Source organism: Gymnoscopelus braueri (genome assembly GCF_963280865.1).
Source record: "Gymnoscopelus braueri genome assembly, chromosome: 19".
In the NCBI taxonomy this organism is placed as follows: Eukaryota; Metazoa; Chordata; class Actinopteri; order Myctophiformes; family Myctophidae; genus Gymnoscopelus; species Gymnoscopelus braueri.
In genome coordinates this window covers 14,611,628-14,841,991 of record NC_137621.1, presented here as the reverse complement: position 1 = coordinate 14,841,991, position 230,364 = coordinate 14,611,628, and the positions used below count along the sequence as shown (strand labels likewise).

The following is a 230,364-nucleotide window of genomic DNA, read 5'->3' as shown; positions in this document are numbered from 1 at the left end:
TTTTATGAATTTTATGAACTAGGGTGAAGCCCGTTGGGAACACACTCGGTTATGCCAATACCTGTTGTCAGAGTAGCCTGTGCCTGTTGTCAGAATACCCACCGTCAGAGTATAGTGCAGTCCCAGACGTTAGTACTGTGACATCATATCGATGACATCAGGGATCTCCACATGTGGGCATAAAAAAGACACAGGCAGATACATGGACAGGTTTTTTCTATTTCTACCAAGTAAGATAAAAAAAAGTAACATTAGGTAACAATATGGCGGCAACAGACTTTTCAATATGTTCACCAATAAATACAAAAACGTATACAGTATATATATAGGGATATTTTCTCAAACAGGTGCTGACCTTTTTCTCTTTCCGTGGAAGGACAAAACTGTATGGCATCTGCTGAACGCATGAAAGAAGCAAAGACCTGATGACTTTGATCCAATAGCTGATGCATTTTCATGAAGGAGGATCCATCTGAGGTCCTTCGACAGCTTTTTCAAGCCAAGTCTTTGTGTCTGGGTAGCTCAGTCGGTAGAGCTTTCACCTTCGGATCACATGGTCATGGGTTCGATCAGGATCAGTGTATGAGTAGAAAGTACGGTGAGTGTGGCGCTCCACCTCAGCAATACCAGGGGTCTATAAGACTCCTGTGTTCTCAGCTAATACTGACAATAAGTCTCTCAGACTTACTAAATATGAACAAGTGCAACTGCTATGACAACAACGTCAGTATCGGAGCTGCGAATCATGGTGTGTCAGATGCTATCCTCTGCAGCTCTGCCTCAGATACTGACATTGTTGACATAACAGTTTCACTTGTTCAAAAACTTGGCTTGAATTAGCTGTGGATTGCCTTTGGAAGGAGGGAAGGACCTGTGTGTAGGTCTCTGGTAGGTCTCTGGCAGTCTCTGGCAGCTTAAAGGGATATTTCACTTTCAAAAAAACTTTGGGTCATTTTATCGTCTACTCAGGCTTTTGTCAGCCCCCAGACCGTTTTAAAGTTGCTTGATTCAGTATTTAGATATTTGATATACATTTTATCAGACACGCCCCCTTCCTATACAAACCCATTATAACTTCAAACTCCATTTTTAACATTAGTTAGAGTTAGATTCATCAAAAACACCCGTCCTTGGTTCTGGTGACTCACCCTGCCCTCCTAATACGTGAGGGGGGCGTGTTCTTTCTTATCTGTCTGATAAAATGAATATCAAATATCTAAATAGTGAATCAAGCAACTTAAAAACTGTCTGGGGGGCTCTCAAAAGCCTGAGTAGATGATAAAATGACCCAAAGTTCTTTTGAAAGTGAAATATCCCTTTAAGTAGGGCGTGCAGTTGCTAATTCTTGATTATTTTCAAGTAAAGTACTACTGAAAGTTTAAAACTTTGGTATCAATACTTGGTACTTCCATACAGTAGTCCGTTTCTGTCCATCTCAGGTGGTGTCCACGCCTACTTCAGAGCACACTCCATGAAGCCTTGAATTCATGGAGATTTATTTGTTTGTGTCGCAATCCTAAGCCAATAATTTGATGACTGGCAGAGTCTCCGCAAGTCTCCTGCCGGAGACTTAAACAATAATTACTTAATATTTAATATCACAACAGAATGAGAAGAATCAAATTAAATGATGTAACCAGCATAGTAGGCTACCATGCTTTCTAAAGGAAGTGAGATCATCATTATTTTCAAGATAGTGTCGTCTGACTGTTTAATTGATAGATTGATTGAAATACACAGGGCAACGAGTAACAACGTCTATTAAACAATTCTACCTCTGCAATTGATCACACAATATTAAAATATGAGGAACGTAAACAATGTGCAGTGAAAATATGTCTCTGTATTTATTCATGAATATAAATTTAAGAATATATTGTATTTTATGTCCCAACTAATTCCAACACACTTTGCTAGTTTGGGATGGCTCAGGGTATGAAGACAGGGTTAAAGGTAGGGTAAGTGATTTGCGTTGGTTAAAATAATTGTTAAAGGTAGGGTAAGTGATATTTTTGGGTTAAAACAAAAAGTATTTTGTTAAAAGGTTAAAGCACTATATTCTGATAGTAATCATTGCTATAGAGTGTTTTTTTAGTAACAGGAGTCTCCCCGTCTCTCCAGCTCTTTAATAAACAGAAAATACATTTTCTGGTAGGTGTCAAAATCTCAGCCAATCAGGAGAAAGTACCCATTTTTAAGCTTAATTTTTATAGTGTTCCAGTTAAAAAATGTCCTGCTCATTCCTTAGTGTCATCACCTCCAATTTCACTTGTTTAATCTATATCCTGATTGAGTTCTCTATCCTGATTGGATAAAATTGGAAATGAAACTGAAACTGAAACGAAAATGCATTTTCTGTTTTATAAAGAGCTGGAGAGACATGTAGACTCCTTATATGGACAGGACACTCTATAGTAACGAGCACTATCAGAACATAGACCCATTTCGCAATTATTTGAATAATTGCAAATCACTTACCCTACCTTTAAATAGCTCTATATTCTGATAGTACTCATTGCTATAGAGTGTTTGTTCAGTATTAGGAGTCTCCTTGTCTCTCCACCTCTTTATTAAACAGAAAATGCATTTCGTTTCAGTTTCAGTTTCATTTCCAATTTTATCCAACCAGGACAGAGAACTCAATCAGGATACAGATTAAACAAGTGAAATTGGAAGTGATGACACTAAGAAATTAGCATGCAAAATTGGAACTGGAACACTATACAAATTAAGCTTAAAAATGGGTACTTTCTCCTGATTGGCTGAGATTTTGACACCTACCGAAAAATGTATTTTCTGTTTATTAAAGAGCTGGAGAGACAGGGAGACTCCTGTTACTGAAAAAATACTCTATAGCAATGATTACTATCAGAATATAGTATTTTAACCTTTTAACAAAATACTTTTTGTTTTAACCAAAAAATATCACTTACCCTACCTTTAAGCAAATATAATTGGGATTGGTATTTAAGATAGTCAAAGGGACTCAATACCCTCATACCTGTCTAACTACTTCTCCAAAGTGAGTGACAGCCACAACACTAGAGGGAGTAACCATCTGGTATCACCCAAATTTAGAACAAACATGGGAAAATTATCATTCTACTATTCTGCCATCAACATGTGGAATACCCATTAATACTACCAAGTCAGCCATAGCACCCATGACCAAAATTTGCATTTTAAAACAAAGTGTGAGACGCCAGATGTATGTGAAAACTTGGTGTCTTTCAAAACTGGCCTGAAAAAACTATCTATCTCCTGATAGATGTATTTTCGGGCCAGTTTTGAAAGACCACAAGGGTAGGTAAATGTAGTTTTGCATCGCCTTTGTACATGCAGTATCATATAGGCCTTGTGTTTGTATTTGTTGATGGCAGTATTATTGTGTTAATTCGAATTAACATAGCATATAAAGATCTTTATGCTATGTTGATGAATTGAATACATAGGACCACAATGGAAACAAGTTATGTCTTTCCCCTTTAGCCTTAATGTCTTACTGTACCACGTGCTGTTTACATATACATTTCTGACTAATAAAGTACTCAATCAATCCTGTGTCCTTGGAGAAATTTATTTCACAATGTAATCACATCAAGTGACCACTAGGTGGCTCTGTAGACCACCTCTTATACTACAATGTGACGGACTGGTGTTTGTGGAACAACAGACAGATAAGTAATCACTATTGTATTTAGTGTAAAGTAACTAAGTACATTTACGTAAGTACAATTTTGAGCTATTATTTCTGTACTGGAGTATTTCCAATTTTCAGTACTTTTACTTCTACTCCACTACTTATCAGAGGCAAATATTATACTTTTACTGCACTACAATGATTTGAAAACTTGAATTCTAGTTACTTTGTAGATTTTTATTATTATTACAAAACATACATTACCCACTTCAGCCCAATACATTTTGGCCATTTGAAAATAGCCGATCTACAAGCTCACAATGCTCACATTGTGAGCTTGTAGATCGGTTACTTTCAAATGATATTTATGCATTTTATATTCTCATTTTCATTTCTCTCTCTCTCTCTCTCTCTCTCTCTCTCTCTCCAATTTAAATGGGCTTTATTGGCATGAGAAAACATACATCTAGCTATGCCAATTAAGGCAAAAGTGGAAGAAAAAAAACTAAACAAAAATAATGTAGGATATACAATTAGCTACAAGAAATTGAAAATGAAGAAATGTGTAAACAGAGAGCTGTTCCATTGCATCTCTCTCTCTGCATGCATGGTGCCACTGCAGTGCAGCGGTCTGAGTCTCAGTTACATAACATGAACTGAACACTGGCAGCAACATGCGCGCCTCGCTGCAGCAATGTGCGTGCGCGGACGAGCGCACACGCACACACACACACACACACACACACACACACACACAGTGGTGGAAAAAGTACTCAAATGTTTTACTTAAGTAATAAAAGTAGGCTACCAATACTGCCATATAGAAATACTTTGTTACAAGGAAAAGTCCAGAATTCAAAATTTACTTGAGTAAAAGTACTAATGTATTGTCATCAAAATGTACTTGAAGTACCAAAAGTAAAAGTACTAAAATATTAGAAAATAGCAGATCTACAAGCTCACAACGCGTCGCCATGCGACACGTTGTGAGCTTGTAGATCGGCTATTTTCAAATAGCCTAGGTATAAAATAGGCTAAAGTGGTTAATGTATGTTTCATAATATCATAATTTATATCTGAAAAGTAACTAGTAACTAAAGTTTTCAAATAATTGTAGTGGAGTAAAAGTACAATATTTGCCTCTGAGATGTAGTGGAGTAGAAGTAAAAGTATAGACAATTGGAAATACTCAAGTAAAGTACAAATACCTAAAAATTGTACTTAAGTACTGTACTTAAGTAAATGTGCTTAGTTACTTTCCACGCGCGCGCGCACACACACACACACACACACACACACACACACACACACACACGGTATGTTCGATATGCGGGGCATGGACACACGGACACACGACACGGACGGATGGGCATATCATAACATGTTTTTGCATAGCAGCACACATACTGACAGTGCTGATGAGTATTAATACTTTAAAGGAGTAAACAAATAGCGACAATAAAATGATGTAACCAGTCAGACCGAATGCCCAAACGCTCGCCCCAAAACACAGTCGCCCCGGGGTAAATCTGGCGGTATTCACCTGGTATACCTAAACGCAACCTCAGTAAACTATGCCTAAAAACCTAACCTTATTCCTAAACGTTACGTAATCTCAGTAAACTATGCCTAAACATAACAATAACCTAAAAACCTAACAATGCCTAACCATAAACTCATTTCTAACCTCATCCTCAGTAAAAAAAAAAAAAGTACTGCTGGTCCATGAAAAAAATGGGGGTGAGCGTGTTTTGGGGCGAGACTTCCTGTTACCGCCAGACCAGTCACCACTCACCAGCATAAAGAAAGAACACTATTTGTCTATTTCTTAAACATTATTTATAAAGTATATAGAGGAAACGTGGGACTATAATGTTTAACCACTTTGTCTTTAATCCTGATGTTTTGATAAAGTTTGTTTGTTTATCTGTTTGTTAGGTAACTGCTCAATTCCAGTCAGTGCAATCTACTTATAGCGTTGTGCTGTCCAGCATTCTACAACCCCCCCACTGTTGATATTATTGAAGGGGTGTGTGTGTGTGCGTGTGCGTGTGCGTGTGCGCGCCCGCGCCCCGGTGTGTGTGCGTGTCCTCTGCAAACACTTCTCTTGCGCTACAAATATGGGCAAAGTTAGGACGCAGTGTTGCCAGGTGTTGTGAGAGAAATAAGCAACCAGGTCTAGGAAAACAAGCCCAAAAGAAGCGACTTCAGGTCACATGAGCACTTTATACACCTGTGTGTCAGCTATTTGAAAAGCGCGTTGTGAGCTTGTAGATCTGCTATTTTCAAAAACTCTTGCAATAAAATGTGGAATATTTGGAATATTTTTTGGGAAACATTCTAACACAAATGCTCCCTGTGGCACAAAAAAACTAAAGAAGCCCAGAGTCGCTTATAATAAGCCGACATGGCAACGCTGTTAGGACGGCACGCGGCTCACGGCCAGGGGACTTTGAACGGTGGAGCTCTGACATCACGCTCTCTGGCTTTGGAAACGGGGCTGCCGTTCCCCCTCAGCCAATGAGGAGGCGCCGGGGGCGTGGCGGGGGCTGGTGGGTGGGGCGCAGGGGGTATAAAATACTCCCATGGAGTAGGAGGCAGGGGTTTGAACCTGTGCTGTCAATATCAGCACTGGGGAGTCCCTATATCAGCACTGGGGGAGACAGACAGACAGACAGACAGACACTGAAGACAAGAAGACAGGAACAGGAGTCTTTTTTCCCCTCCTCTGAAGCTGTTTGTTTTTCTCTCCTGCCTTTAAAACTTTCATGTGGTGTTGTTATGCAACTCCTCTGTTGTGACTGTAACACTACAGCTACAGCTGATAGGTTCGCTCTCCTCTCCTCCTCTCCATGTCATCTGAGCAGTGAGGAAGGAAATCAATATTTGTTTTTTTGAATACCAAACAAACAAAACAAAACAAATGGTGCACGGTTCAAGCATTTAAACAAAAACAAAACACAAACAGGATTTTTTTTCTGCCAGAAAAACGACCCTAGCCGTTTAAACAGACATATAAAAAAAAGACAGGACTATTTAAACAACACCAGGAGGAGCAGAAGGGGCGGAGCCATGCCGTGGGATGTGGGTGTGGAGCAGGAGCCGTCGTGGGAGCGGCACGCTGACTACCGGTCAGAGAAACAATGCCAGAGGAGCTCGTACGCCTTCTACTGCTCGGTCCGGGACCTGCTGCCGGCCTGGGCCCTGGAGGACATGCGTACCATGGAGGTCTTCCACTGGGAGGACGACGGCCGCGCGTGCTCCTTCACGCCGTCCGAGGCGCTGCTGTACGCACTTGTGCATGACCACCAGCAGTACGCACGCTACCTGCTCAACAGGTAGGGTTTTTTTGTACAGTTAAATCTGCGATCCATGTAACTTGTTTGTAAACACAGTATTTTGACAGAGGTGTAGAGTATATTAATACAATATCAAGGAATACAACTGCAACGGTTGTAGTTTATATATCCATGTGGTCGCCCTTTTCACATTCTTCCACTGGAGGTGTGGAGATTCTCTGTGTGATGTCACCAATCCCACAAACCTATCATTGTCCATTATGCAAATTAGCCACTTGCTGAAACCGGAAACCACTTTGCTTTGGGCAGCAGTGGACTGTGACGCCTGTGATATTTGCATGTTTGAATATTCATAGATCCAGAATTTCTAAATGAGGGAGAAAGAGTAGATGCGCTTCCAACCTCTTTTTCAGAGTTTTTATGTTATTTATGTAGGAAAACCAGATTAAACAGTACAGTATATCATAGCAGAGTATTTTTTACCTATTTTAAAAGGTGCCTAGAGGGGAACTTTAAGGTGCTTTAAACATGCTTGAATCTGAACAAAACTTGTATGAATCAGATGTTGACATTGCCCCATTGATGTCTAATTCACACAAATGTGATAAAAAAAAATCTTTACAATATTAATGTATTAAACACCTTGTATGTGGTCCAGGTACTCTGTGAGAGCGTTGGAGATGCCCAGCCGCAGTTTCTGCTGCTGCCAGACCCACGCGGCTCCGCCACACCTGTCCGTCGCGGTGCGCTACAACCGTACCTCCATCTTGAGGATGATGATGGCGCAGGTGAAGGACTTCTCCACAGAAGCAGAGCGCCAGGTCTACCTCAACAGCCGTGGCGGGTGCGTTCACAACGCCGACGCCGGGAAGACCCCGGTCCATCTGGCGTGTGACCTCGCACGCCCCGAGTGCTTGTTGCTGCTGCTCGGCCACGGGGCGTGTCCCTACCTCGCCGACCACACAGGACTGAACCCCTTGGACTGTCTGCTGCACCACATGTGCCACGCCCCGTCCAATATGGCCACTGACGCACACAGGATGCGGGAGTGTCTCGGCTACCTGCTGCTCTTCATGCCCAAACCGAACTTCCAGCTCAAAGACGAGCTGCTGAAAAACCCACAGCTCTGGCAGCGGCTGGTCGGAGAGGAGGCTTTTAATTGGCTGGCGGGTCTGACTCCTCCCTCCTTATTCGTCCAGTCCATGCAGACCCTCACTCAGTCCATCCCGGCTGAACAGATGGACGCTCTGCCGGACTTCCTCAAACCTCTGGACTTCAGACTTCAGCAGGTGTAAGCTGCTGTTCCCAGAACAGCCCTGTAGGCCAAAACATTCTGCCCCTACAGATGTAAATAGCAAGAACTTGGCTACAACCATGTCCGCCTGAACATCAAACACAGCCTGGGAGGAGTGTTGTTTTGTTTTTTACGGGTCACTTCCACACACACACACACATACACACACACACACACTCAGGGAAACTGCACAAGACTGTTCAGGAACTGGACTGAAATGTCCCTGCTCTGCTGAACTCTGGGTTGTCAGAGGTTGGGGAGGGGGGTTAACCACTTAAGCCCTATGTACTTTATCGTACGACAAATTGCAAAAAAGGCTGTTCTAAAAGCTCACAATGCGTCCCATCATCGCTTTGTGAGCTTTTAGATCATCTATTTTGGGTAGTTTTGAAAAATATAATACTTGGTGTAGGGAGGGGGGGTCACCTTCTTCAACACGGTCCAACTATAACAGACAGCGGGAATATTTTACATTTCAGATGTGGGTTGAAGTTCAAAGGGGTTTGAATCCTGAATGAATGTACGTTACTATGTTCAGCAGGAGAGGAGACAAACAGAAGATATATTTCACAGCCTTCTGTAACCCTTCTTGAATCTTGAATCTTGTAAGACAGAACAGGGAGGGCTCAGAGATACAAGCTGCTATTATTATTCATTTACCACAATCTCCTTACTGTATCTACAGCAGACTGATCTGAACATACAGACAGACAAACAGACTGTTAGACAGACAGACAGTTTGATCTCAACATGATACAACCTCCTCACTGGTCCATTTTAGAGATAGACTTTAGTAAGATCGCTGACAGACTACCTGGCAGACAGATGGTTAGACAGAACGACAGACTGTTAAGACAGACAGACAGACAGACAGATAGCCGTAAGGTGCCTATCTATTTATCACTGGTTCAATACACTTTCAAACCAATCAGCACAAAATGTCAACAGAAAATTAGTCACTTGCTGCTAATAACAAACCACTAAAGGTCAGTTATGTTGTAATATAAGATATTTGAATACGATCAACCTTTAGCATGAAAAAGTTGTACGCAACAGTATTTGAGTTTATGAAGAAACGGCAGCTTCCAAATCCTGACAGAACTGAAGGAGACTGTGTGCACGTACTGTGTGTGCGAACGTACCACCACCAACACCAGAGTCGTCCTCAGTTCTGATCCTTGTCTGGAAAGTTAGCTAACCAGCCACTGTGTCAAGACAGCCATCATGTGACAGCTGTCTTCACCTGGTCAAACAGGTGCATTGTGGGACATCCCGGTGTGTGCCTGGGTGAGACAGACGTTACTGTATATCATGAATGTAGCACGAAAATGTACTGTAAATACCAACAACAACCTCTGAAGGGTTTATGCACTTTAGACTAACTACTGTGAATGAGGTGTGTGTGTGTGTAGAGCTGTGTAGCGTGTTTTGTTGATCATGTAATGTAAATAAACTGTTTCGTGAATGAGTACCCTAAAGTTGTTCGGTGTTCCATGTTGTGACAGTTTGACCCCAGCTCCGGTTCTGGAGAATCAGAATGATGATGGTTCTCTTCTATTCTAACATCTACAGTGTAGATTCTACACTGTTAAATCCTGCGTTAGTTTGGTTCCCTTTTCCACAATATCAAGAGTTACAAATGGATAAATTAACACAGAGGATTTTACTTTGTAGATTACTTATCGTTGCGGTCAGGGCAGAAACCTTGAATCCCCATTCGTCGACGTTTGCCCTAATTAATGCCCTACTTTGTCATACTACTACAGTATCACACAAAAATCACGTGTTGTGAGCTTGTAGATCTGCTATTTTAAAAAGAAAGCGGTGAAGTCGTTCTGTGGGTGTTATAAATATTGAACCAATGAAAAATATGAACAAGAGCTTGTGACTAAATAAGTAACTACAATGGATCCAGGTTCTTTTTCCCATTTCCTGAAAAGTAAGTGGACATGCAAGGTTTCCACCTGTCGCCAATGTTATAATAATGATAATAATGCATTTTATTTATAACGCACTTTACATTCTTACGAATCTCAAAGTGCTCACCTGGTGCTCACCTAGTGTCCAATGTCTAAACTAATCCCTGATTAGACAGCTACTAGAATACAGACCAGCAGTAAACTCTCAGTAAAGTCTCCAGGACCATAAATGAGAACCAATGTCCTCGATGCTTGCAGAGATAATCTTGTATACAGGAAGTCACAGATTTGATCTCTGAGACAGGAGCCAATCGGAGAGAGTAGCGTTCTGTAAAGATCTTTATTTAAGGAAGTTGTTACCGAGAGAGGGAGAGAAAAGCATATAAGAGTTTAAAACAACAACAGAAGTCGGAGACTGTATTGACCAAACCCCTCCTGCCCAAAACAACTGACATTAGATCAGCGATAGCTTCATTAATTTGCCGTGATGTATCCGGGGATAGGTATGTTGTGATTACGTTTGAGGTAATCTTTTATCAGTTGTGTCGTTTGATAGATACAGACTCCTCCTCCCGAGTTACCCAGGCAACTTACACTAGCGACACGTTCTTATTGGTCAGCATGACCAGCGTCTTAACCAATTACAGCTTAAATATAACATGAGAGCTTGTCTATGGGAGCAGCCAGACAGCAGTAGCAGTATGGAGGCTGTATTGGAGGCATATATACACAGGCGTCACTAAAAGGAGATAGGGGAAGTCTGTTGTTCAAAACATCTTTACATTTCCCCAAGAGGAGGAACGATAACAACCATAAATTACTGAGTGGGACAAATTAATTCATGTGAATCAACTCCACTCCAAGTTGGCCTGGTTTCTATTATTAACCACTTTCAACCCAGTGTCCCTATTTTTGAGCATGGCAGTATAGGCAAGCATTTAAAAAAAATAGCAGATCTACAAGCGACATGTTGAGAGCTTGTAGATCAGCCATTTTTTAAACGTTTTGAATAGTAAATGGTTAACATGGTCAATGTCAACAGACCTGGAGGAAACACGAGCTGAAAGCTAGGAGTCAATGAACGTTAAAACGTACAGTTTATTTACAAAGGAGTTATTTCTTTGTACCGTCAACACGTCAACCGTCACAGGCTCACTGACTCACTGTGGTTGGATTCTGAAGAGAACACCAAAGGAAGGGTCAATTGGAACTAAAACCGGTGCTGTGAAAATATCTTAAAAGTAGGACTACAGCCTGTGGTCACATGAACAAAGCATCTTATCTATCCATTTAGTACAGATCGTTTTAATGCTAGATATTCCTATCAGCTCCTTTCCTCAGGCAGGTCTGTGAGTTCTGGACGCTCACAGAAGGTACAGTAACAGTAGGTTCACGTCAAACATTTACATTGTTCAGCTGTGATTAGTTCCATTTGTACAGTCATTGCTACAATATTTACAGTGTGTGGGTGGGTTTCCCTTGACATCTTATACAGTAGCAGAATGGTTGTCGACTGGAAGGAGTTCCAACAAGCTAACTAGATCCAGTTTTTACAGAACCACACACCACACTAGAACAAAAAGATAAGATATTCCAAATAGATTTCACATGTGTGTTTCAAAATATACAAAAACAAATTGCCATAAATATACTTAGTTTGTATATTCTGGATCCTGGAATTATACATTTCATAATATATTTTAGATTTTCTTTTAGCCACTCAAAATATTTTCTCCATATATATTTTATTAAAATAACATTTCTGGACCATTTGTTTTGTATATTCTGAAACAACATGTGTGTTTTTGAGTTTGGGTCTGTTCGCTGCTGATGCACCTTCATAAAGAGGAACAATCAAACAAGAGTATAGATCTACTGATCTGCGATACCAATAATCAATCACACTGATCACATATACCAACACTGATCAGATCAGTACTGATACCAATAATCAATCATTAAATATACCTACAATCAATTACTGATCAGATATGCCAACAACCAGTTGATGATCAGATACATACACTGACCACTTTATTAATAGGTACACCTGTCCTGTTAACGCAAATTTATGAATCAGCCAATCACATGGCAGCACCTCAATGCGTTTAGGCCTTCTGCTACAGTTTAAACTGAGCATCAAAATGGGGCAGAAAGGTGATTTAAGTGACTTTAAATATGGCATGGGTTTTGGTGCCAAAACAGGCTGGTCAGAGTATTTCAGAAACTGCTGAATCTACTAGGATTTTCACGCACAACCATCAATAGGGTCTTTGCAGAGAATGATGCAAAAAAATAAGAACATTTTTCCAGTGAGCGGCAATTCTGTGGCATAAAATGCCTTGTTGATAGCAGAGGTCAGATGAGAATGGCCAGACTGGTTTGAGCTGACAGAAGGGCAACAGTAACTTAGCGGTATATACACTGTAGTACAGTATCCCTTAAAGCAAAATACATCACACCTTGAGGCAGATGGTCTACAGCAGCAAAAGTCCACACCAGGTGCCACTCTGTCAGCTAAGAATAGGAAACTGAGACTACAATTCACACAGACATTCGGATCGTAGGGTCAGAATTTGTAGCCTACAACATGAAGGAATGGATCCATCCTGTCTTGGATCAACGTTTCAGGCCACATTCAAAGTCACTTAAATCACTTCTCTTCCCCATTCTGATGCTCGGTTTGAACTGCAGCAGATCATCTTGACCATGTCTACAGGCCTAAATGCATTGAGTTGCTACAATATAATATAATATAATACAATATTAGAAATTTGTGTTAACATGCAGTTGGACAGGCATGCCTAATAAAGTGGCCGGTGAGCTCATATCAACAACCAATCATAATCACCAGATCAATCAATTATGTTGATCTGTCATTACAATCAATCATATGGATCGATCAGATAAGCCATCAATCTGAACGTTAAGTCATACAAACCTACAAACAAACTGATGAGTGATATGAATAATCATTCATATTGATCGGTCAACATGGGACAATATTTTGTAGCAAAGTAGATAAGAAACGCTACCGTAAGCAGAGCAGGAGATCTGGAACTGAATGACTGAATACAGATGTTGGGCAGAGCTGTTCTCTTGCTCTTGTGGTGTGTGATTGTACTTATATGATCTTGTCTGTGTTTTATTCTACCAGTGAAGCCAAATTGAGCCAAACCGAAACAGCCTGAGTCAATACAGCGTTCTTAAATAAACACGATTAGCTCAATAATACACATTTAAATCTGTGGACAAACAAATTCACAATTCTCTCCAAGATGTTGCCTCAGGTCGGTTATGCCTGATTTGTACTTGGTTTGCACGCCGCATTGAAGTTGATTTACATGCTCACAATTGCTACGAGTTGTGAGCATGTAGATTGGCTATTTTCTATGTGCAGCATCGGCGTGAAACAAAGTATAAATCAGGCCTTACCCAACAGGGACACAGACACTGACCTAAACAGGTCAGGAGAGGGTCAGGCAACAGCTAAGGTACTGATCTAGAATAAGAGCACACAGCAGAGCAATACAAAGACAATACTATGTGACTGAATTAGTTCATCTGATGTTCTGTCAAGGTATTTATGGTACATAAGTGGATAGAATGTGTTTTTTCTGTTATTTACTCATATGATCTTTACTTTAATACATTCTGAACCCAAGCCATAAGCTATGACCCTCAAAAACAAATGTAGCTACAGTTTGTTTGTTTCCTGTCCTGTCTAAAGTATTGTGGCTTCAGAAAAAGAGAGTATATCTCTCATATCTCTTTAATTTAAGGCTTTTCTATGATTTCTTTCAGAAAGGACAATGTAGAGAGACAGAAGAAAGACACTTAAGACAAGACAGGGGTCGGATTCAAACTCCAGCTCCTCGCGCTCACTTGAAGCATATGGTATTTGCACTAACTGGCTGAGCCACCAGGTCCCCCTACAGCTGTTATTTTTACTGAAATGAACTCTAAACCCTAACGGTGACCTGTGACCTTTAAAACATGCCAAAAGTAGCTACTGCTGTATATAACTACAGTATACCATATGTCCTTACCGACAGTGTACCATATGTCCTTACCTACAGTATACAATAGATTCATACTGACAGTATAACATTGATCCATTTGGTATAAAACAGGGCTTACGTGGTTAACCAGTTAATTGAGAACCAGATCTAATTTACAAAAACAACCTGGGATATATGATATGGATATGGATATATGACCAAATGCAATCTTTTCTATAACAGCATATCCATACGTCCTGCTCTCGCAAAGCCAACACACTAACCACAATCTATTGATACTGGGTCCGCAACTTCTAAAAATGTACTGTACTGTATGTACTCAGTCCTGTAAGGTGTTTTATTGTATGTTGTTATTGTACAGAGATTCCTGACAGTAAGACACACTGGTTGTCTCTGGTTGTTAAGTATGCCAGTGGTTAGTGTACCTCGCATTGGAGGTAGCATTGAACCACAGTGCACAAATGATATAACCAAAACTGTGCAGGATTAAGTCTAGTAAGGTGAGAGAGGGAGAGAGCACTACAAAAACTAAATGGTAAAAAAAAGAAAAGAACTTAAAAAAAACATACACATTTTGAATGAAGAAAATCAACCAAATGAAGAAGTTAAAACGTCCTGTCCCTTTAACTGTCCCTGCTACAGTATTCTCTCAAGACAGACGCGTTGGCACTGCCACAATGTTCAAATGCTTCTGCCGACCCCTCTGTAATTCACAAGCTCTGAAAATAAGTAATTTCCCAACTTCCGTTTCGCCTTGTGCCTTCACGTAAATAACCCAGGCTGGAAAACAAATTAGCTTAAGCCTGGTTAGAAAGCTTCTTAGCAGAGATGGAAATTCCCAAAGGAATTTTTGATTCAACTCTTTCAAAATTCTGAAAGAGGAACCTGTCAGAACATGTCTGGAATTACGGACCGTCTTTGGAGCATTCAAAGATTGTGGAAGAGGAAGGCTTGATTTATACTTGGTTGCACGCTGGTGTTGCGCACCAAAAAGCAGATCTACAAGTTCAAACGGCGTCACGCTGCGACACGTTGTGAGCTTGTAGATCAGTTATTTTCATATAACTGTAAATCAGGCTACAGTCTGACTTGAGACTAGTGTTACAACAGCATCAGACCAGTCTGCAGCCAGACTGAAGTCTCACTCAAAACTGCTAAAGTGCTAAATAGGAATTATTTATATGTACAATAATTTCCTCCAACAAGATGTAAATAAAAACAAAACCAATGAGGTGATCAGGTGAAGGAGTAATAGAAGATATCGAATATTTAAAAACAAAAGACGTAGAGATGGGACCGAGGTCAGTGGTTTGAACTTCACAACTTAAGTGCACGTACGACGCACACATACACACACTCCTGTACAAACTCATACACCAGCAGAAAAATTGTGTACATTGGTCCTGCCTTTCACTATATACAGCTCCTATCCATTTAAAAGGAGTAAAGTGCACCCAATAAAATCTACATCCCTTCTTCTTGTCATTTAAAATCCCAGAGTTTTAATCTGCTGTCCATTTTGCTTCCCTTCTAATCTGTATATAGTAATTCAAATGGGGATCCCACATTGGTGAGACGCCAAGAAACGATAAAGGGGGATAATTAATCTCGCATAACCAGGTTTTCTGCTGCACCTGTGTGTAAGGCCTGGCTTCTGCTCAGTGTTATCAGGTCTACAGTCTGCCTACTGCAAAAAATTATTAAAATGATTAACCATAAATTAAAAGCCCCCAGTATGTTAGTACCTTTGTTGTTCCCCAACATAAATGCCAAATGGAGTAGCCTAATCTTGCCAGTCCCTACAAGTTATAATAAAACATAGACATACCAAATGAATTATTCCAATAAGTAGTAGCCGGATTCCGAAGATCAGTGGTTCTCAAACGTTTTCATGTCAAGGACACCCAAATTGATACTGTATGTATTTGGCCGTGGACCCTCCTTTCTGAAAATGTTTTGTGCCAGGGACCCCCAGAAGAGAAGATTTGTATTACAAAATGCTTGATACATTCAAGATTTTTAAAAGAAATGTTAGAAAATAGCAGCTGCGAGCTTGTCCATCTGCTATTTCTAATAGCCAAAGTTTAAAATATGGATTAAGTGGTTAAAATGATTGTGATGTATAAACACATTTTGCCCACTTTGAGAACCACTGCCTAAGATTACATCTAGGTCAGAATAATAACGCTGTGGCACCAGAAACTGAATTCTTGCAGTAGGAGTAGACGGGCTCTAGACCAGGGGAAAGCGAAATTATCCCAGTCTAATTGGGACGACGTGACAAACGATGTCACAGCGACAACAATGCAAAGAGTGGGGGTGGGAGGCGATGTCCACTTCGGTACAGAAGTAAGGGAGATGTCACACAGCGAAGCAACGACATAAACGAAACAGCTTTGAGTCGATACAGCGTTCTTAAATAAACGCGGTTAGCTCAATAATGCAGCTCAAGTAAACAACCGCTAGTGTGTCGACTGGGACCAGCGTTATAATACTTCATTTAATACGCAATGGCGTTGTGAGCTTGTAGATTGGTGAGCGACACCACCACGGACACCTCCTGTCGCTGTCTCTGCAGTCCCACGCGTGTCCACTAGTTCCAAATAGAATCCACTGGTCCCAGTGCTAAAGCCCCTGTTGCTCACTTGGATTCCTGCGTTTTTGTTTGTTGTGGAACATGGAAACAACATTGCCATGTCACTGACTTGACCTTGTTTTCCAATATGGGAAGTGATGTCACTGGCTGTCGAGAGGGGTGATTTAATTCAGTGATTCTCAACCCTTTTCATTTCACGGACCCCCAGTTTGATATGCATTACGCCAAGGAACCCCATTTGATAGGATTTTTCTTTCTTCTTTTTTATCTCCGGGACCCAAATGTACACTGGAAAATCCTCAGCGTACATTTAACTCTGAGAGCGTACAAATGGAACCAAATGGACCAGGGGTCCATTTGGTTCCATTTGTACACTCTCAGAGTTACAGGGTCCGTTTGGGACCTCTGGTCGTTGAGAAACAGTGATTTAATTCAACACGTTTCCTTCTACTACTAACCTTTCGCTTTTGTTCAGCTTAATTCAACCCGGGGATCCAAAATGGTAACTAAAGTACAGCAGGACATTGTGTTGTGGGGAGGTTAGAGGATGTGATGTCACTGGTGGACAGATGATCTCGCTGGTCACTCCCAGACGCGTTGGCTTTGTTCATTCTACTTACTAACACTGTCAAACGGTAAACTTTATAAATCCTCTAATCCATGGAGGTTGGGTGGGAAGTTGGCAGGAAGTGACGTCACCGCCGTTCGATGTTTAGATTACCTCCCATTCGTCGTCGAAGTCGTCTGCGCTGAGGGAGGAGGTGGAGGGGAGGGGCTTGGCAGTGTGGGGGAGGGACTTAGTGAGGCGGTGTGACAGACCACCTGACACAGTCACCGCCCACAACTCATCATCAGGAGTCACTGCAGTGCAGACACAGAACAACACACTGTAACCAACAACGCTTCAATATATTACACAAACCATAACAAAAGGCAATACACACAATATAAAAAACTATTACTATATTACTATATACATATAACAAACAACAATCACAGTTATCACACACTGTACTACACTGCCTGTTGAATAACTGAACAGTTTGACATTTAGTGGACAATCGTATGCAGAGCGACTCACAAGAAGCAGCTCAGACCTATACATTTATCAATAACAGGTAAGTGGTCAAAGTAACTAGGAGAACATAGCCTCTTTCTAAATACAGCAGAGTAGAATAATGTTAGTCAGGTGACTAAAGGCCTTTTCACACGCAGTCAGAAAAGAAAATACTGTAAATTCATGTGATTAAGTTCGTCGAGTTCATAAGAAGTAATTGTGGAGAAACCAAACAAACGCATTCCGTGCTGAAGACCGCAAGAGACACCAATGCAAACATAGCGTGCGATTGGTCAGAAATGTAAGGTGCTTGTGACTTATTTTGCCTTATTTCGGCATTCTGCCAGTGTGCCAGACAACATACCACGGACAGTTTTGAAGAAAAGGTACAAAGCCTCTATAATCCCTCTCTGAGGGACTATAAACACAACCAGATGGCAATCAATTCACTTTGTATATTGAGTGTCTGTCACCAGAAATGGCAAAATCTCTGGGAAAAATATGTCACAGTGTATCAGACACCTATTCTTTCAGGCTTAGGCTGAATAGTTGGTTGTTGTTTTGTTTGTTTGTTTGTTTGTTGTTTGTTCATTGTTTTTGATTTATTTAGTTTGGTTTATGAAAGGCGCTATATAAAGTCAAGCTATTATTATTATTATTATTATCAGAGGGTGAGGGTTAAAAAGGAGTGGAGGTCCAGAAATCAGGGTAAAAAAATCAGTACTCAAAGCGGAGCAATTTTGTCCGCAGAGAACATACTCAGTTTCAGCAAGCCACATTTATTTTGACTTCTTTTGAAGTATGCCGCCAACTTCAGAGTCTAAAAGCCCTGTGAGTGGCCGCTAAAGGATAGTGATTCTCTTTAAAACCTACGTGACTGTCCTAACTAAGTGGGATGAACCAATCGACCAACACTGCCACCCTAAGTTTCGCTAGTGGCGCTACATTTTGGCCTAAGGGTGGCGCTAGAGGAAAGTCCATGGGGAGTATGAAGGTACACAGTAAGTTTCATGGCAAACCAGCCATTAGTTTCCAATAGACAGACAGGTACCAATGCCATTTATTTGGGCTATAAATGAAAACGCTCTTAACTCCATTGACGTCGCCGACGTCACGTTTTTATAAGCCCAGGGTGCCAATGACGTCGCCGACGTCATGAATTTTTTTTTCAGAACCCAAGATATCATGATTTGAAGATTTGCTGCTCCATTCACTTCTTGTTTAACATCTTACTGAAAAAGGCTGTATCTCGCTTCCTAAGCACTTTGTATTTTTGGCTCTGGCACTCAGAGCCAAACTGCCAGAAATAAGTCAGGCACTGAATGAGTTAAAGGTGGGTCACAATACACCTGGATATAATCTTTAAGAAGAACAACATGAAGGTTGTGATAGTCACCGAATTTTAACAGGTGACGTTAATACTCAGAGCAAACAAGATGAAGCACTCAATGACATTCCCAAGCTGTCATATGATCTGCCATGTCATCATCCTATAATTCAGCAATTTACAGTAGGCCTCTCTCTCGTTTGTCTTTACCTTTATTTATTCTCTGACACGCAGGGTTACTTGGAAGCAATTCTTGTTTACCTTGGCGTGACATTCTACATTGTATCAACAGCTATGTAATCATGTGAATACATTTATATTTAGATCTGATTGGTCACTGACTTTTTAACACAAAAAGAAACGTAAAAATTGTATACGCCGTTGTGACACAGCAGTTTCAGACTCTCCGTACAAAAGGTCATAGACAGGCATGCGTTCATTATATATTTTAAAAAGTGTTTCTTGTGAAAAAATGGGACTTGGTGGGAAACGGCCTTAAGTCTTGACCAACAGTGGACTGTTTACTGTTCTTATCAGTTTGTTTCATAACGATTCATGTGATTTGACTGCCTGCTTCTTACCAGTCAGCCAGTGAGCTGTTCCAGGGATCTTCTTCCAGTAATCTCCAGCAGGGTTTTTGTCAGTGATGCCATAACGACGAGCTATCTCCCCACTGGGACAACGAACCCAAACCGTCCGAACACTGACCACCAGCTGACTGGCTGATAGACCTGCACATAGATATATATTATATTATACAGATAAAACACTGACCACCAGCTGACTGGCTGATAGACCTGCACATAGATATATATTATACAGATAAAACACTGTCCACCAGCTGACTGGCTGATAGACCTGCACATAGATATATATTCTACAGATAGAACACTGACAAGAACTGTGCAAGAACTGTATGTTCTTGCACTCTATTTCAATGACGTGACGCGCACGTCGCTTAACACCTACACTGCAAGTCACACAATGGACAATTGATATGCATATAGGCTTATTCCTAGGTCCGACAAATCTTTGTGTGATGGGGAACATTAGCCGAAAATAGCCAATCTACAAGCTCACAACGCCTCGCGCTGCGAGGCGTTGTGAGCTTGTAGATTGTCTATTTTCTGAGATTTGGTTTAGAGGGGAAAAAAGCAGACCAAGTACAGAGCCAATGGTCAAGTGGACTAAATATTAATGGTTTCAAGGGTTAACTATCTGAAAATACACATTAGCATGAATCCAACTATCTATGAAAAGGTTTAATCTGCAACACAATTTTATACAGTATGTAGTGGGGGTCTCAGCTAGGGGGGGATCTAGTATACGACTATTAGTAGTAGTGTAGTATTATTACCTATTACATGTTCCCCATTCACCCCTAGTAGTAGTACTAGTATTAATGGTAGGATTAGTACTAGTATTAATGGTTGTAGTATTAGTACTAGTATTAATGGTAGTAGTAGTAGTATCAGTACCTGGGACGTGTTCCCAGTCTGTCCCAACAGGCATCTCGTCACTGATTGCAGTCCGGACGTAGACGCTGCCTCTGTTGTCCACCCCCCACAGGAGACGGTCATTAGGACTGGTGTGGACACTCACGAAATGGATGCCCACCGGCTGAACAAAAACAAAGACAAATACCAGTAAAGTCCCAGTTAACCCATTAAAACCGGGAAAGCATCTGTGTCATTTTAGAGTTTTTATATATATATATATATATATATATATATATATATATATATATATATATATATATATATATATATATATATATATATATATATATATATATATATATATATATATATATATTGTATATAGTGTGCATGTCAAGATTTTTCCAAAATAGCGGATATACAAGCTCATAGCGCGTTACTTCTTGCCTCGCTATGAGCTTGTAGATCTGCTATTTTTCTGCATTTTTAGAAACGGCCTTACGGCCTTACGCGTTGTGAGCTTGTAGATATGGTATTTGCGTACGACGGGGCATAAATTAGACATTACTGTGTGTGTGTGTGTGTGTGTGTACCTGTTCTGGGGGTTCTATACAGATCCACGCAGGCAGCATCATGCTGGGGTTAAACGGTTGGGTTCCAACCCGGAAGTAGACCATTCCATGTGCATCCACGGCCCACACGTTCTGACTGCCACACGAAAGACTGACCAGACGGACTGGACCTAGCAGAGGAGAGGAGAGTATAAAGCAGAACTTGTGTTGTTAGCATATAGGTTTATAGGTTATAAGCAACAAAGAACAACAGTTAATGTTCCATTTCCCTCTAGACAGACAGTGGGTAGGACAGCTGAGAGACAGACACTAATAATATGGTCCCCACTCTTTTGGGGTATTTTATTTTTTGTCACAAGACATTTGCACATTTAACCCATCCTAACTATTTAGGAGCAGTGGGCAAGTGACATAAATACAGCACTTGGGGGCAGTTAAGTGTCTTGCTCAGGGACACTTCTGACACATAGAACAGGGGAACCGGGAACCTTCTGATTACCAGCTGCCCGCCCATTCAGCTATGGCCACTCCGAATGGGTAGAGAGGCCATGAATAGTGTGGGACAGTGGTTCTCGACCTGTGGGTCGGGACCCCCAGCGGGGTCCCCACATGATTGGTTGACTGGTTAAACATTGGCCAAATTTTCAATACATATCATTTTGGGTATGATGGTTTTACCCATTAAAATATGTTGTTCCAGGGCCCCCAGAAGCAAAGATTTGAGTTCAAAAATATATATGTATTCAAAAATGTGCACAAAATGTTCAAGATTTTTCAAAAAGCCAAAGTATAGAGCACCGAAGGCTGATGTAATTTACGCATCCTACCTGGGTCGCGTTTTTTCCCCCAGTTCTGAATTCCCATAGACGTGTTTAATATCGCGTCAAATAAGAACTGTGTTACAAAAATAAACAAATGATCCCGGCGGATTGACTCATATGGATATGAAGCATCAACTGACGGTGAGAAAACGCTAATGTTACTTCCGCCGAATTAGTTAAATTTTCGCCAGAAACGGACTGTATCAAATATGAGTGACTGACTATCATAAACGATACAGAACCTCCTCCCTGACAATATCGCAGAGAAAGTTTGTTTATTTTTGGACCACAATTCTTATATGAGACGATTCTAAGATGACCCAATGTTATTCTCCATAGAGAAATTACTTTACGACCCAGGGGATGAACGAGTAACGTCAGGACTTCTGTACCCTATAAAATAATGGTTATAGCTAACATCTAAAATGACACAGATGCGTTCCCGGATTGAGTGGGTTAAATAATACATGTATTAATAGTGGAATTACTGAAAAAAAACATAGTCAATCAACTAACGTATGGCAGAGGGAAGGTGTTTACGCCTCTATTCATTTTCAGTGTAGGCTGAAAAAGGATTGAATCTGGATCCCCTTATTATGTAAACAAAATTACAAACTGCTTCAAGCCTGATTTATCACTACCAAAAATAGCGATCGACAAGCTCACATTTCACCTGTGAGCTTGCAGACCGACCGGCTATTTTCGGGGCACGACACCATCGTACGGATGGGTATAATAAAGTTAACCACATTAACCCTGGTGTCCCTATTTTCAAAAGTAGCTAATTATAGCGGATCTACAAGCTCACAACACCACAATGCAAAGTTGCCACAATGCAAAGTGTTGTTGTGAGCGTGAGCATTTTCGCTATTGTTATTTTTTTAGGGTTTAAGTGGTTAACATGATAACAAACAGTAGCAGCTGGGAGTTGTTTGGGGGATTAGAACTGGCAACCTTCTGGTCACCTCTGTAGTGATTTAATTTTGTGAAAATTGACAATCAGCTAATCTGGTTGACCCATGTTTACACTGATATCACAGACAGACAGACAGACAGACAGCTGACCAGTGTGTAGGTCAGTCATGTGTTGCGGTTAAAAACAGCTCTGTCCCTCGACCAGGCCCTCACTACCCTGTATCATATCACACTATGACGCACACACCGGCTCACACGCTCTCACACACACGCTCACGCTCTCACACACACACACACACAGGAATACACATAGGCAAGTGTTATCACTTGTGGTCAAACGTCAGTAATAAAGAGGCCAAACGAGCACACAGTGTGTGTGTGTGTGTGTGTGTGTGTGTGTGTGTGTGTGTGTGTGTGTGTGTGTGTGTACGTACATACACTGAGTGTCTGTTTGTGTATGCATGGGAATTTTTGAATGTAACTCACACATGTCCCAGAGGGGAACCTTACAAGAACATATTGTACACACAGCTGTACACTATAGGAGTGTGTGCAGCAGCAGGGACATCATGTCTCGTCTCCTCCTAGAAGGACAGGTTGGACAGGTCCTGACTACTGCGCGCGCACACACACACACACACACACACACACACACACACACACACACACACACACACACACACACACACACACACACACACACACACACACACACACACACACACACACACACACACACACACACACACAAGCTCTTCACAGGTCCCCTGATTCCGAAAATACCCGACAGGACCCGACCCGAGTCGGTCGGTATCGGTTCTACTACTTCGGAACCCGGGTCTGTTTATCATTATGTGTTATACCCTAGTGGATCCGAGAAGACCCGTGCTGTGTGATTGTGTGTGCGGCAGGCTGCACTGATCAGGAGAGAAACGCAATGAAGTGCCGTTTAAATCATCGTCATCATACTCATGCTCTCTGTTCAGGTCACCCACCACCTCCCGACACCGCCCGGGCAGCAGGCACCACCAGGTTGGCCCTGTCTACAGGGGGCGGGCTCCTGAAGAGCCCCCTGCCTTCATCAGGCAGGATCTGATCAGGACGATTCTGATCTGATTCTTCTCCTGCGATGGGGCCCGCGCTAAAGCAAAAGTTAAATCAAATCATCTGATCCAATTACTGAAATGTGTTGCAGTAATGTTACAAAATCAACTGTGCACTTTTTCTGTCATGTCAAGTCTGAATTAACAGAAGTGAATCACTAAAATCAAGTTTAAAACCAACATTAGGATCCTTGTTTTGAAATGCAACTAACACTGGTCCTGAGGAAATAAGGAGTTTCTTTGTCCCAGAGTCCATTCTCTGAGGCAGCCCCTCGTCCTCTATTACTTCCAATGCTGTAAACAATAGGAGTTAAGTAACAAAAGCAGCTTCTGCAACTCCAGGTGTCTGTAAGCTGTGTTTGATTTAATTAAGATGATGATTTTGGGTGTACTCGTCTTTAACTACTTGTAAAAGTTTATTTGTGCATGAGATGTAGTGGAACTCAACCATAAAACTAGTATTAGACAGTCGGTTGGACAGTCAGTCAACTGACCCAACATAACAGATCTCAGGGTTAGGGTTCATCCTACTGATTGCAGCGTGAATTGTATTGATCCTGGTGACCCCATGGCCTTTCCTCTAGTCACTAGAGTCTAGTGCAACTCAAAATATCTACAGTAAGTCTTCTGTTTGAAAGGCACTTATTTTATTTCACTTCAATGCTTTTTCTGTTGTCTATAACAAGTGTCAGTGAACTATACTGAACATCATCTCCCCACCCACATATACATATACTACAGTACACTCACTGGCCACTTCATTGCACGTCAACGCAAATTTCTAATCAGCCAATTACGTGGCAGCAACTCAATGCTATTTGGCATGCACACATAATCAATACGATCTGCTGCTGTTCATACTGAGCATCAGAATGGGGAATGAAGGTGATTTAAGTGACTTTGAATGTGGCATGGTTGTTTGTGCCAAACGGGCTGGTATGAGTATTTCAGAAACTGCTGATCTACTGGTACGCAGAACCATTTTAGGGTTTACAGAGAATGCTGCAGAAAGAATAAGAACCCCCCCCCCCCCCCAAAAAAAACAACAACTGTGAGAGGCAGTTTTCTAGGAAGAATACCTAGTTGATGCCAGAGGTCAGAGGAGGATGGCAACAGTAACTCAAATAACCACTCGTTATAACCGAGGTATGCAGAACAGCACGTCTGAACCATAGACTGTAGAAAATATGGACGAAGGGAGCCCCGTGGTTTCTTAAGGCCTGTTTTGAAGCCGGCAAATTCAAATCTTCCGGTCCCGAAAAGAAACAGGAAACGACTTCTATTGGCTGCAACCGCAGCGAGGGCGGGTCTTCAATCAATAGAACCAATAGAAGCCCTAGAAGCATACCCTACTTTATGGGGACCATAATTTACTAAACGCATATCATGATCATTTCAAAAAAGACTTTAAACTAGCAAAGTGTTTATGAAAATGTTGACCAAGGTAAAGTGTAAAGTCCCGCCAAAACCTCGTTCACTTGTATCGTGAGTGAGTATATTCTTCTGGAGCCTGAAGGAGGTGACATAGCGACATTTGCTGGGCCATTAATGGGGCTCCCTCCGTCCATATTTTCTACTGTCTATGGGTGCAGCACAACGCTTAAGGTGCAGATACACGTATACGGAGTGGATTGCCTTCACCTCTAAATGTTTGCAACTGGTGGGTGTGTCGCTCCAACCCTCTGCGTAGGAGAGGCTGGTCTGTGAATGGTTTAACATTCATTTTAGGTGAGAAAAATACTATGCAGTTGCTCAATATTGATTCATTTCACACATACAACTGCTAGTTTAAAACCTTTTTATCAGTATTCTTTACTTCCCATAGTTATATCGAAGTACATTTCTGTCAGTTTCAAGTGGTGTCATGTCTCACTGATGTAACGCTTGCTATGTATAGCTGCAGCCTGGCGAACTTTGCTTCTCATTTGCATACAGTAACAGTTGCATGCCTGCGCGTGCACGCACGCACGCACTCAAAAGGCATTGACGCAGGTATTCAAGGACTTCTTTTTATCAGGAAAGTGGATAAAAATACACACAAGGGACGATGCTGTCACATTGTATTAGGAGATAAGTGCATTTTGCACAGGTCATCTGTTGTGGAAACTCTGGTCTTGTGACCACACACACACACACACACACACACACACACACACACACACACGCACACGCGTCTTGACCCCTGACATCTTGCTTCAAGCAGAGGTCAATTATTGGACACTTATGCAAGGACCCGCTGTCACAATTATTACATAATCACCTAATTCAAAGTAGCAGAAATAGCATATCTACAAGCTTACAACACGTCACTTTGTGATGTGTTGTAAGCTTGTACATCAGCTATTTCCGCTATTATAATTTTTTAAGTATACAATTATTAAATGTAAATTCTCAAAATATTGAAGTTATTGGTCATATCTGCCCTGTGCAATTAATGATTATAAAGCCTAACCCCCCCCCAAAAAGAATTCATATGTTCCAACATTCAATGCCAAAAAGCTATGAAATTGTTACTCGCAATTATTTGTGTGACAATTAATAGTCAACTTAAATTTGTAATCGTGACAGCCCTACCGCTGTCAATCCAACTCAAATAACCCTTGCCCCCCAAAGCATTATACATGAGAAGCCCCCCCCCCCCCCCCCCCGCCCTAGACACACACACACACCCCCCACAGAGTTGTGCTGACTCCAGTACTGTGACTGAGTCTTCTAGGTCAACCGATCTAAACATAAACACTCTGACCTGACAAAACCACTGACCTCCACCAGGAGGCACACCCTACCTCCCTCTGCCTCTTTGGATGGTAACCGGAACACTCGCCCCAAAACACACTCACCCCCATTTTTTTCGTGGACCGCTCGGCCCCAACGGTTCTTGTATTCTTGCTTTACTGTGATGAGCTTAGGAATACGTTTAAGGTTAGGCATAGTTTTACTGAGGTTGAGTTTAGGAATAAGGCTAGGTTTAGGCATAGTTTTACTGAGGTTGAGTTTAGGAATAAGGCTAGGTTTAGGCATAGTTTTACTGAGGTTGAGTTTAGGAATAAGGCTAGGTTTAGGCATAGTTTTACTGAGGTTGAGTTTAGGAATAAGGCTAGGTTTAGGCATAGTTTTACTGAGGTTGAGTTTAGGAATAAGGCTAGGTTTAGGCATATTTTTACTGAGGTTGAGTTTAGGAATAAGGCTAGGTTTAGGCATAGTTTTACTGAGGTTGAGATTAGGAATAAGGCTAGGTTTAGGCATATTTTTACTGAGGTTGAGATTAGGAATAAGGCTAGATTTAGGCATAGTTTTACTGAGGTTGAGATTAGGAATAAGGCTAGGTTTAGGCATAGTTTTACTGAGGTTGAGTTTAGGAATAAGGCTAGGTTTAGGCATAGTTTTACTGAGGTTGAGATTAGGAATAAGGCTAGGTTTAGGCATAGTTTTACTGAGGTTGAGATTAGGAATAAGGCTAGGTTTAGGCATAGTTTTACTGAGGTTGAGTTTAGGAATAAGGCTAGGTTTAGGCATAGTTTTACTGAGGTTGAGTTTAGGAATAAGCCTAGGTTTAGGCATAGTTTTACTGAGGTTACGTTTAGGAATAGCTGGTGGTGACCATTCCAAGGTTGTTAGATTAGACCAGGGGCGAGCGTGTTTTGGGGCGAGCGTTCTTGTATTCCTCTGGATCATGTTATCACAATGTTGTGAGGTTGTGTGTGTGTGTGTGTGTGTGTGTGTGTGTGTGTGTGTGTGTGTGTGTGTGTGTGTGTGTGTGTGTGTGTGTGTGTGTGTGTGTGTGTGTGTGTGTGTGTGTGTATAAAAAGGTACAGGGCAACAGGGGAAGGGATATAATAAAGGAATGTTATTACATCATGATGGTGTAGCCAGATTGACCGCCTGTAGTGAACACATGACATGACATGACACATGTCATCGTCACTAAGACAAACATGATGTTACAATGTTATAATATTTTCCAGTCTAGCCTGGCAGGGGCAGACTGGAAACAAAAGCTTGGGAATTGTTATTTATAAATACAAGTGAGTAGGAGTCCTGTATTCAAAATCTGACATGAGGACATATTGGCATCAAAATATACTTTAAAGGGATATTTCACTTTAAAAAAAATGTTGGGTAATTTTATAGTCTACTCAGGCTTTTGTCAGCCCCCAGACAGTTTTTAAGTTGCTTGATTCAGTATTTAGATATTTAATATTCATTTTATCAGACAGGCCCCTTCCTATACAAACCCATTGTAACATCAAACTCTTTTAACCATGACAGATTAATCGAAAACACCCGTCCTTGGTTCTGGACTATTCTGGCCTCATACTGCCCTCCGAATACGTGAGGGGCCGTGTCTTTTCGATTACCCTTTTAATTTATTTTATTTTATTTTTTTATTGTATTTTATTTTTTTAATTTTCCAAAAGAATTATAAAAAAAATGAAAAAAGTAATTGAAAAAACACCTTCTCCCCACATAATAGAAGGACAATATCAGTCACCAGAACCAAGGACCGGTGTTTCCAATGTGTTGCATCGCTTGAGCTTATAGATTTGCTATTTGTGAGGAAAACAAATTGCATTTCCGACTATAATGGCATGCCCAAAATAGGGACGGCAGGTTCAAAGTGGTTAAAGGTCCAGTGCTATCACTGAATAATAATAATGATAATAATAATAAGACTGAATGCAGGTATGGGACACATTCCGTTGCCTACTTTACTAATAAACTGGCCTGCCTGCTATATCAGTGAGGGATCAGTATTTATTGTTATTTATTGGAAAATGTTATTTTACAAATGCCCCTCTCCCCCCTCTTCTGACGGCCCTGCTTTCTCGGAATGATGGTAGTCATGGTACTCATTCACAGACATCATCATCATCACCCTTCGACTGTCGTCGAGGTCCTAGATGCTCCCAGTTCTTGGAATGTAAGTCCTGTGTCCCTGGAGATTGTGTCAGGACTCAGGATATGTATGAGGCCTGGTTACTCTGGACTATTGGGGGAGGCGCCATAGCAGGATATCCGATATTACTTGATCCATTGATTGGAACGGTAGCAGTGACCAGCAAAGATTGCTCTAAGACGTTCTACGGTTGTTGTTGTTGTTGTTATTAGCAGCAGTTCACCATAGATCTGCTCTTTGGTTGGATGTGTTTTCCAGGAGATGTTTTTAACACACATGATTCTTGTATATGTGCCATCAAGCCGGTCTTGTAATTAATGAATTAATTGAAGATTAATGCGTAACACACTATTCTTGTGGATCATGGGCTGTATCATTCCATCATGCAGTTACGGGCAGCTCGTAGCAGCACTAGTCCCTCCATGATTTATAGCCTAGTTAATCTCAAGTCAACCTCACCTCCTGCATGCTCGTTACGCTCGGTCTCCTCTGGAACGTATCACCCTTGCGGGCAATACAACAAACGAGGCTCTGACTCTGGAGGAGCAGGGACCCCTTAAAAAGGTATGTGGCACAAGGCCCACCGGTGTGTGAATATGCCCTGGCTGGATATCAATCTCTGCACCAGCTATGGTTAAATAGTCCGGCTGCCTTGCAGGTAGTCCTTGGTTGAACAAAGGCTAAGGGACCAGCCCCAACAGAAAAGGGTGACTGAAGGAGTTGCGCCCTCAGATGCACTAAAGCAAAAGACAAGATTAATGATGTCACAACTCAATTCACAGACATGGCTCACCCTACATGTTCCAAAAGTCCACACAGTGTTAGGAAGATCTGCTTTCTGTTACCGTGTCCTACATACAAATATGCTTTAAAAGCAAAACGATACGTTTACCGATCCGGACCTCTAGTACTGCTGGTTTTGTATCCTATCAGGACCTCTAGTACGACTGGTTTTCCATCCATCCAACCAATTATTCAATTCTATTATAGTGCCAAATCACAACAAGGATACTCAAGACATTTTACATATAGAGCAGAGACCCGACATTGTCCTCAGGACATCTAGTACTGCTGGTTTTCTATCATATCAGGACCTCTAGAACTGATGGTTTTCTATTCTACCAGGTACTCTACAACTGCTGGTTGTCTATCCTTTTCTTACCAGGGCCTCTAGTACTGCTGGTTTTCAAAGCTACCGGTACTGCTGGTGGCGATCATGAATGCTACAGAACTGGTGTAAGTGATCCTGTACCAGACAGACAGACAAACAGACAGGTTGGCACGTGGCCGAGAACTGGTCTGGTCTTAGGAACACAGCTGTCAGAGGGGAACTGGACACTATGTTCTGTTTAAGTAGGGCAGACATGAACGCTAGCTCGCAGATACGGGTCAGTCGAAACACGGATAAAGTTTCTTTGTCCAAACAACCCTCAAGGAGTTTGCCAGTAAAACAGCTTTTTATAAAACAACTGAAGTGTACAGTATCAACCCCCCCCCCCCTTCTGTTGGCTTTAAAACCAAAAATAATGGCTCAACTCACACAGATTCTTTTTTTTCTTTCACAAAAGTCATCCATCACTGCTATTCTCATGAATCAACTAAAATTCATGTGTGACGGATGCTTTGTCAGAAGTGTCTCACTTTCACGTCCACGTTGATCACATTAACACTTTGACTGCCAGAAATAAGCCACTGCCAGCGATTTTGGGCATGTCATCATTACAGGTGAAACTTTTCAATAAGACACCATCATAGGACATGTAGTGTTGTGTACTGGTGTGTATTGTACTGTAGTGTTGTGTACTATAGTGTTGTGTTGTAGTGTTGTGCAGTACTGCATTTGGGTGTCCTACCTAGCTGGTTGAGGTCCAGTAGGGTCCACTGGAGGCCTGTAGGACAGGTAGGAGACAGGGTGCGGATGTGGACTCTACCGTGTGTGTCCAAACCCCACAATGCATCAGCACAGGATGCCAACTGAACCAACTCCACCTACACACAAACAGATTTAAGTTCTTCAGTAGTTATTTGGGGTGGTTGACGTGCTGTATAGCAAGGGTTCCCAAACCTTTCAGGCCGCGACCCCCCAAAATAATGATATTTGAACTGGGGGACCACTGATAAAGCTCACAAGCTGAAAAGTTTGTAGATCGGCTATTTTCACAATGTTTGCCTCTTTCTTACGTAATATTTGACAATTTGCCCAATTTGGTATTAAAAAGGTCTTAAAAGTCATTCAATTGTAACTATACAAATGTGCAGATACACTGTTTTCTCACTCAACAGTATATAGTGTATACAATGTTGCACATTAACTAATCATCTGGGGACCCCCCTGGGAACCACTGCTGTATAGCACCAATGCCATTCAAAGAACGTGTTGCGCTGAATTCACATCAGCAATGATAATGTTGGCGGAGAGGCAAATTTGACAAAAGTTCAACTTTAGTAGTGTGTGTGTGTGTGTGTGTGTGTGTGTGTGTGTGTGTGTGTGTGTGTGTGTGTGTGTGTGTGTGTGTGTGTGTGTGTGTGTGTGTGTGTGTGTGTGTGTGTACGTACCTCAGGGGGTAGCTGTACAGTAGTAGGTCTTAGTTGTCCATCCAGGTCCCAAACACAGAACAGATCTTTCCTGCTTTGAGCGAGCCACAGGAATGTACCTACAAAAACACACATGCGAGCGTACACACGCAAACACACACAGGAACACGAGCGTACACATACACACGTAAACACGCAGGAGTTATTTGACATTCTATATCCCAAATAATGACACTTTCTGAGTGTGTGTGTGTGTGCGTATTACCTTCTTTATGAGGTACTGATGATGAAGTGATAAAGACCCATCTGGTGGCTGACACTGTTCCCCTGGGAACCACGTTCTGCCAGAATGTACCTAACACACACAAACCACACGCACACGCACACACACACACACACACACACACACGTTGTTGAATCCATCAATTAAATTACTCTAATAATACCCTAATATTCAAACATTACAGAGGTCCAAATGTTTAATGGTTTTAGGTGTCCAATTAAGAACACCTAAAGGCGGGTGCATTATCTACTGTAAATGGTAGCATCAACTAGTTTTAGAGTAGATTAGCTTTTTACCAGGTTGCAAAACCTGGTCTACATCTACATTCGCTAGTCGTGACTTTTGCGGCACTTTTTCCTCATTGGCTGGTCCTTTAGCCAATGAGGGCTTAATGTCCTGTCAGAATATGGGATCTAAAGATGACCCACAATACTGTGTTCGGCCACTGTATGTAACTCTATGGTAAGTGGCGCTGTTGCTCAATGTCCTCTCAGAATATGGGATCTAAAAACGTTGCCATGTTTAGTGAGAGAAATAAGCAACCATATGGGATCTAAAAACGTTGCCATGTTTAGTGAGAGAAATAAGCAACCTGGTATAATATGACTGTGTCATATGCTTGTTTCTGTAAATTTCCACTCATTCTCCCATGTACTGTATAACGTCCCTGTCACTGCCAACCACTACTGTTGTTCTTGGGTATGGTGTAGACCAGTGGGTCCCAAAATATTTTGTTTGAGACCCAAAAGAGAAAATAGACGTTTGCCCGGGACCCAAACTAGTGAAGATAGCAGATATACAAGCTCACAACGCGTCGCTTCGCACTGATCATCATGCGTTGCGAGCTTGATGATCTGCCATTTTCACTACTTCTTAAAAGTTTTTATTTATTTATTTATGGATCTTTTTAGATTTTATTTACGAAATACTTTAGAAATATTTTGGAATTGTTTTTGATGAAAGGTTGTGATTTGTTTGTTTAAACTTTTGAAATAATATATATTTCTAATAAAATATGTCTGGTACCTGACCACTGCGCCACCCGGACACTAACGATGATGGGTCAGGGAGAGAGAATCCCACGATAATAACCGTAGAGTATTATAGCTTGCTAAGTTAAGACCAACTACCAAATATTGACATTTTCTATATCACTGCATCTATCTCATTTATGAATGCTTTATAAATGAGATGAGTCATGTATAAGTCAAATAAGGCACTGAGCCAACCAGGAAATGTATACCCTATGAGTGCACACATACAGTACATACATACATACATACATACATACATGCATACACACACACACACACACACACACATAAAAACCCACCTATGAGGTTGCCCTTGGCAACGTGCAAGTGGTTTCGTCCTGATGCGATCCACACTCCAGTGCTGTTGGTAGCGAGCAGACTGGGCTGGCACTGGGCATGCTGGGAGAGGAACGCCACGCGAAGGCACTCCGCCACACGCTCCACAGGCGCACGCGTAACCGTGGCAACACTCTGTGTCGCCGCCAGTAACGTCTGGAAAAGACTGCCCTGGTCGAACACCACGTAGTCCGTGATACTGACCTACAGTCAGACAAGATGCATAGAGCTTTATCGATCCCAACAGGGAAATTCAGTCACCACAAACACAAACTGGTAGAGATACAGCCATGCTGTTATACAGTCAGACAGACAGGTAGAGAAGCGACCTGTCAAAATATCAGTGGTGTAAAGTAACTAAGTACATTTACTCAAGTACTGTACTTAAGTACACTTTTTAGGCAATTTTAACTTTACTGTAGTATTTCCAATTTTCAATACTTTTACTTCTACTCCACTACATCTCAGAGGCAAATATTGTACTTTTACTCCACTACAATTATTTTAAAACTTTAGTAACTGGTTACTTTGTAGATTTGATTATTGTTACAAAAAACATTCATTAACCACTTCAGCCATATATATATTTTGGCCATTTGAAAATAGCAGATCTACAAGCTCACAATGCGTCGCGACGCGACGCGACGCATTGTGAGCTTGTAGATCTGCTATTTTCAAAAGATTTGCATACATTTTGAACTTTCTGCACAATGAGTACTTTTACTTTTGGTACTTCAAGTATATTTTGATGCCGATACTTTTGTACTTTTATAATTTCTTATACAGGACTTCTATTGTAACAGAGTATTTCTACATTGCGGTATTGATACTTTTACTTAAGTAAAGAAATGTAGTACTTTTTCCACCACTGCAAAACATATTGATGGACCAGAGTGACAGAGACGTGGACAAGTCGAGAGACAGTTATACAATCTTACAGTCAGACAGAGAGACAGGTACACAGACAGGTACAACGGCGGACAGAGATACAGATAGACAGAGCAGCCTACCTGCCACCAGTGGTCATCCTGACCCTGTGGTTTAATGGGAGAGATGCCGGTTCGAAACCACAGACTGCCGCTGGTGTCCAGGGCCCAGGCTGTTTCGTTCTCACCAAGAGAGATACAGATAGGTTCTAATCCCTGAGCCTCACTGGACGGACACACACACACACACAACACACACACACACACACACCCCCCCCCACACACACACACCCCCCCCCCCCCCCACACACACACACACACACACACACACACACACACACACACACACACACACACACACACACACACACACACACACACACACACACACACACACACACACACACACACACACACACACACACACACACACACACACACACACACACACACACAGTCTGTTTTAGGCACATACAGTATGTGTGACCGTACCCATAACCTCTCTGCTTCTCCATCCTCGCAGCCATCTTGGAAATAACGTTACGATGGGAACGATGTACAAAAACGAATTTCACCCACTTTTTTACTTTGTAAACCTGTGATGTGACAATAAACCTGATTCTGATCTTTTGGTTTGCTCATAGTTTTTGTTATCTAGTCATTTCCTCACCCTTAATCTCTCTCTGCTTCTCCTCACAAGCACCTTTTGGTTTGCACCTGGTATTTATTTTGTTATTTTGTTACACTTACGGTGCTTAATTTGTCAATTAATAGGTGCCGGACCTCATGAACCAAACTAAGTCGTCCATAGACTCCATAAGGATAGTTCCACGTGTCCTCTCATCAAGTTGTAAACATTGTCAACTGCTTTGACATGAGGGGGAGGCGCAACCATTTTTCTAACAGCGAATAATAAAGTGGTTATTGTGACGATTTACGAACGTAACTCAGCTTCATTTCATCCATGGTCCTTTTCCATTGCGGGAAGGGACATTGAGGGGAAAATGTGAAAGCTGAAATAATAATAACTACCCTAAACGCACACCTTCTGATAACACTGACTTCCACCACCTCGCATCGTGATGCGTTGTGGGCTTGCAATAACTAAAATCAATAACTGATATATATGTGATATAATGAAATATACTATGGTCTCTTGTGAGTTATATACATTGCAATATGTCGCGATATATATTTTGATATTCTGTATATCATGATATATTGTACATATAGGTTTTTTCCCCCCTTTTTTTTATGTTTTTATTATTTGTTGTACATAGGGTTATCTTTTTCTGTTTTTTTGTATTGATATTTGAACTGTGGTGCCACTATATATGTCTATGAATTGAATACCAAGGCCCTCATTGGAAACAAGACCGCAAGGACTTTCATGAACGGACCTGTTAGACAAAGTATTTTAAATGTAACTGTGCTGTTTTACATTTTTTGCCTAATAAAATATTCAATCAATCAATCAATTGTCTGTCATATACTGTATGCTAAGTCATGTTTGTACCTGATCTTGTCGTATTTCCACATCTCTCCTTCGCTGCAGTAACTGGTCAGTCCTTCTCTGTAGAACACGGCTCTCTGCTCACTCAGAGCCCACACCACCCCCCCGACTGCACAAACCTGAGAGAACGCACAAGGACACTCCACCTTCACTGAACGAGCGCACGGACGGTCTACTGACAGACCTACACCAGAGAGACAGAGAGAGAACATGTAAATAATGATTTCAGCTGTTCTAATACATCTGTGTCACTTCCATATTGATACTACATTTAAACCGTATATACACAGTTTTTCTTTTACGGTTGGCACTCAACGCCACTTTTTGCAAAACCGTAAAGTTTTGGCACCCAATGTGTTAAAAAGTAGGGTAAGTGATTTGTTGTTAATAAAATGAATGTTAAATAAACATTTTGTCCAATCTGTATGGTAGAGTATTATGTTAATACAATATAACTTATACAGGTGGGTTGGTTGTATTTTGTCTCCCTGCTCTTCTAGAGACATTTAGATCGTGTCAAAGGTCATGTCTCACCTAAACACAGGATCTGACACGAATTTTGACCTGATGTTCAAGATTCAATTTATCCCCTGCACAGTGAAACCCCCCGTGATTAGCAACCATCAGGGGATCGATCATACTGGAGATAAATATTCTGTGACTACTTTAAAACGTAAGAAAATTGAAAAATCACTGGCAGTGGGCAAACACAGCCAGAAATAACTCTGGCAGTGAATGAGTTAAAGAGCTGGAGAGACTGGGAAACACTCTATAGTCTATATAGCAATTACTATACTATCACAATATAGTGATTTAAGTCACTCTATTATCTAATGTGCTCTATAAATAGTGGGGCAATACTGTGCTGGGGGACTGCGTCAGAACAGTTTAAGGCGCAATTGCTTTCTGACTTTTCTCACTATCACCAAGATAGCATTTCGCCAACAATTCACCAGACCACACCCCAATTTAGGATCAACACACCCATGGGTGTACAGAAGGATACAAATACATTTGGTACTGGGCATGAATACTAGCAATGACAATGTTCTGGAAGTTTGCGCTATGTAAGATAAGGCCCTTAAGCCCAATGCTGTATACTTCATCATATGACAAATTGTGAAAATAGCTGATCTACAAGCTCACAAGGCCACACTACGTGGTGCATAATCGTGACACGTTGTGAGCTTGTAGATCTGCAATTTATTTACTATTTTGGATTTTTGTTTTGTTTTTAAAGGTTAGAACATTTTGTCCAAATTGTTTTATAAATTGGGTCTCCTGCTAGCCAAGGAATGCTCATGGTTTTTAATCGTCACTATTTTTATAGTGACATTTTATGTGAAGCTACTACATACTGTATGCTGCATTCTTGGCCAGGGCCCACTTGAAAAAGAGATGGAAATGTCAATGCAGTTTTATCCTGGTTAAATAAAGGATAAATGCAATAAAATGAAGACATTTGTTTTAGATGAGTAACGCCATGATAATAGACCCATTATGAATGTGTATTGAGACTGAATAGAAAGATAAAAGATTCTGCACAAATAACGCATACAAGTTCATTGCTGATGGTGTGCAACGAGTACAAAATGTTGGAACTGTAATTTTATTTATGGACATTTTATTCCTTCTATTCTTTATTGCTCTTTAACCACTTACACTCTATATACTTAATTGATCAGGGTCCCCCAGGAGTTTATACTTGGTCCCCTCCTTTTTAGTGATTATCACTGATGAATTGAGTACAATGGACCACAATAGAAGTCCCTGGGGCTTTTTGTGTTATCCTTTTAGCATAAAGTTTGACTGTACTACCTGTACTGTTAATAATCGTGTTAATAAAGTATACAATCAATCAAAAAAAGAGTGGGTGTTTATGTATAGTAGGGTAGATATTATGAGTAGTTCATGTTCGTGTGTGCATGCATCTGTGCCGTGTGTGTGTGTGTGTGTGTGTGTGTGTGTGTGTGTGTGGGTGTGCGTGTGCGTGTGTGTGCCAGAGACTCGGTTTGAGCTTTAGGCTGTAGAGACAGACACCATCAAACACACAAAGACACACTGCGTGCGTGCGTGCGTGCGTGCGTGCGTGCGTGCGTGCGTGCGTGCGTGCGTGCGTGCGTGCGCGTACATGCCTGCGTGTGTGATGCCCGGTGCACAATCTACATTTTGTTCCATGATAAACGTCAAAGTCAGAATCTTTGGTCAAGAGCCAGAATCGTTTAGTGTGACCCTGTTTCACCTCTGTGACCAAACACGGTGTCAGAGAAATTACATCATATCATATCTGACAATAAAAATGAAGAAAGATCATACTGTACAACAATATAACATACAACAAACTTATTAGTGCATAGAACACTGTGTGCCTTATTGTGTGTGTGTGTGTGTGTGTGTGTGTGTGTGTGTGTGTGTGTGTGTGTGTGTGTGTGTGTGTGTGTGTGTGTGTACAGGGTGAATCAAGACAGCTGCTCCAAGTCACCCTGCCTTTATTAGTTATGCAATACACACACACCTCCTTATACAAGCAGTGCTGTAATATCAGTGCCAAACACAACCTTTCATGGTGACAGCAGCTGACTATTATGAAACCAAGCTCTGATTTACAACGGATATATTTGGGAGTAACATTCAAAATATAATAATATATCAGTATGTGACCTGCTGACAAAGCTACCATACTAAAGCCTATACTTAGTTGACCGGATTCCCGCCCTATATTTGGTTGATTGGATTCCCAAGGCTCTACCCTAGATATCTTTGGCGAAAATGGGCGATCTACAAGCTCATAATGTGTCGCAATGCATTCAAGTTGTTAAAAATATCATACAAAGTAACTTTAAAAAACTTAACTTGATTTAGTTTGGCTTTCATAATTTGTAAATATTGTCACTCAATTCAAATAAGATTTTTGAAGTGTGTAAATGTAGATGTACAGATGCAGAAATAGCTGAGAAGCTAGCACAGATTTATTTCTTATAGTTAGGAAGCTAGCACAGATTTATTTATTTTAACTTTGGTTGTGAAATTGCTACGCAATTATCATTGTTATTAATACTAGTTGTAGTGGCAATAGTAGCAGTAGTGGTAATAGTAATAGATATACTGTAGCAGGAGTTAGCAGAAGTAGTAGTAGTAATTGTAGTGGTAATAGTAGCAGAAGAAGTTGTAGCAATGGTATTTTTCAAGGAAAACTTGGAACTTTATAGACTCAAGATTTCGATTGTTACATTATATACAGGTATAGGAGGGTAACATTCTTGGATTTTGTGTTCTCAACATTGCAGCAACAAGACGTGTAGGTTGAGTGTATTTCAGTTTAACTCATTGAGACATGTTCGTGTTTCTTCTACCACTTCACTAGCTAGTGGCCATCCAAGGTGGTCCAGCTTTTGTTATGGACCAGAGGGGAGCTCTGAGGACCCCTGCTGGTCGCAAAGACACATTTCAACAGAAACACTAATATAACTGGAAGCAATATTTGTTTGAGGTCTTTGGCTTTGTTTACTGAAGTACAGTCTCTCTTTCTTTCTCACACACACGCACGCACGTAGACAGAGACACTCGCTCAACTACAGACACATCAAATGAAAGTTTTAGGGGTGAAACACGTCACTGCTCAGTTCGCTGTTACTCGCGGCAGGTCAGAAACAAATGGCTTTTAATCACTTTTTTCCTCGCTCGCTCACGTGGCTCAGCTGGTGCATGTTTGCGTGTCAAAGACGGAGAGGGAAGAGCATGTATAAAAAATGTATACGCATTGAGGCACATAGAGACACATTTAACCAAATCAAGGCAAATATTTTCTAGTGGTGTCAAAAATTATCGAATAATCGATTAATCGCAATGCGGACATGGACAATTATGAATCGATTCACAAATGTCAATAATCGATTAATCGAATAATCGATTTTGAAAAAGAAAATATATTTTTTTTATTGAATGTTTTTAATATATAGATATATTTTTTGTTTTTTAATCATGTTGCTAATTGCACAGAGAAGCAGTTAGAATTATATGTCGTTCAGTATATCTGACTGCTTGTATTGACTGATGAAAAAGTTTCCATGTTGTACAATAATATAGAAAAGTGTGATGCATCGTGATGCATCGTCGAATCGAATCGAATCGAATTATTACAAGGTTAATTGTAATCGAATCGAAACCTGGTCAATCGTAATCGAATTGAATCATGAGGGCAGTGCCAATGCACACCTCTAATATTTTCACACATTTTCACAAATTCTCACGTATTGTCAAACAAACAAAACAAATGTAATAGCAGTTCTACATGCTCTCTGTGATGTGCTGCGTTGTGAGCCTTGCAGAAGTGTTTTGAGAGCAGAAATTAGGGCAAAACATTTACACAACCACCCTCTCTCCCATACACACCGACAAACAAACAAACAAACATCCTTATACAGTCGTACCAGTCTGTAGGTAGAGGTCCCCGTTGGTCCTCACGATCCAGGCAGTGTCATCGCTGAGGGCAACGAAGGCGGTGTGCTCCATGGCCTTGTACCAGTGACGCTTCCCTTTGATGGTCACCTTCCCGCAGGCAAACGCCGTCATGGACCTCTGCTCCACCTTCCACAGCAGCAGGCCTGAGGTGGGAGACAACACCTCACTCAGTAATAATAGCACAATGAAACGCATGCATGTCCACAGTCTTATCCCCATCAACACCTGAGGCCGATTCTACACATGATCTAAGACCTGAGGCGATTCTTAAAAATGTTTTCTAAATCCTAACAGTTTTTTGAAAAAAAATCCCCAATTTTTTTTTTTCAAGATTTTTCAAAAATAGCAGATCTACAAGCTCATAGCGCGGCACTCGGTTTTTAATAGCCAAAGAAATCTAAAGTGACACAGATGCATTCCAGGTCTTAATGGGTTAAATGAGTAGCTCTCACACTTTTCCGGATTCTTCTAAAATGCTCAAAATAGCAGATGTACAAGATGCAGCTCGTGAGCTTGCAGATCTGCTACTTGTGATGCTTTTGTGTGACGCTGTAGTATTATGATCAAGTAGGGCGTTAATTTACGAAAAAAAAACACACACAAAGTTAAGAGTATTGAGATGAGAGGTTTCCGCCCGACAACAGCGACATATTATAGCAACAACTAAAACGACACAGAGGCGTTCCCAGCTTGAAAGGTAGAACAACGTATAGGAGTAACAGGTCTCAATGGGTTAACATACTTATTAACAGTACAGGTAGCACCGTCAAAGGTTATGCCAAAAGGATAACACAAAAAGCCCCTGGGGCTCGTTTCCATTGTGGTCCTTTGTACTCAATTATTCAGTAATACATATAATACAGATAATGCAATAAAATACAAAATACAAAATATACTACAAAACATATTGGAATAAAGCTAAGTAGAATCATAATGTATATTTATAGAGAAAGTGGGGGAGGGGGCGGGGGTCAGGGGATTCTACTATCAAGGTGTTCGAGGAGTTAAAACTATGTTCACTTGTATTTTGACGAAAACCCTATATTTCGTTGACTGGAGCCCCCCGGGGTTCTATACAAGGCCCCGTATTCTTTTCCCTCTACACCAGGAGTCTTCCAACATCTTTCAGGACAGGGACCCTTTAGCGGAGAGAGAGATGAAGCAGGGACCCCCACTATTGTATAATATTATGTTTTTTTTCCCCCCTTTTTGAGAAAGACTTCCATGCAACTTGATAACAGGGGTTTAAAAGCTAGTTCACCATATTCATCCGATTTGAGACCAGTTTGGACATTTTATTTTAACTCATTCAATCCGGGAACGCATCTCTGTCATTTTAGTTTATTCGCTATTCAAAAATAGCAGGTAAACAATGCCATGCTATGAGCTTGTAGATCTGCTACCCCCCCTCCTGCAGTAACTCTGTCAGGCCCCCAGGAGACTCCTGTTGAAGATGCATGCTCTACACCAAATATCAGGTTAATGTATCAATAATGTAGCATCCATTATACTGCATCTGTGTCACCTGAGGGGGACAGTGCCATCTGGTGGACGTTGTCTTCAAATCTCTGCCAGTTGAGCCCTCCATCAGACAGAGAACTGCAGAACAAACCTCCTTTAAAGTCCAGACACCACACATACCTAGAACACAGAGAAACCAGTCACTATATTGGATATACAACCAGTAATCATATTGGACATACAGTATAACCATTACAACGGACATTAAAAAACAGTCACTATACTGTACAGTGCCTCGTGTTCATGAAAAAAATAAACTCTTAAAGTGTTGATCAAATGCTATGTTCTCATTGTCTTTGTGAATAAATAAGGTTATGACTATGTAGGTACAGTATGTGATGTGACAAACAAATTATTGCCCAGCATTTTCTCATTGCTTTCATTATCCAACCTCAGGCTCATCTGTATCATGCAGGGTATGATCGGGCTGATAATATGGCCCTCGGTTGGATGACCACGGCCCAGGTGATAAACTACGTATAGACAGTACACTGCACATACTGTTTGGAATACATAGAAATGTACGTTGAAATCACTATGCATTTATTTGTAAATATATAAGCTCTGACACATGACCATTTCACTCCTGACACAATTGGCATTTCTTGTACTGTATGTATAAATGCCAGAGGTTGGCGCTCACAGTTGCTTGATTGCCGAGGCAAGTACAAAACAATATTCGGGCAATTGGGTTTTGCTTTCTGTTTCCCAGAACCGGAGTGATATTAAGGACTGGGAAGCAAGCAACCTTGTTTTGTTCGCTATTCACACGAAATGAGACAAAGCCTATCTGTCACGACTGAACATCCTCGCGCTCTGTTCAAAGGGCTCTCTCTAAATATCGTACGTTGCACCAGCTGAGCAACGTAAGCGAGGGAGAAAAAGCGATTAAAAGGCATTTGTTTCTGCACGTGATGCAGTCCTCTCCTCTTCCAAGGCACAAATAGTTAATTTGGTTGGTTCGGGCGAGTCTCTACGCTATTATATCAGGATAGTTTCCACCTATTTTGCCTACTGACTGTGGCACAAATATTACACTGATATAGTGACCTGCTGATTTTTGTTGGCTCAGAGAACTGAAATCAAGGGTAGGATAACATGAATACAATTTCACTCGCCCAAATTAAGTAGCATGACTTGTTTTTTAATGTTAACAAAATTCACTCCAATCCAGATGATCAACAATATTTGCAATTACATGCCCAGGTAGCTACAGTGTATACAACCCAGGGTTCTACCAAAGTTCAGCATCGCTTTAAGTTAATGAGGATAATAACAGACTTACCTGTCTGTCACCTGTAGACTCAGAATACCACAACCTGGACCAGAATAACCCATCCAACTCTCTGCCAACTAGGAGAGGAGAGGACAGATGGTATCAGTGCATAATTCATGCATTTTTCAACTCATTGTCTGCTGATGACGGCACACAATCTGTCAATCATGCAAACACCTTGTATCATTCACCCACTAAACCTGCCGTACCTATTTCAGGCATGTCATTATAAACAAAAAACAAAATCACGTGTCACAATGTGTTGTGAGATTATAGATCAGCTGTTTTCACGAATACAAGAACGCTCGCCCCAAACCATGTCCCCCCGGGTCAAATCCGTCGACCTTGGAACGGTCACCACCAGGTATTCCTACACGTAACCTCAGTAAAACTATGCCTAAAACAAACCTTAATATTAAAAGTAACCTCATTAAAACTATGCCTAAAACTAACCTTATTCCTAAACCCGAGTAAAACTATGCGTAACCCTAAACTTATTTCCGCGGAAAGAATGTGTTTTGGGGCGTGTTTTGGGGCGAGCGTTCCGGTTACCGTTTTCACCACACTACACTGCTAAATATAATTCTTCTGACCTGGTCTGCTTTGTGTCTTGTCTTGTCCTCGTCCGTCTGTCTGTCTGTCTGGAGGGACAGAGAGCTCAGGCCGTCTCCTACGCTGCCACTAGTTGGCACTGCAGCGTGCCCGTATATGTCCTCCTCATCACTGGACACACTACTGGGCCGTCTGTCCAAACAGGACACAGTGGAGTAGAACATCTGGTCAGCCACACCACTGGGGGGCACCATGTCCTCATCCTGAACAGAAACAAACAACAGCATCAGTTAACTTTCAGTCTGACTTCACACACACACACACACACACACACACACACACACACACACACACACACACACACACACACACACACACACACACACACACACACACACACACACACACACACACACACACACACACACACACACACACACACACACACACACACACACACACACACACACACACACACACACACACACACACACACAAACAAACACACATACACCCACCTCATCCTCTTCCTCTGGACCAATGAGAGGGCTCAGGAACTCATCTTCCTGCTCTTCCATTGGCTGCAGGTCCTGGCCGTCGTGCGTCTCCTCTGAGTTGTGCATGTAGGAGAACGTGCACTCCAACAGGAGGTCCACATCTGGGGTCGGGGGCTCGGCCCTGCTGTCTGCCATGGGGTCTGATGACAAGTGAAGAGGGAGGGAGGGGGGAGGGGTCTCAGAGCTGCACACACACACACACACACACACACACACACACACACACACACACACACACACACGCACACACACACAGGATAGGATGAGTAATTAGAATATCAGGAGTCATTTTAATATTAAATTATCGGATCATGTGGAGTCCCGTGAACCACATGGAAACGGCATCTTGGCCGTCATGTGGCCTGCCTGTGACATGACATATCTCGTATATGTGTCGTATTTGGGCAAGGTTTCAGCCCGTTCAGTCTCATTGACAATTATACAATTTAAAGGTAGGGGAAGTGATATTGCTCAGTTAAATTAAGTGTTAAATAGCTCTATATTCTGATAGTACTCATAGTCTCCCCGTCTCTCCAGCTCGTAAACTACGAACAGAAAAAAAGAGTGAACTCACACAGGATACAGATTAAACGAGTGAAATCCGAGGTGATGACACAAAGAAAGGCGCAGACAAAATTGGAATACTATAAACTTTAAGCTGATAAATGGTACTCTCTCCTGATTGGCTGACATTGGCAACCGACCTGAAAATTTATTATCTGTTTATTAAAGAGCTGGAGTGACAGGGAGACCCCTGTTACTGAACCAACACTCTATGGCAGTGATTACTATCAGAATGCGTGGAGAAATGTTGTGTTGATCAGTCCAGCAAGTTCTCCGGGCACAGAGACAGACACACACACAGACAGACGGACAGAACCTCTTATAGATGGCTAGCCTCATACAGAGCCAGTCCGTAAACTCTTGTTTCAAATCGGTGTGTTTCATCACAATATAAAAGCCTCGCAATGCCAGTCTTCACTCATCGCTTTCTGGCCAGGCTCAACAGGTAGTATTTGCTGAGGTTGTGGGGTAACCTCATTCCCAGTTTTATCTCCATCTCATGAGGAGATAAAGCCTGGAAAAGAACTACTGCCCCTAAAGTGTCTAACCAGAAGTACAGGAAGTACAAGGCTACACAGCCAACTGGAACTTCATGTAGCCCTGTACTTCTGGTTAGACACTTTGAGCAGTAATTCTCATCCAACCTAGATTGTGTACGTCGTCAATGCGCGTAGACCAAAATGACTTTTCAGAGGTGATAGCCCAGCCTTTAACCACCCAGCCAGTAACCGTCAATCCATAGAACTGGAGCACCATATGTTTTTACAATACACGCACTGATCTACTAGTAAATAAGTGAGGAACAATTATGGTAGAATTACATAGCGTTATATTACGCCACACCTTTTGCCTTATATGTTCTAACAATCTGAATATCATAGAGTCAAGATGCCATGACACAGGCCTGGTATCTATTGTTTATGGTACAGCTTGGTCCCGTGACACAAGCAAGTTACTCTCTTATCTTTGTATATAACTAGTAGGCACTCTGTTATGCCTCAGCATTTACTAATCGATACAGAATTCCTCAACACAACACTCCTGCAATCAAATCTAAGCAAGAAAACAACTACAGTACCGAAACAAAACAATATTGTATTGATGCCAATATCGTCAAATGCTGTCATCATAACGTGAGATGATATGAACATGAGATATAATATGACATGTAACCATACAGGCTTCCCACTATAAATTCAATGTAAAAAATGCCCTTAAATGTTTAAAGTTGTGCAAATTAAGTTGGGCTCTGACAAAGATGAAACTAGGTAAACCGCTATCATTATTGTCCGATGTTTTTTGTCTCTCTGTATTGACCGGTAATATTTATATGCACAAAAAGAAGGTTGTATAATTAATAGAGAGCTCGTCTCCGCCCACCCCAACCCCCCCACCTCACCTCTGTCTATCTAGGTCTGTGGATTCTGCCGGACGGTCCAGGACCTGTTGGTCTGAGCGGTCTTGGTTCCGGTTCTGGTCCAGATCTGGTGAGTCTTGGCCGTGCAAGTCGGACAGCGTCTGGTCACTCAGTGGGGTTCCACCGCTACACCCTCCATCGCTGTAGCAGCCGCCATCTTGGAGGCCGAAGTTGGACTCTGACCAGCTGCTCTCTGACAGTCGGTTACCACTGGAACTGTCTGTCAAATACATATGTGAACTGATAATCATTATAATGTCAGATACATATATGACCTGATAATTGTAATGTCAGATACATATATGACCTGATAATTATAATGTCAGATACATATATGACCTGATAATTATAATGTCAGATACATATATGACCTGATAATCATTATAATGTCAGATACATATATGACCTGATAATCATTATAATGTCAGATACATATATGACCTGATAATTGTAATGTCAGATACACACATATGACCTGAATCATTGTAATGTCAGATACACACATACTGTATGACCTGAATCATTGTAATGTCAGATACATATATGATCTGATAATTATAATGTCAGATACACACATATGACCTGATAATCATTATAATGTCAAATACATACTGTATATGATCTGATAATTAAAATGTCAGATCGACACATACCGTATGACCGGAATCATTGTAATGTCGGATATGCACATACGTATGCCCTGAAATCATTGTAATGTCTTGATGGGATATGAAGATGTCATCCTTTTATATTCACAAGGAACACTTTATCAACATAAAAGGAGATTCATACAGGGACATGACTGGCTAATTGATTATCCAAGTAAATGACCAACTGACTGACTAGTTGAATGACTGAGTAGCTGGCTGGTTAGCTGATTGACTGTGGCTGGTTAATAGTATAACTGACTGTTTAAATAATGGACTGAGGGACTGGCAGGTTAAAGCCTAACTAGTTGAATAATTGACTGAGATACGGGCGGGTTAACTGCTTAACTAGTTCAAGAATTGACTGACTGGGTAACTGGTAAAAGTATTGACTAAGTGACTTGAAGGTTAAACAGGTCAACTGCCTAACTAAATTTAGTAGAATAATTGACTTAGTGACTGACTGAATGTTAAAGGACTGCCTCCCACCTTGTCGTCTCCTCTTGGCTTTCTTCCTGACTTTAATGGCTTTGACCACCAGCTCCTGCTGTAGCTCCTCGTGTCCCAGGGGGGCGCTGTAGCGACTGGCAGTCATTTCCGACTGCTCGGTGGTAGAGGAAGTGGTCATCAGTGCATTGCCGTGGACACTGTCCCAGGAAGTGACGGAGCTGCTGCGACTACGGGAGTCGGTAGTGGCCAGACTAGGTCTGTGGTAAAGACGCTCAGAGGCCTGGAGGGACAGACATTACATCGGTCAACATGCCTGAATATGAGATGAACATGGTTTCTATGAGTTAGAAACACACTGGCCCTCATTTATCAATGGAGCGTATAAACCGGCGTATCTTTTTCCATATATTCGGCCGTACGCCAACGTCTAAGTCACATTTATCAACGAATCCTACACAGCCTATCCGAGCGTACATTTGGTCCCAGCCTTGATAAATCTCACGTCTGAAAACGAGCGTCATTTAAATAACACGCCCTTAAATATTCTCAAAACACCCCGATTTTACGACATGAAGAACCAGACTACAACCAAAGAAAGACTTTCACCGGCTCGCCTCGCTGCCTGTCAAGTCACACACACACACACACACGCACACACACACACGCACACGCCCCTCTCTCTCTCTCTCTCTCTCTCTCCCTCTCTCACACACACACACACACACACACGCCCAACTGTCTTTCATAATCCGTTACGGTACAATCTTTGTCAGTCAAGTAGGCTTGTAGCCTACATGAATGACATATTATGATACCAATCACATCGCCATTAATGGAATACGTTTGTATATTTATTTACCTCATACCGAGCAGTGCGCGTTCGAGTTACACTAAAGCAGTCATGTAGGCTATATTCCCCATGAGACTCGGGTGGTCTGCAGACTGCAGTGATCCCGTGCCGCCACCCACGTTATAAGAGATTGGAGTGTCAGGTTTATATCCTTAACCCAGCCAGGTTGTAGCCTATATAACTCTCTATGACATAACTCCATACCATAGGACAAGCTACTGTAAGTTTGTAGACCTCACTGTCCATGAAAAGATGGTTGGGAGTCCCGACCGCGGGATACCCCACGCAAAAGCGCTCGCATATTTTGAAAATAGCAAATCTACAAGCTCACAATGCGTCGCGATGTGACGCTTGTGAGCTTGTAGATCTGCTATTTTCAATGCAGCCAGATCTGCAATCTTATCTGAATGACTGTTAAAGCAGTTTGTTTAAATTACTTTATAAAATGTTATATTTTCACAGGGATTATTTTATAGTGTAGATATACATTTTGGAGTTGATATATGTGTCCAGATGCCTGTCAGACAGTAAGACAATGCTGCTCCACAGGTCTAGGATGGAAAAACAGGCGCAGCCAAAGTCAACAACTGGTCTCTACCAGACGTGAGATTTCAGCGTACGGTAGGATGAAGCCCACGTCAGGATATATTGATAAATGCCGAAAGGTGCGGTGATCTCGCCGTACGCCCATTATTTGGGCTGCACCGCGTTGATAAATGAGGGCCAGTGAAACCATCTTGTCGTCTGTAGTGTGGAGAGCAGAATACATAGAAAAGGTCATTAATATTCTTTCCGCCAGACTTTGTGTCCATTTGTGTCCATTTTCTTAACACATTGAATGCCAGAGTTATTTCAGATTTTTTAGCTGTTTTATGCCAGAGATTTTTCATTGAGAAAAAAAAAAGTACTCAGATACTGCCGAGATACAGAATTTTTAAGTTTTAAGTTAACAAGGAAGTGGATGGGAGTCTAAATCTTCAAAAAATCATATCTCCTTGGTCTTTGGGTCAAATAAAAATAAATAAATAAAAAAAAGTGTTTCTACCGGGCATCCCTATTTTGGGCATGTCATTATAGGCAAAGCTCTTTTAACCCATTCAAACCGGGAAAGTATCCATGTCATTTTTGATTTTTGCATTGGCTATTCAAAAATAGCAGACATACAAGCTCACAGCGCGTCACTTCGTGCCTCGCTGCGAGCTTGTACATCTTTTTTAAAAGCTTGAAAGAACTACTGGTTCAGAAGGCATTTGTAGAAACTAGGGGTCCCTGAAATGTAAAGGTTTGAGAATCACTGCTCTATTCCACCCCCCCACCCCCCCCCCCCATCCCGTCACTCACCTCCACCTGCTCGTCCTCCTCTTCTCCTGCCTCCTCTACCTCCTCCACGGGTCCCTCCTCATCCTCCTCTTCATCCTCGTCCTCCTCTTCGCCCTCCACCACCCGTCTCCCCCCGACCCCCTGCTCCACGATGATGGCCATAGTTCTGATTGGCTGAGCCGTTTCCACAGACCCCGTGGGTGGGAGGAGAGTGGGTGTGGACGGGGAGGAGAGGCGGAGAGAGAGATCAGTCACTAGAGTGAGAGAGAGAGATACAGAAAGAGGTGAAAGAGAGACTTTGCAAAGAAGAGTAGCAGCGGAGGTAAAAGTTATTGGTAGTAGTAGCACATTAGTGCTAGTAGTAGCATACTACTAATACTAATACTTCCTGTATAGATCATATACAATTTCTATGCAATTAACTGGACAATGAATATCCTAAGCTAGACATAGCAGATCTTAAACGTATATACTAGTAATGGTACTAGTGATGGAGATGGTAGTACATACAGTGGCTAATAGGGACAGTACTAGTATTAGTAGTGCTAGTACATACAGTTTGATGCTAGTCCTTCGGGGCTGTTGGAGATTCTAACGATGTCTCGGTCTCCTTTCAGGATGAAGATTTCATTTTCACAGCAGGACACTGAGACGATGTCACCACAGCTCTCCAATGCCCCGATGATCACCTACAGCACAACACAGCATATTGCAAATATACAACACATTATTAGATTTTCACTCATTAGAACCGGGAAAGCACCTGTGTCATTTTAGATTTTTTCATTGGCTATTCAAAAATAGCGGATGTACAAGCTCACAGCGCGGCACGAGGTGCCGTGCTGTGAGCTTGTACATCTGCCATTTTTGTACATTTTTGGAAAATCTTGAAAGTGTGAATAATTTTGAATTACGAACAAAGTTTGAGAACTCCTGATTTAGAAGGCCTTTGTGGAATCGGCCTCAGGTCTCCATGGGTTAAGGTACCGTAAATAAAATCTTTAAGGAGCTTTAACTTTTTAAAGTCATAAACCCCAAAAAATATCACTTTTAACTTCGCACCTTTGATTTCATAACACATGCTACCTAACATACTATATTACATTTGCCTATACACACAACTACATTGATTGATTGATTGAATACTTTATTAAACAGAAATGAAAACAGCACGAGGTCCAGTCAGACATTTAGGCTAAAAGGATGACACAAAAAAGTCCAGGGGACCCGTTTCCATTGTGGTCCTACCACATAGCATATACATAGCATATACTATATTGCATAATGCTGTAGAACACACTATATGATACAATACTCATTAAGTGTGACATCCAGCAGCTCACCGTTATTACCTCTACCAACAGTGGCCAAAAGGGGGCCTTAAACCCTGATGAAATATAGTTTTATTGTACAATTAGTCAAGTGCTGTCACTAAATAAAGTTGTGGATAGCAGCTGCAAGTGCTTAAGCAATGGACATACTGTAGTTGAGGCATGTGCATCCCCGGGTTATGGACTAGTTTTTATTATCAGTATTATTACCTGGTTAACACAGTCCAGTACATAAACACTGTATTCGTTCCAGCTGAGCAGCCAGCCGTCTCTGAGAAAACAAGACAAGAGACCCAGCTGTCTCTCTCTGGGCCTGTATCCCCCCACTGGACCTGGTCTGGGGAACAACTCAACCTGAGGGACCTGGACAGATGGAGAAGGGACAAAAAAAGGCAGGCACACATTCAAAAACCTAGATAGAGACCGATACAGACCGATAAAGATGAATGCCAGCGCTGTAGTTGGGAGTGGACAATCTGGAGGGGACTGCGGAGGGGAGGATGAGAAGGAAGCTGGATGCTCTCCTCCTGAACCTGTTTTATCCCTCTCTTTCTGTTGTGCTAGCGGGGACGAGGAGCACGTTCAACCAAACGACTTGATCATTCCTTTGTGCCAGTAGACATCAGGCTAAACAACCAACCCTGTCCCCAATATGCTCTGTTCTGTTCTGTTCTAGGATTACCGACTCCTGCTTGACTCTGGTACATTTGCACATGGACTACTGGAACCATGTCTATTTTATTATTATTTCTTAAACGTATCTCTCTACTCTTGCTGCTACAACACCTGAATTTCCTCACAGAAATCAATAAACTCTATATGTCTACCTGTTCTGTCTGTATGTCAGTCAGTCAGTCAGTCAGTCAGTCAGTCAGTCCGACAGACAGAGGGCGGGTGTCATTCAACAGACAGTGATACAGAAGGCACCAATGTGTCACCAAACAGAAAGCCCCTTTAAGCCTTTTATCCAAAGTGGTTTACAACACAATCAGGCCATTATAGGACTATTATGGGATGGAAGAGCCATTCAGCTGATGCAGTTATCCAGAGATGTCTCAACCCTCTCCATGGTATACTGTAGTTCCACATCTGCGCTTTATGTGTTTAGACTAGAGATGCGCATGTCTCCCTTATAAGATACTAATCTGGATACATGGGGCTATGATATGATTCGGGGATGATACATTTTAATACAGAATGATTACGTGCGATTCAAAGCGATACGATCATACAGCTCTTAACATGTGTTTAATGTAGACATTCTTTTTCCATTGTAAATTAAAATAAGCCAATTCCATTCCAAAAGTGGTTATTAATTTGATTACAAACTCAAAAGTTGGGCGACTAAACAGTATGCAGTATGGCTAATGCAGTGCATACTGTCAGTAGACAGTAAACCGTTTGAATCGTTAAATGCAGTGTATAGCAGACAATGACAGAAAACTGTGAGTAGTACCAGAAGTCACAGAATACAGCTAGTGAAAGCAATACATTCAAAATCAAACTGCTAAGCTTAATTTATACTCGATCGCACGAGAATGTCTCCTGCCAAAAAGAACAAATCTGCAAGCTAACAACAGGCTGTGATGCAATGTGTTTTTAGCTTCTTTTTGGCAAGAAACATTGACAGGCTTTGGGTTTCAACGTAGTAGAATAAGAAAGCCATGAATGACTTTTTTGTAATTAATGCTGCTTCGGCTGCTGATGCGTGAGCACTGAGCAGACCTACGTATATGATTACTTTCATTAGGCTGAAGATTCTTTGTCAGTATCTGCCACTGCAATGGACCCATTATGCGAACGTGTTAATAAAAAAATGAGTAATTAGCGTTGTTGGAGCATTGTCAGATACAATTTTCAATATCAATAAGCATCATTGAATCAAGGATTCGACTTTGCATGCCTATCAGACAGTACAGCTGCAATTTAGGTACACATCTGCATCTGTTGCCATTTTAATCCTCATGTACATAACTGCTACTATATATGCTATACGTATCTTTTTCACTGACTTGTTTCTATCCTTGTTTTAGTTTTTTCTTGCCCTTCCTTCTATCTCAATTCTGCCTCCCTTTCCGAAAAACTACAAATGTATGCACGAAAAAAAAAATGTCACCCACTTGTTTACACCTGTAATCCTGTGATGTGAATTAAACAGATTCTGTTTCTTCCGAATACATTTTACATTGCGGCATCCCCAATTACTTGAGCATGCCACAAAACACATTTTCCTTATTTGTTTTATTGTACATTATTGGGTATATAGGCGTATCCCAATGGCGCCCACACATATCGATGTGCAGCACTACTAATATTATTACTACTGTTCTTGTTCTCTTTGCACTCTGCTTATGTAGAGTGACTATTTAAGTCATTTGTTTGACTAGGGTTCATGCCATTTACTCTGATTTCTGACTGTTGTTACTAATACTGTACTTCTACTGCAGCTACTATTGTTACAACTACTAAACTACTGCAATCATGTACCTCCATATTAAAGAGTGGTTTCAACAGTCTGGTATCCTCCACAAGTCCGCTGATGTCCGTCCTCCACAATCTCAGTCCCGGTCTGGCTGCAAACACCTGTAGGTCACTTTGTTTACACAGACCCGGCAGGAAACACACTCCAAACCGTCCACTACTACAGCGCGCGTACACACACACACACACACACACACACACACACACACACAAAGAGAGATTGAGAGAGACAAACAGGTTCATTACCACAACCATAATGAGTTTTCCACTTAAAATGTAACATTTAACACATTGGCTGCCAAAGACGCATATCTGCGTTCTATTTAATTTCTCGCCTGGCTGCCAAAGACGCAGATCTGCGTTCTATTTTTTTTCGTTTTTTTCGTTTTTTAGACCCAAAGACCAAGGAGATATGATATATCAAAGATTTAAACTCCTATCCACTTCATTGTTAACTTAAAACTTAAAAAATCTGTATCTCGGCTCCTGAGAATTTTTTTTTTCAATGAAAAATCTCTGGCAGTCTACAGCCAAAAATCTGAAATAATTCTGGCAGGAAATGAGTTAACAATACAACATTTACTAAATGTATTTGAGATATCTTGTTTGCAAGTAGAAATTCTGGAATTCAGGAAGGTTTTTGGGGGTGTAGTATCCGTTTAATGGTAATTTGGTTCTTATCTGCTGTACTTATTTTAAGACATTAGTACAGCTTATTTGAGAGTGTACTTATTACTTATGTAATACAATGTGTGGCAGTGTCTAGCCAGCGGCAGGTCTGTATGTATATGCGTATATGTGTGTATATGCATGGTCAATGCCCGTGTGCAAGTTCAGATCAATTGCTAAAGCCACTGAGGAGAACCATGCGGAACACGACTGAGGTTTCGTTATTATATAGTAGTATATTCAAGCAGACAGCAATTAGCAAAATCATAAATATCTTATTGAAATATATTCAAAATCCTATCAAAAAAGTTAAACAGACATAGTATATATATAGAGTATAAATAAAGTGTGTTTACTGGAAAATAGCTTTACAAGCTCACAGCGTAACATGTAAATCAGTAGGGCTCTAATGATAATGTCACCTCTTCCTGGGTTTGGTTCCTATCTGCTGTTGCGTGTGTTCCTGGGTGAAGAAGAGCAGTGATCTCTGCTGGGTGGAGACCAGTAGAACTTTCTGAGAGTACTCCAACTGAACGACACCCGACGGCTCCTCCAGCAACAACACAGGGTTACACACTCCCTGAAGAGGACACATATACATATTAATGAGTACCATGATAAATTAATGATGCGTTCCATAATTATAACTACAAACTACTTTTTTGAAGCTTTGTTGCTGTTGTAGCTTTTGTAGCAGCTACAAATGTTTGATGTATCTTTGTATCTTCATGTCGCTGGCTTCCATTGAAAATGAATGGTAGGGATGTATCTTTGTTGTTGCCAGTGTAAACGCAGCAGTACTGTCAATTGTCAAGAGCAACCTCTGAAAAGGTAGCGTAAATTAATATTTAATATTTAGACATAAAAGGCATTAGTTTGAGTTCATTTGATATGTATGATATGTATTATTGTGTTATTTTTATGTTGATGAGTTGAATACATAGGACCACAATGGAAACAAGTCTCCAGGACTTTTCTGCGTAATCCTTTTAGCCTAAATGTCTGACTGTAACTCGTGCCGTTTATATTTCTGACTAATAAAGTATTCAATCAAAAAAAATCCCTAATTCTCTATGGCAAAATGTGCATACAGGCTCATTCAATGAGCGATCATTGACCTACTCTAATGTTACATTTCATCAAAGCAATAAGCAAGCCTCTCTGATCATGGATATTTTCTGCTGCTGTGTACACTTTTGGTTGGTCAATTCAAGATGACAACAGCAACAACATAGTGTGGTGTGGTGTGTTACTGTTGTGTGGTGTTGTGAAGTGTAGAGCTGTGCTGTGTTGTGTTTCGTTGTGGTTACCTGGTCAAGGTCCAACGAAGAGAACACCACCTTCCCTTTGTCATCTCCAGAGAAGAGCTTCATACCATTAGTGCTCCATGCTAACGATGTCACTGTGCTCTTATGAATACCAACCACGTCAAAACGCCTCAACTACAGAGATGGAGATGGAGAGACAGACAGACACAAGAGAGAGAGAGATAGATGGAGAGACAAATAGCTAATGAAACAGATATACAGTGGTGTTAACCACTTAAAGCGGTATAAAGTCACTTTTATTAGTGGACATACTTTTTGTAGTAGAGTATGTTAATACAATATAACTTATACAATTGTGGTGGTTGTATTTGGTCTCCCTGCTCTTCTATTGAGACATTTTGATCATGTGTCTAAGTTAGACACGACCTTTGACAAGATCAACATGTAATTTCTCCCCTCAGCATGCAGGCAGGCTCTATTAGCTCAGTGGTAAAAAGAAAATCCATCTCTTGTACAGGAGACCCGGTTCCAGTTTACTGAGTTCACCTGTTTGTTCCTTCCAGGAAGTTGAGACACCAGCTGGAAGAGAGCCACCCTTCCTGATGCTGTTCCCACGGCAACCAGGTCGTCAAAGCAACTGAGGAGCTTCACAGCAGTGATCGCCTCACACTTCCCCTGCAGCGTGCACACACACACACACACACACACACACACACACACACACACACACACACACACACACACACACACACACACACACACACACACACACACACACACACACACACACACACACACACACACACACACACACACACACACACACACACACACACACACACACACACACAGTACTTATTCATACAGAGGAAAAGCAGTACAGAAGTACAAAACTACAATGCACATATTTTACAAATATTGTAGGTGCGTGACATAGCCTAAACACTGAACAGAATAATGAATCTAACAAGCAATTAAAAATAGCAACGTATAACTATGACAACGTATCTCTATGTCAAGGACAGAGGTAGCAGCATCTTCTTCATGTACAGCAGCTACCAATGATAGCTGACGCAGAGCGAAACCTCTCCGTTTAACCTGCTGTAAACAGTAAACTGTATGTATAAAATGTATTTGACAGCGGAGACCAAACAGAACACACTAGAACATTATCTCTTTAACCACTTTCAACCTGGTGTAACACACTGAACGCAAATATTATGCAGTGAAAAGGCAATTCAGCGCGAATAAAATCATCCACCTGTATGAATGAGGCATCACCAAATTAATTGTTTAATGTATCATATGCGCATTTTCATATAATTTATTTGTGTTTCTTGTGGAGGGAAAATACCTTTAGACAAGACCAGTATGGAGATAAGGTTGAGTTAACCACACATTTTGTGGCATGTCACCATAGCAAAAAAAATCAACAATTTCACACTTTTTTTTTTTTTTTTTTCTCAAATAGGTTAAAAAATGTTTTTAAAAAATAGCGAGAACAGCAGATCTAAAAGCTAACAATGACCCATTTTTGCTATTTGTCATAAGGTTATAGGGCCTAAGTGGTTAACACATTGGCGTTCAGTGTGTCCTCGTGACATAAACAGCAGCTTAAATTAATGTGAATTAATCGCATGAAATAAACGCTCCCGGTGTGTACGGACCTTGAAGCTCACTACAGGTTGGTACTCGCTCTGTCACAGAGGTGGGCTGTGGATAGCCTCAAAATGTACTATGAACTATCTACAGCCCACCTCTGAGACACAGAGCGGGTAGACAGAAATGGTATCGTCCTATAGTCAGCATTAGTGAGGACCCATACAGTAAATGGAGATAGGGTTAAAAAGATTTCAATGTTACTTAAAGGGATACTTCACTTTCACATAAAATAAACATTAAAAAAAAATATTTAAAAAAAATGAAAGAAGTTATGGCAAAATAAAGGCCCCCTCACACATTAGTAGGACACTCTAATGCATGAGGGGGCCATGAATTTTCCATTACTTTTTCATTTATTTTTAATATATTTTTTAAATGTTTATTTTATGTGAAAGTGAAGTATCCCTTTAACCCATTAATACCTGGAACGCATCTGTGTCACTTTTAGATTTCTTTAGGCTATTCAAAAATAGCAGATATACAAGCTCATAGCGCGGCACCGAGTGCCGCGCTATGAGCTTGTAGATCTGCTATTTTTGAAAAAAATTGAAAAAATATTTTCCAGATTTTTTTCAAAAAACGTAGGATTTAGAAAACATTTTTAAGAATCGCCTCAGGTCTTAATGGGTTAAACTATATACAGTGATGGTAGAGTGATTAAGAACCACACCGTCTCCCTCTCAGCTGTCCTACTGTCTGTCTCTCGTACTCTCTCTCCCTCTCAGCAGTCCTAATGTCTGTCTCACCTACTGTACACTGTGAGACAGACAATGGATAAAAAAAGAAAAAGAATAAGCAGTAGAGACAAAATCATCAATTTAAAGTGGGTGGGGCATGTTCGTATCACTTAAAATAGAAAACCATACCGATGTCTATTCGAGATCTGTAATCCATATTAGCACTGAGCTGCTCTCTACATTAACTAGACACTGTACGGGTGCTGTCAGACCGAAGGTGATGTGTTCAGGGTCTTCTCTAATGTCCTTAGGAAACGGATAAGTGGCTTTAGAATTTCACCCACTTAGTTACAGTGGATGGGAGGGGAGGGTAAAGAGACTCGTCCATTATATTCTTACCCCTGGGACCTGTCCACTAGTACAACCACAGTCTACCGTTGACCACCGGGAGCTGCCCAGTACAACTATAGTTTTCTACTGTTGGCTACTGGGAGATGCCCAGTACACCTACAGTCTTCTACTGTTGACCGCCAGGAGCTGCCCAGTACAACTATAGTTTTCTACTGTTGGCCACTGGGAGATGTCCAGTACACCTACAATCTTCTACGGTTGACCCCTCGGACCAGCACAACCATAGTATTCTACTGTCAACCACCAGCAGCTGCCAGTACAGTTGCAGGCTTGACCACCTGGACCTGTCCGGCAGTACAACCACAGTCCTCTACCTGCTGGTCACTGGGAGCTGCCCGGTACAACCACAGTCTTCTACAGTTGGTGACTGAGCAGCTCCCTCATTATAGTATGTGAGAGTGTCATGCTCAAGGACACCTCAGTGCCTCACCTCCAGGTTGTATTTGTTCATAGTGCTCAGTCTGCGGCAGTAGAGGTACAGCATTCCAATGCTGCTTCCCACAGCGATGTAGTCTGGTGTGACGTCCAACGCTGTCAGATAGACCACCACAGACCTGAACCCCTTCTGAACCTGATCCAGACCAAAACCACAACAAACAACACAACAAAGAACAATCATCATCAGTAACATAATAATAACCTATTAGAATCAATTAAAGATCATATATTCTAATCAATTATATATTCTAATCAATTACATCACAATCAATAGAACATAATGATTATCTATTACAATCAATTACAACATCACGATCAATGATCAGATTAATAATCTATTAGATTCATTTAGAACATCATATTCACTAATAGAATAATAATGTATTAGAATCAATTACCACAAAATGAGAACATCACATAACTTGTTATAATAACATAATGATAATCTAACTTTTTTTTACTACTATTTTTACAGTTCGTGTAGTCATTTCTATCAGCGGATCACAACCCAAGAGGGGGTTGCGAGATTTGATGACAAGGTTGCAGAGAAAGAACTGTAACACAGAGAAATAGCTTTATATTAGATTAGGTTTCAACTAAGGCTTTGCTCTGAATCCCTAAATAACTCTGTACTAAGTGCAACATAGTCATTTGAAATGTGGTCATCTGAAACCTGTATGTCACTGCAGTATTCCTCACGCTATCCGTTTCACCTTCATCACCGCCCTGAGCTTTATTTAACACTACATCCAATGTGGTTCATAGCTTCCTCTTAGCTCTAAAGGCACATATGTTAGTGCAAGAAGACTGATGATGTGTTTATGTATGGGAGATTATTATGTAAAGTGCTCCTTTCAAGTGACAGACGGTACCTTGGCGGGGATGGCATTGAGGAGGTAGTACAGAGGACAGAACTCCCTCAGAACCGACGGAGGAGGAGGGGTCTGGTTCGCCATTGGTTCTGCTGACAAATGGATCTGTACTGGTGGGTTCAGCAAGGAAAATAAAATAACCATATAGATTCATGGGAACAAACATTAACAGATGGAAAGAGGTCATTGACATCTATAAGAGAAAAACTAATAACATACCTAGCTACATCTGTTAACACTTAATTTAAAAGCTGAAAATGGAAGCAGATTTCTATTAACATGTCTAAAACACACACTTGGGTCTTTCTACACTGCAGTGTCACGTACTGTCAAGTAGGCAGCTCAATTGTATCACCGAAAATGGTGACCCGTCCAATTCGGTGACTCCAGAGGTTTCACTTTTACTTTACATCTTTACTGTGCACAAAGATGAGGAGATGGTAGCAATGTCACCTGATATAATCTTAATTAACGCGTGGGGAGATACAATAATTACAGAGAGTTCACATCTTTCAGTTAGATGAGGTTTACAAATGGCTGACATTGCTTTTTAACAGACATGCACTGTGGACATTTCTCATGTCAAACAAAGCCATATAACTATGAGATCACAATACCAGCATCTCTCATATTGAAGTAAAGATGTTGATGGGATTTTTATACACTGCAAAAGCTCCAGACAGCAGGGACTAGAATTCTAGGGGTGGGTCACAGAATTCGATAAGTTTCCATTTCGGGTGTGACATTGACTGCTCTGTACTTACACGCCCAAGGCAAACAGCTGTTAGCAACACAAACATTACGACCACCAGACCTAATGTCCACGTTTTAATACCTCACACAACTATATAAGTGTATAATAACTGTGAACAGGCAGTGCACAAAAAATATAGACGTGTTTGTTTTTATGTTTTTTTTTGTTTTTTTGTGGTTTAATATCAGCAGGTGAATTTGACGCTATGAAACCTTAACTGCATAAATAAAACATAATTTAAAAACACACTTACAGCCTCTGTCGTCCGTAGTTATCCGTTGCCACAACGCACATGTATCACACGTTTAAAGGGCCGTCGGCGACATCGCCTCCTTTTGACGTTTGTTATTATTTTAAGGATAAATAACATCTCATGATGATGCCCAGGCTGTCAAGCTCGCCTAACACAAACACTAGCAATAAATATGACTTCCGGTCGTGGACTTAAAAATAAAAGCTGCATTTATGAACACATTAATATATATATATTATTATATTATATATTTACATATTATAATATATTATATTGTATATTGTATTATTATATATTATTACATTACATTATCATTGATATATATATATATATATATATATATATATATATATATATATATATATATATATATATATATATATATATATATATATATATGTTAAGGATAAATAACATCTATTGCTAATGCTCACATTGTCAAGTAACACAAACACTAGGAATAAATACTTCCGGTTAAAGATTTAAAAATAAAAGCCACATTTGCATTCCGTGGCGAGAGGTGGTGTCGCCAGTGGTGGAAGAAGTACTCACATACATTACTTAAGTAAAACAACGATTTGAGTACTTTTTCCATCACTGCTTGTTGTCAACAAATCTCCACATCCGTAATTCAACAGCGCACACTACTGACCTCTACCGACAAAACAAACAATAGACACCGTTTGACATGGTTTCTCCTCGGTTTTCTTCTGTGTATTTTATTGTCCACATATAGAAAGATTTTAATATGAACAATTATTATACATAGTATAAAATAAATAAAATACTGTATTTAGCTTTTATTTATGTTAGTATTATTACCATCGGTCAAATATTTGTACGTTAATGACAGGAACCGGAAAAGGCGTCACTGGATTCAGCTAAAACCAGGAGTGAGTTTAGTTTTTTTTATCAAAACGGGGTGCGACAGCTCGAGCTGTAATCATTACGCTGAAGTGTGTTTATTGAGGAGGCTCCATTCCAGTCAGAATTCCATTCCACAACTTATCAAGACCCGGACGCTGCTGGGGGAAAATGCTATGCTAGTAAAAAAAACATCGTGAACCGTTACCTTTTTTTCGTACTTATTAACTACACTGGTTAATAATTTGTTTCTCTCTCGCGATACGTTATATTGTTTTTTTTTGCGGTTACATTTTCTAAGAAATTGCGGTTGGAGTAAAAAAAACATTGTCACGGATAAAAATAAAAAATAAACCCACCGAGTGGCTGCATGAAAATCTTTTAGCTTAGCTACGGCTAACAGTAGCTAGCTAGCTTCTTCCACAGACTTGCCAAAATGGCGGACAACGTTGGGGATGAGACGAGCAGTACGTCAAATATGACAACAGTGGCGGCAGGGGATGCAGTTACGGTCACACAGGTTCAATGTGTGTCTGGACTACCGTCCAGGAACGACAACACGTCCGTGATGACCGCGGGTCCGGTGGCCACCAGTAGCCACCAGGACGTGACAGTCTACCAGGGACTGGCGGACTTCCTCCAGACACAAGGAGAGTGTCAGGTTGTCACACATCAGATTGTAGGAGGAGGTGGCAGCGGCGGCGACCAGGTGGAGCAGAATATATTCCTCGGCTCGTCCGAGTACGCCACCATCAATGCCGATCTGTCCAACACCACCATCATCTACGTGCAGCCGGACGGCAGCCTGGTGGAGGGATCCGGGCTGACCCCCGAGGAGCAGCAGGCTCTGCTGGAGCAGTTGGCCAAGCAGCAGATAGTCCAAGTCTCCGACACCGAAGCTGCCCGTCTCTTTGAGCAAAACCAGGTGGTTAAGACCATCCCTGCTGGAGTTCAGTTTCTCCCCAACGCTACGCTGGCCCCCAGCGAGCTCCAACAGGTCATAGACCAAGTCACCAAGTCCCAGCAACAACTGCAGACGTCCCCAGTCCAGGTCACCAAGTCCCTGCAACCTCCGCAACAACAGCAGACGTCCCCACTCCAGGTCCCCAAGTCCCCACAACAACAACAGCAGCAACAGCAGACGTCCATAGTGCAGGTCCCCAAGTCCCCACAACAACAGCAGACGTCCTTAGTCCAGGTCCCCAAGTCCCCGCAACAACAGCAGACGTCAGTCCAAGTCCCTAAGTTACAACCACAACAGGCATCCGTTGCCCAGGTCACCAAGTCCCAGCCACAGTCACAACAGCAGACGTCCATGGTTCAAGTCGCCAAGTTGCAACAACAGGCCTCTATGGTCCAAGTCGCCAAGTCCCAACAACAAGCATCCATAGTTCAATTCAACCAGCTGAGCCAAGCAGCAGCTAAACCAGGGGAAACCCAGGTTGTGGCAACTGTGGATGCCAGTGGGTTGGTGACGGTAAGGACTGCCACTGAGGTGTCTGGAAGTCCCAAGCCACAGAACACCTCAGTGCCGCTGAAGAAAGTGGCAAAGGGCAACATGCAGACCACACCAGTACGTGTTGTCCAGAAAAGGGTAAGATGTAGGCATGCATGTAGCCTTGGATAGTAGCACACACAGTTGTACTGCAAATGCGCAAAGTCATGACAAAAATCACCATAGTTGTAGCTGCTATTTACCATTATCAGGCTGTTTAATTGGATCCACAGTATGTATTCTTAATTTGAAACCTTCCTTGCCTATGTTTATGCTGCTGCCATGCTTTTGCACTGGGCTATATACAGGGAATGGATCTTGCAACCAGTCTCTTGCTCTGAGCTACACAGAATACTGAACCCCTAATTCTATTTGTTGAAGTTGTTGTTTAATTATTTTCTGCTGTTTTTATGATTTTGCTAAAGCATTTTGTAAACTAAACTAATTTACTCTCTCTCAGCCTGAGCCAATCAGAATCCAGCTCCAGGCCCCACCCAAACAGGAAGCAAAGGCAGGGGGTGTAACCACCATCACCCTCCCACCCCAGACGAAGCCCCTGGCCATCAGCCAGCCACAGGTCAAGGTCTCTGCCAATGGTGGTCTAAGCAGCCCACAGATCATCACCCTCCAGCCAATGGTAGGCCAGCAGGGCCAACAGTTCTTCCTGCAAGGGAACCCCGGGGACCCACCCATCCAGCTGCTCTTACAAAGCCCTGCCCCTGTGGTCGGTTCCCTGGTCCCAGTGGTCCAGAAGCTAGCGGGTCAGCAGAGTGGAGCCACGGTGACTGTACAGACGTCTGCTATGCCCGTTAGCATTCAGAATCAGAAAATTGTAACGTCACCGATTCGCATTCAGACGTCTCAACCTGTCAAAACAGTCACTGTGCCTGTTGTCAAGCCAGCGACAGCGACGGCAACCCCGGCTAACGGCACTGCGCTATCGAGCACCCCAAAACTTGTTAAGACTCCCATTAAGACTCCCGTTAAGACTCCCATTAAGACTCCCGTTAAGACTCTCGCTAAGACTCTCGTTAAGACTCCCGTTAAGACTCTCGTTAAGCCTCTCGTTAAGACTCCCGTTAAGCCTCCCGTTAAGGCCGTCGGCGCCGCAGCCACGGGCACAGCTGCTTCCGCAGTTACGAAGGCAACCAGTACCACCACAAAGGCGGTCGTCAAACAGTTGGCGCCAGTGGAGAAAGTATTAAAGAAGAAAGAGAAGAAGGTGAAAGCGAGGGATAAAAAGCCGCTGAAGGTGCAGACGAGGTCAGGGCGCGTGTCTCGTCCCCCTAAACACAAAGCCAGAGACTTCAAGTTCATAAAGAATGAAGACCTGGCAGAGAGCCACGAGTCCGACTCTGACGACTACTCTGAAATGAGCATGGAGGAAGAGGAGGGCGAGGGCGGAAAGAAGAAGGCGAGAGGTAACGCCACGTCTTCCTCCTCATCAACCTCCTCTCGTAAGTCGCGGTCGTTCAAGTGTCAGACCTGTGACAAGTGCTACATTGGCGACGCAAGCCTGAATAGACACTACAGACTTAACCCCACCCATGGAGACCCCGAACCCCCAACCACACCCACCTCCCCTGGAGGAGGAGGAGCTGGAGAGGAGGTGGTGAAGAAGGAGGAAGGTGGAGAGAAGAAACAGACGAGCACTCTTGAGACAGAAAAGGTTTCCAGTAAAACATCAGATACCTCGCTGGACAAAGTAAGACAATGTTCTCCACTCATATCACGCTAACACACACAGATTGGATGGCTGCTTGACTGACTGTATAACATAGACAATGAAGTTACTAGAAGAACTTGTGATTCAGGGCTGCAACTATCAATTATTTTCTTAGCGGTTATTCTATTTATTACTTTTTTGATTTATTTTATAATAAATTAAATCGATTAGTCTGATTAACTGTTGTAGCCCTGTTAGACTTGACGGCAAAGCTGAAGTGACGAGCAACTGAAAAGTTTAGTTTCTCCAGGAGCCCTTGAAAATAGGTCTGGAAGACAGTCAATGATGTTAACAATCATTGTCAGACATGCAAAAGTGTCACTTTTCAGCTACAGTCACCTTTTCGAACCCAAATAGGGCAATTGTGTGACACCTGACCCGAAAGAAAACAACATGTTGTCACCTTTTTCACCTCAGGGCTGTTTGCATGCCTGATTGTGTTTATATGATAACAAGATTACATTTCATGTCACACCATATGTACACATGTAACTTGCACCAGCAAAACCAACATTCAATTAAATTAGTTAGATTAAACTGTTGCATCCCTGCTTTGGTTTATTCCCTGTTCCCACTCTTTCTCTGCTCCAGGATGAGGAGATTACATCAGGAGCAGCAGGTGTGAGAGTCCAGCCCAGGGGTCCCGGCAGGCCGAGGGGCAGGGGTCGAGGCAGGGGTCGTGGCAGAGGTCGTGGTAGAGGTCGACCTCTGGGCCCCCCTCCTAAGGTGGGTACAATCTTGTAGTTGTAATACTGAGTGCCAAAGCATGCTCCCTGTGCCCTTTTTATACAGTACCAGGTAGGCCTACATATTTGCATTCCTATGGGTGATCCTATCCGTTGACTTTAGTAGTTTCTTGCATTAATGGCTTCCTTCTACTATAGCTGCTCATAAAAACAATTATAGAGGCTTTAACGGAGGTGGACTATGCAAATGACACTCACACACTCTACGATTGTATTGACCTGACATCGGGTCAGTAGATGTCCAGGTGAAGTGAGGTATTACAACACAGTTTAGTGTGTGGCCTTCTGTTTGTATAACATCATACATTAATGTTCCATTAACTTAGCCAATCATGACTAGTAGCTATAACTGCATCCATGGTAGGGTTGGTTCCTCCATAGTGTTGTGATCTTTCTGTTGTATGTACAGTATATGTGGGAGGAGCAGCAGTGACAAAAGTTAAGTAGACGCTTAAGTAGACACATCCATTTACACTTGACTAACTTGTGGTGTGAATGCATCAGATTTCAATCAAGCCACAGTGCTTCTTGGCTTTATTGCTATCCAATTCAAGGTTCAGCTCGAGATGCATGCAAAGTGCTATACTGTAATCACTGACTAGGGGCATGCATCTCACCCGGTGAGACCGATTCCATACCCATCTCAATACGCGATCAACAATATTATACATCTAGACACATTTTAACCATTTAAGCCATACAGTCCTGGTTCTGGGTTGTACTCAACATGTACTGGGTCCTACATGTAACCTTATTGGGTCATACTATACATGTACTGGGCAGCAGAACTGCAGGTGGGGTGAAACGGACGTACTCTCTCGTACAGCACATCCTCCATGGCATCTCTGATAAATGATTCTACCTGTGTATATACTGCATTTTTCTGCGGTTCAGCTGGTTTTGTATATTGTTGCACTTTAAGTTTTATTTTCTTATACAAGCCAAAGTTAATGTTTAGAAGTCAAAAAGTAAAATATAAAATATGTCATAACGGGTTTATTGATAAACTGAAACATGCATCGATTTGTACACAATATCTACCAATGTTTTTGATTTATAGACACCATACACCGGTGTTGTGCATTAATCGATAAGCTCACAACACGTCACAACAATGCAACACGCTGTGTGCTTGTAGATCGGCTATTTTTGTCATATGAACGTGTCATGCTTAAATGTCAGTGGATTGTCTCAACCCTAGTATATTGACCAATAGATCCATTGTATTTATTGTGTAGAAAACAGGAGTAGTCATTTGTCTCAATTAATATCTTTTTATTTAGAGCTGAATGATGGTAAATGCTCTTTGTAAGTTACCAAGAAATCATTTTGACTGAAAATTCATTTTTAATTTTATAATAAACAAACATTAACAGTTCAAGTTGTAAATATCACATATTAGATGTGATACATAACCCAATGTATCATTGGATCAGTAAAATTGGATCACAATATAATATATATATATATATATATATATATATATATATATATATATATATATATATATATATATATATATATATATATATATATATATATATTACATATCTCATATTATTATTATTATATTAAGGTGGTGGTTGGCCATCCAGGCAGACGGGGGCGTAGAGGCAGACCCCCAAAGCTAGGGGGCGCAACAAGAGCAACAGCAGAACAACAGGCAGAGAGGAGGAGAGAGCAACTGGAAGAGGTAAAGGAACATGTGATCTGATTTAACCTCATTAACCATATTAATAGAAAAAGAATGTGTTATGTTATAATTGTAATCTGTGTGTGTGTGTTTGTGTGTGTGTGTGTGTAAAGTTGGTAGAAGAGTGTGAGGATGAGGAGCTTGTAGATGCGGTGCTTCCTCGTCTGTCCAAGGCTTTAACACTCTGGGACCTACTGCTGGCCAAGGTAACACACACAACTCTGTTACCTCCCAAACCCCTCTCTCTCTCTCTCTCTCTCTCTCTCTCTCTCTCTCTCTCTCTCTCTCTCCTCTCTCCTCTCTCCTCTCTCTCAGCTGTCTATCTGATGTCTCTGTCTGTCCCTCCAGGTAGAGAAAGGCCGTCCTACTAGGGCTCACTTCCCAGAGATGTACCGTGAGTTTGAGACGCTGCAGGGCCAGGTGAAGAAGCTAGCCCAGGAATACATCTCCAACCCAACTGGTGATGCTCTGGATGTCCGAAATATAGAGGTGAGACTTTCTATTAGAGAGTTTTGTTCTATTCAGTTCCATTCTCATTCATTCCATTTGATACCAGTCCTTTATCTCTGGTACCCCAATCTACACTGACAAATTAAATATTAATTTAACTCTGAGAGTACGTTACGTACCGACGTTGAGAACCAGTGCGGTAGTGGACAACTTTCATACTTGGAGTACAATATCACTCCTGTGTGGTTCACTTCTAACATGTTGGTTGTGTCCAGGTTGCCAAATCTCTGGGGATCTTTGATGAGGTGAACAAGCTGAAAGTTGTTCCTGGAGCTCCTCAGAGCTCAGCAAACATGGCAACCAAGAATGTCCGCTACATGATGGAGGTAAATAATAATAATAATAATAATAATAATAATAATATAACTGTTATTAGCAACGCTGTGTGTTATTGACTGGGTTTTGTAATGGTTAAACTGATTGATAATGGTTCATTTGACAAGAAATTGAAAACTAGACAAATTAATATTTGTTTTTCAATATATATTATCATCACACACTGTATTACTACAAACTTGTGAGCCTGGTATTGTGTGAGTTACATCTGTACTTAACAGCTCATTGAAATTCAGTGCAGAAGAGCACAAAAATAAATAACTAATTATTCTAATTGTTTTGTTTTCTAGAACGCCAAGATGCTGCCTCCTACTAAAAGGTTCAAAATGGAAAACAGTGTTCCCATTCACCTCAACGGGATAGAGAAAGGTATGAGCTTCTGGAAATAACGCATTGTTTTCTATTTCCAGTACTTAGTACTTAAACAGCGCTAAATGTCTTAAATTCGTAAAATATCCGTTTTCTTGATGCACTGATAGTTGCTGCAAAACTGCAATTGCATTCTGACAGTTTTTTTAATGACATTTATTTTTATTTCTCTATTTTATGTTTTCTATTCTTTTTTTCTGTTTTATATAAATAACTTTGAACTGCCTTTTGTGTTTTTAATGCGCTATAAAAACAAACATGCTTAGTTTGAAATCCACTAGGTCACACACACTTCTATTATCTCGATTTCCATTTACATTCATTTCATCAGTTTAATTGGTCTTACATTTCATTCTAACCCATATTAATATGCCCTTAAAATGTCTTAAATTTCAAGTCCATTTGCTGAAAATTGTAGAAGCTCAAGGTTTAATACAAGAAATGTAAAACTACTTTACAATATGAATATACTAGTGCAACATGTCACCCTGTATGTTACATGAATGTTACTTGAATCTTCAAATGACAAACTACTTCGCATTCTGTTCTCTTCCCACTCAAAGTCGGTGGTCCCACAACCCCGTTGACCTCTACCACCCTGAAGTCAAGCTCTGGACCGTCTGGATCCAAAATCCTCTCCTCCACTACCACCTCCAACACCATCAGGTACCTCCATCATCACACACACTGTAATACTCCAGGTTACGGTAAACAGGACATTAACACAGTGGCATGAGATCACTGATCCTTCCTTTTCTGCTCCTAGCTCCTCCACACCCACGGCCACCAAGACCAACCAGCCACAAAACTCTACCCACGTGCCTCCCACATCGAGAGCCACACCTATGGAAGTCTCCCAGGACTCCGCTCCAAACAACCAGACCCAGGATGCCGCCCCTAAAAACCTGACCCAGCAGCCTTCAGCGGGAGAGGCAGAGCCCATGGAGACCAATACCCGGGGAGGGTCTCTGCAGGCTGGGCAGGGCGTGGTCTCAGACCCCCTGTTGAGTGTGGAGGACCAGGCTCTGAGCAGCAGCGACATCGCAGCCCAGATGAAGGAGCTGGAGAAGGCTCTGGGTTCAAATCCCGACCCGCTATCGAGCAAACAAGAGTCAACTAAGGGAGAATCGACCCAGCAACAGAACACAGGGCTGTCGGTTCAAAACCCAGCTACACAGACCACCGCCGCCACCACCGCCACCACCGCCACCACCCAGAAGTCAACCACACCTCCACCCATCTCTTCTCCAAAGCAGCCGGCAGCAATCACCACCACCACCACCACACCACTGCCCCAGCAGAGCACACCGCCCTCGGGCACTGCGGGCTCTACGGTGGCCTGCGAGGGCCAAGAGATCTACATCCAAACGGAAGGACTGACCATGCACGTGGAGGGGGAGGGCAGGGGGGGCTCGGACAGGGTGGTGGTGGTGAACGGGCCGGACGGCACCACCATGCACATCAGGACTCCTGAGGGAGTCCCCCTGGAGGCCGTGCATGCCCTACTGGGCATTGAGGCCGCGGCCGCAGAGGGAGAGAAGATGCAATAGACGTGGACTTGAACCTGAATTTACACTTCATCGTACGACGGCGTCGCACGCCGAAAATAGCAGATCAATAAGCTCACAAAGTTCCGCATCTGCGGCGCATTGTGAGCTTATAGATCTGCTATTCTTGGTGCATGACGCCGTCATATGACGGTGCATAAATTAGGCGATACAGACATACATGGAAACAAACAAAGTCACACAGACACACCCATATATACTGTATATATATATCTGTGTGTTTATGTATATATAAATGTGTATATATACATACATACATGTGTATTGTGTATGCATGTATATGTACATGTACAGTATATATACATATATACTGTAATCTGTGTGTATACATTGATAAATAGTTAGATATACACACGTGTGCGTGTGTGTATATAGAGTATGTGTATGTGTATATATATATATATATATATATATATACATACACACACACACACACACACACACACACACACACACACACACACACACACTGTATACACACACACAGATACACGTACACATAAACACCCAATACACAAGCAAAAATGAACCCATACATATACAGTTACATACTACAGTATTTTAAAGAGCAGCTGCTCTGCAAAATGTCTACGTCAGCCTACGCCAAGCAACACGTTTTACATAGATCCTTGAGTTGACACAACATATTGGGAAGTGTTATGTCACATTTTCACATCCTTCTCACAATAGAGCTCGATTTAGAATTGGCCGAAGTTGCCCTTTAACGCACACTCATACAGTATGTATACACAAGCCACACACACATACGAACACTACCCTGCAAGAGCCAACAGCAGAAAGTACTTGCTGCATGTTTTTAAAAGGTCATCAGTTATGTTTCAGATCCCATTTGAACTACAGTTAAACCAGTAAATGTTCCCCACATCTGGACCTGAAATACTTCCGACACGACATAAAATCAACTCTGTCTCTCTACTCTGTGGAGGAGTCATGTATATATAAATGATTAATCACTTTATGTATGGTCCAGTTTATACCAGAAAGACAGCGTGTTCGTACAGAGACTGAATTTGTGTTTACTCTTGAGGCAGAAAAAGTTTCTTTTTTAATTTTCTGATTTTACACATCTCTAGAAAACCTCCATATTTCCGTTTTTTATAACAACAAATATCAAAGATGGCAGACTTTCAGATTCTCAAATGTATCGGTATTTAAGTTGAAAACAATGATCAGCTTTTCAACAATTCCATCAGCTTTAGTATATTAATGATTAGACGAGTGGGCTGTAGTGGATCAAAGAGGATCAGTTTGTTACATATTGTCTACAGGCTCAGGTTATGGTTCATATTGTTATGGTTATGGTTCATAAGTACATTTTACTGGTAAGGTTCAAAGTTGGACCAAGGGTTACGATAAAGGTGGAGTTTAAGGTCATGGGTAAGGGTTAGGGCTGGGCAGTGTTTGTCTTACAGTTAGAATTTGGGCTGTGGTCAGTTTGTTTGGCGTTTAGAGCTGGGTTCAAGAGGTGTAATGTTACTCTAAAGCCTGGTTCATGCTTTCTGCTGTCTTAAAGGTTGCGGCCAGTGCTGACAGTCTCCGTATATGTCATTTCATAGTTATTGCTGTCACAGAAGCTAGAAAGAACTGAGTTGACCTCCTGGTGACCATGGCAACAAACTAGCCTGCTTCTTCTGTAGTTGTCTTGGCTTCGTTTTTGTAGTCTACTAGTGGTAAATAATGCCACGTATATCACACAGTACACAAGAAGCATGTATCGGGATTGTGATTAAGCTCTGTTATTTAATGTCTCAGTGTAGCTTCCCGCGTGCGTGCGCAATGTATTGGTGGGAGATCAAGTCAAATTCCTAATCTGTGCAAACTCTGACCTCTGCTCCAAGCGCCTGCCTGAACATAATTAACCAGATATTTCCACTCTGGCCAAACCCAACCTGTTGGTCCATTTTATGTCCTACAACATTTTTACTCTGCTCTGACCAAACTCAACCCCATTTGGTCCAGTTTATGTCCTACAAGGACAGACAGCACTAGCAGCTACTGTGGGCCATGTTCTACATTTCAAAATTACACATTCTGGTATGCTACTAAACCAACAGTACTCATTTCAGAACTCCCAGTTTCACAAGGCAGGTAGTTGGTGTCCGGCTTTGTAGGGCAGTATTGTGTGTACTGTACGTTGAATGTATCAATTGTCTCTGAGAAGCAGTTTAAGGATAATACAGTTGTTTAGTATATAGTTTGTTTTGCTTATGGCTCTTATAACCCTTGCCTGTTGGTTTCCTACCACTCTACCCTGAACCCACACATATACTGGTTAATGTTGATCAATTTGCCTGGCTTGTCAAATAGTGAAAGCGTGTTTGTTCCAGCCTCTGTTTGTTCCAGAGGTGTGTTTGTGCGTAGGTCTCAGTTGCTACAGCAAGTGCTTGGAAATCTGTACATGATAAAAAAATTGGACAAGAGGTTTCTGACGCGAGATGGAATGACTCCCGAGTTATTTCAAAGTCTTAATGCACGTTGTCACGGAGGGACAGGACAGCCATCCAAAGACAAACGGCAACAAGTACCTTTTCTGTGTTCTTAAATGTCTAACCTGAATAGAATTTAGATTGTATTTCAACAAAAGTTAACCCATAAATGGTTTGAAACCACAAACATACAGATACTTATGTACAGACACATACACTCCACCAGGGTTTGAGGGTTGGGAACTAGTACGCCAGTTAAATCTCCCATGATCCTTTGCTTCAAATTGTTCACTGAACTTGGTGGTTTTTATGCCGTATATTCTTTGTATATTTGTAAAACTCTTATTTTGTTTTTCAATGTGTTTTCATATTTAGGAATAGACCCTCCCTTTACCGGATAAACAAAAAAGTACTTAGTCGGTTGTGATATGTTTATATGTAGATAAATACGAAAAGGAAGTTAAAAAAAAACAAGAAAAAGAAGTTGCACTATTTTATTATTACTTTTTATAAAAAAAGAAAAGAAATCCTGGCGTAACATTTTCTGAACGTAAAGCTAGGTTTGCAACAGCAGGAAACATGTAAAGATGGGACGTCAAAACAAAAACACAAATAGGAGGAAGGATGTGATTTTATTGATTTTTATGTGTAGTTTCTGTTGGATCGCTGAATGCAGTACAACGTTTCATAAGCTGGACTGTACAGTTCTACTCATGTTCCCTCAATAAAGAAACTGAAAAACCACATGACGGCACATTATTTGATATCAGTCTGTATATTATGATCAAATCACCAGCTGTCTCTGTATCAGCTGTCCTACTGTCTGTCTTGCCTACACTGTCTCTCAACAGCTTCCCTACTATCTGTGTCCACGTGAGCTGCCAGTACCTTGCGCTAGGAGTGCTCTTCTTCCCAGAACCTCGAGTTTTAGTGTTCTCAGCGGCCAGCGTTATTTAGCCAAGTGCCCCGGGTGCCTCATGTAGAAAATCATAACATTTGGAGAGGAGCACCGCTCTTCAATGTCACTTTTTTCGACCGATCAAAGAATCAAGAGGGGTTTACAAAGATCAACAAAACAATCGGACACAGTGCGACCCACCCACACACCCCTACTCCTCAGAGCAGGGTCTTTGAGATCCACTGCTAGAGCCTGGACTCTGGCATCCATGTTTAAAGTTATTTTATCCCTTACTTCGGTTAGGCTAGTTGTGATAATAATGGACATGTGACATTCACTTGCAACAATAATAAACGCTCTGTGCCCTTTGGAAGCACAGCTAGGCATTCATATATTTGCAATCCAAAGCACTCCACCATGGGGTAGAAAAGAAAACGCCTGCCTTCTGTCTGATACAATAAAAATGAGAAATACAAAGAGTATTTGAGCAGCTGACTGATTTATAAGTGATCTAGTTATGTATCAGGTTATCTGTAACATGATTCAATTCATCACAACTTCACTTATACTGTGTGGCGACACACCGACATTCAGTCTAACAAAGCTGCTTCATTTGACATAAGCATTAGACATACAGGTAAGCGTTACTTTTATACCAGTTCTCCTTCTACCTACACATGTTCACAATTGTTCATCTAAATACTGCCAAAGTGTCCCTGAGAAAGACAGTTACTGCTGCTGTGTTTGGTTGGACTGAATATCTCTGTCTGAGGAAAAAGTCCAGTCACATCATCATGGGTTTGAATCCAGCTCATGACCTTTGTCCCATCATCTCCTCTACATTTAACAGGGAGGACATCACTGTCAGAGAGGCGGTTTTGTAACAGAAACCTCACAGGTTCCACCGTCCTACCCGCAGTAGGCACAGACCCAGTAAACCATTATAACGGCCGGTGTCCGGTCTCCAACAGCAGGGACTCCAGGGTGAGTCTGGTGTCCGACTGGATGTAGGGCTGGTACAGCCAGCAGGACAGGAGGACCATGGAGAGGTCGGAGGTGTCACAGTGGGCCACTTCCTGGAGAATGGAACGCTTTAGTTTCAGCTCCTGACTGTAGGAGTCAAACAGTTGGCGAGACACCTCCACTGGAGACGAGAGAGAGGCAGTACAATAAAACACAATGCTTCTACTAGGCTGTTCATTCTGCTTTGTATTTTTAGGACAGTAAGACAGTAGAAAGCTGAGAGGGAGACAGTGTAGGAGAGACAGACCGTAGGAAAGCTGAGGAGGGAAACAGTGCAGGAGAGACAGTAGGAAAGCTGAGAGAGACAGTGTGCACACACACACACACACACTAGGGGTGTGCCGATATATCGTCCCGCGATATATCGCGATACGTTTTCGAGACGATATGTATCGTTTTGGGGAAAAAAAATATATTTTTTTTTTAACAATAATAATAATCAGGCATGCAAACAGCCCCGAGGTGAAAAGGGTGACAACATGTTTTTTTTTCGGGTCAGGTGTCACACTATTGCCCTATTTGGATTCAAAACGGCTATTGTAGCTGAAAAGCTATAAGTTCGCATATCTGAATAATGCAAAAACAGAATTATTTGTTTGCATTTGCTTTTTTTCTCCCCCATATATTTTTCATAATAAAAAAAGTGCGTATCGTATCGTATCGAAGTTGTGAGCCAAATATCGTATCGTATCGTTTGGTGAAATTAGTGTATCGGCACACCCCTAACACACACACACAAACTTCTTACCAAAGCGTGCAGTAGGCCAGCTGATAAACAGTGGAGCGGTTCTGCCTTGAGGTCCGAATTGAAACAGTTCCAACTGAACCACTCCCTCCACCGTGGACACCAAGCGCTCCATCTTACACACAATATGATCCTGGGGGATTCACATGAACAAACACTGGTGTATGTAGATTGATAAACTGACATCATTATTTGGCAGTACTTTATGATGAGGGACGTCAATGGCATCATGTTTTAGAAGATAAAAAAACAGGCTCACCATCTTGTCCACGATGTCCACTAGTCGGCCACATTCCTCCTCCAGCTGTCTGTCCATAGTGGGATGAGAGGAAGAGGAGGGAGAGGAGGCATGGTCCTCCATCATGATCATCTGCTGCTCCTTCTGGGAGCTGGGACAAGAAGGGACAAGAGGAGGAGAGATGGGAGTGTGTAACTCTGTTTTTGTGTCACAAAGTGGTCACTAGCTCATTGGATACTAGTGAATGATTGGATTTCAGGCGCAGATTACTGATTCATTGAACATTGAGATACTGATGAGTCGATCATGTGTGACTGGATTAGGAGGCAGCACCTGATAATGAAGTAACAGCACCATATTGGCTGGACAATGTGAAGCAGCAGCTATAGTTCAGGGCCAGTGGGTCCCAAACTTTTCCGGATCGGGGCCCACTTGAAAATCTCTAAAGCGTTCGCGGCCCACCCATCTGACCAACACAGCATCCGACTGGCTGCCGTGTGAAGTGGTCAGATGAGTCGGCCATGTGCATTTTCAAAGCATGTTTAATTTAACGATCAATCAATCAATCGATTGTGTTTTCAGGCTTTGGTCAATGGAACCAACGTAGAATTCTTTAAGTTCTGGATCACAATGAAAGCTCAATTTTCAAGGGTTTAAAGGTTTTCTTTTATACAAGAATGTCTGATTCCATCCATATAAAGTTTGTGACCACTCGGAACCAATATGACACACAACCGGCGACTCGTTTTCAGGCGGTGAGAACAGTTGGTGGAAAACACGACAATATCAACACTGTAGTGATGTCACCTTACTCTCTGGATGTGGTCCTGAGGTTGACGATGGCGGTCGCAACCACGGTGCCTTCATCGTTGAGTTTCTCCCATTTCAGGATCAGGTTGTGCCAATCGGCCGCATTGTCTTTGATCTTCCTGGCACTTCCTGTCACAGCAGCAGAACACTTCCTGTTTCTTGACGGAGTCACCGCGGGGTCACACGGCTGGGCTGAGAGAGGGAGAAAGAGTTATTGTTCTGTTGAGTGGACATGTTTCTGTAAACACCTACATTTCAGATCAGTAGTACATTTCTTTTACCGGCTCAGTGGCCTTGTGGTTAGGCAGTGTCTGCCCTGATATGGGAGGTCAGGGTTCAATCCTAAAAACTCTGACCAAGAGAAATGCAGTGGTGTAAAGTAATTAAGTACATCTACTTAAGTACTGTACTTAAGTACAATTTTGAGGTATTTTTACTTTACCTGAGTATTTCCAATTTTCAGTACTTTTACCTCTACTCCACTACATCTCAGAGGCAAATATTGTACTTTTACTCCACTACAATTATTTGAAAACTTTAGTTACAAGTTACTTTGTAGATTTGGATTATTATTACAAAACATACAATACCCACTTCAGCCCTATATACATTTTGGCCATTTGAAAATAGACGATCTACAAGCTCACAATGTGTCACGATGCGACGCATTGTGAGCTTGTGGATCTGCTATTTTCAAAAGATTTGTATACATTTGAAAAATTTAAATGGGACATTCTGCATAATGGGCACTTTTACTTCTGGTACGTACTTTAAGTACATTTTGATGCCAATACTTGTAACAGAGTATTTCAATATTGAAGAATTGATACTTTTACATAAGTACAAAATGTAAGTACTTTTTCCACCACTGGAGAAATGGTACCCAAAGCCTCCCTGCTTGGCACTCAGCATCTAGGGATGGATTGTTGAAGGCAAGTCCCAGTGACATACTGGCATCATGTCCAGCAGGGGGCGTACTTGTACATCAAACATGGCTCGAGAACCGTTGTTTTCTTTTTTATGATTGATTTAATACTTTATTAACAGTTTGCAAAAAAGACCAGGGCTTATTCCCATTGAGGTCCTGTGTGTTCAATTCATCCCACGGCTACTTACTTTAATATTTACTTATACACTGTTGTGATTTGGCACTCGGACGGCACAGTAATACAAGTTGTATCGAGTTGGATTGAATGGAAAAACACTGTGGTCCTGCTCACTTATTTGAGGACAGGACAGGTTAGAAACAGAATGGCTTCAGAGCCTCTTACCTTGCATTGTTATGATGATGTAACAATCATAGCTTTGTTCTAATATTAGATCATTGAAATGATCTACCATAGAGTTATAATATATGCTCTAAACACGTTTCTAGCTTCCTCCTCACATATCACTGCAAAACATCCGGTAGCATCTTCTTCTTCTTCGCGAACTAGGGGCGATGGTGTACCTGTTTGTCTGCCACCTAGCGGTCAGTATGAGAAACAATTGGAAACCACATCTGTTTGACGAATCAGTCAGATTGGTGGACAGACAGCAGTGGTGTAAAGTGACTAAGTACTCAAGTCATCAAGTACTGTACTGTACTGTAAGTAACATGTTTAGGTATTTTGACTTTGACTTCTGCATTATGAGTACTTTCTACTTTTGGTACTTTAAGTACATTTTGATACCAATACTTTTGTACTTTTACTCAAGTGCATTTTGAATTCAGGACTTGTACTTGTAACAGAGTATTTCTACATTGCAGTATTGATACTTTTACTTAGGTAAACAATGTGAGTACTTTTTCCACCACTGAAAGACCATAGAGGTATGAAAGACAGACTTTGGACCAAATATAGGAATAAAATCTCTGAATCTGTGACGACAAACTGCGTCACATCCGATGTTACACCAACATTGGTGTAACCAATCGAATTGTGTGACTTTTAAATGTTTACTCTGGGCTCCTTACCCCGTAAAGTAAACCATTGAGTCACAGAATTCGACGGGTCACCAATGTCAGTGTAACATGCTGCTCAGCATACACGTAGGTAGGAAGCAGTACAGTAACAATGAAGAAAATTGTTAATCTCATCAGGTTGCCATGGTGATGACCTGAGAATGACGCACTCAGGAACAGAAAGAGACGATAGAAGCTGAATGGGAGAAACTATTGCAGTTCGTAATCTACTTTCTATTCTATTCAGGTCTTGTGAATTCAAATTCCACAGGATTACTAAATCAAATTCTGCGAGAATAAAATACAACTCATTTTCACCGGATCAATCAAGGGACTCTACGGGGGGGGGGGGGGGTGGGTCATCATGACGCTGGTGGAGCGCTCCCTGCCGGAGGAGGTGTGGGTCCAGGTCAGTGGTGAAAGTAACTAATTACATTGACCCAAGTACTTAAGTAGAAGTAAGTGTCGAGGTTCTTTTACTTTACTTGTGTATTTATGTTTCGACACTTTATAGCCTTCTTCTACTCCACTCTACATCTCACTCAGAGTCAGAGTCAGAGTCAAATATTGTACTTTTTTTTACCCCACCACCATTATTTCAAGAACCAAGAATCAACTTTATTGTCACATGGCTGTCTTGGGGCTGAATACTGTGATGTCACCTTACTCTGCCCATGGGAATGGAATGGTTACAGGTGTATAGAAGTGGGTAGGGCAGGGCTAAAAGCACTATGAAGGACATACATCACCCTAGGAACAAACTGTTGGTGATTATGTGAAATGGTATAATGCCTGAGATGTCTAGGTTCTTGGCTCTTGTTCTACTTGCTGTAAGAGCACTTTCTAAATGTGTACATGGCCATAAAAGAAAAAGAAAAGGAGAACATAGGTCGATAAGTGTCAGTTGGACATTAGCCTCGGAAACCCATGCCTTTTTTTTTTATCACTTGTTTGAGAAATGCTGCCCATGCTATACACAGTATCAGTGGTGGGTATGTGTGACACTTGCACATTTGATTGACCCTGCTGCTTTGTACATCTACACATGGTCACTCGCTTTGCACATTTGGGTGAACATTGCTGTTTTGATCTGTTATGTATCAGAAATTGACTGCATAAGGAAATGCTTTTAAGTATGTTAAGTTACCGTGCCTGTCTAAGACAAGTCCCTAAAGTATTAGGGTATATAGTCCTTTAACTGTAGGTCAGAGGGGCTTATTGTCTGTAATCAGCCGAGAACACGGGAGTATATCCCTGTTTCAATGCGCTAGACCACTGGGAGATGGATTGCTGAGGTGGAGCGCCACACCTACCATCAGCTCCCAGTACTTAACGCATGATTTGCCACACCTAAGCCATGCTACTCATCATACGCTGAGTTGGCAGTGCCCAGGATCAAAGGCACTACCTTGTAGCTATTATCTTTTTTATTATTGTCATTCTATTACATTTTCTTGGTTAATATCTTATTTTCTTCTTCGTTATATGTAGCACAGTCTGCGGGACAAGTCCCAACACCATTTTACTGCTTGTATACCTGTATGAGTCAGTAACAAATAAAACGTCTTGAATCTTGAAGTGGGCACAAGCTACGCCATTTTGTTGTTTTTCAGAGAGGAAGAAAAAGAAAAAGGAGGGGGGACATGGAGAGGGAGAACAAGGAGAAAAAGCAAACAGTAAAGAAGCATTTCAAAGAGAACAAAAAGTATGTACATGAGGTTAAACAAAAGGTGCGAAAGTGGTAACACATCAGTGGGTCCACATAGTGGCAGGCTTGTGCATGAGATTAGATTATTTTATCTAATTTAGATAAGGTGCAAAAAAAAACCACATAGGGCAGAAACTTTAAAAAATCCATAGGGCAGGTCCACAGGGAAAAGTAAAGCCCCTTAGAGGAACATATCCACAAGAAGGGAGGTAAACAGTAAAGTGTTCCTGTTGACAGGCCAGTCTGGTGACAGGCGGAGATAAGGCCAATCTGGTAGTCTTGCCCTTGATACTACGGTAGGCCTGCTAGGCTGGGGGTTTGAAAACTTAAAGGACGACTTCACCCATTTTCAACCTATCATAATATAATTGGTCCTCACTAATGTTCATGATAAAATGGGACCATTTTTTTCTACTCGGTTTGTGTCTCATAGGAGGGCTGTGGACACTTCAGAAACCCGCTTGCCAGTGACATCATCGTTAGGCAGATTTTTCTTTTCAAACAAGATTTCACATTTTTTATTTAGATTTGTATTAACGCGAGAACAATAGCTTCCATTATAGCATGCTAACTTTACAGTTATAGAAAGCCTGCATTAGCTTGGATTCCCCATCAATGATGTCACTGGGTGTCTGAACTGTCCAGCTCTCCTCTGAGACACAGAGTAAATAGACAAAAATGGTACCATATTATAATGAGCATTAGTGAGGACCAATTATATAAAGACAGGTTGAAAATGGGTGAAGTCGTCCTTTAAGTAGTTACTTTGCAGATTTTAATTCTTAAAATTCAAAAACCCTATTAAGCTATTCAAAAATAGCAGATCTACATATTGCTCTTTCTACATGGTGGTATTGCTGCTTTTACTTATTGATATAAACAAATCTTAATCTGAGTGCTTCTTCCACCATTTCATCCAGGTATTCGACTTTCTGTCCACGGAGGACAAACACAGTGTGCGGTGCAGCTGCAGGTACTTCAAAGAGCTGCTGGATAAATACTCGTGCCTCTGGAGGGATTTCTGCGTCGTGCTGACGAGCCGGTTCTCCTCCTATAACCGCCGGTTCTGGTCCACTCTGAGCCGGCGGAACCTCAGCGGGGCGGTGCTGAGGAACGGCAAGCGGAAGAACCTCAAGCACCTGGCGGCGACGCTGCCGTGTCTCCGAAGCATCGCCATAGAGAACTGGTCGGAGGAGAGTCTGGACCACCTGGGACTCTTCCCCAACCTGAGATGTCTCACTGTCAAGTACCCGTCCAACTATCCCCTGGAGGTGTCCCGGGCCCTTGTGCCCCTGAGCGGACAGGTAAGGTAACCCTACTTTACTTTGATAACTCTGAGTTGTATTTTTGGGCGGTGAAACCGCCCCTATATGTGAGGTTTGGATATTTGCACCCCAAATCCTGCGCTGTGATTGGCCACCAGTGTACCCCCCTAACCCTGCACCGTGATTGGCCAATCACAGTCTATTCAGGACTGTGATTGGCTAGGGAAACATGACAATTGTGCATAGCCCTATAAATAGGACTATGCACTTAATGTTTTTTTTTAAGTTAGGGGTGTTGGTCCACAATATTACTTTTCTTTAAGTGAACTTCCATCACTGTGATGACCACTGTGACCACACCGCCCACTTCACACTGGGTGTGATTTTTTTAATCACATCACACAGTTTAGATAGAATAGATAAGTGATTCTCAACGTTTTTCATTTCCAGGATCCCCAGTTTGATATTCATTTGGCCACGGACCCCCATTTGATACAATTAGTTTTTATCTCTAGCCCACCAATCTACACTGTAAGATCCTTAGCGTACCCATAAGGGTCCATTTGGACCCCTGGTGGTCCCCGGAACTGACGTTGAGAAACAGTCATTTAGATACTAATTGTGGGATCGCTTCAGCGATCACACTAATGTTATCTTCATTAGTGGGATCGCTTCAGCGATCACACTAATGTTATCTTCATTAGTGGGATCGCTTCAGCGATCACACTAATGTTATCTTCATTAGTTATTATTATTATTGTTCCGCCCGTTTTCGGATTGGTCAAGCTTCACGTGACATCACAATATGTAATATAAATAGGTAAGACAGAATTAATCAGGAACAGTACTTTCTAGTGTGATACTATCAACATTCTTAGCGATCCCACACTGTTTCTTCAGGAACAGTACTTTCTAGTTTATAATGGTATTGTCTTCATTTAACAACTGTCTGTTTCCATGTCACAACAATTTCTTCTTTAACAGATAACACACCTGAACATCTGTAATGTCAAACTCAAGTGTCCTGTCACAGAGTTCATCCTCTCGGTGTCCAAGATGACGAGTTTGACGTCCTTCCTGTTCCACCACGACGGGACCCAGCGCGTTCCCATCAAGGCCTTCCATGCCTTGCTCGTCGGCTTGCCCAAACTCAGGCACCTGTCCTGGGAGATGATCAGCTACAAAACCCTGCCTGAGGACTATTTCTCGCCGGCCGTCGGCCCATCGGACAGACTGGCTGCAGGTCTCCCTCTCTCCAGCTTGGAGCTCCTCAACTATGACACGCTGGTCTCCGAGGAGGCGCTAGTCTGTCTGTCTGGCCTCACCTGTCTGTCTGTGTACCATCTGTACTCTGTGCCCGGGCCCCGTTGTCACCTGAGGACCTGGCTCACTGCCCTGCCCAACCTCACAACCCTCAACATCCACGGTGAGTTGTAAGATTGTAATACGTTATGGAGGAGGAACCACAATCAAGATCTTATTTTAACCTCGTCATCAGCTTGCCCACAAGTTGCCGTGTTATTGCGCTGAAACGGTGCTGCTTTTCAATGTGTTTTCAGCGATCAGCGCCTTCAGGTTTCGGCACCCAGCATTGGCTAGGTTATTGCGAATGCGTGGGTGAAATAGGCTCTCTATCTCACTTTCACTCCTCCCCTCCCTCCCTCTCTTCTCCTCTCTGTCTGTCTGTCTGTCTGTCTGCCTGTCTGTCTGTGTCTCTCACTGATCTCAAGCTCTGGTGTGACATCACAGACGACCTCCCTCACTCTACCTCTCCCCCACTCCCTCCCACTCTCTCTCTCGCTGATCGAGCCCTGGTCTGATGACACACAACAGAAACGGTTGGCTTTGCCAGACACTATGTGGACAATAGTGGTTTGTTTGTGTGTGTGCGTGTGTGGGTGGGTGGGTGGGGGGGGGGTCATTAAGGGTACAGCCTTAATGTGGATGAGTGGGTTTCTGTACCTGTGTGGGTGGGAGTGTGTCAAAATGTTGGGACAGTACCATTTGCACTCAGGATTTTGCAGTGTATGGCTATAAAGATGTTATGTTTGTCTTGTGTAGGTGGGCATCCTCTGGGCGCGTATGCAGACTGCGTTCCACACACTGTGACCAGCCTGACGTTGTGCGTGGACATGACAGCGGACGACCTCGAGACTTTGGCCAGTCGGGTTTCAAACCTGCAACATTTACATTTGGAGCCTTGGGGCAGCACGGGACACATCAGACGTCTGCCAGAACTCTTTCCCCAGCTGAGGACCCTCAAGATGAGGTCAGTTAACACTGGTTGTCAACATCGGGTCCGAGGACTACCAGGTGTCCAGATAGACCCAGATAGATCTTAAAAACAACAAAAAACGAAATACCATATTGACAATATTATCTCCTACTGTAGGTAGGTAGGTAGGTAGAATTTCTTGCACTGTTTTGATACATAATGTATTTTCTTTGTCAGCAGTCACTTTGACCTATCCTCCTCCTCCCCGTTGTATTTTTGTCCCTCTACAGGCACCATAACGTCCCTGACAGCGACTTCCTGGGTCTGTACCACCTCCAGTCCTTAGAGAAAGTCTTAGTTCTGGATCCGTACTACTGGCCCGACCGCAACCTCGTGGACCACATCACCTACCAGCCCAGTCCCCGCCTCCTCAGCCTCATTGGTGGGCTACAGGGTTTGACCAATCACAGGGTCCACGTCGTCACCGCCAAAAACACAAGGGATCCAATGACCTGTAACTGTATCGAGTGACAATTTAATTAACAATCACCACTAATCACATCGAGAAAGGCCTTGCACTCCCTTTCCCTTTCCACTCAACGAACACCCAAACTGTCTAGTGGTGCTGCCAGCGGGTACACTGCAGCTGTAAATAGAAATGTTTTTAGCCCACTACTAGCCTGGCTAAATAAGAAAGCATTACCAACCAGTCAGACTGAAGGGGTATTTCACTTTAAAACTGTTCTGGGGTCATTTTAATGTCTACTCTGGCTTTTGTGTGCACCCCAGACAGTTTTTAAGTTGCTTGACTCAATATTTGATATTCATTTTATCAGACACAACCCCCTGCTATATAAGCCCATTCAACTTCAAATAACATTTTGCTTACTCATCGATTTGTTTACTAAAAATGTTACTCATCGATAATAACACACGTCTGTGGTTCTGTTGACTGATAGCCACTCTAATGCGCGAGTGGGCTGTTTTAACTTTTTTCCTTTCTTTTTTTAATGAACAAAAAAAAAATTTAGTAATTGAAAAAACATGGCCCCTCACGCATTAGGACAACAGTCACCAGAACCAGGGACCTTTTAATCTAAGACCTAAGGCCGATTGTACAAATGTCATCTAAATCCTAACAGTTTTCTGAAAAACCTATGTTGCTATATCAGTGGTGCTCAAAACCTTTTCATGTCAAGGACCCCCAAAATGGTATGTATTCAATCAAAATATTTAGTTCCAGGGAGGGACCCCCAGAAGCAAAGATTTGAGTTTAAAATGTTTGCTTTAAAAATATATATATTCAAACATTTGTACACATTTTCTTGATTTCTCAAAATTAGCAGATCTAGAAGCTCATAGTGCGGCACGAAGTGACGCGCTATGAGCTTGTAGATCTGCTTTTTTTGAATAATCATAAGGCGTAAATAGCTAAAATCTAAAATGACATACTTTCCCGGTTTTAATGGGTTAAATGAGGCATGATTCAAATGGAGATTGAAGTTGAATGGGCTTATGAGTGTGACAGAATAAATATCAAATTGCTAAATTGAAAATTGCAGATTGCACTTGAATTTTGTCATGTTATGACTGTTATAATGAAACTGCCTTAAAGCTTCTAAAGTAATTATGTGGATGCTCTTGGTACAAAATGATTATGCAGCTATACAGTATAATACACAGCGAAACCTGCCTTCGTCGGTTTCTTGAGTCCAAGTCTCAAACCCATGACATTTAAAAATAGTTAGTCTTTGCAGAGCATAAGGAGTAGACTTAAAGTCTAAACTCTTCAGCCAATAGAAACAGGACAATCTCTTGTTAAGAACTCAATGCGTTCTGAGCTTTAATATATTTTTGAAAATATGTATAAAAAAATGTGTATTTGTTTTGGTTTCCACATACGCTTTATCTAGCAGTGTAAACTTAATGTAATGACAATCATTGTTTTGAAATTATGCTTTTATTTTTTGTCTTAGTTTATGCTTTTTTCTCTTTTTAAATTCCTTTGTCAGTCTTTTGAAAAAGCTAATAAAAATATTATAAACAACCATGCGAGATGGAAGAACCAGATGGGGACGGTCAGCCTTCACACACGACGACACATATATGATAATGACATTAAAAGGACACTAAGTCCCAATACTCTATGTAATATCCCGTTATTGACTGCATTGAAAAAAATAAAAGCGTATAACATCTAAAAATAGTATTTGTTTTTAAAGGAAACCAGATTCTGGCATGGACAAAACAGTGAGGTACTTATTTTTGAGTTGATTTATACTGATAGCTACATTTTAAACAAAATGTATTGATTCTAAATGTGTTGAATATTGAAGTGTGTCGTCACGTTGCCGGAGGACAGTCCAGATTATGTGAAAGTCAGTGGAAGTGTTGGTCGTAGACAAGGCTTCATCTCATCAGGACACCAGGGTTGTAGAGGAGGAAACCAACGTGTGAAGAAAGCAGTGGTGGAAAAAGTACTCAAATGTTTTAAGTAAAAGTATCAATACTGATACATTGTGGGGTATAGTGTGGAGAAGAGTAAAAAGTTACTTTATACTTTGTATATTTAGATTACAAAACAGTAACCACTTCAGCCCTATATACATTTCGGACATTTGAAAATAGACGATCTACAAGCCCGATGAGACACATTGTGAGCTTGTGGATTTGCCATTTTCAAAAGATTAATACATTTTATACATTCGAAAAGTTATGAGAGTCTGCATCTTGAGTACTTTCTACATTGCAGTATTTCAGTATTGATACTTTTACTTAGTAAAAAATCTGGAGCCTCAATACTTCTAGTTCACAAAGCACTTTCACTGCACCATAGAGGCATGAGAGATGTCGGTGACAACTAAATACTCAGACTGGAGAAAGTACACATTCAAACAGTGGTGTGTTCTAGGTTTTTTCGGAGGGCATACAACAGTCATTCCCTGCATGCGTGTGGTCAATGGATGCGTGAGTGTCATATAATGTCAAGAGTTGGCCCTGAATGTGTAGATACTAAACATATCAGAAATAAATAGAAACCCAATATATTTCCAGCTATGTGCTAGTTATACTGTATCAACATACAATACCATAATGATTGGTCAAAATGATGTTTTCCCTTATTAAAATAATTCCCTATTGCAGCTATGAGGGCCGCCCCGTTTACTCTTGGCTGGTCTGTGGTCCGACTGGAGGTTTTTCTGAGTGAGGTGTACAGCATCACAATGAACCCACTTGAGCACAACACACTTAAGAAAACAATGAATCTGGTTTTAATGTTCAAATTACAAAACAAACATAAACCAAGCATATCGCCATTGTACAATATATCTGATCGATAAAAAAAAAAGACAAACATAAACCATCTGTTATATCGTTATACCATCTCACGTCACACTGCTCATCCTCCTCCGATCCATTGGGGTGGGGTTAGTGGCCGTGGTCTTGTGGCGGTAAATCCCACATTCACGTTCATTTGTTATTCTGCAACTCATTGGTTGCAGAACCTGTCCATCAGTAGCGGAGCAGAGATTGGCCCGTTCTGACCAGGGGCAGTTGACTGTCCATGATGCTCTGGTAGCAACAAGCTTTGTTCACTCCGTTTCTCCATCCGTCTCTTTCGGTTTCTTCTTTTTCTTCTTCTTCTTAACACTCTCTCCCACCTTGAAGGAGGTAAAGAATAGATTCATTTTTTTTTACCCCACAATCTCTTTCCAGTCGTACAGAGACATAATCTCTAGTACCTATGTACATTTGTGATTATCATCATCACATCAATCCTGGTTGATTAGTAAACCAGCAGTAGTAACTTGTGGTCCAAGTAAGATCTGAGGTGCTTGCATGTACATTTGTGTGCATATGTTGTCTTAATATTTTAAGTGGGTGTAGTGTGTGTTACGAGAAGTGTGCAGGCAGAGTTCTCTTTTAAATCAGGGGTTGATCAGATAGCCAAGAGAATCATGACATCACATTATTTCAGAACAGTCGCGAAACCAATTCTCATTATCATCACATCAACCCTGGTTGGATATTAGTAAACCAGCAGTAGTACCAACTAGTGGTCTTGATAGGATGGTGAGGTGCTTGCATGTATATTTGTGTGCATGTGTTCTGTCTTAATATTTAAAGCGTGTGTAGTCAAGCCAATTAAATACAACCTTAATGATACCGATTAATACTATTGAAATCTTGACAGCTCAACCCACCTCAGTCTCCTCTGCTCCTGCAGCCTCCTCTGCAACTCCTGCCGCTGCCTCCTCCTCAATCTTCTGTTTCTTCTCTTTTTTCTTCTTTTTCTTTTCCTTCTTCACATCCTCAGCAGAAGGCGTAGTGGGTGTAGAAGGGGTGGTGGCTCCACCCTCCCCGTCACTGTCACTCGTTTCTCTCTTCCTCTGAAAAAACAAAAGCGTTTTGTTTATTCTACAGATCAAGTCAACCTTCAGCATTGGTCTGTCATGTGTGTAAGACTGGTACAGTGCTGTAATCGCCCCTGGTCCTCATGAATCACTAGTACTGCGGGGTTGTTTGTCTTAACGTTTTAACTACATTCACCAGGTAGGTCTGGTAGGTCCAACCCAGTCCCCGAAAGAATGACATCATTTAATTTATTCGAACAAATCTTTAAAAATCAGTGGTTGATCAGATAGCCAAGAGAATCATGACATCACAAGATTTCAGAACAGTCGCGAAACCAATTCTCATCATCATCACATCAACCCTGGTTGGATAGTAAACCAGCAGTGGTACCAACTAGAGGTCCTGGTAGGATAGAAAACCAACAGTACTAGCGGTCCTGGTAGCACAGAACACTACAAGGACAAGATGTCCAGCAGTACCAGTGGTTTGAACTTGTGTAATGGATGTGTCGTACCTTTCCCGGCACGGCGCTCGACTCCTCGGCCTCTTTCTTTATTGCAGCAACGCTGTGAAAACAAACGTCATCAATAAGAGCCCAGACATTGAAACACCCAAACATGGATTCATCTCTCAGACAGAAATTAAACCAATAATCGGTCCTCAGGTGAGTGGCTTGCCATGGCTGCTGGCAGGACCAGACTACAGCTGTGGTCAGAGATCTGCTGTCGCAGACCAACACACTCAAGAGACCACCAAGGGATAAACTGTCTGCATCCATCACTTGGGATTGGATGTACAGTTCAGACTTCTGAGTCAGAGCAAAGCTTAATCACATGAACCCGAGCAGCCCTATTCTGAGGCCGAACAGACCGCAAAAATAGCAGATCTACAAGCTTGCAAATCAGCTCTTTTTGCCATTCAACAGAACAATGTTAACGATTGTGATGATTATGAGAAATAATTGTGAATGATCTCAAATACCTGCTATCAGGCGATAATGTAATAATTGTGTCAGGCCCAGAGTATTTAGGGTGTAGCAGTAGTACCTGTAGTCTACATATCCTTCCTTCCAATCTGATGGAGTTTGGCCATTTGGTTTTCCATGTTTGTCCAGCAGACCTGATTTAATCATCTGCTTCTTCTGACTGGCCTGCAGACACAAAAACAATAAAACAAAAGCACTGTATAACAAACCAACCATCCTATAAACAATATAACCAAAGACAATCATAAACACGTAGCAGAACAAGGTATCAAAACACTACCGTACTGAAAACGCGTGTGTACCGATTCTACAAATGCCTTCTAAATCAGTTCAAAATAAACAAAAAGTCAAACACTTAATTAAAAAAAAAAAAAAAAAAAAAAAAAATAGCAGATGTACAAGCTCGCAGCACAAATTGACACTGTGAGCTTGTAGATCTGCCATTTTTGAAAAGCCAACGCAAAAAAAAAAATGACTTCATGTGGCACACTTCTGACATCTAGAATTAATCTGACCTTTGCCATATTTGAACGAGATGGATTGCCACGCCACTGGTAGTATCCTTAGATTTATTTTTAAGTCTTTCTTTATCATCAGTGGTTGATCAGATAGCCAAGAGAATCATGACATCACATTATTTCAGAACAGTCGCGAAACCAGTTCTCTTTATCATCACATCAACCCTGGTAGCCACGCCCTAAAGCATACTCTGCTCTATCGTATACATTTTACTCTAAATGGGACCGTAACATACAAAATGCTAATCATTAATATGATTGTCATTATGAGTATTGAAGACTTGAAACTAGTGACCTCACTAAGAAAATGTTTACGGGGGTAATAAATCAAGTATTGAGAAGTACGGTCATTTCCCATTTTACTTAGAAACAATCAGACTTATTTCACTAGTCTCCTCCTGCACTCCTCCTGCAGTCCATTAGAGATGCAGGTTTAAGTCACTTGGACATTTGGTTTTATTTTTATTTCTCACTTGCCTTGTACCAGTGTTGTACTGAATCTGTGCGTGTGTCAGTGTTGCATTGAACACGTTTGCGTGTGTACCAGTGTTGTACTGAACACGTACCTTGGGTCCCAGACCCCACTTGCGAGGGTATGTGTCTCTCTCCATGATGACCCTCTTGATCTTGGCTACGATCCCGTGGTCACATGTAGAGATGACTGCTGTGGTCATCAGAGCGACCCCTACACAGGAGAGCAAGAGAATGGAAGCAGGTTCAATCTCATATATATATATAAAGTTGGCCAATTAAATTAGCCTGAAATTCTATAATTTTAAATCATTGAGAAACCATCAGCTGGGGGTGATAGTTAGCTAGTCACCACGGCAACATAGTGCTCCTGTCAGCTACACTTTAATCATGTGGTTTCATGGTTCATTATAACTTTGCTGTTCATTTACAGTCACAGCAACTCACCTATACAGATGGCCTCTCCTTTGGTCGTTATGACGATGATGTCCTGGTTCATTTCGATGCCGTCCTCATAGCGGAGGACTCCTGGTAACATGATCTTGGCTCCGTAGCAGATCGCATTCACCTGATGCACACACACACACTTAAGTTACCTTAAGATAAACTATTTAACTAACTGTAGACTAACCAAAACTTTCTTGCTATAGATACAGACAAAAGCCATCAGACGTGGGTGATAGATATTTGTCATCTCCGCACAGAGTGCTTATGCAGTCTATACATCTAATCACTTGGCTTAGTCTGTACAACACTTTAGTTACTGAGGGACACAAGACAGCTTAGAGGGGACAGTGTAGGTAGGACAGGCAGACAGCGTAGGAGAGACAGACAGTAGGACAGCCGAGCGGGCGACAGTAGGACAGCTGTCTCCCTCTCAGCTGTCTCACTCCTACACCGAGAAACTGAGGGAGATTGTGTAGCAGAGACACCAGAGAGGGAGACGGCTCGCCTACTCTCCCTCTCCTACACTGAGATGGACAGCGTAGCAGAGACAGACAGGACAGCTGAGAGGGAGACTGTAGGAGAGACAGACAGACAGTGGGAAAGCAGAGTGAGAAGTCAAGGTTCTGGTAGGATCTGTGTGGACTCACAGCGCTGTCTTTCATCACTAGTCTCTTGTGGGACACCATGAGTTTCTCCAGAGGATAGATGACTCTCCTCAGGTACGACTCGTCTTTGTTGTGGTCGTACTGCCACTGTGCGTCCAACACGTCGTGCATCGTCACCATGTTGTCCTACAGCAGCCACAAAGCAGGTCCAACTTATAAGGGACTAACTTTGCATTTATTAGTTTCCACACAGCCGTTGGTTCAATGATACATTGCGACGGTAAATCTGTGCATTTAAAATGAAGGGGCAAGATCTCACTGACCTAAGAACAGGCAGTAATTCAACACTGTCTAAACATTACAATTGAGTACATATACAAAATAATGTTATCTACAAGCTCAACTCATTGCGATACATGCCCTTGCTTTATCCATTTTTGTTGTCTTGTGAAAATCTTTGAAAAATGTCATAAGTGGTAATGTCTTGTAGGCCAGTGTGAAGTCTGCAGTCAGAGGTAGACCGACAGCAGGGGTCACTCAAGAGCCACATTCTTTCCCAAAGGTTTATTACCAGAACCAGGGAGCGACCCAGAACTGAACTCAACACTTTGGACACAGTAGAGCTAAAAAGCACTGGACATCAGTACAGCGAGTACAGTGACACTACACTGATGTGTGCAAGTATCTCATCTATGATTATTTGGCTGGCTTATTTTGAAACAATGGATTATTATTTTTTATGTGTAGATCATCATATCAGAAATAACTGTTCATTTATTGTTCAGGGAGATTTGACAGATTTTGATGAAGCGTTATTCTGTTACTCTCACCTTCTCACCCAGAACACCTGAACGGACCCTCCTCAACTCCTGCATCTGACCTCCGACCCCGAGGAGAAGACCCAGGTGGACACATAGTGTCCTGATGTAGGTCCCTGCCTCGCAGCTCACCCAGAAGATGCCTACAACAAACATACACGTTGTCATCTCTCCAGAACCAAATGTGCTAAAGCCGACATCGGTGTGTGGGGGGACTGTCTTACCCAGTCGTCTCTCTGGGTCGTACTCCACCAGTTTGCTTTCGTAGATGGTTCTGACTCTCAGCTGTCTCTTTACAGCAGCAATGAGAGGCGGTCGCTGGAACAGAGCACCTGTCAAGGTCTCCAGGCCCTGCAGGAGGTCATGGAAAGGGTTGAGTGGTCATATTTAAACTGCTCAACACAAATAGTTTGTTTCAGGAGTTAGTAGAGGCACTTCAGACTTCGTTACTGTAAACCAATTTTAACAGCATTCATCTGTGAGGCTTTCAATCATGCAAATTGTCATCTCTACATGAAGCAAGCATTATGTCATTACTGGGAAACATTTCGGGTGAAATGCTTCTTTTTAACCACCATTAAACAGTACATTTTCCTCATTCCACACACAAATACACTTACCCTAGCAAGAGTGTGTTCATTTTCAATAGCATTGTGCAGCCGAACTATTCCCACATACTCTTTGCCTGCAACACACAGCAGAGAGAGTAGTAAGGTAGGCTGACGTTTACTGTACAGACAGCTGTCAAGACCACAGGGGGCAGCAGAGCACAGCTGGGGTCATTTTTGCTTCTCTCTTTTTCTTACAGGAAGTGGGTCTTTATTAGTTGTAAAACTGAAAACCCCTCTCCACTTTGAGCCTCTTATTGATATTAATTAAGACTGATTATCAATCTGCATACCAAAAGACAGATAGTTACAGGTATTAACCCAAGAAATTCAAACAACTTTGGCCCAACAATCAAGAATTGACCCCAGCCGTTGTGCCCCCCACTATTCTGGGGGACATACTGCCTCCTCGTCATCATTTCAATCTTCATAAAAGAAAATACTGATATTTAAAGGCAACAAATCATCAAGCAGCTCTGATCCAAAGCCATGCCCATTTGTTTTCAAATGGCCATCAAACCTGTGCCCTGGCCCTCCAACCTACCAGCACTCTGCTGGGACTTGACGAGTCGCGTGGCGCGGTCCACACACACAATCAGACACCCGGTGACCTTGGGGTCGAGGGTTCCACTATGACCGGTCTTCTCCACACGCAGGATTCGCCGAATCCAGGCAACCACCTCGTGGGACGAGGGATTGGCCGGTTTGTCCAAGTTGATGAAACCAGACCTGGAAGGGTGTTCAGATAAACATTCACATTAACTGTTTAAAACTACACTTGACAATAATCGCGTTCACCTTGGCGAATGGCGTCCATATTTTGGCCATGTCAGAAATAATCAAATAAATCAATTTCAATGGGGTATAAGCCAATAAAAATGTCAAAAGTTTCCCTCAACACTTCACAGCAGCCATCAGACGTGGGTGATAGATATTTGTCATCTTTGCACAGAGTGCTAATGCAGTCTATACATCTAATCATTTGGCTTGCTCGAAAAACGCAGAGCTAAATATGCAGAGTTTAAAACAGTGTTTACCTGACGTAATCCTGGATGTTCCTTTTGAGAGGGTTACAGCCATTAGGTAGGGGGGTGTAGTGAGCTGTTCTGATGTTTAGTTTATCAAAGTTCTGCAAGAAAATAAAAGATAGTAGACCCAAGACAGAGCAGCTTAGTTAATTAATTCTAAGACAGAGCAGCTTCGTTAATAAATTCTAACAGAACTTCAACATAGCCAACAGTCTACATCTCCGGTCACATTTAGTTACAGTAGTGAATGAACAGGGATATTTATTGGAACCGGTTACGTTTCTTGCTTTTGATTCTTATAGAAGGAAATATTACCGTTGTATTCTAAATCAAGTTTCTGTTTGATGAAATACTATTTTCATTCTGCCAGAAGCATGTGATCAGGTCAGCATTTCAAGTCTTGGTTGAAGCTCACCGTTGGGTCCAGATCCCAGCATGCCCGGTTCGGCAGCCGGCCCAGTAGAACACTGGGTCGGTACCGAGGGCCGGGCAGCCAGAGACCCCCCGATATCAGAACGACACCGGGGGGCATCAGAGCCCAGGCTCAGCACAACTCATAGAATGGATAAACTGTTGCATCATTTCACATGCTTACTTCCAAGTTTTATTCAATTGTCATTGCTTCAGTAACACTGAAGTCAATGATTTGAGATTTGTTTTAGTAAAATAGGCCTTTTGTTGCTGTGTGCAAATAAACACACGCACGTATATTGATAAAATGTACATTATGTTAAGCCATATAGAGCAAGTGCAGATGGCTAGGGCAAAGTTATTTTCTCCCTCTACTCACCCCTGTCCTACATTTCAGTCTTACTGCCTTCGCTGCTACATTTCCCCACAGGGATAAATAAAGGTCCATCTTTCTACACTAATTTGCGCCATAGGTTTTGCGTTTGCTCAACCTTCATACTTAGAGTATGTTGTTTCTATTAAAGTCTCGTCTTTAATCTAGCCTAAAACAGATTAGTTAATTATAATCTTAATACCATTCATTGCTAAGTGACAAGCTTTGTCTGCATTCTAATGTTAACATCAGGTGAGGTGGGATTTTGTATAATATAAATCTTCAGCTGGTGCAGACATGGTGACAAGGCCGTTTACACGACTCACTTTGAGTAGCAGAGGCCACTGAGACGTGTCCAGACTGGCCACCCGAGACTCTGGTTTGATGAGGAAGTCTTCACTCTCCTGGATGTCCTGAAACAATAAATAAATATATAAAAACGGTGGTAAGCTACCATACAGTGGCTTGTGTGTATACTGTATAATCTTATGCAGAGTGATTTGGTTAGAAATGGATACAACTCATTAAGACCTGAGGCAGAGTCTACAAATGTCTTCTAAACAGTTATAACAGTTTTCAGAAAAAAGTGTGTCGTTTCTGTATCAATGGTGCTCAAAACTTTTTCATGCCAAAGGGCCATGTATTTGGCTATGGGCCCCCAGCAACATTTTGTTCCCGGGACCCCATAGAAGCAAAGTTTTAAAAAGTTCACTTTAAAAATATATATTCAAAGATTTAAAAAATAATAGCAGATCTACAAGTTCATAGCACTCTATAGGCTTTTATATCTGCCATTTTTGGATTAGCCAAAGAAATCTAAAATGACAAATGCTTTCCTTGTTTTAATGGGTCAACAACCCATTGTATTAAGGTGGTATAATAATATGTTCAATGATCATCTCATGTAACATATCATGTGTCATTTAAAGAGTGGGCTAGTGATTTATCGTTACATTGCAGTGACACCATGAGCTCAAACTATGACAATTTTAATCTTAAGTTACATTACTCATTAATAAATAAGTGTGTTCCTTACCCCGAGTTCATCATCTTCTACTTTCTTATCCTTTCTCTTTTTCTGTTTCTTGGCTGACACTGGTAAAGACATTTTTAAAAAAAAAGTTATTTTCACACATTAAATGGTCAAATGATAAACACCTGACTAATCAGATCATAAAATCACCAATGTCTGACTCAACAGATCATTTTATATGTATAGTTGGTGTCTCTGAAGGAACCCACGTGGCAGATCAGACGACACGTGGTTAGCATGGGGCTAGCCCGGTTTGAAACCTCACTCTCCACGACAGCTCGCAGATTATGTACAGAGGTCTGTGGTCCAAGCAGAGGTAGAGTCCGTCCAAATGCGGTGAAGAGCACCTCTTTCGCAACACCGTATCCAAAATGTAAAGGTGGTCCGAGACACCTACAGATGTTTGACATTTCGCCGGTAAGTCAAATTTAACCGACTGGGTTGAAAAAAACCTTTTAATCGCTTATTTAGTCAGTCTGTGTCATGTTTTCCCATTGTAGCCAAAGCGGGAGCAGTACAGTACTGCTTCCGTCGGGGGGGGGGGGGGGGTGTTCCGGGTAGAATGGGAAAACATGGCACAGGCTGATATAAGCAATTTAAACTGTTTTTACAAACCCATCGGTTAAATTTTACTTTCCGGCGAAATGTCAAAGACATACAGGCGTCTCGGACCACCTTTACTTTTTGGATACGATGTTGTGAAAAAGGTGATCTTCACAGCATTTGGACGGACTCTACCTCTGCCGGGACCAGAGACAGCGGGACATCATCTCGGGAGCTGTAGTGGAGAGTGAGGTTCCAAACGTGGTTTAGCATGAGGCGCTAGCTGAGAGCCAACACGCATGGATGCAGCATGCAGGCCAAACTGGGCCAAACTGGCGCACCAACAGGACGATGATGCGTATTAACTGGAATTTAAAAGGAGCTGACAAACAAGGCACTTAATAACTTCTGCAACAAACCCATTTATCTGAGATTTATAACGTTGCACCTGGATTCTAAATGAATGAATGTAACCCCGGCCGACATACGGACGAAAATGTTTAAAGTTTCTTTGGGGATAGTTATGGTATTTTGGTAAAGTGTATAATATAAGTAATGTAACAGCTCATGTTTAAAATGTGAGCTTGTAAAAGACAAGTTTGCATTGGAGCACGAGTTGCGACTCAAACAGCCCATCTATCCTAATCGTCAAGGTTTCAATCAACTCCACGTTGCTTCAGTTTAACACAGCATTAAAACTCTCTTTGCAGTACAGATGTTATCATCGTCAATCCGCAGAATAACACAAGTTATTTAGGTTAAATGTAAAATATGCAGGCAGGAGACGCTGACCAGCACACTCACCCTCTACGTCCGCCATCTTCACAATGTGCGCAACTCTGTCTTCTTCTGAACTTAGCGTGAAGAAGTGAACTCATATGAGCACATCCGCCTTTTCATACTTCACTGATGGCTCTACCGCCACCTAACGGCGAGTTAATAGGTAGTCGGCTAGTGAGTTTGGTCTTGGTCTGGTTCTCAACCTTTTCAGTCAGCGACCCGGCGCCAAAAGAATCATATTTGAACTGGGGACCCCCTGGGGATATATATATATAACTCTATGGGGACCCCCCACTCTGACAAGCACAAGGAATTGTAGTAGTTGAGGCATTACATTCTATTTGACTCGGTTCCACAGATAAATATTGTGAAAACAAGCTATTTTCACAATTTATGCCTCTTTCTTATATTACTTTGACTATTTATTGTAGCCTATAGTTTGTTGAATCCTTTTGATGGAGTAATGGTCTTTTTTAAGTATTCAAAATATCTTAAAAGTCCTTAAATTGTCACTTCACTGTCATCTGTTCTGGAGGGTCCCGACCCACAAGTTGAGAACCACTGCCTTAGCAGAGTAAAGGCTGGGAACGAGGCTACATTAGCAGTCGTTCAACTTTTTTATTTGGACCCCCAGTTTGGCATGGAATTAGGTCACGGACCCCCATAACCCTGAGTTACAGTCCCATAATGGTCCATTTCATTTGGTTTCTAACTATCAATGATTTATGTGGGACTGGGGACCCCCTGGAAGCCCCTCAAGGACTTTGAGAACCACTGCATTACATTGATGCAAAACTGTGGAAAGGTTTTCAATTATTTACAACTATTTACTAAAAACAAGCAAGAAGCTATACATTATACATGATATACAATGTACACTAGGCCGTAGAGGCTAAAGTTGACAGTTGATTTTTCATCTTACAGCAATGTTAAACACTTGTATTTCACAAAATTTCATATTTTTTTATCCTAACTCCCCAAAGTTGAAACTCCTTCAGTAAAATGAAGTTTTCCGTCTCCTTAATGTGTTGTCTGACTGTAGTAGAGGAAGTTGTCATTGGATACCATGAACAGAAAAGAAGAAACTCCTTTCCACTGATGCTGCCTTCTCACTGGATGTGGCACTGGATGCATTGCATTTTATTCTTTACATAAGATTATGCCATTATCTGAATGGGTTTTAGTTTAGTAAATCTAACTGATTTAGACAGAGTAGTACATACTATTATGTCGAGCAAAACAACCCATTAATTTGTATTATACAGTATGTGTGGGACACATTTGATTTTATGTAGTTTTATCTTTTTCAAGATGTCTGGTATTCAGACTAAAGTACATCCATTTAGTTCTACCATATCCTGGGAGGCATTCATCCACCGCAAAATAATATACAGGATACTGTATGGTCTAAAATTATAGTACAAGCTGCTGTTTTCATTGGCACGAGCAATGCAGTCCACAATACAGCATCAGTCGGTTCTTCAAAATAGCAGCAGGCATCATAATACAGTACCTTATGTTTATCGCAGAAATTGTTTTAATTCTTTTTCTCACTGCATCCGACGCTTTGAAAGGCTCAGTATAGACCAAATCATCATGACATCACCACAACCAAACATGTATTTCCGGGTAGATAACGCCAGGAGCATTGCATTGGAACAGTATTATTAATTGACCTTATTTATGGAAGAACAGGACACTTTTTATTTGTTCTAAATATCCACAGTTTGACAAACTAGGCATAGCTAATGTTCTGGACACTTTATTATTATATTGTGAAAACATCCATAGACATTCTACCTGGAAATACCTGAAACATTCAAGCATTCTGATCTGGTCTATAGAGTGTAAAGTAGTATAGAGCTCAAGCTTTCATTGTCCCAGCTTGGACATGGCTCCCAGAAACCATTCAGTCATAGAAAAATGCTGTTTTGATATATTTATTTATAAAGAATAAAGTCTTATCAAAATGTGATGTAGAGATAAAGGCTCATCTCTTGAAAAATATATCACAATTGCAACCTAATTTATTCTTTGTCATATGTGTTTCTTGTCAAAAAATAACTGATCTTCAACTAATGAACAACAACATTTCAGATAGTAAATCTCCAGTGTTTTATATCAAGTGACCACCCACAGCAAGGTGGTAACATGTGTAGTCCTTTTCCATTTGTAGTCCTTTCCCATTCATTTGTAATCCTTTCCATTCAACCACAAACCTCTTCTGCTGACTACATCCTCAGATATCAACAATCATAAAGATCTGAGGTTTTTCTATATCATGAATCTGCATTGCTGAGTATGTGATAGCTTTCACCTCAGTTCCCTGGAAAGATAATACAGGACAAAAAAACAGAATTTTAACAAATTGTTTCAATATATCTCTATCGCATTTCCAGTATGTGTGTCATTTTAATATGAACTTTTACCAGCAAGATAAATGCATATAAGCAGAATGCCTGAACATTTTGGAAAATAGATATTTATTTGATTGATATCAATTTTATAGCATTATTCTATTGAGGGTTAATGTGAAAAAGACGGAAGCCTCCAAGATGTCACTGTCTAAAAAAAACAGATTTTTATCATGGCGATAATAATAAGTGGTTAATAATAATAATTAATTAACCACTTGAATCCCAGCATCCATATTTTGGGGGTAACAAAAAAATAGCTGATCTACAAGCTCACAACACAAGATTGGCTATTTTTGGCGAAGAGATTTTGTTTAAATGGAAAAAAGTGGTCCAAGTACAGTTGCCAACTCAGGTCTGTTTTTACTAAGAATTTAGTTTTCAAGTGGTTAAGTTGAAGACTGCAAACTGCTCCCTTATACCAGATGTATTACTGCAGTGTAGTGTTATCATATTTTGAGCCACGTTGCCCTTCATAAGACATGGTTGCTCGAAACACTGCAGTAACACATTTGTAGCGTGCGCTGCCGTGCAGACTTGCATTCTAGTTTTACTTGTTTTATCCAACAACCTCCTTTTAATTGTGAGATGTGTGTGGTCTCCACGCTTTTAATAGCAAGGTTAACTTAAGAGATGTGCATAGTTGAGATGTATGGCTCAAGGTCTTTTATTTTAGGTGTCTGGAAATGCGTTTCACTGTATTTTCAGTGCCCTCTGGTGTACAAATTTGTCAAAAGCATGAAATATTATAGTCACATATACACAACAGAAAGACAATAGTTTTCAGCAGTTACAATAGTTTTACATTGCTTTGCTTTATTAATAATACTTAGTTATTCATGGCCAGGATAGCGGGAGACAGGCAAGCAACCACTCAATGACCTGGCCTGTGTTGGTGTTATTAATTGGTAACAAGCTAAAATACCGTAAATTCAAAAATAGGTAAAATAGCCAATCTACAAGATCACAACGCATCCCATTGGAGCTTGTAGATCGGCATTCTTTGCTATTTTTGAACATTTTTACCTATGATAACATGCCCATGCCCAAATAGGGACCTTGGGTCAAAAGTGGTTAACATGTAATGCATCTCCACCACTAGCATACCTGTGGATGCTTGACCAGATTGAATTCTTCACCCCACCTTTAGGAAGGAAAGGTCAGACAAAAAAGATAATGTGAGTTTGAGACACCACAAACAGCTCAAACTCTATAAGAGTGTTGGTGGCGACACCATTGTCATCAGCCTGATCACAGTCAATGATGAGATGAGAAAAAGGCAGACCTTTGTTATCATTCAATTTCAATTCAATCTTTATTCAAGTCACACACAGGGGGTCCATAGTGAAGAACACTTAAAACATAAAAACAACAGTCACGTGGGGGGGGGGGGGGTTCAGTTTCAGCTTCATCCAGCTGTTGGCTGTTCAAATGGTAATGATGAGCACTCAGCGGGAGCGATTAGGGTTTGCTAAGTGTCTTGCCTAGGGATGTTCTGAACTTATTAGACAGGTTTAGCTATGTGAAATGAACAATGAATGACTCTACCTGTTGTGTCATCATATCTACATTATTAATGATTATTTCTCAAAAGGTAAAAAAATAAATAATACTTTTTTGTCAATGTCACCCTGCCAGTAACTTACCCAATAGAACGAATCCTGAAGCGCGTCCTGTCAAGGTGAACAACCTTCACCTCCTACAAGACAGACATTATCTAATTACTTGCTATATTCCGTAAATCACACAAGAATAGAAGAAATTGTCATAATGGAGGAATGATGTAAAAGCAATAATAATCAGTAACACGTTATGGTACATCATGTCAGTCACTACATACAAGTTACTGTTTGAAAATGAATTCTGCACCTCACTGCAGTGCTGTCCTGAGGTCTGATTTATGCTTTGTTATATGATGGTTTGCATGCCAGAAATAGCCCATCTACCACAGCTAGGGATGTGAACGACTCAGTATTTTGCTAGTCAAGGTATATACCGACAAGTCCACTGACTTTTTGTTTTGTTTTGTTTTTGCAATGAACTGCCAGACATCATGTTCAGAATTTGCATCCAAGCCTTTCACATATGACAACACAGTATGAGAGGCTTTATTTAAAGTAAACATGTGTTTACTTGACAATTCCTGTCATGTCTGTTCATAAAGTTATAATTCATTTGTTACAAATGAATTACTGTGTTCAGTCATTGGCTAGACTGAACACAGTCATTAGCTAGAGGGCTCCTCCACTGCAGGGCTGCAAATGTTTCACTATAAACCCCCAATGTTTGACCTATTATAGAGTTTGCTTGGTCTGATCTCTGAATCTGTATGGAGACTCTGTGGGGAGAAGCTCGTTCCTACCCGACCTCTCCTCCTCCTTGTGCTGTCATTGGACACTCTGGGCTGATGTCTGTCTTCATAAATGGGTCATCATATTAGAAGTATTGCCTCTACCATAAGCCATGACTATTGCACAGTGCTTGCACATAGTCAGTTTAATTTTTTCCCCGCTGACATAGACATCCAAACTAAGATCTTTACGCACCGGGGGCATGACAAATCAATAAACGATTGAGCATAAAAACTATTCATATAGTTGATGCCTCATTCATAAAGGCTGATGGTTTGTGTAAAATTGACCTTGTTCTGAATAGAAATTGCGCCGCTTTTATTACGCTTAATATTCACGTTCTGTGTGGATGTAGTCATGACACAAACAACAGTTTTTTAACTAATTTAAAAAATGCTGCCGGTCTAAGGACATTTACGCTGCATATTTTGCAATGCAGTTGCAACTCCTTCAGCGTGCACACAACCAGGCATTCAGATTCACTCTTACCCTCTCCCATTTTGAAAACAGTACTTTTTTTATTATTTTGAACACTTTTAATTGCCTATTTTGTAAAACTAACGTTTTCAGAACATTTTTGAATAGGCCATTAAAATAAGAAGTTAAACAAATGACATAACACTAACTAAATAAGTCGGTCATTGAGTCTACATATTGTCACATCCCTTCTACAAGCTCACATCGCATCACATGTAGACCTGCTATTTTCAGGGAGCGACACCATCGTATGACGGATTAAGCAATAAGCATTAGACAGACATTCTTGAAGTCACAATTACCCTGGGAACGAAGAAAAGATCTGCGCAAAATTTGAACAGCCAATCATCTAAGAAGTGGAAAAGAAGAGATTCCATGTCGTGGCCTGGTAAGGAGAAATAGAGAGGAAATCAGTATCAGTAACATTCTAATAACAAAATAAAAGGTGATGGTATAACATGAAAACAGGTGTGATGTGTAAACTGTCCCTCAAACAATATAAATGTCTTACATTCACCTAAATATACCAACAAAAAGGCCAAAAATATATATTTTAAAATAATATTTTGGACCCCGTGAATAAACCTTTTTTTCAATGTTGAAATGTGACACTATGTCTTTTAGGTATTGGATTTGTTTGTGCACAGTAAAATATGGTGTTGAATAAACTGAGTGCACAAATGGAACCAAATGGACCCGTTCTATTTGTACAGTCTTCGAAGTTAAATTAACACTGAGGGTTTTTCTGTGTGTGAAACACCATCCAGGTCTCACCCTCTGACTCAACTTCTACCGTATCGAGGGGTTCCACCGTCTCTGTGTCGGTCATGTAGCCAAACATGCCCATTGCACACTGTTCAAACGCCTCCTCCAGAGAATTCCCCCACGAATGGATTCTTACAACACAAAACAAAAGGCATAACAATGATGATGCAAAAGAAAGCAAATTTGACGGCTGCTGCATTTGCTTTGAATTACTATACTCACTGTACATCAGCTGTGTGATCCAAATCTGAAAAGATGGCAAAAGCAATAGGTACTTGTTTACTTGAGTATTTCCATTTTTCATGCTACTTTTATATAAGAAAGCGATTGTGACGTAACACTGTGTTGTAGCAGCGGTCGACCTCACAAGATGGCACCACCCTGTCCATTGAACTCAATGGACAGGTGGCGCCATCTTGTGAGGTCATCTTGATTGATTGATGTACTTTATTTAGTAAGACATGAGAACAACAGTAGGGTAGTAGGGTTTTACACTCCTTTAATCCTTTTGGTAGGGCATTCCACATTTTTGATCAATAGCATGAGAACGAGTTCATTCCCTTTGTTGAGCCAAATCTGGGTTGAACATGATTTGTGGAGCTGCCTCTGGTGTTATGATCGTGGACTTCATTAACATTTTGGAAGTATTTTGACAGGGGGATCCCAATGTTGTGGTGTATCTTGAAGACCAGGCCCATAGCAAGTTGCTGTACACTGTCCTCGCACCCGATTCGGATGCCATCCAATCCTAGCAAAATGAGCAGGGGTTAGATGGGTTTTGTGATTGAGGCCAAAAAGTAGCCTTACTCGTTTGTTTTGGGATGTTTGGAGCCTTGTTTTTAAGGCCTTGGAGGTGTTGTGATACCATGAAGTGCATGCATAATCATAATAACCTTGTACTCCACTACATGTATTTGATAGCTTTAGTTAGATAGTAGGTACTTTGCAGATAGCCTATATATTATTAACAAAAATGAGAAATCAACTAATGCATTACGATAAATAGGCCTATGTGTGTGTGTGTGTGTGTATGTGTGTGTGTGTGTGTGTGTGTGTGTGTGTGTGTGTGTGTGTGTGTGTGTGTGTGTGTGTGTGTGTGTGTGTGTGTGTGTGTGTGTGTGTGTGTGTGTGTGTGTGTGTGTGTGTGTGTGTGTGTGTGTTACCCTGCACTATATGAAATAATGAATGATTCTGAAATGGACATTCTACATAGCGTATATTTTGATGGAGATAAATAGATAGATTTAGGAGCCTTCATCATCACAGACAGAGACAGACAGATTTAGGAGCCTTCATCACGAACAGACAGACAGATAGATTTTAGGAGCCTTTATCACAGACAGACAGACAGACAGACAGACAGACAGACAGACAGATAGACAGATAGACAGATAGACAGATAGACAGATAGACAGATAGACAGATAGACAGATAGACAGATATGGATGTGGGCGCCTATGAATTGAATACCAAGGCCCTCATTGGAAACAAGTCCGCAAGGACTTTTATGAACGGACCTGTTAGACAAAGTATTTTAAATGTAACTGCGCTGTTTTACATTTTTTGCCTAATAAAATATTCAATCAATCAATCAATAGATAGATAGATTTAGGAGCCTTCATCATGGACAGACAGACAGACAGACAGACAGACAGACAGACAGACAGACAGATAGATAGATGATAAGATAGATAAGATAGATAAGATAGATAGATTTAGGAGCCTATGGTACTCAATTCTCCATGAATTAGGTAAGTGAGGACCCCATTTGAAACTAGCCTGGGACCGGCTATGCGAGGCTAATTTGAAACAAGCCATTGCGGCTTTTCTGGGCTTTTTCAATCCTATTTAGTTGACCTTGTAATTGTAAACTGTACTTCCATGTGCTTTTTTCTCTGCAAACTTCTAAATAAAGTATTCAATAAAATAAAGCCTTCATCACAGACAGACAGACAGACAGACAGACAGACAGACAGACAGACAGACAGACAGACAGACAGACAGACAGACAGACAGACAGACAGACAGACAGACAGACAGACAGACAGACAGACAGACAGACAGACAGACAGACAGACAGACAGACAGATAGATAGATAGATAGATAGATAGATAGATAGATAGATAGATAGATAGATAGATAGATAGATAGATAGATAGATAGATAGATAGATAGACAGACAGACAGACAGACAGACAGACAGACAGACAGACAGACAGACAGACAGACAGACAGACAGATAGACAGATAGATAGATAGTTTTAGGAGCCTTCATCACGGACAGACAGACGGGCGGGCAGACAGACAGAAGCGCATCCTAAAAGCAACACCTTCTTACTACAGATTACATCATATGCTAGTAAATGAGCTCACATTCGTATTTCTTGTTGATTGGAGGATATTTTGCTTTCGTGGCTTTCTGTTCCTCTGTCAGGTCTAGTTCACGGTCGTCCATTTCACTGATTATTCAGTCAGTCCGAGAGGAACTAATTTGTTTTCTAAACATAAATGTTAGAAATGCTAAAACCATAGAGGCTAAAACACAACACGTACTGAGACAGTGGAACAATCACGTGGGACCAACTTCTTCTTCTTTCCAGCAGACTAGACGCCAGTCGGTATATTGCTGCCTCCCACTGTTTGTGTTAGGTACTGCGCAAAGATCAAATCCATCACACCTTTCACCACTGCACTTTGGTGTTCCTCAGGTTTGAGAAGATTCCCTCATAGTCAGAGATGCGAGTCCAGCATCAAGCACTGCTGCAAACAGCGCATTCCTCTCTGTTTATTATTTGGAGCATTCTGTGAGCACATGCTGTGTACAGTTTCTTCTGTTCCACATTCACACAGTCCAGTCTTGTGTTTCCCAATGTGAGCCAGTCCCCCTGCTAGGTCACAGTGTCCAAATCTCAGCCTTGTCATGATCACCTGTTCTCTTTTCTTCCCCAGAGTGATGTTCCCTCCACTTTTGTAAGGTGTAATAAAATCTTCCTCTCCAACTCGTTCTAACACCTCCTAGTTATTTCCTCCTTTATTATCCTGCGGTACTCTGAGATCCACAATGCTATGCCCACATCCATATATATATATATATGGCAGAGGGCAAGTTTAGATGTAAAAAAAAACATTGTGTAAATCATATATATAAATCATTTAAGAATATATTTTCATCCAACATTTAAAAAAAATGAGTGTGTTAATAAGTATTGATTGATTGATTCATTGAATACTTTATTTAGAAATACATGGTAAAAGTACATGGAAGTAGCCTACAATTCACAATACAAGGTCCTCTAAACAACTGGATCGCTCATAAAAGCACTTGGCTTATTTAAAATGAGATCCCTGTGCACTCAAATCATGATGACATTTAAGAAGACATACACACTACTAAGAACGTCATACAATCAGCTTACAGGTTACTGGTATGAAAAACAAGAAATATGTACAATAGACAGTTTTAGGAGGAGGGGAGGGGGGGGGGTAGGTTAAGACTTTGACAGGGGGCAATTTGGAATTGCAGCCTCCTGAAGGTGATTCTTCAGGGCAGTTTTGAAAGTGAGTAATGTTTTACACTCCTTTACTCCTTTGGGTTGGGCATTCCACATTTTTGTTGAATAGCATGAGAAAGAGTTCATTCCCTTGTTTGTGCCAAATCTGGTGTTATGATTGTGGACTTCATTTACGTTTTGGAAGTATTTTGACAAATACAGGGGGATCCCAATGTTGTGTCGAATCTAGTAGACCAGGCCCATAGCAAGTTGTCTACTCTGTCCTCAACCCTGAGCCATCCAACCCTAGCAAAGTGAGCAGGGGTGTTTTTGATGACTCTTTCTGCCATCTTATCACAGAATTTAAGGAACCCTTAAATTCTGTAAAATTAGACCAGGCCCATAGCAAGTTGTCGTACTCTGTCCTCAACCCTGAACCATCCAACCCTAGCAAAGTGAGCAGGAGTGTTTTTGATGACTCTTTCTGCCATATATATTATCAGAGAATTTAAGGAAACCGAACCAACCACTCCAAGGCATACAGGGAACATCTCTCAGTTCCTCTTGTTCACTGCGGTGACTGGCTGCACTCGATCAGAGAGAGCTCCGCAGTTCTTGTTCGGAGGTTTGCGTGTGTGTGTGTGTGTGTGTGTGTGTGTGTGTGTGTGTGTGTGTGTGTGTGTGTGTGTGTGTGTGTGTGTGAGACTGTGTGTGTGTGTGTGTGTGTGTGTGTGTGTGTGTGTGTGTGTGTGTGTGTGTGTGTGTGTGTGTGTGTGTGTGTGTGTGTGTGTGTGTGTGTGTGTGTGTGTGTGTGTGTGTGTGTGTGTGAGAGAGAGAGAGAGAGAGACTGTGTGTGTGTGTGTGTGTGTGTGTGTGTGTGTGTGTGTGTGTGTGTGTGTGTGTGTGTGTGTGTGTGTGTGAGAGAGAGAGAGAGAGACTGTGTGTGTGTGTGTGTGTGTGTGTGTGTGTGTGTGTGTGTGTGTGTGTGTGTGTGTGTGTGTGTGTGTGTGTGTGTGTGTGTGTGTGAGAGAGAGAGACAGAGAGAGAGACAGTTCCTGTCTCAGAGAGAGAGACAGTTCCTGTCTCAGAGAGACAGTTCCTCTTGTTCGGAGGTTTGCGTCTGCGTGTGTCAGCGTGTGGCTTCAAACGCAGAGAGGCGCTATTGGACAATGCTCGCGACCTCTAGTGGACATCACCTGCACACAATCAATTCAGTCACCAAATGAAAGAATGGACGTGACATGAATGTGTTCGATCTCCGTGCATGGTGAATTGGTGATGTTAGGCTTTTGCTAATTAAGTTTCCTCAAGAAAATCCTTTCACCTTGCCTAGATTTAGCTGCACACTGGGAATGTTTTCTTAATCAGCCTTTCTTCACACCGTCCACCTTGTAGGCGTACGTGTCTACTAGCATTTTCATGGCTTTCCAATCATAGAATGGCTTCATTTGTAGGCCTATTTGTATATTTCCGTTCTCGTGTTATCATGTTGTCGTGCCTACACTGCCTACCGTGTTGTCATCCAACCCTGCACCCCCTTCTTGCTGTTTCACACAGGAAGTTACTCTTCTGCTTTTGTGCGGCTGTGGTTTTGTGTCAGTGTGAGTGATATGAAGCGGATCGCCCCTAAACTAAATTCTGCGCTCCTGACTCGGAGGTTTGCGTCTGCGTTCTCAGATTCCCTGCTTACTATCCTTCATCAGCTGGACATCTCACTTGGATCTCCCCAATCTCAGGCAAAATTCATTTATTCACATGGAAGTGATGGAACCTCGAGAGAGAAGTGTAACTTCATGGCTTACATCACAGGGGTATTTATGTTTATGCTTTAGACTACTACTTCTTTCATATAAAATTGTAGCTTGCTATTTCTTTTTTTATTATTATTATTGTTATTATTATTATTATTATTATTATTATTACTATTACTATTACTATTATTATTATCATTATTATTGTTGTTGTAGGCTATTGCCATTTCTTTGAATGAAACATTAAATAAACATAAACAATGGTATTCACAGCATCATCAGCGATGTGTTTATGGAGAGTGAACAGGCTCCACATGGTCACTTCAGTAGAAACACAAAATGTTTATTTCATTTTCTTATTTTTTTTATGTCCCACACAATTGACTTGGTACTTCTTAGATATGTGTCAGTGTAAATTAGTGTGAAGAGTGACTTTTTTTTTAACTGGATGGGTCACATCATGGTCGCATTTGTCTTCTATATTATTCACAGGATGAAGCAGGATCCAGCGGTGTCCCCTGCTGTCAGCTATCTGTCTCTGCAAAGTGACTGGTCAAAGGATTTCCCAATTAACTTTAAGGGAGACATCTCTTATCCAGAGTCAGGCTACTCAATCTCATCATGGTGAGAATGAACAGACATATATCATGTTGCAACTAGACAGTCACTTATACTGTATACATTATACTCATAATACTAATCAAATAATAACAAAAAAAAGCATGCTCCTGGGGGGGGGGGGGACTATTTGTCAAATAGAGTTTGTACGACAGAGAGGCAAAAACATAAAAACGCTTTTGTAGAGATATATGGCCCTTATCAATTAGGGGAGGATTGGATGTTTCATTCCATGATATATGGCATTTCTTTGGTAATATAAATTTTTACAGGACCACAATGGAAACAGGCCCTAGGGCTTTTCAATCATTGTAAAATCATACCACTGCACTTTTTGCAAACTGTTAATAAAGTAATCAATCAATCAATTTGATGGAAAATAAAGCGTAATGGAAGTATCAAAACCCTGTTTGACGGTCATTTATTCGTCACATGACTCATGAGATCATTTGTACCTGAATTGCAGAAATTTTTTTCTGTAACAAAAAACAGTAACATTTGTAGCATTTGAGGCACCCCCTCAAAACTAAGGGTACCTAGGGTACCTTCGGCACCTGGGGAAAATGTTGATTATACGACCTACGGTTCAAGAGTTGTATGCCAAAGCGTAAAGCGGCCTGTTATAGCTCCACCATGAAGACAATTTAAAAAACAATTTGGGTGGAGGTTATTGCTTGGAGTTTGACACCAATCTGTGGTGGTCCAACAGTGTACAGCTAATCCGAGATTAGCTGTACACAGACGGGCGACAGTGGCTCAGGAGTTAGAGTGGCAGCTTGGGAATCGGAAGGTTCCCGGGTTCCCTCTGGGTACTGTCGATTGTCGAAGTGTCCTTGAGCAAGACACTGAATCTCCGCCTCCCAGCCTTTTGGCCTGGTGGAGAATGGAGATAATGATGATGATGTTTTGGTTGCCAGTGTAAATTTGTGCTTTGTTTCCCTGCACCCAGCTGTCTGTCCATGAAGAGTCACAGGTCCATGGCTTTCCCTTTAAACTTTAAAGAAGTCCCTTCTCCACATTCATCATGGTGAGATTATGAAAACACTTATTGATTCTTAAATAAGAAAAAGTTGCTCTGAGGAAGGCTCATAGCCGAAACGCGTAAGCGTTCAATTTATTGGTGTGCCAATAAAAAAAGTGGAAATGTGAGTAATTTGTCCTCCATTTAATTGATTTTTTTTGGATGTGCTACCTTTTTGGATTTTTTTTAATTCCTTTTTTTATACTTATTGATTCTTGTTTCTTGATATATTATTTATTAATCCACACACAGTGTATAGAATTTTACTCTTTATACTTGCACAATGGGGATATGTGATATTGTTGCACATTTTAAAGCTCATAATTCATCACATGCGAGTGAAGACTTTAAATGATTATGAGTCTCATTTTAAAGCCATTATACATTGTAACCTACCTGTCATATAGTCACAAATCAAAACGGGAACATCAACTGGGGCTTCTGCGGCGCAGAATCAGAATAGACTACCGCAGAATCTGCGGTAATATAGTAGTAGCTGTATGAGTACCTGTAATAAACACTCTTGATTTTTGAAATCCCCCCCCCCCCCCCAGTGAGTTAAGCTCCAGACTACTGTCCACAGTCCATGTGAGATGCTGTGTGTGTTCCGACATCCTGACGGATCCTGTCTCCATTCCCTGTGGACACAGTTACTGCAAGCATTGCATCGATACGTACTGGTCCCAGCCAGGTCCTACAGGAGACTATGTATGCCGTCAGTGTGAGAAGAGTTACCCAGTCCGTCCTGAGCTCGGTGTTAATGTAGCCTTGACCTGTCTGCTGCAGGTTCTCCAGCAGACAGGCTTTACACCTAGAGATGTAGCTTGTGATATTTGCTCCAGCTACACACGCCAAGCAGTCAAGACCTGTGTGACGTGTAGAGCCTCCTACTGTGAGAAACACGTCAGGAAACACTACACTGTCCCAGCACTGCAGAAACACACTCTGGCCGGGGTCAATGAAGACCCAAGACTCTCAGAGAGGGAGGGGAACTCTGGTAGACTGGAGGTGAGAGCAAAGTTTTTACAGACCTGTACTTATTGGGGCATTAATGTCTGCTGTGAAACAGCTTACATTTTTGCATTGAAACAATACTAAACTGTAGTTAGGAAGTAGAGCTATACGCTGAGTCCAGTGGTTCTCATACTTTTCAATTTGACGGACCCCCAGTTTGATATCTATGAGGCCAGTGCCAGTGCCACAGACTCAGAGAGAGTGTACAAATGGAGCCGGGTCCATTTGGCTCCATTTGTACACTCTCTGACCCTGTAAGGGTCCATTTGGTTCCTAACTATCAGTCATTTAGTTGGGGACCCCCTGCAAAACCCCTCAAGGACCCCTGTGTCCCCCCCGAACCCCACTTTGAGAACCACTGGCTTAGTCGTTCTTGTTTATCAAAACCATGTCTGTCATGTTTATATCAAATGCATAACTAATTAATCTTGTGATCATTATTTGTAAAAGGAACCGACTGTGGACGGTGAATCTGAAGAGCATCAGTAGTTGAAAGAGGAAGAAGGCTGATGAGAGATGTTCCTGCATCAGACCGCTGCAATGCCATGAGGAGACACAGAATGCAATCCTATGTCCTACGACGCGGTATAACCACAACTACTGAATGTTTTTATTTTATTTTTTATGAAATAAGAAGAGAGGGCTCTGTCTTATCTCTTTGGAAAATAACGTTATATTATTTTGCACTATGGATGCTTCATATCCGACTGTTGGTAAAGCATCTAAATGAGAAACTTTTACCCGATCATGACAAGACATTTTCACGAAAGGCACCAGGTAGATGTCATCATTGAACCTGTAATGCTGATCACTGATTCATGATTGGCATTCACATTCACTGATGGGGGCATTCTGTAATTTTACTCCAGACCGTGTTGCGTCCCAAAAAGAACTACAAGCAATTCAAGTTTTGCGATGCAACACCATGATATCTTGTAGATCATTTTTCTTTTGCACGGAACACCATTGCACGATGGAGTACAAATTTAAGATTAATATTACAGCAAATACAATCATTTGATAAGAATATGCAAGGACTATTTACTTTTACCTGGAGACAGATAACGCAAGAGGGCCACCGTTACAATCTCAAAGATTCAGAAGACATATTCACAGAGATATATGAATATGTTTCCCTTAAGAAAGTGTCATAAATGTAAGTTATTTTATAATTGAAAATGTCATTAAATAACAGTGATGATTCAGTGATGATGAAATAACAGTAAGTTAACACACATTTATAGCAGTAGACATTCATGTCACACCAGTGTTGCATACTCTCAATCCATAAAACCTAGATGTACAGCACTCAACAAATGTTTTACTGTCCCTCAGGGTAACTACAGATGTGGTTGCTGTACACAATGCAACTTTACACATAAGCCGTTACTTTTAGAGTGCCAGAGGTTTTTTAAAACAGGGTACAGCCAGTGCCAGCGTTTTTAATGATTTTCTTACCTTTTCAAGCAGTCACAGAATATTTTCCGATCCCCTCATTACACACACAGGGGTCTCGTAGAATAAAAAAATAATAATATCCGATCGCGGTAATCCGTTCCATAATTGCAGCCAGTTGAAAATAGCATGTTTCGCCAAAAATACATAGTAAAACACTGGAGCTGAGATACAGAATATTTCCCAAATACTTTAACCAGGAAGTGAATGGAGCAGTTAATCTTTGGAACACGTTATCTATGGTTCTGTGTGAAAAATATAAGAAATATATATATATATATATTTTATTATTATTATTTTTGTTTTTTCAAAAAACGTATAGTATATACATTTTTGGCACTCAACAGTAGGATTTGAAAAAAACGTATATATAAGTTTTTTGGCACTCAATGTGTATAACCCATGTACAGGTAAACATTTAACATTAAAGGAGTCATAACATGCAACGCCAATGTGATCTACACTATAAGTAATCATGATATTAGAATCCCGGTGGCAGTACATTTCACACAAGCATCCCATAATGTTTCGTCTCTCAGATATTGGGGAATTGAACAGGCCAAACTTCCCTGTCGTGGGGGTGATATCAACACTGCAATCTACATTTTAGACACATTGGACCCAAAAGGGCTCAAGAAGGGCTTTGATTTGTGAGCTTTTCTTTTACAGTGGGTCAGCTTTCTATTCACTTATTGTATATGTTATGATATTCACTGTGTTTTTGTTTGTTCTGTTGACATTTATCAGCTTGTGTTGTGAGTCATGACCATTTGCCATTCCATTGCTGTGTTATTGTTCATTTCCTTCTTTGTTATTACCACCTGTTTTAGACCAGCAGAGGCTCCTCTTAATATGATAGCTTACACCCTCAGCTTCTTGTTATTGCATGACTTCACCTGGTGCTCTAGGCCAGTTATTACAAGTTGTTCTGATCATCTCAGGTAATATACAGTAGACAAATACAGTATATACTGTATATCCTTCTCAAGGGTACAACTGAGCTTTCAATAGCCCATCTATTGTGTGTGTGTGTATAAGGTGTATTTTGGGGGGATTTTACTGTTATTTTTTATGAATTATACAGTATGATGCTTCAATACGGTGTCACAATATTTCTTAGGACTGTGTTGTTAATTACACTCAGGGAATATCTAAAGGCTGTTGCTGTTTCCTATAGCATTAGGATTTTGTGAAGAGCAGTTTTAATGTTCATAGACATCATTTTGTCCTGTTTTCACTTGCCTCTACCAACCCTCACACCTGGTAGCCTAGTCTCTCAAGCCAGACAACTGTGTATTCCACAATCCTTGAATGCTATGTATGTAAAGAAGCATTTATAATTTGTGTGAGCCAAAAGTGTCTCAACCTGAGGCTATTGGTAGCCTGTCTGTTTTCTTTGTCTGAGGAACGTCACCTTGGTGTTGACCAGTTGGGGGAAAAGTATTAAATTGTTTAAGTAAAAGTATCAATACTGCAATGTGATGATCCAGTGGCAGACTATTTTTGTATTTTAACATGTTTTGTCCAGCACCTGGGATTTCATTATTTTTGATCTGTCTGCATGCTTTTGTAAACTTTTTGCAAATTAATTAACAGATAGGAATGAACTTCCTATTATAATAAAAAAAAAAGAGATCATAAAACAACATGTGACATGTCTTCTTCTTTTTCTATGAACCGATTATCTGAAAAAGGTCGCAATCATTCAAAATCAAAATATTGTTTATTCCTTATTCAGGCCCACCTGGCTCGCATTTAGCTTCAATGCATTCCATAGACAAATCTCTAGGAATCATGCTATTGATACATACTAATCAGTATGCTATTTTTCAACTTACTGTTGAGTGCATTCACAACACGTACATGTAAATTAATGTAATGTTTCATTTTAGGTTATACTAGTAACTAGTGAGACCACACGAAATGTTAGGAAAGTGCCCCATCTTGTGACAAAGCAGTGGTACTACACGTACACGTTCCTGATTCATGCAGTGATCACTGCAGTTACAAGTTATTTATTGGACATTTAATTAGTTGAAAAAAATACTATATTCTGCAGGTGTTTAGTAGTAGAGTAGAAGTATTATTGACATTACGACGGAGGTCTGGTGGTCACTGTCAACCAAATTCTAGATCTAGTGCTGGCGTGTTGTTGTTGTCGCATGTACCGCATTGCATTGTGGGACTTGAAGTTCTTCAAGTAGCCGGCGTGGTGGGCGGTAACCTCGCGTCACCAGTCTTTCCAACTTGGAGGAAAAGGTGGGCGGTGCTCCGTTATGACGAGAACCAGTGGTGTAAAGTAAAAGTACATTTACATTTACTCAAGTATTGTACTTAAGTACAATTTTTAGGTACTTTTACTTTACTGGAGTATTTCCAATTTCCAATACTTTTACTGCTACTGCACATCTCAGAGGCAAATATTGTACTGTTACTCCACTACAATTATTTGAAAACTTTAGATAGTTACTTTGTATATTTTGATTATTATTACAAAACCACTTCAGCCCTATACATTTCGGTCATTTGAAAATAGCCGACCTACAAGCTCACAATGAGTGATGCATTGGCTTGTAGATTGGCTATTTATTTTCAAAAGATGTGTAGGCCTACATAGGCCTCATTTATCAACGCGGTGCAGCCCAAATAATGGGCGTAGGGCGAGATCACCGCACCTTTCGGCATTTATCAATATATCCTGACGTGGGCTTCATCCTACCAATCGCTGAGATCTCACGTCTGGTCGAGACCAGTTGTTGACGTTGGCTGCGCCCGTTTATTCCATTCTAGACCTGCAGCATTGTCTGACTGTCTGACAGGCATCTGGACACATAATCCACTCATAAATGTATATCTACTCACTAATAATTAATCCCTGTGAAAATATAACATTTTATAAAGTAATTTAAACAAACTGCTTTAACAGTCATTCAGCTGCATTGGCTATTTTAAAATAGCAGATCTGCAAGCTCAAAAACGGGTCGCATCGCCACGCGTTGTGAGCTTGTAGATCTGCTATTTTCAAAATATACGAGCGCTTTTGCGTCGGGACTCGGGAGTCCCGCGGTCGGGACTGCCGACGATCTTTTCATGGACAGTGAGGTGTACAAACTTACAGTAGCTTGTCCTATGTTATGGAGTTATGTCATAGAGAGTTTTGAAGACTACGACCTGGCTGGGTTAAGGATATAAACCCGACGCTCCAATCTCTTATTAACGTGGCGGACCGAAACCACTGCCGCCCGTCCGAGTCTCACGGGGAATATCCTACATGACTGCTTGTGCACTGCTCGGTATGGGTTAAATAAATTAATATACAAACGTATTCCATTCATGGCGATGTGATTGGTATCATAATATGTCATTCATGTAGGCTACAAGCCTATGTGACAAAGATTGTACCGCTACGGTACGGATTACAATACATGAAAAACACAGCTGGGCAGGCGTGTGTGTGTGTGTGTGTGAGAGAGAGAGAGAGAGAGAGAGAGAGGGGGGGGGGGCGTGTGCGTGTGTGGCGAGGCAGGCGGGGGAAACTCTTTCTCATTGGCTTTTGATGTCTTTGGTCGTATTCTGGTCCTTCTTCATGTCGTAAAATCGGGGCGTTTTGAGAATATTTAAGGGCGTGTTATTTAAATGACGCTAGGTTCCAGCCGTGACATTTATCAAGCCTGGGACCAAATGTAGGCTCGGATCAGCTGTGTAGGATTCGTTGATAAATGTGACTTCGACGTTGGTGTACGGCCGAATATATGGAAAAATATACGCCGGTTTATACGCTGCGTTGATAAATGAGGAGTACAGCATCTTTCCTGATCTGTATGGCAGTCTGCTCCCCAGACTGGTGACCAGAGACATCCAGAATCCATCATGGTGCTGACAGACAAGGTCTAGCCTCTATAGCATAGCACATGCATCTTCAGCAGGCACTGGGTTAGATATCAAGCATACTGCACATGGTCATCAGCACGTAAGTACTTCATCATGTGCGTCATGAGAGAAAAGGTGACAAGTTGATGTCAATGTGTCTCCCTGCACATTCAAACTGGTGGATGTGAAGTGTAGGAAGAGGTTGTCTACCCGATGTGAAGTGTAGGAAGAGGTTGTCTACCCACTGTCAGCCAGTAGGATGGAGATGTGCAGTGTCCAGGTAGGCTACTGCTGTATCTGTATGAATGTCTTTGGCCTAGTTGATAGAAACCACTTCAAGACTGCTGCTGATACACTAAGGACTTACCACCACTAAACTTGCCTGTCAGCCCTCCATATGCTGCAACCACATGCATTTCCAGTGCTGAACCTTGCATAAGTTTTGCAATGCAGCTGAGGAATGACTATAACATGCATCCCACTGGGATGCACAATTACATTATAGAGCTGTTCTGGCTGATTCCAGCATACCTGCAAGGTGTCAACAAACGGTTCCATGTCAATTGTGAGGTGAATACTGTACATGTCAACCAGTGATGTATGACCATAGTGACTATATCTGCTGCCTGCTTGGACACCTGGTTGGATGATAAGGTGCGAGAGAGACTTGGCCTGACCTTCAGCACATAGGCCAAAGACTGACCGTCAAGTGAAAATATAACATTAGAAATAGATTCTACACCTATGACCCCCCCCACCCCCCCAGGTTCCCATATGAATCCCTATTCATATGGGTTCACAGATTCCCTCACACAACTGACAATTTGTTGTTTTTAACATAACTTTGTACAATGGAGCATCACCTTGGGATGGACACCATCTTTGATTTGGCGATACATAATTTACTGATGGTAATTTCACTGATTGAGCCACGTTTCTTGAACCCTAAAACATAGGGTTAGACACCAAAACCACCTTTCTAGGTTGAACAGTATCATAAATCCATTTAAGCTCCTGGCAGCCTTATTGGACGCCATCTTGAAAATGATGGCTTTATGATACATATAATTTCCTAGATTTTTTTGTATGTTTTTAAGCATGCCTAGAGGTGTGAACCAATTGAAAAACTTTTTTGATAATTTTTTTGGGGGGGTTAAGTAGTATGTTTTCATATATTGACCCATGTCCTTTTCGCCTAGTGTTATAAAATAAAATGCATGATAGCACCCATAAAGCTACCATTGGTGCAATGCTATCACATATTTTCTAACTCTAGACATGCATACCTTTACAAAAATTTTGTGAAAACGGTTATTCAAATAATCAAAAATAAATACATTAATTAATTTGTTGAAATTAACACCCAGAAAATAGCCAAAACTGAGCACATTTCGATCTATAAGGCCAAATCTAATTTGAAAAAAAAAAAAAGAATATTAAGAGTATATGAAAGCCAATTAAAATGTTTATACTAATGGAATCTTACACACCTGCTCCCAATAAGTCATCACCACAGCGCAAAAGTAGGTCAAATCAATCAATCTCTCTCTCTGGGAGCGACAACGAGAAACAGTGAATGTAGGTTTTCATAGATGGGTTTCCGCGCGACGTCATCACAGAGCAGAGTGCGCAATCTGCGCATGCGGGTGGTAGAACGAACCGGAAGCGCCATTCACTCTGTTGTTATTTTCGGGATTTAGATAGGCATAATGCTGCTATTTTAGGCATAATAGGCATAATGCTGCTATTATATACAAACAGATCCAACTTCCGACAAATCATTTTTATTGAGTAAAGAAGATATTACAAACTGCATCATTTAATCTACTTTCATTAAACCCGGTGAAGACCATTTATTTTATGAATGTACATTTGACTAGAGCTGCTGCGGGTAATAGCGCCCTCTACTGCTCAACCCTCCACTGCGCGCGCATCATCCTCTCATGTTTACAAACAGGAAACCCATCTATTGACATGGTCGCTTGTTTCTCTCACATAATCTGGCAACACCGAAAGCCCTTTGTTGCTTTGTTGTCACGTCTTCACCACCCCATGGCTCTACTAGTCGGCCAAAAAGCTGAACATGTTCGGTCGGCTCTGGGTCGGCCGAAAAGGTCCCGACGGACCCCCCGACGGACCCCTAACCGACTGGACGACTATATACGACGCTTCCCGACGCCAAGTCGGCCCAAAATCGGTCTGGTCTGGAGCCAGCTTCAGACAGGGGCCATTTTCGAATTGCAGCCTCCTGAAGGTGTATCTTTAGGGCAGTTTTGAAAGTGAGTAGGGTTTTACACTCCTTTAGGTAGGGCATTCCACATTTTTGATGAATAGCATGAGAACGAGTTCATTCCCTTAGTTGAGCCAAATCTGGGTTGAACATGATTTGTGGAGCTGCCTCTGGTGTTATGATCATGGACTTCATTAACATTTTGGAAGTATTTTGACAAATACAGGGGGATCCCAATGTTGTGGTGTATCTTGAAGACCAGGCCCATAGCAAGTTGCTGTACTCTGTCCTCAACCCTAAGCCATCCAATCCTAGCAAAATGATATGATATATAGGCCTATATGTATGTGTATATGTATATCATGTATGTATGTATGTATGTATGTATGTATGTGTGTATGTGTGTGTGTGTGTGTGTGTGTGTGTGTGTGTGTGTGTGTGTGTGTGTGTGTGTGTGTGTGTGTGTGTGTGTGTGTGTGTATCTGCACATATGAGATAATGAATTATTCTGAAACAGACAGATTTAGGAGCCTTCATCACATACATACAGACAGACAGACAGACAGACACAGACAGATTTAGGAGCCTTCATCACAGACAGACAGACAGACAGACATCCTAAAAGCGACACCTTCTTACTACAGATTACATCATATGCCAGTAAATGAGCTCACATTCATATTTCTTGTTGATTGGAGGATATTTAGCTTTCGTGGCTTTCTGTTCCTCTGTCAGGTCTAGTTCACGGTCGTCCATTTCACTGATTATTCAGTCAGTCCGAGAGGAACTAATTTGTTTTCTAAACATAAATGTTAGAAATGCTAAAACACAACACGAGCTTTAAAGACTGGAACGATCACGTTCACCAACTGCTTCTTCTCGTTTTATCTTTCCAGCAGACATAGACGCCAGTCGACATATTGCTGCCTCCCACTGTTTGTGTTAGGTACCGCGCAATTGTACTGTGGCCTTGTCTTACACCTTATGGTGCAGGCCTGTGTGTGTCAAAGATAACATCCATCACAGCTTTCTCACCACTGCACTTTGGTGTTCCTCAGGTTTGAGAAGATTCCTCATAGAGACAGTCCAGCATCAAGCACTGCTGCAAACAGCGCATTCCTCTCTGTTGTGAATTTGGAGCATTCCGTGAGCACATGCTGTACAGTTTCTTCTGTCCCACATTCAGACAGTCCAATGTGAGCCAGTCCCCCTGCTAGGCCACAGTGTCCAAATCTCAGCCTTGTCATGATCACCTGTTCTCTTTTGTTCCCCAGAGTGATATTCCCTCCACTAACGAGATATGTATACATATATATGGCACAACATATTTTTAGATGGGGGGGAGGGGGGGATCCATGGACAAAACATATTAATTTGGGGGGACGGGACCTTACACCTTAGCCTCGGTGCCCAGGCTTTTGTGGGACCTTGACATGAAAATGTTTGAGCCCAAATAAGCAAGTAGGCTTACATTTTGGAAACAAGCCCAAAAAACCGCAACCTGCAACTACCATTATTTACAAGCAACTTTACAGAAAAACAAGCCCAACGTTGCTTATAATAAGCGGATATGGCAACGCTGACACGCGCGCCGCGCACACACATACACAGACCGACACACCTTCCGCATTATATTGGTCTCGCTTTCTGACTAGGAAATCTGTCAGCTGCAAGCCTGGTGCGGTTTCTTTTTTTTTAATGTTGTTTTGTTATAACTTATAAAACACTTCAGTCACTAGCCCCATTTAGAACCCCTCCGCTATGTAGCTCCGAGATGAGATCCTACGTGGCCCGGTGCCGTTTGAGCGAAAATTTTCCGCACATTTTCCACTTTGTGTGTTCCATGTTTCTTACCCCTTTCTGCACATCGTATCCAAAAAGTAAAGGTTTTCTGAAATGCTCTCAGATGTTTGAAATTTTAACGTACAATAAAATCTATCCAATGAGTTGAAAAAAGCGTTTAAATAGCTTCTCTCCTAAATGTTTTTAAGACATACCCGGAAGTTGCGCCCGTAGAGATAACATTACTGATTCCCCTACGGTTGAAATGTTGAATTGCATCTTCTAATGAATAATATTATGGAACCGGCTGAGGAGAGAAGCCGCGCGTGCATGTGTCAAAGAGGTGTGCTCCCCCACTTCCAAAATTAGCACCACAACCAGCGGCGGACTTTCCTCCGAGGTGGAAAGACTGGTGATGCGATGCGAGGTTAGCGGCGGACTGGCCATTTGGCGTACCGGGCAAATGCCCGTTGTGCCTCTGGGCCAGTGGGTCGCTGGGCCATTTAAAAAAAAATATTTTTTAATATTTTCGCTCCCGTTTTAGGATTATTACGGTCATTTTCGGGTCGCACGGCCCAATTATTAGTTACGTTAGTGTTTGGGCTGGGATGCTTTCCAGCAGGGGCCTCAGTGCGGCTGCAGAGTTCATGTGCAGGGCCAAGGGCGTATCGTCATAGAGGCCAATGGGGCCATGGCCCGGTCTGGAAAACTCTGCTCCCCCAGGGGAAAAAAAACAAAAAATCAACATAACAACATTACCACCCCCTCACCCTATTCTCTTGTAGCCAACCACAGAAATTCGCCTTTGTTTTCAAGTCGGGCTTATTTGCATTCGGCCGAATTGTTAATGGGTGGCCATTAAAAAACGGTTTCCCCGTCAAACCGGTTCTCTTGCCAGGTAAACAGTATAAAGCGGGTCCAGAAATAGCTCTACATTTCATTATTGTTGTGACTTGTGACTAGTCTACTACTCTACAACATGAAGAAGCTCAAGCCACCAATCAAAAAATGATTCGTCCAGAGCAGCATGCTACTACACTTCGCCGCCAGCTCCAGCAAGACGCCAGCAAAGGAGGACAGCAGCAGTGCCAGGACACCAGTGCTCATCACCGTGCCAGCGGTGACGACTGCCCCACCAGTGGCTGCTGGTGGGGGGCCAGTGGGGCCACAACCAGCAGCGCCCACCACAACGCCAGACCCGCCACCACCAGCAACCATCGCCGCGGCCAACAGCACCATACCAGTGCGCCCCTGCTCCCCGGATTCCAGCGGCGCAGTTGCGCAGTTGCGCAGTTGCGCCTACAGACCTCTCTGCTATCGACGAGCCAGCAACTCAACCCAAACTAAAGGCCCGTTCATAGTCCCTAGATGGGTCTAAAACGTGCGTCAGGGGGTGAGGGATTCCGTCCGTTCTTTACGGACGCATGCATAGTCGCTCACGTTATTTAGGGGTTATTTTATTTATTTTAAAGTGTACAGGCGTAATACACCTATCATCCACTAGATGGCCACTAGTATGTACCGCCGTACACATAATGTTGCCATGTCTACTTATTATAAGCGACTTTGGGCTTATTTTTCTGTAAAGTTGCTTGTAAACAAACAAGCAATTTTGTATTGGTGGTTGCGGTTTTATTTGGGCTTGTTTCTAAAGTGTTGTTGCTTATTTGGGCCAATTATTATTTAAACCAGTGATTCTCAAACATATATTGTAGATCTGCTATATCCTAGTCGATTCTTTTGGGCTTGTTTTCATAGACCTGGTTGCTTATTTCTCTCACAAAACCTGGCAACACAGCCAGCTGCTGGCATCAGCGCAGCTAACAACATGAAGCTACCATTGTAGCATCTAGCCAAAACAACGCAATAAAAGACACAAACTAGTCCACAAACTAGACAAAAACAATGGTTGTCTACAAAACGTGAGTTTCGACCCCTACTGCACTGTGCTATATATGCTATATATTGTCACAGACCGTGGATCGACGGGTCTATACTTAAGTACATTTACTCAAGTACTTCCACCAACCAACGTGGGTCTTTTTTTGGAGAAAGAGGGCCCGAGGAAAACTTTTTTTCCTTATACTGCCAACGGGTTCCACTGGTACTACAGCCAACGTACAAACGAACGTACGTCGGCCTGACGGTGAATGTTGACTGCACGGACGGAAATCCTGGAGCCGTAAGTGACGGAGGGGGAGACAAAAACGACGACGCAAGGAGCGCTGGCGCTAGTTACGTATCCTTACGTCCGACTATGAATGATACTTAAGCCGCTTCCCAAGAGATTTAACTAACCGTTTGGACCCAGATGAGGTTATTGACAAGTGCAAGCCCCGTCGTATTAAGCTGTAACAGACTAGGCTGCTATATGTTTGCACTGTATTTGATTTGTTAACTTTGCTGTTGTAAATACACTTTTGAGAATAAAAAAACATACATTGATTATACTTGCATATTGTGTTTTATTCACGTTTCTCTCTCTTGCATTAACGCTGATGGTAATTCTCAATAGACTGTCACTTATCAGCCATTGTTGCGCGAGGGGGGGGGGGGGGGGTTAAGAATCTGGCCCGGTCCACGTTAGAACCCACCATACGCGCCTGTGCAGGGCTGGACTGAAACAGTGAAAAGCTCCCCCCCCCCCCCCCCCCCCTCCGTTGACAAAACGGCCCGGGGGGTGGTGGGCCCCGGTTCGGACCAAAATGCCAGGGCTGAATTTTGGTCCCAGTCCGGCCCTGTGACCAGTCTGCTTCTAATAATAGCTCTAATGTCTGTCAGTCTGCTTCTAATAATAGCTCTAATGTCTGTGTGCGGCTGCACATGAGTCATGACAGTCGACAGACTTTTTGCTGACAGCTAAGTCAGCAAGTGGGAAGAATGTTCCTTCCTCAAACCACAAGTTTTGCAGCTTGTGGTTTGCGTTTTTTCTGCAAAACGAAACCGTTTTGCAGAAAAAACGCTATTTTTTATTTTATGCTTGAAAATGTCAGTAAGTAACAGTGTGATGATGCAAGTTAACACACATTTATAGCAGTAGACATCCATGTCACACCAGTGTTGCATACTCTCCCCAAAATCCATAAAACCTAGATGTACAGCACTCAACAAATGTTTTACTGTCCCTCAGGGGAACTACAGATGTGGTTGCTGCACACAATGCAACTTAGTAATCATGATATTAGAAGCCTGTGGCAGTACATTTCACACAAGCATCCCATAATGTTTCGTCTCTCAGATATTGGGGAATTGAACAGGCCAAAATTCCCTGTCGTGGGGGTGATATCAACACTGCAATCTAAAGTTTAGACACACTTGGACCTAAAAGGGCTGAAGGAGGGCTTTGATTTGTGACCTTTTCTTTTCCAGTGGGTCAGCTTTCTATTCACTTATTGTATATGTTATGATATTCACTGTGTTTTTGTTGTTTGTTCTGTTGACATTTATCAGCTTGTGTTGTGAGTCATGACCATTTGCCATTCCATTGCTGTGTTATTGTTCATTTCCTTCTTTGTTATTACCACCTGTTTTAGACCAGCAGAGGCTCCTCTTAATATGATAGCTTTCACCCCCAGCTTCTTGTTATTGCTTAACTTCACCTGGTGCTCTAGGCCAGTAATTACAAGTTGTTCTGATCATCTCAGGTAATATACAGTAGACAAATACAGTATATACTGTATATATCCCTCTCAAGGGTACAACTGAGCTTTCAATAGCCCATCTATTGTGTGTGTGTATAATGTGTATTTTGGGGGTATTTTACTGTGCTTTTTTATGAATTATACAGTATTATGTAGAGATAAAACTAACCTCTACCATGCCCTAATACCGTAGATAATTCGGACCATGATGTTTTTATAAGGAGACCAGGGGTTAGGGCTTGGTTCGAGCTTTCCTTCAGAAATTCAAAGATTAACAGCCAGGTCCAACTGCTCCAACCAATTTGGGCGGGGAGAGATTTTGGACCCCAGATGCCTCTCAACAGGTACATTTGTGGCTATCTTAAAGAATGCAATATCAAAGCATTATCAGGGGGGAGGAGAGAGAGAGAGAGAGAGAGAGAGAGAGAGAGAGAGAGAGAGAGAGAGAGAGAGAGAGAGAGATGGGAGAAGAGAGAGAGAGAGAGAGAGACAGAGAGTATCAGTCATACCAGTGACCACTATGCTGCTCATGCAAGTGAATCCAATTGTTTAACCATTACATGCGTTGTCAGGGTTTGTTTCTCCAAGACCTTTAACACAGCCTGCTGAACATGCCAGAGCAAATCCCTGTGAATTGGCCCAATGCTTCAACATTAATCTGAGGCATGGGGTGACCCCTTCCGGGTGCCACTTCAAAAAACTCAATGCATTTTTCCCATTGACATTTCCAAAAATATTTATATCAATTAATTTAAGCCTCGAATCAAGCCATCCAGGGTCCTGGTGAATCATGACCATAAAACGTTTGATTCTGTGAAAAAACTTTTTTGAAAACGGCAAAACAGAGGGTATTTATTAAATATAGTATATCATATAATTAAATATAAAATAAAATAAATCACAGAAAAAAACGTTTTATGGTCATGATTCACCAGGACCCTGGATGGCTTGATTCGAGGCTTAAATTAATTGATATAAATATTTTTGGAAATGTCAATGGGAAAAACGCATTGAGTTTTTCCTTCCGGCACCAGGAAAAACCAGGAAGTGGGCGGGAACTGCAATGCTCTATTAGAAAAGAAGGTAGGGACAGCCTAGGGGGCGGGCCGACGCCATTGCTTGCATGGCAGACGCCATAGACCATATTCACACGGCGGCCATATTGGAATTTAACATTGAAAGTGCCGCCACCCGGGGTGGCTACTTTCATTGACTTCATAGAAACATGGCCGCCGCGTGAATATGGTCTATAGATGGGTTTCCGCGCGACGTCATCACAGAGCAGAGTGCGCAATCTGCGCATGCGCGGGGGAGAACGAACCGGAAGCGCCATTCACTCTCTTGTTATTTTCGGGATTTAGATAGGCATAATGCTGCTATTATAGGCATAATAGGCATAATGCTGCTATTATATACAAACAGATCCAACTTTCGACAAATCATTTTTATTGAGTAAAGAAGATATTACAAACTGCATCATTTAATCTACTTTCATTAAACCTGGTGAAGACCATTTATTTTCTGAATGTACAATGGCCAGAGCTGCTGCGTGTAATAGCGCCCTCTACAGGCTCATCCCGCCACTGCGCGCGCATCATCCTCTCATGTTTACAAACAGGAAACCCATCTATAGATGCGCATGGGAGCCAAAACTGGAACAGGAAGTTTGGTGAAATACAATGAAGTCTATGGACCAGCTTGTGAACAAACACTATTTCTGAACGATTGTGTCCTTTGTCAGATAATCGGTTCAGGAATATAAAAGAAGAAATATCACAGGTTTTTATCCAATCAATTCGGATTTTTTAAAAAATAAAAATCGTCTCTGGCAGTGTTGCCAGATTGTGTGAGAGAAATAAGCAAGGTCTAGGAAAACAAGCCCAAAAGAAGCACCAGGGGCCAGGGGTCTTCAACGTTTTCCCAAACTGATGGGGAGATGGAGCAGGGACCCCCTACCCTACCTCGACCCCTGGGGGTGGGCAACATATATTGTATAATTATGTATACAGTTGTGTTTCATAAACATACATGTTATTGTGCATCAATACTAAGCTATTAAAAATAGACAGATTAATATATTCATGCTTTTATTTTAAACATACATGTACAGGGTACAGTGAGTAGGGTGGCCGCACTGCCATTTATAAACATACCTTATTAACTGAGAACAAAATCTGTCAATTGCACAATAATCATGTATACAAGCTATTCAAAATGGACATAATCATTTATAGATATCCTCATTTATTTAATACATAAATGTGGAAAATGTTTTAAAAAAATATATGAAGACAAATGGGCATTTTTGAAAAAATAAAAATATATATATACAAAATATTTGTATATATTTATATATATATATATATTTTTTTAAATTGTCTAATCAAGCAACAATTTCGCGGACCACCTGCAGTACCTTGCGGACCCACTAAGGGTATGACCCACTAAGGGTATGAGCACTTTAAACCTTTACTGTATAGATGGGTTTCCTGTTTGTAAACATGAGAGGATGATGCGCGCGCAGTGGCGGGATGAGCCTGTAGAGGGCGCTATTACCCGCAGCAGCTCTGGCCATTGTACATTCAGAAAATAAATGGTCTTCACCAGGTTTAATGAAAGTAGATTAAATGATGCAGTTTGTAATATCTTCTTTACTCAATAAAAATGATTTGTCGGAAGTTGGATCTGTTTGTATATAATAGCAGCATTATGCCTATTATGCCTATAATAGCAGCATTATGCCTATCTAAATCCCGAAAATAACAATAGAGTGAATGGCGCTTCCGGTTCGTTCTCCCCCGCGCATGCGCAGATTGCACACTCTGCTCTGTGATGACGTCGCGCGGAAACCCATCTATACATTGAAAATAGCCGATCTACAAGCTCACAACGCGTTGTGAGCTTGTAGATCTGCTATTTAAAAAAAAATCTTGAAGTAAAATGTGAAATATTGAGGATTTTTGAAACACACCAGAAATCTGGTACAGGGCTCCCTGGCACAAAACATTTTCAGATGGGGATAGGGACAAATACATATTAATTTGAGGGTCCATGACATAAACATAATTGAGAACCACTGGTTAAAATAACTTAAAAATTGTGAAGCCCAAGTCCAAATAATCAACTACACTTTAGAAAAAAGCCCAAAAAAACGCAACCCGCAACTACCAATATTTACAAGCAACTTCACAGAAGTTTCCACGGCAACGGGGTGGCACTTATGTTTCCCCCAGCCAGAGTGTGGAGGGGGAGGGATAACGAAGGAAGTCCCTCCCCCTCCACTCTCTGGCTTGAGGAATTCCCCCCCTTACGCCCACTGCCTGCACTATAAAAGGTCCCTGTTCTAGACATCTTATTCTGCGCTATGAACCTTGCATTGGACACGGAGGTTTGCGTCTGCCGATCTGCGTTCTCAGATTCCCTGCTTAGTGCTTACTATCCTTCATCAGCTGGACATCTCACTCGGATCTTGGATCTCCCCAATCTCAGGCAGAATTTATTTATTCACATGGAACATCCAGAGAGAAGTGTAACTTCATGGCTTACATCACAAGGGTATTTATAAATTGTTATGCTTTAATAGTGGGTTTAGACTTTAGACTACTACTTCTTGTTCTTTCATATTGAATAGCTGCGTTTGGCAGTGCTCACGCGGGGGCTAAACCCAAGTAAAAAAAATAATGTGATTTGATTTTGGCCATATCCCTCATCTCTACCTGAATCTGAGGCTTGCTATTTAAAAAAAAAAATTATTATTATTATTATTATTATTATTATTATTATTATTATTATTATTATTTTATTGCCATTTCTTTGCATGAAACATTGAATAATCATAAACAATGGTATTCACAGCATCATCAGCAATGTGGGTATGGAGAGTGAACTGGCTCCACATGGCCACTTCAGTAGAAATAGGTTAGAACACAAAATGTTTATTTCATTTTATTATAATTTTAAGTCTCCCATAATTTACTTGGTACTTCTTAAATATGTGTTAGTGTGAAGAGTGACTGGTCCATGGATCTAAAGTTGAAGAGTTACTATCACACTTTTTTTTACTGGATTGGTCACATCACATCATGGTTGCATTTGTCTTCTATGTGATTCACAGGATGAAGCAGGACAGAGCGGTGTCCCCTGCTGTCAGCTATTTGTCTCTGCAAAGTGACTGGTCAAAGGATTGCCCATGTAACTTTAAAGGAGAAATCTCTTATCCAGACTACTCACCATGGTGAGAATGAACAGAAATATATCATGTTGTAGAAACTAGACAGTTACTTATACTGTGTACATTATACTCATAATACTAATCAAATCAAAATAATATTTAAAAAAGTATGCTCCTGGGGGGGGGGGTGTACGAAAAACTCTATTTGTCAAATATAGTTTGTATGACAGAGGGGCAGAAGTAAAAACGCTTTTGGAGAGAGATGTGTAAAAAAAAGTACTGCTGCACTTTTTGCAAACTGTAAATAAAGTATTCAATCAATTTAACGGAAGTATCAAAACCCTGTTTGACGGCCATTTATTTGTCACATGACTCATGAGATAATTTGTACCTAAATTGCAGTAAAATGTTTCTGCAACAAACAGTGACATTTGTAGCATTTGAGGCACCCCCTCAAAACTAAGGGTGACCGGGCCTTCGGCACCTATAGGGAAAATGTTGATTATACGATCTACGGTTCAAGAGTTATATGCCAAAACGTAAAGAGGCCTGTTATAGCGCCACCAATGAAGACATTTAAACAAATTGGGGTGAAGGTTATTCCTTGGCCTACTGCATGCAAATTTAAGTTTGACACCAATCTGTCCAGCGGTGGTCCAACAGTGTACAGCTAATCCGAGATTAGCTGTACACACGGGCGGCAGTGGCTCAGGAGGTAGATTGGCAGCTTGGGAATCGGTAGGTTCCCGGGCTCCCTGGGGTTTACTGTCCATTGTCGAAGTGTCCTTGACCAAGACACTGAATCTCCGCCTCCCACCCTTTCGGCCTGGTGGAGATAATGATGATGTTTTGGTTGCCAGTGAAAATTTGTGCTTTGTTTCAGTGTGTCCCCTGCACCCAGCTGTCTGTCTATGAAGAGTCACACGTCCATGGCTTTCCCTTTAAACTTTAAAGACATCCCTTCTCCACACTCATCGTGGTGAGATTATGAAAAAACTTCTTGATTCTTGATATATTATTTATTAATCCAAACACAGTGTATAGAATTTTACTCTTTATACTTGCACAATGGGGATATGTGATATTGTTGCATATTTATAGTTCATAATTCATCACATGCTGAGTGAAGACTTTAAATGATTATGAGTCTCATTTTAAAGCCATTATACATTGTAACCTACCTGTCATATTGTCAAAACGACACAGTACGTTAAATGAAGCAATGTTTCGGAAACGTATTTGACCTAAACGTTGCTTCATTAAACTTATTCATGTGCCGTGCAAGATTTGGTAATTATTTACAACTGGTCACTAGTCTTGAGTAGAGGTGAAACGGTTGTGACCTTGTAGATCTATAATTTTCCCCAAATGTTCATGCCAGAATAGGGACACAAGGGTTTATGTGGCAACAAAGCAGTAGGTGAGATATAGCGGCGAGAGATCACACTTGAGAGCAGCTGTCCTACAGGCAAAGCCTACATACTGGTTGCGAACATTATATAAAAGAAAATAAATGTACGTGCTGAATTTAAGTATAATCTGTTATTATCTTTTGTATTATCTGTTACAATATGTATTGCTGTTGTTAGCACTGTCTTACGAAACACCACACCAACATTTTGTTGCTAGTACCTGTATGAGTACCTGTAATAAACCCTCTTGATTTTTGAAAAGTTAAACTTGTATACATACTTATATGAAAAGGTAAAAATATATAAATGCAAGACCAAAAACACAGTTAAAAAAAAACTAATCAAGAACAACATGAATGCAAAGAAATTCAATCAAAATGCTTGCTTTGTCTTGAGCAGTTTTGAGACATGTTAACATGCTGTTGTATGGTTTTCAGGGTTGAGCAGGAGAGATCAGACTGTCTGTCCATGAAGAGTGACAAGGCAATGAATCCATCAAGCGCCTTCAAAAGACACACTTGGTCTCCTGAGTTGAGGTGAGGAAACAATAATAATGTTATCGTAGACATTAATGTTACAATGTGTGTGTCCCAGTCTCTCTTCCACTCCCATCTATCTTTCTCTCTCTCCTTGTCTATCTCTCTTCCCCCCCAGATGCTGTGTGTGTTCCGACATCCTGACGGATCCCGTCTCCATTCCCTGTGGTCACAGTTACTGCAAGCATTGCATCAATACGTACTGGTCCCAGCCAAGTCCTACAGGAGACTATGTGTGCCGCCAGTGTGAGAAGAGTTACCCAGTCCGTCCTGAGCTCGGTGTTAACGTTGCCTTGACCTCGATGCTGCAGGTTTTCCAGCAGTCGGGCTTTACACCTAGAGATGTAGCTTGTGATATTTGCTCCATCCGCATACCGCAAGCAGTCAAGACCTGTCTGACGTGTAGCGCCTCCTACTGTGAGAAACACGTCAGGACACACTACACCGTCCCAGCACTGCAGAAACACACCCTGGCCCGGGTTAATGAAGACCCAAGACTCTCAGAGAGGGAGGGGTAGAATGGAGGTGAGAGCGAAGTTTACAGACCTGTGCTTATTGGGGCATTAATATCTGCATTGAAACAATACTAAAATGTGGTTAGGAAGTGGAGCTATACGCTAAAAGTCCAGTGGTTTGATGGATCCCCAGTTTGATATCTATGAGGCCACAGACCCCCATAACTCAGAAAGTGTACAAATGTACACATTTGTACAGACCTGTAAGGGTCCATTTGGTTCCTAACTAACAGTCATTTTAGGTGGAGATCCCCTGGAACCCCCTCAAGGATCCCTGTGTGTCCCTGGACCCCACTTAGGCTTAGTCTATCTAGTTTATCAAATACATAACTAATCAAGCTTGTGATCATTATTTGTAAAAGGAACTGATTGTGGAGGATGAATCTGAGTAGATTGCATCTAAGAGGAGGAAGAAGATGGCTGATGAGATGTTCCAACACTTTCTGGAGGCTCTGCATCGTCCTGCGCAGCCAGACAGCTGCAATGCCATGAGGAGACACATGATGCAAACCTACATCCCACAATGCAGATCCGCCTCTGCCCAATGCAACTTCAGGTTTTAAATATAAATATAACCACTGCTTAAATACAACCACAACTACTGAACAATTTTACTTAAGAGAGGGAGTCTTACGTCTTTAGAAACTAACGTTATATTATTTTGCACTATGGATGCTTCATATCCACATCATTTCACAGCTTTGTGTTAAAGCATAAATGAGAAACTTTTACCTGATCATGACAACACCTTATAACAACACTCACCGGGTAGATGTCATCATTGAACCAATTGTCACCAGTAATGCTGATGCTGATCCCTGATTCAGGATTATCATTCACAGTCAATGTGAATGCAACACCTTGATATCTTGTTTCTTTTCCCCCCCATTTTTGCATGGAACACCATTGAGTATGAATCAAGCTTAATATTACAGCAAATACAATCATTTGATAGGTATATGCAAGGAATATTTACTTTTGCCTGGAGGCAGATATGCAAGAGGACCACCATTACAATCTCAAAGATTTTAACTGACATATTCCGTCACAGAGAGATATTAACATAATATGATTCCATTAAAGAAGCAAGTGTCATAAATGTAAGTTATTTTATGCTTGAAATGTTGAGTAAGTAACCGTGTGATAGTGTTTCGTCTCTCAGATATTGGGGAATTGAACAGGCCAAACTTCCCTGTCGTGGGGGTGATATCAACACTGCAATCTAAATTTTAGACACATTGGACCCAAAAGGGCTGAAGGAGGGCTTTAATTTGTGACCTTTTCTTTTACAGTGGGTCAGCTTTCTATTAACTTATTGTATATGTTATGATATTAACTGTGTTTTTGTTTGTTCTTTTGACATTTATCAGCTTGTGTTGTGAGTCATGACCATTTGCCCTTCCATTGCTGTGGTATTGTTCATTTCCTTCTTTATTATTACTGCCTGTTTTAGACCAGCAGTCTGGTCAAGTTGTTCTCATCATCTCAGGTAATATACAATTGGTCATACTGTATACATCCCTCTCAAGGCTACAAATAAGCCTTGAATAGCCTATCGTATGTATAAGATTTTACTGTGCTTTTTTAAATAAATTATACAGTATGATATTTCAAAACGGTGTCACAATATTTCTTAGGACTGAGTTAATTACTCTCTCGGAATATCTTAAGGCTGTTGCAGTTTGCTATAGCATTAGGATTTTGTGAAGAGCCGTTTTAATGTTCATAGACATCATTTTGTCCTGTTTTCACTTGCCTCAACCAACCCTCACTCCTAGTCTCTCAAGCCAGACAACTGTCTATTCCACAATCTTTGATTCTTATTCAGGTCCACCTGGCCCGCATTTAGCTGCAATTGATTGATTGATTGAATATTTTATTAGGCAAAAATGTAAAACAGCACAGTTACATTTAAAATACTTTGTCTAACAGGTCCGTTCATAAAAGTCCTTGCGGACTTGTTTCCAATGAGGGCCTTGGTATTCAATTCATAGGCATATATAGTGGCACCACAGTTCAAATATCATTACAAAATAAACAGCAAAAAAATTATAATAACAATGCACAACAAAAAAAAAAAAAAAAAAAAGAGGGGAAAAAAATATGTACAAGAACAGGGGGGGGAGGGTCTGCTGTCTAACGGGAAAATGGTACTACCTCCTCTTTTGGCCTCCTGAAAGGTGATTTTTTTAAGGCTCTTTTAAATGAGCCCAGCGAATTTCATTTTTTGAGGGATGCATTCCATCACACCAAAGACAAATCTCTATACTAATCAGTGTGCTATTTTCAACTTACTGTTGAGTGCATTCACTCATGTAAATTGATGTAATGTAACGTTTTATTTTAGGATAATACTAATGAGACCACACGAAATGTTAGGAAAATGCCCCATCTTGTGACAAAGCTGTGGTACTACACATAGACGTTCCTGATTCATCACTGATCACTGCAGTTAAAAGTTAGTTATTGGACATTCAATCAGTTTACAAAATGACTATATTCTGCGGGTGTTTAGTAGAAGACTCGAAGTATTATTGTCGTTACGACGGAGGTCTGGTGGTCACTGTCAACCATGTAAATTCCAGATAGTCTAAATACATTCTGGTATCTATGTGCTGGTGTGTTGTTGTTCTCGCATGTACCGCATTGCATTGCGGAACTTGAAGTTCTTCAAGTAGCCGGCGTGATGGGCGGCGCTCTGTTATGACGACAACCAGTGGTGTAAAGTAACTAAGTACATTTACTCAAGTACTGTACTTAAGTACAATTTTGAGGTACTTTGACTTTACTGGAGTATTTCCAATTTCCAATACTTTTTACTGCTACTCCACATCTCAGAGGCAAATATTGTACTTTTACTCCACTACTTTGAAAACTTTAGATACTAGTTACTTTGTATATTTTGATTATTATTACAAAACCACTTCAGCCTTATACATTTCGGCCATTTGAAAATAGCCGACCTACAAGCTCACAATGAGTCGATGCATTGGCGATGCATTGGCTTTTAGATCAGCTATTTATTTTCAAAAGATTTGTATACATTTTATGTACTTGTTTTTGAAAACTTGTGAAATGGGACATTCTGCATCATGAGTAGGCTACTTTCTACTTTTGGTACTCTTAAGTACATTTTGATGCCAATACTTTTTTACTCAAGTACTGTACTTTTTACTCAAGTACATTTTGAATTCTGGACTTTTACTTGTAACAATTTATTCTACATTGCAGTATTGATACTTTTACTTAAGTAAAAATAATGTGAGTACTTTTTCCACCACTGATGACAACAACTACCGGTTCATCTTTCCCGACCCGTGATTGGTCGCCTGTCTTGCACAGAGTTGGCGCCATTGTGAAGGCTGCTGCTCGCCGTCTTCAGAAGGTTGTGTGTCACATAAAGAAACTAAACTCTAACAGTGAAACACTGTGTGTTTAAACACAACGACATGGCGGATAAAGAAGGTAACGTGTTGTTCACTTCCTCAATAAATGTGTGTTTATGTTCTTACTAGTCTTCAAGTTAACTGATGATAAGGAGAATTGACGTGCTTGCGCGCGCCACTTAGCACCATGTCTCATTGTTTAGTAACCAATGCTAACCATTAGCCCGTTAGCCATGCAGCTCTGTTAATGCATCGGTTCTCAAAGTGGGGTCCGGGGACCCCCAGGGGTACTTGAGGGGGTTCCAGGGGGTCCCCAGCTAAATGATAGATTAGGCACCAAATGGACCCTTATGGGTCTGTAACTCTGAGAGTGTACAAATGGAACCAAATGGACCCTGACGGGTCCATTTGGTTCCATTTGTACACTTCTCAGAGTTAAATTAACATTGATTTTACAATATGAATTGGGGTCCCAGAGATAGAAATGCCATTAAATGGGGGTCCGTAGCCTAATGCATGTCAAACTGGGGGTCCTTGAAGTTAAAATGGTTGAGAATCACTGCTAGAGCCGTAGCTCCATAAAGAACCTCTCACTCCGCTATACAGCTCCGAGATGAGGTTCTATGTCGTTCTCATCCAGAATCGGGTGAACGTCCGCCAAGGCTCCGCTGTTTACCCTTTTGTATACATCGTATCCCAAAACTAATGGTAGATTCCAAACCACACGGATGTTTAAGGTTTGGTTCGGAGCATAATATTTTAGGTCCGGAGCGAAACTACCCGTTTAAATCGCTTATTTAGTCAGCCTGTGGCCATGTTTCCCATTGTAGCCAAACCGGGAACAGTACTGGCAGCGGACGTAGGGGGGTTTTCCTGGTTGAATGGGAAACATGGCCACAGGCTGACTAAATAAGCGATTTAAACGGGTAGTTTCGCTCTGGACCTAAAATATTATGCTCCGAACCAAACCTTAAACATCCGTGTGGTTTGGAATCTACCATTAGTTTTGGGATACGATGTATACAAAAGGGTAAACAGCGGAGCCTTGGCGGACGTTCACCCGATTCTGGATGAGAACGACATAGAACCTCATCTCGGAGCTGTATAGCGGAGTGAGAGGTTCTTTATGGAGCTACTAGAGCCGTAAAAATCTTCTCTTATGGGGGTCCCTGGCTCATCTTTACAAATGGGGGTCCGCGGTCTAATAAGTGTCAATTTGGGGGTCCTTGACATGAAAAAGTTTGAGAACCACATGCTTTACCCGGTTGACCGACTAGTTAATAAAACGTTCGGGCATGGTGGAGTTATTAGATTTCAGGTTGGCCGACGGGAAAGTGTTTGAGCAACTGTCGTTATAGTTCACTATAAACACAACACAAGATGTGTGGAATTGAAAATGAGTTATATATTGTATTGCTATATTTGGAATACATATTGAGCTATATGTCCATATCGCATAGCCTCAGAATTGGCAAGTAAAGTAAAAAGTATGTGTAAATCACCATAATACAGTTTAAGATTAGATGAGATCAACCTTTACTGATTCAGGTGTCAGTACTGTGTGTGTGTGTGTGTGTGTGTGTGTGTGTGTGTGTCAGCATGTGTGCATGTATAAGCATCTATTTACATGTCATATATGTACATTTATGAGTGCATAGGTTTGTGTGTGCAGACTTACTGTAATATTGAAAGAGTCATGTGTGCGTGATGTTTAAATATTGCGCTAGATGAGTGAGGGCCGGGGTGCTATGTGCGATTGTGTGTAATGGGCCTATGTACAGTAATAGATAGATAATAATAATGTTATGTTATGTTGATACAGAGTTTTATCAACAATGACTATTATGAGTATATGTATAGTCTATCCACAATGACTGTCAACATGGTGCTAACCTAGAATCAAGGACCAGACTGGGTGGTATATAAGTTCCTCATCGGTCAGTTTAGATGCTGTATGTCAGTGGTCCCCAAACAGGGGGTCCCCAGATGATTAGCTTAATGTGCTACATTGTTTTCTCACTCAACAGTAAACAAAATGTAATGCCTACAATTTGTGCCTTTCAGGGTGGGGGGGGGGGGGTCCCCAGTTCAAATATGATTATTTTGGGGGGGTCCTGGCCTGAAAAGTTTGGGAACCCTTGCTCTATGTCATACTGATACAAGCATCATGTCAATGTAATTTTGTCTTCACCTGATGCTTACCTGGTGCAGCGGCGTTCGACGATGCTGTGGAGGAGAGGGTCATCAACGAGGAGTACAAGATCTGGAAGAAGAACACCCCGTTCCTCTATGACCTGGTGATGACACACGCTCTGGAGTGGCCCAGCCTCACCGCTCAGTGGCTCCCCGATGTCACCAGGTGAGAGTGTGTTCATGTTAGAGCCCGACCCATTCCAGGTTTTTGTTAGAGCCTGACCCATGTCAGGTTTTTGTTAGAGCCCGACCGAGGTCGAGAAAAGAAATATATGAAATATAAAAAGGCGGTGGCTCGGACACCAATAAAATCAATAATTTTGGGTACTGCGGAACGAAAATTAGCATCACTGTTAAATTTGGTGTATTTACATTACATTATTATGTACTGTTCATTAATATGCTCTGTCCCGTCTAAATAAATAAAATAATTAAATGTTTTTTGTTTTGTTTATTATATATACTTAACAATTGGGCTGCATCACTGCCGATGCAGATGTTAAAAAAGTAAAATTATGGCCGAAATATGAGTCCTATGTGCAGATGATCCGTCCGAACAACCGGGATGGAGTCATGTATTTATTTATTTTGGTGTGTGGTGTCTTTTCTTTATCTTTGCAGACCAGAGGGGAAGGATTACAGCGTGCACAGGTTGGTTCTTGGGACACACACTTCTGACGAGCAGAATCACCTGGTGATCGCCAGTGTCCAGCTCCCAAATGACGACGCCCAGTTTGATGCCTCACACTACGACAGCGAGAAAGGAGGTGAGGGAAGACTTCTGTAGTTATGTGCTTAATATCATGCAATGTGCCTCATCCGCTTCCCGCTTAAGATATAGATTGATGAGTACACGTGTGTGTGTGTGTATTTGTACTGTATATTGCCATGTTACCATCAGCATAATGCAATGAAAAGATTGTCATGAAAAGAATTGTCAAAAGGCGAAAACGGCTACAAAGGCGAAAACGTTAATCCTCTTCATTTCAGAGTTCGGAGGCTTTGGTTCGGTGAGCGGTAAAATAGAGATTGAGATCAAGATAAACCACGAGGGAGAAGTGAACAGAGCACGCTACATGCCACAGAACCCCTGTATCATCGGCACCAAGACCCCCACCAGCGACGTGCTGATATTCGATTACACCAAGCACCCCTCCAAACCAGGTGGGATTACAGTCTATACAGTACACCTTTTTTTTTTACGGTGTGGCTCGTGTGTAAGAGGTTCTGTGTGTGTCTTGTCTGGAGATAAACTCGCAAACAGCACTTTTTTCACTGTGTTTCTTGTCTGTGTATTTCAGACCCGTCTGGAGAGTGCACCCCAGACCTGCGTCTAAGGGGCCATCAGAAGGAGGGTTACGGTCTCTCCTGGAACCCAAACCTGAGCGGCTGCCTCCTCAGTGCTTCTGATGACCACGTAAGTTCCGTTTTCTATCAAATAATTATGAATAGTTATTAGTTATTCCCTGTGTCCTAACAGTGTCTCACTCTTTCCCTCTGATCTAACAGCGTGTCTCTCTTTCCCTGTGTCCTAACAGACTATCTGTCTATGGGACATCAGCACAGTGCCTAAGGAAGGGAAGATCGTCGATGCCAAGACTATCTTCACAGGTCACACAGCCGTGGTGGAGGACGTGTCTTGGCATCTGCTGCACGAGTCGCTGTTTGGATCCGTGGCAGACGACATGAAACTCATGATGTGAGCAGCATCTGTTTCTATTGCAATTTTTACAACAAAGAAAATAAAATGCGTAGATAAAAAAAGGAAGCACTGCATATACACGGTAGTTCACAATGTTACATCAAAAGAACCCACGCACGCAGTAGTTCTTGGACAACAGAATGAAGTGGCTTCGATGATGATTCTCGCGAGACGGGCGTTGTTCTTTCTGACTTTCTAACAATGGTGTGTTTGTTTATTTGTTTGTTTGTGTGCAGTTGGGACACGCGGTCCAACAACATGTCTAAACCCAGCCATGCAGTGGACGCCCACACTGCTGAGGTCAACTGTCTGTCCTTCAACCCTTACAGTGAATTCATACTGGCCACTGGCTCAGCTGACAAGGTACATCTGGCTCCTATCCCATAGAGAGTTAGAATCTTCTTCCCAAATTCAATTGTCACATTTCAGTTTACATTTTATTAATATATAATTAGCCATCGATTTATTGTTCACACCACCGGCTGCTTTTAAAAAGAGAGGGAACTGCAGTGTGAATATTCCCAAAAAAATGCCAAAACAGTAGAACATTCATAGATGATTTTGGTCTGTCATACATGCATATCCCTACTACCCTGCATTTGATATTCCTGACTAATGAATGATATAGCACTTATCATTATGTTTATTATTGTTGATGTTTCTATATCTTCATTGTGTCTCTTTTTTGTTAGACTGTGGCTCTTTGGGACCTGAGGAACCTGAAACTGAAGCTGCATTCATTTGAGTCTCATAAAGACGAGATCTTCCAGGTAAGAAGAAAGAAAAATACGGAACCTCCTGCCTTTCCTGGTTTTATTTTATACTTTTAGATGTTTGTCTAGATTGTCATTTTGTTTTGTTTCTCGAGCACTTTGTACCTTCCCAGATGTTTTGAACCAAAGCCCGTCTATTCTTGCCTTCAGGTCCAGTGGTCTCCTCATAATGAGACCATCCTGGCGTCTAGCGGCACCGATAGGCGGCTCAACGTGTGGGACCTCAGTAAAATCGGAGAGGAGCAGTCACCAGAGGATACAGAGGATGGACCTCCTGAGTTGCTGGTGAGTTGTCAGAAACACATTCGTGACAGAGCTTTGAAACGCAGCTCAGCAAGCTGTGTCTTAAAACGTGGAATGAGGAGGAGCTTTTCTCAGGTGATTTATACGATATTCTTCTGTGACTGTCACACCCTCTAGTTCATCCATGGCGGACACACAGCTAAGATCTCCGACTTCTCCTGGAACCCCAACGAGCCCTGGGTCATCTGTTCTGTGTCAGAGGACAACATCATGCAAGTCTGGCAGATGGTAAAAGTGGCTGAGCAATTGACGTTAATATGTCCATGCATAGAACATCTATTGTTATTTATTAATTACCCATTTATTTTGTTACATTTAGATTTAAAGATAGTAAATCATGTTATTGAATAAAAAATATATAAATGCATTTAATGAGTTAACTATTTAGTTTATTACATTTACATTTTATTTATTCAATTAGTTACATTTGAGGTTAAAGACAGTAAATCACATGAATAAATGTTCCCCTCCTCAGGCTGAAAATATCTACAATGACGAGGACCCAGAAGGTGCTGCAGATGCAGAAGTCCAGGCATGAGTGCACTGTAATGTCCTCCGTGTTAATGTTAACTCAAAGAGTGTACAAATGGAACCAATTGGACCCCGTAATTGCCCATTTGGTTCCATTTGTACACTCCCTGAGTTACATTAACACCATGGGCTTTGCTTGGTTGGAACCTTTCAGGCCATCTTTATTTTACTTTTCTTTCTGGTTCAAACTTCAAAGTGGATCTGTTTTCCATTCCAATGCTGGACACACAAACAGTAGTGTCTTTAAAAAAAAAACATTTTTTTCTTTGCAACAACCGCTTTTGTAGAGAAACAAAACACATTGTGTTATGATATGACGTACGTATATTTATAAAAGGACTGTTATGGGGAGAAGATTTTAGTACTCCATTACTGTGTCTATTACTTTGCTTTTGTTTGATGTACTGATAAGTGTTCTGGGTGTACTGGCAATAACTGCCCATTATTCGGATCCTCTTGCTCTGTGTATAATTTGGTCAAGTGAGGTTTATCAATACAATATTTCAATTTTCTTGATTAAAAACATGTACATAGATTTACATTTTAATTGCATCATCCATACTATGAATTTTCTGAGTTGTATGTGTAGTGTCCTGTATGTACTTCTGCATTGTCTTTCTATGCTGCGTCTGACTCTTTATGTACTTTGTAAGTGTTTTCATAATAAAAATTATATTTACTTTACATACAATCACTTTGTTTCTTGTGGCAATGTCTGGTGTGCTAGCACTTAAAGACCAACTGAGGAATCTGTGTGATGTGATGTGACCAAGTTTGTCTCATATAATGTATGTAAGGATGGTTAATTAATGTTTTATACATGCATGCATCCTGGAATATGACAGGCAGGTTTAAAACATGTCAAATTAAGTTATTTTAAATACTTAATGAAACTGGAACTAATTGTTTTCATTTGTGCTTGTCTTGGCCAGGTCTCCATTGAAAGATACTCAATCTTAATTGGATATCTAAGTAAACATAAATACATGTAAAAAAGAAGAACAAATTGTATTATGTAGTGCATTAGTATTTAGGCACTTAAATTAGAATTATATTGGTCTGGTGTAGATATTCAGCATGTCTGGAAAATAATAAATCCTCTTCTACAGTTCAGTATTCTCACTGGATTCATCACAGCCCCTGGAAGACAAATTCTCGTGAATATTTTAATCAAATTATTTCCTTCTTTTTAAGATGCCACGGATATGCGTATTATTGCTCAACATTAGACTGTACCTGAGAAAGACCAGTTCTCTTGAAAGACCATCTTTCAGTTCCTCCAAGTGTTTCTTTGAAGCTCTCTGAATTTGAAATTCAGTTTTAAGTTCCCTCAGTGTCTCTTCCAAGGCTCCCACAGTCTCCTGCAGTGGTACACAATTCATCAGTATTTGACACTTACTGTAATGGCCTATACACAAAGTCTACGTAGGTCCTCAAAATGTCTAGAATTGTGTTTTTTCTAGGTCTTGCACACAGTTAACCAATTAAACACTTATGCCGTATTTCAAGAATAGCTGGCAACGTGTCACATCGCAGCATGGTTAATGTGGTTAAGCCCTAAATACATGTTAACCACTTTCCACATGCCCATCTCTATTTTGGGTATGTCATATACGTAGGCAAAAAAGGTATGCTATCATTTTCAAAGATAGCATAAATAGCCGATCTACACGCTCACAATACGTTGTAATGTGATGCATGGTTTGCATTTAAATTATTTATACTGTAGTTGTTTTTTAAAACAATCAGAAAAATCGTGAATTTTGTTTTTTACATTTGACCAAAATAGGGACTCCAGGGTTAATGCGGTTACATTTTGTGTTTAAGTCTTATATTCAGTCTTAAATAAATTCAGAGATTTACAGTTAGTATATTGTCTCATTTTCTATTCATGCTAATTTGGTGACAATGATCTTATATTTCAATCTAACGTGTACTAAAAAGCTATTAAAATGTCTTCAGTTCAACTTGTTGAACCATACACCATTAACATCTGACATTGTACTCACTGTACCTTGTACTGTGTTATGTTCTCCTCTCTCTCCCTTTCCATCAGGAACATTCTCTGCTCCAGGGAGACTTTCTGAAGCGCCAGTTTCTGGGTCTCCTCTCTCAGGGGCCCCAGACGGACCTTCAGGTCTCGCCCCAGCTCCTGACTCCTTCTCAGAGCCTCCTCCACAAACTGCTGCCTCTTCAGCATGGTCATGATCCGGGGCTCGTACCACCCCTCCAGTGCCCTCATGCTCCCAGAGAGCCGTCGCTGCAGGCTGATGGAGGCGCGTCGGCAGTGGCTGACATCGCTCATGGTCCTGGGCCGGCCGGGCGTCCTGGCCCGGTCCCTCAGGGCGTTGACCTGGTTCCGGTGGGCCTCACGGAGCTGTAACAGTTCCTGGGTGAGACTTTCGATTTGGCATTTGAGCTCCTCCTGGACAATAACACACACACACACGCACACACACACACACACACACACACACACACACACACACACACACACACACAAACAAACAAATAACGAAAATAGTGATGCCTTATGAACTTGTAGATCTTCTATTTACCCCACTTTTTTTGTAGGAAAGGTTTGAAGATTTTTGTTGAATTTGCCCAAAAGAGGGATGCCAAGGTTAAAGTGGTTAAAAACATGGGTTTAATTTCCTTTCCTTTGTAGAATAACACAGTAAGTAGAGAATTTAAAAACATCAGACAAAGGTTGTGTACCCTGATGAAGGCTCAGTAGAGCTCCTCCTGCTGGTTGCAGGAGGGAAGGACAATAACATCCATCATTAGGTATTGTTGAACAGAGCAAAACAAAGACACTCATCTTCGAGTGAATATTCATGTTCAGTTTTCCCTTCCTTCCACCATGATGTCATCGCGACAAGTTAACATACAGTAGAGCTGCATGCTGGTAGCTGGGTCTTACTTGTGTGACAGTGGATTGAGCCACCTCATACTCCTGTGCTGCTAGTGTCACCTGGCTGCGGATGCAGTCTCTGGCATTGGAGAACAGCTTCCTCTTCACCTGCTGCACCTCCTCGTGCACCGCGATGTAATCCAGCTGTACCAGCGTGAGGAGTCTCTGTGTCTCCTCCAGCTTCCCTCTCAGGTGCTTCGCCGCGCGCACCATGGGCTCCTGCAGCTGCCGCAGTTCTCCTATCAAGTCATCCCTCTGTGTTTGTAGACGAGACACTTCCCGGATGCACCAGTCGAAAAGCAGCCCCGAGCTGTCGGCGTCTTTCTGGTCCCCTGGACTTACAGCGATGTGATCCTCCAGAGGATGGATCATCTCACTCATGTGGCTTTGTCCCTGGTACCCGCATGTGCTGTCATAGTCAGTTGTCCCTGAACGAGAGTCCGTGCTGTTGTTGTCCAGATTGAGGAGATCATCCACAAATCTAAATTCAGCTTGTGAGTCCTCTGTAGACGCCATGCCATCCCTGACCTGCAGAGACCCCTTAACAGGCATGCAGGCGTCCATCACCTGCCAAGAGACACATTTAGAGTAGAGACCAAGTGAAAAAGTGAAAACACTATCTAGACCTGATAAACCAAAGGACATTTGTCATTTCAGTCTAGTTATTTTGAATTTCTGATGATAATTCTGTGAGATGACTGAGCAAATACATTAATCCAAGCTGAAATATGTGGCAAAACTGTACTTTAACAATGCAGTATGGCTCAATTTAGCCTATCAATAACAAGTAACATTCCTACTCACTGTGATTGTGGAAGACAGTGCAGGTAAATCACAGTCTGAACACGTAGAGACAGCATATAACCAGTTTGTAGCTCAGGACCACTCTGTTGTGCTTCAGTCTCCAGGAAAACAGAGACACAATTTGTGTTTATTAATAACACAGGAAGGAGGGGAAGAAATACTATCTGCTGGCTCTGTTGGAAGGGTCCTACCCCCCACACAGCGTCACTCACTGTGTCAGATATACACTATACGAGTGTTAATTTAACTCTCAGAGTGTACAAATGTAACTAAATTGACCCGTAAGGGTCCATTTCGTTACATTTGTACACTCCCAGAGTTTCAATACAAATGGACAAATTAAAACAGAGGATTTTACTGTGTACTTGACCAGCCTGTGTGACAGTGTTAGGGAGAACTGGGATATATTTAGACAATATTATGACCTGTTTTATGAGCATGTAAGAAAGCATCTGGGCTTCAGGCTGTCCAACTGGACAGGTTTTATTTGAACAGTATACATTTTTATTATTCATACATTCATGCTGTGACACTGCAAATGCAATTACAATCTGCACATTTAATTCAGTCGCCCATAAAGTTGTAATAGTGTCTACGTTTGAACATAAATTGTTTGTAATACTGCATACCACATTGTCTAATGTGTATTATACAATACAAAAATAAATGAATTAAATCAAGCTTATCCAGTTGTCATGGCTCTGATTTAGTTGAACATGGAATTTGGGGATTTGGTCATGGAAAGTCAAGGAGAATGTGACCTTACATATGGGATCCCTGGAAACTTAATAATCTGGTGTTGCTGTCTACATGGACTACATTTTAATTTGCAGAGGGAATCTAGGCCAGTGACAATGTCAGTCTTATCCTCTCTGAACAACACATTTCCTTTATAGTCCGTATCATCTTACACAGTAAAAGTGAGTGTTAAAGTGATTAAAAGTAAGAACATATCCTCATTCCCAGGTCAAAGCAGTGAGTGGTTGACGAACATGTAGCTATGGATCCAAGACAGTCATCTGTCATGACCGTCATGGATGAACTTCAACATAGTGTTTGTACTTTCTCCCTTTTTGGCCCGAACATCTACATAAACGTTTAGATTTCAAACATAAAGTGCTTTTCTCATGGCCACGGATGTTACAATTATGTACGAACCGTCAAAAGTACCTGTATGTTACGCATTGTTCAATAAAAAGTAATTTAATCCGATTGGTGGCCATTTTCTCAGAGTTATAATGTGTCAGAGTGCAATACATCTCCCAACCGATAGGGTCGTGTAGTTGAAAGTATATGGAGAAAATACGAAGAAAATGGCCACCAATCGGATTAAAATGCTTTTTATTGAACAATACGGAATATACGGGTACTTCTGAGAACCCGTAAATAATTGTAACATCCGTGGCCATGGGGTAAGCACTTTATATTTGAAATCTGAACGTTTATGTAGATGTACGGGCCAAAAAGAGAAGGTGCCAACACTGTCTATGTTGAAAGTTCATCCATGACTGTCATATAACATGACAGTCAGGGCTAGGTTGATCCCAGCTTCCACCACTAGATGGAGGCAAATAGCTGAATGACGTTTAGAAACATCACTCATTCTCACCTGAGCGCATTGGAGTTACAGGACAGGTGGGACAGGACGGGACAGGACTCGAACCTTTCATTCTCCACCAGGCAGGCACCGGGAGGAGCGTCCACAAGTCTACTGACCCGCCGACAGACTGACAGACTGACTGACTGACAAACACAGTGGGTTTGTTGACGTAACGTTTCTACACACGGATATTACAGGGTATTAAAGTCAACCGAACCGTTTTTTGAGGCGCTTCGCGGAAATGTTTTACCTGAACTTTCTGGGACTGGGAGGACGGAGAACATAGAGTTTGGAGAAGACAGCGTAAAGGTTTGGAGAAGACGAGCATAAATTGGTTTGGAGAAGAACAGCCTAAAGTTTGGAGAACAAATGGACAGCGGATAGGAAGACTTTCACCCAGCAGTGGGATAGAGACACGTTTTATCCAAAGGTAGGATCCTCATGTTGGTTTTTGTCGTTGTTTAAAGTTTGAGGAGGAGGCAGCTTGGTGGAAACAGTACTCACTTTTTACTTAAGTAAAAGTATCAATACTGCTATGTAAAAAAAAGGTCTGTTACAGTAAAAGTCCAGAATTCAAAATTGACTTGAGTAAAAGTACAAAAGTATTGGCATCAAAATGTAGTTAAAGTACCAAAAGTAAAAGTACTCATTATGCAGAATGTCCTATTTCGCGAGTGTTCAAAATGTATATTACAAATCTTTTGAAATAGCCAAAGTATATAGGGATAAAAGTGGTTAATGCATGTTTTGTAATAATAATACAAATCTACAAAGTAAGTAGTAAGTTAGTAACTTACGTAAGTTTTCAAATAATTGTAGTGGAGTAAAAAGTACAATATTTGCCTCTGAGATGCAGTAAAAGTACTGACAATTTAAAATAATCCAGTAAAGTAAAGATTCCTCATTTTTTTTGTACTTAAAGGGATAGTTCACCCCCACAATGACTTATTTTTTATGGATTACACCCCCCATGGAGACTTGAATTCATGGAGATTTTTTTAGTTTTTGTCTCATTCCTAAAACAATAATTTGATGACCGGTGGTGTCTCCGGTAGGAGACTCAAAGTGTCAACTTTGAGTCTCCTACCGGAGACATTAGCATCTTTCCACCGGTCATTAAATTATTCTCTTAGGAATGAGACAAACACAAAACAATCTTCATGAATTCAAGGCTTAATGGGGGGTGTAATCCATAGAAAATAAGTCATTTTTTGGGTTTTTAGTACATGTACTTAGTTACTTTCCACCACTGAGGAGGAATGAATGTCGTTCCTGATCATGAATATAGATCTATTGGCAGAAAGGTAGTGATTTATGAGTCAAATTGTTGTTCAATCAAATGAGTTGACTGTAATCTTTCCTCAATCCAGGCAGTGCAGAAGGATTAAGACCAGGCAGTGTCATTATGTAATATCATTTCCATTCTTGCTATTGTTTTGAAATTATATAACGAATATGAACATGATGTTATTTTCTGAACTATAATCCAGTAGGCTACTTTTACATTTAACCCAATGGAGTTGAGTGGATAGGAACAAGTCCAAGTTCATTATTGACACTGCACACGCATGGGAACAAATATATATATGTGTGGGACATTTCTTTACTGTGGCCTTGAGGGATATCAAACGGAGGTAATTTAAAACCCATGTGTTTTTTTGACAATGAAGACTATTGTGATTGTTTCCCCAGTCAATGACCCAATGTGGGACTTCTTGACAGTATGGAACTCATTGACAGCTCAGTCTCATCCAGTCAATGGTGGGTGGGTGTTCAGTCCATTGCCCATATCCTCTTTATCAAGAGGTTTGTTTATTAACCTGACAGAAGATAACCCCAGCAGTCTCAGAACCTCCTCCCCTGGGGTCTCTCTGCTACTGTTTGTCTATATACCTCCTCTCCGTGGACTTTGGGCTGGAAGCCGCAGCTCCAAATCCATACTTCTCTTGAAACACTGCAGCATTGATCTGATGGCCATCACTTTGGGAGTCAACACAACTAAATTGTGCTCATTGACTATTGTTCTGTCAGTCTCACATTCTGCGTCATTTCATTTGTTGGATGAGGTGGCCCATGATTTGAGCTCTTTCAAAATCAGTGGGAATGACCGTTGTTCCAGGTGTTAAGTGACTGGTGTTAGTTGTTTCTTACCAGGGGGTTTCAAGTGGACCTGTTAGTGCTTCACTGTCTGGTATAGCTAGCTGCAGTGAAGAAAAAGAAGCATTTGTTTAGGAAGGGTGTGTCACAATATTCCTTCCTCCTTCTTCACCAGGCTGCCATGCCAGGGCTTGTACCCATGGAGATTACAGGTGTGTTATTGTAAGCACCAGTGGTACAGTAGCTGGCAGCTATACCCTGGCATTGAGAGAGAAAGACAGGGGGAAACAGACAGAGATAGGGAGAATGGGGGCAAGACAGAGATGGAAGCAGAAAGAGATAAGAGATGGAGTGAGATAATGATGTGACTTGAGGTAGAGACATCAGATTGAAGATCTGCAACACTGATATGCCCAGATGGCAATCCCAAGTAGCCTGAAGTGAATGCAAGGAAGATGGCGACCAAGGCAGTCGAGATGTGGGGAAATAAAAAGCCTTTATTTGTATGGTTAATGCATAGCCAGTGCATTAACAGCAGTAAAAAATGAACCTACGTGTTGCGGCACATCAGCCTTCATTATGGTGACTACACATTAGTGAGGAACAGACAGAAAATTACATCATAGGCTCGTTACCTTAATCGACTGAGTGAGCAGGTGACTAGAAATGGAGGGGAAAAAACACACACACACACACACACACACACACACACACACACACACACACACACACACACACACACACACACACACACACACACACACACACACACACACACACACACACACACACTCGTCTCACACTCACACTCACACACACACTATACCTTGACATTACAACTGTTGAGACAACTCCATGTGTGCCTTGGAATTTTGTTCCAAGGCACACATAATCACACAATATTATTGCAATATATAGTATTATTAGGTACTTTGTGCGCACTCATTTCCCAATACAGAGACACATTTTATGTGCCTAAATTAACCACTTTCAACTATAGCTATTTTTGGTTATGTCATTATAGGAAAACATTTTAAATTGTATTTTATTTGCCCATTCCGTTAACGAAGTTTGAAAACCAAACCACTCCATTACAATATATGAAACACCATCATTAAAGTAGCAGAATATACAGTATACTACATTGAAAAAAAGAGAGAATCACATGAACTCAAGTCAAAAGAGAAACAAAAGAAATACAATGTTATAACAAAGGACAATAATCTAGTTCCTCATTGAGACCTGGAAAAATCATGTTATGATATGATAGTCCATAGGTTGATGCTTCTCCCAACCTGACTGGGCCACCCCAATATGCCCTCTGTGTATTGAATGATGTCCTGTCAGTGTAGTGACTGAGGAGTGATAAGTGATTATTGATTAGTCCAGGAAGAGGTGTGTGTGTGTGTGTGTGTGTGTGTGTGTGTGTGTGTGTGTGTGTGTGTGTGTGTGTGTGTGTGTGTGTGTGTGTGTGTGTGTGTGTGTGTGTGTGTGTGTGTGTGTGTGTGTGTGTGTGTGTGTGTGTGTGTGTGTGTGTGTGTGTGTGTGTGTGTGTGTGTGTGTGTGCGCGCGCGCGTCAACCATCCTTGCAGTGAGAATTAACTTGCTGAGTGAAAGACGATGGGCCGTTAATCACAGGGATTGGCTGATGAGTAACTAATTACTGTGGTGCCATTATCAGCACTGTTATGACTCAAATACAGTAGATGTAGTATGATAAGAGACAGGAACACTTTAACAGGTGTCTGTGGCTGACTGCTGTCCTTCTGTAATGTCGGGGACCTTTTTTAACCTCTAGCCAAAATAGCCGATTGATGTGACGCATTGTGAGTTTCTAGATTGGCTATTTTCACTATTTGTTTTAAGTTTACGTCTATAATGACATGCCCACTATAAGGACGTTGAAAGTGGTTATGTTGCATTTGAGTGATTTTTATTTTATTTTTATGTTCTTGTTTCATATTAGTACTATTTCAGTATTGTAGAGCTTTATGCACAGACAATTCTACAGTAGGCTACATTACATTTGACCGTAGGACCCAGCCTACTGTGACCATGTCTCTACATGGGGTTAAGTGAGCGTTTGAGTCAAAGTGTGTTATTTCAAGCAGGCCTCGGAGGTTTTGTTTTGACTTTAGGGGAGAAAAGAGACTCGGAGATGCCAGCGTGTGTATTTTTAAACCCCACCGTCCAGCTGTGTTTGCCTCCACTGTTACTCTGTGACTTGCTACCAAAAAAAGCTTCCCCTGTCTTCTGACTGACCCATCAGGATCACGTTCTTTGGCTCCTTAGAGACTGGAGTCCTGGCTTAGAGACCCCTTGGCAACCCCAGGAGAAGCACAGCAAACAATGTTGGAATCTCAACAGCTTTTAGAGGGTGGTTGGTTCCACCATTTTACTGTCTGTAGAATGCAGGGACCCTCTGTTCTTCTGGCGCTTTCACTTTAGGTAGAGTAGGCTAGCTAGCTGTTCAACGTTTTAGTCATTTATTTTAGACTGTTACGCCCAGAACTGATGTATTGTAAATGCCAGCATGTGTATGTGTGTTTGTTTGTGTATCACGTCACTGCTCTATTGATTTATTATTAGTTTTAATTGGTTCAATGAGCCTACGGAGCCCATCATGGCACTCTTGAGTGGATTTTTTGTTTCATATTGATTTAATACTTCTCAATCAGTTACAACAGATGTATTAGCTAATGGCGGTATACAAATGAAATGCGTTACTACCATCATTATTGTGAATCAAGGAACGGCTTTTGGGTTTCAGTAACAATTTGGACAAACCAAGTCTTGGGAGAAGGAGCACGTTAGTCACTCTGTTGAAATACACAATGAACAATAACCTTGACCGGTGCATTAGCAGCACATATTAAAATGTTATCTTACAATGACTCTCTCACACGCCCCTGCTATTATGTTTTACTCTTTTGTTTTCCTAGACCAGTGGTTCTCAAACTGTGGTCCAGGGGACTCTCAGGGTTCCTTGAGAGGGTTCTAAATTGACCCTTACAAGTCTGTAACTCTGACAGTAAACACATGGAACCCAATGGTTCCATTTTGTATACTGTCAGAGTTAACCCATTCAATCCGGGAACGCATCTGTGTCATTTTAAGATTTCTTTGGCTATTCAAATAGAGCAGATACCCAAGGCACAAGCTCATACCTGGAACAAAATATTTTCAGATGGGGGTCCACGGCCAAATTTTGGGAGGTCCTTCACATGAAAACCACTGATATATAGCAACAACATACGTTTTTTTTCTTCAAAAAACTGTTAGGATTTAGAAGACATTTGTAGAATCCCCAGAAGCAATAAGATTTGAGTTACAAATGTTTGCTTTAAAACTATATATATATATTCAAAGATTTGCACACATTTTCACGTTTTTTCAAAAAATAGCCGATCTATCTGCTATATCTGCAATTTTTTTAATACCCAAAGAAATCTAAAAAATAACACGGATGCTTTCCCCCGGTCTTAATGGGTAAAGATTGGGAGAGAAGAAGAGTTCCTCATGCAGTAATTATCAATCTTTCAGGAATGCAGCCCCGTGTTCTTTACCAGACAAGCTGCTGCATGGCTACTGCCTGATATATACTCCCTAGTACCACCGTGTTGCTTTGCCCACAAAGATCTGATCTTCAAGCTAGCAGGTTAGCTTTAACCCATTAAGACCTGAGGCGATTCTTTAAAAAAATCTAAATCCTAACGGTTTTTTGAAAAACAATAAAATAAAAAAAAAATCAAGATTTTTCAAAAATAGCAGATCTACAAGCTCATAGCGCGGCACTCGGTGCCGCGCTATGAGCTTGTATATCTGCTATTTTTGAATAGCCAAAGAGTATATATAAAGTATATATAAGCTTACAGTGGGGACCAAAGCCTGATTAATGAGGTTGTGCGCCAGGCAGCGCCATGCACTGAAAATAGCCGACCTACAAGCTCACAAAGTACTGTGCCACACTGTGAAGCGTTGTGAGCTTGTAGATCTACAATTTTTGACATTAAATCAGGCTCAAAAGCATGATTACGTGCACTAATCCATCTCTCCTCGGAGACCTGCATGGTAACACGCACGCACGCACGCGCACACGCGCGCGCGCACACACACACACACACACAAAATAGTCTCCATGAGTCTGCTGGACGGCCCTCGTCTGAGTTTAGCTCTGTGACATTTTGGCTCATTCATGTCATCATTATCTTACACAGTGTTAGCGTTTATTTTTTATCTCTATCATTATATCCACACAGTGTTTTTCTGCAACTGGATCCTTCCAACAGCAAACAAAGGGACCACATAATGTCAGTAAGGGATTGTCTTTCAGACCAGCTACTTCGCTACTGTATATTTATAATGCTGACATGTTGGTACGAAACCAGCTCCTGGGCATGTGCAATGATCTCCCCTTAAAGTCTGTCTTTATGGCTCTGCTTTTTCACACCAAGCTGTTTGTGTGTCATCATTCATATCCTGTGATTTATTAAAAATAATAAATGCAACATAATTTGAAACATCCCCGTACTATTATCCTGCCTAACAGGATTGGAGTGGAGAGAGCAATAACTTCCTTGTTTCCTTTGCTTCTTGTAATGGGTTTTTAGAACGACGCTCTCAGTCACTGATGACTGACACTTTGTTTTGCGTTGGGGGGGGCTCTTCTTCAAATTGTTCCCGGGTGCAGTAAGAAGTTACAGGTCAGGCGCTAGCCTTTTGTATTGAAAATGTATCACTGTCTTAACATCTTGGCACATTCCATAGACTGACAGTCCTACTAAAGACATGGAATTGAGTCATTCCAGTTTTCCCTGTGATGGCCTCACCTTCTGACACACTGTGTGTGTGTGTGTGTGTGTGTGTGTGTGTGTGTGTGTGTGTGTGTGTGTGTGTGTGTGTGTGTGTGTGTGTGTGTGTGTGTGTGTGTGTGTGTGTGTGTGTGTGTGTGTGTGTGTGTGTGTGTGTGTGTGTGTGTGTGTGTGTGTGTGTGTGTGTGTGTGTGTGTGAGTGTGTGTGGTGTTCTAGTCCAGACATGGTTTCTTGTTAAGTATGTTAGTGAGTAGCAGTACTCTCCTTTGTTAAATAGTGCCCAGGGAAGACGGGCAACGCCCTGATTGATGCCTACAGGTACGGTAAAGCCAGCTCTGACAAACACGAGGGTAAGTTGTCATTTACTGACTTGCAGATGCAGAGACCTTGTGCACAGCAGACATTTTGTATTAATGCCATAGGACACAGCTGAAGCCAATCACGTTAGCTGCTTCATTTAGGTGTTTTTGTTTTGTGCTGGCGTGAAGTTAACTGTACAGGTGCTGTCCATGCTGGCACATGGAAATACCTTAATGAAATGCACCCGCAAATTAATGCTGTTACCTTCTGCTGTGTTTACCTGAGAAAATAAAGGTATATGCAGCCTCAGGTAATAGATCTATCCAGATCTTGATTGATTCCGCAAGGGAAATTAAGTTGTCATAGCAGCAGCACTGCAGTATGAAACACAGGACAGATACAGAGAGTAGAGAGAGCCATCAAAAAAAAGATACAAAAAACGAAAGGACATTTAAGCGTAGTCCCTCAGGGCTCTATACCAGTGCCTTTTCTGTTTTCGCTCTACATTAAATATCTTCACAGAAAATGGCAGATCGACAAGTCGCAACGCGTTGTGAGCTTGTCGATCTGCTACTTTCTGCAAAGGGTTTTCCCAGAATACAGATGCTGAGGTTAAAGTGGTTAAGGTTTTGCCTGGCCCTCTGCACTTGGTCCTACCGGGATTAGCATGGTGTATGAGCTACTGGTATAAATATAACTAAATGTAATCAAGGTGTGTATGTGAACAATCTATCCCCAGTAGTGTAGGTAAATGTATACAGTCAATCTACTGTGGGTAAAAGACTTAAATTGCGGGTATGTTTAATTTAGGTCTTTCTGTGCATGAAATTAACCACATGATCTCTAGCGTGCCTATTCTGGGCATAATAGGTGAATAGTCCGTGAAATTAGGTAGACATTGGCCCGGACGGCTGGCCTAGCTGTTTTGTAGCCTGGCTCCAATGTAGCCTGACACTGTCACTCCCCAGCCCTCTCTCCCTGTTTCCTGTCCATCTCACTTAACTATCAATAAAGGCATAAAAAGCCCCAAAAATAAATCTTTAAAAGAAATAGGTAAAACATTTGGAGAAATAGCAGATCTGGAAGCTCACAAATATGTTGCGATGCGTTGTGAGCTTGTAGATATCCTATTTTCAGTAAAGAGATTTGGTTTAGAGGGAAAAAAGGCGGGCACCAAAGCTGCCAAGTAGTGATGCTAATCTTGGGGAAAGAAACAACCCGCCTGTTCCCGCATTTATGAATGATTTGACCTGCCCCGCCCCTCCCCGCCAAAAAAAGTGAACATTTCTTGACCCGACCCGCGGGTTACAGGTCAACCTGCACATCACTATGTGACCGTCCCGCCCCGCGGGTTATGGGTCGACCCGCGCATCACTAGCTCAAAGTACAGACCCTGCGGTACCCCAGTCAAATAAGTATGTAGTAGGGTTTAAGTGGTTAACTGTACAAGAGCTGTCCATGCTAACACACCCAAAGTGTTGTTCATGCCTCCAGCCTCCAGCTGCATCTATGACATGTCAACATTTTTGTTGGTTAACATCAGCATTTTGACTTTTAAACTCAAATTCAAAAGTCTCACGTCTTTTTAACTGGAAATTTTATGTACAGCATATAGTTGTTTTGTTTTTACTGCTATTTTGTCCCATTTATAAAAAGCAACATTTAGAATCGTATCCTTCCACACTGACAGCCACGTTAAACCCTGCAGCTAAATGTAAACGTGAATAGACTCAAACAAAGCTGTGTGTCTGTATCGTTGTGTTTGATTTAATCCCATGGTTCTACTTCCTCCTCTGAGTCATAGCAGCCATGGCTCTTGTTCCTAGAGTCCCAACCTCTTCTTTCCTACCAACCGCATTCACATTGTTCATATTTGTTTGTCCGCCTAGATAAGATAGTCTTTAGGTCTGAATGGAGAGGTTATGGTGTGAGAGTTTCTTAGGAGAAACTTGGGTATGATTTGAAAGAGGGCTTCTCTGTTCAAAAGTTCAGCATGGGGTTGTTGGGAAGTTTAGCCCTGACTTTAGCCTAAACTAAACAATATTTGCCAATACCTTTTATGATTTTAGCCTGTTTTTTAGCTTGTCAGATGCATTTGTCCACCACCCATTTGTCCACCACCCATCTATTCCAAACTGTTTAAAAATGGGAAGTATTTGCTGTACTTATTTGACCCAGATGTGGTTTGGAAGTGTAGGCCCAAATCACTTTCTAGATAACATGAAATCGTTCACAAGTTCTTTTCACTTGCATGCAGTTGCAATTATGGCTGTCCCCTTAATCGATTTGTCGGCCACTTTGGTCTTAGTTGACTTATTGGACTTTGTTAGTTTTCGAGGGGGTCTAATTTTTATGTTTTCGTTTTTTCCATGTACATCTCGTGAAAACTCTAGATATAACCCTTTAATTCTGCCAGTCTATAACAGCTAGTAATCAAATCAACATTAGAATGTTCAGTTCTCTGCATGAGTGTATGCAGCAAACACAATTTCACAGATTTGTTGATTGAATCAACTAATCGATTGGTCTACAAATTCCTTTGACCTACCGGTCGACAAAGAATTCCTTCAGACGAGGACAGGCTTACTTGCAACAATAAATCTGGACATAACAAAAGGTACAGCAGAGCCCAGAACAGCAGGGAGATTTGAGGTATATTATCCTAGCATTTTGTGCACTCGTTTGACATGTACAGTAACCTGTGCTACTGTGCTTTGCTTGAGGCGAGGCAGGTGTGTGTGTGTTTTGCGTTTGCTTTAACGCTGCTGAACCCCTCTGTATAAAACTGGAGATCCAGATTTCCTCTGGAATTTATGCCCTCCAGCTCTATGACATGCAGTATAGCTGTCAAAGGGACCTGATCTGAAAATGTCTGCGCTGGTTATACCGTCTGCCACAGAATAAGTCCTGTCGCTGTGTGTGTGTGTACGCTACAGCCACTACTGTCGTCGTCGTCGTTGCTATTGTAGTTATTGATGGCATTGAGGTTTGCTGTACAGAATGGTACCTCCAGTGAGTCCAATGTCAAAGTCTCATGTCTTTTGTGAGGGATAAGTAAACAGCATGTTAAAACACATGCCGGCTCCAGCAGGATTGGGGCTGGGCTGGAAACCACAGTGGAAGGCCAGTGGGGACTTGTGTGTGTGTGTGTGTGTGTGTGTGTCTGTGTGTGGGGGGGGGGGGGAGGGCATGCATGTATAAACACAACTTCTGTGTCTATGAATGTGCTTGTGAAAGGTTTATCCACATGGCTCCATAATGCTGTATACAGGTTTATTTTTCTTCTTCGTAATACAATAGATCTTGGCGTCTCTCGGCCACGAGGGTAGGTGTTCTCAGTCGGGAGATCAATGGCTGTCCATCCGTAATGGTCTCAGGGGGATCGCCTGTTAAAGCCTCCTTTTGCATCATGTAGAATGTTTGTGTATCAACAGTCACAAATTGAGAGGTGTGGTTATGCGTAAAGTAATTACTGTGCCAATGAAGCAACTCTGTAATTTTGTCAAAGGCTGGGGAGCTTTAAGGTTGTTTGGAAAGCATTTGTCTGTGTGCGAGGCTCCTTGTATGTGTGTGAGAGAGGGTCACTATAGTAACAGGACCGCTCAAATTGGCCTAAGAGCTCTGATGTTTACTTGAGTAAACCGTAACAACGATCAAAGCGCTGACGGTTTTAGAGCAGTGAGATTTGTAAAGGGACAACTCCATTGTGTGCGTCACCCCGGGTAAATTCGTATCAACAGTTTACAAAACCAGAAATTGCTGGTTGCCGTCCGTAACCATGACGCCGATGGGTGTGAGTCACCTCCTTGTGACTGGACCTCTCAGCAGTCAAGTGGGTGGCCTTCCTCTCACTGATGTCCCAGGGAGCTCAGCAGCATCACTGTTACACTGTTTTGGTGGAAATAACATGGAAGGGAGGGGGGGGGGGGTGGAGGTTAGCTCTCTCCCAACTAGCCATCCCTGGTCTATAAACGAATACGCCAGCCCCCTCTTCCCAAGGAGGGCGTCTGCAAATTGTCAGCCACAGCCAATACAGATGCATGGATCTTACTCATGCACAAATGACTGTAATTTTCTGGAGGAGAAACACAGGGCTTAGTTCTGGGAGATGAGAGGGGATGGTACTTTTCCCTGCAGTAGGCAGATAGATGACCAGTCTGGAGTCAGGCTAGCCTTTCACTTCTAGCAGCAACACGTCACTTTCTTCAGATGCACCGCAGTGAGGAACGCATTTTGACAGAGCTATGTCGAGTTTATTACAAGCCATTTCAAAAGCTCCCACGAATGATCTTTCGGGGAAGTCCTCAAGCACTTTTCGCTTTCTCCCAGAGACCTTCTCACCAGGCTGTGACCCCTGACAGGGGCTTCTTTGGGAAGCCAAAAACCCAAGTTCAACTCTAGGCTGCAGGCTCATCTTGCATGTGTGTATGGTGCTGGCCACTGTCTTGGCTATGGATGACATTCCCTATGTCCCCTGCATTAAAAGCTTGCAGATTCTAGCGGTGAGACGCTGACATTTTCAAGCAGAGATCCGACTGATAAAAGAGCTGATTTACGATCCGGGTGAGCGTGTGTGTGTGTCTGTGTGTGTATGCACGCAAGGGTCTTCTGGCTCAGGAAAGAACACATCTGCCTATAAAATGCTCTGTGTGACAGATCCAAACCAGATCCCGCCCCAGTCAACTCCCGGATCCCTCCTTATGTTAAGTAGAGCTCTGATAATGAGAAGCCATCGGGGAAAAGTCTCATTAGAGAGATCTGTAATTCTGAGGAGACGTGGGCATTGGGTTTTTGTGGTGCGGTTCGGCTTGTAAGCACTGGCTGGGGGTATGCAAGGATCTGTTCCTGGTGACTCTGTGTTACTGGAAGCCGTGTTCGTTGGGTTCCTCGACCAAGGCGTTCACTAAAAGAGAGGTTTGCCCGTACTTGTGCACGTCAGCACGTCGGGAATCCTCCACCAGAGCACCTCCAAGCAATTGGGAGGGATATTCTCTCTCTCTCTCTCTCTCTCCCCCTCCATCTCTCCCTCCCTCCCTCCCTCTCTCTCTCTCACTCTCTCCCTCGTTCCACTCCCATTGCAAGCTCTCCCATCTGCCCGTTTACTGGCCTCACCTCGTCATCCTCTCAACTCTGAAGGGCTCGTTCCCTCTTCTTGGCTTGTGATGTGAAGATAAGCAGCTCATAAAGCACTCAGCTGGAAGGAGCGCTGTGTAAGCTTCATGTCCCCAGCAGCGAGGTTGGGAAACCTGCCTCGGAGCAGGGGAGTTCGGCTGGGTGGAGTAAGCAGAGAGAGAGAGAGAGAGAGAGAACGCAGTGAGATCATTGAGATGAGAGCGAAAAAGCAAGACAATGAATGCAAGATGAAGAAAGACAGAGGGAGGAAAAATATTTGTGGAAATGAATGGAGGCCATATGGTTAAAATGTGTGTACAGTATGTTTATTTTCTGTATGCCGATGTGGGTGTGTACGTGTGTGTGTGTGTGTGTGTGTGTGTGTGTGTGTGTGTGTGTATATGTGTGTGTGTGTGTGTGTGTGTGTGTATGTATGTATGTGTGTGTATGTGAAAGTGTATGAAACTCCGGGTGGGGCTTTGTGAATTATGACTCCATGTTGTGGAATGAAGGGAACTGTGCCAGTTCTCTGCAGAACACTGGAGTTTGGTGGAGAGGCTGGAGGGGGTTTTGTGTAGGCTGGGTGTGTGGGCTCACACACACACACACACACACACACACACACACACACACACACACACACACACACACACACACACACACACACACACACACACACACACACACACACACACACACACACACACACACACACACACACACACACACACAGAGAGAGAGAGAACAGAGAGGTCTGGAAAAACAAAGATTTTGCCATAGTTACACTGAAAGTTTGGTGCAGCTTGTGCTTTTTTTTCTCTTTTTCTTCACAACTACATTAAAGTGTCCATGTGGTGATTAGCCTCCATTGAGTGCATTTATTTTAATGGTGGTGATTAAATACTGTGAGTGATAATTTAACCACTTTAACCTTGGCGTTCCTATGTTGACCAATTGTTCAAAAATCTCTCTCTCTCTCTTTTTATTTTACTGTGTGCACAATGGTTATATTTGGATTTCTATTTCACAATTACTTTTCTCCTTTCACTTCCCCATCTGTACCCCCCCCTCTCTCTCTCTCCCCCCCCCTCTCTCTCTCTCTCTCTCTGTGCTTCAAGGGCGCAGGTCCTCTTTGACGTGCGATGTCAAACCGGGACTCCCTGGGGGGTAAGGGGGATCTAATTCCCCAGGATGTGGTCGAGGTCTTCGCCCAGGAGAGGCTCAGCAAAGCGGGCCGCAAGAAGAAGCGCAGCAAGTCCCTGGGACGGGCGTTCGGCTGGCTGAAGGGCAAGAAGAAAAAGGACGTCGGCGCCAACGGGCAGAGCCTCGGCCTGGGTCTGGGGCTGGACCTGGCCCTGGATGCACCACCACCCCCCGCTGGGCACAAAGGAACGCAGAGGGCAGGAAAGCTGGCGGGCAAGCAGGCCCACCCACAGAGCAACAGCCATGGTAAGACCCCCCGACAGGAAACCTGAGAGGAAGTGTGAACCAACCTCTAACTGTACCATGTTGTACATGATCCAATCTGTCTCTTATGGGTGTTTACACACGTCTCTCATTGTTCTGTGGTTGAGCCTCCAGAGAACATACTGTACATACTGTATATACGCGGCCCGAACCCTCTAGTACTGTATATACAGTGAGTTTGGCCAGGAATCTTTACAGATTAGATAGGACGATTTGACCTGCAGCAATGCTGCCATGATTGGCAGAGTTTGGCAGCAGTTCTTTAGAATCTTGTGAAATCGAGTCCCGAACCATTCCTTTCTTATTATTATTTTAAAAACATTTTTACTTTGTGCCGTGCCAGTGTGAGAAGAACTACTGATTTAGAAGGCATTTGTAGAATCGGCCTCAGGTCTAAATGGGTTAACTCTCATTTAAAGCTGCAGTCTGTAAGTTTTATATCTCCAGTCCTGACGGAGAGAGCCAATTGCATCTGTAACACTCGGCAACAAGCAACAGGGAATCCTTCCTTGGGCCGGGGGAAATATTCTACTAGTAAGTGTCCTCCTACCTGACATCGGGGTCTAAATTTCTCAATGGAAGTGTAGGGAGACCGCCTCCAATCACATTGTATTATCATACTCCAGCGTGTTAATACAACTCTACTACTTTATCCTTATTGATCAATAAAGATCTATCTCTAGCTACCACACAGTTTGGTTAAAATAAAATTGTATGAATTCAAATAAGTTATGGATTGCAGCTTTAAGAGAGGGCCACGCATTATATATACTAAGCATAATAAGTATCATGGAAAGTAATATGCTCTGGATGTCAACTATTCACTGTGTATAAACAGAAGAAAATGATGTCACTTACAGTAGGTGCAGCCTATTTCAACATGGATGATTTCACAAACTGGCACAAGAAATGCTTATGCATTACCTGGTGGTTACTGTATGTTGCAAGTTGTACGCTTTGATTCAGCTGACTTATTGCCCAACAATAACTTCAGTCATAGAGAAGGTACAAACTTTTAAAATGACTTAAAATGGAATTTCATTCGTTTTTACGATTTATTTTCATACCATTACACCGAATCTTTTACATTTTATTTGACCACTTAATCCTCATTTTGTACTTTGAAAAACGTTTTCAAAAATAGCGTAAATAGCCGATCTACACGTCGTGAGCTTGTAGATCTGCTATTTTTGCTCATGTTGACAACGTCTTACAGTTTTCAACATTTTTTGACAATGTTCACCTAACACGCCATGCCCCAAAATAGGGACGCAGGGTAAAAGTGGTTAAAGAAACGTTTATAACACAAATCCAGTCACAGCACACTGCTGAAACCAAGGTGAATATCCTGCTTCTTGGCTTCCAGGCATGAATGTAAGTTTGTTCACTGGAGGGACTATTTGAACAGACTTTGACTCACAGGCTGACCCCTGACCTTCAGCAGCCATTGTTTGCTATGAGGAAATCTCCCTCCGTCTGTCCTGTTTCTGTCTGTGATCCTACGACTAGCACCGAGCTGGTCTTCATTTCAGGTTACACATAGGATGAGACTACCATCCACATGGGAAGGGCAGTGGGCACCACACATGTGCTGGAGGGGGGGGGGGGGTATGCAAATACACAAACGCGCACACAACCCTATACTTAAACTCATACCATATCACCCACACAGATGTTTGAACGTACAGAACCTAATCCACACACTCACATGACCTTTTTTTTCTCTTCTCCCCTATGAGTTGTGCCAGACAGATCTTGTTGGAGCTTGCAAATGTGTGTGTGTGTGTGTGTGTGTGTGTGTGTGTGTGTGTGTGTGTGTGTGTGTGTGTGTGTGTGTGTGTGTGTGTGTGTGTGTGTGTGTGTGTGTGTGTGTGTGTGTGTGTGTGTGTGTGTGTGTGTGTGTGTGTGTGTGTGTGTGTGTGTGTGTGTGTGTGTATGTACGTGTGTGCGTCTGCGTGCGTGCAAAGTTGAACAATACCAGCTCCCTGTTTTCTCAGGGTGCTCTGTAACAGAACTTTTTGTGTGTATCTAAGCTGTGAACACAAACTTTGCTTCCATATTCTCACAACAAATATGAAATCACACCCTTGGCTCATATACAACACTGATCTGAAAACACACACACACACACACACACACACACACACACACACACACACACACACACACACACACACACACACACACACACACACACACACACACACACACACACACACACACACACACACACACACTGACCAGACAAGCACATTTGTTTTGATTCAGAGCCTGACTGTACATGTTAATTATGTTAGCGTGACCCATCAAGCCATCGCCCCATGCAAGAACACAACAGAACGATTGGCTGGGATTTTGTCAGGGAGTGCATGACTTGTACAGTCTTCTTGTACAGGGTTCGGAAACATAGTGTGGGTGCTAGCCTGCGGCGTAAACGTGGTAAAAGTTATGCATTTTTTAATTCGAACGTATTCGTGTGGATGTACTGTAGACTTGGCCAACTGTTTGACCAACGTCCACACTCCTCCCTGTTGCTACTCCTGGTCTCCAAGAAGAAAGCCACAGCAGTTTGTTCACATGTGAATGTGTTTGGGGGAATTCCACTGGGATCCATCTACGTTTACACTCACACAGTCACAACATGCTCGCATGAGTAATAATGAATATATACAGTATGTAATATATACAGTACACATACTTAAGCCCTATGTACTTCGTTGTACGACAAATAGTGAAAATAACAGATATAAAAGCTTACAATTATGTGACATTTTTAAAATTCTTAGAAAAAAATAAATAATAAGAATTATTGTCATTATTTTTGGCCAGTGTAAGCCTTTATTTTGACGGTAGTAGTGAAGAGAGAGCAGGGGAATGACATACAGCAAATGGTCCGGCCTGCCGAGAATCGAACCGAGGACTCACTCAGAACACACACACACACACACACACACACACACACACACACACACACACACACACACACACACACACTGTAATAGAGAATCACTTGTATGTACAGACGAGATGTACAGTGCCTCTTTTGGTTATGTGAACAGTGTGCTGCTGAGACGTTTGTTAGGGAAAGTAAACAGTGCAGACAGATAAGGCATTTCTCCCCTGGCAAGGGCAGCATAGAGGTCACCGTCCCTTCTCCTCCTTGATCTCCATACATGGAAAACTGACTCAAATCAGTGCACGCCGGTGTACAACACATGTCACGTTTGTTCTGCTGAGGCAGAATTGTAAGGCTAAACGAATCTGAAAACAACAGGTAGTAATGTGAACGATGAATCTCCAGTGAATGAACAGGCCTGTGGGTTATTGATATCGCCATGGGGCAGGAAGCATGGTGCTATTAAGCATGATTTATGTGCCAGGCGTACACAACTACTGAGCCCTCAGCGATGAACTTGTTGTGTGGCAAGCAGACAGTTGGCACCTGACAAGAACCTTGCAGAACACAGACACTATGTTGGATAACCAGAGAAATTAGCTGTACATCAGGCTGTATAAATCTAGATAGATAGCTAGACAGACAGACAGACAGACCGACCTTTATTGATGCTGAGGGAATTTCTGTTGCCATAGCAGCACCACAGTAAGGATGAAACAGAGACACAGGTAAGGGTAGAGAACAAGTACAGAATAAGTAGTAACACTAGTAAAAAGTGGGTACGAATATAATATAAAAGACAGTATAAAGACGACTTAAGATCTGTCCTGGCCTTCTGGTGTGGTCGGCCCTCTTGGGCTGGTCAGGTGTGCATAGTGTAGGCCACTAGTAGATAGAAATAGAGGCATAGGTATGTGCATTCTATCACTAATGAAAACGGCATATATATTGTATAAACTTGAAGGCCTAGTATGGATTAGGGACTAACCTGACTCACTTGGATGGACCGAACATAAATAGATAATGCACAATCTCTAGCCAGTAAAACGGGCAAACAGTAGTTACTGTGTGGACAGCGTGTACCGAACATCAACAGTAAAATATCTACACGCTCCATAAGTGCAGAAAACCTCAGATAGAACAGAGAATACCTCCCCTCCAGTCCCATGGAAGCAAACAAGCTTATCCTGATAGGGATTTGCGTCGATGCCAAGGGGCCCTATTGCCCACCGCATGCCTGGTATGGGAGAGCGCTTGGCAGAGCGCCTGTTAATTACAGGCCGTGCCAGAGGAGCGCTACAGCAAGGAGGAACAAGGGGTTTTGTTCCTCTCTTGACCCAAACTTCTTCTCACACTGCTCCTCCTCCTCAATGAGATTAGACAGATACCCATGGACGATCAAACGCTGGTTACTCTGTGTGTGTGTGTGTGTGTGTGTGTGTGTGTGTGTGTGTGTGTGTGTGTGTGTGTGTGTGTGTGTGTGTGTGTGTGTGTGTGTGTGTGTGTGTGTGTGTGTGTGTGTGTGTGTGTGTGTGTGTGTGTGTGTAAGCACGTGCGTTTGTCTATTCATGTACTGCTAATGCTTTGGTCTTCAATCACATAATGAACAAAGAGGCCTGTTATTAACAGATAGGAGTCAGAGAACCTTATCTGCTGAAGTATTTGTTGTCCTGTTAAGGGATGACAGTGTGTAGTTAACTGTTCCTTCCATGCATGTACTTTATCTTAACTTGCTGTTAAGATATGGTACACGGTTATATCCTCAGTGTTAATTTAACTCTAGAGAGGGTACAAATTACAGGTCCATTTGGCTACATTTGTACATTCCCTGAGTTACAAATAATTATGAATTATCACTGAGAAATGTTACTGTGTAGTGTGTTTTGGGAAAGTTTGGACCATTAAGTTTGACCACTAGCAGGTCTGCCGGGATGAACCCTGACCTACTGAACCTTTTCTGAACTAAAATCCTGTGTTCATTTAACCCGGAGAGTGTAAATATTGACCCAAATTGGTCCACTTTGTTCCAGAGTTAAATGGACACTGAGGATTTTAGTGCACACCGGTCCATTATTACTGCATAGACACGTCCTCCCAGATAACATGAACTGGTGACACCATGAGACTGTGTGTGTGTGTGTGTGTGTGTGTGTGTGTGTGTGTGTCTGACCAAGCCTTTTTATTTTTTTATTTTTTTTTATGGAATGTCTGATGTCGGGGCCCCCTGGTGGCCGCAGGGTCCCAAGCGGGCACTTAAAGTACAGTAGTTGGCTAACGCCCCGGGCCGGCCCTGGTATGTGCATGTGTCTTTGCATGCTATTTCACTTCCATTAGTGTGCAAATTTCTAAAGCAAGTGGCTCTATGTACGTGTTTGTGTGCACGTGAATATTGTTGTTTGCATGCATTCCCCAGGAGTGCTCTAGGTGTAGTTGAGTCATCTCATATCCTGTCCTATTTCATTATACAGTACGATGAACAACGAAAATAGCAGATCTATGAGCTCACAACGCGTAGCATCGTGACACGGTGTGACCTCGTAGATGTGCTATTTCTTGTTTATGGAAGCGTTTGACAACTATGGATAAGTTTGGAAAATTGTCCGTCTAATGACATGCCCAAAATAAGGACGGCAGGTTGTAAGTGGTCAATCTTACATGGGTCGTTTGGGCTGTGGGTTCCATCGAATGGCACCAGAACACCGGTGGAGGAACAGAGAGAACGTCGAAGGGCAGAAGGATAAAGTGATACGCTTTCTAACCTGGCACCTGGTCCTCTGAGATTCCTCACATTCCTAAGCTCTATAAAGCTATTTCTCAGAGGGAAGTAGAGATAGGAGGGTAGGTGTGTGTGTGTGTGTGTGTGTGCGTGTGTGACACACAGTGTGTGTGTCTGCGAGCGTGCGTGTGTGTGTAATACACAGAATGCACACATAATATTATGTGTGCGTTCTGCGTACATCTGGTTGCACATCAGGGTTGGACCCCATTTGTCAATGTCTTTGCCCTACTTGTTTAAAAGGGTTCCGTGACAACAATGCATCGGTTGTTCCAGACTGGGCAAAGTCCAAGAAGTGTATATTTGGTTGGAGAGTTGCTTCAGCCCAACTCCAGCTGAACTCTTTGAGCACTGTGACTTTTCAGGCCTAAATCCACTTTATCATCTGGATTTCCTGTCTATGCTATCAGCGAAGCATGTCGTGCCATACTCTGCCAGTTTGAGACGTTGTTTCATAATACCAGGGTGTGTGTGTGTGTGCACAGTAGGTGTGTGTGTGTGTGTGTGTGTGTGTGTGTGTGTGTGTGTGTCTGGGCGGGACAGAGAATGGATAAGCTCGATTGCAACTGGGATGATGATCACACAATAAGCCAGGCGAACAGTGCAGGCGAACAGGTTTCATTGTCGGACTGATAGTGTTTCACTTTCCTGCATGCTGTCATGATGATCAAACGGGCCTGTCCCATCTCTGCCGTGTCCTCCTTGCGTACCCGATGCTACGCTCTGTCGCGCGACGGTGCCGATTTGCCGGCAAGAACAGATCTCCAAGCTAAGCTTAGCTTGTAGATCTGTTCTTGTCGGGGAGCGACACGTCGTGCTGCTTCGAGGGGGATTTGTGACGTCCCCCGGCGACGGATCATGTGACCTAATTTACTCACTCACCTGAAAGTCATTCACAACAGTGGTTGGTCGGCATGGAAGGCTCGCTGTGACTGGCTGCAGTTTATATTGGTTGAGAATCGGGACGAGGGCGAGGTAGGACTAGGTATAGGAATTTATACTGTTTTATTGATACCAACAATTGCAGTCCAGGAGGTGCACACACATCCAAAAATATTTCGACGGGTGCTGGATCACACAGACAACAGTGGAGAGAGGAAAAGATCCGCACACCGTCTTTATGCTCCCAAATGAACTTCATTAAGAAAGTGGCAAAACAACGTCATACCTGAAAAAGGCAGCAGAGGCGGAAACGTTGTTTTGCCGCTTTCTTAATAAAGTGTATTTGGGAGCATAAGACGGTGTGCAGATCTTTTCCTCTCTCCATTGATACCAACAACGCCTTTAGCGGTTCTGCTTATCGGTATGATTCTTTATCAATTTACTTATTGATTCCTGATCAGTCTTATAGAGTTGTGGAAAAAAGTAGGCCGCCTACACAGGTTTTCAACTGTATCTCCAAGTCTGAGCATGATGTAGAGACAGCAGAACAAAAGGCATGCATGGCGCCTGCTGTTCTCCTTTCCCATCCCTGAGCAGGATAGTGTTCTCGATTCCCATCCCTGGGCAGGACTTAATGGTGGTTGTTCTTCGGGGGGAAAAGGTTGCAACCTTTGCCACTGCATGTGTGAAATGCCTGAAAGTGATGTCAACCCTGAAAAACAACCCCACTCACTCACACACACACACACACACACACACACACACACGATGGAGGTATGGATGAATCAGGGCTGACATGAATACAGTTAATACAGTTGATAAAGTCATTCACAGATGCTATAGGTTAAAATGGCAGACGCCACACCCTAATATTAGAGATCATATTCAGATCAGTCAAAAGGTGGAAGATGTAGGCTATACAGTATTTACTTAAGTGCCCTCTAGTCCTGCTTGTGTTCTCTGTCGGTGTAGATGTCATCACTCTGGTCTTAACCTTTTGTAAAACGCTGTAAAATGCGTCTCAGTGTTACCAAGGCATGCGTGATGGCTGTCGGCATGGCAGCAGTAATAATTAATGAAACAACGGATCATTTTATTGTCAGGGAGGGTATACAGATGCATTACAGCGGTTTTGCTGGCTGTTGTCATGGTAGGAGAATGATTGCAAACACACAGTGGCAAGTCTACAAAGGAACTGATTGTATGCTGGGAAATCCTGTGAGTCATCAATCAGCGTAATGGCTGATGAAGGCTTTTCTTTTGGATTAACCACTTTCACCCTGGGATTCCTATTTTGGACATGTCATTATAGCCCATATTTTTCTAAAATAGATATAAATATAAGTACTCTGGCTCCGCAGGGGTAAAGTACTTGTCCACCACCGCAGAGTCTAGGGGTTAAAATCCGCCGCAGTGCATCCGGCTTTGCCAAGCGTCCATTCGAACACAATCGGTTCGGGGGAGTGAAGCCGATCTTTTTCGCTGAACCAGCGAATCTTACGTGCTGGGGAGGCGCCTATCAGGGGGTTCCATCGCAACCCATTCTGAGCTGTAGATCTGCTATGTTAGAAGCATTTTGAATAGGGCTCAAGTGGTTAATACTGTACAGGTCCGTGTGGATCGTTGCATGCCGTGGAAATGAACGGTGCCATCGTCATTGAGGGTTGTTGTTGTGGTGTGGTTGACTGCAGTGACCTGACAATTTGGTGACGTAGAAGGCAAATGTGGTTCCACTGCCAGCTGCTGCTGACGTGTGCAGTAGATTCATGTTGTTCGTTCCAGGCCTGTTCAAGGACTGGTGTTCTGATAAGGCGATGCTGTACGTCGTGTATGTAACAGAGTCTAGTTCATACCAACACAGCGTGCCGGTGCCCAGGGGCGATAAACTGCATGAGGTTACGGAGGAAGTGGGCCTCAAATTGGTGTCACTTATATTCCTGTTGGTTGTGACAGACCTGCTGCAGGCTGTGCCACTTGTCTCTGTGTTTATTAACCTCTTTCAACCTGGCGTTCAGTGTTTTCCAATTTGAAAAGCTTTGAAAAATATCAAAAATAGCTAATCTACAAGTTGACAACACGTTGCATTGCGACGCGTTGTGAGCTTGTAGATTAGCTATTTTCGTGTGACTCCATCGTATGGCAAAGTATGATGTCGGTCTCAAGTTATTAAATGCTTTGGCCTAGGTCAGCCTCGTGGCTTTAGTATCAGACTATTTTGATAGCAACTCTTTATATCTACACAGTTCGCTGAACATTTAACCTTGTGTGCTTCTTGACAACTCACCCTTGCCCTACTAATGAGAATGCTGAGCTGTTTCATTGTGTCTCTGTCTGTGTGTGTGAGCCTATAGCAGAGTAGCGCCTACACCGTACAGGCCCTAGCAGGTCTGAATGTTTCACATTCTCCTCCTGCACAGGTTGGAGGGGGATTTTTGAACTGTCGCTAATGGCAAAACCTATCCAGCGATCAATGCAATCCTACTGTGAATTAGAACGGAGAGTTTTCAACCTCCGGACCTTTTGTTAAGGTGTATTTCATCTTTGAAGTGACGGTTAAATGCTGAGTGCAGGCCCATTTATTCGGTCCAATTACCTTGATCAATCATGTAAGACAAATGAGGTTTGTCTGCACAGCATACTAATTAGAAGTGCTCATACAGTAGTTTACGTTAGTTTAGTTGGGTTGCCCACAAATCATTTTGGTTAAAAACATTCAAAGATAAAATCGAGGACTTATTTCCATTGTGGTCCTCTGAGTTATGGGAATATTGAAGTGAGGGGGGGGGGGTGCTCAATCTGCTCATACATATGCATATGCATGGTTTTAGCTTGACAGGTAGTGACCGTGATCTGCAGGTATATCCGTTTCCAAGAATTTCACCTGCACCTCCTTTTAGCGCGTTCTCACAGCGAGACATGCGCACGTTAACATGTGCCTTTCAGACCTTCCAGCCCTTTCCCACTGATTCCAGCGTGCTCACTTGGGTTTGCACTGTGTGTGCAATGAAGCTTAAACACCAGGCAGACACACAGCACCCTCGGAGCTGCAGAGAACATCCCTGCATTGCTGTCTATTTGGCAAGCAAAATGAGGGAGAGAGGGCAAGTTGGGGCAGGGACAGCGTGGGGTGTGTGTGTGTGTGTGTGTGTGTGTGTATAAAAGAGAGAGAGAGAGAGAGAGAGAGAGACACACGGAGAGAGAGAGAGTAAGGGTACAGGGTATGTGCGTCTGTAAGCCCCATCAAAAGACCCATCTAGTTAAAACATGAACGTTTACAGAGTTTGGCTGTGCTAATGCACGTGTCCGTCTACAGTACCTGAATAACCTGTCAGTGTGTCTCTTGTACTGACAGCCTGATTCTGATAGATAGGTTCTGGCTCGGTAAGAAGTAGCCTGCCTACTCCATTCCTGATTATATGCCTCTGTTGAGGCAGAGAGTAGGATCCTATAGAGAGTAGGATACATGTACAGGTTTATAGAAGGTGAGGCAGCGTTATTAATGGCAGTGAGGAAGTGCCATTAATAATGGAAAATGTGTGTGAAATGTACGGTGATAAAAAAAAAACAACAACAAATGTGTCAAGGACAACAATCTATTATACAGTATAAAACAATGCTAGCATTATGAGTATAATATTGTCTAGTTTTGTAATGTCCAGGAAAGAAGTAACAATGGTACAATTGTTGACAAAGAGTTGTGACACACACGACAAACTGTCTTCAAAGCCACCTGTTTGTCAGGTTATCATTTGTTTACAAACCTAATCCCTGGTCTTGTCAGTCCCCGAATGTGGAACTGTGTGTGTAATAGAGGTACTGTTACTTCTTCTATATGTGTTAAGGACTGTATTCTTATAGGCGCTATGGGCCCTTATTATGACTGTCGCAGTATATAGACTGGGGCTGAGGCTCAAAGCGGCTCAGCGGACTGTGGGATACTAGGTATGGTCTTACCTTGTCTTATCCCAAGTCTCCAGATACTCTTCAGTTCTTACTCAACAGCTGGTCTGGCGCCCGCTCGCGCCTCGCCGCTGTACTTAATAGGTGGGACATGGTGTCGTATGATCTTGGGGTGACGTCATACTGACGCTACGTCCTTAATCGGGACGATTGTCCCGTCGTCATCGTCGTCTTGGCAACAGTGTGGCTTGGTTGCCAACAGAGAATACAATTTATATTAAAACAAGCCAGATGTATGTTTAATTCAAATGTTCTAAATCCATTAGTAACAATAAAAACAATAAGAAAAAACATTATTATTTATAGTGATAAAATGTAATCTTAATGCCCCCTTTAATCTGACTTTTCTAAATTGTTGTCTTCACTGGAGGCTGGTAGTCTACCCAGCAAAATCCAGAGTTAATGGGTCCATTTTACAGGACTTTCTGTTATCTGATGATCATAATCCCTGATGTAAACATCAGTTGGCATTCTGTCACAGTCACCAGTAGCCCTTTTTAATACCATCATCTTCCCCTGAGGCCCTCCGTGACAGATGGTGCCTTTAATATCTGTGAGATTAATATGGACATAATTACAATGGGCTCACAAAGCCAGTGATAATATGTGACCCTCATTAACAAACACAGTCTCTGTGTCCCTGACTGCAGCCCCCCCCCCCAATCACATGCATGAGTTTATGTCCAGTGTCCTCCTGCTGCTAACGAGATCAATGTCGTTATGATGTTGGCTTATGTTTGAGGCGCATAACTTCACGTCGCTTGTACATGTCGGCTTCCTGTTTCTGTTTTATGCAATCTAAAGGAATCACATCCCTGTTCTTTGCTATTTCCTGAAAATGCCAAGTGAAGACACGTGTGAATCATTTCTTTGCAGGCTGCTTTTGTTGAGTCATTCAGTCAGATCATCATGAGTACATGGGAATGTTTTCCATTTGTTCAGATGTCATACGTTCCAGCATGCCATGTCTGTGCTCAACTCCGGGGAGAGATTACCCCCCCCCCCCCCCCCCCCCCGCCCTCTGCCCCAGATAAGTTATAGGTTTCCTAATCGGAAGTAGTGAAAATGTCCGCATTCTATTGAAATGTAAGAAGTCACAGACATGAGCCTCAGAGTGAGATACCGTATGTTTAAGAAGCAAGCAGAAACCATAGCAGCGTTTCTGCTGTTTTGATTTCCTGATCATGTGAAAAAAGAAAACTTTCTGATGTTCAATTAATTATTTTTGTACAGTTAGATGAATTTGATCATGTCACTATGAAGAACTGGTACATATTTTTCCATGTGCAAAGCAGTTGTTGCGGTTCTTTTTCTTTCTTTTTCTCAGGAGTAGGCTACTGAACTAAAACATTTTAATTCACCTACTCCCCCTTGTGGAGAAAGAATCACAGATGAAACTTGGCTCCTTGAAAAGAAGTGAGCTGATTTGTTCTTACAGAATGTCTTTTAGTGAAGAGCCACAGTCACTACAGTAGCACAGTGAGGGGGTGTGTTTATTCTTATTAATAATAAACTAAGACCGTGGCTCACATACTGTAAAAGGGCCTTCGAACATCATACATGTAATAAAGAACGTCACAATAAAAGGTGAACATACAAAATAAAATAAATAAACAATCCAATCCATAAACAATAAAGCAAAACAAGGATTTGTTTAGAAAAGGAGCAGGAAGAAGGTAAATGCTTATCATGTCCTACCCCTTCATCAACAGTTTTATATTAACTCAAAATCAACTCAAATCTTAACCACATTAAATGTCCCAAATCTGTTGATTTGATGAAAGTGAAAAATGTGTTGTTTTTGCACAATTCCCCCCCCCCCCCCCCCCCCCCCCGTTGTGAGCTTGTAACTTTGGCTATTTTCAAATAGCCAAGCAGGGGTCACTGTACCTCGAATCCCCCTGATATCTGCTCTCTGTTCCTTTTGAATAAAATGAGTGATCTTGGTGTCATAACATCCATAGTCATTTTCATCATAATGGTCGACCAATCCTGGATCAGCGTGGCCACAAGCAGATAGCAACACTACTGGATAAACTATCTGTGGGGGAGGGGGGGGGTGTGGTGGTGGGAGATAAACGGCAGGAATTAGGCTGCAAAGGATTAGTTAGTGAGCTGTCATTGTCTAAGGGTGGTCAGACCTCTCTTCATATCTGTTTTGACCACCAAAACAACAGAATTGATCCCATCTGGAATCTCAGAGGATGTTTTTCTTGCTGACGGGACTTTAATCCAGCCCTGGTGTCTGTACATGATTTTTCTCCTTCACTTTTACATTCTGGACAAGAGCAGCGCTGTGAAAAGTAACCATTATGGTGGTGCTTCTGAGTAATGACTTTAATAATGACTTCTCATATTGCATTCCAATAGTATTCAAGAGGAAAGGTGAGTGATAAATGATAACCTGCGTTTATTTTCTTAAATTCACTTTTATGTTGTGCTTGTCAAGATTTGAACTCCTTTTTCATTTCAAGAATGAGATTTGAACTCCTAGCCTTTCAAGAATGAGATTTGAACTTCTAGCCTTTCAAGAATGGCCACTTCTAAAAGTGATCTGGATGAACTGGGTGAACTGGTTTTAGGGTCTAGACAGTCATTATAGCCAATAGAAACCATTGATGATGTATATGGTAATGCTATGAGAGTTGGTCAGAATACTATCATGATTTTAACCCATTAAAACCGGGAAAACATCTTTGTCATTTTAGATTTGAACCACTATAACCATTATTTTATACTTTGGCTTTTCAAAAATAGCAGATATACACGCTGAGCTTGTAGATCTGCTATTTTTGAAAAATCGTACATATATTTTAAAGCGAACATTTTTTACTTTTTAACTGAAAATATTTGCTTCTAGGGGTCCCTGAAACAAAATATTTGGGGGGAATCCCTGATATAGCAACATAAGTTTGTCAGAAATTTGCAAGGATTTAGAAGGCATTTGTAGAATCGGCCTCAGGTCTTAATGGGTTAAAGGCACATGTCTGAATTATACTAAATATAGTATCTTGAATATAAATAGACCTGGGATCATGGGAATCTTCTGTTTTTAACCAGATATTCCACAATTAGTCATCTAATGACAGGTTAACTGACCGCGACTAATGCTGTTACACGGGAGACAGTGGTAACTATAGCAGGGATCACTGTTACCTCATGGCTGTCAAGATTAAACGCAGCGTGGTTCATTATGCTGACACGACAGTCTGTACAGTAGAGTACAGTACTCTCTATAGGTGTCTAAATGGAGAGCAGCTGTCACCATTACATAAAGTTATTAACCTACTGATCCTTTTCCTGGAAATGTGTTGGCATCAAATGCACTGCAGGGCTTCAGGGTGTCAATAACTCGACAGGATTTAACCACTTAACCCTTTAAGACCTGAGGCCGATTTTACATGTCTCTTAAATCCCAACAGTTTTCTGAAAAACCTATGTTTCTATATCAGTGGGGCTCAATCTTTTTCATGTCAAGGACCCCCAAAATTATATGTATTTGGCCGCGGACCCCCATCAAAATATTTTGTTCCAGGGACCCCCAGAAGCAAAGATTTGAGTTAAAATGCTTCGCTTTAAAACGATATATATTCAAAGATTTGCACACATTTTCACGATTTTTCAAAAATAGCAGATATACAAGCTCATAGCGCGGCACCGAGTGCCGCGCTACGAGCTTGTATATCTGCTATTTTTGAATAGCCCAAAGTGTAAAATAATGCTTTTTAGCTCAAATCTAAAAATGACACAGTTCCAGGTCTTAATGGGTTAGACCTATTTTATACTTGAAAATAGCTGATCTACAAGCTCACAACGCCTTGCATCACAACGCACTGTGAGCTTGTAGAGCAGTTTTTTTTTATGCGTGGGAAAGAAATGCAATTACATTACATATAATATGTACAGTATAATATAACGTCTGTCTAACTAGGGACGCCGGGTTTAAAGTGGTTAAATAGCATCAAAGAATAAACGAGAAAAAATAATTAACTTTCGTTAACTATTGTTGCATTTTCTAACAACAAATTATTTTACAAGAGAGCTTTGGGAAACATTGCCAGCAGCAAAAGACTGTACTGTACTGTATACCCTTCTCTTTTCCCATTCCTGTTTTACAGTATGTTTCCTAAACATCATCATAATATTTCCTCAGCAAAGCTACTAAAAACGAGCGAGGCATAAAGCTAAAATATAACCCTGAGAGGTTATTCCAGTTCTCTTTGATAGTGCCTATAACTCATATTGCCTCATAAAACGTTGCCCCAGGTTATCTGGACAGTTGCCTGTTTGATGACACATTGTCTTTGTAACATGATGACAGCTACTAATTATTCATGTCTTTTTTTTACAATCACATTTTATGACTGCTTGGAGTAAACACTATAATAGTAGAGCATATGTTGTTGATAAGGGATAATCTCCACAGGAAATCAGTACAGTAATTGGTGTTTAACCACATGAATCCTAGCGTCCCTATTCTCAGCATGTGAATAATAGCCGTACATTCTGAGAAAATAGGCGAACGTTTGGCAAATATAGCAGACCTATAAGGCACAACACATTCACAACGTGTCACGTTGTGGGCTTGTAGATCGGCTCTATTTTCGGCAAAGAGATTTGGTTTAGATTTTAAAAAACATAGGGAGAAAAATAAGCAGTGGACCAAGTATAGACCTCTGGGGACCCCAGTCAAGAAGTACAGTCTGTAGGGTTTTAAGCAGTTAATCTTGCACGAATGGAACTGGATGTGATATCCAGATTTTCATTTGTCATTTGTTTTAATAGTTTGTCCTCAAATTCTTCTGCCATCATCACCTGTTTCCTCTTATAGGCTTTGGCTGTGTTCAGAGTCTGGAAGATGTCTGGTTCGGCCCTAAATACACTTTGAACTGTCCATATGGCTCCTTATTTCCCACTCAGAGGAACTCTGAGCTCTGAGCTGATCCAGGCTGATCCCCTCTTTCTTCTGCTACTGTATTGTAGGTGTCCAAAAGCAGTCGGATGAATACAAGACCACAGTCCCCCCCTTGTTCCAGGAGAATGTGTTCATTGAAGGCAGCAGGACCAAATACGTGGAGGACCTTCACAATGAGGCCCAGGAGGGTCTGAAGCTCCAACGACAGGAAGGTAAGAAACTTATCTTTCACATATAGTCCTGGACTGTGGCATCTAGTTTGAGGGCATTAATGTTAATGGCACTTTTCTCCCCCACATTTTGAGCAGACAATTATTTATTTGGTTGTTATGCCAATTAACCCTCCCTCAACATTTCTGTGGTTTGCCACTGCTGTTGTACCCTACTGGCTCACCTGCCAATGAGGAGCCCCCACCACGAGGACATAGTGCCTCCGTCCTACTCTTCCTGTTCAACACCCCCTGGTGACTGGTGCCACCCTAGCCCGTTATGGGTGGGGCGACAAACATCACCCTGCCCGGTTTCCCGCCTAGATTCCGTCTCCCGAACATGGCCAATTGTGTTCGTATAGACTAGAGTATAGACACTCGGTCAAGCTGGATGCACCGTGGTGAATTCGAACCGTAATGTTGACCACTTAAGCCCTATATAGGGACTCCAGGGTTACTATGGTGTATGCCCTGGTTCCCCATGTAAAGGGGAAGAGGGATGTTATATTTGTTTAGTGGTTAGACATGTCTGTCATTGGTGAAACTTGCACATTGTCAGTGGGATATTGCTGACAAACCCACATGAGGAACACCACATCCATTGTGACATCCAGGCTCCAAGGACGGGGTGTTGCTGGGTTCCTTCGTGTGGGCCTGTGAAGCTCTTGGAGACTAAACAGTGATTAAAGTCTATACAAATACATTTGAATTGAATCTACAGCGACGACTTTTGGCTCACGATTCTTGAGAATCTGGGCAGCGGTGGGACGATCCCCTTTATTGTCTGTGTGGAACTCACAGAAAACACTGTGCTGGGTCGTTAGGCTGGAGGCCGAGTGTGCCGACTCAACTAGAGACCTACAGTATGTGTGCTGAACACAGGATATAAGTCAGTGGTTCTCAAAGTGGGGTCCTTGGTGGGGAGGAGGGGGGTTCCAGGGGGTCCCCAGCTAAATTTGTTAATATAGCATCACTACCATTATAACCACTTTATCCATATTTTATATGTCGGCTATTAAAAAATAGCAAATATACAAGCTCACAGCGCGTCATCTGCTATTTATTAAAACAAAAGTATATTGGAAAAGTTTGAATAATTTAGATTTTTTTACACAAATCTTCTCTTCTGGGGGATCCCTGGCACAAAACATTTTCAAATGGGGGTTCGCGGCCAAAGGCATATAAATTTGGGGGTCCTTGACATGAAAAAGTTTGAGAACCACTTATTTAAGTAACTGAAATGAGTAACTCTACTGTATGTAACCTAACCTACATTTATCTTTCATTTCACCTCCTTTTCAGAAAGTAATAATGGGGTGGATTACAGAGATGATGAAAGCAGCATTGTAAGTAACACACATACTGTATTTACACTGTAATTGTACACCCCATTCATCAGCCATAGATTTAATAGATTAAACGGTTGTAAGAGATATTTTCTTTTGTTAAAATAAGATTTGTATTAAAATGGTCTCCCCTGCACTTTAGTAAACAGAAAATACATTTTCAGGTCAGGATACCAATTATTACTATACTATTATTATTAATTATTATTATTACTATTATTATTATTATTATTATTATTATTATTATTATTATTACCCTTATTATTATTATTATTATTATTATTATTATTATTATTATTATTATTATTATTATTATTATTATTATTATTATACTTTGTGGGGTTCTCTCTCTTGATTGGATACAATTTTGTATCCAAACCTTAACATGTATTTGCTGTTCACTAAAGAGCTGGAGAGATGGGGAGACCCCAGTTACTGAACACTCTATAGAGTCTTTAGCAATGATTATTACTATCAGAATATAGAGCTTTAAACCACCCCCCCCCCACCCTCCACACACACACACACACACACACGCACACACACACACACACACACACACAAAATGACTTCAATAAATATAAATAAATCACTTTACACCCCATTTAATTTCTGTGTCCGGCAGTCGACTGTGTCGGTGCAGCCAGAAGACGATGACGGCAGAGGTTTTCTGTCAGACAGCACCATACCTGATGCTTCCTCCACCGTCTCCACACCGTCCATCGTCTCCTCAAGATCCTCTCGCTCTGGACTCACCAGACAGGGTACGTTGTGGGAATACATCAAGAATGTAAACGTGTAGGTTTATGTGTCTCCAACACAGTTACAGTCCCCTCTTCGATATATGCCAAAGTATGAATAAAACAACACAAGTGACATTTGATATATACTGTATAGTATACTGTAGGTAATGTAAGAAATTGTGAGTCTGATTTAGAGGATTTCCGCTATTTCTTTATCCAATTTGTAACCATTTGTTTCTGAACTTTTTGAAAATCTTGGAACATTTTAGAAAATCTTTGAAACACTTTCACCTATAATGACATGTCCAAAATAGTGGCGCTAGGTTGAGAGTGGTTATAGAGGATATTACTTTTAAAGGATGTTCTGTGAATCTGTTATCTAACGGGAACATTTGTACCATGTGTCTTTGCGCACTTTTACAGCATCAACATTCAGGCCACTGAAACCAGAGAAGACCAGGAGGAGGAGACACAGGAAAACCGTGATGGGAATCCCACAGCATGTCCAGAAAGAACTGGGTATGTTGTTCATCCTGAACAAATCCATACGTTTTATGTCTGTTGCCTTCCTCTCCCGGGAATTGCAACGATGTCCGAACTACAATATTGATGGCGGTGCATCTTGTGTCCAGTCAGCCATTGTCAACCAGTAGGCGTCCTACCCGGACACCAGGGTCTAAATGTCACCACTGCAGATGTACTAGTTATAATGTATTGACATACACAGGGGTGCACATAACTTTTTAGGTCTAGTACTCAGAAGAGCACCTGGAGATGTGACTTGGTGCGCACAAAATAAATGGTCCCGTGCTGCACGAGAGAAAAGGACGCTCTGCTTCCAAATTCCGCCGATCTTCGTCGTTTCTTTTTCTCTCACGCCGTTTGGTGAAGCCCCCCCACGGTTGGTGCCATGTGCTGCGCTGTTTTTATCCGTCAGATTGGGACGTTCACGGTCATTTTTGCACCATTACGGTGCGTTCATCATCGGTGACGAGTGCCTCTAACAGCCGCTGCTGGCTGCGTGCACGCAGCGAGGCAATGCGAGCCGAGGCGATGCGAGACACTCACACAATCACGTGCAGCATGCGTCCTCTCCCCCTGCGCCTATGGCTATACATGGGGCCGACGCGTGCTTTAACGTGAATGTGTGAGTGTGGCTTCAGGAAGTAAATTCCTAGCCTCGATCTCCAGGCTTTTATTTTTTAGTTTTGCTAAAAAATAAAAGCTTGGAAATTCCTGTCCCAGCTGTTGGTACGCAAAAGCGCCTCGCGTCGTCTGATGTGCCGCGCATTATTTATTTTGGGTGCGCATGCGCACCTGCGCACCAGTTATGTGCACCCCTGGACATACAGGTTGGATAAAATAACTGAGCAGTCGTTTTGATCAATATGTCTTTTAAATGTTGATCATATTCTCATGACGGCCATTCTGCTTTTATTTCATGCTCAGGGGTGGGGTGGGGTAAGAACAAAATTGCGCCATGTGAAAATTGGTCAGTTGCCTTCAATAAGCCCTACTTTGCTCTGCTGTATTCCATCAGGGTTGGATAGAATAGGCTGGACCATCACTCGAGTGCTGGATGAGGAACAACTCCAAAACGGTGAAACGGTTGAGACCACTGATGGGTCTCCCCAGGTAGTGGAGCCCGGTGAGGGAGCCACCGTCGACCCCCGCATGGCAGCGGTCCTGCAGCCACCCAGCGAGAATCAAACTCGGCGGTTGAGCTCTGCTCATACTGGTCACAGGGACGACCTGGCTTTACTGCAGCGCTTCGCCCCCCAGCTGTCGGCCTCAGCGAGGCCTCATTCTCTAGCTGTTCCCTGGATGACCACTGCCAACAGCCTCCAGCACCCACCCAGCCCTGTTATGTCCATGTCTCCCCAGGCCACCTACCTGTCCAAGATTATCCCCAACGCCGTGCTGCCGTCCGCCGTTGAGATGGTGATGATCAGCCGCGGGCGAAGCCGCAGCAGCCTCCGCACCGTCAGTAAAAGCAGCCTGCTTTTAGCCAGCCCAGCATCTTCCCGTGCATCCTCCAGAGCTTCCTCCGGCAGAGCGTCCACGCTCTCCTCTGCGTCCTGCTACAGACCCCCCATGTCTGACAGCTCCGGGTGGAGCCACTCGGGGTCCTCGGAGACGCTGGTGTCCGACTCCTCCACCATCTCTAGCAACAGCACTGCCCACCAACATCAGGGGAGATCACAGGAGGGAGACGCGGAGGGTTCGTCCAAGGAGGGCTCTCCTAAGGAGGACAAAGTGAGTCTTAACTCCTCTGTCAGCCAGGCCTCTAGAGCCACCTCCAACGGTAAGCCAAAGAACAAAGTAGAGGAGGTTAAAAAGGATGGCTCCTTCGTACGCAGCCTCTCTGTAATGAAGTCCAAGAGAGCTCCGCCTCCTCCGAGCCGATCCTACTCCCTTCACAACAAGATGAAACGACGGTCACGGGATCTGGCGGAGGCTAGAGTGATTGTGACAGATTCCTCTCCTCAGAGCAGCTCTGCATCCGCTGGAGAAGGTGAGGAAACCGAGTCTGGAGACATGAAGGAGGCTGGACCCTCTCCCATGTCCTCCAGGGCCACAGATAGCCCCGGGTACACTGCAGACACCAGCTCTCTGGATGACTCCACAGGCTCTGTGTCCTTCAGTCCCCCCAAAACACAGCCTCAAACACCAGAGACGGTAAAGACTGAGAAACCGGTGGGTGAAAACACTTCTTCACCTGAGAAGCCGCAGCCACCTCAGGTGAATGGGCTAGAGAAAACGGTCTCTCCCTCCAGTGGCTACTCCAGCCAAGGTGGCACGCCCACCAAGTCCTCCAAGCAGACACACGGCTCCTCCCCAAAGCACAAGAAAGGCATCCTGGCCAAGCTTCAGAGTTTATTCCCGGGGTCGTCGTCCGCCCCTGTGGTCAAGGCCCCGTCCCCTCTCACACAGCCAGGAGTCCCTGAGAGCACAGATCCCCCTGAGGCTTCCCAACCTCAGCCCGACCCCTCATCCAACACGGCCACTGCCAGCCCGTCAGTCAAGGCCCTGAGAGAGCTCTTCAATATCCCACCCCCACCCAAGATCCATGCGCCTCCCCCACCTCCCCCAGAGGTGTGGGCCCACAACAAACGCACCTTCGAATTGCTGCTGGGACCTCCCGCCCCAAATAACACACACGAGATTGTGAGGAAGAACCCCAAGGATAGGAGACAGCAGAGGCAGTCACCTTCTGTGTCCAGAGAGGCGTCTGTGAAGAACTTGTCGGCAGAAAGAAAACGGGAGTCAAGTCAGATTGTTCCGGTGGAATCGAGTAATGGAACGCCCGATGTGTCAGAAAGGAAAAGTCCAGGAAGTGATCGGTTGAACACAGAGGTACAAAAAGAGCTCAGTGAAAGACTGAATCGAGTGCTTAAGTCTGTGGAGATGAAAGGAAATGGAAAAGTGACAGAGAAAGATGAGAAAGGAAATGGGACGTCAGTTAAGGTCCCGCAGAAACCTGACGAGAGGTTAGAAGCAACACAACAGGAAACGAGAAAAACTGAAACACAGACTCAACCTGCTGTTATGGGGGTAAAGACTAAAATGGATACATTAGCTGTCATAACATTAACGCGGGTCTCCCCATCTCCGTCCCCCCCTCCGGCACACCATCCTCCCCTGCCACCCACAAAACAAGCCATACCTGCCACCACTCGCGATGCTGCCCTCGCCCCGACACTAGAACCTACACTGTCCCCCACAACGGAGTCCTCTTGGCCGCCACCTCCCCCACCGATCGTACAAGCTACTGACACTCTTGTGACGGGGCACGATGAGATGGATTTTCCCCTCCCACCGCCACCGTTATTAACTGAGGAGGGGCTGGCTGTGATGGCCTTTGTAGCCCCAGCTGAAGTGCCTGTAGAGCAGACCACTCCCCCTACATCAGCAGAGTCCACTGAGGTTTCATCAGTAAAGCCCAGTGAGGAGGACAGTACAACCTGTCCTGTGGTGGGCCAGGACCAGCCAGTGCGACCCGCATCCCAGGGAATCCCTCCTCCTCCCCAGAGCATCCCTCCTCCGCCACCTTATTCGGCACCTGATCCACCCGCTCAAAACCTCTCCTCCTCTCCTCCTGCAAAGGAAGTTGCTCCTCCAACTTCTCAAGTGGCTGCTGCTTCACCAGAGAGTGTAGTCTCTATGCCCCAAAGTAATCCACCTCCACCACCCCTAGAGCGTGTACTCTCTCCGCCCCAAAGTACTCCACCACCACCAGAGAGCAAACTCTCTCCGCCCAAAAGCAATCCACCTCCACCGCCCCCAAAGAGCAAACTCTCTCTGCCCAAAAGTAATCCACCTCCTCCACCCCCAGAGAGTGTACTCTGTCCGCCCCAAAGTATTCCACCACCCCCAGACAGTGTAATCTCTCCGCCCCAAAGTATTCCACCACCCCCAGACAGTATAATCTCTCCGGCACAAAGTAGTCCACCACCCCCAGAGAGCAAACTATCTCCGCCTCAAAGTAGTCCACCACCCCCAGACAGTGTAATCTCTCCACCCCAAAGTAATCCACCTCCACCACCCCCAGACAGTATAATCTCTCCGGCACAAAGTACTCCACCACCCCCAGAGAGCAAACTCTCTCCGCCCCAAAGTACTCCACCACCCCCAGAGAGTGTACTCTCTCCACCCCAAAGTATTCCACCACCCCCAGAGCCCCAAAGTAATCCACCTCCGCCACCCTCAGAGAGAGTAATCTCTATGCCCCAAAGTTCTGCACCACCCCTAGAGCACCACCCCGCTCTTCCTCCATCTGAGTCAGAACCACTTCCTTTAGTCCAGGAGGTTAATCAGCCGCCCGAAATGATTCCTCCTCAACCTGACACTGTTTCTCCTCCACCTGAGAGTATTCTTTCTGCACCCCAGACCATTCCACCGCCACCACCACCTGCCTCAGAGGCCCCGTCTGCACCTTCACCTCCTACTGTTGATGCTGGCCTTCCATCACCTGCTCAGGAGATGCCATCACCTGCTCAGGAGATGCCTCCACCACCTTCACTGCCAATCTCACCACAAGTGGACCTTCAACCTGCCATAGATACACCTGAGAACATTCCCTTGCCTCCAGCCCTACCTGAACAGGCCCCAGCCAACGTTAAAGACCAGCCAGAGAACCGGAGCCAAGAGCAACAATCCCAAAGCCAGACTTCTCCTCCTGCCCCAGAAGAAGCCCCCTCTCCCCTCGTCACACCCTCTCCTCTGCAGATGGTCAAGCTGAGTCCTGAGCCGCCCACAGCTCAGGACCAGGATCAGGCTCAGCCTGAGGTCACCATGCGAGTCCAGCAGCCCAGGGTTCCAACCCCGTCTGCTAGTGGAGAGGCTCCTCAGAAACCCATCAGGAGGTCGCTAATCATGGCCTCTCTGCCAGCTGCTGACAAATCCGAGCCCACTGTGGTGCCTCCCACCTCCTCGGCCACTGTAGTCCCTCCCACCTCCTCATCCACTGTGGTCCCTCCCACCTCCTCATCCACTGTGGTCCCTCCCACCTCTTCGTCTGTGGTCCCTCCCACCTCTTCGTCTGTGGTCACTCCCACCTCCTCATCCACTGTGGTCCCTCCCACCTCCTCGGCCACTGTGGTCCCTCCCACCTCCTCATCCACTGTGGTCCCTCCCACCCCCTCGATCACTGTGGTCCCTCCCACCTCCTCATCCACTGTGGTCCCTCCCACCTCCTCATCCACTGTGGTCCCTCCCACCTCCTCATCCACTATGGCCCCCACCACCTCCTCATCCACTGTGGCCACTCCCACCTCCTCATCCACTGTGGTCCCTCCCACCTCCTCATCCACTATGGCCCCTCCCACCTCCTCATCCGCTATGGTCCCTCCCACCTCCTCATCCACTGTGGTCCCTCCCACCTCCTCATCCGCTATGGCCCCCACCACCTCCTCATCCACTGTGGCCCCTCCCACCTCCTCATCCACTGTGGTCCCTCCCACCTCCTCATCCACTATGGCCCCTCCCACCTCCTCATCCACTATGGTCCCTCCCACCCCCTCGATCACTGTGGTCCCTCCCACCTCCTCATCCACTGTAATCCCTCCCACCTCTTCGTCTGTGGTCCCTCCCACCTCCTCGTCCAGTGTGGTCCCTCCCACCTCCTCGTCCACTGTGGTCCCTCCCACCTCCTCGTTCACTGTGGCCCCTCCCACCTCCATAACCACTGTAGTCCCTCCCACCTCCTCGTCCACTGTGGCCCCTCCCACCTCCTCATCCACTGTGGTACCTCCCACCTCCTCTTTCACTGTGGTCCCTCCCACCTCCTCTTCCACTGTGGTCCCTCCCATTTCCTTATCCACTGTGGTCCCTTCCACCTCCTTGTCCACTGTGGTCCCTCCCACCTCCTCGTCCACTGTGGCCCCTCCCACCTCCTCATCCACTGTGGTCCCTCCCACCTCCTCGTTCACTGTGGCCCCTCCCACCTCCTCATCCACTGTGGTCCCTCCCACCTCCTCGTTCACTGTGGCCCCTCCCACCTCCTCGTCCACTGTGGTCCCTCCCACCTCCTCGTCCAGTGTGGTCCCTCCCACCTCCTCGTCCACTGTGGTCCCTCCCACCTCCTCGTTCACTGTGGCCCCTCCCACCTCCTCGTCCACTGTGGCCCCTCCCACCTCCTCATCCACTGTGGTACCTCCCACCTCCTCTTCCACTGTGGTCCCTCCCATTTCCTTATCCACTGTGGTCCCTTCCACCTCCTTGTCCACTGTCACCTCCCCTACAAACAAGTCACCTCCAGCCATGGCCACCTCTCCCTCCATGAACCTACAGGAGGCTATTCGCCTGAGGACAGCTGCTAGAACCAAAGGTGGCCCGTCCTCCCATCTCAGCCTACAGTCCCCTAAATCACCACGAGGCGGAGACCTCCACAAGTCTCCCTCCAGCACTGCCAGCTTTATCTTCTCCAAGAGCACCAAGAAGGTGGTGATTGAGACCACCTCATCACCAGAGGCCCAAGCTAACTTCCAACAGAACCTAGCTGCTGAGCTTTCCTCTGTATCAAAGGCAGCCAAGGAAGCAGACTCACATAAGACTGGTGTCAACAAGGTGCCTCCGCCTGTGGCAAAGAAACCCAAAGCAAAAGCCAAAGACATGGAAAGCAACGAGGAGACGGAGCAATTGAAGACTGCGGGACAGGACACACAACTAGAGAGCATAGAGGGTAAGAGACTGATATTTAAGGGATGTACTGTACTTGGGCTTTTTTGACAAAAGGTAGTATGAGGTATTTGTTAAGTGATTGAAGATTGAAGTGTTTGGTATGACCCAGACTTGTCCCAGAGGTTTAGCAGCTTGTCAGACACAAACAGTGCCAATTGCAGTCAGTTAACAACATTTTAAGTTTTTGTTTGTTTTAACACAACAAAACATTTTAACTGTCCACAACAGCATACGACATATTTCATGTGTTACTGATGCTCTTACTCCTCACAAACAATATATTTTGTAGCTATTTTGTCACTTCATCACTACACACTGATGCCACTTATGCCACCATAAGTGGCATCATTTGTGATGAGTGATACATGGGCGTTCCATTCACTCTGTGAGGAGAAAGAATGTCAGTCTTTTGTGGATGGTTAAAGGAATATGTCCCCCCGAAATTATTTTCCTAGCAATTGCCCCAATTTTTTGTCTTCTTGCATGCCTTCACAGTAAATGAAGAATCCAAAAACTGAGAAAATCCTTAAAGGACGACTTCACCGCTTTTCAACCTATCTTCATATAATTGGTCCTCACTAATACTCATGATAAAATGGTACCATTTTTTTCTACTCGGCCTGTGTGTCATAGGAGGACTGTGGACAGTCCAGAAACCGTCTACCAGTGACATCATCGTTAGGCATGATTTTTTTTCCCCAACAAGATTTCAAAATTTTTATTTAGATTTTTATTAACACGAGAACAATGGCTTCTTTTATTGCATTGCAACTTTCCAGGAATAGAAAGCCTGCCGTTTCTATTAGCTTGGATTCCCCATTGATGATGTCACTGGTAGACGGGACTCTGAACTGTCCACAGCCCTCCTCTGAGACACAGACCGAGTAGAAAAAAATGGTACCATTTTATCATGAGTATTAGTGAGGACCAATTATATGAAGATAGGTTGAAAAGCGGTGAAGTCGTCCTTTTAATTGAAATTAATAAAGTTTAAGTAAGAGTAAGTGATATTTATTTTTGTTAAAATAAGTTTTAAATAGTTCTATATTCTTATAGTAACTAATCATTTCTACTGTATATATAGACTATTGCTGTTGTTCAGTAACAGGGGTCTGTCTCTCCAGCTCTTTAATACTGAAAACTGGAAATTCATCTTCAGGTTGGGATACTAACTTTATCCAATCAAGACAGAGAACTCGCACAGGATACAGATTAAACAAGTGAAATTGGAAGTGATGACACAAATAAAAACAATTAGAACTGGAACACTATAAAATGTAAGATGATAAATTGGCAACACACCTGAAAAAAAAAACACTCTAGCAATGATTACTATCACAATATAGAGCTTTAACCTTGTAACAAAAAAAAACGTTCTGTTTTAACCAGAAAACATCACCTTTTAACTACAGCAAAACTATGTTTATATATTAAAATAATCTATTTATAAACCCTCTCACATAATATAGTCACAGTATAATCCAAGTGTCATGTATCTAGTTGTATGCTCGGTAAACACACATGCATTCGTATAAAACTTGTATAAACTTTACAATTTCAAACATTTCTGGATAAACAGTGTAAACAGAGCCTGGGTAAATGCGTGTGTCTGAACTCGGCTGGTGTTGAAATCTTGTGCAGTTGAGTAACTCATACCGCCTTGTGTCGAAAACACAGACTATCCCTTTAGGCGCATCTCTCATACCTTAAGCCTGCATGCATGATGCTCTGGTGTGTTGAAAGTGTAAACAACTGTATGGAAAGTCAATTTAGTTTAATACAGTGTCAGTGGTTAATACAGTGGTTCTCAACCTTTTGAATTTCAAGAACCCCCAGTTTTATGAGCATTAGACCATGGACCCCCATTTTATATAATCTTTTATCTCTGGGACCCCAATCTAAGTTAGAGTTACAAGATTCAAGAAGTTTTATTTGTCACTGACTTATACTGTATAAGCAGCGAAATGTTGTTGGGACTTATCCCGTAGATTGTGCTACATATAACGAAAAACATATTAAAGCAAGAAAGTTAAAAAATAGAATAGACTGACAATATAGAGAAATAATACCTATACAAATATACAGTGATAGGACTATAATACACTGTAGAGACTTGCCTTAGAAAGGCGCAGTAACTTAAGCATCATAATTGGCAGCGTCTTCATGTGCAGCCAATTGCTTATGGAGACCCGTAACCATCCATTTGGACCCCTTGTGGTCTTCGAACCCCACGTTGAGAACCAGTATTTGTTGTTCCATTCCTATGAACTAATCTCAGTGTTGTCTCTCCAACTCAAGGTTGCGCTGAGAAGCCAAATGGGAGTGTTGAAGGACAGGTATCGTCAACATGATCAGAAAGACTGAAGAAGTATGTGGTGAGGAGGAACTGGAACTGGCTCGATATAAAGACTGAAATCAGTGCAGGTTGAAAAGTGCATGTGTGTGAGGACATTCTGAGGTGCATGTGTGTGAGGACATTCTGAGGTGCATGTGTGTGAGGACATTCTGAGGTGCATGTGTGTGAGGACATTCTGAGGTGCATGTGTGAGAGGACATTCTGAGGCGAGTTGGAAGGAAGACGTTCATGTTTCACCGATGGTATTTTGAAGAGCTCTGTGTTTTTAAAGAAAGCCTCTCAGTTTGATATTAACGGGGTGGGTCTCAAATTTCTCAAGTACTCTGTGTATTATAGTAAGAATGAATAAATAAGAGTAAATATATTTCCTTTGCCAGAGGGTCTTCTAAGCTTTAGCTTCATGGCGCTTGTTGCTGGTCATAGAGTTCCGTCATAAGATATGGGGTTATACCGCCATCTAGTGTCATTTAATGATTGTACCACTAGGGTACAGTTCTGGCTCAATGCAAAATGTTAGTACATCTAATAAAATGGGAGACTTAGGGGCTTGTCTGTAATATAATGGAGTATCCTATATTTAATATATCCAATCATTATGGACGTGCACTATGGAATTCTGTTATGTACGCTCAAAGGTGGTGTTTCACCCATTTATATTTGTTACAATAATATTTACTGTAAGTTATTTTTCATGTTCTGTTCCATTCTGTCCTGTGGGATATTTTGTTTTCTATTCTGCCAAATGTTGCATTATAATTGTATGTCTTCATTACAATGTTCTGTAAGAAATGTTCAAAAATAACAGATCTACAACGCCTCACTTCGAAATGCCCTGTGATATTGTAGATCTGCTATTTTCACTATTCATCTTACGAGTTACAACAAAGTATATGGGCTTAAATGGTTAAAAATCTTCCTATTGAAGCTCAACCAATTACATACACGTTTCTGTAAATGAGTCAATGCTATTTGTGTTCTGCACTCTTAAATGTCAAATCATTATAAGAAAACCACACATGATTTTGCAGCATATTTTTGTTGTCTGGAGTGCTACTCACAAATGGGATATTCTTCTGTGCTTTTGAACTACAAAATATTTCAGTTTAATTTCAATGATTGAGAAGTTATCAAATGATTGTATAGTGAACATTTATGAACAGAATAAAATTGTCACAATGAGGAAAAATGTATTTTATTTGGTCCTTTCTAAAGACCAGTATATATTTTCTTCAAGATTAATTCTCATTTTCCCTGTAATTTAACATTTCAGATAAGTTGTTTATACAGGGGTGCATATACGCCGATACCGTGGGGGCCTCGGGGCATAAGCCCCCACCCGAAACGATCAGTCCCCACAGGAATCTCAGATGTCGGGGCCCAAATCAATTACCATTACTATAGCGGGGTGTAGTGGGTAAGTGGGCCGCGCCAAGGGTAGTGCGAACGGTGCGGCCGCACAGGGCCCCGCGCTTGGGGGAGCCCCGCAAAAAAAAAAAAAAACAGAATCACATTTATTAAGAGTTATAAAAAGAAATAACCGCAAATAACCACCAAAAACTCGGAAATATCCGCCCAAAACCGCCAAAAAATCGCGCGGGACAGGGGCGCGCACGCGCGCACGCGCGCTGCGCGCGCACGCGAGTTCGCACAGGGCCCCGCATTTCTCCCGCACGGCTCTGCGACTTCTAAAATTAGGCTTTCGGTTCTGGTCACAACCACTTGAACCGCAGCATCCATATTCTGGGGGTGGAACATTGGCCCAAAATAGCCGATCTACAAGCTCACAACGCGTCTCGCTGCAACCCGCTGTGAGCTTGTAGATCGGCTATTTTCGGCAAAGAGATTTGGTGGAGAGGGAAACGAGCGGCATAGATGTGCTCCCCACTTATAAAAGTAGCACTACACCCCTGGTTGTGTCATAACGAACCCTGATCATGGATGTATAGATTCAGTCATTCTGTCAGGGAGAGTGTTGTGTACTAGGCTACTGTAGATTTTCATCTTCTGATTTGCCACCTCTCCCTTCAACCTCAAATATGCCCTAAAACATCTCATTGATGTGAAAGGCCTGGTTTGAATCTTACACTTATCTTGTGTGGTAGTCAACATGTTAACTTCATCAAGCAGGATGTAATTAGGTTGATTAAGAACATGCAGGCTCAGGAATCCCCTCTGATGGTTTGTTTGTTTCTTCTGTGTCAACCATGTGGCTGTCAGTAAGTAAATATGCTGTTAAGCACCTCGGTAATGATTCAATTACATTTTGATTATGCCGTCAATTGAACTGTATTTATGCTGTAAATGGGTAGGCTTAGATAAGTTTGATTAGGCTACTAAAACCTGGCTACTAGGTGTAGACCTGTAGGCTATATTTAGTAACTTGCTGGAAGGGAAATTGTTAATTAAACGCTCGAGAATTGTTTTTAAAATACACTGTGCTTGCCCAGTATGCCCACCTATTTACCTACTACCCCTGTAAGAGAAAATAATTATGTATATACTCAGTGGTGGAAAAAGTACTCACATTTAAGTAAAAGTATCAATACTGCAATCTAGAAATACTCTGTTCCAAGTAAAAGTCCAGAATTCAACATTTACTTGAGTAAAAGTACAAACGTATTGGTATCAAAATGTACTTAAAGTACCAAAAGTAGAAGGTACTGTACTCATCATGAAGAATGTCTCATTTCAAGTTTTCAGATGTAAAAACATATTTTGAAAATAGCAGATCTACAAGCTCGCAATGCGTCGCGATTGTGAGCTTGTAGATCGGCTATTTTTTATAAATCCAGCCAACCAAATCACACAATGAACAGATGGCCTGTTCCTTGGAGGAGTTGACGCAAAAAAGTAGTTTAGCTTGTTGTTAATTCAGACACAATAGTATACTATACTACTGCATTGTTTTAGCTTGAGCTATTCTAGTGACTCAGGGATAACACATTATGTAAATTGAATCCAACCACTTAATTTTTTTTATGCCAATACGAATAGTATGACCTTTTTTGAAAAAAGGTTCATACTATTCTATGACATAGAATGAAAAATAGATAAAAAGTGATGTCATGCAATACTTTCGTTTAAAATGCCGTACTACAGTACTGTTTACGTTATACAATGCCATGATACTTTGTACTTATAGAACAGCTATCTGTTTTTGTATTTAATTCTTGATTGGTGTTTGCTGCAATAAATACATGCAATGGAAGTGGTTGGATTCAATTTACATAATTTGTTATCCCTAAAACTAAAAAACTAAACATTTTGATCATCTGAAACTAAGAAATTAACATATGACAAAAAAAGGGAATGCATTTTAAATGACATTACTTACTAGGCTATAACGAAACATTTCTCTGTTTGCTTTCAATGAAAGTGTAAATCTGGGTGCAGAGTAAAAATGTTCTAACAGATGGTTTTAATAACCTAAATCTCAGTTGTGTCATCAATCTGTAGATTCAGATGCGATGCAACGCATAATGTGATGCAATGCATTGTGAGCTTGTAGATCTGCTATTTTCAAAAAAATATATATACATTGTATACATTTGAAACTTGTGAAATGTCACTTTCTGCATAATGAGTACTTTTGTACTTTAAATATATTTTGATACCAATACTTTTGTACTTTTATCCAAGTAAATTTCGAATTCCGGACTTTTACTTGTAAGGGCATGGTCCCATGGTCAATTTGCATTGACAAAGCATTGGCAGATTCCGCCCCAGAGGTAAAATAAAAGTGCGGTGGGACCGTGCCCTAACAGAGTAGCCTATTTCTACAAAGCAGTATTGATACTTTTACTAAGTAAAACATTTGAGTACTTTTTCCACCACTGCTAATAAGTATCGATGGATAATAGCAACTGGGAATAAGGTAATATGAATGGTGATAACATAAGGTGTGTGTGATCACGTGGCGGTCATTATCTGTAGCTGCACAGATTTATCTGTATTGCCGGTGGTCGTTATCTAGTAGCTGCACGGTTTAACTGCTTTAGTAAATCCGAGACTCCTTCCAACCATGTCGTTCACTCATCTCTCCATCGCAGCTCATTTGTCTCAGGAGAGAACCTGTTCCCCTGTCGTCAGCCTCCAGCACAGAGGGTATGCCCAGTCAAGGAGAACTTTTATTACAGTGTGTAAGTGATAGCTCATGCTCATTGTCTGCTGTAAAGGTAGGGTGATTTTTTGGGGTATTTTTTTGTTAAAAAGGTTAAAGTCCTATATTCTGATAGTAATCATTGCTACAGAGCGTTTGTTCGGTCACATGGGTCTCTCCAGCTCTTTTGTAAACAGAATATAGTACATTTTCAGGTAGGAGACACATTTTAAGCCAATCAGGAGAGAGCACTAAAAATGCATTTTCTGTTTAATAATTAGCTGGAGAGACATGGGAGACTCCTTTTACTGAACAAACACTCTATAGCAATGAGTACTATCAGAATATAGAGCTATTTAACACTTATTTTAACCAAAGTAAATCACTTACCCTACCTTTAACTGTTGAAATGTAAATCAGTGTGAATGTTAATGTGCACAAAAAAATTTTTTTGTTACCACCGCGCTCTGACTCTTGACAAGGTCACTAGTGGTTATACAAGTCGACTAGTTGGTGAAATCCCTAGGCCACACAAACAATGACAGGATCAACGTTTATTTTCTTTTATTTCTCCATAATGCCTTAAAGGAGGAGTTCACCCAAAAAATGACATATTTTCTATCAATTACACACCCCATGAAGCCTTGATTTCATGGATTTATTTTTGTTTTTGTGGCATTCCTAAGACAATAATTTGATGACCGTGTGTATTTCCGGTAGGAGACACAAATAATCTACTTTGTGTCTCCTACCGGATACATTAGCCGGTAGGAGACGGGAATCAAATTATTAGCTTAAGAATGTGACAAAAACAAAAAAGAATCCATGGATTCAAGGCTTCATGGGGTGTGCAATTGATAGTAAATAAGTATTTTTTTGGGTGAACTCCTCCTTTAAGGTACAACAAAGGTTTTGGCTATTCAGCATAATATTCTAATTCAGTCGGTGTGTGACACGCTGAAGAAAGGCTGGATAGCCAAACCTTATGGAGAATGGCATTATGGAGAAATAAACTTATGGAGAATGGCATTATGGAGAAATAAAAGAAAATAAACTTTGATCCTGTCATTGTGAGTGTGGCCTAGGGGTTTCACCAACTAGTCGACTTGTATAACCACTAGTCAACACTGTGGCAGAAGTCGAACTAGTCAAGGTTTTAATTTTTTTAAATTTTTATTATTATTTGCCTAATATAGGGCAGTATATCTACAGCAGATGCAGCTGTGGGCCCTGAAACAATTGTTCTCTTTATACATCCATGGGTAATTGTTGTCAAACAAATCATAGTTGTCAAATTCTGTTGTGCCTTCAGTGTGGGGCGCTCAAACAGCAGACATAACTCCTCAAATTGTGCTTATTTAACCCTTTACTGGTTGTATCTGAGATGCTTTTGATGACAATTGTTAAGTGTTAATGGATGAAAAAAAAAGATATATGATATATCTCCACAACTAGTCGACTACTTTGTGTTAGTAGTTGACAATTATTAAAATCCAGTAGTCGTGAATGCCCTAGTGTGACTCTTCGAATGTTAATGTGCACTTCATCAATGTATGATTATTTGTCTAATTGTTTTGTTTTCAATTTCACCTTTTCTTCAGTAAAACCCTGCCAACTACATGGCCTGTTCCTATGAAAAAAAGTCATTCTACACTGTGTCTTATACATGAAGTCATGCAATACGTTAGTTTAAACAAAATGCCATACAGTACTGTTGTTTAAAAAAAGAAAGCTATACATACCATAATACTGTGTTCTTGTTAGCCTAAATTGTTCACAGCACAGCTATCTGTTTTTGTATTTCATTCTTGATTGGTGTTTGTTCCAATAAATACATGAAATGCAAGTGGTTGGATTCAATTTACATAATTTGTTATCCCTGAGTCACTAGAATAGCTCAAAACAAAACAGAATTCAGTTCACAAGTATGGGGCTCAGCCTATAATTGATTTGATTGATATGCTGGCGGAGACCTGTGCTCCCTGGAGCACTTTTTCTAGTTAAATGTAACATTAATACGCAAATATTTAAACATTTGAATATTTGTATCTTTTGACCTGCCATCTCTTCCTTCAACTTCAAATATTACCTAAAACATTATATCAATGTGAAAGGCCTGGTTGTGTGAAGGCAAAGCACAGGATTCAAGTGCTGAAGGTTGGGGGTTTGAATCCTGCCTATGGCTAACGTAGTTTTTTTTGTTCAGAAGAGGAGGATAGATTTAGCCCGCCTTCCTCAGGTTGTAGAGGGAGGGGCTTAAAATTATATTAAAATAAAAAATAAAAAGCTATTTCCCTTTTTTCTCACTCAATTCTCTGCCTCCTTTCATCTCCGCCATCTTGAGCCGTTGCTGCGGGAATCTCGTTCGTATCGAGGCGTCGCTGCGGGAATCTCGTTCGTATCGAGGCGTCGCTGCGGGAATCTCGTTCGTATCGAGGCGTCGCTGTGGAAATCTCGTTCGTATCGAGGCGTCGCTGTGGGAATCTCGTTCATATCTAGGCGTCGCTGTGGGAATCTCGTTCGTATCGAAGCGTCGCTGTGGGAATTTCGTTCGTACCGCGGCGTTACTTCACCATCTTTCGATTTTTCTTTCACCATCTTTCGGAGTTTCTCTTTTACCATCTTTCGGGGTATCTCTTTTACCATCTTTCGGGGTTTCTCTTCCACCATCTTTCGGACTTTCTCTTTCACCATCGGTGGGATTTGAACTCAGTCTTTGCCTTCTGAGGTGGTTATCTTAACCACTGCACCACAGTGGTTCATACTTTACCTGTTCTCTTGCGCGATCTTCACTGAAAGATTAGAGAAAGGTGCAAGAGTCAGGTAAAAGTTAGAATGATTTTTTTGCTGGATTTGAACCAAGGGCCTTCAGGTTACAAGTCCTGTATCTTAACCACTGTACCACCGTGGTTCATACTCAAATAGTCCTCTTGCACAGTCTTCACTGAACGATTCGATAAAGGTACGAGCCAGGTAAAACTTAAAGAAATGTCCTTGCTGGATTTGAACCAAGAATCTCAGGATTGCAAGCTCTGTATCTTAACAACTGCGCTACCATGGCCCTTATTAGGACTCTTCTCTTGCACAGTATACTCAACGATTTTTATAAATGTACAAGAGCCAGGTAAAAGTTACAAAAATGTCCTGGCTGGATTTGAACCAAGAACCTTTGTGTTGCAAGCCCTGTATCTTAACCATTGTACCACTATGGTTCATTCTAGAACTGTCCTCTTGCACAGTCGTCACTGTACGATTCTATAAAGGTACAAGAGCCAGGTAAAACTTAAAGAAATGTACTTGTTGGATTTGAACCAAGAAACTCAGATATGCAAGCCCTATACCTTAACCACTGCACTACCATGGCCCGTACCAAAGCTCTCCTCTTGCATACTATAGTTAATGATTTTATAAATGTACAAGAGCCAGGTAAAAGTTAAAAAAACATCCTTGCTAGATTTGAACTAGGAACTTTTGGGTTGCTAACCCTGTATTTTAACCATTGTACCACCATGGTTCATTCTAGAACTGTCCTCTTGCACATCCTTCACTGTTCGATTCTATAAAGGTACAAGAGCCAGTAAAACTTAAAGAAAGGTCTTTGCTGGATCTGAGCCAAGATTCTCTGGTTTGCAAGCCCTGTATCTTAACCACTGCACTACCATGGCCCATACTAGAACTCTCCTCTTGCACACTATACTGAATGATTTTTATAAATGTACAAGAGCCAGGTAAAAGTAAAAATAATGTCCTCACTAGATTAGAACCAAGAACCTTTGTATTGCAAGCCCTGTATCTTAACCATTGTACCACTATGGTTCATTCTAGAATCCTCCTCTTGCACATTCGTCACTGTACGATTCTATAAAGGTACAAGAGCCAGGTAAAACTTAAAGAAATGTCAATGTTGAATTTGAATCAAGAATCTTTGGTTAGCAAGCCCTGTACCTTAACCACTGCACTACCATTGCCCATATTGGAACTCTCCTCTTGCATAGTATACTGAACGATTTTATAAATGTACAAGAGCCAGGTAAAAGTTAAAAAAATGTCTTTGCTGTATATGAACTAGGAGCCTTCGGGTCGCTAGCCCTGTATCTTAACCAGTGCACCACCATACTTCATGCTAAACCTATTCTGTTATCTTACAGACTCTTCACTGAAAGATTCGATAAAGGTACAAAAGCCAAGTAAAACTTAAAAAAATGCCCTTGATTGTTTCAAACCAAGAACATTCTGTTTGCAAGCCCTGTATCTTTACCACTTCACCACCATGACGATAAATTTGAGTCTGTTCTCTTGTGCACTCGTCACTGAAAGATTATGTAAATGAACAAGAGCCATGTAAAACTTGGAAAAATGTCCTTGCTGGTTTCAAACCAGGGGCATTCAGGTTACAAGTCCTGTATCTTAAGCACCGTACCACTATGGTTCATACTCACACTGTCCTCTTGCACAGTCTTCACTGAACGATTCTATAAAGGTACAAGAGCCGGGTAAAACTTAAAAATATGTCCTGGCTGGATTTGAACCAAGGCCCTTTGGGTCACAAGCCCTGTATCTTAACCATTGTACCACCATGGTTCATTCCAGAATTGTCCTCTTGCACAATTTTCACTGTACGATTCTATAAAGGTACAAGAGCCAGGTAAAACTTAAAGAATGCTGGATTTGAACCAAGAATCTTTAATTTGCAAGCCCTGCATCTTAACCACTGCGCTACCATGGCCCATAATAGAACTGACCTCCTGCACACTATACTGAACGATTCTATAAAGGTACAAGAGCCAGGTAAAAGTTAAAGGAATGTCCTTGTTGGATTTGAACCAGGAACCTTTGGGTTGCAAGGCCTGTATCTTAACCACTGCGGTTCATACTTCATCTGTTCTCGTGTACAATCTTCAGTGAAAGAGAAAGGTGCAAGAGCCAGGTAGAAGTCAGAAAAATGTCATTGCTGGATTTGAACCATTAACCTTCAGATTGCAAGGCCTATATCTTATCCATTGCTCCGCCATAGTTCATGCTGTACTTACTCTGTTCTCTTGCACACTCTTCATTGAAACATTTGTACAAGTACAAGAGCCAGACTGTGTAGGGAGAAAGATAGTGAGGCACTCCGTCTTCAGGTGAAAAAAATATATGTTTATTCTTGAGCAAGGCAACCACTGCAGGTCAAACTTTGTCTGTTCTCCTGTGCGCTCTACAGTGCTATGATTAGGTCCAAATTCAGATTTTTTTCCTTGCTGGTTTTGAACTAAGAACCTCAGTTTGCAGGGCCCACATCTTAACCACTGCACCACCATGGTCAATACTTAACATGTTCTCTTGTGCACTCTTCATTGAAATATTCCAATATGAGGATATTATACAATGCCATAATACTTTGTTGTTAGCCTAAATTGTTCACAGCACAGCTATCTGTTTTTGTATTTAATTCTTGATTGGTGTTTGTTGCAATAAATACATGAAATGGAAGTGGTTGGATTCAATTTAAATCATTTATCTTCGAGTCACTAGACTAGAACTGCTATGTTTTTGATCATTGGAAACTTAAGGAATTAATATGACAAAAAGGGTATGCATTTTAATGACATTATTTAGGCTAAAACAGTGAAAATGTTCTTAAAGAGATTTGAACCCTAAACCTTTAAATTATTAACCCGGTATTTATCTCTTGAGCTACACCAACATGGGAGTTACATCTGAGAATGTAGTATTTAACCCACCTTTTAGAATTTAGATGGACAGGGAAAATGTTCATTAGGAGCTATGAACACTAAAACTTTTTTTTTAAAGTTTATAAACCCCCGATTTACCTCTTGAGCCAGACTGGCATAAAATGTTTCAACTGAGAATGTAATACTTAGCCCACCTTTTAGCATTTAGATGGGCAGTGAAAATGTTGTTAAGGAGCTTCGAACCCAAAAACCTCAGTTTATAAACCCCTGTCAAATCTCTTGAGTCTTGAGCCATGGAACATTCAGGTGAGAAGGAAATACTTAACCTTTTAGAATTTATTTGCACAGTATTGATATTTTAACTTCACCACTTAAACCCTCTATTCTAAGTAAAACAGTATTTTGACAATTTTTTCCCATTTCATCATCATTTATTTAACTCACAACCATATTCACATGGTATGGAGCACAGATTCATAAATAGACAGTATACATACATAACAATATTCATACAGATGAAAGTCATTAAGCTCTAGACGCGTTGTGAGCATTTTATTTTTTGTGCTTTCCTATTACCTTCAGGGTTTTTTCCTCCCTGTTTTTATTTGAGTTAAGGTGTTTTTTTTTGTGGGCTTCTTTATTGAGGCATATAGACGTTTTTTTTTAAAGGTTTAATGACATTCACTTTTACACCACATTCAAAGTCTTTGTCCTGGTCCTTCAAAAGTGTACAAAAAGTTTTAAGTGAAAATTCCATTCCAGTGATCCATGGCAGGTGTTTTTCTCTCACATTTCTAAAGCCTTTTCAACTGCAATGAAAAAAGAAATCTTTGCCTGCGGGTGTCGCTGGTGAGGGATTTTGCCTGTCAATCATCGCCTCTGCTCCGCCCCCCCCAAAGGAAAGGATAGGGGAGGGGAGGGGCAAGGAGGAGAGTGGGCGGGATTAATCGACTGTGACCTCACTGTCGAAGGGCCAAGCTCAGATTACTTTTCAGCCTAATTATTCAGAAAACCCCAGACCACAGAAAATCCACTGAATGTTCTAAGTTCAGGTTTTTTGGGTGTAATTGAGGTCATAAAACCCCAAATAAAACATTGAAAATAAAAAAAGTGAAAATGAATGTCATAGAACCTTTAATCAAACCAGTTTGATTTCATAGTTTTAGTTGTTTTGTTTATTGAGTTGTTTTTGAGTTTTGAACCAAGAACCTTCGGTTTATAAATCAGTACCATATTGCTTGTGCCACGCTGGCATGAAAGATGTAAGTGAAAACGAAATACTTAACCTTTTAGAAATTAGATGGAGAGTGGCAATGTGAAAATGGGGTCTAATGGTGATCTTGAGCCCTAAACAAGTCACTGACACAGCTCTCATGCCACAGAAGCATGGAAGATACAAGTGAGAACGAGTTAACTGTGTAGATTTTAGATGGAGAGTGATAATTTGGAATTACTAAATTAAATCTGCAATTTGTAAATCTACATTTTGTAATATCAGTATGAACAGGGGTGTAGTGGAAGGGGGCACAGGGGAGCCGCTTCCAAAATTAGGAGTTCGGTTTTGGTCAAAACCACGTGGACCCCAGCATCCTTATTCTGGGGGGAACATTAGCCCAAAATAGCTCACAACTCGTCGCACTGTGATTTGGTGTAGAGGGAAACAAGCGGTATAGATGCGCTAAACCAATGTCCACTTATTTGAACATGGGGGTTTCCCCATCGTTATTCTTTCCTGATGTTTGCATATTCTCTTATCACACTACCATGGTTCTCATCTCAACTTCAGAAGAATTTCAGATATTTTACTTAAGTAAAAGTAACAATTAGCAAAAGTACCAAAGTATTTCCATAATTTCCATGCTACTTATAATACCAAAAAGAAAAGCATTCAAATCAGGCAGAATTGGGCCATTTAATACATCATTATTAATCTAAATCCGCAAAGCAACCAACTAAAGCTGTCAAATAATTGTAGTGGAGTTAAAATACAATATTAGCATGAAGTGGAGTAGAACAAAATGGAAATACTCCACAAAAATTACCTAAAATTTGTATTTAAGTACAGTAGTTGAGTAAATGTACTTAATTACTTTTCACTACTAAACTTTGGACGATCTCTCCATAGCCAGGAGACCTATGGCAGTTCTCTCTGGACAGGAACACAAGATGTGCTTTGATGACCAGGTGTCCCATTTTGTGGGGCTGCATGGCATTTGTATCCCTTGTCCCACATATTGAGATGATGTCCCACATTTTGGATGGCATTAGATTTCAAAAGTCAAACCACAGCAGGACAAAGTTTTCTAAAATCTGCTTTCTTAAGTCATTATCCAATGACTTAAGAAAGCAGTGATGGCTGTTAACAGTTTTGGACAAATCACAAGCTCTGCAGATTTAGGTAGAATACGTTGGAAACTATATGGTTGTTATTTCAAAGTTGTCTTTCTTTCTTTCTTTATATATATATATATATATATATATATATATATATATATATATATATATATACGTTTCCTTGACCTTTGGCAGTAGAATTACATTTTGCAAACCCTACTGTAATTAGAGTAACAAGATTGCATGTCCTTCAGTTCACTCAGAAGGGACAAAATATATATATATTTTTTTATTGTAATAGCGCTTAAGTGTTTAAAATGTATTACGTTGCTATGTGTACTGTGTGATTCAAAACATTCACATGATGCTGGTTTCTTATCGCACTTCTCTCCATTTATCAAATCAGTGTATAAAAGGAGATGAGACCATAGAGTGCAGTTCAGTGTTTCACACAGTTCATGGTTTTTATTGAATCATATATGCTACCTCCAGGTGAAAAACCAAGTCATTTGCTTTCCATCCAACACACCAGTTTCTACTAGATCTTCACTTGAGACCCGATCCTCTTCCTTCCACTCAGTCCTCTGTGCCTCTTCACTTCCCGCTGTGTACAATTCTATTTGATCGTCTGCATTTTGAATTCCCAGTGGCTGCTTCATATTCAATCCTTGTTTCTCCGACAGCTGTGAGTCGCCTTTCGCCGCTAAAGCCATCGTTTCCCATGCACCTTCTCCAAGAAGAGGTTCTCTCTCTCCTTCGTTTTGTAGATGGGCTGTTCGCCTTTCGCCAAGGGCCTCTTCTTGCTCTGCTCGTGCCTCGATCATCTCCGATCTTTTCCCCACAAATTCACCTTGTGATCCCAATTCATCTCCCGGTGTCACTGAAAACTCATCTATAATAAAGTGCCCTGAACCATCCAACAACTCTAAGTGCCCTGAATCATCTCCTCTAAACGACTCTAAATCCATCACATCCCTCTCCTTCTCCATCACATCCTTCTCCTCCTCCACCACATTCCTGTCCTCCTCCTCCTCATCATCTCTCTCCTCCTTCACATCCATCTTGTCCTCCTCATCTCTCTCCTCCTCCACATCCATCTCCTCCTCCTCATCCCTCTCCTCCATCACACCCCTCTCCTCCATCAGCCAAGATGTGAATCCCAGTGTGTCTAACACAGGCTCAAGTGGAGCCCCACTATTATCAATCTGTGTTGCCACCTGTTCCTCCTCTTCCAAGTCTGTGGAGCTCGGCTCATCTCCAACACTGTCGTCCTTTGCAACGTCAGCTTCCCCCCACAGGTCCTCAGGACTCTGCAGCTCCGGGATTTCTGTGGTTTTCATCTCAAAGTCAAGAAGCTCTTCCAGCTCCCTGTACTCCATGCTGCTGACCAGAGAGGAACTGGATGGTGGAACGCTGTCTTCTTGTGAAGCCAGCTGGTCTGAGACCAGCAAAGATCCACTGCTGGCAGAACCTAAGGAGATGGAATCACATTAGCTGGGGATGTAAATGCTATTGTTAATTACTTTTGACACCAAACGTTCATTCAAATCATTTGGGAAGTGCTAGTGTGGTATATAATGCTCTTGTATGGTCATTAGAGGTTCTCTACTGGTTCTTCAGATTAGTTTAAGCACCTCTAATGGTTCTAGCAACATTTGACAAAGGTGTTATATAGCATTATACTATTTATTTTAGTGTGTGTATAGCATGTATTCAAAATGCCATGCAACGTAATAACAGACCTATCATGGCCCTCCGGGTTTTAGAGGACACACATCGTGAGTCACAGCATTCACATATGGAGTGGTCACCAGTCAGGGCTCTCCACCTAACATGACAAAGTCAGAAGTACAGAATGCTTATGCCCCCTTGTAAAGAACATCACAGTCCATGACGGAGGGTCAGATAGGAGTGATACAGTACAGTGTGATACAGTACCCGTTCTCTCTGTAGGTGCAGGACTTGCGTGCAGGACTTGGGTCCTCTGATGTCACAAATAGTTTGCAGTGAATAATGACCTAAAAACAAGATTATATTGATATTGAAAGGAAGAATTTTTCAGTATCAGAAACTTAAAACTAGTTCAGAGCTTTTCCCACACCTTATAGACAAGTGAGAACTTATTTATCAACAGTATCTAGTGAACCTGTGCCTTTGGGATCTTACTAATAGCCCTACAGCTTCAGGTTCAACCAGTGATGTCACCAGTAACTGAGCAGATAACCTGTTCTCCACGCTTACCTGGGAGCCTGGATCAGATGTAAACTGGAAGGCACTGATGGAGAATCGTAGGGTATCATTTGTCCTGGGGGAGAGGAACTGAGAAACTGATGGGTCTCTCTGGCTCTCCAACAGACAGCTGTGAAAGACATCATGATACCGACCTTACCTTCAGCTGATGAAAAAGTGACAGTTTTCTGCCTCCAATCTGCCATTATTTGGCTTTTTTTTAACGATGCAATTATGCAGCCGATGTGTACCGATGTGTAAAATTATTACTTGACAAATAATGAAACAACAGATCTATAAGCTCACAACACACTGTGATGCGTTGTGAGCTTGTAGAAGGGCTATTTAAAACACAAAACTTTAATCTTATCTATATTTTTCAAATTGAATAGAATACATTTTGCACGTTTTGACAAAATATTGTTCAAAATATTGGTAATCGGTGGTCGATGATTGTCCAAAATAGGGATCGGACCCAACAATCTGGCATCGGCCAGACTCTAAAAACCAGTCAGTGGTCCGAAATAGATGACTGTCTTATTGTGTTATCTTTTTAGCCTAAATGTCTTACTGTACCACCGTGCGGTTTTACATTTCTGTCTAATAATGTATTCAATCAATCAATCAATATGATACACTTACCCAACATTGTCAATGATGGTGTACTTTTGGGATGGTACAGAACCACTGGACAGGGCTGCGTAACACCTCCTGATGTACAACCTTCCTCCAGAGGGTAGATATGAAGCTGACACCTGGATGTTAACAGGCTCTCCAAGATGGTACGCCTGCGAGCTGGCTGGATTAGTCCATGAATCTGACGAGAAATAAATATAATAAATATTGAAACTATGAATATCCCCCATTAACCCATTAAAACCGGGAAAGCATCTGTGTCATTTTAGATTTTAGCTATAGTCTATAGCAACATACGTTTTTCAGAAAACTAAAAAATAGCAGTATCTACAAGCTCATTTCATACCGCACCGCAAGCTTGTACATCTGCTATTTTTGAAAAATCTTGAAAGTGTTTGAAAGACTGTGAATAATTTAGATTTTCTTTAACACAAATCTTCTCTTCTGGGGGTCCCTGGCACAAAACATTCTCCGCGGCCAAATAAAAATCATTTCGGGGGTCCTTGTGGCACAAAATGCTCCGTATTACAGAGATATTTACCGTCCATTAACTGGATATGGAAGTCGTTAAAACGCCCTTCCAGCGTCTTACGCATAGTAGGGGATTGCCAGGTGGGACGCACAGCCAGTTGGTACACATGATGATACCTGGACAGTGAGAGAAATTGGAATTCAACAAAATAAAAGTGGGACACATAAGTTGTAAAAACAAAACTGTAGTAATAAACCAGTCTGACCTTTGAAACCGGCATTCAATGTCAACGTCGAGGTGAGGAGAGGGCACATAGTGGAGCACGAATTTATAGACGAGATAACCTGGACGCATCTATAGGTGAGAGGATCACACCTCATGATGTTCGAACAGGTAAACCACTGGTTCTAAAAGTGGGGTCCGGGGACCCCCAAGAGTCCTTGAGGGGGTCCCCAGCACAACAGGAAACACTTTAAACACACTGCTGTACGCGATATTTTTTGGTATAAAAAAAAAAAGTTAAAGCTCTACATTCTGATCATAATCATTGCTAGTGTTCAGTGATATCGGGTCTCCCCATCTCTCCAAATCTTTAGTAAACATAAAACACAATTTCAAGTGGATTACAAATGTTATCCAATCAAAAGAGAACCCCAAAAAAATAATTGATCAGCAATTCCAATTTTGTCAGCTCATTTATTTGTTTCATCACTTCCAAAGTTTATCCTGTATCCTGTATGAGCTCTCTCTCTCCTGCCATGAAATTGGTATCCTGACCTCAAAATTGACAGAGATAAGAGAGATGGGGAGACTGTTGAACAGCAATGATTGCTGTGAGAATATAGAGCTATTTAAACACTTATTTTAACAAAGAAATATCACTTACAGTACAGCCCCCATTTTATTATTTGGCTATTCGAAAATAGCCGCTCTACAAGTTCACAAAACATCGCCATGGGCTGTGCCTGTGAGCTTGCAGATCTGCCATTCTATGTGGATCCCTGGCACAATCTTTTCAAATGGGGGTCCATGGCCAAATATATATATCAATTTAGGGGTCCTTGACATAAAAATGTCACAAAACAAAACAACAGTGCACATAATAACATCCACAGAAAGCTCACCTGGCGTTGTCCATCGCACTCCATCAGAGGATAAGTGAAAAGCAGGTCACCGTAGGGCCTGAGCACTCCATTACTCCTGCAGGTGGCTCCTAACGTCAGGTCATCCTCACTTGCTCCGTGGCCATAGAAGGATGTTCTGACCCGTACCACCAAGCCAGACGCAGAGCAGCTCGCGGACACGTCTGGGAGGTCTGACTGGACATCTGGACAGAGTTGTTTAGCGGAGGGAGAAAGTAACTTTAAGTACATTTACTCAAGTGCTGAGGTAATTTTTAACCACTTCATAACCACTTACAGTAAGCCTTATGTTAATAACAATACAATTTATTTGTATAGCACTTCCAAAAACAAGTTTATAAAGTGCTCCACAGACATAAGAACAGCAAACAAGCTAAGTGAAAGAAATAAAAACAGACAAGAATTAGGAATGGAAGCAAAGTCTAGCTGTTCTAGCCGCAAGCAACTCTAGATCGTATTTTTATCTGGAATCTAGAGTTGCAATACCAACCCTTGACAGCCCATACATCCAAACAGAAAAGTCCTATCTGATTGCATTAAACATAACATGTCTACAGTGGATCTTTATGAAACTTAAGTGTGTAGCATCTATTATGAAAACTTTGCAGATAGAAGGAGGATAATTCAAGCTTTCCTTAGCTGCAATGTTGGTGAGTTTAACATTGTTTAATACAATCAGATAGGACTTTTCTGTTTGGATATATGGGCTGTCAAGGGTTGGTATTGCAACTGCGACTCCAGATATTAAAAATTGTATCTAAGAGTTGCTTGCAGCTACAGCTGTTCATTCCTCTAACCCATTTTTATGTTATACTTCGGCTATTCGAAAATAGCAGATCTACAAGCAGATCAAACATTGTGAGCCTGTTTATCTGCTATTTTGACAAATTTGGAAATATGTGAGTACTTTTACTTTGGTTCTGTAAGTATATATTGATGCCAATACTTGTATATTGTGGTATTACTACTTTTACTGAAGTGGAAAAAAAGAAGCAAAAACAAAAAAAAACATGTTTAGCCTACAACTGGGTTGTTGTTGTTGTTGTAGTAGTTGTTGGAGCTCCTGGCTGGGCTGAGATGACCTCATGGAGGTTCTTCGTTTGTCGCCTGTGTCCAGTTTGAAGATCTTTTCTCCTCTAACTGGACGCATCATGGTAGATTCATCAATGTGTGGTGCAGGGTTTACTGTGCTGAGTAAAAACACCACTGAGTGGTAAACGCTCCACAACATGTACACACGACCCGTTGTTTTCATGTTCTTCTGTCAGTGCGTCATTCCACAGTGATGGGGCCGTCCAATGATCACAGGTGGACATAATTAAGGTTGGCAGGCTTCTAACAAACCATGTTTACTGCTGTTCTTTATTTTATTTTTTACCCACTTTGAAGTGTTTTTTGTATTATACAAGATTAGGGCCCCCCTTATGCATTTTTGGCCATTTCTGAAGAGGTTTATCGTTTCTGATGAATGATTGATCAGAAGTGTCACATCACATGCATTGTGGGTTGCTCAGAAATCCACCAGAGGGCGCCAACTGGGGGGTTGGAAAGTAGGGGGAAATTAAACAAAGAATTTGTTTGAAATAAATAAGTAAAATAAATATATATATATATGTCTGTCTACAGTAGGCTATAGGCTATAAAACATTTAATTTCAAAACAAATTCGGTTCATACGATTATTGTGCCTGTTTAACCTTGCTTCCATTTTCAAACATTTTTAAAACTGTTCAGAAAACAGTCTGGCTGTGGCCATCCTTTGCATGGAAAGGTTTGGGAATCCCTGGGCTGTGACAAAATGTTGGTTCCAGATAGTCCATTTAACCAGTTTATTGTTTATCAAATTGATTCACATGGCTAGGCGACAGCTAATCTTCCTGGGGTGGAGTCCATAATAAAAATATAAAAACATGATACATAGAGACATTAAACAAAATAAGTACAACTCAGTCAGTATCAAGTCAGTATCATGTCAGTATCATGTCAGTATCAAGTCAGTATCATGTCAATATCATGTATCATGTCAGTAGCATGTATCATGTCAGTATCAAGTCAGTAACATGTCAATATCATGTCAGTATCATGTCAATATCATGTATCATGTCAGTATCATGGTCAGTATTATATCACATAACAAAATATGCAAAGCAGAGATTTCCCTGCTCTGAAGTCAGTACATATAGGGCCTACAGTACATATTTCCTTAAACCCCTTTAGATCTGTTCTGACCTATATATATGTTGTCAGTTGTTCTGGACATAAAACATATTTTACACATAAACCAGAATATTAGACTGTAAATTCATTTAAAGGACGACTTCACTAATTTTCTTACCATCTTCATATAATTGGTCCTCATTAATGCTCATTATGATATGGCACCATCTTTGTCTACTCCGTCTATGTGACATCGTTGATGGAGAATCCAAGCTACTTGAAACGGCAGGCTTTCTATTCCTGGAAAGTTAGCATGCTGTAGCCTAATGGAAGCCATTGTTCTCGCGTTAATAAAAGAAAATGATGATGTCACTGGTAGGCGGGTTTCTGAAGTGTCCACAGCCCTCCTATGAGACACAGGAAACTTTATTTTTATTTTTATCATGAGCATTAGTGAGGACCAAGTATATGAAGATAGGTTGAAAATGGGTGAAGTCGTCCTTTAAGTGAGAATAGAAGTGAATCTAGTTGAGGTTTTTCTGTTTCAGATTTTATTCACAAATTACAGTTAAACAGTGTATAACTTTTTCTCCTCATTATTTTGCATAACTTTAACATCATCATCATCCCATCATAGAGCAACTTTAGAAAAACATTTATAATATACAATATTTAACAATAGAAAAGCATGTATAAGTGCACATCCAGTGCCCCTTAAATGCCCTAATAATGAAAAATGAGTTTGAGAGCATTATGCATGCTACATATGTATTATGTAGCTATTTACATGCTGTATACTGTAAGTATACTCTTAATCATTTAAAAAGATTGCGTGAAATCTGACTGCACTGAGATTTAGGTCAAGGCATTTAAAGATATATATTATGTTATACAAAATCTGTCTGGGATCTGCTCCTGGTGAAAGGGCAAGACTCGTGTTTTAATACAAATCACACAGATTGTCACATTTCGCCTGTAGCCCTTTCCATTCAGATCACATGATCTCAGATTTTGATATGTCATCATCACTGACATCACAGGATTTCCCCAGGATGTGTCAATTACTCATTTACAGATTATTTACATGTGCACACAGATACACTGACATACATACATACTGTCCGTACACTGTCCATAGCCTACATACTGCCCATACATACATACATACATACATACATACATACATACATACATACATACATACATACATACATACATACATACATACATACATACATACATACATACATACAGTGCATACATCAACAATATGCCACCATCTATACAAATCAACACCCCATATTCACATTGTGATGTTGTGTGGATATGGATGTTATTATGTGCAGTACATTTTTAGATTTATCTTTTACAAATATACACAAATTACTAACATGTTTCTTCTTTTTTTTTTTACAATAATCCCTTGGATTAATAGATCAGAATAAATAGTTAAATAAATCCTTTCTTTTCCCTTGGGAAGGGAATATTTTTTGCTTTTAGCTGAAAGGAGTTTGACGTGTGCATCTTTGTTTCAAGGCAGAGCATATTCACAAATAATTGCATACCTTGATAGACAGATTTTGAAGGATTTAAAGCACATTTCCCAAAAAAAAGTTGCATTGAAGTAGCATAAACAAACATCAAAATGCAATCTGTCATTAGCTCTACGGAAAGGTAAACAATATTTGTTTAGAAGGCAGTAATTCAATTGACCAAATATGTCTAACTAATGATCATAGTCCATGACTGCTTTTCTAAATAATCTTTCCCACCAGAAATATTTAAGTAGTCATTATAATGCCTTTACTGTGGTAATAAATAACTACTTACAGTACTTATTACTTTAGCACTGCTTCATAAATCTCCAACATAGTTCCCGACCAAAAAAGAACCTCTTATTGGTACATTTCTGTCTGAGCACCATCTAAATGGAAAGTGTAACAAGTGCAGCTTTCCTCCAGTTGACATAATACACAGGTTAGGTAACAACCCATTCCAATCTCAGATACAGCCATGTAAACAGGCTAACACACAAATACAGTACCACAAATGACAGATGATGGCTATAATGGTCATGTTGAAAGGATGAAATGGCATTAACTGTCCACTAGAGGGCCCTGCGAACCTGTGCATTCCAATGGAACGGGCCTGTTGCGTTTCAGGTAGCCTGTGAGCGCCCAAGCCACAGTGTGGTCTGTGGTCTGTGGTCTCGGTTAGTCCAACTAAATCCAAAACACACAAGTCCCGTCCAGCGTCCCAGGTGGTCGCTTCCCTCTGTCCAGTTTGTGCAAACACACCAGACAGCGGCGGTGGCCTTTTGGCTGACTCCATCTCCCCTGCTTCGCTGGCTTACACCACGCTCCCCAGCTCCGTGGACTCTGACTCTGAATCATCAGCTTCAATAGCCCTGTTTAGAGACAGGAGGGCAGCCAACAGTCAAACACAAAGAATGTGGCTGGTCCCAACAGCACATCATTTAAAAAAAAACTACTTTGACACAGCAAAGTAGTTTGTTTCATTTAAATTTAGCCGTGGTAATATTCTATACATTTGTGAATGCAGCGCCACAGAGTGAACCTACTGGCCATCTATTCTCTCCATGGTTTCTGAGTGATCTGTAGCCTGGCATTGCCAGACTGATCATGTGGGATAACTCACAAGTGGAGGAACTTGTGAGTGACCCCATGTGATCAGTCTGGCAATGCCAGGGTAAGTGATCTGTGTAACGGAGACGATTTCAGGCATTGGGGACTAGATTGATTGATTGATTGATTGAATACTTTATTAGTCAGAAATGTAAACAGCACGAGGTACAGTCAGACATTTAGGCAAAAAGGATAACACAAAAAAGTCCTGGGGTCCTATAACTACTACCCTGCCATTACCAGCCTGGATGTCACGTCAGTCCACAAAGTAATAAAAGTAAGTAATAAAAAGGGTATCTATTGTTAACTATGTCCCCATTATGACCACGGATTTGCTCTAAAAGTGTGAAGCTGGTCTTTAAATATATATACTGTCTGTATGTTACCGTTTTTTGAGTGCATGCGACCTACGTTCTCTTATTTGCATTCCTGAAAGTAAGAGTTGAATGTGTTTCATTATGCAGAATACTAGATATTGATTCATAGCTGAATTGATATTTTATCCCATCCCTAGTTTGTGTATGTGTGTATAGTGTACTTGTATTACTATACTTGTTAGGGCATAATGGCCCCACAAATTTAACAGAATTGTGAGGACAATTTGGTCCTCAAAATAATATGAATTTTTATGGTTAAATGTTTTTTCAGAGTTAGGCTTACAGCTAGGAAAAGATTCCGGTTGGTGTTAGGGTTAGGATTAGGCATTTAGAGGCACTCGGTGCCACGCTATGAGCTTGTATATCTGCTATTTTTGAATAGCCAAAGTATAAAATAATAGTTATAGTTGAAATAAATAAAAAATGACACAGTATGCGTTCCCGGATTGAATGGGTTAAAAATGCTCAAAAGAAAAGGTAAAAATGGTTTATAAAATTGCCGTCCAAAAATGTTGATGTCCTCACAAATACAGTAATAAAGTGTGTGTGTGTGCGTGTGCATATGCGTGTGCGTGCGTGCGTGCGTGCGTGCGTGTGTGTGTGTGTCATCACTCACAGCCTCTCCTGCAGCAGCTTGCGGTTGCATTGCCTCCTCTCCTCGTCTATTGGATAAGTCTTGAATATTAACAGCCCCACCGCAATGAGAACGACGGGCACAGGAGACACCAGCATCTTTAGGGTTAAAATCACAGCCTCTGGCTGTGAACAGCCCCGGGTCACATAGCCAGCAAAGCTGTGGAAAAATGTGAGGAGAAGGTGGGGAGGTTGGTTGGTTACAGACCGGCTCAATTATGAGTTGAAGGATTATGTTATTGTTGAGCACATGATTATACTGTGCTGGAACGCAAATATTAGGCTGCTACACTAATCTTTCCGTACTATATTATATACTATACGTTCTCAAACCTTTTCATGTCAAGGACCCCCAAAAATGATATGTATTTACCCACCATCTGATTACCCACCATCTATTACCCACCATCTGAAAAATATTTTGTGCCAGGGATTTTTCAAAAATAGCAGATCTACAAGCTCATACAAGCTCATAGCGTGGCACATAGTGCCGTGCTATGAGCTTGTATATCTGCTATTTTTGAATAGCCAAAGTATAAAATATGGTTAAAGTGGTTAAAATGATTGTTGACGCTATATTAACACATTTTGCTGAGGACCCCCTGGTACCCCCCCAAGGACTTTGAGAACCAATGCCATACAGACAACTATAATCTAAGCCTCACTCACTGCAATGTACAGTACTGTACGTGTTGGTTATTCTCTCAAGTTATGCAGACAGATTTACAGAACCTGAGCGCTGATAATTAGTTGTGACTATGTCTGTAAATAAATAGGAGGCAGGGAATGAAACTGGTCTGTGATGCTTCAATCGAAAAGTTAAAAGACACGAGAGGGAGCGCTTTAAGCCCGGTTTAAACTTTGTACGCCGGAGCATGTGCTGTGGGATGCAGTAGGCATGTTGCCCTGCACAGCCGTGGCAATAACCACGATAAAGCACGACCTCAAGTCTTTTATTGCTTTTATACATGCACTGCACTGTCATTAAATCTCTTTGTTTTATGAAGGCCTAGGTTAGTAGTGTTCAGTTTCTATAAATTGCATTTCTTTCAGCCTTCCACAATCCAAAATAGTTCCCCATTGTTTACCGTAGCTATTGGCAACCTAACGGCATTTGGACTGGTCCACAACATATCACTGAGTATATTTTATCGTAGGTGTGTTGTGGTTATTGGTATGGCACCGAATGCCACAAGGCAAATCACAATGCTCTGTTGGAACTGCAGTAGCTGACTGTTGTGTAAATGCTATTAATGTTGGTCTGTGCGGTAAAGCAGCATGTTGTTTGTCACTCTGGATAAACGTTCTTCAATGCAAATGTCTTCCTGAGAGGTTAAAACAGCACAGTATGGCCATGTGTCTCTGAACAGGCTGTAGGACAACAACGTGGACGTCAACTCACTCCAGGCTGAGGGTGGAGACGCCCAGCGACACTCCAGAGGCAAACTTGGTGAAGAAGACGTAGAAAGAGTAGAAGATGGCTTCATGGCCGTGGATGTCTGGGTTCTTCACCTTGAAGTCGTCTACCACATCTGGAAGCATTGACCTGCCAGGGCAAACACAGTATATATGAGTGGAAACACTAATAAACTAATAACATCCACAAACAAAGTCTGTTTATTAGTTTGTTTGACTCTTACAGTGATAACTCAGACAGTTTGAATCTGATTTGGATCAAACTTGGCAGATGAATTTGGGTAGGTCACAGGGCAAGGTCAAAGTTTAGCCCTAATGCTTATAGACAACATTTAGCATGAGTGTAGCATTTGTCGTTAACGGTGTGTGGAACTTCTGAAGAACTCTCAATACTTACCAAGGAAGGAGGAAAGCTGCAGCTACACTCACACCAGCTGCTACTGAGACCATGTAAGAGATGACGAGATGACTCTCAATGGAGACGATCAGGATCATGAAAGGAACCGCCCACTGTGGGGAGAGAGAGAGAGATAGCACTGCAGTACATGAACACATGACTAAACTCAATGTTCTCCAAACGTCACAGACACAACCTTCTAAAGATGTGTTTTGTGCCAATGCATCTGTACACTGCTTACCGTGATGCCAATGTATACTGCTGTCTTCTTTCCAAAGCGAGTCAGGAACCATTGCCAAAATGGAATGGATATAGTTCCAGAAAGCTGGAGAAGATACAAAGTATATCTGTATTAATGCTTTTATAACCTGGCCTGGTAGGAGGCAAGATGGGTCTGCCTGTCTGCCTGTGAGTTTGTGTGTGTGTGTCTCTCTGAGGCTAATCTTGCGAACCGCTGGACCAGTCAGTGGCAAATTTCCTGTGCAAGCTGCAGTAACGAAGCACCGCCTGGCTGGTGTTAATTTGGGAACCTGCTTGTGGGAACGGCGCAGCCAGGACACACTGACCACTGGACGAAGGGGTCATGGGAGAAAGTCACCATAAATCTAATGGGCTCTTTATTTAACCATGCAGGGGGCGAGTAACCCCTGACCTGCAGGGGAAACGTGGTCAACCAGTTTGTCAAAAGACCACACAAGGACAAGCTTGTCACCAAGAATTCTGCAGCCTGGGAAATGTCACATAACTGGCCGAGATGGATCAAAGACGGCAGCAAATGTTTCGTTTCTTTCTAGTGCCCACCTCTCTTAACTACTTAAACCCCATAAAAAAAATCTGGAAATAGCAAATCTACAAATGTTTTGGAAATGTTTTAACATTTAAAAGTAAATATATAGTATATTCATCACATAACAATACAGTGAGCTTGTGGGAATAGATCTGCTATTTTTGCTATTTTTAAGGATTTTTAGAAAATTCAGATTTTGAGGGAATTTCTTTAAAATGTTTAATCATTAAAAAAAGAACATTGAAACTTTTAGCCTATGACGACATGCCCAAAATAGGGGCACCAGGCTTAATGTGTAATGTAGCTCAGTTTTTCTTCCTAGAGGCAATAAAGCAGAAACCAGTGAAATAAAAGGATGGGACATGGAGAATCAGAGTTGCCATGGCATCGCCCTGACAGATCGCCTTGGGCTACAAAAGCTGTCTGTCCTCGCCTCTCCTGCTGTCCTGGATGGAGTGGGAACGCAGGGGACAGGTTCCCAGGGACCCCAACGACACCTCCTCTCACCCTGAAAATGTTCCCTTTCAGCCGTCATCCTTCTCCTCATGTGAAGGAAGCCCCTCAACTAATTGTCGGAGACTCCATAGATCCAGATATGTTCTGCCATGTGAGGAGACCTCCGTGGCAAACAACATTAAATAGATAGATTTTAATCTTGGGTGGAGGAGAGGGAGATAATTCTACTGATGCTGACTAAGACCAGGGGTTCCCAAATAGCCATGGCCTCTGGTTGCGGACACGACAGACGAGAGGGTCAAGGGTCGCACACACAACGACAAGAATCTCCTGCAGCTCGACTTTCATCGTACGTCGTCTCCCATATCTTATGGACACGTGACACTGGATCAATGGGATATCGATACTTACTAAGGGGCTATAGGGCAACAAAGCAAAGGACAAACCTTTTGTCTTAAATGGTTTGGGTGGTGATGGGCCCGACAGCCGGGAACGTCATATAAGCATAAACTGAGAGACAGCTCGCTGGAGCTCGCATAGTTGCTTCCGTGGCTCCTCCCAGATGGAAGATGGGGTGGTGTTTAACCCCAACCTGACAGTGTTCAACAACATTAAAGAGGTGGTGCCTTGGTTTTGCACTTTTTCTGTTTTTCATGTGTCTATGAGGTTGATAGAACTTCATTAAGCCCCCTGGTGGTGTTTTTATGGTGTTTTATGTCTTCTCTGACTATTTTGAGTTTCTACCTGGAGGCTGAAACCTTGAGTGTCAAACATACCCTCCCCCTCATTATCATAACACAACAGGTGTGGGCATGAGGAGGAGGAGGGACTAGGACAGGTGGGTGGTGCTAAGGTGGTGGAGGAGGTGCTAAGGTGAGAACCAGGTATACTTAATGAACTGGAGGCGTGTCCACATAAAAACATAATTTTACCAATTTCTGTACACTTTTTTGAAAAAAAATTATATAACCATAATACCTGATGATTATGTTTTAGGGGGGGGATCACTGAAAATCACGGCACCCCGTCTTTAACCACTTTCAACCTAGTGTCCATATTTTTATATTTAAATATATATTATTGTCAAAATATATTTTAAATATAATTATTAATTAATACATGATGATGATTAATTATGCAATATTATGAATTAACACATTATACATTTATAATTATTAATCAATATATTATTTAATTAATATAATTTTATAAAATAATACATTATTCCCCAAACGTTCTATAGTAGCCATCTATGAGCTCACTGCATGGCGCGATGCGACCCTTTGTGAGCTTGTAGATTGGCTATTTTGGCCACACAACACCATCATACGACAAAGTATAAAATAGAGCTTCATGTTTCAAATCCCCCCAGGGGGCACAAAGGTCTTTTACACTACAACAGGGGTCTTCAACGTTTTCAGGCCAAGGACCCCCTAGCTGAGAGAGAGATGAAGCAGGGACCCCCTACTCTATATTGTATACAATTGTGTTTCAGATTAAAGTTTTTTTTAGCTTAGTATGCTCTTTTTTCCCTCTACACCTATAGCCTCTTTGCCAAAAATAGCCGATCTACAAGCTCTCAGATCTGCTATTTTCGGCTAATGTTCCCCTCAAAAAAGGAATTCTAGGGTTCAAGTGGTTAATGTAAAAAAACTAAACCCTATCACACAAAGATTTGGCAGACCCCCTACAGTAGCTCTTAGGACCCCCTAGGGGTCCCGGACCCCCTGTTGAAGACCCCTGCACTACAAGATAATCAGACGTGCACAGAAGTTGCCTGGACTGTGACGATGTGCTGATCGTTGATATTATCAACAGTTTAGTTGTGTATGGTTACGTTACGTGTAAACTAATCTCTCAAGACAGATTCTGCAAAAAGCGGAATCTGTCAGCATCACTGCCCTAAACATGTAGTGTTATTGTTAGTAGAAACAAACACAGAAGCACCCAGGAGGAAGTGGACTAAGAAAGGGGAGGAGCCAAACCGAGTTCCTGTTTAAAAAAGGAGGTGGTGTCCCCAAGAGAACCCTTTTTTTACCGAATGGGTTCCCAGATTGCGTGTTAACTACCTTTAACCCATTGAACCCTAGCATCCTTATTCTGTGGGAAACATTCGCCAAAAACAGCAGATAGTACAGTACAGAGTACAGAGCTGACCCTGGTCAACTAAGTCTTTTAGATACTAGAGTGGTTAACAGATCAACAGATAGACTCACCATGATCACAAGGAGGATGTTCTGGAAGTTGTTCCTGTGGCCCAGGGCGTATGTAATGAAAAGTGCAAAGTTCCCCTCCAGAAGCTGTCAGAGATAGAGGAATACAGACACACGTTCAATTAAAAGAGGAAAAAGTAAGAAAAAATATCGTCACTGTTGGCCAGAAACCTTGTATCTCTATGTTTGATCTTTTGCCATGTTATTGGTGTATAATGACATGCCCAATATAGGGAAACCAGGTTGAAAGTGGTTACGTCTGTCAATGGGTTTTATAAATATTTAACCAATGAAAAGTCTTAGCAAGAATAGAATTATAACTACAGTACATTGGATCCTATATGGAACACAGGTTCTTATTTCCGTTTCCTGACAATTTTGGACATACAAGGTTTCTGCCCGACGTGACAACATGTATTATGAAAATGACTTCTACGGCATCTAGTAACAACCGTCTTACCATGAAGGCTAGAGAGGTGAAGAGGAACCCCATGACCAGTTTTACGTAAGGTCCATGCCCCATCACCAGCCTCAGACCTTGACAGAAGGTTATGGGTTCTTGATTCTTCATTCGCCGCCCACTCTCTAGAATATGCCACCATAGATGAAGAAAACAGCACAACAATTAGGTCCACAGCACCAAGGGAACAATAAACCAACAACAAATGTGAACAAAACAATCACATCTATTCAGGGTTTTGTTTTCTCAGATTTTGTCAGATGTTGTCAGCTTTGGTCAAATGCTAGGGTGCAGTCACACCGAACTTTGATTCTGCCAATTTTCAATGGGAACGGAGTGGTTTGTTGCAATTCGCTCCGTTCCCATTGAAAAGCATTGGCAGAATCCGCCGCATTAGGCAGAATCAAAGTTCTGTGACTACACCCTGAGTTTAAAGCATCTGACCAAAGCTTCTGATCAATTTATGATAGAAAATGTATAAATCTAAATGTAAATTGTGTGTGTGAGCCAAGAAAAGTGTTGATGAGGATAGCTGTGAAAGGCTGATAGAAATAGTCTGGTTCACTATGTAATTTTGTTGGATTTTTTTGAAGATTTGCAAAACTATACATTTTTGGAAAGGTTATTGTCTAAGGAATCAGAAAATCAATGTTGCCATTTGCCCAGATGTGTATACGGCGGCCATATTGGCAATTACAAAATGGCCACCCTAAAATGTACGTTTTTTAATATCTCGGCCTCTAAATAAGCTGGAACATTGATTTTAACTGCTAAACCTACATTTTCAGGGTCAAGGAATCCAATGGTGCAAGTTATTATTTCATTTTTTTTATCATCCCATTGACATAATCCACCATATGGGTAAAAAACAGCACAGCCCAGGCAGTCAGTCAGATACTAACTGTTCTTTTTATTTATTTCAACTGTGAACTTTGGATGTTTGTGTAACCATATTAAACATCATGACATGTGTAATCATAGACAGTCTTTATGCATCATCATAATCATCATCACTTTCGTGCATCACAGCTTGGGAATCGTCATCGTTCTGGCACTGGCTGCTGCACTGACACATTTCAGTACAGGCTAAGTCCTTAGCTTTGCAGGAACATCTGCCAGAAGAACAGTCAGATTTACACTTGCATTGAACCATCTCAAGGATGGCCTTTGGAGCTGGGAGGACCTCTGTGGTCGTTGGTTTCAGCATGCCATCCAAGTGTTTGAAGTACCCATTTTGCAGGGGATCCAGCTGTGGATCATGCAGAGCAATGGCTGCTTGTGCCCATGCCCTTGTTTGGACATGGACTCTCAAGATGTGCTGCTTCAGAGCTCCAGGTGTTGGAGGGAGCTTGTCACTTTCTGCCCTGTGTTTGCAGAACAGATGCCATCGCAGTTCAGGGATTGTCTTGATGCCCTTGTGTTGACAGCCCTTGTGTTGACAAGATACCCTTGTGTTGACAGCTCCAGTGTTGACAGCATTCCTTCTGTCACTTCTGCTTCATCCAAAAGCACTCCAGACCCAACTTTTCCCAGCCCGGATATATGGAACAGGCGTACGGACACCGAGGACGGGCCGACGGCAGGCGAGAGAGAGGCCTCCGGTCGGACACGGCCGGGCGGCCTGGCACCCTGGAGGTCCTCGGCGAGCCCAGGACGATCTGGGCTCGGCAGTGGCCCCCTCCTTTGAAATTCTCTCCCGGGACTATCGGCAACCTTTCCCAGCCCGGATATATGGACCAGCATGCGGACGCTGGGGACGAAACGCAGGCAGGCCGCTCCAGATTGCGGGCCTGCCGGCGGCCGCTAGTCGCTGCACTGTGACCCGGGAACCAGGCCGCCCCGAAGGCCGTGGAACCCACTACGTTCTGACCGATTGGCACTCGTAGCCCGCCTCTTGCAAGGGCCCCGCCGGCACCTTGTGTGCTTCGGCGGACGCTGCTTGCAGCCTGCGGGCCCAACCAGGCACGGAGGGACCACGTGCGGAGAGGCCCCGGCCTGTCCTCCGCACTCCTCCGCGGCCGACACCGGCCTAACGAGACCGAGACGCCCCGTCTGCCCTAGTTGCCCTGCCACGGACCGTCCGAGGGCCCCCGCGGTCGGCCTCGCCTCGAGCCCCATCACGGGGCTCGGCAAGGAGATCCGTTTGCCACAGGGGCGCGCTCCGGAGACTCGTTTCTCAAACCCTGCGTGTGTCGCGTACTCCGGCGACCGACCAAACAGCTGCGAAACGGGCCATGGGCGCCGATCCCCCGTAACATCCTGTCGACCTGGGTAGAGGGCAAAGGAGGATGTGGCGACCGTCGCAGTGCGCGCCACCGGGAGCTCCCGCCGCCCCTCTCACGGGGGGCCTTGGCGGTCTCCGCGGACCGGCAACCCCACGGTGCGCGCCTCAGCTGGGCGCGCTCTCCGCGGCGGAACAGGAGGCCTACCTGGTTGATCCTGCCAGTAGCATATGCTTGTCTCAAAGATTAAGCCATGCATGTCTAAGTACAAACGGCTTGTACAGTGAAACTGCGAAAGGCTCATTAAATCAGTTATGGTTCCTTTGATCGCTCCTCAGTTACTTGGATAACTGTGGTAATTCTAGACCTAATACATGCAAACGGGCGCTGACCTTCGGGGATGCGTGCATTAATCAGATCCTAAACCCTCGCGGCGCGGCGCTCTCGGGCGCCGCGTCGTCCGCTTTGGTGACTCTGGATAAACTCGGGCAGATCGCCCGCCCTCCGTGGCGGCGATGTGTCATTCGAGTGTCTGCCCTATCAACTTTCGATGGTACGCTACGTGCTTACCATGGTGACCACGGATAACGGGGAATCAGGGTTCGATTCCGGAGAGGGAGCCTGAGAAACGGCTACCACATCCAAGGAAGGCAGCAGGCGCGCAAATTACCCACTCCCGGCACGGTGAGGTAGTGACAAAAATAGCAATCCAGGACTTTTTGGAGGCCCTGTAATTGGAATGAGTGGACTTTAAATCCTTTGACGAGGAGCCATTGGAGGGCAAGTCTGGTGCCAGCAGCCGCGATAATTCCAGCTCCAATAGCTTTAATATCTTAAAGTTGCTGCAGTTAAAAAGCTCCTAGTTGGATCTCGGGATCGAGCTGACGGTCCGACGCCAGTCGAGTCACCGTCCGTCCCTGTCCCTGCCTTCCGGCGCCCCCCCGATGCTCTTAGCTGAGTGTCCTGCTTGGGGTCCGGAGCGTTTACTTTGAAAAAAATAGTGTTCTAAGCAGGCCCGAGTCGCCTGAATACCGCAGCTAGGAATAATGGAATAGGACCCTGGTTAATTTTTTTACTTCCTTGTTAACTTAAAACTTCTGTATCTAGGCTCCTGAGTACTTTTTTTTTCTCAATGAAACATCTGAAATAACTCTGGCATTCAATGTGTTAACTACTTTCGCGGCCCCGTGTGGTTGGCGACTAACTTCTTAGAGGGACAAGTGGCGTTCAGCCACACGAGAAGGAGCAATAACTGGTCTGTGATGCCCTTAGATGTCCGGGGCCGAAATTATTCCCCATGAACGAGGAATTCCCAGTAAGCGCAAGTCACCAGCTCGCGTTGATTAAGTCCCTGCCCTTTGTACACACCGCCCGTCGCTACTACCGATCGGATGGCTTAGTGAGGTCCTCGGACGGGCCCCGCCGGAGTCGTTCGCGTCCCCGGCGGAGCGCTCGGAAGACGCCCGAACATGACTATCTAGAGGAAGTAAAAGTCGTAACAAGGTTTCCGTAGGTGAACCTGCGGAAGGATCATTACCGTTCTGTCCGGCACCCTCGCGCGGGGGTCTGGAATGCCTGAACATGCCACAACATAAAATAATTAACAAATACAGTCTGAGGGCAATGATTACTGGCCTTTTGTACAGTCACTGCAAATAAAATGCTTGCAACGGGAACTACTTGGTGTGTGGATCTACTCTCAAGTATAGTGTAAGCTACACTTTTTGATTCAGCACCCATCCTAGTAGTATTGGGATGTGCATGTCTTTGTAATAATTTCCGCAATTAATATCAGCCACAGTTTGATCATTTTGGACACACTTATGGAAGCTTAGAGTAGCAAAAATACAAAAACAAAAATGTCTTTAAAAGTATCAGTGGTAAGTTAAGATATTATTTAATTTGAATGAGCAAGTGAAACATGTTTTTAGGAACAGCTGGAATATGAATTGATAAATGATTTTCTTATTTCAAAGATATTGCAAGAAAACAACCATATCTGGTCATTTTGGACTCAGTCATGCATCTAAGGGTTAATGTTGTAAAGTTTTGTAGCTTTATAATTACCACCATTGGATTCCTCGACACTGAAAATGTAGGTTTAGGAGTTAAAATCAATGTTCCAGCTTATTTAGGTGCCGAGATATTAAAAAACATACATTTTATGGTGGCCATTTTGTAATTGCCAATATGGCCGCCATATACACATCTGGGCAAATGGCAACATTGATTTTCTGATTCCTTAGACAATAACCTTTCCAAAAATGTATAGTTTTGCAAATCTTCAAAAAAATCCAACAACATTTTAAATCAAAGCATAAGGAACCAGACTAAAAACAGTTAAGAGAGAAAAATGAACCTTCTCAGGTTCGCACCTTCCTTCTCCTTTACTCCTATGAACAAGATGGCTGCACAGAGGACGTAGATAGCGCAGATGACTCCTGAGGCTATCATATAGGCTTGTTTCTGTGCACAGGAGAAGGACGGAGACACAAGATCAACTTTAAAACCATTTGTTTCAATGCCATAAAATTCATCTTTAAAAAGAGCTGATGTGATGACTCCAGGGACAATAAATGACAATTTAGGCATTTAGAGGACACTCTTATCCAGAGCGACTTACAAGTGCGAGATCAGAGTAAGCACACAGTAAGCATGAACCCTGGTCAACAAACAAGGTTAACATAGGTATCGGGTGAGTTCAAAGAGACCAATGTAGAGCCTCAGAGAAACGAAGATACCAGGTAAGCATCAAACCTAGCTTCTGTCTGAACAATATGGTGTCTAAATATATTTGTGGTCAAGAAAAAACTAATCTAAACAACAAACATGTTAACCAGGTACCTACATACTGTATAGCCGCATAGAAAAAAATAGCATCTATTGGAAAAAGGTGACGAGAAGGGATTAACTAACATCTATTTAAAAAATGGATTCAAAAGGGGAAGAAGAGAGAAGTGCTAGGGGGGTGAGGTGGAGTCTGAAGAGGTGAGTCCTCAGACTGCAGCGGCAAATCTGGAGTGAGTCTGCAATTCTCACTAAATAACAATGCTCAGCAAATCTGTCAATGCACCTCATTTTGAATGACATTTTTCAAGATGATTATTTAAGCCAAAGACAACACAGTGGACAGAGACAGTAAGGAAAGAGAGAGGGGGGGGGGTATTGACATGTGACACAGCTCCCAATATCCAAACACAGTAGGTCACAATCAGATGATATGCACACTAAAGTCTGTCGCATGCTGCACACCAAGCCTACACGGAGCGTATCCGCTTTCAAATGGTGGTAATCAATGAGAGACTGCACAGTGCACACTGCAGAGCTGATGCTTTTACCTCTACCTTAACCACTTAAAGCTACGCTATGTAAGTTAGGCCCTACTGCCTGAAGGTCAATTTCTCCTGTGAGTAAGAAGGTGTGGAATACTGAGGCCCTTGGCCTGCTGTCAGCCAGATGTCAGACTAGTAGTTTGCTAGATTAAGTGTGGCCAGACCCACTGACACAGAGACAGACACAGGGCCAAAAGCATGATCTCCTGGCGGAGATAATTACTGACATTTGATGACTGTCACCAGATGGTGTTCAAATTGACAATGGATGCGGCAGTTTGCTGACAAACAATAGCAACGGTCACAAAGGACAGTGATCCGAGGTGAACATTATTATATTATAATTATAGCTCCCCCAATAATTGTATTGCTTTTGCTGGAGCAAATAGAGAACAGTACTTAATGGCCACTACAAATGACCATCATACTGCTATACAACTATAAAACCAGATTCAACTTTTACTAAGTGGGAGGAACGAGGGATATTTGAGCCACAATACAGCATAGAGGAACCAACAGGTGACAGAGACGAGTGAACAAGGCAGCTACCTGCAAGGTACACAGAAAGGCATGTATGGGTTACGTAGAAAGTTTACTTTAGTTTACTGTAACGCACTTTGAGGATTTATGTTTTGTTTCATGGTCCATTTCGACCTGTTGGGACTATCTAAGCTTGTTGTGGAGTTAGATACTACTACTAGAGCTACTGCTACTTAATCTCACCGTTTCGTCCATTGAAATGTCAGTCTTGTTTCCCCCGGACACGGTCAGGGAAGAATTGTCGAAGACGTCAAACTCAGTGGGGATGCAGGGGGCAATGGCCCCGCCCACTATCTGCCCCTGGATCGCCGTGCCGACCACCGTGCCCAGCACCTCCACTGTCATACCTGAGAGCACATGATGAGGTTCAACATATCACACTGACACTAGTCTCACAAGCCACACTTTTCGCTGGCAGAAAGACTGAGCCAAAATGTTTAGTGAGACCTGAAGCCGATTCTACATGTCTCCTAAATCTCAACAGTATTCTGAAAAACATATGTTTCTATATCAGTGGTGCTCAATCTTTTTCATGTCAAGGACCCCCAAAATTATATGTATTTGGCCGCGGACCCCCATCAAAATATGCTGTTCCAGGGACCCCCAGAAGCAAAGATTTGAGTTAAAAATGTTCGCTTAAAAAATATATGTATTCAAAGATTTGCACACATTTTCACGATTTTTCAAAAATAGCAGATCTACAAGCTCGTAGCGCGGCACTCGGTGCCGCGCTATGAGCTTGTATATCTGCTATTTTTGAATAGCGCAAAGTGTAAAATAATGCTTTTTAGATCAAATCTAAAAATGAGACAGTTCCAGGTCTCAATGGGTTAATTATTTCAGATTTCTACAATGAGATTGACTTACGGTAGGCAGTGGCAGAGTCCCTCTCCTTCTGCTCTGTGCTGATGAACATGGTAAGAGCAGAGTACGGCACATGAAAGCACTGTCAAAACAGAACAGAAACACATTGAGCTGTCTGGTCCTAAAAACACACAAAGCGCATATAGAACGATGTATCAGAGTGTATCGATATGGAGGTACTGACCGTCTGCATTGACTGGAAGAGACAGTAGACGACAAGGTACCAGATCACTTTCCCCTGCTCCACTGGAGGAACGCACCAGATCAGGAAGTAGGTTAGCACGGCGAATGGGGTAGATATAAGGATCCTGTGAAGACAGGTGGATAGAAGTCTTAGAGCAGTGATTCTCAACCCCCAGTTTGATATGCATTAGGTATGGACCCAAAAACTATACTGTAAAACACTGTAGTGTTTATCTAACTCTGAAAACTCTCTAGAATGTTTCGGCTTTAGTGTCTAATAAAGTTTGTCAAATGAATTATACTGACTGTTAGAATGGCTTGACCTTGCTTTCATTCTTGTTCTCTTACAGTTACTCTCTTTATTACTTCCACCTGGACGACTTGTGAGTGGGTCTTTTGTGAATAATCCCCCTAATCCTGCCTTGTTTGGGACTCATGTGTTTAGAGGCCAAACAAGGAACCGTCTACACACACAAACTAGGGGAGGAGGGGGACCACTCCACATTCTACTGGCACAGCTCACTCTCACCCTGCTCTTCCGCTTTCAATCTCAATAGCCTTTATGTCTGTAGCTCTGGACTGTAGGTCTTCCAAATGACTTGACTAAAACATTTATTAGGGGCAAGGGTCTGAGTTAAACAAAACAAGACGTCGTGGCTTCCATGTGGATCTCGGGCGTCATTTGGCCAGTCTATGACATATTCGGGGTAAAGTTTCAGCCCAATCCTCAACCTCCTTTGACTATAAATGTAAAATTAAACAAGACATGTGACACTTCACTCCAGTGGTTTGCCAGATTAGACCCGGACTCACAGAACTACTTGTAGACGGCTTGCCCCGCATGGAGCCACGCCGTAAAAACAACAACAAAACCCTTTCATCCTTTAATTTGGACTACACAAACTCTTGAGAGACGTACAAATGGAACCAAGTGGTTCCATTTGTACAGTTTGAGCAGTGTACTGACCACTAGGTCAGTGATGAAACTCAAGCTGCATAGAGGTGATGAATACACCTGCTGCTGCCTTCACTATTTAAGACGCACATGACCACTTGGATGGGAATATTCCTCAAGAGAACATTTCTGTGCCAGCAATGCATCCACGGATACAACATGAGGTCAGAAGAAATTACATATCTGATGTACGATACGTAAGCAATGAATGTCCGGGATGTGGTCCATATACTGCGTATGAATAACATATATTCACAAAATATGATATGGATTCTTCCGACTCAAATATCTGTCAGCCCGTACCAACAAAAATTAAGAACAGCAGTTTCAGATTTTTGATCAAATAATTTGTTTTGTTAAAAGGTTGAAGCTCTATATTCCGATATATAAATAGGATCCGTAATCATGTGTTTGTTCAGCTCTGTAGTAAACTGTAGTACAAATACATTTACAGGCTGGGATACCAATTTTATCCAATCAGAGAACCCCATAAATAGAATGTATCAGCTTTATCAGCAAATATACCTTTAAGGATTTTATTGTGGAAGCTCGTGCTCCGTGGGGGACAGTATCATAATACAGACACATTTGTTTATAGAACATGACACACTAGTCATACACCCTCCTCCCCCTCCCCCCCACACCCACACACACACACACACACACACACACACACACACACACACACACACACACACACACACAGAAACAAGAGTCTTCACCTCATTCCCTCTATTGGCTGACCGAATCAGGTTAATGAGAGCTAATTTAGTTCATTTAGCTGGAGATGTGAGGTCAGATTTCATTTTGATTGGCTGTGTTCCAAAGTCACACACTGATACCATTGGCTGATTATAGAAAAGATCACAGATGCACTTAACATGCAGAGGTCAGAAAGTCATTAGCAATGACCTTGAGGCAAAATACAACAAGGAGGGATGTAATTATTAGCATTATCCCATTATACATCTAGATTGCTTTTTCAATCAACTCAAATGTCAATTTAAAAAATGGTCTTAGTTAAGACAAATACTTTGTTATTGTAACAGATCCTTCTCCTCATTCATGGACAGGATTTGTTACAAGAGACGGTCGTTATTTCCGTTTACAAGCTACCGTACACACAACCATCTTTTAAACAATGGCCTCATTGACATGCAGCCAAGCATCAGGCCGCTTCTTGACCCGTGGTAACCTCTCTCTCCAATCCTCGAACCCCCCCCCCCCTCCCATTCATCCCCTCCCAGCATAGAGCGCACGCGGACCTGCATCCCACGCTCCCATTGGTCTAAACTGATGGTGTGTTGTGGGTTGGACCAATCGTGCAGCGAGAAACCGGTTCTTTCCCCACCCTCCCCCGACACATCATGCAGCACATGGCATCCAGGCTGGTATTCTACCTCTCAGTGACTTGCGATATGACTAGAATTTCCTCTGTGAAAACGCCTGTTAAGATATTTCTATCTGCCCGCAGAGCGGATGAAAGCAATCTCTCAGCCACATGCAACCCGAAACACACTCCTTCTGTCAAATACACACATGCACAAGCGAGGGAGGGTACCTTCCAATCCTTCTGGTAATTATTGTGTCCCCCTCCTCAACACCGTGAGCTTCAATATATTGTGGAACAATGGCCTCTATATATTGTTTATGGGTGAATAAACGTTGGGTGTCCCACCGTGACCCTGCACTAAGATAACATCAGCAGGGGGCTCAGCAGTGCCCTTCAGTATGTATACAGAATGACATGTGAAATTAAACGCATTAGCCGGGTCATGTAGGTGGTAATGGTGTATGTATCCAATCCAATCTATATTATAATATTTATAGAGCACATTTAAATAAACAGCTAACGGAAACAGCAACTCTCAGTCTGAATCATCAAAAGCCAAAGAGTACAAGTGAGAACACAGACAAGGTTTGAGACGCTCTAACATGGGGTGGAAGATCGTATGTATGTATGTATGTATGTACAGTATGTATGTATGTATGTATGTATGTATGTATGTATGTATGTATGTATGTATGTATGTATGTATGTATGTATGTATGTATGTATGTATGTATGTATGTATGTATGTATGTATGTATGTATGTATGTATGCATGTATGCATGTATACAAAAAAAGCCATGGTCAACACTCTTTATAAACAAAGTCATATTAATATCAACATTAGAAGGGAGAAACCTGATTGATTATTAATTATTTTGTATTTTCTCAGAATAAACTTGAAGAATTGGACTTCAAAGGCCTCGTCACTTATCTCCTTCACCGAGTACTTTAGGCACATGTCTTGCCACATATACAGAAGACTAATGTTACTAACTAACAACTGATTAATTTTAAGTACTAAGATAAATCTAAAACACATTTGTTAAGACATTTGTTAACACGAGTGTTAATTTAAGTGTACAAATGGAAACAAATGGTCCATTAACTCTGGCAGTGTAAAATCTCAATTAAATTAACTTTGTGCAATTAGTATTTGTTTCATTGTTTTGAGTTGCAACTGAGGTCCGTTTTACTAAGTATAGAGGAAAGTGGTTAATCATAATGTTGTGCATGGTTCTGTGTCTCACCTCCTCACCCTCCCATCCGTCTGGCAGTCTGGCACACATTGGCAGACTCACCAGCCTCTCTCATGCCTGTTTAGCCATGAGCTTCAAAGCACCGCCAGCTTACAGTACCACCGTTTCACACTTCCAACTCCCAACAGAAGGAAAACCACCTGGATATTCCACTCTATTACTAATGAGATCTACTGGGCATAATCAGCTTGATTGTTCCGGACCTCATCTGCACCCGTGATGAAGAACAATTCAACTGCTCTTAGTTGTGTGTGGAAAATAGAATCACTGTTGTAGTGCAAACTGTGTGGCATAACATCTTAGAACAGGCATATTATGTGCGTGTGACTGTAGTCAAGTCAGGTTTGTATTTATTACATTGCTTATGTAAGACTGTAGACACAAGCATTGCATGTGTATGCACGTGCAAATGTATGAGCGCACCTGCATGCAACTCTACTTAACTCAATTTTATTGTGCAAGCCACGCATACATACATATATCTATCCCGTATCACTGCAGTCACACCCCATTCTTGCCGTTCTGCTTTTGCATGCAACTCTACTCAACTCAACTTTATTGTGCAAGCCGCTCATACATAAATATATCTATTCCGTACGATATCACCCCATTCTTCCTGTTCTCCTTTTCATTTATTTCCACTTCCTTATTGTCTATTGTCGTCATGGTTACAGGCCAGTTCTCCATCTCATGGAAGCATCTCTCACTTTGCTGATCCTACTCTCATCATCCTGCCGGGCTTCCATAATTTGTTTATTCGTTGTTCCCTCATTTCTTATTTTCTCTCCGCTTGCCGTCTCCATGCTAGACTAAAACACACACATGTTGCTACGTGACTCAGGCACCTACCAGGGCATCATGCGGCCAAAACGCGTCCATTTACTTCTGCTCACCAGGAAACCCACGGTTGGATCTGTCACTGCGTCCCAGGCCCTGCCCACGAACAGAATGATGGAGGCGTAGGCTGGATCCAGCTGTGAGGAGAGCATGGTAGAAGATTGTGCTGAGAGATGACTTGATAGAAAAAGTGTGCTTTAATTGTAAATCTGCCTGTCCCGGGACTGCCTGTGGAAATGATCTATTTGCTTAATCTGGTACAAAGCAACTTTTCTACTTGAGTTTACTGCATTTGCAAACGTTGTCCCTGATTAAATAAACCAAATAAAAAATAATCAACTCATATGACACCGAAGGCTTAACATGGTGAAGGACCACGATACCAGTGGTGGATTCCATCGATGAGACAAGTGCAATTTGGGAAACCTTCCAAGGATCTATTTGTGTGTTCTTGGAACATCAATTATTTATGAACGAAGTACCAGTTGGCTGAATGGGCTGTCTGAATGGGCTGTATTTAGAGTGGTACAGCACACTGGCAGTCATAGAGTGGATCTTGTTAATGCACTAATTGAGTGACAAAGCAGAACAGTAGGAGTCTTGGTTAATGCGCTTGCTTGACTGCCAGCTAGAAGCCATGGACTGTTAAAATGATACCAGGCTTTGTCATTGAACCTAAACAGAACCTTCTTGGTAGAAATGTATGCACTGTATAAGTACGTATGAACCTTGTAAAATAACTTTTGAAGTTTTCAAGGTAAACTCAGTGTTAAGGTCACACAGAAATAGGCCTACTTCAGTATTCTGTCATTTGACACTGTTCTTTGGGCTTCTTTCTTGTTTCGAATAAGGATTCCTATTCCTGCAGTGGTTGTATTCTAGTGCTGATTAATTAAAAAGAGGGTCGCACTCATCTCTTCTTGATTTTGGCCACTCTGTCTTTATTAGTGCTGGATGGCAAAAAACGAAAAAATGTTTTGATTAAAAGCAATTGGAAATGAGAGAAAAGTGAATGCGACCCTTCAGCCATGTTGAACTCCATGAGACAGCACGTGATGCGGCAATGCACTGCAACTGGAAGCTCCACCACTTTGCTCGCGTAGAATGGAAGTGAAGTGAACGGGGTGCGACTGTGGTGAACGTGTGACCGTAACAAACACAAAAGCATGCACATCCACTCACTATAGTTCCAGGTGCCAGGCAGAGGTCAAAATCCAAAAAGAACGAAGTCTGCACACTGGGTGATGCTCCAATGTTTAAAATGTATTGGTTTCCAACATTTGGACGTGACGTTTCGAGTCTGTGAGGCTCGAAACGTCAAGTCCAAATGGTGCAAACCAATACATTTTAAACTTTGGAGCGGACTTTATTCTTTTTTGAATGTGTGACCGTAACCTTAATCAGGCATAAGAATAACGTACCGCAGTGGGTGGCACTATTCGCTACTACTATTCGCTACTGTGTCTCACCTGGGCCACATCGAGTAGGTATATCTGGAGGAAGAAGCCCAGAGCGCTGCCAGTGATCTGGTAGGGAGCTCCGCCGAAGGCATAACACAGCTTACTGCACACCGACAGATGGCTTTTTTGGTCCCTCTTCTGGAAAAGGAAGGAGAAATGAAAGCCACAAGTGTTAAATATGGATGGAACAGAGATCGTATCATGGACTACAGAGGAGTTGAGTTCTGTGATCCAATTATGATTTGGTTGATCAGGGGCTTAGTGTAGATTGTACACTAAGCCCTTGATCAACCAATTCATAATTGGATCACGATCATCTCTACAGTTACTGTAGATTTTCACATCTGACTGTGTCGAGATCAGAGAGCTCACATTCCAATGAGGGAAAACATGTGATGATTATCTCAATGCTCATCACTGTACAGTACACGTCTCAGACATATAGATATTAATCACCCTCCCTGTGCCTTCCAAACGTCTGGTCTTTCTCGTCAACTTGACCCAGTATGAGCTCTAGAGGCCTGCCTCGTTCTCACACCTTTGCCATCATCATAAACGCTGTTATGCCTAATTCACGCTTGGTCGAACTAAGGCATCGCTGACCGAAAATAGCCAATCTATAAGCTCACAACACGTTGCATCCGCGTCGCGTTGTGAGCTTATAGATTGGCTGTTTTCAGTCCACGCTGCAATCATACGGCAAAGTATATAAATCGGGCTTTACCATGTAGGGCTGAGATTGGCTAAATCTCCCTCACCTCATGCACTTCTCAGGATGTCAGATTACATACAAACCAACAGCATTGGCCTGTGGTGGTCGGCTTAGAAAGTGGTGTGAGACTTGTCGGGTCACTGTAGTTCACACACACACACACACACACACGCACAGCGCAGCGCAGCGCAGCACAGCACAGCACAGCACAGCACAGCACAGCACAGCACAGCACAGCACAGCGACTGGCTCGACCACAGCCATTGGCTCTGGCTGTGGGATGTTGCAGGCAGGGTGACATTTCAGGCCAAGCCTGAGGGCAACCGACAAGTCAGCAGAGAGTCAGGAGGCTGTGTGTAGTGTACATCCTACATCCTACAGCCAATAAACACCAACCATACGATGATGTCAGCCTATGGTTCCATACACCTAATTAACACACATGGGTGTAGCATCAAGTTAGACACCTGTCTCCTGCAGAGTGTAGAGGAAGGACTTCTTCAGAGATGATAGATAGATAGATAGATAGATAGATAGATAGATAGATAGATAGATAGATAGATAGATAGATAGATAGATAGATAGATAGATAGATAGATAGATAGATAGATAGATAGATAGATAGATAGATAGATAGATCTTTGGTGGTGGGGGGGGGGGGGTTGGTTCCAGGGGGTCCCCAGCCAAGTAGTTAATATAGCATCACAATACTTTTAACTACTTTATCCATTTATATGTTGGCTATTCAAAATTGCAGATCTACAAGTTCAAAAAAATTGGAATAATTTAGATTTTTTTCTTTTTACTTAAACATTTTCAGATAGGGGTCCGCAGCCAAATACAGATCAATTTGGGGGTCCTTGACGCGAAAAAGTTTGAGAACCACTGAGATAGACAGACAGAGAGACAGACAGACAGACAGATGATTGCCCTTCCCAATGAGCCCACTGATGACAGAACACACATGATTCACAATTAAAATAGCAAGTCTACATCAGGATAACATTCTATAGCAGCTAATATTGGATAATGTTATACTATTAGCACCACTAAAACATGCATTATACATTTACATTAGGTTCCAAGCAGATAGACTATGGACTAAGTATTAATGAGCTCTATTGGATTGGATCATCATCCGTTTTTAGTCTGGAGACTCCCATCCAGGATAGGCTTCAGACGCGCCTCCTCAGGGGACTTGGCTCAGATCTGAACACGTTTGATTTGGCGTTAGGAACCGGTCGCGTTGCGAGCGCATGCCCTTGCTGACGACCGTCCGCACGAAAAGCGTGTGCTCTAATGGAATAACAGCTTTTAATTGAACACGCCAATGAATGAATGCACGAAGGAACATTCATCTGTAATGAATGCACATCGTGCAACTGCTCCATGTCAGCTTAATGTTTTATTATACACACATCATAATGATCTCCTTAATGAAGAAGACTGCATATTATTTCTGTGTAGGTGTAGGTGTAGGTCATCTTCTTATGGTGGTTCAGGTTGCCTATGTTTAAATGAAGACATGGTTCCTTTCAAACCGGTATTGTAGCTAATGAATGGACAGCTGTCTGAAGACAGATGGAGGACATGCTGGTGAAATTCAAACCTCGTGGACACAAATGTATAATATTAGAGGTGTGATGATGTCGATTTATTGTATGACTTCTAGTTTACCCGCATTATGAATTATGAGCGTTATCGTGGATCGCCCGCCTTGCTCCTCGATTCATGAACATTCTTGGTTAAATGTGTAAAAAGCGGCACCATTTGACTTAGGGGGTTTAGGGCTACTTATAACAGTCAACACACTAAAACAGTCTCTACGCTATAATAACCTCTTCACTCACTTACCTTTGTAATTTTAGTTCCATCTGCAGCACTTAAGGGTTTTATTGGTAACAAAGTTGCAGCAGCATACTGTTCAGCCCCCTCTCCTCTGGCCATCGCCTATGGTTTGATCTCAACACGATGGAAATAGCCTACCTATTATATCTCATTTATAGTTATGATAAGAAAGAATATCTTCCACATCCAACGATACTGCGGACCGTTAAGAGCGCTGCGTCAGTCAGTGCGTCCTCCTCATTCATACACCCTCTCTCTCTCTCTCTCTCTCTCTCTCTCTCTCTCTCACACACACACACACACACACACACACACGCACCCTCACGGTGCCGGTGCGCCTCCTACGTCATTTAACTCTTTCAAGGTCAATATGCTGACGTTGCCAGTAAACCATCTCTGGTCCAAGTGACGCGCAATTCAAGCCGATATCAAATATTGTGGTATTTAACTGTGAATATCGTCTGTCTGCCACTCTATAATGACTGATTGAACATGAATGGCTGTGCTGTCAACATTATGAGAATTTCCGTCTCTATCCTCTGTAGGCTGTGTGTGCCAATTAGGAGAAAGATACAGCAGGAGGGAAAAGATTAGGCTACTTACAGTAAATCTAATGCCAGCAGAATGTAGGGGATAATTGGAATTGATGAAACAAAAATGATGAGCTCATGTAACTTACTTTCTGAGAACATGGGATTTTAGATGTGACTAATATGAGTTACTAATTTGAGAATTACTAATTGAGAAGCTTATTTAGGCTATGGATTAAGCAAGTGATTTATGCTAATGTATTCTAATATATTGGACCTACTCCTCCTACTGGTCAACCCTGGATTTTTTCCCTGTGATTCTCTTTACCCTTCTCTCCATATTTTTAACCTTTCTTATAAAAAAAAAGGTTGGTGGTAGACTGGGATCAATTCGCTTTGCAGTCATGAAACAAATAATGCACTACCCCTGAAAAATAAAACAAAATAAAATGAAGATGAAACCAATCACATGCATTTTCTCCCATCTGAATGAAAGGGTGAGCTCTTTGTCTTTGTCTTTTTCTGTTCCATTGCCTGGAGCTTGTTCACTGCCACAGTGCACTGTCATCTATTTCATGTAATGTTTTTTTGTGGGGCGTTGTTTTATTTATTTATACATTTGCGTGGGTTTATTTTAGCCATCATGGCTCCCACCTGATGTTGTGTGGTGGGAGTTCCGACTTCTCCAGACCATACTGATCAACAGCTATCTTGTATGAAGTCTTCAGACTAGGACAAGATGTACAGGTCTTTATAAAAAGGGGAGGAAGATTCAATCTCCGCATGGGCGGATCATGGAGCCATGGGCCCTTGGGCCTGAGACCGCCTCCGGGCCCCAATGTGAACCCCAACGAATCATATCATGGGTGTGGCACAGTGTGAATTAACACAGGAATGACAACATATCAATAGTCCAGGTGTGTTAGATGTTTAGTAGGCTATTAGGCTACTTCTACTTTTCAACCACAGCTAATGAGACGCAACATCAGTTTGGGAACGGACGCCATGAGACAAAACACATACGTACAATATATTTTTTTGTCATTTGGAATGGGAACTGTATTTGCCTCATTAGTAACAACAATGCAGCAGTGTGAAGGAAACTTGGAAAGACATTTCATGACAAACCACAAATCATTTGACAAGACTTCTGCCAAAAAAAGAAAGAGAGAAGGAACTGTCATCTCAGCCATCATGTTTTGCACACATGCAACTGGATAAAGTGCTGTCATCGGTATATATCTAAAATAGCTCTCACCAGCAACAACTGCACAGCGATGGTGAAGAAAGGAAACATGGAACGACACTTTCGGGCAAACCTCAAATCATTTGACTAGGAACTGAAATTTCTACCATGAAACTGGATGAAGTGCTTTCATCAGCATTTTAAAAGTCCAATAAATCATGTTTGCATTATAGTTTGATGTGCATGACACTTTTTAATAATATATCCTGCCCTTTATTTTTCATATTAAATTATTGACTTATTCTATTAGCATTATTTTAATTAGCAGTGTATATTGAAATTGAAAGTAAAAGGTTGCCCAATCCTGTTCTAGACTAGAGCATACATGACATGGGGCCGTGGGCAACCAGAAAGGACAGCCAAAGTAAATGTTTTGCCATTTTGTGAGCAGAGGCAGTTCTTGAGACTGTTGGGACCCTGTGCAGAAAATCCAACAGGACCCTTCTGACCATCTCTTGAATGAGCCTTCGGGGGGCAAGTACTTGCCTATAGTTTACCTGTTCATAAAATGTATCTCTATATGTAGGCTCTTTTTGGTTCAGCTTCTGAAATTCAGGGTCAGGCTTTGGAACAGTAGGTCTCAGTTGGCCCAATTTTCGAGAGGACCC

At 42.0% G+C, this 230,364-nt stretch overlaps 12 protein-coding genes across 19 annotated transcripts; 6 read left to right on the top strand and 6 right to left on the bottom strand.

Moving 5' to 3' along the window:
- Window positions 1-6,311: 6,311 nt before the first annotated feature.
- ankrd9 (ankyrin repeat domain 9) lies at window positions 6,312-17,078 on the top strand. Of its 2 annotated transcripts, none has more exons than XM_080413253.1 (3): window positions 6,312-6,978; window positions 7,598-12,556; window positions 12,588-17,078. In XM_080413253.1, exons 1-2 carry the CDS (start codon window positions 6,713-6,715, stop codon window positions 8,232-8,234), a joined length of 903 nt encoding a protein of 300 aa, XP_080269379.1. In that variant the 5' UTR covers window positions 6,312-6,712; the 3' UTR covers window positions 8,235-12,556; window positions 12,588-17,078. The 2 variants fall into 2 exon arrangements, with proteins under 2 accessions (XP_080269379.1, XP_080269378.1); XM_080413252.1 differs by having other exon boundaries at window positions 7,598-14,496; window positions 14,549-17,078.
- An 82-nt stretch (window positions 17,079-17,160) lies between these two features.
- tecpr2 (tectonin beta-propeller repeat containing 2) lies at window positions 17,161-60,081 on the bottom strand. Its single transcript, XM_080413254.1, has 27 exons — window positions 59,960-60,081; window positions 58,953-59,062; window positions 58,073-58,213; window positions 55,439-55,567; window positions 54,935-55,066; window positions 54,047-54,204; window positions 52,962-53,115; window positions 50,685-50,837; window positions 49,700-49,832; window positions 49,165-49,397; window positions 47,013-47,253; window positions 45,859-46,096; window positions 43,857-44,079; window positions 43,380-43,601; window positions 42,796-42,863; window positions 41,515-41,630; window positions 39,959-40,132; window positions 35,532-35,712; window positions 34,100-34,241; window positions 33,053-33,293; window positions 31,702-31,791; window positions 31,458-31,555; window positions 30,755-30,890; window positions 21,187-21,335; window positions 20,633-20,774; window positions 19,736-19,885; window positions 17,161-17,631 (listed from the first exon to the last, which is right to left on the bottom strand). The coding sequence occupies exons 2-27, from the start codon at window positions 59,034-59,036 to the stop codon at window positions 17,483-17,485; spliced, it is 4,077 nt and encodes a 1,358-aa protein (XP_080269380.1). The 5' UTR covers window positions 59,037-59,062; window positions 59,960-60,081; the 3' UTR covers window positions 17,161-17,482.
- A 793-nt stretch (window positions 60,082-60,874) lies between these two features.
- znf839 (zinc finger protein 839) lies at window positions 60,875-72,055 on the top strand. The gene is made up of 10 exons (XM_080414873.1): window positions 60,875-62,417; window positions 62,779-64,023; window positions 64,636-64,770; window positions 66,367-66,483; window positions 66,597-66,689; window positions 66,832-66,972; window positions 67,209-67,319; window positions 67,620-67,698; window positions 68,262-68,364; window positions 68,465-72,055. Exons 1-10 carry the CDS (start codon window positions 61,260-61,262, stop codon window positions 69,246-69,248), a joined length of 3,966 nt encoding a protein of 1,321 aa, XP_080270999.1. The 5' UTR covers window positions 60,875-61,259; the 3' UTR covers window positions 69,249-72,055.
- A 138-nt stretch (window positions 72,056-72,193) lies between these two features.
- Window positions 72,194-76,834, bottom strand: cinp (cyclin dependent kinase 2 interacting protein). Its single transcript, XM_080414874.1, has 5 exons — window positions 76,699-76,834; window positions 75,430-75,619; window positions 74,639-74,768; window positions 74,383-74,512; window positions 72,194-73,755 (listed from the first exon to the last, which is right to left on the bottom strand). Exons 1-5 carry the CDS (start codon window positions 76,766-76,768, stop codon window positions 73,553-73,555), a joined length of 723 nt encoding a protein of 240 aa, XP_080271000.1. The 5' UTR covers window positions 76,769-76,834; the 3' UTR covers window positions 72,194-73,552.
- Window positions 76,835-77,473: 639 nt separating this feature from the next.
- LOC308074881 (uncharacterized protein) lies at window positions 77,474-84,679 on the top strand. Of its 2 annotated transcripts, none has more exons than XM_080414389.1 (5): window positions 77,474-77,781; window positions 80,001-80,384; window positions 81,330-81,771; window positions 82,407-82,614; window positions 82,851-84,679. In XM_080414389.1, exons 1-5 carry the CDS (start codon window positions 77,737-77,739, stop codon window positions 83,089-83,091), a joined length of 1,320 nt encoding a protein of 439 aa, XP_080270515.1. In that variant the 5' UTR covers window positions 77,474-77,736; the 3' UTR covers window positions 83,092-84,679. The 2 variants fall into 2 exon arrangements, with proteins under 2 accessions (XP_080270515.1, XP_080270516.1); XM_080414390.1 differs by having other exon boundaries at window positions 77,474-78,360.
- A 1,130-nt stretch (window positions 84,680-85,809) lies between these two features.
- dkc1 (dyskeratosis congenita 1, dyskerin) lies at window positions 85,810-95,598 on the bottom strand. The gene is made up of 15 exons (XM_080413572.1): window positions 95,561-95,598; window positions 94,217-94,275; window positions 93,507-93,593; window positions 92,406-92,497; window positions 91,913-92,097; window positions 91,381-91,445; window positions 90,985-91,111; window positions 90,773-90,903; window positions 89,985-90,128; window positions 89,338-89,458; window positions 88,986-89,104; window positions 87,963-88,066; window positions 87,431-87,482; window positions 86,766-86,951; window positions 85,810-86,222 (listed from the first exon to the last, which is right to left on the bottom strand). The coding sequence occupies exons 1-15, from the start codon at window positions 95,574-95,576 to the stop codon at window positions 86,154-86,156; spliced, it is 1,557 nt and encodes a 518-aa protein (XP_080269698.1). The 5' UTR covers window positions 95,577-95,598; the 3' UTR covers window positions 85,810-86,153.
- Window positions 95,599-97,282: 1,684 nt separating this feature from the next.
- On the bottom strand, window positions 97,283-104,107 carry LOC308075028 (protein archease-like). Of its 3 annotated transcripts, XM_080414613.1 has the most exons (8): window positions 103,918-104,107; window positions 101,766-101,790; window positions 101,553-101,674; window positions 101,081-101,163; window positions 99,597-99,649; window positions 99,058-99,094; window positions 97,745-97,862; window positions 97,283-97,707 (listed from the first exon to the last, which is right to left on the bottom strand). In XM_080414613.1, the coding sequence occupies exons 1-7, from the start codon at window positions 103,997-103,999 to the stop codon at window positions 97,776-97,778; spliced, it is 489 nt and encodes a 162-aa protein (XP_080270739.1). In that variant the 5' UTR covers window positions 104,000-104,107; the 3' UTR covers window positions 97,283-97,707; window positions 97,745-97,775. The 3 variants fall into 3 exon arrangements, with proteins under 3 accessions (XP_080270739.1, XP_080270738.1, XP_080270740.1); XM_080414612.1 differs by having other exon boundaries at window positions 97,283-97,862; XM_080414614.1 differs by having other exon boundaries at window positions 97,283-97,862; window positions 101,762-101,790; window positions 103,918-104,038.
- A 2,564-nt stretch (window positions 104,108-106,671) lies between these two features.
- LOC308074441 (E3 ubiquitin-protein ligase TRIM8-like) lies at window positions 106,672-130,620 on the top strand. Of its 3 annotated transcripts, XM_080413884.1 has the most exons (6): window positions 106,672-106,846; window positions 107,279-107,410; window positions 127,472-127,567; window positions 128,438-128,536; window positions 128,655-129,061; window positions 129,414-130,620. In XM_080413884.1, exons 1-5 carry the CDS (start codon window positions 106,791-106,793, stop codon window positions 129,052-129,054), a joined length of 783 nt encoding a protein of 260 aa, XP_080270010.1. In that variant the 5' UTR covers window positions 106,672-106,790; the 3' UTR covers window positions 129,055-129,061; window positions 129,414-130,620. The 3 variants fall into 3 exon arrangements, 2 of the variants coding, with proteins under 2 accessions (XP_080270010.1, XP_080270011.1); XM_080413885.1 differs by lacking the exons at window positions 127,472-127,567; window positions 128,438-128,536; window positions 128,655-129,061; window positions 129,414-130,620 and adding exons at window positions 108,354-108,431; window positions 108,980-109,433; window positions 109,890-112,469; XR_013932110.1 differs by lacking the exons at window positions 106,672-106,846; window positions 107,279-107,410; window positions 127,472-127,567; ... (1 more) ...; window positions 128,655-129,061; window positions 129,414-130,620 and adding exons at window positions 108,342-108,431; window positions 109,268-109,433; window positions 109,890-112,469.
- A 1,764-nt stretch (window positions 130,621-132,384) lies between these two features.
- On the top strand, window positions 132,385-138,633 carry LOC308074557 (histone-binding protein RBBP4). Its single transcript, XM_080414050.1, has 11 exons — window positions 132,385-132,516; window positions 134,649-134,796; window positions 135,252-135,397; window positions 135,621-135,794; window positions 135,932-136,047; window positions 136,169-136,329; window positions 136,569-136,695; window positions 137,025-137,102; window positions 137,256-137,390; window positions 137,526-137,636; window positions 137,884-138,633. Exons 1-11 carry the CDS (start codon window positions 132,501-132,503, stop codon window positions 137,944-137,946), a joined length of 1,275 nt encoding a protein of 424 aa, XP_080270176.1. The 5' UTR covers window positions 132,385-132,500; the 3' UTR covers window positions 137,947-138,633.
- Window positions 138,634-138,739: 106 nt separating this feature from the next.
- LOC308074558 (syncoilin-like) lies at window positions 138,740-141,756 on the bottom strand. 2 transcript variants are annotated; one of them, XM_080414051.1, is made up of 5 exons: window positions 141,658-141,756; window positions 140,863-141,420; window positions 139,954-140,364; window positions 139,176-139,300; window positions 138,740-139,093 (listed from the first exon to the last, which is right to left on the bottom strand). In XM_080414051.1, exons 2-5 carry the CDS (start codon window positions 141,415-141,417, stop codon window positions 139,012-139,014), a joined length of 1,173 nt encoding a protein of 390 aa, XP_080270177.1. In that variant the 5' UTR covers window positions 141,418-141,420; window positions 141,658-141,756; the 3' UTR covers window positions 138,740-139,011. The 2 variants fall into 2 exon arrangements, with proteins under 2 accessions (XP_080270177.1, XP_080270178.1); XM_080414052.1 differs by having other exon boundaries at window positions 138,740-139,079.
- A 1,554-nt stretch (window positions 141,757-143,310) lies between these two features.
- Window positions 143,311-185,490, top strand: LOC308074669 (uncharacterized protein). Its single transcript, XM_080414176.1, has 8 exons — window positions 143,311-143,687; window positions 156,697-157,027; window positions 172,543-172,686; window positions 173,986-174,029; window positions 174,655-174,793; window positions 175,196-175,291; window positions 176,313-181,955; window positions 184,253-185,490. Exons 2-8 carry the CDS (start codon window positions 156,721-156,723, stop codon window positions 184,303-184,305), a joined length of 6,426 nt encoding a protein of 2,141 aa, XP_080270302.1. The 5' UTR covers window positions 143,311-143,687; window positions 156,697-156,720; the 3' UTR covers window positions 184,306-185,490.
- An 18,103-nt stretch (window positions 185,491-203,593) lies between these two features.
- On the bottom strand, window positions 203,594-228,217 carry LOC308074978 (sodium-dependent lysophosphatidylcholine symporter 1-B-like). The gene is made up of 14 exons (XM_080414544.1): window positions 227,987-228,217; window positions 225,430-225,558; window positions 223,973-224,097; window positions 219,580-219,703; window positions 219,399-219,477; window positions 218,715-218,878; window positions 217,035-217,125; window positions 212,438-212,562; window positions 211,981-212,064; window positions 208,763-208,846; window positions 208,522-208,634; window positions 208,111-208,254; window positions 206,692-206,868; window positions 203,594-205,460 (listed from the first exon to the last, which is right to left on the bottom strand). Exons 1-14 carry the CDS (start codon window positions 228,077-228,079, stop codon window positions 205,403-205,405), a joined length of 1,590 nt encoding a protein of 529 aa, XP_080270670.1. The 5' UTR covers window positions 228,080-228,217; the 3' UTR covers window positions 203,594-205,402.
- Between the last annotated feature and the right edge of the window lie 2,147 nt (window positions 228,218-230,364).

Coding starts and splice junctions, on each gene's coding strand:
- ankrd9 (XM_080413253.1), top strand. CDS start 6,713: ATGCCGTGGGATGTGGGTGTGGAGCAGGAGCCGTCGTGGGAGCGGCAC. Junction 6,979..7,597: donor GCACGCTACCTGCTCAACAG/GTAGGGTTTTTT, acceptor TATGTGGTCCAG/GTACTCTGTGAGAGCGTTGG.
- tecpr2 (XM_080413254.1), bottom strand. CDS start 59,036: ATGGCGAACCAGACCCCTCCTCCTCCGTCGGTTCTGAGGGAGTTCTGT. Junction 49,833..50,684: donor TACTGGACTGTGTTAACCAG/GTAATAATACTG, acceptor GTTGTGCTGTAG/GTGATCATCGGGGCATTGGA. Junction 34,242..35,531: donor TGGAAATACGACAAGATCAG/GTACAAACATGA, acceptor GTGTCCGTCCAG/TGAGGCTCAGGGATTAGAAC.
- znf839 (XM_080414873.1), top strand. CDS start 61,260: ATGGCGGACAACGTTGGGGATGAGACGAGCAGTACGTCAAATATGACA. Junction 64,024..64,635: donor CAGATACCTCGCTGGACAAA/GTAAGACAATGT, acceptor TCTCTGCTCCAG/GATGAGGAGATTACATCAGG. Junction 67,320..67,619: donor ATGTCCGCTACATGATGGAG/GTAAATAATAAT, acceptor TTTGTTTTCTAG/AACGCCAAGATGCTGCCTCC.
- cinp (XM_080414874.1), bottom strand. CDS start 76,768: ATGGTAGATCATTTCAATGATCTAATATTAGAACAAAGCTATGATTGT. Junction 75,620..76,698: donor CATCATCATAACAATGCAAG/GTAAGAGGCTCT, acceptor TCCCTCTCTCAG/CCCAGCCGTGTGACCCCGCG. Junction 73,756..74,382: donor CTGGCCTACTGCACGCTTTG/GTAAGAAGTTTG, acceptor TCTCGTCTCCAG/TGGAGGTGTCTCGCCAACTG.
- LOC308074881 (XM_080414389.1), top strand. CDS start 77,737: ATGACGCTGGTGGAGCGCTCCCTGCCGGAGGAGGTGTGGGTCCAG. Junction 77,782..80,000: donor CGGAGGAGGTGTGGGTCCAG/GTCAGTGGTGAA, acceptor CATTTCATCCAG/GTATTCGACTTTCTGTCCAC. Junction 81,772..82,406: donor CACAACCCTCAACATCCACG/GTGAGTTGTAAG, acceptor TGTCTTGTGTAG/GTGGGCATCCTCTGGGCGCG.
- dkc1 (XM_080413572.1), bottom strand. Junction 91,446..91,912: donor CAAGTCCCAGCAGAGTGCTG/GTAGGTTGGAGG, acceptor TGTGTGTTGCAG/GCAAAGAGTATGTGGGAATA. Junction 88,067..88,985: donor AGTGGGGTCTGGGACCCAAG/GTACGTGTTCAG, acceptor TTGTGTCTGCAG/GCCAGTCAGAAGAAGCAGAT.
- LOC308075028 (XM_080414612.1), bottom strand. CDS start 103,999: ATGGACGACCGTGAACTAGACCTGACAGAGGAACAGAAAGCCACGAAA. Junction 101,164..101,552: donor GGTAGAAGTTGAGTCAGAGG/GTGAGACCTGGA, acceptor TCTCCTTACCAG/GCCACGACATGGAATCTCTT. Junction 99,095..99,596: donor TTCAGGATTCGTTCTATTGG/GTAAGTTACTGG, acceptor TCCTTCCTAAAG/GTGGGGTGAAGAATTCAATC.
- LOC308074441 (XM_080413884.1), top strand. CDS start 106,791: ATGGAAGTGATGGAACCTCGAGAGAGAAGTGTAACTTCATGGCTTACA. Junction 127,568..128,437: donor CCTTCTCCACACTCATCGTG/GTGAGATTATGA, acceptor TATGGTTTTCAG/GGTTGAGCAGGAGAGATCAG. Junction 128,537..128,654: donor ACTTGGTCTCCTGAGTTGAG/GTGAGGAAACAA, acceptor CTTCCCCCCCAG/ATGCTGTGTGTGTTCCGACA.
- LOC308074557 (XM_080414050.1), top strand. Junction 134,797..135,251: donor TGGCTCCCCGATGTCACCAG/GTGAGAGTGTGT, acceptor TTATCTTTGCAG/ACCAGAGGGGAAGGATTACA. Junction 136,696..137,024: donor CCACTGGCTCAGCTGACAAG/GTACATCTGGCT, acceptor CTTTTTTGTTAG/ACTGTGGCTCTTTGGGACCT.
- LOC308074558 (XM_080414051.1), bottom strand. CDS start 141,417: ATGGACGCCTGCATGCCTGTTAAGGGGTCTCTGCAGGTCAGGGATGGC. Junction 140,365..140,862: donor CTCAATCCACTGTCACACAA/GTAAGACCCAGC, acceptor GTTATTGTCCAG/GAGGAGCTCAAATGCCAAAT. Junction 139,094..139,175: donor AGAGAACTGGTCTTTCTCAG/GTACAGTCTAAT, acceptor AATATTCACGAG/AATTTGTCTTCCAGGGGCTG.
- LOC308074669 (XM_080414176.1), top strand. CDS start 156,721: ATGTCAAACCGGGACTCCCTGGGGGGTAAGGGGGATCTAATTCCCCAG. Junction 172,687..173,985: donor GAAGCTCCAACGACAGGAAG/GTAAGAAACTTA, acceptor CCTCCTTTTCAG/AAAGTAATAATGGGGTGGAT. Junction 174,794..175,195: donor CTCTGGACTCACCAGACAGG/GTACGTTGTGGG, acceptor GCACTTTTACAG/CATCAACATTCAGGCCACTG.
- LOC308074978 (XM_080414544.1), bottom strand. CDS start 228,079: ATGGCCAGAGGAGAGGGGGCTGAACAGTATGCTGCTGCAACTTTGTTA. Junction 224,098..225,429: donor ACCTACTCGATGTGGCCCAG/GTGAGACACAGT, acceptor CTCTCCTCACAG/CTGGATCCAGCCTACGCCTC. Junction 218,879..219,398: donor GGACTCTGCCACTGCCTACC/GTAAGTCAATCT, acceptor ATGTGCTCTCAG/GTATGACAGTGGAGGTGCTG.